At 43.8% G+C, this 288,358-nt stretch overlaps 3 protein-coding genes across 9 annotated transcripts in view; 2 read left to right on the forward strand and 1 right to left on the reverse strand.

Annotated features, from left to right (window-relative positions):
* The first annotated feature begins 30,455 nt into the window (after positions 1-30,455).
* Positions 30,456-210,432, forward strand: CACNA1G (calcium voltage-gated channel subunit alpha1 G). Of its 6 annotated transcripts, XM_066586612.1 has the most exons (38): positions 30,456-30,562; positions 34,542-34,675; positions 57,963-58,060; positions 61,647-61,806; positions 63,382-63,673; positions 72,149-72,241; positions 80,250-81,045; positions 85,349-85,698; positions 87,221-87,372; positions 94,937-95,122; positions 97,742-97,856; positions 97,941-98,096; positions 113,695-113,763; positions 114,441-114,516; positions 116,738-116,922; positions 117,016-117,201; positions 117,301-117,432; positions 120,857-120,957; positions 123,623-123,746; positions 125,695-125,763; positions 127,118-127,302; positions 129,493-129,619; positions 130,658-130,783; positions 133,636-133,725; positions 135,762-135,954; positions 151,501-151,554; positions 158,923-159,074; positions 160,994-161,103; positions 164,631-164,764; positions 166,508-166,578; positions 168,052-168,130; positions 168,212-168,333; positions 177,578-177,916; positions 179,423-179,563; positions 191,039-191,164; positions 204,506-204,680; positions 206,049-206,182; positions 208,664-210,432. In XM_066586612.1, exons 1-38 carry the CDS (start codon positions 30,470-30,472, stop codon positions 209,426-209,428), a joined length of 6,690 nt encoding a protein of 2,229 aa, XP_066442709.1. In that variant the 5' UTR covers positions 30,456-30,469; the 3' UTR covers positions 209,429-210,432. The 6 variants fall into 6 exon arrangements, with proteins under 6 accessions (XP_066442709.1, XP_066442704.1, XP_066442708.1 ...); XM_066586607.1 differs by having other exon boundaries at positions 117,016-117,432; XM_066586611.1 differs by having other exon boundaries at positions 116,804-116,922; positions 117,016-117,432.
* A 27,024-nt stretch (positions 210,433-237,456) lies between these two features.
* On the reverse strand, positions 237,457-278,213 carry ENGASE (endo-beta-N-acetylglucosaminidase). Its single transcript, XM_066587646.1, has 14 exons — positions 277,857-278,213; positions 269,803-269,870; positions 264,719-264,920; positions 264,445-264,593; positions 261,744-261,901; positions 261,477-261,625; positions 259,865-260,024; positions 258,986-259,089; positions 255,702-255,810; positions 253,272-253,459; positions 250,191-250,339; positions 248,361-248,460; positions 244,578-244,692; positions 237,457-242,171 (listed from the first exon to the last, which is right to left on the reverse strand). Exons 2-14 carry the CDS (start codon positions 269,849-269,851, stop codon positions 241,776-241,778), a joined length of 2,028 nt encoding a protein of 675 aa, XP_066443743.1. The 5' UTR covers positions 269,852-269,870; positions 277,857-278,213; the 3' UTR covers positions 237,457-241,775.
* Positions 278,214-287,898: 9,685 nt separating this feature from the next.
* CANT1 (calcium activated nucleotidase 1) overlaps positions 287,899-288,358 on the forward strand; it is a 68,982-nt gene continuing 68,522 nt past the window's right edge. For both annotated transcript variants that reach the window (XM_066587868.1, XM_066587867.1), the window contains exon 1: positions 287,899-287,981. The gene's annotated coding sequence lies outside the window, so the exon portion shown is untranslated. The remainder of the gene's footprint in view (positions 287,982-288,358) is intronic.

Genomic DNA, 288,358 nt, shown 5'->3' on the forward strand with positions numbered 1-288,358 from the left:
GGGTGGGTTCAGGGTGCAACTTGAACACCATCCTCGGGTTCTGAGATACTGAGTCCTGACTCTGTATGCCACTTTGTTAGGGGCCCAACGTGGAGGATTTCCCAGGGTAGAGTTGGGTCCCTCCAGAATAACAGGCAATAGGGGCCCAAGTGGGGTTTGATGTTGGAACCCCAAACGCTACTAGCTACATACTAGCAGCATTAGAGAAAGGCTTTTCTCTGTTCTAGCCATGGCTGACGTAACAAGGACTAGTTCATGCTGAACCAGGAGATGTTTTCTATCACAGCCCTGTAATATTAAGGAAAGCGGGAAGTGGCGGGAAATGAAGAGCCCAACCAACATAGTGGTTGCTGAAACAAATAACAGTGGTGTTTATTTACGCACCACACAAACTCGTTCGGAATCTGGAGGCTAAGAATCACTTGAACAGTTTTGAACTCTTCTGCTATGAAGTTACATGAAGACAAGGCTGAGAAATCCGTCTTTACCTAGTTGCATAACAGTAGAGGGCGCTCTATCCAGATGTGTCTGCATTGTTCTCTATAGAACTTCGGCAGACGCTATTGTTCTGTTCCCATACTGCAGTTAATTAATAAGTGTCTGTATTATATATCAAGTATTTTAATAGCCCTATGTCCCACCAACTCCATGTGTTTTTCTGTTCTCCCATCTCACTCATATGCTTCCCTCCCCAAGAGCTGTGAAGGAGAAGCCATTCTATTCTGCAGATGGTTTCTTCCCTTACAGTGCCCGCTCCCGGCTGGCCCCAATGTACTGAGCCCCTGACAGTGCAGCAGGGCGTGAGCGCTGTGAGAGGAGAAGCTGTCTGCAGAATAGTATAGCTTCTAGAGATGGTAGCATATGAGTGGGCTGAAGGATTGTAAAACACCAAGGGTGCTGTGCAGCTAGGTGAAGACTGATTTCTCAACCCTGTCTTCACCTAGCTGCACAGCAGAAGAAGGGTTTTGAAGGAAGAATGTACAGAAGAGACTAAAACCTGTTGCAAAATGCTTAGAATTGCCTATTCTGCGCATTATAAAAAGTGTAGGTACTCTTTATAATAACTCTTTATTCATGCTGCTAGATGAGTCATATAAATCAGCCATGCATGCACATAGATGACACAAGTGACTTTTAGTGCACTTCTCTAAGATACGGATATATCTGGAGTTGTAAGGAGAATACAAGTTCAGCAGAGAGGGCAAATAGAGTCTGTGTTTAAGATAAACTGTTCCCTAGATGGGTAGTACAACTTTAGATCACTAAGATAAGATTATTGTGCGCTGGCCAACATTAATATTATAGTCAATATTAAAGAATCTAGCAGATGCTGGGATCAGTAGTGGCCAAAATATAGACTTTTTTTGTTATTTTTCATGCACACATATACAATAGCAATGAATTCCTAGCCAGCCATAGTATCATATTTTCGTATGGAGGTATATGCAATTTTTTGTGCAGAATCTGAAGAGATGAGACAAGCTCTCTTGGCACCAAACACAGGGGTTCCAAAATAGGTCTCCTTCGATTCATGAAGTTCAGTATTGTACAATAGCTGTCAAGATGGCAGATGTTCAGCCAACATCTATCTGCTAAAGCTTACCTAGTTACATGCACATATGGCTCATGCACAAAAACAGTTGTACCATTTGTCTTTTATTGGGCACGTTGAGCAAACATCTACAGTACAGAGAGAAAAAGTAAGTGAAACTCTGTGTTAATCAGAGCTAATTGGCAAAAGGAGTTTAAATTAAGGGGATGGAGAGGCAAAAAACTGGTGGCTTGGTGCAGCACTCCAGAAGCAATCAACTAGAACAATTAGGTTCAACGTCTCCTTTGTTTGGTGATATAGACAACCAGCATTAAAATGTATGTTTCAGATCCTAATATATCAGTGCAGATCTCAAATCAGATTTCAGAATTCTTTGGTCTTAACTCTACCCAAGAAACGCAACCTCACTAGGTTTGGCTTTGTCATAAGGCCTTTATCCAGAGTCAGCGGATTCGTCTTGCTTCTGAGAAAAAAAACGAAGTCTCAAACGTTTTTGGCTCTTGAGAAAAGACTATTCTTAATTGAAACCTACAACCAGCGTCTTCCTTCAAGGGCCACGAGCAAAGAAATTAGAGATATTAAGATGCAGTTGAATGCCCTTCTATCTGAGAGGGCGGAGCGAGCACTCCAATGGACGGCCTATAGATATTCTAATAAACCTGATAGGTTACTAGCAGCGAAATTGCGAGAGAGGCAGAGGATGAACTCGATCTTTAAACTGTATACCCCTCACAACACTTCCACTACTAACCCAGACAAGATCTATAATGCATTTGCTAAATATTACACATGACTATATAAAGAGCATAAGGGGACTATAGAGAATTTGGGGCCTAGTTTCTTAGAAACCCTCCCACTACCCACTCTTTCCCAGGATCAATGAGAGTATCTGAATAGGGATGTTACTCGGAAGAAATAATTGAGGCCATAGATAACTTGAAGTTGGGGAAGGCTCTAGGCCCTTACGGTTTCATAGCCCTCTCCTATAGAAAATCTAAAGATATCCTGTCAGGGTTGTCACAGAATTTGTTCCACACTTTGATGATAGGAGACATCCTGCCCCAAGAATATATAAATTCCAATTTAACCATCATTCCTAAGGCTAATAAAGACCCCTTCTCTCTCAAGAGCTACAGGCCTATCTCATTGCTGAATATCGATTATAAAATCTTCACATCTATTCAAGCAGCCCGTCTCAATCAGTTCCTTCCGGGACTTATCCACAAGGATCAGGTGGAGTTCATTCCATCTAGACAGGCCCTAGATAATATAAGAAAGGTGTTGAATATTATTGATCACTCAGAAGATACTAATATCCCGGTAACGCTATTGGCTCTAGATATTGAAAAGAACTTTGACTCCGTGTCCTGGGAAAATTTATTCTATATTTTGCAGCGTTTGGGTTTTGACGGCGCCTTTCCACAAGCTATTTAAGCTCTTTATTCTACTCCTTCCATTCTATTAAAGTTACCAACGAACAAAGAAACTCCCATCTCAACTAGAAGAGGCACCCGGCAAGGTTGCCCTCTCTCACCAGCGTTATTCGCACTAGCGATCGGGCCCCTTGCAATAACTATCAGGCAAAATTCCAACATAAAGGGAGTTAAAATCAGGGGTGGGGGTGGGGTGGAATATAAACTGAGCTTATTCGCTGATGACTTGCTGCTTACATTAACCCAGCCGCTAATATCTTTACTTAACTTAATGAGGCTACTGGATAAGTGGGTGCAAATCACGGGGCTTAAAATAAACCCAGATAAATGTGATATTGCCTATTTAAATTCTCGGCCTCTCTGACAAAACTAATTGATTTAAACTTTGGTTTCCAACATCAACCTCAGTATATTCACTACCTAGAAATTAACCAGTCTACCTCTTTAGCCACTTTACATTAATGGAACTATCCCTCTCTGATACAAAAACTTCTGTCAGACGTGACTAAGTGGGATGATCCACTACTATCATGGGTGGGAAGGATTCACGCTGTAAAGATGGTGAACTTACTACCCCAAATATTGTATCTGTTTCGGACATTGCCTATTCCAGTCCTCCGTTCAGTTTTAGCAAATTTGCAGCGACGCATCTTTCAATTTATTTGGGCTTCTAAGCGCCCTAGAATTAAGAATACCCTAATGCAGGGTTCCCCAACTCCAGTCCTCAGGGACCGCCAACAGATCATGTTTTCAGGATTTCCTCAGTGTTGCACAGGTGATGTAATTATTGTCAGTGTCTCACGCATTGCCACAGGTGTTCTTACCATAGGATATCCTGAAAACATGACCTGTTGGTGGTCCCTGAGGACTGGAGTTGGGGACCCCTGCCCTAATGTACTATCATAAAAGAAAGGGAGGTCTCTCTGTCCCTAAGTTAATGAAATATTACATGGCGGCACAAACCGCCCAATGGATAACGACCTTGGGGAGCACCGAGGCCCCGTTATGGGTTGACATAGAGTCGTCCAGAATAACCCCTCATTTTTTTCCTAACTTGATATGGTCGGGTGGCCCTATGAGTCTGAGTCTATATGCTATGAGTTCGCTTAGTTATTATTCTTTGAGTATCTGGAGAAATGTATGGTTTAAATATAACCTATGTACAAGGCATTCTAAGATGCTTCCTATTATCCCGAATGTGAGATTCCCACCGAGCCAAGACCTGGTCCATTTTCAATGGTGGAAGATTAATGAACTGACTGACCTCTACCATTTTGTAATGGGATCCCATCTACTAACACTGGCCTAATTTCAGGTTAAATTTATTTCCCCTGAAGCTGAGATTTATTGAGTCAATCAAGTTTTCCATTTCTTACAGTCATTGAGCTTGCCACATGTAATTCCTGAGTTGACAATATTTGAAAGACTCTGTAGGCGTGATCCCCTGAGAAAAGACACCCTGTCCTTGCTATATAACATACTGAATAAGTCTAACATGGAGAGCAAACTCCCGATTATGCTAAAATGGGAATCAGATCTACAAAAGACTATGTCAGAAGAAAGATGGTACAACTATTGTGAAACTATCTCTAAAGGCAGTCACCAGCTCACCTTACTGAAGACATCTATAAAGATTCTACATTGCACCTACTTGATAACTGTTAGAATAAATAAGTTCTTCCCCTCCACTTCACCCTTCTGTTTCAGGGGATGTATGGAGATGGAATTCCAATTGCATATCTGGTGGACGTGTTCGGAGGTAGCTAGGCTCTGGTCACAGGTTCATAGTTTATTACATAGACTATTCATAGGCCTATTCCTAAAATCTTCAACGATGTTCTTACTAGGAGTTCGCCATCCTGGAATTAAACACCAACTTCATAAAGCGTATTCAAAATATATGTATGGCTACCAGGATGCATATAGCAGCTAGATGGATGCAGCCCACTCTGTCGTTTTGAGAAGTGCTGAATAGGATCTCTCAAAATCGCCTTCTATATGAGGCTACACACCATCTAATCTGACACCCTAGAGAAATACGGAGTGCTCTGGGGACCATGCCGTGAACTAGTAGATGTCCCAGGTTTAAGACACAACCTTCTTTCAACCTAAATCCATCCCGTTGACTAGATATTTGTGACTCTTTCCTGCTCAAGTTTATTGCGATTATAGGATAAATAAGAAACATGATGACCTGCATTAGGGCTTGTTTAGTTTTTGTAGTTCTGATTTTATTTTTTAGGATGATATTGAGACAATGTAAAGTTTTGGCATTGTACGAGAAAATCTCACAAAATTCTCAATACGTTAAAAAGTAGAATGTTATTCCTCTTGCTCAATTCTTCGCCCCCTGCGTGGGGAAAATTGAAAGCATGAATGACTTATGTATCAGATTTTGTACTTTAATAAAATCCTTTGAAACTAAAATACATGTTTCAGGGTGAGTCGCTTCATCAGTTCAGCTGGATTACATACTAAAAATAGACAATGAAAGCTGAAGAATAAGGATTGAGCAATAGAAAAAAAGGATTAGAAAAGGTAACAAAATATAAAACACATGTGTGAGGTGCCAAAACAGAAATTAAGGAGATGAGATTGGAAGTCTGCATTTCACAACTGCTTTGCCCATTAAATAAAGGCACACAAAGCCTGGTTACTGACAATTCTGTTCTTCTCAAGAAAGATTGGTTAACAATCACCAGTTACTTGCATCATTACTTAGTATACATTTTCACTATTTTTCTTAATCTCCATTGCCCCACTTCTGTGTGGTTAAAAGCCAATCAGTCCTCCAGTACCTTTGCAAATGATGACTTATCTTTAGTTCAGGCAAAGTGCTTGTTTGACCTTCACCACTGCATATTGTGTCCAAAAGGCTGTTCTAAGAATTGGGTAACATTTTCAACCATTAAATTGCATCCCCTTATTTCCCCTAGTGGTAGCTTAGAGGCCACCTTCTCTGCCTACCCCTTGTCGGAGCTCTTGCATATGTATACTCCCTATAACCAGATGCTGTGTAATGTATAGTATTATCAGATTTATATCGATGCTTATATTATGTACTTAAAGTTTGAAGTCCTTGATATCCTCAGTTCAGTGTTATATTCCCCTTGATGTTGTTTTTATTTGCATAGATATTGTATATGCTGTATATGTTTGAGACCATTCATGAGCCTTCCATACTGGTTATGTAAACTGATCATATATCTAGGTCAATGAATAATCTGCATTAAATGTAGCCAGTTGAATAGGACAATAGCTTTTTGAAGAGCACTATTATATGTTCTCTGAAATTAAATACCATACCTATTAGAGATGTTTCTTGATGTTCATGGATGCATGTGTTTAATTGCAATGTCAAAGTGGCTCAGAAATGCATTGGTCTGAAAAACAGAGGACGACTCCACAATAGAGATGAAACAACATATATGGCCTTTATGTATTATGTTTGATTTTATAGTTTATGTGTGAAACTGCTGAACATAATGGCTATAATGTATTTGTATACTCTATCATTTCACTGTCTGGGAGTACAGTATGTTAGTGGTGTAACATAATAGCATTATGTTCGGCTGAATAAAGACATATGTCCATCCAGTTCAGGTTATTACTCCCAATGTTGATCCGGTGGAAGGCAAAAAAAACGCCAATGAGGTAGAAGGCAATTCTCCCCATTTAAGGAGAAAAAAATCCTTCCTGACTCCAATCGAAATAATCCCCGGATCAACAACCCTTCTGAAGTTATTAATGATTATAACATACAATATTATATCGCTCAAGAAAAGCGCCCAGGCCCCTCTTGAACTCTTATCGAATTCGCCATCACCACATCCTCAGGCAGAGAGTTCCATAGTCTCACTTCTCTTACAGTAAAGAACCCCCTTCTATGTCGGTGTAGAAACCTTCTTTCCTCTAGACACAATGTAGCTAGGGAGAGGTGGGGCATGTGTCCTGGGTGTTGGGCACCAACGAGTGACTCTAACTTGCACTGTGTATTTAGATACAGGGCTACGGGCTTAGTCACATGGGCGCATCGGCACCCGTACACGGGCGCCGATGCACCCGTGTGACTGTGCTCTTACTGCAGGAAGAAGACGGCCGTACTTCAGGACAGACGACTCCCCGCAGCGCTGAAGAAAGAACACATGACCGGCAATGAAGCCGGTCACATGTTCTTTCCTCAGGTGCTGCAGAGAGATGTCCGTCCTGAAGTGCGGCCGTCTCCTTCCTGCAGTCACACGGGCGCCGATGCGCTGGTGTGACTAAGCCCTAAGACTGCAAACTGGATCGTTGCCCCGGAGGAAGCCTAGCTCTTGCCCCACTATATATATATAATAGTGTATTTGTTACAAAGGTATTGTATTTCAGAATTTCGAGCACAGCCACTTGCATCTATGTTAGTCTACTTAGTACTGGAGGGCTGTTCTTTTAGGGGTTAACTAACTATACGGTAGACTTTTTTACAAGTTCTTTTTTGCAGGAGTAGAGACAATTTGAGCTTTATGTTTTTTCCAGGGAGGACTTGACATAAAAGTCATATGTATGGTAGTTTTAGAATGCTGTCGTGCTGCCGTATATCATTTGTGGAGTTTATTACTGTAGAGTATAATGAACTTTTATTGTGTGGGAATGTTATGTGAGGCAGAATGATGTCACGTATGAAGAGATGCGCTGTCACAAATTGATACATGGCCTAGTTTATATTTAAAGTGGAAGTCCATCCAAAAGTGATGTAATGAAGAGACATATCAGAAGGTCAAATCGGAGTGCTTCTGAGAAGCTTTACAAGAAATCTCCCTAATATATTATTAGAAGCATGGCTTCTTACAGCAGCTGAAGATGTCTAAGAACTACCTGACAAATCTGCAAGTCATAAGTTGAAGTTTTTAAATTCCCCTTAAGCCCTTAACGGACGCTTCTTTGCCAGAAATGGGGACCCCCCCCCCCCCCCTTTGCTTGACACCAAAAGAGAATTAATAGTTAGACACTTCCATAATAAAGTCAAGGTTACTCCAAAGTAGCTTCCTTTTATGGTAATCTACAATCAGTTAGCAGTGAAATCCCTTTAATCCGGAATCAGTGGGACCTCATACGCACTGGATTCTCAAATATTTCGGGTTGTTTGATGGTATTACAATCGACCGATCCAATTTCATAATATATTAGACAGTTCCAAGGTGATGATTTGCTTAAAAGTAGTAAATGAGAGACTAATAAGGAAGATGCAGCAGTAATATCTACATATGTCTGCTATATGCATATTTTCTTGAACTTCTATTACACAGATAGAATATGCCTTAGGCGGGCTACACATGACCGGATTTGAATTACGGAATCTGCGATCATCATCCACGCTGTCAGAGCCAGATTCCACCGTGGACCCCTGCATGCAGAATCCGACTCATTCGTGTGCCTATGACTATGTCCACACCTTGCTAGAGCTATACGTCTGAGATATATGTCAGGGCAGAGGCGTAACTTGAAGTTCCCGGGCCCCGATGCAAAACCTGTAACAGGGCCCCCAACTATAATGCTTTACTCATAGTACTGGGCTCCCTATATGGAGAAGAGAGGCCTTATGGGCCCCTAAGGCTCCTGGGCCCGGGTGCAACCGCATCTCCTGCATCCTCTATAGTTACGCCCCTGTGTGAGGGGCATTTTGCAACACATACCTCCGATGTAAGACTGCAATATATGCCACGGTATATACACTGGATGCTGCCCTTGGCCACAGTGGTAAAAAAAACATATACAATAAGGCATGCTTTTTTATTTTGCAATAGCCCACTGTATAGGAAAGCATTGCCTGTTCTTTTCTATACAGTTAAAAAAAAGCCAGAGCCTAGCACCCTGACAGAGGGCAAATACACTTTTGGCCTCTGCCGGGTGAATAGTGGCCTATGACTATCTTCCACTTCTCCTGGTGTCACAGGTTTGGCCCTCTCCGCTCTTGGTGTGACCAGCCTTTTGGGTCCATATCCCTGCAGTCCCAAGAGCGATGTACTACCCAGCTTGACTAACAAAGGGGTTGACATGTATCTTCTGCTGGCTTCTGAGTAATTTAGTAAAATAGACTTCTATTTGGAGAGTGGCACCAAGATACCATTTTTTGTTTTCGCATATGGCTATGTTTGGGAAATGTTGATTGTGTTCATATAACTTGATCGGAAGATAGCCTAAAGCACCTAAAGCATCTTTTTTTCAGGGTAAATTATCCCAATTTTGTTAGCCTCTTTGGGTATTTCAGTCCTCTCATTACATGTATTAGTTTAGTTGCCCTTCTTTGAACCCCCTCAAGCACTGCAACCTCTTTCTTGAGCACCGGTGACCAGAACTGTACGCAGTATTCCATGTGGGGCCTAACAAGTGCCTTATATTTTGGATGCATTATTTTAGCAAAGCAGGGGATGTATGCTGGGAAGAGGTAGTATAACCATTGGTCTGTACATGTTCCTATTAGGGGATCCTAAATAGGTGTGAGTGCAGCATTCAGCTTGAATAGCACTTTACAACTGTGATGGTCTATTTTTGCACATTTAATGTCAGTTCTGAGGGGACACAAAGGGTTGCTATTTCGTACTATTTATACAGTTTGAACTATTTCAGCTTACTGTTATTCATTGGTAAGCACCCTGAAGTGTTCTGCACTGGCTTTTCTTGTAAAACATTTTAAATGTTTTTAAAAATTTTTGGAGCATACATGTTAATAAGGAATGTCATTTTTACTAATTCTGGTGAGTAGTGCACATCTTTGACTCTTTGGTTTTTGTGTTCGGTAATGTAAGTCTTTGACAGCTCTGTATCACACCAACAGTGTCGGGCAGAATGGAGGAGGTGAATAAGGAGGCAGACATATTGCTAATACTTGCATTCAGCTCAGCCTTTAGGGCTTAGTCAAACGGGCGTTTATTGCCGCGATTTGCGCATGCGCATGCGTCCGGCGACTTTTTAAAACCATTGCTTTGCAATGGTATCGGACACATGAGCGCTTTTTATGCGCTCGTCCGATAAATTAGAGAACAGAAATCGCAGATCGCACCTATCTGCGATCTGCGATTCCTGTTCTCTTCTCTATATGCGCTCAACGGGGCCGGCGGCAGCAGCGCCGACCCCATTGAGAACATACAGAAGACAAATCATTCTTCTCTGCCACAGCTGGAACAGCTGTGGCAGAGAAGAACAATGTTTGCCCATTAAATTCAATGGAGCGGCAATACAGCCGACTCCATTGAAAGCAATGGGCTGCCGGCGTGCGCGGGATGAATTGTCGGTAAGGGGTTACATATATAACCCCTTACCTGCAATGCATCCTTAAATGTGAAAAAATAAAAAAAAAGGATGTACTCACCAGCTCCCGGCAGCTGGAGATCCCGGCGGTCGGCCTGCAGTGGGTGTGAAGGAGGTGTGACTCAGGCTTGCCCCTGATTGGCTCAGCCTGAGCCAATCAGAGGCTGATCTCAGTCACACCCATTCATGAATTCATGAATGGGTGTGACTGAGACTTGCTTCTGATTGGCTCAGCGCTGAGCCAATCAGGGGCAAGCCTGAGTCACACCTCCTTCACACCCACTGCAGGCCGACCGCCGGGATCTCCAGCTGCCGGGAGCTGGTGAGTACATCCTTTTTTTTTATTTTTTCACATTTAAGGATGCATTGCAGGTAAGGGGTTATATATTTAACCCCTTACCGACAATTCATCCCACACTCGCCCGCAGCGCTTGCATTCAATGGAGCCGCTGTATTGCCGGCTCCATTGAATGCAATGCGCTGGACAGCTCCGGCCCGTTTCTAATGAAACGCGGCTAGGAGCAGATTTTCGGGCGATTTTTGGGCCGATTTTTCGGCGCCGGTCACGCGATTTGCGCATGCGCATCCGTCATGCGATGCGCAAATCGCGTGAAAAAACGCCCGTGTGACTAAGGCCTTAAGCTAAAGAAACAAGCTCATGCCCATATAGATAATGCTGCACATTGCAGTTTCTCTCAAACCAAGGAGTATCCCCCAGCTCCCCACAATGCAGCATAGCTACACAGACTCAAGGGAGCATCCCACCGCTCCCCACAATGCAGCATAGCTGCACAGACTCAGGGGAGCATCCCCAGCTCCCCACAATGCAGCATAGCTGCAAAGACTCAGGGGAGTATCCCCCAGCTCCCCACAATGCAGAATAGCTGCACGGACTCAGGGGAGCATCCCCCGGCTCCCCACAATGCAGCACAGCTGCAGAGACTCAAGGAAATTTCCCCCAGCTTCTCTCACTGCAGCATGGCTGCACAGACTATCTACTTTCTGTCTCTTCTTCCTGCTGGGAACTGCTCCTCTTTCCTTCAACTCTTTAAAGTCACAGTAGTTTACAAATCACTGACACATCAGTGCATCAAATGAACAATGAAACAGTCAGCAACAACTATACCCCCCTTACAGATGCCAGCCATGTTACTAGAAATATGCCATGTGATCTCTGTGATCACTAATTTGCACTGAAGCAGGCACCAGTAATATGAAACATTGCCCACTAAACAGAGACAAGAGACCCTGAGAGCTGCAGTGCTGAATAGCCAGGGCATAGATCAGGTAAGTACTGGTTCTTTTTTTGTTTAATCTCATTTGCAGCAATTTTTTTTTAAACCTGCACTGCTAACCCTTTCAACACCAAGTAGACCAACCAACAATGGCAGGTGTTCATATGGCGTTAAGAATTTTACGTGCAAACATAGAACAGATTTAGGGCTTGGTCAGATGAGCGTGTGTTTTGCGCGTGCATTATGCACACTTCTAAAAGAACCAATAGCAGCATCCGAGGAGCCGGCCACAGCCTAGGAGACAGCGGGGGTAGAGTAGTTCACTTGTCACGGTGGCTCTACCATCTCCCACCCGGAGGGTAACCAGGGACACGTCCAAGAAGTCAGGGCAGACTATTTTAAATAGGGAAACCCACTGGTGGATTACCTTAGTTCTTTTGTCACGGGTGATGACACCGTTCCTTCCTCCGCGGTGATCTCTGAGACAAACAAATAAGAGTACACACACACACGGGATAAAGTGTAAAGGACAAACCGGGAAAGGTCAGAGAAGTCGTTTACTGTAAATCAACTTGCAAAGTTCCAACAATTACAGTCCACTTTACAACCACTGGCAGTACAGTAGTGCAGAGGAACACGTGATGTGAGGAAAACACGGGAGAAGAGGGTGACTCACATAGACCTAGTTATCTGTGGTTCTCTGGTCCCAGACACGGTCTCTTGAACAACTCCACCAACACTCTACGGGTCCACTCTCATGGGATTTTGGAGAATTACACTTCACACTGCACGGCGGGAAACTCGCACTGATTGCGGCACTCCTCATATACTCCACACGGGGAAAGAAGAAGGGGTTCGTGGCATTAGCAGTCTATCCATTCAGCCTCTTCCATCTCTTCTAGTACTCAGACTGAAGGTGTCTAAGTACAGGCCCAGACTCTCTCTCTCTCCTTCTTGTCCAACCAAGACCAACTCCAACAGCAGCAGCTTAAAAAAACACTACTCATGCACCTTGCACCCACATATATATAACAAGGTCACATACCAAACCGATACATTTTCAGACATCTCCCAGACAGTAACCCATTCAGTGCTGCAAAGGTGCAATACACATCATATTCATACACAGAGAAGACAGTGGAAATACACATAAACACAAGACTACATAGATAATTCCGAAATTTCCAGAACGTATGTACATTCACTTCTGTACACTACGCAATGGGTTCCTACAGAAGCGTTCATATGCGCAGAATTTGAAACGCAAAACAGTACGCACCTAAAAAAGATAGGACATAGGTGCGCATTTTGCTGGAATTTCCATGGACTCCTATGGGAGTAGGAGTTAATGGAAACTCCTGCGCACTAAATAGCTTCCTTGCTGCTTACAGCAGGACATTTAAATGGTCTGGCCAAAAGCACCTTTTAAATGTCCCACTGTTAACCCCTTAGTCCCCACAGGTATAAGGGGACTCCCCGAGGGTTCCGTCAATCCCCACGGGGAATCCCCTCATCACTGAACAATGTGACAGCACTGTCACAGTGTTCAATGATGATAGGACTCCCTGCGGGGCTGAAAGAATCCCCTGCCACAGCTGTGGCAGAGGACTGCGATGCTATCCCATTGCTTTCAATGGGGCCAGTGCTGCTGCTGAAAGCAATGGGAAAGCCTTGTGGTCCTTTGCCACAGCTGTGACAGGGAATTCTTTCAACTCTGCGGGGAGTCACCTCATCACTGAACACTGTGACAGTGCCTTCACAGTGTTCAGTGATGAGGGGATCTTCAGGGAGCAGCTGCGCTTCTACAAGCACGGCTGCTCCAGTGAACTGTCAAAGTTTCCAGTGAACAGGCAAAGTTTCATGTGCTGCAGATATCAAACTTTGCCCGTTCACGTGGTTTCCGCTTATGCGAGAAGCGCATTTTTTTCGTGCACATAGGCGCGCAAAAAACACGCTCATCTGACCGCGGTCTTAGGGTGCTCTTACATGTGACAGGTAATTTCTTCACAGTAAAATCCACGCCACAAACCTCATGTCTTTGGCTTTAGCAAATTCGGAGGAAGTCTGCAGCAAATGTGCAGCAAAAATCTGCAATCAAGACATGCAGATCTTAGGGCAGATTTTGCAGTGGTAGAATTCCGCGCCACACTGGAAAGCACCCTTAGGGTCACCATAGCGTGACGTATATGTGCAATATAAGGCATATAATGGCGGGCTATTGTGCTCATATCAGCGCTTTTTTACTCTGCCATGATCGCTCACATTAGCACGGTCCCGGCAGTGCCATGTTTGAGTAGACTGGCGACCCGACTTAGTTGATGGGCCAGCCTGCTTAGTCCGAGGTGTTTTCAATTTTCCATGTCATTGTCAGTGCGCATTTTTGTGCAGATGGGGGCCTTTGGTGCGCAATTACGCACCAAAATAAAAAACGTCTCTTTTTTTTCAGCTCGCTCAAAACAAGCATGGAAAAAACACTATGTACAGGAACCCATTTAAATAAATGGGTTCTATTCACTACGTATTTTGCGAGCAGATTTTGTGGTGTAAGCACGCACGCAAATGCGCTCATGTGCGGGAACCCTTAGGCCTCATGTCCACGGGGGAAAATCAGGCCTGCTACGGATTCTCCATGGAGAAATTCGCAGCGGGTCCCTCCTGCCCCGCGGACATGATGCTAAAAAATAAGAATAAACTCACCTGCAGCGGTCCGTGCGTTTCTTCCTTCCGTCGGGGCCGGATCTTCTTTCTTCGGCCCGGCGGATGTGCTCGGCACGTCGGCTGCGTGCCGCGTGCATGCGCCGGGCACATCTGCCGGGCCGAAGAAAGAAGTTTCCGGCCACGAAGGAAGGAAGATCTGCATCGCCCAGAGTAGGTGAGTTTAATTCAGGCGCGGGTCTCCTGCGGATGCGGACGGCTTCCATAGGCTTCAATAGAAGCTCCTGAATGGAGCATGTCCGGATTTTTTTCTGCATGCGGGACCCGCGCCTGCAGGGAAAAATGACATCCGCAGGTATTTAACTACCTGCGGGTGTCTAATGCATCCCTATGGGGCGCGGATCCGCGTGCGGGAAAAACGCTGCGGATTTAAAATCCGAATTTGCCCATGGACATGAGGCCTTAGACTATATCCAGATCACATTATATGAAGATGTTCAGCGCATAACTTGGGAAGTTTAGCTACTTTTTGATGCTAATTTCCAAAGAACAACTACTAAATAACATGAACCCGTCACATGATGAATTGTGTCTTTTACTATCCGAAGGTGTCAATTAAAATTCTTTATCTTGGCACCTTTAATATCTTACAGTCTTGCATACCAGCTGATATCACATATCCATGGTCTATTATTGATCCATATTTCCCTGCCCTGGAGAGGGTTAAGTCGAATATACTGACCAATTAGATTTCTGTCCCTTGACCTTTGGACATACGTGTATAGCGCTACTTGCCACTTTAAAAAGATTAGCATGCTAGCTTTGCATTTCAGACATGAGCAATACAGCCTTGATCAAATCCTCACGAAATCTGAGCTCAAAGTCGGAGCCAAGTGCAAATTGTTTCCAAACCATGCACCTCCTCTATCCTTTGTCCTGTGAGGTTGGACTTGCATGACTAGCAGCCTGTTGCATAACCTCGAAGACAAATTTGTATGGCTAGAGAAGGTACCCTCCCTCCTCCATGTGTCTCTAGACCTATCCAGTCTGCATACAAAAGGGTCCTGTGGGGTTTAGTTTCCATATTTATTTTTCGTCTGCTTTATTCGTATTAAATACATCTGGGAAACCACTCAGTCCGTTTGCCAGAAAACAGTGTAGAAAAAAAAAATAAAAGAGAGTGAAAGTCTGGAAAAAAAACACATCAGATCCGGAGATAGTTAAGGTTTTCAGAGTCACTGGGTTGATAACGTAATTACTTTTAGGTTTTTGTAAATAGAAGTCGTTAGAGTATTTGGTATATTCGAAATCTCTCTTGCTAACGGGGAATAATCAGCTCTCCATGTAGGAAGTACCGTGATTAAATGTATTCACATGACATGTATACTATACTTTTAGTTTTTAGGTAGGTCTTTATGCAGCACTTCCCCTCATGCGATCCCTTGTGCATTGTATCATATTCTATTGTATCTCTAGGGTTACAGAAAAGGTTCAGTTGAAGCTGAAAACTATGCTGTATAACATCAAACATCTTTAAAATTAATTTATTTTATCTTCAAGTTGGTTTAAGATCCAACATTCTGTGTTCATTCATTGCGTAATATATTTTACAGTGGTTGGAGCGCCCTCCATAGGCATAAGGTTTAATTATAAACTTCTGCCACCCCTTGGGGGATTTTTTGGAATTTATTACATTGCAGTTTGATTGATTTAGATGTTTAGACAGTTGCTTCTAATTTCCTAATTGTGTCACTTAACCCCTAAAAGGGAACCTGTCACCTCTCATCAGCACCATAAACCAAGTTATGGTACTGTTAGGGAAGGTGAGGGGGAGCTGGGTGATGTACTTTTTATACTCACACCGCTCTCCTTATCCTGCTTTGTTACCCAGATTGCCATTTACACACTCTCCCATAGAAGTCTAGCTGTAGTCACTGCAGCTTTGTTCAATCAGCGACTTCAGTTCTGGCGCGTTATGGAACTGCGCTTCTCAAATACCGGCTGTGTTAGGGTGTGCTGCCGGGATCTGATGTTCTACATGGGTTTCCAGCAGAGCAGCCTCACAGGTGGGGGTTGATTGAGCTGGCTGGGTGTGGATTTCTCCAGCCAGCTAATCCCCCAGGTCTGCTGCTCATATATACCAGCTCCACTGCGATAGGCTGCTGAGCTTTCCCTTGTTGGTTCAGTGTGTTCAGTAGAACAGTGTCCTGTTCCTGCATGTCTGTTGCAGGGTGCCAAGTGTGTGGTGTGAACAGTCCTGCTCAGGGTGCATGGTGTTCTGTGTTCAATGTAAATCCCTGGCGTGTTGGTATGAGCTGCATTCAGCCCTGCTGTGTTTCGTTTGTCATCTAGGTCTAGGTAGGTCCCTAGATTCCAGTGTGGGGCCGTTCCTGTTGGGACAATCGCCCCGCATGCAGGCAGGTTTCATGTGGAAGTTGTCTCGTTAGAGTAGGGACCCATGAGACAATGAGGACCCATGAAGTGGGCTCGTGGGCTTAAGTATCTTGGCCAATATATGAACTAATACCTTGTACGTTCTATAGTTATTCCATCTGGCTATGTGTGCATGTATGTAGGTGAGAGTTTTGAGCGCTTGTTAGTAATAATTTATGTCTGTTTTTTGTGCACTGTTTCCGAGTTCTGCCAGAGTTTTGCTAGTTCATGAGAGTGAAAGACGTTACAGAATGTACACGTACACAGGTAGGAGAGACTAGAAATAACAGGCTGACTCCTTTCTGTTCTCACTGTCCCTCTATAACGCCCTACATGTCTCCCCAGGCCAATTCCTCACTCCTTCGGTATCTCTCTTTTCCGGCAATGCAGTCACTCTTAAGAAAAACCTAAACAATATCCAGCCATTAAATGGCCTTCTGATTCTATACAACCACCCTGATCCCTGTTGCTCTGATTCTGGAAGCTGTTGTAGCATCCACATGCCCTTCATCATTCACATAACTGCTGCTGCCAATCACTGACTTCAGCAGTCATGTGTGCATGGCGAGTGAGCAGCATGTGATTGCTGCAGGAGCAATGGAGAGTTTACGCTAGACCAAGGGGGCAGTTTCATGGGTGAACTCTGCTTAGTTATATATATATTTGAGCCCATATCCTGCCCTTAGATATAAAGTTAAAAGCCTTTTCTGGGAGTTTTCAAAAAGTAGGAGTTTTGGAGATCGTCAGCAGATAAAAAGAGCCACAACCACTCTAAGGGCTCGGTCAGACGAGCGGATATTCGCGTGTATTTCCGCGAGGAAAAAAAAACGCAATGCGTTCGCTGGAAAAATTTTGCACCTACAAAACAAAGAACATGTGGGTGGCAATGGACGTGGTCATGCGTTTTTTTTCCGTGTGGAAAAACGCGCGAATATCCACTCGTCTGACCGAGCCCTAAAGATATTTTATCCTATTAACTAGTACACCATGTTGGATGTATTTGTGAATTGCCCGCCTCGAGCGGAGAATCGCAATGATTTTCCGCTCGTGGACACGGGGCCGGCGCTTTCCATAGCAATGCCACCGCCGGCGAATATACTGCCATGAACAGGGGGACTTAAGGGGCTGAATAAAGTGGCATTAGGTGGTGAATTTGGAGAAACCCCTTGTTATATTAGTTGCGTTTAGCTATTTAAATTGTTCTTGTTTGATTAGTTTTTGCAAACAGCAGAAAGTTTGTACCTTCACACCCTATCTCAACGCTATGGGGCTCAAAGCTCAGGGAACGCGGAGTGTGGCGAGCCGTATGTCATACTCACCAGGTGCCCCGTTCCTGTGTTGCATCCATGTGAAGTTGGCACACGCACACAGCGGGACTCTTTTCAGCAGTTGGCTTCAAAAAGTTGAGTTGTGTGCGGGCTCTAACTTCGCAGGGACACAGTACAGGAATGGGGCACCTATGAAACACAACTCCCTGGACTCCCCGCTCCCTCACCTTTGAGCCCCATGGCATAGTTTATTGGGCTCTAAGGTGATGACAAGTTCCCTTTAAGGAGAACCAGCAAGACGTTAGAGTGGAGTCTTAAGAAAAGTACATATATAGCTTTATTCCTTCTGGATGAAAGCTATCTGTGTAGAACCAGCTCTGACCTGTAAATTAAAGTTTGATTCTAGGACGAACTGTAGCATATGATATGGGTATTAGTACAACAGAGGACACTTATGTTTCGGTCTGGTGAGCCTCATCAGCACAGAGTTCTTGTTAGCAGAGTTATTCCTCAAATTAATTCTGTTCCTCCTCAAGAGTAATCCATCCATAAATAACTAGAGAGGAGAATTATGGGCAGTATTGTAGAACTACTGTAGCAAATAGCTATGCAAATGGCATACGCAAAGTGCGGACAAGATAAGAGTGACACCAAACAATATACTAAGCTGTCTCCTTAGTATGAAATGGGTTATGGCTTTACCATGATCTACTGTATGTATTAAAAAGTATCTACAGAAGTAGCAAAGTTGAACTTGACTATTAACGCATTAGGATAACTCTCTGCACCACAGTTCAATTACTTTACAATGGTTTTTTTTAAGATAAGAGAGCAATAGCTTTTTAATGGCTTAGAGGAAATCTGTCGACTTGAGCAATCTGGGTGAACTGCAGGCATCATGTTATAGGAGGAGTGGAGCAGATTAATATATAGTTTTATTGTGTATCAATAGAAGCCGTCCAATCCGCGGCCCTTCCGCAATGACATTGCAGAAAGGTCGCGGATTCCACTTTATCGCTAGGCGATGATGCGGGAAAGGCAATGATTTAAGAAAAAAGACATGTTCTGCGCATGTGGACCATCCGCAGTACAGCAAAATGATTTCCGCGTGGATGCCGGGCGGGCACAGGGTCAGATTCTGCTGCGGGATTCCCCATGCGGAATTCGACTCGCCCGTGCGCAGGCGGCCTAACTTGTATTTTATTCATTTAGATCTCTGCACATTCTGAGCTAAACAGTCCAATGGGCGGTCCTATCAGTGATTGACAGCTATTGGTACATACAGAGGTGTACCTATCAATCACTGATAGGTGATTCATAAATGTTTAAATGAATAAAATACAAGTTATACTGAATCTTTTAATGACATTGGCTTTAAGTTTATTAAAGGAGTCATACCGGAATCCAATACTGATGACGTATCCTAAGCATAGGTCATCAATATCTGATCAGTTGGGGACCTGCTGTTTGAATAGTCTGGGGTGCTTAGGTGAGCCTTATTGCCTCTTCATTGCATACCAGGCAAAGCGCTGTACATTTCACTGTGGTGGTGCTTGGTATAGCAGCTCAATCCCATTCACTTGAATAGGACTAAACTGCTCTTAGGGCATATGAGCACTGAATATAATGTCACTGGCTTGAGATGAGGCTGCAGTACTCACAGCTCTGAACACCACTGGCGTAACTATAGGTGCAGCATCCCGTAGGGTGACCCCAGACACAAGGCACATGTTGAGGAGCTGGGAAGGTGTGGCTCGGCCAGAGCAGTGCTGGGCAAAGTTATCATGCGGACGGTCAGGGACCACGGGTGGCAGTGGCATGGTTCGCCGTGGCGTTCTGGGATGGTGTTGCGCCCCCACGTTTGGGTTGGCAAGCGGTGGTACCATGCTCCGGTGCGCGTGCGCCTACTATGAGAGGCGCGCGCTCTACCTCTGTGAGTTATAGTGGCTGGCTCCAGTCAGCCGGCTTGATTGCTCTCCGCCCAAGGGGCGGAGACTCCTGAATATAATCTGGCAGCTGCTGATAGCAGTTTCCAGTTATTGGTTCCGTTCCCTGTGTGTCTGTCTTCGGTCCTGCTCCAGTGAAAGTTACCTTGTCTCGATCCAGCTCTGCCTGTGTTCTGTGGTTTTCCTGTCGTGTTGGTTTATTCTATCGGTCTAGCCTGTCGGTGCTAGTAAGTTGTCATATGCATAGGTATGGAGGTTCCTTCCTGTCCTGCCACTAGACAGCGTAGAGTCAGTGTTGGCAGCCTGGACCTGTCCACCTTTGGGGCTACCTCCAGGAAGGGACATTAGCGTGGGTGAGGGTCAGGGAGTTCCACGCCGTCCGTACCTGTGCACACTACTAGTACTGTAACAGGCATCTTCCAGACACCCCTAGGATAGGGAATCCCAATAAACTGGAGGACAGAGATAGCAGATGTCACGGGTGATGCCACCATTCCATTACCCACCGGCATGACCCTCGGTGGTAAATAATGGAGCCGCGGACAAAAGGAATGTACCTCAGGTTCCTGAGAACGGTCAAGGCCTGGCAAAACTTTACTGAACACAAGTTCCAGATGATGGTACAATTTACACAAAATTGGCAGTGCAGGTAAGGAAGCAGACTTTAGAGTACCTGCACCCGGTGATCACAAACTTCAGGACGGCCAGATGTGAAAACAAATGGGTGTACCACTACACGGTGATCCCAGACTTCAGGACGGCTGCATAGGAAAAATAATCACAGAGTACATCTGCACTAGGCCTGGCTGTATGCACCTTCTTTTGCGCACGTTCTCTCTCTCAAGGGACTGTGCCATGGTTGCTGTCACACAGGTAGTCAGGAATCGCTCTTCCTCCTCCATTTTTCACCACATGGGAGTTGAAGGTACCTCCATGTGGCTGGCACTCTACCTCAGGAACCCAGAAGAACAAAAGACCATGATCGCTTCCCACTCTCACACACTCCTATTTATATTCTCACTCATACCACGTGACAAGATAAATTGATACATTGCAAGCATCTCCCAGCCTCATGCAAACACTTAACTCCTTATGTGCTGCACCTGTGCAATACACATAACAGAATGACACTTTTGCACAGTGCACCAACACAAGACATTACATGTATGACATTTATGGAGGGGACCAGGAATAGATGTACTGGGCCACTACATTAGGGATGCAGGGGATGCGGTTGCACCCGGCCCAGGAGCCTTAAGAGGCCCATAAGGCCTCTCTTCTCCATATTGGAAGCCTAGCACTATGAATAAAGGCATTATAGTTGGGGGCCCTGTTACAGGTTTTGCATTGGAGCCCAGGAGCTTCAAATTATGCCTCCGCGTTAAGGGGTTTAGAGAAATTGGGGGGCCCCAAGATAAACTTTTGCACCCAGGCCCATGAGCCTTTAGCTACACCCTTGCTGAACACCACTGATCAGATTATGATAACCTATCATGGAGCCCTGAAAAGAAAAACTTTAATTGATTTTCACTGCACTGCAATATATGCAACAAGGCTGAATTAAGTGTAACCTTCTTTCCCATGGCAGAAAAAGTTTCCAATATAGATGAGCGAGTATACTCGCTAAAGGCTATTGCTCGAGCGAGCATTGTCTTTAGCGAGTATCTCTCCCACTCGAGACTGCAGGTTCGGGTGCCGGCAGCGGGCACGGAGCTGCGGGGGAGAGCGGGGCGGAACGGAGGGGAGATCTCTCTCTCCCTGTCTCCCCCCCACTCCCTCCTGCTGACTGCCGCTACTCACTGCTCCCCCGCGCCGTCACCGGAACCTTCAGTCTGGAGCGGGGGAGATACTCGCTAAAGGCAATGCTCGCTTGAGCAATTGCCTTTAGCGAGTATACTCGCTCATCTCTAGTTTCCAACCTTCACCTGGATAGATCATAAAATCTGCAACGCTTATTACATCAGTTAAGAAACAAATGCAGAAAACCCACATCCTCAAGAAGGACACATACGTGTTTGAAATCATCACCCCCTGCTAGAATGTTTTCCTACAAAGAACTCTCAATTAAAACACCTGAGCTGCCAGTCACATGCAGATTGGAGTCCCAGGAGTTTAACCTTATATGAGGTTGAATTACATTAATATTAATTTCTCGGCATGAGAATTAGCACAAGATAACCTGTTTCTACGAAAAGCGTTATACTCATAGTTCTCATGATAAGAAATTAATATTCACTACACACCAGCAGATAGTGGATATTGTTAGACTGTTCACTTGGATTATATACAGATAAAACCAGGATGAAAACTTTGAGCCCAAGTTTCAATTTTGTAGCCCTTATGACAAGCAGTGTGGTTTCCCCTAGCAATTATCACTATGCAGAAACAAACATCTACTAGTACTTGGCTAGCAATAAAAGGCTGATAGAAATGTGGGAAGCCTAGATGTGGATTCTGCCCATCTGTTTGTAATACTAAACATTGACTTCAGTTCATTCTCAACAATATTACACAATCAGCTCTTTTCGTAATTGCAGTAAGACACATGTAGCGTATATTATACGCTGGGGCTACAATATAGGTTGTACCATCGGAACGCGGAGAAAACATATTAGTGAATATCTCTGTAACATTTAACAAAATGTATCATGATCTTCACAGCATTCCTTCCGTTGGCGATGGTCGCCAACTAATATGAATTAGAGAAGCTCTATAGGATTTGGAATGGGGTACAAGATCTTCTAAAGGGCTTAATTTGAAAACTGGTCTTACGTATACATATTGAGCATACGGTAGTAACATAGTATGGAAGGTCGAATGAAGACAATGTCCATCTAGTCCAGCTGTTATCCGCCTGTGTTGTTGATCCAGAGGAAGGCAAAAAACCCCAAGAAGCAGAAGCCAATTAGTCCATTTGGGGGGAAAATTCCTTCCCGACTCCCTAATGGCAATCAGACTAATCCCTGGATCAACCCCTAATAGTTCCTACCAGCCTGTAAACCCGGATTAACAATTAACCTAAGATTTATATCCTGTAATATCCTTCTTCTCCAGAAAGACATCTAGTCCCCTTTTAAACTCCTCTATGGATTTTGCCATCACCACGTCCTCAGGCAGAGAGTTCCACAGTCTCACTGCTCTTACAGTAAAGAACCCTTTTCTGTGTTGGTGATGAAACCTGCTTTCCTCTAAACGTAGCGGATGTCCTCTTGTTACCGTCGTGGTCCTGGGTGTAAACAGATCCTGGGAGAGAGCCTTGTATTGTCCCCTCATGTATTTATACAGAGTTATTTGATCACCCCTTAGCCGTCTTTTTTCTAGACTATGCCAGTTCTCTACATTGTGTTAGGGCTCATTCACATCAGCGTTGGAGGTTCCATTTGTATCTTCCATCACTGAATCCCATTAGAGAATAGGAAAAAATAGCACGGCATACTGCACTGTTTTGTCCTGTACATGAACAGAAAGCAAACTGACTTCATTATAGTCAATGGGGTGTCCTTGGAGCTTTAGGGGTCCGTCATATCACATTTGAGCGCTGGGTGTTGTTTTCCTGTTGCATAATAGGGGAAGAAAACAGAACCCAAAAGCACTGATGTGAACGAGCCCTAATTATTATTTGTTCTATATATTGTTCTTTTTGACAGTATATATGATATATGTGCTAGACAGTATGTAGGGTTAAACCCCTTGGACTTTCATCAATTGTGACTTTTCTACTTCGAAAAACTGGCTTACAGGACATAATACACACGCCCCATTTCCTTTTACCTATTAAGGACCAAGCGCCATAAATATACCGTCCTGGCCTTTAATCATAACCGATAGTAAATATACAGCACAGGATTAACCCTTTCCAATCCACTGATCTGACTTCTTCAGACATTCTGATTGAAGGCTGTACAACTCCGATTCCGGAAGACATCCGGCAGGGTATTCTTACTATACATTACTGGCCGCTCTGTTGTCGGGGGCCTCTCCAGCATGTCCCGTACTGCAGTTCTGGCTCTAGCCAGCAGATGGCGCCATTGTATAATGGCAGAAAGAGAAAAACCCCTAGGAAACTCTGAATCTAAAATTGGATTGCAAAGGGTTAAAGCTTCTGCAATCTACTTAAAGGAGACTCTATATGTTTCGAAGAAAATGCAGCAAAAATAATTTTGGCAGACCAGGAAAAAAAAAAAATAGGGCTATAAAACCACCACATGGGTAAAATTGCCAAGAAAAAGTGGCTGGTCCTTTAGGACTGAAGCACTCTGGTCTTTAAGGGGTTAATATCTGACACTCAACTAACATCTTCAGTTGGTCATCATTGGGTAAACGAGAAGGTAGTGGGCTAGTTTGCCTAGTGCAAAGTAAGAATGTATTGAAACCAATTTTCCAACCATAATGACTATGGAATGTCAATAGGGCAACAATAGCAAGTATGCGGCTACTTCTGCTTGTTTTGCCTCTGAATGCCTTTTGTTCGTGTCTCGTCACAAGGGCTGTGTTAAATAACTTCACGGGTTATGCACATGTTTTAAATGCCACCGCTGCCACTTAATCTTGTATTTTCAGGTTTTACATGTTCCATTGATTGCTTGCTCATTTGCATGTTAAAAAGTTTGATTTCGAAGCTTTCCTTGAGTACTTAACGCTGATGTAAGCATAAGTTTTGCAAAAACAACCTTTTCCAAACACTGTATTAAAATATGCTAATGAGAATACACTGTATTTCTGGGACTTTCAGGTATGAAAAGTTAGTGCTGGTGTAGGAGAGATATTCAATTTATGAATATGCCAAGGGGTTGAAAAGTTGTTAAATGCTTGCCTGTTCCTTTCTACAGTAAGTGGCTAGGAAAGCCTTAAGAGGAAGACAAGAAAGATGTCAGTGCCTCAATCATGGGAATGTATACTTAAGAACTTTAATCTCTGGCTATGTATTTTGGCTGATGGCTTTACTAAATATTTCTAGGACATGTTATAATTAGTTTTTTTTACAGATTTATCCGTCTTCATGTATCAACTTAAATTAGCATTAATATTAATATCTTCATTTAGAAGGAATTCTCAAGACACAAACTAATTGAGTTCTGGACAGACGAGAGTTCTAGTGATATGCACATATATTTGTTTGGTAGTCAGGCCTCTATATCTTGTTTCATTTCTTTTCCTTTAGTGTCTTTGACTGATATTTTTGGTAAAAATGTAAAATTGATAATGCTGAATTCATAAGCCAAGTCGTTACATCTTAGCACCCAGCAACGGTTTTAAGATCTTTTAAGAGAATGGTTACATAATCGAATTTGTATGAACCATCTGCCCACTTAAGCTTCAGCTGAGAGTAGCCAAAACCCATAATAATAAAGATTTACATACAATGAGCTCTACAAACATAAAATACTACATTTAAGCAGGCTGTATACATAACATGAAGGATGTGCTACCTTTTCTGGTCCAAGAGGTACATTGACATATCGAAGCACTCCCAAGGACACAAAACAACATAAAGGGGTATTATCATCTGAGATATTTATCACATATCAAGATATATGCGCTAAATGTCAAGATCCAGTTTTAGGAGTTCCACCTCTTGGGAGAATGGGGATCCCCTTCTTCCCCAACTAGCACTCCAAAGTGGAGGAGACCTTGCAAGGGGCTCTCTCCATTGAGGATGCTGTGGGTGATTGGGCTATTAAACTCCAAACACATATACTCCATTCTAGAGTGCCCGACATGGGTCAAGGCACCACATCATCCTGTTGTATGGTAGACAGAGAGACATCTACACAGTGCACCATTACCACTTGCCTGTCCTTGTAAAGAATTGCATATATGTGATTGCCAATGGTAGACTTATGTTTGCCAATATTGTTATCTGCCAGGTTCGAAAATTACATCCATGGGTGGTGGAAACTACATGTGTTTGGCATAGTTGGCCAAACGTGGCCTATCATTTGCACTTTCTTTTTCTTCTCTTTTTTCCTACTTTGGTTCTATGATCAGGAAGTTGGATTGTGTTTACTAAGGATCCTACAGATGATTGATTGGGTGCATTATGGCTGATGCTTATGGGTATGGAAGGATTTAGGTGCAGTAATGGGATTGTGTCATCAACTTTAAGCACCATAAACTAAGTTATGGTGCTTATAGTTTAGGTGAAGTGGAGTCCAGGGGATCTCTTTTCACTTCATACTCACCCAGACCCCATTGCTGCAGTGTCCCCTGGTGAAGTGTGACTCTTTTCAGAAGTAAGCACAATCGTATTCATCTCTATTTATCCCTATGAGAGTGCTTGCTGACTTCGTCGAGGGACACCACAGCAAAAGGGGACTAGATGAGTAGGGAAAAAAAGCTCCCTGGACTCCACATAACCTAAACTGTAAGCTCCCTAACATGTCTATAGTTGATGATAGGTTCCCTTTAAGAAAATAATCACGGCTTATATATGGTCTATGAAAGGTGTAGAGTATAGGCGGCAATCTGCTGGTGGTTCTTGACTATTCCAAATATACATCAAGTTTGTATTATTCCATCCCGTATGTAGTCATCATTTATTTGGGAAACCTTGAGATCTTGCCTGCTTTAACCCTTTAATGACCTATGACATATATAGGTCCCAAGGGGTTGTATGAGGCAGGCTCAGGAGTAGAACTTGCTTCATTCTTCATGACCATCAGCTGTTTCTGACAGTTGAAAGACACTGGCAACAGCAGCAGTCAGAGCTAGTTACGACCGCTTAACTGCTTCAATGCTGCAGTCAATGTAGACTGGGATATCTTAGCAACTTGTCGGAGGGGGGGGGGGGCTCTGACATCCTGTCGGCCCACCTAGAATGTGATTGCAGAATGCTAATGGGTTTGCATGATAGACCGGAGCCTTGTGAAGGCTCCTAGAACTGTCATGTATTTCACACTGTTAACCCTTTGGTATTAGCAATCAGACGATCACAAGTTCTAGTCCCTTTTGGTACTAAGAAAAAGTAAAAATAAGTTTAGTAGAAACATTTCAAAAATTGGAAATAATGAAACACGTTAAAAGCTCAGAAAAACATTTCCCTAGTTTTTGCGTAATTGTTTTGCATTTATTTTTTTAACATAATTTGTATTGCTGATGTAAAAAATTAGGACTCTAAAAAAAATTTACATAATCGGTATTGCCGTTTCCTTAAAAGTCCGAATAATCAAAATATAACTTCATTTATCTTGCACAGTAAGGGCTCAGTCACACGGGCGCATCGGCACCCGTACACCGGCGCCAATGCGCCCGTGTGACTGACAGTTAGAAGACGGGCGTACCTGAAGACGGATGTCTCTCTCCAGCACTGATGAAAGAGCACATGACCGGCAATGAAGCCGGCCACATGTTCTTCCTCCCGGCGCTGCAGAGAGACGTCCGTCTTCAGGTTCGGCCGTCTGCTACCTGCAGTAACACGGGCGCCGATGCACCCCTGTGTCTGAGCCCTAAGTGGGGAAAACACAGTGAAAGAATTGCAGCTTTTTCAACACCTTGTCACTAAAATATAAAATGCATGAATAAATGAATAAAATGTGATAAAAAAGTTATATGTACGCCATGTTGGTACCAATGAAACTAGATCGGTCCGCAAAAAACAAGTGCTAAGAGATTGCCATCAGTCAAAATTTTTAAAAGTTATGAGGTTAGAATGGGGGGACGAAAAGCACATTTTTTTAAGGTTTATATTTTTTAAAAGTAGTTAAAACATAACAAAAACAATAGAAGTGTGGTATCAGCGTAATCATACTGATCCGCAGGATCATTTTCACTGCATCATGAATGTCATAAAAGCAAGACCCCCAAAAACGGCCCAACTGTGTTTTTTTCTTTCCTATTGCTCCTCAGTTATAAGCTCTAAAAGGTTTTTTTCATATGTTATATGGTACAAATGATATATTAAGATATACAACTCCTTCAGCAAAAAACCATCCCTAATACACCTCCGTCACCGGAAAAATAAAACATTTATAGCTCTTGAAATGAAGGGATAAAAAACAAGCACAAAATTCGCAAAAATTGGCCGGTCTTAGGTAAAGTGACTTTACAGCTTCAAAAGGTTTTGTCCTTGTAGAAATTCATCCAATATATATTTTAAAAAAAGCACAGGGGCTTATTTGAATGAATTATAAATGTGGTGCATTTTAGGCCAAAAGCACATGGATGAAAATTCCGTGGTGAGATTCTGCGCATAATCTTCGCCGTTGCACTCTGCCATAGGATTGCATTAGTTCATGCAATCCTTTGCAGACAGCCGCGATTTTGATTGCAGAAAATTCGCGTATAACGAAATCGTAGCGTGTCCTATTTTCGTGCGAGCCTCACAAAGGCTCGCACTGCTGCATCATCGCTGATTCGCTGGCTCTGCGCTGCGCATGTACGGCTGTGCGCCAGCCAGCACATCCGCAGAGCAAAGACGCCAGACAGGTAAGCTGCGGGTCACTGCAGGGGCATTCTCGCAGTCGGAATCTGACCCGGCCTTCTGCATTCGGCCTTGGACTGTCTAGTCTAAGTTTGCACTGTCCCACTATTAGACAGTATTAGTAAATAAGCCCAATGGTACTCATTATGTAAAGATGTGATCTGGATTAGAAAGCCCATTTTCAAATAGTGACTTGAACAGCTCCATACTGTGATGAATGCTGGTGTGTTACATGGACAGACCATTTATTTCAATAGAGATCATGTAATGCTTTAACCCTTTGCAATCCAATTTTCGATTCAGGGTTTCCTAGGGGGCTTTCTTTTTCTGCAATTATACAATGGTGCCATCTGCTGGCTAGAGCCAATATTGCTGTATGGGAAATGCTGGAGAGGCCTCCGACAACAAAGCGGCCAGTAATATATAGTAAGAATACCCTAATGGACGTCTTCCGACATCGGAGCTGTACAGCCTTCAATCAGAATGTCTTCAGACGTCAGTGGATTGGAAAGGGTTAATTCAGTGTTTCTCAACTTCAGTCTTCAGGACCCCCCAACAGGTCATATGTTCGGGATATCCTATAGTAAGAACACCTGTGGTAATGTCTGAGGACTGATTATAATTACATCACCTGTGCAACACTGAGGAAATCCCAAAAACATGACCTGTTGGTGGTCCCTGAGGACTGGAGTTGGGGAACACTGCTTTAATTGAATGCTTGCTGTCAGGATTTCTCACAGTTTACTGCTGATCACAGGGGGGCAGGGGTCAATAGAGGGTGCATCTTACAAAATAAGTAAGTGGAGCACCTCTTTAAACTAATATAAGCTGCTGCAGAGGAAATGTAGCATTGCTGACCTTTCAAATTCATGGCTGACCATTTAATGCACTGGTGAGTTGGGTCAACCGGAGTGTAGCCCTCTAGCTTATAAAGGAGTTTCCTAAGCAGGGGATCTGCATCAATGATATATATATATATACCCTACATATGGGGAGAGGTTGTTGTGAGACAATTGTGTAGGCATACTTCTTTAAAACAGTTTACAAGTTTCTACATTTCCACCCTTTATGCCAATATCATAAACAGTAATAGAATCTGGACTTGCCATCCTATATATTAGTAATATTACATATAAGGCTTCTTTCACACAGGCATCGATAGCTGAAAATCGCCTGTTAACGCAATTTTTAGTGCAGTTTAGCCACAATTTTTTGGCTTGCGTGAAAACAACCCCGTGTGAAAAAGCCCTAAGGCTGTGTTCACACGCAGCAGATTTGGTCACATTTTCCTGCAGCAGAAAAAGGGGTGAAGGGGTTAAATCTGCTGTGGATCCGTGTCAAAATTGGATTTCGATGTTGAATTTCGTACAGATTTTGGTTCAGATTTTCCCACTGTTTCCCACACCAAATCCGCTACATGTGAGCGTACCCTGAAGGACAGTTTCCCACCCTCCTCAGTTTTTAACCCTTTCCAATCCACTGTCTTACGTCTAAAGACATTATGATTTAACGCTGTACAGCTCCGATGTCGGAAGACATCCGTCGGGGTTTTCTTACTGTATATTGGCAGCCTCTCTGCTGTCAGAGCCTATCCAACGTGTCACCTAATGCAGTACTGGCTTTATCCAGCAGATAGCGCCGTTGTGTAACGGCAGAAAAAGAGTAAGCCCCCTAGGAAAACCAGGATACAAATTGGATTGGAAAGGGTTAAGCTTCCAAAAGAAATGATGCACCACTATGGAAGATTAGTCTGCAGGAAGTTAGGCCGGTTTCACACCTGAACCTCCGGCTAGAGGTGCCGGCACAAATACGGCTGAAAATACCAGAAGATAAAGCCCTGCAAGATCCTTTTGTTCTGCCCAAAAGCCGTGCAGCTGGCCGGAAAGCGGATGGACCCCATTATAATCAATGGGGTCTGTCCAGCGCTGTTCAATTCTGCCCAGAGACGGACGTGTTCGGCTGCGGGGATTCACCTTTACTACTCCCCGAACAGAGCACTAAAGTGGAATCCCCAGTGCAGATGTGAACCCACCACTATTCCTGCTATTAGAACTTTGTTTGCCAGTTTTTTTGGTAGGACACATAAGGCAGAACCTCTTCAGTTTCTGTTCGGTCCCTTCTGGACAGCAGATTGTAAGATTATTATGCTCTCACAGCTATAAAGTAACTCAATCTCTTCCTTTGTTTTGCTGTAAGTTTTCCTTGACTTTTCTGTCCTCTACCTGGTTTGAACGCTTCAGTATGCTGGTCATCCTCCTGAACTGTGTCACCCTGGGAATGTTCCATCCATGTGAAGACGTTGCCTGCGATTCCCAGCGCTGCAAAATTCTGCAGGTAAGCACAATGTTGCTCAGGGATATTATGTACATTTTATTTTTTTATGTGACTAAGTTTGTGCTGGAGTGTTAATTTATTCATGGATCCAGTCTGTTTTTACCTCCAGAAATCTGTATGCATGTGTTTTTAATCATTTTTAGTTTCTCGAGTAAAATAAGCACAGATCAGAAAAGAAAAAAAGTACTGAAGTAAATAGGTTGAAGCTCGAAGAGGTTGACAGAGTAGGATGCATTGACCTTTAATGGTAGAGGGGGTGGACAGCAAGTTCTATGTGTATATCACCCCTCACTCTCCACCTCGCCTACTGTGCACATCTCCAGCCCCTTTACCTTCTGTATCACCCCATTACTTGTAGTTTGTAAGCTCGTTGGAGCAGGACCCTCACCCCTATTGTTTCCACCAACTGATTACTATGTAACCGTGGTTCTGTAATGTTTGTACTTTTGTCTTTCTGTATCCCCTGTCTATGTAAGCGCTGCGGAATATGTTGGCGCTATACAAATAAAGTTTATTATTATTAATATAATTTACTAACAGGTTGGGCATGGAAAACCCTACTAGAGTTATCATGAACGTTGTTATTAAGGGCACTATTATCACTATCATTGTATGATTGGCTTAGCCCATGTGTCTGCTACGGAGCCCATAGTGAGCATTTCACCAGCTTGGCTTGGCCTTGTCCCAATACTCACTAGGGAATGTCAAAATTTGCATAGATCACATCTTACACAATTACTGCCAATATAATCACACAAAGGATGGGTGAACTAGACTAAGGCCTCCCTCACACAGGGCGTTTGCAGAAACGCAGCGTTTTTCAATGCTGCGTTTATTGCAGATTCCGCCCCGTTTCAGCAGCGTTGGCATACTTTATGCCAGCGTTTTGGCTGCGTTTTCAGCTCGGCTGAAAATGCAGCCAAGGATGCTGAAAAGAAAAAAAAGCAATACTCACCTAGCCGCTGCGGTCCGGGTCGCGGCCGCTGGTCTCTGCCGCTGATCCGGGCTTCTTCTGCACTCCCAGCCTATTGCCGTAGGCCAGGTTTGAGAACCCCGCCTCCAGCAATAGAGTGCCGGCGCTGATTGGCTGAGACAGTCAATGAAGGGCTGTGATTGGGCATCGAGCGCGCCGACAACCAATCACAGCACTCTATTGCTGGAGGCGGGGTTCTCAAACCTGGCCTACGGCTATAGACTTGGGAGTGTTGGAGAAGCCCGGATGAGCGGCAGAGACCAGCGGCCCCGGATCGCAGCGGCTAGGTGAGTATTACTTTCTTTTTTTCCTCTAGCCTAGCTGGGACTGATTTTCAGGGGTAGGGCTTCTATTGCACACCCTCACCCCGAAAATCGGCGAGCGGTTAACGCTGCCAAAAACGCGGCACCAAGTGTTGCCGCATTTTTAGCAGTGCTGAAACCGCTGCCCATTCATTTTAATGGGCGACGCAGGGCTGAAAACGCCCCAAAATAGAACATGCATCGCTGTCAAAGTGCAGCGTTGGAAGGCGCTGTGTTTTCAGCCCTGTGTGAGCAGCCCCATTGAAATGAATGGGAGTGTTGTACAGCGTTTAGCGCTGGGCTGAAAAGGCAGCGCTAAATGCTGTACAAAACGCCCTGTGTGAGGGAGGCCTAAGGGTTATATCACCATCATAGGGGATGCGGTTGCACCCGGGGCGCAAGAGCCTTAGGGGGCCCATAAGGCCTCTCTTCTCCATATAGGGAGAAGCATTATAGATGGGGGCTCTGTTACAGGGTTTGGATTGGAGCCCAGGAGCTTAACATAAAAACATGATTCATGCTATAGCTCATTTTCCATTTAGATATCTGAATCTGACCAGAACAATTTATTTAAAAAAAAAAGAGAAAAATGGGTATATTTTTGAAATGTGATTTTTAATACAAAGAAAATCTTTAGAGAGAAAATCTGTATTAAGATACTGTCTTCACTTCTGTATCTTACTGTGAATCTAATAAATGGAGACACATAAAAGCACTATATTACATATAGCTTGACAACTAACATTTATACACAGTAGTTTAACTATACTAATATACAACAACGGTCCTGTCAGACATCCCTGAACCCCATCAATAAATGTTCGGAGTTGACAGCTATGAAGTACAGTGGAGAAGAACTGCATATAGTCTAAGAACAAAGCGTGATTTTGCCATTTCAGGACACTGAAGTAGGAGTAGAAGAGCACTGACTACAATTTCTAAAAATACCTAAATTCAAAACCTTGTAAAATGTCATAATTGGCAAAAGTAAAAGATGACTTGAATCGTCGATGCTTAGAATGAGAATCAATCGCAATATGTAATTCAATGATGAACATCAATGGTGGTGGCCAAAGAGTGGACTGCAGAGCGGGACCAGTAGATCAGAGTGTCTATTTCCCCAGTTGATATTGATGGATTTGTTCTTTTTTTAACCAAATTAGAAAGCCCTTTGGCTATGTAATATACATAGTGCTGCACAGCACATTTTATTGCAATGCACAACCTTGAGTAAAAATGGCCAAACACAAGGATCTGGGTGAGATTGACAAAGGCTAACTTGTGATGTCTAGACGACTGGGTCAGAACAGGTTTTGTGGGGTGTTCGTGTATGGATTTATTAGCACCTATCAAAGCGGTATAAAAAAGACAAACAGTGAAGTGGTGGCAGGCCCATGAGCACCCAAGGTTCACCGCCGGCCTGTCTGGTCCGATCTCACAGAAGAGCTATTGGAGCCCAAATTCCTAAAAAAGTTAAGGGTGTTGTGCCACCAAAACAACTTATCACCAATCTATAGGATAGGATTCTGCTGGGGGCCTGACTCCTGGGACCCACACTAATTATGAGAATGAGAAACCCGAATGTCCACATATGACTTGAACAACTGTTATGCATGCACACTACCACTCCATTCATCAATGCTATATGCTGTACAACAAAAATGGTTCAGAAATGGTATGAGCACCGGGGCCTAGGAGCCTTAGGGGGCCCATAAGGCCTCTCTTCTCCATATGGGGAGCTCAGTGCTATGAAGAAAGCATTACAGTTGGGGGCCCTGTTACAGGCTCTGCATTGAGGCCCAAAAGCTTCAAGTTACAACTCTGCATTAAGGGGTTAAGAGAAGTTGGGGGGCCCCAAGATAAACTTTTGCACCCGGGCCCATGAGCCTTTAGCTATGCCCCTGGGTGTGAGGAATATACTGTAACAGGCTTCAATGTGATGACTTGGCCTCCAGATTCCTCAAATCTCAATCAGATCAAACATCTGTGGGATGTGCTGGAAAAACAAGGCTGACCCATGTAGGTCGCACCTCACAACTTTCGAGACTTATAGTATCTGCTGCTACAGACTTGATGCCAGATACCACAGGACACCTTTGGATGTCTTGTGAAGTCCATGGCTCAATGGGTAAGAGCTGTTTTGGTGGCACAAAAGTACACAATAATGGGTAGGCAGTAGAGATGAGCGAGTATACTCGCTAAAGGCAATTACTCGAGCGAGCATTGCCTTTAGCGAGTATCTCCCCGCTCAAGATTAAAGGTTCGGGTGCCGGCGCAGGGGAGCGGTGAGTAGCGGCAGTCAGCAGAAGGGAGCGGGGGGGGGGAGAGGGAGAGAGAGATCTCCCCTCCGTTCCGCCCCGCTCTTCCCCGCAGATCCCTGCCCGCTGCCGGCACCCGAACCTTCCGTCTCGAGCGGGGGAGATACTCGCTAAAGGCAATGCTCGCTCGAGCAATTGCCTTTAGCGAGTATACTCGCTCATCTCTAGTAGGCAGTTCTAAGTGTATACCTGGGGAACTCAATGAAATCATCTATTGAGAATATTGGTGACTTCCGGTTGGCTACAGAAAAAGGTAAATTTTTTATATGTGCAAGTGATTGTTGTTTCTTTGTTTTAGGAAAATTGATCTGTATTATCGTTGGCTCCTATTAGCTATTATTGCATTTTTATGTTTTCTTCTAAATGATTTTCTACCTTTAATGCAGGGATTTGATGACTTCATTTTTGCCTTTTTTGCTGTGGAGATGATTATCAAAATGTTTGCTCTGGGAATATTTGGACAGAAATGCTATTTGGGAGACACCTGGAATCGTTTAGATTTTTTCATAGTTATCGCAGGGTAAGTGCCGTTATTGTGATTGCTATGTGTTGTATTACTCCAATAATGTTCCTTTCAAAATGGGATTTTGTCATAATGGTTTTCCGAATGAACACAACTGTAATGATGATCTATGGCATATAATTAGCTATTTAAAGATGGGCCATAAACAGTATAGTGATCCAAAAATGCCGTATTTAATAAAGCCAAATGTATCATTCAGACCAAAACAAAAGCTATCCAAATGCTCTAAAAAGTGTCAAAATAAATTTGAAGGGGTTTCCTGGAACTATAATATTGATGATCCATTCTCAGAATAGGTCATCAGTATCAGATTGGTGGGCGTCAGATGCCTGGCACCCCTGCCGATCAGCTGTTTGTTAGAAATAGCATATTGTGCGGTGACTCAGAATCATACTGCAAGCTCAGTCCCATTCAAGTGAATGGGAAAGAAATGAAGCATTACACATATTGAAATCAATATAATACACTAGATACAGTTGCCAATTCCCATTGCACATTAGATTTATTTGCCAAATTTACAAACTTTCAGCTATTTGCAAAAAAAAACCAATTTAAATAAATCAACTGAACTGATACAGCAAGTGGTTTCCCCAAATTCACCTTTTAATGGCTACAGCAATCTCAGAATTATTCAAACTCTTCATGACAAGATTCTTTAGTACTTAGTAGAGGGCATTTTGCTGTTATGACCTGCTGCAAAAATGATGAATAACTGCTGACGGTGTGTCAGGACTGGAACCCACGAGCTCCTGTAGTCCAGGCGGTGGCTGTACCTGATGAGCTATCCAGCCCTTTGGATAGCTCCCCTGCATGACCTTGTCCGTGTTTCCTGCTCCTGGTCCAGTTTCCTGTACTCCAGGATTGGATGTCCTATAAAATCCTGGTCCTTCCATTTTCTCATTGTGTGATTATTTGTGCTCCAAGCTTATAGTCAAGCTTCACCACCTGCCTGTTCCTCTGAGCTACAATTCATACTATCTGTGTACCAACCTCTGGCTTCCCCTGACTACGCTATCTACCTGCTCCTCTGTACTGCAACTGATACCATCAGTGTATCGATTTCTAGCTTCCCCTGACCATGCTTTGCCCGTATTGGATACAATACTAGGACTCCAAACCTGAACCGGACCGATACACAGTGTTTCTGAGGACTCCTAGCCCAATCCTCATGGGCAATGGCCTTCATACTGCCACTCCTGAATATTCCAGAACTTCTTTTGAAACCAAGCCTTGGTGGACTGGAGGTATGCTTGGGATCATTGTCCTGTTGGAAGGCACAATGGTGCCCAAGCTTCAGCTCCCTCACAGAAAGCACAACATTTTTTCCTAGAATTTCCTGATACATCATTGAATCTATCTTGCCCTCCACATGCTGGAGGTTTCCAGGAAGCAAAGCAGGCCCCTGATCATCACCAAGCCACCACCATGCATCACTTTAGGCAGAGTGTTGATCCACAGGCTCGAAAAGTTTCAGTTTTGTTGCATCACTCTACAGAACAGAATCCAAAAATTTCAAAAACTTTAGTGTCATAGTGAAACCAACTTTTCTTGCGCTTTTGGGTCAGTAGAGGTGTACATGCTAGAATTTGGGCTGAAAGACCTTCAGTGCTTAGTATGTGCCTAAAGCCGCATTCAGCGTACAGAAACATGTCAGTGTATTGTTACTGTTACTGTGGACGGGCCGCAAATCTGCGGGAAAATAGGAGATTTTTTTTTAAAAAAAGGCCGCTGCGCATGCGCCGGCCATGTCAGCATCCACCATGCTGAAGAAGATCCGGCCGCGAGGGAGGAGATCCGCGCTGGATCCACAAAGGTAAGAAAATGTCTTTTCCTCTTCATGTCCGCAGGCACACATGGATTTCACTGCGGGGTTCAGCAATGGAATCCATTGTGCAAGTGGACATTGGCCCTAAGAGGTTAGTTGCATCACATACCCCATACTTTGTCAAATTTGTCAAGGCAATGGTGACCTTTCTAAACAATGTGGTTTACGAGGACAACAACTCTGTTACCTTTTTATGTCCAAATATGGCATATTCTAAATTCCTATCTAAGGCAGGCAGCCCCTTCAAAGGGGGTTCTGTCATAAAAAAAAGTTCTATACTTACCTATTCCTCCTCAGGCAGACTCCTTACTGCATCTTCTCCTCCCTGATCTTCTCCAGTCCCCCGGATCACCTCACCTCCAGCCGGCCGATTCTTCCGCTTCTGGTGACGAAGCATCCATTCAGAGGCAGCCTTCTTCCTGACGGGCAATGTACGCAGTCTCGGCAATAGATAAGCACTCCCACAAGGCTATGAATGCTACGTCACTAATGACGTAGCGTACATTGCCCAGAAAGAAGAAGAATGCACGTACCATAACAGGAAAAAGAGGATTCGGCTGGCTGGAGGTGAGGTGACCCGAGGAACTGGAGAAGATCGAGGGGAAGAAGATGCGGTAAGGAGTCTACCTGCGGAGGAATACATAAGTATTGATTTTTTTTATGACGAAAACCCCTTTAAGCGTCAAGAATTATTTTCAGCATAACAGAAAAGCTAAAAGCATTTTCAAATAAGACCTATGGATAAAGAAGAATATTTGATATAAGTAGTAATTGTGTAGGGTGTGCTAGACAGGGTCTTTACATTTCTGTTTAAGGATAAAAAAATTTAATTAAAAGAGGTTTATAGTACCAAAAAAATGTTTTAACCCATTATCACAGTGTGCCATAGATTAATGACTAGAGATGAGCGAGCATACTCGCTGGGGCAAACTACTCGAGCTAGTAGTGCCTTATGCGAGTACCTGCCCGCTCGTCTCTAAAGATTCGGGTGTCGGTGGGGAGCAGCGGGGCAGAGCAGGGAGGAACGGGGGGGAGATCTCTCTCTCACTCTCTCCCACCCTGCTCACTCCCGCAACTCACCGCTCTCCCCCGCCGGCACCTGAATCTTTAGAGACCAGCGGGCAGGTACTTGCATAAGGCACTACTCGCTCGAGTAGTTTGCCTTAGCAAGTACTCTCGCTCATCTCTATTAATGACATAGGTACGTCTGGCACCGTAGTGTAAATGTATGGGATAGCGACAGCTCAGGAGCTGAGTCCAAAGTATCACCCGCTGGAGTCAGCTGGAAGTAACATCTGATATTCTAGTGTTACAGCTGGATCTTCAAGCCCCTCTGTTTACGTCCTCGGATGCTGTGGTGAAGTTAATATGGGTTAAAATAACCCCAAATTATGTACTTATCTTTCAAATCCCCTGTCACTCAACATGAGGGTTCTTGGTCCATTACTGATCGTTGTTTACAGTAGTGTAGCGATGTTGTATTATCTTGACGAGTGTGCATGGCAGCCTGTGCTATACTTACTGCCCGCCATGATGACATCTCATTATTTTATTGAAAAACTGTATTTTGTGATTTGATTCTTCATAATGTTTTTGCCATATATTACATTTTGTTTGAATATCTGAAACAATTAAGTGGAACAGATACAGTAGATAAAAACAGAAGAAACGAGGAGACAAATATGGAGGTGCTCATTTCTTGGCCTTATGCAATTCTTTTCTCTCCTAGACAATTAGACTTTATAATATGGTTGCCGTAACTTGCATATTCAACATGTGGCCTTACTAATGTTTTGGAAACTTTCATCTTTTCCTGAATATCTCATGAGTGCATTACTACTAAATAGATGTGTGTCCCCTGCAAATATAGAAACAGCATTGCTATTCCAATCTTCACAATAATTACAAGTCTCCGGAGATGGTTTTTAAGCCTTTGATCATTTACAAACAATATTTTCTAACCCAATAGAGCTAATTTCCGTAGAAGCAGCTGTGAGGGATATATATGCAGTAGAAAAGTAATTGGTCAGCTCACTTCAGTGATGTGTGCGAGTCTCCGAGCATGTCCTTGTACGATATCTCCGAACATGAAGTAAAGACCGGCACAATCCAAGATTACAATCATCTTCTCTCTATTGTAGCCCCCAATCTAAAGGAATACCCCCAGTAAAAATTGCAGAAAATGTATCTTGTGATATATTATACGTTGAATAGCTTCTTTATCAGATACACCCATCTAGTAGCACATTGGACCTCCTTCGGCCTTCAGAAGTACAGCAGTTTGTCGTGACATAGATTCCAAGGCGTTGGCAGGAAATATTGGCTCATGTGTACAGGTAGTATCTTGTAGTTGGTGCAGATTGGATGAAGGGTTCATCGATTCATACTGCTTGTGCCAAATTCTGACAACCTCTTCCCCATCACCATGGTGCAATAGTGATCTGGATTCATCTGGCCAGGTGATGTTTTTTTGTTTTTTTTTACTGCTTAGTGATATAATTATTGTTCTTTTTTGCCCACTGGTGTCTTGCCTTTCTGATTCTCTTTGCAATGGCACTAGAACTGGTTGTCTGCTGTTATAGCCCATCTGTGCTGAGGAACAACAAGTTGTACATTCACACACATTAAGGGTGACTACCCACTAGCGTTTTTTTTACTGCGAAATTCGCAGCGTTTTTTTTTTTCTGCAGGGGTCTTTGGGCTATGGGACTTGTAAAGCTAAAATCGCGATTTTGCACGATCGCGATTTTAACATTACAAGTCCCATAGACCCCCTGCAGAAAAAAAAACCTGCGAATTTCGCAGTGAAAAAAAAAACGCTAGTGGGTAGTCACCCTAAGGCCCATTTAGACCCAACGATTCTCACTAAAAATGCACTCAAAGCTGTCTTTTGAGCAAGAATTGTTGGGTCTAAATGCATGGACATTGTGCAGTTTTCGTGAACGAGTCATTCCTTGCTTAATTCTAGTTTTCTTGAATTGAGCAATAAACTTTTATCAGCGGTGCAGGCTATTATCACAGTCAGCAGCACTGAGAAAATTCTTACAGCCCATTTCCCGCTGGTAGTTCACAGTGGGACGTGAGCTGTAAGGGCGGAGAACAATACAGCTGTTTGCTTATGCAGAACAGCTGTATTGTTCACTGAGCGATAGCGGAGTTGTCACGCTCCACCTGCATAGCTCTTTAGTAGCTACTTAGTTACTATAGACTATGCAAATATGATCGCTCAAAACTGTCACTCAAGCTGTCATTTGAGCGACTTTTGAGCTATCATCTGTCAGTGTAAATGGGGTCATAGTTGGAGCACCAACATTGTATTTGGCTGCAATTTGCTAAACATCCTCCTCTCATCCCTTTTGTTGATGAGTTATATCCACAAAATCCCCTTTTGTTGGATGTATTTCCTCAATCACACCATTTTTGGTATACTCTCTACAACATTGCACCAGAAAAGCCCGCAAGCTTTGCAGTTTTTGAATTCCTGTCCCCAACCTGTCTGTCACCAATGACCATGCCCCATTCAAAGTCATTCAGATTGCTCAATTTTCCCATTTTTATGTGGATTCACACTGAAACCGATCCAACGAAAACTTGCTTACTCGATTTTAGGCTGCACTTCAGGGTAATTTATTCGCTTTCCATACAGGCAAGCTCCAGTTGTAAAAGGGAAGGTGTCTCTAATAAAGTGCCCATTCTTTGCTTTAAAGAGAATCACTGGTGGGTAAAGAATTTCAAACCAAAAGATGTCTTTATTCATAGTCTCATATTTCTAAACGTGCAGGACGGGCATTATATACCTTAGTAATTGGGCCCAGCTTCTGCATTAGTAGGGGGTGACAAAGTATTGCCTGTTACTTTACTAAGCTGACATATTAAATCTATTTTGAATAATGGCTGTAGATTTTCCAGCAGAAGACCACATACCTTATCTACTGTTTTTTCATCTAGTATGGTTATGAGTAATGTGCCATCTGCAACATAGTTGGTCCAATTACTTTTTTTCCCAAAAGGTAGCGATAGACAATGTCTATGTTGCAAAAATGCACATAAAGCTAAAAAAATTAGGCTACATTCACACTAGCATTTTTTCAACCGATCCAGTTTTATTAAAAACAGAAATCGGAAGTAAAATGGAAACATTCTGTAAGCTTTAAGAGAAGGTGGTGATGCCTCTTCAATGAATGTGGCTCAGTGGTTAGCACTGTTGCCTTTTAATGCTGGGATCCTAGGTTCAAATCTTATCAAGAGTAACATAGAAAAATTCCATACAGCCATCAACCTCGGTTAGGTTTGAGCCTACAACTGCAAGGCAGCAATGTTACCACACTTGTTCTTTCGTTTCCTGAGAAACTCAAAGAGAACATAAAAAGCCAAGATAGACTTTGACCTTGGTCAATTACAGCACTGCCAGGCCCCACACTTGTTCTTCTTTTTTCTTCTCTGGAGGAGGAAAACAAGAAACACAGAGAACATACAAAGTCCATGCAGATGTTGTCCCTGGGCAAAAATGAACCTAGGACAATAGTGATAATGACTAAGCCAACATGCTTTATCTTTCTCCTTCCTCCTCTTTCTTAGTTTTCCTCCTCCTCCAGGGGAGAAGGTGAAGACAAAATTAAAGGAGAAGGAGGTATGGGGTAAGGAGGAGAATAAGAAAAATATCTTCTCTTCCTCCAGAGGAGAAGGAAGAAGGAAGAAGCTTGATGGCTCAGTGGCTAGCACTCTTGACTTATAACACTGTGGTTCTAGGTGAATGTCTGACTATGGACAACATCTGCATGGAGGTTGTATGTTATCATTGTGTTTCTTCTTCTTCTTCTGAAGCATAGTAGCTCGGTCATTAGTACTGCTGCCTTGCAGTGCTGGAATTATAGGTTTAATCTGTCCAAGGGTGGTCTCTGTATTGGCTTTTTTGTGTTTATTCTTCTTGCTCTTCGATTTATCCGGCAATGAAAGAACAAGCGTGGTGGCTCAGCTGTTAGTGCTGGAGTAGTAGGTCCAAATCTGACTAAGAGCAACATCTGTTTTTCAAAGTCTTGATGGTATTTGAACCTAGGACCCCAGCATTGCAAGGCAACAGTGCTAACCACTGAGCCGCATTCATTGAAGAGGCCCCACCACCAAACAACAAAATGGAAATGAAAACACTGGTATGAAAAGGCCCTTCCTGACACAATTGAAAATATAAATGGCAACATTAAACAATTTATGAATTGCAATAGTAAATATATAATTTTATTGCAAGAAATGTAGTTTGCACAATTTGATACCCTTTTTCCCTCAAAATAAGACAGTGTCTTATATTAATTTTTGCTCCAATTGATTTAACTTTTTACGTGTATAGATGTCTGGGCACTATTTATATTGTCTTTTTTTATTAACTGTAACTAGGGCTCAATTTTGCAGTAGGGCTTATACTTCAAGCATCCTCAAAAATCCTGAAAAAGCTTTCTACATCCTCAAAAATCTTGAAAAATCATGCTAGGTCCTATTTTCTGGGTAGGTCTTATTTTCAAGAAAACAGGGTATTTGTAGGGTATACTGCACAAAATATGGAGGAATGTATACAAGGACACATTGGAGACTTCGTCAATTCAGAACTCAAAATATTCCTAATGTGTCCAAACAGTTTTTAGAACATTCTGGAGATCTATCCGTGTTTTTTCCTAATACAACTAGAGAGAATTAGTAGACCTCTTAGAGTTGGTGATTGGAAACAAGCATTTTAGCGCTTCGTGTAAATACATGATATTCATGTGAGATGCTTTATGAACCGAAGGGTTTAAATGATCAATCTGTTTTAATTTTACTCCTATAAGTGCGATTTCTGTGTCACTTTATTCATGTTTTTTGTAATTTTTTTTCACATAAAACACCAAAGCTGAGTAAAGATCATTTTTCTACCTGAAACGCGTCAGCCTACCACCGTTTCTCTTTTCCTTATGTAATATATAATAAGATGTCTTTTCTGCTGTTTTATTTGGACAATGATAGAGAGGAGACATTTTTAATCTTGGATTGCGTCGGTCTTCATTTCACGTTTGGAGAGCTGTGAGGGATAGTAGCGAGTCTACAGAAGCATTAGGTGTTCATTTGGTGCCATTTATTCTGATATCACAATACATTACTTGTTATTTTCCATAGAACCGCAAGAAAAATCTATGAAATGTTTTTTCTTTTTCAATATATAAATCTTAAATTCTACAACTTTCTAACATACTTTTTGTTTCAATTCCACACCATTTTCAATATACAGGGTGTCCCAAAAATGTATAGGCACTTTGAGGGATTATAAAGTCAGTGTTTATTAGTATATTCAATTCGTTGACTGTTGCAGTTTTTTTTTTCTATAAACTTTATCTTTTAAGTATCCCCATAAAAAAGTTTGGTGGTGTGACGTCTGGTGAACATGGGGGATATTCTACTGAACCTCTTAGTCCAATTGGTCTGTTTGGTGGATTATCATCAAGGTAGGCCCTTACATCATGATGCTATTCTAGGGGTGTTCCATCTTGTTAGAATTAAAACTCCTCATCCTCGAAGTTCTCTTGAATGCGTGGCATCGCAGATTGCTGCAGTAAGTTCAGGTAAATGGCAGCAGTCATGTTAGCATCAAAAAGAAGGGTCTATTTAATCCCTTTGTTGATAAACCACACCACACTGTAAAGGTCTATTTACCCGGAGCAATGATTAATCGAAGATCGCTCAAACGACAGTTTGAGTGACAGCTTTGAGCGATCATTTTGCATAAGCTATTAAGTAGCTACTCAGCTACTTAATATCTATTTAGTGTGCAAATGAAGCCTTCATAGAATGCAGTTAATAGCCAGAGGGCTCTTATCTGCTTTCAGTTCCTTTGTTCTCCGACAGGAAACAATGTTATCAGCACTACCCGTGGAGAACTCCTGATAAGACTGCATGACGATTTTTAGGTTGGCTGAATTTAACGATCAGCTAGCAGTGCACGAAAAGTGCATGATGGCCGCATGTTTAGACACAACGATGATCTCTCAAACGATCACTTTTTAAATGGGCCTTAACTCCTGGTAGGTTAACATGATGTTCCTCCATAACATGTGGATTCTCAGATCCCCAGTAGGTGCAATTGTGGTGGTTAATTGAGCCATTTAATTTAATCGTAGCCTCATCACTGCAGTCTTTCTTGGAAACTGTGCCTCCTCTGCGCATCTTACCAAGTACCACTCTCATATCTGCACTTTCCAGACTGGATCATCTTCATTGAAAGCATGAACTATTCTTGGATTGTAATTTTTCCAAAGACACTTGATTTAGAATTTCCTGTCTCACAACCCACTTGCCGCACAAATTTTCTTGGACTCTGGAGATACTTTTCCATCAACCTTTCTTGTTCTGTTGGACTCATCGATATTGATGGTCTTCCAGAACGTTTCTTGTGGATATTCCGAACAGCTCCATCTGCTTCAAGCTTATCTCTATTTCGAGTGATAGTAAGTCATGTAGATGGAATCGTTTAAATCTCTGTCCGAAACTGTCTTTGCCCTTCAACTGTATTTTCAAACTTCCAGTAGCACTTTAGGATAGATTTCCTTTGCTCAAAGCTTGGTCTGGCTTCACCCATTATTTCTTATCTGCTCAACCTGAAAAAAGTGAAAATTAAGTGGGCAAGATAACTCAAAACTGGTGCAAAGGAATACTGGCTTATTTGCCCATTGCCACCAATCAGGTCTCTGCTTTCATTTTCCAGAGGTGAAATCCGATTGGTTGCAATCGGCAGCTAAGCCAGTTTTCCTTTGACTCAGTTTTGATTTATCTACCTCAATAAGTTAGTGATTTATAAGATGTTACAGTGTGTATACATTTTTGGGACACCCTATATTTATTTGTTGTCAGTGAATGAGAGCACTCTTGTTTACAGGTCTGTTGCAACTGACTGTACATAGCTAGTAGATAGAGATGAGCGAGCATACTCACTAAGGGCAATTACTCGAGCGAGCATTGCCCTTAGCAAGTACCTGCCCGCTCGGAAGAAAAGATTTGGGTGTCGGCGGGGGGCGGGGAGCAGCAGGGGAGAGCGGGGGGGAATGGAGGGGAGATCTCTCTCTCCCTCTCCCCCCCACCCCGCTCCCTCCTGCTCACTCCCGCAACTCACCGCTCCCCCACGCCGGTAGCCGAATCTTTTCTTCCGAGCGGGCAGGTACTCGCTAAGGGCAATGCTCGATCATCTCTACTAGTAGATATAACACAAGTTTCTATTCTTGTCGATGCAATGTGAGCTAAATACATCAGCCGCAGCTGGACAAATCTCTTTGGTAATTTACTATAATGTATCATTCTGTAGTCTAGTCTGTTAAGCCCATGGAGTATTGCCTAGACTACACCTAAATCCTTAGGTCTCCATTCCTTCCTTAGAAGTCCCTTTCTTAAATTGATAAATACATGTGCTATACATATATTAACTATATTGCTCTGGAGAGTGTCTGTCTAGTACCTTCATGCATATTCGGACCAAACATATATTATTTCATGATTGGATGAACTTGAGACCCTAGAAGTTATGTCAGTAATTTACACTACAAACAGGTGATAACGATCATCATCTCCATATATAGGTTGAAATTGACCTTCCAAAAAGTTGGTAGGTACAAAGACCATAAACACAGAATAACAAAATTAAATGGAGGAACCATGTTAGTTGTTCTAATCCATAGGTTCTACAACACTTGTTTGAAGTCATTGGAAAGAAAAATATCACAGTCACATTTTCACAAGATTCATGAAAATATGGTGAAATAGAGGCTTCGTTGTGTTTTGTGAAGTCTCCGCAGATGGGATTGACATTAACATTATCTGCACATTGTCTCAATTAGCATATCTATTGTGTAAAGATCTGCTAAATTATTTTTGGTATAATTTATAGGATGTTTAAGCTAGGTCTTCCTCCGAGTTAACGCCGCACGGGCACAACATACAGAAATATAAGGCCATAGACGGACTGTCAGTGCAAGTCTGCAGTACAGACTCGTACTGCAATCCCTGTGTTGCCCATGACTGAACATCTCCATAAGGCCTCATCACACAATTGAATGCATAAAACGCTGTGTGTTGCCAGCTCTGCTGGCAGAGACCGCATATGTTAGGTGACCAGACAATCCCGCTTTGGGATCCTGTGTCCTGCTTTTCCCCGGGATCCCAGTGGGACAGCCATTTCTCCCGCTTTCGGGACATTTGATCACCATTAAAGTGATTATCAGCCAGGGTGCCACAGGTCCTTACCTAGTGATTACTCTGCGGCGCCGCTGCCGGATGCACACACTGATGACAGTGTGTGTATCTGGGATCATCCTCCCCTTCTTCCCCTGACCTCTTCTTCCTTCTTCAAGAGAAGAGGACAGGGGAGGAGGCACTGCTGCGGGCGCACGCACTTTTGCTGAGAAGAGGGCAGCTGCGCACTGAAGACCAGGAGGGTAAGTATATGAGGGTACTCTATTACTACTGGCGCTACTATGGGGGTCAATGCTACTGCTGGGGTTGATATTAGTAATAGTGTCCCTATATTAGCCCCAGTAGTAATAGTATTAGTAGTGACACCACTATGGGGGTCACTATTATAACTGAGGCCACTGTAGGGGACACTATTATGTTTTGATGTTAAAAACTTATGAAGAGCTTAAACTTCAGTTTACCATGGAAACATCTGATTAAACATCTAAAAACACAGAAACAGCAAATTTGTGAAAACCAAATTTTGCATCAGTCTCAAATCCTTTGGCCACAACTGTATACTTCATTGATGTCTATGAGCATAATAAATCTTCTGCATCTAGTAAACTATCCCCTTGGGTTGAGTTGTAAGGTGTGGAGGGATCCCCCCACAAATGTTAGGAGTCTTGGCTAATACTTGTTTACAATTATATATGCTACAGGACTGTGGCACAATGTGCCTTGTTCAAGTGTGAACTATATTATACATCAGTGTTTCCCAAACTCCAGTCTTCATGACCCCCAACAGGTCATGTTGTCCGGATTTCCTCAGTATTGCACAGGTGATGGAATAATGGGCAGTGCCTCAGACATTGATGGTCTTACTATAGGATATCCTGAAAACATGACCTGTGGGGGGGTCGGGAGGACTGGAGTTTGGGAAACACTTTTAGGCCTCGATCACACAGGCGATTTTTCACGTGATTTGCGCATGCGCATGCGATCTGCGATTTTATAGAACCATTGCTTTGCAATGGTATCGGACACATGGGGCGCTTTTTATGCGCTTGTCCGATAAATTATAGAACAGAAATCGCAGATCACAGCTGTGGCAGAGAAGAATGATGTTTGCCCATTGAATTCAATGGAGCCGGCAATACAGCCGGCTCCATTGAAAGCAATGGGCTGCCAGCGATCGCAGGATGAATTTTCGGGAAGGGCTTAAAAATATAAGCCCTTCCCTAAAAAACATCCAAAAATGTGTAAAAATAAAAAATATATATATACTCACCTTGTCCCTGCAGACGGAGTTCAGCCGCGGCCGGCCGGCAGTTCTCCTGAACTGCTGTGAGTAGTATTCAGCAGGTTGGGATTTTAAATCCCCACCTGCTGAATGGGCTGCCTCTGATTGGTCACAGCCCTCACCAATCAGAGGCAGCTCTCACTCACCCATTCATGAATTCATGAATGGGTGAGTGAGTGCTGCCTGTGATTGGCTCAGCGCAGGGACCAATCAGGGGCAGCTCTCAGCTGTCATGCAATGTCTTGCTCCAGTCATCATGATTGGAGGGGCTCTACACAGTGATTGGTCCACATCAGCACAAAAAAATGCTCTAAACTGACTGATGCATTTCCGGCAACATCCAGCTCCTTTAGTCGCGCGTTATGGTCATTTTTGACTTTTTTTAATGGACTTTTTCCTACACGACTTTTTTATTTTTTTTAGAAGCATGTCAAAGTAAACTTTAGTGTTTTTACAAATTGTTGCCGTTGGATGAGCTGGACGTCCTTTTTTCTTTTTTGCATTCTTGCTGTGCCTGGTCAAGCGTGTCCGTGCTTCTGTCCTCCGGGGAGCTTGGTTGGTGAGCTGGTGTTTTTTTTTTTCCTCGTTTGTATTGTTACATCCAGTCTCTGCCAAGATTAGATGGAAGCGGGAGTTGGTTGGTTCATGTCTCTGCTGCTTGCTGCTCAGCTAGCTAGGAGACATAACTGAAGTAGGCACTTTCAGGTGGTGCTAGAGAGCAGAGGAGCCTAGTTTCTAAGGGATAGCTGTTGAATGGAGCCTAAGCAGGGGGTAAAGAAGTAAGTGCTGGGGCTTGGGAGGTGGCTGCACTGTACAGTAGAGATTGCTTTCTGCTGAGTCCTGTGTAAAATTGAGGCAATGTGGTCAAGTCACTTTTTTTTTACCGCAACAACAGCAGAAATACAGCAGTCACGGTAAAAAATATGGCATTACCGCACTGTCCAAATATATGCTTTTGTTCCCTCTTTTTCTGTCTCTCTTTCGGTTTCTTTTTTTCTCTATTTTCTTTCTCTCTTTTTTCACTCTCTCTTTTTTCTTTGTCTTTTTCATCTTTTTTATTCTCTCTTGTTTGTTCTCTTTATCTCTCTCTCTCTCTTTCTCTGACTATAAAACGCCGACTGGATGCTGCATAGCTGAACTTGACTTCACCTTTACCAGCTGCCATTACTGTGTGCTAACTATTTTTCCCTGGGACTTACAGTAGAGACAAATAGTGTACAACCAGACATTGCAAGAAATATTGATATGAAGTACGTATCAATAGGGTAAAAACACTAATGAAACTGGGGGCTCATCATTATATGCTAGGGGTAGAGGGCAATGGTATCAGAAGATGAGGATGTTGAAGAAGAAACTTGTGGTGAAGACCGTAGCAAATTGTATGGCAGAACAAAAAGCAACCAAAAAATACTGTTGCGCTAGCTCTGCCTATGTTTTCCCCAAGTTTCTTTCTGACTCTGCCTCTCAACACCAGACACGACTGTCCCTAAGCAACCTACAGTTGTTGGTGTACCTGTCTAAAACACTATCCCTGAGTATAAAAACACACTGGGACCAAGTGAAGAAACTTAACAAGCTGTGCATAACTGAGTTATCCAACCTTTAAAAATTGATGGCCGATCCTCAGGATATAGCAAGGAAAAGAACAACACTCTAAGATCAGCAAAAAGCTGGATGTATACCTCCAGATGTGGCATTCCTCCTTCTCACGCAACTGAGCAGTAAAACAAAAAAAGAAGAGAAATCAATGCAATCCAATGCAGTTGCAACACACTAGACAGACTGCAGTGAGGGTTTTGTGTGATACTGCTGTCACAGTGGCTCTATCACGACCCTCCCTAATGGCAACTTTAGGGTATTAGTAGTTGTAAGTGATGTTCTAGTTTGGGTATTCTGAGTGTAAAGTTGGATAGAGTACGATGGTAAATTTGTCAAGTTTGTGATGCCAATCCGTAAACAGGCCAAGACCTGTATCGGAAAAAATAAGAAGAAGAATAGGAAAAATAAAAGGGATTTGTCTTTTCCCCTGGAATGTAGTATGGCACCTCAGTGCAGATGTTGCAGTGGTGAGAAGGGACTCCAAGAGGCAGGGTTTGAACTTTGAATCAGCGGAAAACAATTTATTTAATAAATAAATTTATAAACAATAAATTTATGTACTTTATACATTTAGCATTACTTTGTTGCTTGAGAGGAATACACACATCCATTTACATGCAGACATTAAATACAGGAACCTTGTCTGTACAGTTAGAGCACTATAAGAAGTGAGAAGCACGGGAATTCTTTCTTTCCACTATGCTTTGCCCTCCTGCTTTTCTCTCTTTCTGTCTTCTGGCTTTAAGTTACAAATCCTCCAATTACTATTACTTCAGCTGACCCTTTTTTCTTCTGTAGTTACTGGAACTGATTCTTCTCTACTTTAATCTTTCTTATAACCCTAAACTCTGTTTGTACTCACACTTTCCTCCTTCTCACCGCACTGTCTCCTTCTGGAGCTGGCTTCTACCACTCCATCTTGTCTTCTCCTAGAGTCTTTTGCTAGCTCTCTCTAAAACCACATCCCTCTCTCCTTTATCTCAACTACTCTCAGCCAATCTGTGAATGAAACGTATCCCCCAATCCCAGGACAGCTCTCTCCTAGCTATCTAAACCACCAATAGGGCCAGGATGGGATGTCTAGCACAAAATGAGTGACAAATAACCAAACTTTAACCTCTTAAAACTATACATACATTTATGGCAGTAACACACTGTTCTGTGCAGTACACTACACAGTGTCAATCCCAGTCTCTTTGATTACCTAAGTGCAAATGCAACATTTCAGCCAAACATAGCCTTTTTCAGGCATCCTTGGAAAAGGTTATGTTCAACCTAAACATTGCATTTTTACTAGAGATGAGCAAGCGTACTTGGTAAGGACAGATACTCGAGCGAGTATCGTCCTTACCGAGTACCTGCCTGCTCGCCACCAAAGATTCGGGTGCCGGCGTGGGTGAGTGCTATGTTGTGGGAGTGAGCAGGAGGCAGCGGGGGGGAGAGAGAGATCTACCTCCAGTTCCCCCCCCGCCGCTCCCCGCCCCCCGCCGGCACCCAAATCTTTGCGGGCAAGCAGGCAGGTACTCGATAAGGACGATACTCGCTCGAGTATCTGTCCTTACCGAGTATGCTCGATCATCTCTAATTTTTACTTATCCTAAGCATAAGCTATAAGCATCTGATCATTGGCGGTCTGTCACTGGGGATCCCTGCCAATCAGTTGATTGAAGGGTTTGCTGCCTTTTTGTGAGTGTCGCAGCCTTTTTAACGTTTACATCTGAACATGATCCTGTTCATGCTCAGAATGCTCACTATAAATAATACGGCACGGACAGGATCATGTTCAGATGTAAATATTGGAGAGGCTGCAGTGCTCACATGAGTATGCAGCCCCTTTAATCAGCTGATTGGCAGTAGCAGAGCCCCCCACTAATCAGATATTGATGGGCTATCCTGGGGATTGGCAATCAATTTTTAAAGGATGGTTAACTCCCTTAAATATAAACCAAGGCAGACAGAAACAAACAGAATTCTAAGACAAATCACAGACTAGGAAACACAAACTGAGCTAGAAGTAATGAAGGAATCAAGACATACTGACCGAACAAACGAGAATTGAACAAGGTACTTAGAAGTAGAAGGAGGAATAATGGATCAAACACATGCAGTTACTGCTAACAACTGCACAATATTGGTGAAGCCAGGGATACTTAAAGGGGTTGTCTCGCGGCAGCAAGTGGGGTTCAGCACTTCTGTATGGCCATATTAATGCACTTTGTAATGTACATCGTGCATTAAATATGAGCCATACAGAAGTTATTCACTTACCTGTTCCGTTGCTAGCGTCCCCGTCGCCATGGATCCATCTAATTCTGATGTCTTCTGGCGTTTTTAGATGCGCTTGCGCTGTGCGGTCTTCTGCCTGGTGAATGGGGCCGCTCGTGCCGGAGAGCTGGTCACCGCGTCGTCATCGTAGCTCCGCCCCATCACGTGTGCCAATTCCAGCCAATCAGGAGGCTGGAATCGGCAATGGAACGCACAGAGCCCATGGTGCACCATGGGAGAAGACCCGCGGTGCACCATGGGAGAAAACCGCAGTGCATCCCTGGGAAAGGACCGGCGGCCATCTTAGGGAGAAGATTTTTATAACTCCATATTTCGTCGGATCGGTGAGTAGCAAGCGGTTTAAAAACTGCTTTAAATTCCTATTTTATGCCAGGGGGGTGACAGGGGGAATGGGGTAATGTTAAATTTTGATGTTTGCCGCGAGACAACCCCTTTAAAGGAAGACCAGCCAATGATGAACTGCACCGTAACAAGATTTGGCTGAACAATGAGGTCAGCTATTCCCCTCCAATGGATCAGCTATGGATACAGTCGCATGGCAATCGACCCAACAACAGATTAGAAAGCTGCTTGTAACCATCTCTTTCTATCTCTGTTGTTCTATTTTACCCCGAACTCTCTTTTTCTTGTTCCCACTATTTCTTTCTCATTCCCTTTCTCTCTTTTTGATTCTCTATCTCTCTTTTTCGTTCTCTATCTCACTCTTTTTTGTTCTCTGTTTATCTTTCTCTCGTTCTCTTTCTCACTACTCCGGCTGTAGGTTCGCCACATGTAAGTCACATTCTTAAAGTCTACCCCCATTTTTGCCATGACTTGAGAATCAGCCTCCCAGGTTGACATCTCTAGTAGTGTATATCGCTGTGCCTGGTTTATGAATGGCCCACATTGCTGATCACTGTGGATCTTGGGGAGAGGCCACCACTAAAGATAAGACATCAATTGAAAACTTGAAACTTTTTTATTTTTCTATATAAGGACCAATTTGCATACTATTAAGTAGAATACAGCAAATCTTAAGAAATTCTCTCAAAGTAAGAAAGAATAGGGTTTTTTTTGTTTTAATAAACTTTTGATATGGCCTGTAGACATGTCTCTGCTGTGGTGGGGGTTTGTCAGTTAGTCTCCACCAACTTAAAGGGGTTTTCTAGTCTATTTTAACTGATGATAAATCATTAGTAGTTGAAGGACGGGGGTCCGCTGCTGAGGTCCCACGTCCATCAGCTGATCATCAACACGTCATTATCAATGGTCAGCGCAAGCAGAGGTAGCACTGGTTTCACTCCCATTAAAATGAATGGGAACGCCACATTGCTTCCTGCTCATCTCAAGGTCAGGACATCACGTCCTGTCCTGAGCAGGAAGCATAAGGGCAGTGCGGCACTCCCATTGATTTCAACGGGAGTGAAGCTGGCATTGTCCCTCCCTCCTTTGATCATTGATAATAGCATTCAGCACGCTGCACAGTGCAGCAGGCTGGACAATCAGCTGATGGACGGTCCAAGTGGCAGACTCTACTGATGACCTATCATGGGGATAGGTTATTAGTTAATATAGACGAGAATACCCCTTTAAATGTAGATCATGACCGCGCTCTATGCAGATGCTGAAAATATCATGACCAAGCTATCCATAGATCTTCACAGTGTGCGTCCCCATGTCAGTAAGAATTTGGAAGTGGGGAATTAACCACTGGGGAAAAACTAAAAATCCAGAGTCTCACTTCAAATAATTTGGAATGCTGAACTTCATGGAAACTAGTGTAAAACACTCAAAAACAAAATTCTTATGCTGATATGCAAACTCTTGAAATTAACAGTTTGTGCTCAGTCGCTGGAAGTGCTAACCACAAAGAAAAGTCTGGAATTTCACTGATTTGGCCCATGTAGAGAATATTCCTTTAACTGCGAGGTGTTACCCATTTCTGTAAGCAAATGTATTATTGTTTTCCTACTTCAGAAAAAAAAGAAAAGTGACATTTTTTCCTTTTCAGTTCTCTCGCTTCAAAACCAAAGCAGACACCTGGTTTAAATTAAAGTCTGTTTCAGCACACAAGAATCTCCTGGCTGTGGCAAAGAATCCACATAAAAATCTGCGCAGCATGGCCAAAAGTGTGGTGTTCCTGAGGCATCAGGCATTTCGGATCTCTTGTTTTACCGACTTCCATGAAGTACATGGGGAGCTGTCTCTAATGAACTGGAATTTCCTGGAAAGGCAACTCCATGCCTTTAAAGTTGTGGCCCACAGGATGTCTGGAGAGGGAGGGAGTTTATGAACTATGGATTAAATCAAAAAACGTCTTCCTAATAAAAGAAAAATAAGACATCTTAGCAATAACTGCTAATGGAGAAGTCATTTCAACATCATTTCATAATATTAGCCCTAATAACACTAGGAAGCGATTGTTAGGAAGCTGCTGGTTATTTTTAGCCTTATTGTAGGGATCAACAAAAAAATAATACCTGTATAGGCAAGAATTTAAGATGTTACAAAGTTTGTAAGTGAAATCTGAAGATGGGATTTGGTGTCAAAATGCACCAATTGTATAGTCCTGGAAGCACACTCCACCAGTAGAGCAATACTTGGTGCTCCACTGACAATGCACTATTACCTCTAAGGGCAAAACACATGGGGCATGCTCTAATATGCTCGCAGGTTCGAAGCGTATTAGCCAATGAACCAGGTCCTTTCTTTTTGACTATTTGAAGTTCACGCTATTGCGTGCAAGTTTGCTAAAAAAAAAAGCAGGAAGATTGGTCCTGCTCTATCGTTATCGGACATAGAAAAAATGCATGCAAGAAAGATAGGGCAAGTCCTATCTTTTCTCTCGCTCTTATATTAACCCAAGGAAGTCCCGACAGTGAAAGCGATTCATTGATTTTCCCGGGACTAAAACATGCCCATCTGAAGAAGCCCTAACTCTCTGCTTTATGCAAGACTTTACCCATTTCTAATGGACAATTATCTAAGGAGGCTTCATATCAACACGTAGCGAATATGTGATCTGAGGGCAGGTTTCACCTAGTTGATCTGCCGGTGCAAGCTCTCACATTCTTAACCTAGTTAACGTTGACATGTAGGCTCTTATATCAATGTCATTTAGTGATTGGGAGGCAGCTCCCCCTGTCCGTCATACAGTCTTTAAGGCCAGTTTCACACGGGCATATTACGGGCACATTTATGTGCCTGTAATACAGACAAATGTTCCGGCCCAACCGCGGGTCTACTGACCTAAACCCTGAGCATCATAGGACCCTATGAATTTAGTTTAGTAGACCCATGGTTGGGCCCGGACACTCATCCATAGGATGAGCCTATGAATGCATCCTTAATATGCTTGTGTGAACCTGGCATAGCGGAGGTTTCATATGCAGGGTTTTTTTTAATCATTTTTGTGGCAGTTTTTCATGCAGTTTTTTGAGCCAAAGCCTGAAGTAGATTCAAAAGATATAAGAGATACGAAGGCAGGAATTCTACTCCTCCTTCCTGCTGGATCCACTTCTGTCTTTGACTCTGAAAAACACATGAAAAACTGCCACAAAAAGCCTGTATGTGAAGCCACACTAAGAGACCTTTCACATGGGAAATAGGCCATGTATTCAGCGCATCCCGGCAGCTTTGTGCATCTAGACAGAAATGTATACCAGGTCGGACCTGACGTACATTTTTGGTAGAATTTACACCAGTTTTTGGCATACATTATTCATATTTCTGGCGGATCCGATGGCCACTCCCCTCCAAACATGCCCCGCCCACTTTAAAAAAAATTGGCAAGGTTAGCACAGAAAGGAGAAAAGTTGCATTCTAATTTTACTGCATTGGAAATTTTGGTGTTGACATTTTCTATGGCACCCAGAAAATATTTGTAATTGATGGATAAAAAGGAGCAATGCGCTGTGGGCAACTAATCTCCAAGGTGGTGAATTCCACTAACTGCAGCATATTCCTTAATTGGTGTTAGCCATCTTGGGGAACAGGGCACATGCTAAATAACTCTAATTATACTCCATTCAGTAGGACATCAGAATTAGGGCCCCTTCACGCCAAATTTGTGCATGCAATACGTAGAGACTAAAACACAGTGATTTCAATGGGTTCACTGTCATTCATGTTCCTTTTTGTGCACGCGGAAAAAAGCACAGCATATTCTATTTTTGTGAGCATTTGCGGCCCAGAAGTCCCGAAAGAATTGCATGGGAGGTGCTTAAATGTGCCCTCAATATGCACGCGAATGCATAATACGCTGCGCAATTCGGTAGGAGGAAGAACACATCTGAAACTTATTAGGCTACATAGCCTTTAAAATCACAATGGATGTATGTCCTGTGCCCACGTAAACTGGATCTGCGAGCGCAAAAGGTACAGTAATATGGGTCAAAAGTGCATTGTTCATGGTGCAAATGACTAATACATATAAAGCAAGTCATTATACATAATGTTCTACTCACATTTGTGTTGGAGTCTGCAGCGCAGATCTGGCACAAAATTCCAGATAAAATAGCACAGCATGATGGTCTATTTTGACCAGGAATATGCTGAGCAGTATGCCAGAAGCCCAATGGAGGCAATGGGGTCCATTAACCCTTTCCAATCCACTGTCTGACCTCTGAAGACATTATGATTTAAGTCTATATAGGTCCGATGTTGGAAGACGTCCGTCGGGGTTCTCTTACTGTATATTGCCAGCCTCTCTGCTGTCGGAGCCTATCTAACGTGTCACCTCCTGCAGTACTGGCTTTAGCCAGCAGATAGCGCCGTTGTATAACGGCAGAAAAAGAGTAAGCTCCCTAGAAAAACCAGGATACAAATTGGATTGGAAAGGCTTAAGGGACGTTGGTTTCCATCAAAGGATGGATCCATTCCTGAATGGCATTCAGTTTTCCTGTCTAGGACAGTTGAATGCCAAATGCATGTGTGAACCCAATCATGTAGAGCTAATGAAAGTTGTAAATCACTTTCTTTGTTGATGACAGGAGAAAATTTGAGGTCTTTTTAGACGAGTCAACTCTCGCTTGAACGGGCAAGTGACGTCACCACTAACTCTTTCGCATTCGAGCAGGCAAATGCATAGTTGGCTCGTTCAAATGAGAGTCATTCAGTCCCTGTATAGGCGGACTGAACGATCGCTGTTTAAACCGAACGACAAGCCAACGATGATTTTTACATTAAAAGGAACAACGAAGGAAAAGCCAACAATTCTTGTTGGTCATTCGGTCATTGGCTCACGTAGACCAAACAATTCTCACTCATTTGTTTTAACCACTTTTTGAACAATCATTTTTACGTCTTGAAGCACCCTTCCAATGGCTTAGGAAAGATCATTTCATTTAGCTAATATTGTAACCCGATGTCGTTGTATAAGGCACATAGGAAAGGAGGAAATAAGAAGCTTTGAGGGCAATGGAAAGTTATCATGGGGATAAAACTGTACATGTGTATTACACTCTGTGGGAAACTACAGTAGGAAAGTCACTGAAGGAGGAAGTAGTGGCGTACTTGTAGATGGTAGACTACATAACAACATATTATTATTCTTCAAGGGTCAGCAGGATACTTTCTTGTATTAAAAAGGCACATAGGCTCCTGAAGAATAATTATAATCTTGATGCCTTACAAAGCATTAATCAGGCTTCATTAATATTCTGTTCACTAGTTCACAAAAGTACAAACGAGTCCAAGGCACCGCCAATACGATCAATTACTGCCTGCTGAAACTTTGCTGTTTTGCTTACATGCTCCATAATAAAGTAGTAATTGATCATATTGGCTGTGCCTTGGACTTTTGCCCTCTTTATACCTTAAGTAGCTCAAGGTGGAACCTACTGCCAATATATCTTTGCCATCCTTGGACCTGCTGCACATCACCCACTTGGATACACAAGTTCAAAAATAGCATGGCATGGAGATGGTAAAAGTAACTTGCCGATTGGTAGGGGTTCAACAAAAGCATCCTCAGCCAATCACAAGAATGAGTGGACTGAGAGGACATTTTATGCACAGTTTCCATCCAGGTCCCAGGTTGCACAGAACTGCAACTTCATTCTCGCAGACAGTCCCAGCAGATTTGTTATCACTTGCTACTCTACAGCCATTTACTCCACTTGATGTAAATACAGGCTGTTCCCATAATTCAGAGCATAATCAAAAAGACTGACCCAGCACTATATCTCAATACCGGTTTAATGCACTAAACTAACAATAGTGTACTTGAGTAGGAAGGCATGGATGAGCTATATGATGGTATGGCACACGGACCCTTGGGGTCCTGGAACATGAAATTTAATTTTGTGTTGTGGTTCCTGTAGGAGATAAACCCAATTGCAAAGTTAAAGAGTAGCATGAGAGAAGCAAAAATCTGCTTACCGCATCTCTCTTAGCCCTGTGGGACTGAATTAAGGGAATGTAGGTTCTGGTAGTATGGAGTTTTCGAAAGCGGCCCAGCATGGATCAGTATGAATCTCTTGCAGATGACGATGGATTGCTTCCGGGATAATTCACTACTAACATAGCAGAAGGAGGCCATTTTAAGTATGCTTTCACATAGGCTCTACTACCACAACTTATGTTCCCTTACTTCAGTCATAGCAGCAGTGTCAATGGTCTCCTACGGCACTAAGAGGGATTCCTGCTTCTCACATGCTACTCTTCAACTTTGCAATTGGGTTTTACTTACAGGGGCCACAATACAAAATTGAAATCCATGTTCCGGGTACCTTGTTCTCCTTACCATCCGTGCCTTCCTATTCAAGTATGCTATTGCTATTTCAATATAGGACACCGGTACTGAGATATAGCGCTGGATCAGTATTTTTGACTATACCCTGTATAGAACCCAACTAAAAGTACTTGCAAGACCAAATTGTAATTATAGATGGACCTAGTATACTGGAATCGTTTCCTACTCCTATTTATACCTAGGGAAAATTGAGATCCTGTGTAGAAAGAAGTAGAGCTCAATCCATCTTCTTCACTTGTTTCGGTGCCAGTAGGTCATTTTAGTTTATTCTCTGTCTCATGTGAATTCTTAACCAACTAAGAGTAAAGAATAATAAGAAAATTATAACCTGCTTGATTTATGGTCTTCTCTTTAGGATGCTTGAGTATTCTTTGGATCTTCAGAATGTCAGCTTCTCAGCGGTGCGCACAGTCCGGGTTTTACGTCCACTGCGAGCCATTAACCGGGTGCCAAGTAAGTTCGCTTAAACGTAAATCAAGGAGTGGAAAAGAAACACATTTGCAGAAGCCGCGTTCCATTGTCTGATTGTATGACAGAGTATACTTTATTTCCCAATGTGTTATATGTTCCTCCAAGGCATTCAGAATTTATTCAATGTTGGTCTCACCGTGAGCTTATTCGTAACCATGTCCTAACCTGCAGTACAAGAGATTATAAATCACCGCATCGGAAAGTAATAGATTGCCTTAAAATGGCTGTGTATGTCTGAAAAAGCACGTCCTAGTTCCTACTGACACCTGTACTCCCCATACTCCATCTGGAACTTATCGGAAGTATCCAGCATGATGTATTGAGCAGCACCAAGGAATGGTCAAATTTGTATTAGTTTTAACATTTCACTCATCCGTTTATAAAATGTTATATTTCGTCAGGCTTTCAAGTTATATACAGGCCATGTGATACTATTCCAAGTATTCCAACCTTAGTAAGTCGGGCTTATTCCAACCAACCAACCACTCCAACCTTAGCAAGAAGTCCTAGCCTCCGATTGCAAAACTTGGAGACACGTTGCTTACCAAGTTGCCTTCTCTTTTTAAAGCACTTGCCGGGCTGCTCTCGAGGGCACAAGGAGACGGAGAAAGAACTCAGGCAACACTTTCCCCTGCAGTCTACATATCCCGAATTGAACTTGTCAGCCACCAGCGAGCCTGCAGTAGATGTAGACAATGCCCTACATAAATCTTCGTTCGTGAAGCCAAGCCATGAGAAGTGCCAATGGCTTAAATGTTCTTCGGGAAAGTCCAGTTTTCCTGGAATAGTAGCCAGATTGATCATGGCTGTCGCATTCAGCAACTGTCCTTTATAGTATTGTACGGTAGCTGGCATTAAGCCTTCCCTGGCAGCTGCAATACATACACATTATTCCTGAAATCAATGGCACAAGAATATATGTAAGAGATGAACCCAGAATACAGTACAAACAGGAATGCAAAAAAGTGGTCATTGTAAAGTGAAGGTCTGCTAGGATGGTAGTGAGTGAGAGTTAGTATTGGTGCACCATTGTGAATGAAGAAACCACTAACCGATGTTGCGAATAATGTTGGGTCTTTCCTGTTAATTGGAGTTGTGTTTTGGCTGAACACTAAATGGCTTATCTCACAGTATATATAATCTATACACAGAATACATAGGATAAGGGATAAATAAAATAAATCTTGTTATTTGTATAGCGCCCACATATTCCGCAGCACTTTCGAGTAATGTATTTATTATCCCCCACCAAGCTGGGTACTCATTTTACCGACCTCAGAAGGATGGAAGGCTGAGTCAACCCTCAACCTTCAGGTCGTGAGCGAGAGCTTAGGACTGCATTTCTGCTGCCTTAAAACTCTATGCCATACGAGGCTCTATAAATGTATGATTGCTGGGAAGTCGAACCATTGGGACCCCCCAATATCAAGAGAATCCTGTACCTGTATTCCCTACTGCTTCATTCACTTTTATAGAACCGATGGAGATAGCGGAGCACAGCGTTCAGCTATCTCCATGCACATTGAATAGTGGAATAATCATGCATGCACACTGCCGCTCCATTCACTAGGGGGACTTGAGGCGCTCCATTCTAGTGATCCCTGGGGTCCCAGCAGTCTGACTTGCAGTAGTCATACATTTATTCATCAGAATAGGTAATAAAAGTGTCTAGTTAGAAAACCCATTTTAGACTTTGTTCGCACGGAGCTGTTTTATTACACTTTTTGATTATTTTGTTTAATCAGAAACCCAACACTTCCATCCCTCTTTTTTAGATCTAATTTTGGTTTTGGCTAAATAGGCGCATTGAAAATTTCAGTGAATGAGAAGATATTAATATAAACGGGGAATGGAAATGTCAGGAAAAGATGGAAGCCGTCTAATATTACCGTATTACTGCTCTGTAGTTTATGAGGCCCCGGTGTGCTATCATATGTCTCCAGTTGCATTCGGAGGCATCTTTATAGCATGATCCATTGGATGCTGTATGAAGGAGATATTCTCCCCTAGAAGAACTGCCTCCATGGGAAACATATCTCTACAATATGGCAGCGTATGGAGGCCATAGTTCAAGGCTCCGTGAGAGTCTGTAGGGGCTCCATGCACATAGCTCTGCTACCTATATATTTCAAACTATTGGGATATTCGCTGCGCTCCCTTTTATTGACTTTTGATTATATAATCATATATACGGTGTCCCAAAAAATAAATACACACTTCAACATGAAAAATACAGCTTTATTAATTGATTAATATAGACTTAAAAGGATGTCTGGCATCTGTGGTACAACTACTGACATCTTTGGAGACAAGATAATACTACGTACTGCCACCATAATTCAAGTCAGATTTTGAAAAAGAGCATAGATAGCCTCTACTGAAGTGTGTGCATATTTTTGGGACACTCTGTATAATTCCAATCATCATTATAAGGGCGGCTGCAGGGATTCTTCACATGACCTGATGCCCAAATACGGTCGCCGCAGCATATTTGCGCATGAATGAGAGTTTGAAGAGGTACAGAATCTGTGTGTTCCACATGTCTGAACTTGGTACTGTACTTTTTGTGAATGGCTGAATTCAATGAATGGCTGAGGCTGCCTCTGATTGGCTGAGCTCAGGGACCAATCACAGGCAGCGCTCAGCCGGCTTTAAACGCCTGAGTGCTGCCTCTGATTGGTCACAGTACTCAGCCAATCAGAGACATCCCTATCAGCAGACGGGGATTTGAAATCCCCGCCTGCTGAAAGCACTTCAGAACAGTTCAGGAGAAAACGTGGCTGGATGCGCCTGAGCCCCGACAGCGGCGGAAAGGTGAGTATATATTTTTTTTATTTTTTACACATTATAGGGATGATTTTCAGGGAAGGGCTTATATCTAAAGCCCTTCCCCGAAAATCACTGCAGGGGCAGCCAGCATCTCACTGCTTTCAATGGAGCAGGCTGTAGTGTCAGCTCCATTGAATTCAATGGGATAGCATTGCGGTCCTCTGCCACAGCTGTGACATCTGTGGCAGAGGATTTCTTCATCTTGGCGGGGAGTCCCCTTGTCACTGGGCACATGCTGTCACAGTGTTCAGTGATGAGGGGACTCCCTGCGGAGATTAAGAAATCCTTGGCCACAGCTGTGACAGCTGTAGCAGAGGATCGCAATCTTCTCTGTAGGTCAATGGGGCCGCCACTGCTGCCACCGGCCCCGTTGACCACAAGGTGAAACCCCTGGATATAACAGCATCCAGGGGTTTCACATCCAAGGAATCCCCTGCTGCAGCTGTCACACCCAAGTGCATTTTTTTCAGCGTGAAACCCGCTTCGGTCACGTGAACTTTTGTGCGTTTGCCTTCTGCGCCAAAAAAATATGCAGCAAACAAACGCCCGTCTGACTGAGCACTAATATTGTAAAGCCCAGTAACGTGTGTACACGTATAGCACTATATTTTATTTGCATGTCATTGCGAACTCATCATCTGATTGGTGTTGCTCATACATATGACGATTTATAAGTAAGCGTTAAGCGCCACTTTGGTCCAGTTGGCACACGGTAATGCCATCTTCCTTCATTTTGCAGGTATGAGGATCCTTGTTACATTGCTGCTGGATACCCTTCCCATGTTAGGCAACGTCCTTCTGCTTTGTTTCTTTGTATTCTTCATTTTTGGCATTGTTGGAGTTCAGCTTTGGGCTGGTCTGCTTAGAAACCGCTGCTTCCTCCCCGAAAACTTCAGTCTGTAAGTTGGAAATGTGGTTATTATGAGAAGTCAAAGAAATGAATAAATATTATAGGAAAGCTTTTATTCTTACTTGGCTGAATAGCTAGCCTATTTAATATGCCTCCATTCTTCATTTTTCATAATTTTTCTTTCTGCGGGACGTTCTGTTCTTGAAACTCACTAGGAATGTCAGTATTACTATTATACCTGTCTGCTGCATGCAATCCCCCTTCTCCCCAGCAGTGATTAATATTAAAACAGCCCTTGCCGTCTGGAGTATGATCTAATATTGAGTTTCATCCCTATAATTTAGTTTGGCCTATTATTTTAAAGAGCATTATCTCATAACAAAACACTGAATTCACCAATAGCCATAAGCTAGAATTTTGCAGGGGATTCGGGGAAGGGTGTGTATGTGTCTGAGTTACAGCAAGCAGAGATCTTGATAACTATGAGAAATGGAGACAAAAATGAAATTAGAAAACCGTACCACTTTTCATCATGCAATGAATAACTTTTAATTACTGAGCATATATGGATTTGTATATTTAGCATTTATGGTGGTCATTGTTTTCACACAATGAAGCCAAATGGGAACCGAGGGAAGGAGAATAATCATCACCGCCATGGAAATAAGCTTCAGGAAACTTAATCTTGAACAGAGACCGTTAATGGCAACATGTTTCTGAGTTGCACCAACTCCTTCTTCAGGCTGGGCTAACTGACTTGAAGAAAGAGTCGGTGCAACTTGGAAACACGTTGCCATTGAACAGCTTTTCCAGGGAAATATTATTGATGACCTATCATCAGGATAGGTCATCAATAGTTAATCGGGTCCGTAGCTCGGGACCCTGACCGATCAGCTGAACGGGCGCATGCTGTCAGCGCCGCAAATACACAGAGGTTGGAGCGGAAGCAGCAGAAGTCTCTGCGCCGACCTCTGTTGAGCTGTGCCTGCAGTTACAAGGGCCGGATACTAAACGGAGGTCAGCACGGAGATTTCTGCTCCAAAATAAAAGAGCTTGAAGCGAAAGCCTCCGCAACGACCTTAGAGTGGCCGGTGCTTGTAACTGCCGGCATTGCCTCTATTGATTTCAATGAGAGCCGTGCCTGCAGTTACAAGCACCGGCCACTACACGGAGGTCGGCGCAGAGGCTGCCGCTCCGACTACTGTGTATTCGTGGCGATGACAGCATGCGCCCGCTCAGCTGATCAACTATTGATGACCTATCCTGATAATAGCTCATCAATAGTATTTCCCTGGAAACCCCCTTCAAAGGTCTCTGTTCAAGATCCAACTGCCCTAGGTTTATTTCCATGGCAGCACCGATTATTCTCCTTCCCACTACTATTTGGCTTTATTATATACAAGTCCCGTTGGCTGGAGAAAGCTGCAGCTGTGGATTTGAGCGCTATTGGTTGCGCAACATTACGACATGAGCACCGCCTGTATTAAGGCAACCCTGCTAATTGACAGTGGTTCTGCACATGGAAGCGCTGTTTATATGTATCCTTTTCTACGGGACACTTCTAGGAGATCACATGCATGCTCCATGCTTCTTCACCAACTTCTCTACTTTCTTTTTTTTATAGTCCTTGCTCCCTGGAGTTAGAACGGTACTATCAGACTGAGAATGAGGATGAGAATCCTTTTATCTGTTCCCAAGCCAAAGAGAATGGTATGCGGTACTGTCGCAGTGTCCCTACCCGTAGAGAAGAAGGACTGGAGTGTACACTGGACTATAACTTTTATAATAACACCAGCAATACTTCTTGTGTCAACTGGAATCAGTATTATACGAATTGTTCTGCTGGGGAACATAACCCTTTTAAAGGTGCTATCAATTTTGATAATATTGGTTATGCTTGGATAGCAATTTTTCAGGTATGTTTTTTACATTTATCTTTCTCCCTTTGATATTTTATGCGCATTTAAAAATGTTTTTCCAACATGAATTATTCACGTGGAAATCTCATCCTCTTCAAACAATGTAAACTCAACCTCTGAAGATCCACTAAAAACACAGGGGCGTATTTACTTAGACTGACATATCATGCCCTGGTCTACGTAAACCCTACTATGAGCAACAAATGTATTAAGAAGCACAAGCCTCTTAATGCATTTGACTCCGCTGGCGGTACCTCCATGCGCCAGATGAAAACCTACTTTAGCTACGAGCCGGAGTACGTTTTTGTTATAATTTATGCAAGTTTCTGATGTAGATTATAGTAAATGTGACAGGCGGTGGGTGGCTATGCCCCTAAAGCCAGGACCACCCACATTTTCAAAAAGTGGCGAGGTGTGGTGTAAATGTCCAAAAAGTCACAGTGATGGCATGTGTGACAAAATTTCAAATTTTTAACACAAGAATTCCGGCATCCGGGGCGCAGTAAATAGGCCCCATTGTCTATAAATATAGATTTCTATTCTAAAATAACAAATGACTGCCCTAAGCTGTTCATCACCTTCATTCACTTGCAGGCTGCACACTCCCTTCATTTACGCAAAGTAGGAGAGACTTGAATTACTTGAATTAAGTTTTCTCTTCTGAGAAAAATAGAGATATTTAAAATAGATTCCATATTTTACTCAAGCAGAGAATTAAAAGCTGTATGTGTTTGTATAGCCCTGTGATTACAGCAGCCTCTGCACTTATTCAAGCAGACAATCTCTGCTGCATGAAAGGAGTGTGACCACAGTGGATGGACTAGCAAGTGTAATGTGAGCTAAAAGGATTATAGAAAAATGACCTTGTGTGGGCTAAAACTCAACTGTACCCATAAAATGACAGACAGTGCTAACAGCTTTTTGTTAGGGAAAGAGAAAGAAAGACAAGTCTTCAGCAAATTCGCACTGTGACATTTTTATCTTTCACTGGAGACACATTTTAATCTGATTCTCCGCCTTAAACCTAAAGCCCCCTACTCACAGTCTCCTTTCCGCCGCCAGCCTTCCCTCTGCACTCCCGGCTGCCTCATTGCAGCCACGCCAGATCACAGCCACTGTGTCCTGGTCCCTCCCCTGCCCCTTACTGCTGTATCCTGTGAGCCAATGCAAAGCTTGGGCCGTGACAGGGGCGTTCAATCCTGGTGACAGCTGTCACACCCCTAGCTTCCGGTGGCATCAAGATACAATAGTACCAACAGCAAAACCACCATCAAACCCATAAAACGTATACTTTAGAAAGAAATTCTTAGAGGGGTATTCTAAAGCTGAACTTTTATTACCTATCCACAGGGAAGGTGACAAAACTCAGATTTGTGGGGGTCTCACCACTGAGAGTCTCACCAATCCTGAGAACGGGGACCTCCTGCTTTCCTTCTCCTCCTTACAAAAGCCCCTATGTTGAGGAAGAGCTTGAAAGGAGCAGCAGCCGAGCATGCATGCTGCCGTTCCATTCATTTCCGTTGAATTCCCGGAGATAGTCGACTACAAGAGACCCCTAGCGATTAGACTGTAGATAAGTGATAAAAATTGAATTTGGGTAACTCATTTAAAAGGTTCAAGCAAACTCATTTTGTTTTCATTTTTGTATTTTTGGCAATGAAGTGTAAATCTGTATTCCTAGATAAAAAGCATGTTTCCCATTTCTTTCTTGCCTATCATGTCTGCCTGCATTGTTAGAAGCTGTATAGACCTGTAAATCAGTCACGTGGTGAACATACTGTATAATTAACATCTACAACACTGATACTGAATGGACTAGTGCTACACCTGAGCCAAGTCTCTGATGCCATCTAGTGTCACATGTATCAATGTTTTACATTGTCACCATTTGTTTCAGTCAGTATCATACCTTTCAAGGATCATTTGCTGGTTTGCAAATCATGTCATATCATTTAATTCTGAACGCAGCCTTGTCACAAAAGTACAATAGGAGCCGAACTTAACAGTGGATCAAAAAAGGGAAAAACTTCAAATTTTTTAAATAAAATACATATATTGCGGTAGATTAAATATATCCTTTTATGAAATTCATTAGCCTACTTTTATTAATAAAATGGAATGGTTCCAAAGACAGGCTGCGTGCTATCAAAAAATAGCAGAAGGATATAAGCATAAAAGTTATCAGGAAATACTTAAAGGGGTTGTCCCGCGCCGAAACTGTTCTTTTTTTTTTTCAATAGCCCCCCCGTTCGGCGCGAGACAAACCCGATGCAGGGGTTAAGAAAGAAAACCGGATAGTGCTTACCTGAATCCACGCGCTCCGGTGACTTCTTACTTACCTTGTGAAGATGGCCGCCGGGACCTTCACCCTCGGTGGACCGCAGGTCTTCTGTGCGGTCCATTGCCGATTCCAGCCTCCTGATTGGCTGGAATCGGCACGTGACGGGGCGGAGCTACGAGGAGCCGCTCTCCAGCACGAGCGGCCCCATTCAGAAAAGAAGAAGACCGGACTGCGCAAGCGCGTCTAATCCGCCGATTAGACGCTGAAAATTAGACGGCACCATGGAGACGAGGACGCTAGCAACGGAACAGGTAAGTGAATAACTTCTGATAACTTCTGTATGGCTCATAATTAATGCACAATGTACATTACAAAGTGCATTAATATGGCCATACAGAAGTGTATACCCCCACTTTCTTTCGCGGGACAACCCCTTTAAAGAGTAACCACTAGAGATGAGCGAACCTACTCGTTTCGAGTAATTACTCGATCGAGCACCGCGATTTTCGAGTACTTCCGTACTCGGGTGAAAAGATTCGGGGGGGCGACAGAGGGGTGGGCGGAGGCGTGGCGGAGCGGGGGGTAGCAGCGGGGAACAGGGGGGAGCCCTCTCTCTCTCCCTCTCCCCCCCACTCCCCGCTGCAACCCCCCACTCACCCACGGCGCCCCCCGAATCTTTTCGCCCGAGTACGGAAGTACTCGAAAATCGCAGCGCTCGGGCGAAAAAGGGGCGTGGCCGAGTAGGTTCGCTCATCTCTAGTAACCACACTTTTTTAATGTACACAATAGGTGATTCTAAGCATTTTTGCAATAGATTTTATTAGCTTATCCTGTACATTTTTTGTATAAACCCCCTCTTGAGCTATGAAGCCAGGTGAGGACGGATTTCTCATCCCCGGCTTCACCTAGCTGCATAGTTGAAGAGGAGTTTTGTATGAAAACTGTACAGAGTAAGCTAATGCAATCTATTGCAAAAATGCTTAAAATCTCCTATTCTGTACATTTAAAAAAGTGTTGTTACTCTTTCAAGAACTGAATTTGTAGAGCCTGGAAGAAAGAAGGGAGAGGGGGACATGTCAAATAAAGTGGAGGAGTGACGTGTTTTAATAAAAAACGAAATGTTAGAATTAGGGGACACAATCTAAGATGAGTTGGGGGAACATCAGAAACCATGTCAGGAAATATTATCCTTCTAGCAGATGTGGTAGGAAAATCAACAATTAATTAATTCAAGCTGCCTGGGATAAGCGTAGATCTACAAAGCATTTGGAAAGTCTTCAGACCCTTTCACTTTTCTTACATTTTGTTATGTTGTGGCCTTGTGCAAATAAAAGAAAAATTCTAATTTTTCCCCGTTATTCTGCACTGAATACCCCATAATGACAAAGTGAAAACAGAATGTTAGAAATATTTGTACATTTAAAAAAAATGAAAGACTAACACTTTGCATTGACATAAGTTTTCAGACCCCTTGGTATTACACTTGAAGTTTAGCACTAGGTGCCTCCTATTTCTCTTGATCATCTTTGAGATGTGTCTACGCCTTGATTTAGGTCCACAGGGGGTAAATTAGTTCCCATTGGACATCATTTTAAAAGACAAACCACTGTCTATAAAAGGTCTCACAGCTCACAATGTATATCAGAGCCAAAACCAAGCCATTATAAGTAAATAACTGCCTGTAGAGCTCAGAGACAGGATGTGGAGAAGGCTACAAAATTGTTTTTGCTCCATTGAAAGTTCCCAAGAGCACAGTGGTCTCCATAATCCTTAGATAGAAGAAGTGTGGAACAACCAGGACTCTTCCTAGACCCACCAAACTAAGTAATTGGGGGACAAAAGCCTTGGCTAGAGAAGTGACCAAGAACCCAATGGTCACTCTAGCTGTGTTCCAAAGATCCTGTGTGCAGATGGGAGAAACTTGGAAAAGCTCAACTATCACAGCAGCTATCCATCAACCTGGACTTTATGGCAGAGTGAACAGAAAGAAGCCACTTCTCAGTAAAAGACACATAAAAGCCTGCATGGAGTTTTCCAAAAAGCACCTTAAGGTCTCTCAGACTGTGAGAAACAAGATTGTCTTGTCTGATAAAACCAAGATTTAACTATTTGGCCTCAATTCTAAGCGTTAGATCTGCAAGAAACCAGGCACTACTTATCACCTGCCCAATACCATCCCTACAGTGAAGCCTGGTGGTGGCAGCATCATGCTGTGGGGGTACTCTCAGCGGCTGGGACAGGGAGACCGGTCAGGGTTCATGGAAAGCTCAATGGAGCAAAGTACAGACATATTCTTAATCAAAACCTGATGCTGAGCACAAAGACCCTCAGACGGGCAGAAGGTTCACCTTCCAACAAGACAATGACCCTAAGCACACAGCCAAGACAAGACAGGAGGGGCTCAGGGACAACTTTGTGAATGTCTTTGAGTGGCCCAGCCAGAGCCATGACTTATACCCAATTAAACATCTCTGGAGAGACTTGAAAATAGTCGTCCACAGATGCCCCCATCCAACCTGGCAGAGCTCGAGAGGATCTGCAGAGACGAATGGTAGAAAATCCACAAATCCAGGTGGGCAAACCTTGCAGAATCATGCGGGAAAACTTGATGTTTTTTTTTTATTTACACCAGGCCACAGCATATCAAAATGTCAAAAAAGTGAAAGGGTCTGAAGACTTTCTGAATTCATTTTATCCTAAGAGAGAAATAAAAAGGAAGTAATAGAAGGGCAGACTAGATGGACCAGGGGGGCTTTTTCTGCTGTCATCTTTTATGTTTCTTTGCATTCTAATAGAGGAAAACTACTTTTTAGATGACAGTAGACCAGGTATCTACTAGGCAACTGCACGGACTGCGCATATGAGGTTTCTGCCCCCGCGTGCTGGGAAATGTACTGCAGTACTCTGGAAAAGTATCAGACATAATAGGTTTAGATTTACTGGCTTAACAACATGGTGTCCCTCAACTCTGATAACCAATCAACATCCATGGGTCAGATATAAAGTTCTCAAATAGATAACTACATGAAGCATCAATTACATGTGGTTTTAAAAGACTTATAAATAGCTTTGGCTGCCTTCACATGTGTGAAGGGGGATCTTTTTTCCTGTAGGAAAGGGGAACCCCCTGGCTGAACGACTCCATGTTATGACGGAACCAAAGAGCGCCGAATGGATCCCATTGACTATAATTGGGTCCATTCGGTTTCTGCTCAGTTGCCCGGCATTTTACCAGAAGACAAATCCCTACATGCAGCGCCATTTCTTGCAGTATTTTGTACCGCATCTGCCATGAAAACTCTGAACTGAGCTTCCAGTGTAGATGTGAATCCTGCGGCTTCACATGACCATATTTGCACATGTTTTCATGTGCATAAAATATATGCCCGCAAAACACAGAGAAGAGAGCCCATTGATTTCATTCTCACAAGCAAGTTTTGCGCATGGAAGCAAGTAGGACCTGCTCTATCTTTCTGCGTTTTGCGCAACAAAGGCCCCCGTAGATGTCACGTGCGAACTGGACCTGCATGCGCAAAAGTACAGTACTAGGAGCAGACACGTGCAAATGTACCTCATCCAACTTGTTCAAGCACAAAAATTTGATCGTGTGAAGCCACCCTTACTCCTACATTGTATAATCAGCCACAAAATATGCAAACCAATGCTGGCCAGACAGCGAGCAGCATGAAATACCAACAGGCTTTCATGTTGCAAAGAGCTGTTATACTCTGATACGCTGGTGTGCTTCAGAGAAAACATAACTTTAAAAAGAGCAGAACATGGGGAGAAGTGTCCACTGAGCATAGAATCAAGTTTGGAAGCAGGGTCGTAACTTGAAGCTTCTGGACCCCAATGCAAAACCTGTAACAGGGCCCCCAACTATAATGCTTTATTCATAGTACTGGGCTCCCTATATGGAGAAGAGAGGCCTTATGGGCCCCCTAAGGCTCCTGGGCCCAGGTGCAACCGTATCCCCTATAGTTACGCCAGTGCTTGGGAGGGCTCTCCAGGGTCATCGGGTCCAACCCCCTGCTCAAAGAAGGATCCCTAAATCATCGCAGGCTGATGTCTGTCCAGCCTGTGTTTGCAGTTCCTCTCCAGCTTCTACCCGCCTGGCCAGGCTTTACTGAAAAGACCTTAGTTGCAGATACAACTGCCTCTATAGGATGTTCAGAGGAGCATTTCAAACCAAACTGGCCCACTGCTGGACTCATAGGCCTGTTTTTTTACTTTGCCTTTTTTTACAGTTTTTGCAGACATTAGGTGCAGTTACAGTTCTTGCAATGACTAGGTTGAATGTGGGCCATGTTCTCTTGATCTACACTGCTAAGCTACATCATGAGACATGCTAGTCTATTATACGTGTCTCTTCATGAGCTGAATGTATATATTTTTGCTGATACGCTGATTTGGTTTGTCTTTTCTACAAATAATACATGGTTTGTTCCCTTGATTGATAAACTTTGGTTTGTAACTACTATGGAAAAACACATGGGAGGTTCGCTTAGGAGGTATTAATTGATTGTATGAACCTCGGTATTGCAATACAGAGCAGGGGTTGAATTGTTTGTAGTTGATATGGTTGATACGGATTATATTACATACTGCTGGATAGTTTCTATTGGCAGTTTTGTGCCATGCTACTCAAGTGTGGATACATAAAGGGACTGAATGATAGCAATGGCTTTCTTTATATATCTGTTGACCCATATCATTTAGATACCATTTTTTATTTATTGTGCTGTTTACATAGATGATTTGTAATCATTTGTGGGTCATATTTCAGGGATAGGCAATACAGCTTTCCAGCAGTTTTTGTATGCCAGTTGGTTGGCTGTGTCGTCTACATACATAGCCTTGTAAGCAATACCTTATTATCTACTGTAGATTATGCGAGTTATATGAGTTTTAGGATTTTTGGACAATATTTTTACACCCTGGTTCACCTTTTTAAACATCTCTATGTACTTTTTTGAAGTAGCGTGGCTGGTGTCATCTGTCTTATACCCTATTTTTATTTTTCCACCCCCCTCTTATCAAGGGTTTACCAGGGATTAGCTGACCAGGACCGACCCTAGTTTTGACACCCATCCTACCTATTAAACCCCATTAGCATGCAGCTATTGCTGTTTGAACGAGCAAATGACTTAACGACTTTTTTTGCTTTGAAAGGTTGAGCGTTTACACGTAAAGATAATCATTTGAAATGCTCACCATTTCTTTCACTAGCTAAAGTAAACACTGTATATGTTCTTTGCTTATGTGAGTGTTTATGCGAGGAATCTCTGGCCGGGAGGTTTTTAATTAGTGTGAAGAAAAGCCATTGTCTTCTGCTGCATGAGTCATTGTGTTTAGCCTCCCCTTAAGTCGTTTGAAGGACTGAATGACTTATTTAAATGTAACGACAAGCAAACAAACTGAAGACTATTTTTATGCAGGCTGAAACTCCGCAATATATGACAAGTGAACGAACAGCGACCGATGGCTTTGTGTTTACACGTAACGATTATTGCTCATTGAACAAATTTTGAGTGATAATCGTTGCGTGTAAATGGGCCTTTGGGCAGGGTTGATTATATAGTGTATGAATAGGGAGATTATAACATCCTCCTTTATCAATGACACTAATCACATATGATTTTTACGTTTCATATTCCTTTAGATATTTGTATGAGTTGCAGAGATGTTTTAGGCATATCTATTAAAAATAAAATTTAATTATAGTCAGTCGATAATTTCTAACTTCAAAAACTAACCATCTCTGTATCCTTTTTTCCGTATTCTAATTTGTTATAATAAAGATGAACCATTTAAGCCACTACTCGAGCGAGTAGTGCCTTATGTGAGTACCTGCCCGCTCATCTCAAAAGATTCGGGTGCCGGCGGGGGAGAGCAGGGAGGAACGGGGGGGGAATCTCTCTCTCACTCCCCCCCACACACACTCCCCCCTGCTCACTCCCGCAACTCACCACTCTCCCCCGCCGGCACCCGAATCTTTAGAGATGAACGGGCAGGTACTCACATAAGGCACTACTCGCTCGAGTAGTTTGCCTTAGTGAGTACGCGCGCTCATCTCTAGTGGGGAAATACCATGGATTATCTAATGCTTCCATCTTCTCACAAGGCAGCAGATATTCCACTATGATCAAATATATGTCATCCCTAATGAGTGTTTTCTCTCTTTATTTCAGGTGATTACTCTAGAAGGTTGGGTGGACATCATGTATTTTGTCATGGATGCTCACTCATTTTACAACTTTATCTACTTTATTCTTCTAATTATAGTAAGTTTATTTTTTATGAATTAATTGAAAGATTCTTCCATTAAATATGTGAAGTTCTGGAATGTTGAGGAATCTAAATCTGAGTGTTGAGTTAGTGTAGGCTTTAGTTTGTAAAGCCATTACATCTTTCCATAGCTTCATGCAGGTTGGTGTCCTTTGTACCGTGGTTTGCTCATTTTTGTTTTGGCAGTACACGCCTCTGTGGTACACATTCAACATACACACCAGGAAAAAAAATCCCCCAAATATACTGTATGTCAAATGAACAGCCCCCAAGTATGTAATTGCATGCCACACAGTTGAACATGTTGTCTATAGACACTCATTGTAAAAAATGTGGACAATGAGGATTGTTTGTTTGCTTTTTTTATCATATTTTCTTTAAAGCAGAGGTAGCCTGTGGGGGAGGTGGGGGGGGGGGGTTGTTAAGCCTTAAAAAACATATTAAACTTGAGATATCTCTGCTGTGCTGATTGGTCTGAATCATCTAGGTGAAACAGACAGGGTTACTATTGCCCACCCTCAGTTACTCCCTGTTTGCTCACTGAGTCTACCCCTGCTTTACAGTAATTAGGCAAAAATAATAGTACTTTACTGTCTATTTGTATTCTGTTTTTAAATATACTGACATGCCGAAAGTCATGAGACAGGAACTCATATCATGTAGGATCCCCTCTAATTCGGTGAAGTGCAGCAGCTCGGCGTGGCGTTGATTCCACAAGTGGACGAAAGGCATCTAAAGGGAGGTTGAGCCATACTGTCTGGATAGCCTACCACAGCTCTTTGGTAATTGTGGGTGGAAGATTTCAGATGTATATGGACCTCTCAACTACATTCTATAAATACTTAATTAGGCTCATGTCTCGTGAACATGCAGGTCACACCATTTGTAGGAACTCTCCAGAATGCTCCTTGAACTGATTCTGTAAAACATGAGCCTGATTGCACAATTCATTATTCTGCTGGAATGTCCCATCATTGTGGGTGTGCCTGCAGTTAATAAAGGGCTGCAAAGGGTCAATCAGTAGTAGAATATAGCAAACACTAGTCAATGACATGATTAGGCGGACCAGTGAACCCAACCTATGCCTTGAGAACACACCCTACACCAGTATGAAACCACCACCTGAATGTACAGTGCCTTATTGACAACTGGCATCCATGACTTCATGGGTCTGCACCACATACGAACCCTACCATGAGCCCGAAACAATTGGTACCATGACTCATCAAATCACGCCACATGTTGCCAGTCCTTTAGGGTCGAATTAGCACCTCATGAGCAGAGGTGGGGCGCTGTGTCCGATGTTGTGGTGTAATAGAGGTACTCTGATGGGTCTTTTGCTTCTATATCCCATGAAACTAATGAAAACTACAGTGATCTGCAGGATATCCACATATGATCTTTTTCCTTGAATATGGATGTGATTTTTGCCAGATTGTTCACACAGCTAATTCTAGTCACATCCCACTGATCATGATCTTTAAGCACTCTTGGGTGGTCACGGCGCTGTCTGCTGTGGTTGGTAATGCCTTCTATGATGTATTCCCAGTACACACGTGACACTGTAAATCAAGGAATGTTAAATGCTTGCACAACTTCAGAAATGGAATGTCCCATTCGGCTGACACCCACAACCATGTTTCCTTCCAACTCCAATAATTCACATGTCGCCTTGCCATGAGCATACTGGCCAGTGGTCAACCTCATTCACAAGATAACACCTCACAACTTATACAGGGGTGGGCGTTCCCAAGCATCACCTGAGGTAATGCCACTTCGAAAACAATTTACATACTGCTATCTCGTGACTTTTGGCATGTCAGTGTATTTAACAAGAAGTTGAATTCTAGAATCAATGAACAGATGCAAAGATAAGGTAAAGGAATTGACTGAATAAAATATGCTACCATATGTTGTTACAAAAAACATAAAAAAACTGACTAAACATAGGAATAAAGTGTTGCTTAAAAGTTTGTTCACCCTCTAAAATTTTCTGAATTTCTGCATAACTTTGACCTAAAATGTGGACACAATATAACAAAATATATACACAAACGTATATATTTTTTCATTCATATATTGATTAAACATTAACCCTTTCCAATCCACTGTCTGACGTCTGAAGACATTATGATTTAAGGCTGTACAGTTTCCAATGTCAGAAGACGTCCGTCGGGGTTCTCTTACTGTATATTGCCAGCCTCTCTGCTGTCGGAGCCTATCCAACGTATCACCTCATGCAGTACTGGCTTTAGCCAGCAGATAGCGCTATTGTATAACAGCAGAAAAAGTGTAAGCCCCCTAGGAAAAGCAGAATACAAATTGGATTGGAAAGGATTAAGCATCTTTGTTGGAAAATATATGTGAACCTCTGAGAATATCAGTTGAGTTACGAGGTCGATTAAAGTCATGTGTCAGTCATTAAGGTATGATGTTGAGTGGTTTTGCCCACTCAAAAGAGTCTGACAATGTATGGTCTTCACCACACAGGTTTGTGAATGCCAGCCAATGCTTAATCATAGAATATTTCTGTAACTGCTGCAAAGCCCATCAACATCCATGCGCATCTGGAGGCAAGAGTCAAGGCCAATGAGCAGACCATGACAAAGAACTGGTTGAAGTCATTGCTGCTCAGGGATGGAAGGGGGTTCACAGAAGTTACTGAAAGCATAGGTTGGCATAATTATTTTGATAAATGAAAGCTATGGCATATCCTTTCATACGTTGTTTGATTTTCTGGGTCTTTTTATCTGTTTTAAAAGTTCTAAAGATCTGGTCAAAGTTCAACCTTCTGCAGAAATTCAGAAAGTTCTCCAAAATCTTCTACCACCACCTTATAATGCAATCTCAGTTTTCCTTTTTCGAAAACGTGCATTTCTTTGACACCCATGTGCACTAGGCTTCAATCTACTTACTTAACGAATCACCCAAAAGCTTGTTTCTTTAACAACCATAGAATCAAATCAAAATATATGTTTTTAAATGTATGTAGGAATCTCTTACTACCATAATTATCTTATGGTCTTCCATTTCCATAAACCATAGAAATATGATGTGTAATTAGGAAGTAGCTAGACAGTTTAGATGTTGATTGTAGCTTAAAGCTGTGTAGTTCCGTGTAATTACGCTCCATTTGTATATAGTATCTATTCCAATTACTTCATGTTTACATATCAGTCATTCACTTTATAAATGCACATAGACACACGGGACATAAGTCACAGGGAATGAGTTGTTCCTGATTTAGGTTTAACAGACATGTTTGTGTCAGTAGTCACTGACTACATATTACAGACTCATTAGGATGATCTAAATAGCTCAGGCATTGGGCATATCTTGTTTATTGCCCTTAAGTCTTAACGTTATCTAATGCCAATGAAGGCCCTTGCCCTCATTTTAATCCTAATCAAAACTTCGTCCATACGTATGTCTTTAGCATGGACGGTCAGAAGACACAACCTATTTCCTTAGTGCGTTATAGGCTTCCTAGAGCAGATAAAACATTTCTTGATTTGTACCAATGAACTCATCAAATCATGGACTTCATCCAAGAATATTTTGCTACTACCGTGTTTCCCCGAAAATAAGACAGTGTCTTATATTAATTTTTGTTCAAAAAGGTTTAACTTTTTTACATGTATAGCTGCCTGGACACTTTTTTCAAATTGACTTTTTAAATTAACTGTTAGCAGGGCTTAATTTTGGAGTAGGGCTTATATTTCAAGCATCCTCAAAAAGCCTGAAAAATCATTTTGCATCCTCAAAAATTCTGGAAAATCATACTATGTCTTATTTTCAGGGAAACGGGGTATATAGTGCTCTTTACTAAACTGTAACCTAAATGTAACTATTTTCTTGGGAGTTGAATGCATCAGCAATGCTCATACAGTATAAGGCCTTAGTCACACGGGCGTTTTTTCACGCGATTTGCGCATCGCATGACAAATGCGCATGCGCAAATCGCGTGACCGGCGCCGAAAAATCGGCCCAAAAATCGCCCGAAAATCTGCTCCTAGCCGCGTTTCATTAGAAACGGGCCGGAGCTGTCCAGCGCATTGCATTCAATGGAGACGGCAATACAGCGGCTCCATTGAATGCAAGCGCTGCGGGCGAGTGTGGGATGAATTGTCGGGAAGGGGTTAAATATATAACCCCTTTCCTGCAATGCATCCTGAAAAGTGAAAAAATAAAAAAAATGTATGTACTTACCTGCTCCCGGCAGCTGGAGATCCCGGCGGCCGGCCTGCAGTGGGTGTGAAGGGGGTGTGACTCAGGCTTGCCCCTGATTGGCTCAGCGCTGAGCCAATCAGAAGCAAGTCTCAGTCACACCCATTCATGAATTCATGAATGGGTGTGACTGAGATCAGCCTCTGATTGGCTCAGGCTGAGCCAATCAGGGGCAAGCCTGAGTCACACCCCCTTCACACCCACTGCAGGACCGCTGCGGGGATCTCAGGCTGCCGGGAGCAGGTGAGTACATCCTTTTTTTTTATTTTTTCACTTTTCAGGATGCATTGCAGGAAAGGGGTTATATATTTAACCCCTTCCCGACAATTAACCCCGCGCACGCCGGCAGCCCATTGCTTTCAATGGAGCGGCTGTATTGCCGCTCCATTGAATTCAATGGGCAAACATCGTTCTTCTCTGCCACAGCTGTTCCAGCTGTGGCAGAGAAGAATGATTTATCTTCTATATGTTCTCATTGGGGTCGGCGCTGCTGCCGCCGGCCCCATTGAGCGCATATAGAGAAGAGAACAGGAATCGCAGATCGCAGATAGGTGCGATCTGCGATTTCTGTTCTCTAATTTATCGGACGAGCGCATAAAAAGCGCTCATGTGTCCGATACCATTGCAAAGCAATGGTTTTAAAAAATCGCCGGACGCATGCGCATGCGCAAATCGCGGCAATAAACGCCCGTGTGACTGAGCCCTAACTCGTGACAGACAGACAAGACTGTTATCTTGACTGCACCATACATTATATGGCATCTTCTACATTGCCATTCTTTTTCTTGTGTAAATGCACAAGGTAATAACATAAGATATACACTTCTCAACATTGAAACACCCAGAAGGAAAAGTCATGGAATTATTGAAATCACAGGATGGCTAGACATGTTAATGATAAGCGAGTGATAAAAAAATGGAAGCAAAATATTCAAAACATCTCAATTTATTCAGTATCGAGTATGAGCGCCACTCGCAGAAATACATGTAGTTATGTGCCATGGCATGCTATCAATAAGGTTATTAATGGTTGTCTGAGGAATGTTCTGCCATGCTGAATGCACTTGGGCACGCAAATCATCAAGATTGCACTGCTGGCAGCTCCATCTGCAAATGCCGACTAATGACGTTCCCGATGTGCTCAATGAGAGACAAGTTTGGAGATGCCACAAGCCATGGTAGCATGTGTAGGCCACACAGGCAGCCCACCGTGCAGCCTGGTGTTGTCATGTTGAAAAACACCTCCTGAGACACTTTAGAGAAAAGGTTGTACTACTGGTTACATGACCTAACCAAGATAACGCTCAAGTGTTGGCGTACCTGGAATGAGGAGTCCGGCTACCGGGCATTAAACCATTCCACACCATAATCCCGGGAGTAGAATCCGTGTGAAGTTCCATCATGAAAAACGCTTCATGGCATTGCCCACGTGGTCTCCAGACGAATCCTTGGCTAACATTGCATATGAGACAAAAGCGGGACTCATTGCTGAAGAGGATAGACCTCCATTGCCATCTTCCTCTGTACCATGATAGCTTTTGAGAGCAGTGGCATGATGTCAAAGGAATATCTGTCAATGGATGTCTGGCTCATAACCCAATGTCATGCAAGTGCCTTCCAATGGTTTATGTAGACACTGTTCAATGCCCTAGGCTTGGGAAGTGACGTCCAATTTTCCTTACAGTACAGGATGGATCACTATGCTCCATTCCTCTAACCTGATGATCTGTCCAAGCGAAGGTGTGCACCTATTATTGTCTTACAAGTTCAAAGTTGTTCTCCCAAACACTGGGACAAGCAACATTGAACAGTGCTGACATCTTGGCCTAGACGTGTACCAATCTGCAGGAGTGATAAACCAAAGTCACTCAGTTCAAGGATTCTTTCCCTCTCAGTTTGTAACAAGTGGCGATAACTGGCACGTTAACGAATAAGTGGCAATGCAAAAGCATACCACAAGCCCTAATCCGATTATTGAAGTGTCATGGGGCTAAAAAAATTTGCTCTTAAAGGGGTTGTCCCGCGGCAGCAAGTGGGTCTATACACTTCTGTATGGCCATATTAATGCACTTTGTAATGTACATTGTGCATTAATTATGAGCCATACAGAAGTTATAAAAAGTTTTTTACTTACCTGCTCCATTGCTAGCGTCCTCGTTCCCATGGAGCCGACTAATTTTCGCCCTCCGATGGCCAAATTAGCCGCGCTTGCGCAGTCCGGGTCTTCTGCTCTCTTCAATGGAGCCGCTCGTGCAGAATGCCGGCTCCGTGTAGCTCCGCCCCGTCACGTGCCGATTCCAGCCAATCAGGAGGCTGGAATCGGCAATGGACCGCACAGAAGAGCTGCGGTCCACGGAGGAAGAGGATCCCGGCGGCCATCTTCACCGGTAAGTATAGAAGTCACCGGAGCGCGGGGATTAAGGTAAGCGCTCCGGTAAGCTTTCTTTAGGTCCCTGCATCGGGGTTGTCTCGCGCCGAACGGGGGGGGGGGGGGGAGGGTTGAAAAAAAAAACCCCCGTTTTGGCGCGGGACAACCCCTTTAATTTGGTTTTTATAGCATTAAAGCCCCTCTTATGTGCCACAGAGTGGAAGTAGCCGATTGAAAATTTGAACATGTGTATATGTTAGCAATACCTTTTACTTCCTCGATGTGCATAACCTTATGGCTTGTCCTTCTTGGTGCTACAATTTCAATGTTGAGAAGCATTTCTGATCTAAAATTTAAAACCAAGATGTATTTTATCCGTTTGTAAATTTAAGCTCAGTTCACACCATGTTTAAGGTCAATGTTAAGAAGACACTCAAGACTTACCAAATGCATTCTATATGCTAGGAAATTCTTCCGACATGTTCATCTAACACCTCCACAGAATGTTAGTAGGCCGATGTATGCGAAAAGAGTGTCATTTTGGCATAAATCTGCCCAATATATCTTTACCTCCAGAAATCCATTCTTGAATGGGGGGTCAGTGTCAGACTTATGCACCTATACAGACATTCCCAAACATATTGTGAACCTAGCCCAGTTAATGTTGTCCAGTAGGTAGATGTCATTGAGACCAAAACCAATGGCCAACCAAGCATTGCATGACTTAAAATGCTTCTTGTAATACTATGATTATGATTCCCAGGATCGTGTAAGCCTATATCTCTACGTAGATATATTGTTGTAAATATGCAGCTTTTCACTGCCTGAAGGCTATATCTGATTGACAATTAAGCCAACATTTGCTAGATATGTTCTACAAAGAGATAATTATCTTCCGCCATATGCTTACCTCGGTATTAACCATTACTGAAGCTGAACTAGAGCGGGTTGTTCTTTACGTTAGACCATATGACTGGTAAATTAATAATTTATACAGTTAGCCCTATTTCATTCATCAGCTGTAACATCTTGAATATATTAAATACATGTAGTTTCTGCTCCCAAACATTCTCATCTCAATCGTTTCATGCTACGGGGCTCGGTACCAATAAGTGGCATCTAATAATGAGGACATAAGCCTGATTATATAAGGAAATGTAGTGAACAAAGACTCAGTCATGGTCAAAACATGAACCGAGGAAGACCTCCGAGATAGTCTGTTCTTCTAAGTCAAGTTTTGACAATAAACCAGGTATTAGAAAAACAGTATGGGGTAAAAAGTTCCAAAAAGAAACTGGATAGGACGGCATATTGTGAAATATTAAGCTTACATTGTAATTGTTGTGGATATAAAGTAGTTCTTCCTGGTTTTCTTTTACTAATCACAGAACTGCTTCAAATTTCTTTAGATTGGATCATTTTTCATGATCAACCTTTGTCTAGTGGTCATAGCTACTCAGTTTTCCGAAACTAAGCAGCGGGAGAGCCAACTTATGAAGGAACAGAGAGTCCGTTTTCTTTCCAATGCAAGCACATTAGCCAGCTTCTCTGAGCCTGGCAGTTGTTATGATGAGCTTCTCAAGTATTTGGTGTATGTGACTCGTAAGGCAAGTAAGCGGCTTGTCCAGCTCTACCGAGCAGCAGTCTTTAAACTTGGTTTCACGTCTAGTCCTGCAGTCAAGAGCAACAATGAAAAACCAGATCGCAAGCATAGGAGAAGAAGGTCTTCAGTGCACCATCTAATCCATCACCATCACCATCATCATCACCATTATCACCTGGGAAACGGTAGCCTGAGAGCGCCGCAGGCCAGCCCAGAGCTCAGCGAAGTGGAAACCAACTCTCCTCATAACGGAACTAGACTAATGCTATCGTTTTCTGGGGCTCAGACCTCCCCCATTGCTTCAGCCTCTAACACGCAATCCATTCACAGCATTTACCATGCCGATTGCCATCTTGAACCTGTGCATTGCGTGCCCGTCTTTGCCCAGCCCGGTACAGTTGTGGCAAATACAGAGGTTCTCCAAACAAGTATTGTAGGAAATAAAAACTACCCTACCGTACACGCAAGTGTGTCACCAGAAATACAGAAGAAAACAGAACAAGGGGAAGTTTCAGAAAGCCTTGTGATCTCAAGTGACCCCAGTATTTACGCAGGGCCAATATACAGTTCAATGAACAGGCTTCTAGAGACCCAGAGTACAGGTATGGTAAACCAAATTTACATTTTGGACAGTAGATAGCATCTGTTATTTTTCATGTATGGATTATGTATGTTTCAGATGTTTCTGTCATTACGAATTAATTACTTATTCTGTTTGTCTGAATGTGTGATTGGCGTCTGAGAATGCGCTATGTACAAATATTACATTGAACTGGTAACTGGTGGATGATACTGTGCCTCACCTTAAAGGTGATTGGGTGCTTCTCTTGTTTAATGCTTGCCAGGTTGCCAAGAGAGACCGTCATAATCTGTCTCAGCCGGAATTAGTTAAACTTCACAAGCATGTAAGCAGGCGAGTGATTATTATTACATATATAATTTTATTCCTAAAATTAGGCTAACTTTTAGACTTCTCTTGCACTTTTAAGCCAAGCAGCTTGCTGAAGACCCTCCACGGTGGTCCTGCGATAAGTGTATGGATGCATGCAGGCATGCATGCATGCTTTGCTTTGGCATATACTTGTAAATTTATCTTCTCACTAAATATGCAGTCACATGGGAATATTATATCTATGCATGCTATAACAGCATTACACCATTGAGTATACCAAAATCAATAATAAAAACTTTTCCATAGATCTAAATTGATCTCAGCTATAGTCACAGCAACTCTTGAAGGGGCTGTGATCACCCCTTTTTAGTTCTAAGCTAGCCTGGCGATTAGTTGTTCTCAATGTGACCACCTTCAGGCATCCTTTTTGATCATCTGTTATTGAGATGTGTCTGATCTTACATTATACCTGCAGTGGCCACTGCTGGGGAAATGTAGTATTGCATTCTGGTCACTCGAATGAACGGTTGACCATGTAGTACATGGACAGGTGGGTGCACAAGAGTAAGAGCGGCTCTTTGCTAGCAATTCTCTACTCTGGCTTTATATTGAAGGGTGCCAACAAAGTTAATTGTTTAAAATATTCAATAAAATCCATTTAATCCTAGAAGTTAATCATCTGCCAAAATAGTTTTATTTAAAAAGACTTTATTTCTATGAAAACCATTACATATTGACTTTTTCACCTAAAGAGGTTGTGCCAAGTTATAAAGTTATCCCTTGTCCTGTGGATAGAGAATAACAGCATGATTGGTGAGAGCCCAGCTGCTGCCCCCCCCCCCCCAATCCCAAGAAAGGAGTCCAGTCGATCCCCAAGTGAATGGAGTGAAGGTTGCACAGGCGTGCCATGGTTCCAGTCACTTCTATGACAGTACCACTTCAGCAATCTCCTGTCATCGAAGTCAATAGAACAGCAACATGCCTGCACAACCTCTGCTCCATTCACTTGGGGACCAACTGGACCACCCATTCTAGAGATTGGCAGGGGTCCCAGTAGTTGTACCCCCCCCCCCCCCCACCAATCAAAAAGTTATCCCCTATGCCGTGCATAGGGGATAACATAATAACTTGGCATAACCCCTTTAATACACCTTATATATATTTCATGTAGAAACTGCAATAAGAACACATTTTTTCAAAGTATTTCTACATATCTTAATGTAACAGAAATAGCCGAGAATGTCACATATAGTAATGTATATTACTAATATCTTAGAATATGTTCCCGTGTAATGCGCAACAAGAAGATCTTGCTGTACTCTTCACAAGTGTTCTTCCTAGCATTTTCAAAAAGGGAAAACCACTGGGAGATAAGTCTTAGTGCATAATTAGGTTTGTCAAGGCAAAGAATCTTCAACCAAACTCACATAGCATGTACTGAAGTCATTAAAGGGCCACTGCAGTGAAATGTTTTTTCATTCATTATGTAACTAATCCCCAGATATATATAAATTGGCTAGAATTACCTTGGTGAGTTATTCCTTTCTATCTGAAAATTCTAAGAATCCTTCTTTGTAAGTCTCTCATGTGCTCTTATTGTGACCGCCTGGGAGTTACTTGGCTTTGTGCTCTCTCAAGAAGTCACACTTTTAGGGCTTAGGGTGGCTTCACACGAGCGTGTGCTTGTGCGCACATATGTGCGCAGCCCTGTACGTGCAAAAACACGCGTGTATGCAGCTGCGCATTGCCTTCAATGGAGCCGCGGCCCTGCCAATGGCTCCATTGAAGGCAATGGTCTGCTGGCACCCCTGAAGTGATTTTCAGGGATGAGCTTTAAGTATAAGCTCTTCCCTGAAAAACATCCCTTTTAGTGTTAATAAATAAATATATATATATTCTGTCCGCCGCTGCCGTGTCCCCTGTGGGGAGGAAGAACACATTTGCTACATGCGGCAGATGTATTCTTCATCCCTGCGGGGGACCAAACATCCCATGGAGCAATGTATAAAAAAACTGTATACAGAGATTTTTTCCCCACACAAAATGATTGCAGCACACAACATATAATGGACTGGATTCCCCTCTAAAACTTCACTCCATCATACAACACCCCACACAATGTTATATGGGTCATCAATACGATTCATGGCCCCATATCGCGCTCGCCCATGTGAAGTTAGCCTGAATCTAGCACTGCAATGTGAGGCTCTGGCTCATAATGAGCTCTTGGCCATTTGCCGGTGTATGGTGAAGAATCACTATATAGGTAGAAGTTGGGTGTAAGGTTCACTTTTCTCTTACTCCTCTGATGGATGCATCATCTACCCTACCATAAAAAGCAGAGGCGTAACTTGAAGCTCCCGGGCCCCGATGCAAAACTTGTAACAGGGCCCCCAACTATAAAGCTTTATTTATAGTACTGGGTTCCCTATACGGAGAAGAGAGGCCTTATGGGCCCCCTAAGGCTCCTGGGCCCAGATGCAACCGCATCCCCTGCATCCTCTATAGTTAAGCCCCTGATAAAGAGTCTACTAAACCGAAAAGATAGCTTAGAAAAGTAATGCTTAAAAATAGAGCTTTGAAAACCATTCACAAATGTTTCTGGAGGCTTTCACTACTGGAGATATGTGAATACAATAAGACAAAACATAAGCGCTTGGACTCAATGATATCCTTGTTCAGTTTGCTATAAGTCCTAAGCTGGCCATGGACATTAGATATATAAAGGCCAAACCTGCCAATTTCTACGGGACCAGTTGACCATCTAATGTACACAAGGTGCATCCAATCACTCTTTCGACATCAGATGCCGGGGTGGATAAGGAACGGGAAGTTGGATTTCAACTTGACGATTCTTTTCTTCTTTGGAAGGTAATCCAGAGTTATCAGTGTCTTGCTCCCGGTCCCATTCAGAATGCAAGCATGCTCGCCCATGTGTATCTAGATGGAAGGGTAGGGTAAGTTAACTATCCTCCAGCTATCTAATGTGTATGGCCAGTCTTACACTATCCTTTGTGTCGACTACATCTGAAGCTTTTCACAGATGAAGCTGAACTGCGGTGTGGTTAAGACGTATGGTGAAATAACCAAGAACTTCATTGAATGCCAACGTCCAAGTGTTGCTGTTTTGAATATTTTGGTAATGGGTGGGAAATGACTCACTCGGATGGACTGTTGCATCTTTTAGTTATTAGACAGTTGGTGCTGCTTCCAACAAAATGTTTTTTTGACTACATGTTAGATAAGACAGTGATCTTTGAGGCAGACCTAGTTCTTGGCTTCCTTTAATTACAATATTACATTATAGTCAGCCCCTTCCCAGTTTAAAGTTGCAAGTAAGGGTGGTTTCACATCTGTGATAAAACCTATGGTCGGAGGTTCCGCTGCAGGTCCGGATCAAAATACTGGAAGATACAGAACTGATTATAGTCAATAGGGTCTGTTTGGCGCTATCCGGTTCCGTCCTGAGATGGAGCCATTCGGCCAAGGGGATTCCTCTTTCCTGCTCCTCGAATGGAGCAGGAAACCGGAACCCTCAACGCAGGTGTGATACCACCCTTAAGATACGACTTAGGTTCAAAATCTCTTGCAAATTATATTTTTTGTTAATGGGTAGTATATCCAGTTACTATGTTACTACTTTACCAGTAACAGAAAGTTAACACTAAAGCTAACAGTAAGAGGTATAGAGTTATGTATACAGTGTGTAAAACACTCTAATAGAGGAATCGGGGCCACTGTATGTTGTGATTTAGGTGCACTGTGTGTTCTAGTGTGTTCATGTACAATTAAGTATGAATAGCACTGCTTTAGTTGTGATATGGTGTTCGAGTCTTTATTTTGCTTTGCTGTGAATGTGAGGATTTTTTTTCTATATTTTTTTACATTTTTGCACTTCTTCACAATATTGCTGTATGTGTGCTGCATGAGTAGCAACTTGTCACTTGCTGCTCACTGAGATTTCTTGAGGAAACCTTTGTTGAGTTGTTTTCATCAGTTCCATATGGCCCTAGGTATCTGCAAAGGATCCTGTAAAATCTCTGTTCAAGCTCCAAGTTCTGAGATTGAATCCTTAGATCCAGAAATATGTTCTCACTGCAAAGAGCCGGAGATTCTTGACAATGAAGATATGGAGTCTGACAGTGATGGAGGTTACGAATTCACGCAAGATACTCAGTGTAATGAAAAAATTGAGCAAAAAAAGGGAAAGGCAATACCCAAAAGCCCCAGCAAGCTGCTGAAGGTGTGGAAAATGGTATGCGAGACGTTTAGAAAGATTGTAGACAGCAAGTACTTTGGCCGAGGTATAATGATTGCTATCCTAATAAATACTCTGAGCATGGGGATTGAATATCACGAACAGGTAAGGTATTACATGTACTTGTATTTGTCTTGTTTGTGTGTCACGTGTTACAGACAGATCCACACATTAATAAGGGCCTGATACAAATTGAAATGGATGAATGACTAGCTGGATCCTTCTGTGTAGCAGAGAGGACCAGGGAAATGGGAAGTCTGCTTCAGGGATGCTAGATCTTTGGTACAAGAAGAAGGAAGGAGAAAACGAGAACAATGCACTCCTACAGTAGTAAAATAAGTGATATGGACTTGCCCTAAGTGAGATACACTATCCTACCAAAAGTAATTGGACACCTGAGCGAATTTCAAAAGTTGTATTCATTGGCACATGTTAATACCTAATAGAGCCTCCTTTGGCCCTAATGACATAAGATACTTTCTGTGGCATATTTTCTACTAATGTCTGATATACTTCAGCTGGTATTTCCATCCATTCATCCTGCAAATGTCTGGCAAGTCCATTTCTAGATTATTGCCACTTTGTCAGCAGCACATTATTGTCTAGAATGTCAAGGTACACCTCCATGTCCATGATTCTTATCAATACAACTAATGGCCCCATACCATGCCACGTGAAACATCCTCAGACCATAATGGAATCTCCACCGTATGTAACTGTTGGCACAACACACTCAACAAAAGACGTTACCCTGGCATCCTCCACACTCAGATACATCCATCTGATCTGAAGATGGAGTAGTGTGATTCATCACTCCATAGAACATTCTTCTATTGCTCAACTGTCCAGTGACGACTCTTCTGGCCCCATTGCAGATGGACCAATGCATTTTCATTGAGAGAACTTGTTAGACATTTGCAGGATGAGTGGAGGGAAATACCAGCTGAAGTGAATCAGACATTAGTAGAAAGTATGCCATGAAGAGTATTTGATAACATTTGGTCCAAATGAGACCCCACTAAGTATTAACATATGTAAATAAATACTATATTTGATTCTTGCTTGGGTGTCCATTACTTGTGGCAGATAGTCTATTTTGCACTAGTAGCCGGCAGTAATGTAGTTATGAGCCTTACTACCAGCAGCAGTGCTGCCAGATAAGATTAAGGAGAAATTCAGAGAAGCTAGTGTGATATTGACCTGTTGTCAGCTGGGGCAACAGCAGATCAGTCATCAGCAGTTAACAGACCGCAGGCTACCATGAGCAGGATGTAGTCTACCAATTATACCGTAGCTATACCCTAATGGAGCAAAGCTTTAAAGTAACCAAATAGCTAAAACTGAAGAAATGAATAATGGATAAGCATCACCCATGGAGTATTGACTCAATATCTCTTTTTAGTCCCGAACTCAAAATCTCATTTAATATCACATAAAATTAGCCCATTCAGGTAGAAGTATGTTATAAAAAATATTAATTTCTCTCAGCTCCCATGTGTGAACAATTACTGTGTTGAGAACAACTATCAAAGCCATTACTATATGCTTCTATTTGCCTTGATAAAACCGTATGCATTTTTCTATAACTTTTACTTTATTTATCATTCCATTTATTGTTTTCCCACAGCCAGAAGAGTTGACTAATGCCCTGGAGATCAGTAATATCGTCTTTACAAGTTTATTTGCCCTGGAAATGGTTTTAAAGCTTTTGGTCTATGGTCCATTTGGATACATCAAGAACCCATATAACATATTTGATGGGATCATTGTTATAATCAGGTAATTGTACTGCCGTTGTAGCTACTAGATGAAATGATATAGATCTTCCTTATGATGTCATGGCTTGCCGGCCGTGAATGAAGATCAAGACCAGAGTGACGTCACAGCGTCAGTGACGGCTCACATGATTCTCACATTAGCGTATGCTCACTGGCTTTTCAGCGCTGGATGCCAATCAGGACACTTCTGTGTTGGTTTTAGACAAATTGGTTGGCTGAGAGATTGGCATCCCAGCCAGCCAATCAGCTCTTAGTTTGTGTATATTTATTCCGCCTCCTCCTCACAAAGGTTGCCGTTATGCTTTTTGTCAGAAGGTGTTTTTGGTCTTGTTGGCGGCTCCTGGTTCTGACATGCGTCTCAGTTAAAATAAGACTGCTGGTGATTTACTTATTTATCTCGTATGTTTGAACATCTTATTCACTGAGTGTCATCTAAACTTTGCCACTATTCCCTGTCATTATCTCGATAAAGTCAAGGTCATGCCACGTTCCTGGAGACACCCTCATAGAATCATAGAATGGTGGAGTTGGAAGGGACCTCCAGGGTCATCTGGTCCAACCCCCTGCTCAGTGCAGGATTCACAAAATCATCCCAGACAGATATTTGTCCAGCCTTTGTTTGAACACTTCCATTGAAGGAGAACTCACCACCTCCTGTGGTAACCTGTTCCACTCATTGATCACCCTCACGGTCAAAAAGTTTTTTCTAATATCTAATTTGTGTCTCCTCCCTTTCCGTTTCATCCCATTGCTTCTAGTCTTTCCTTGTACAGATGAGAATAGTGCTTAACCCTGCTGCAGTGTGACAGCCCTTCAGATATTTGTAGACAGCTATTAAGTCTCCTCTCAGCCTTATTATTTGCAAACTAAACATTCCCAGATCCTTTAACATAGGATCACAGGACATGATTTGCAGACCGCTCACCATCCTGGTAGCTCTTCTCTGAACTTGCTCCAGTTTATAGGGGGATAATGACCTCACGAGATCTAGACTCTAAGCTTCTCTTAATACATCCCAGAATTGTGTTTGTCTTTTTTGTTGCATCACATTGTTGACTCATGTTCAGTCTGTGATCTATTAGTATACTCAAGTCTTTTTCACATGTGCTGCTGCTTAGCCCGATTCCTCCCATTCTGTATGTGCTTTTTTCATTTTTCTTGCCCAGATGTAGGACTTTGCATTTCTCCTTGTTAAATACCATTCTGTTAGTCGCCACCCACTGTCCAAGCTTGTCTAGATCTTTTTCAATATTCTCTCTTTTCTCCTATCTTTGCAACGTCTGCAAATTTGATCAGTTTTTCTCCACTCAATTCCTTCCTCCATATCATTTATAAGAATGTTGAACAAATGGGCCTAGGACAGAGCCTTGTGGTACCCCACTTGCCACATTCTTCGAACTGGATGTGTAGCCATTTATGACTATTCTTTAAGTATGATCAATCAGCCATTTGTCAATCTATCTAACGGTTGCCTTGCTAATCCCATCGTTGGTCATTTTTTTCATTAGGGCGAGCGCTTAGCTTTTAAGTAGGGTATTATATCAGTGGGTTCAGGGTTACATTTTTCTTCTTCCCCATTTGGTGTTTCCAGATGTAACAAATGTCTGCTATTTAGGCTAAAATCACTAAACAACCAAAGTATGTTGACAACCCTTCTAATTCTTGGTTATCCTTGTGTGATTTCTTTATGCTATTCAAACAAAAAACTTTGTAAAATTTGCCCCAAGATTGAGATTATTCATCACATCAAGCACTAGTCTGTAGAGGTTTACAGAATCGGATTACTTGGCGCTGAAGGAACATCATTCTAGGTGCTTTTTTATTTTATCTTAGGCTTTCCATATTTCATGGCAGACTATGAAATGGGGGTCATCGGCAATTAAAACCATTTTTGATCACACCCTAACATTAGAAGACCATGTAGTGATACATATGTTCCAAGCTTCTGCTGTATTCTTTATACTGTATTAAACAGGAGTACCTTAATATCTATTGATACACAATAATAATGAAACACCAACGCCACACAATGGCGGGCTAGAAAAAGCTTGCCTTGTTAGAATAACCAGACAGCAAGAAGTGCCCTCCTGTGTTCTAAGTTCCAGTGTCAAAAAGTTCTCAATATTGTCTCAATATTAACACATTTTTACAGTATAATGCATCTATTATTAAAGCTGTACCCGGCTGTTTTGTTAAACCAATTATACATTTTGCTGTTTGGTGCGGCTAAATAAAAAATGCTCAAAAAATAAGACCCTGAGCCAAAATCTGCAGCAAAACTATATGTTTGTGCAAAGCTCATCCCCACTAATGTAATACCCGGTCAGTGCTTATTGCAGCTGCCAAAAAATATGGCCGAAAACCACCAGGTGTGAACTTGACCTGCGTGTTAATTGCATGCGCTTTACTCTGGGTAATAGTCACTTGGCACCGATGCCCAGTTTCTAGTCTGCTCCTGATAATAAGCACAATGTACGTTATATGTAAGTGAGCACCATGTCATTATTCAAGTCTTCATATAATCAGATTTGCCTTTCATTCCTGTATGAGCAACAGATGTTATGCCTGCAGCCTGTTTCTCACTCCAGTATATTGTGTGATGTACTGTTTACTGACCCCAACAGCTCCGATCTTGTTTATCCGCCTGCAGTGTTGACCTTGAGTCAGTCACACATCTATAATACGGTACTAGTTGTCCCTGTCCTTAAACGTGAATGCCAACTTTAAACTTGAGTAGCATGCACTGGCCCGACTCTGTATATAACCCTCCTAAGCTAGTCAATGATGTAAACATTTTACCAAAAACAATCAATGAGGCCATAGTGTATTTTCTTTTGGATCAACATGGGATTCTTTCAAAATAACTTATAGAGATAAGCGAGCATTGTCCTTAGCGAGTATCTCCCTGCTCGGAAGAAAAGGTTCGGGTGCCGGTGCGGGTGACAGGTGAGTTGTGGCCAAGAGCAGGGGGAGTGGGGGGGGGGAGGAAGAGAGAGATCTCCCCTCCGTTCCTCCCCGCTCTCCCCCGCAGCTCGCCGCCGGCAGCCGAATCTTTGCTCCCGAGCAGGCAGGTACTCGCTAAGGGCAATCCTCAATCGAGCAATTGCCCTTAGCGAGTATGCTCGCTCATCTTTAATAACTTAATGTAACCAAGAAAATGATGTTGTCGATACTTGATCACATGTTGACAATTCCCAAACTGTATGTCAAAGTAGATGCATTGATCTCATCACATTATCAAATGTATAATGTAAGGGATTTCAGTTGATCATGTCTGATCGCGATATATGATTATTATTACTTGGCTTCACAGTTTGGGCTCTTACACATGGTTGTATTATGGATCTGTGTTGTATACTGCTATAGGCCCATACTGTGCCACCAACATATAACCATGGTTGTATTATGTATCTGTAACATAGTAACACAGTAACATACTGGTAGTAGGTAAGGTTGAAAAAATACATATCTCTATCCAGTTTAACTTGTTTTTTGGCCATGTTGATCTGGAGGAAGGCAAAAAATCCCTATGAGGGCGCCCACCCACTGGCGTTTGCGATTTTCGTGCGTGAAAAACGCCGCGTTTTCGCGCCGTTTTTCCCGCGTTTTTCGCGCCGTTTTTTGCCGCGTTTTCACGGCTTTTCCATTAATTTCCATTGACTTTCATGGGTGCATTAGGAGAAAAATAAGGACACATATGCAACTGACAGTTCCTATGTTAAAAAACGCAACGCAACGCAAAACGCCAGTGGACAGGAGTACATTCAATTCTAATGGCTCTGCAGGAAAAACGCAAAGAAAAAAAAATCGCCAGTGGGTGGGCGCCCTGAGTTAGAAGTCCATTTTCCTCATTTTAAGGGGAAGAAATTTTTTCTGACTCCAAATCTGGCAATCAAATAATCCCAGGATGAACAACCCTGTCAAATTAGTAACTATAACATGTAATGCTCAAGAAAGGCGTCCAGGCCCTCTTGTACTCTTTTAGTGAGTTCACCACCACCACATTCTCAAACAGAGAATTTCATAGTCTCACTGCTCTTATAGGAAAGAACCCCTGTCTATGTTGGTGTAGAAACCTTCTTTCCTCTAGACATAGAGGGCGCCCCCTTGTTACAGGCACAGCCGTGGGTAAAAATAGACTACTAACCATTAGGAAATTATAGTACCAGTATTTCTGGTGGCATATCACACACAACAGCTTGATTAGCACACAAGACAAACATAGCTTGGCTTCTTCCACAGCAGTGACATCACCACAGGTCCTTCAGCCCATCGGATCTCTGTGGTGGTGGTAGGTCAGTGTGTTCTGTCAGGACTGCTGAGTTGTGTCTGACAAAATAGCGGTTGAGTTGTATTCTCATTTTGTTATTTTTGTCCTCCCCTTTTCAGGAGCCCTAACTGTGTTGTTCTTCTGTTGGTCAGACTCTGTGTTTTAAATATGTTGTAGGACCTTTAATGATGTCACCAGGGGATGGGGTGACGACGTTACCAGGGGTGGAGCATAAGAATCACACACACACACACATACGTACATACATACATACTCACAGACAAGTGGTTGTTAGTAGTTTGATGATGGGAGTTTGATGATGTAGTTATTTAGTTGCCCCTCATTTTCCTTTTCTAAACTAAATAACTGCGATTTTGATAACCTCTCTGGGTATTGTAGTCCACCAATTCCTTTAGTTAACTTAGTTGCCCACCTTTGAACCCTCCCAAGCTCCGATATGTTTATCTTGAGTACCAATGTCCAAAACTGTACACAATGTTCCATGTGTGGTCTAACCAGAAATTGTTGTGGTAGAGATCTATAATACAGTAGGCCCATATTATGCCTCCAGCATAATACAGAACTATACGAACTACAGGGCCATACAGACAGCTTTCTTGTTATATTGTAAAAAAAAACAGTGTAGTAGAGCCAAAATAGTGCAGTACTGTATTAGTCAGAAACATCTAGGATGTGTAATACTGTTGTATAAAAAGGACAAAACTTTTATAGAAGGGATACCTTTATTGGCCAACCAAAATGATATATGCAAGTTTTTGAGGCTACTAGGCTTCTTAATCAGGCGGCGTAGTAACATATATGTTGTTACACCAGCCTGACAAGGGTTCTAGCAGCCTCGAAAACTTGCATATATCATTTTTCTGTTTAACCAATAATGGTATCACTTCTTTAACCCCTTCCCGCTGCGGGGCGTAAATTTATGTCCTGGCAGCGGGGTACTTCCCGCAACAGGGTGTAAACTTACATCCTGGGGATAGAGCGAGATCACCTATAATCTCACGCTATCCCGCAGCGGGAGGCGGCTGTCAGTCATAGCCAGCCTCCCGCTGCAACATCGGGGGGTGCATCAGAGATGCGCGCCCTGCTGTTAACCCCTTCCCTGCCGCGATCTATGTAGATCGCGGCATGGGAGGGGTTCACAGAGGGAGCTCACTCTGTGAAGTTGCGGGGCTCTTGCGATATAATTGCAGAGAGCCCGGCCTGTTGCCATGTCAACAGGATGTCGGGCACTGGCGTCCTGTATTGCCATAGCCTGTGATCACTGTATAAGCGATCATCAATGTAGTGTTGTAAGTCCCCCAGGGGGACACAAATGGTGTAATAAAAAGATAATAAAAATGAATAAAAAAGAAAAATGTAAAAAAAAACCTTTTTTATGCTTTTTCTCATATTAGCATAAAAAAAGTAAAAAAATTAAAACCCCACATATTTGGTATTGTCGCATCTGTAGCAACACGTACAATAAGTTGCACATGCTTTTGACTGTGCATGGAAAAAAGCGTTTAAAAAAACACTAAAAAACTGAGGCAAAACGCTAATTTTTAGCATTTTGCCTCCCTAAAAACGCAATAAAAGTGATCAAAACAGCCGTATGTACCCCAAAATTGTACCAATAAAAACTACAGCTCGTCTCGCAAAAAATTAGCCCTCATAGAGCTTCGTACATAAAAAAATTAAAACGTTACAGGACTTTGAAAAGATTTCCAAAAAAAGCGTTTTTATTGCAGAAAAGTGGAAAAACCTGAAAAAAATTAAGAATTTTGGTATCGTTGTAATTGTACCGACCCGCAGAAAAAATGAATTGTGTCATTTATGCTGCATGATTAACGCTGTAAAAAAAAAAGTAAATTTATGGCAAAATTGATGCGTTTTCTCTCCCGCGATCATAAAAAATATAAAAGTTTTACAATATAGTCTATGTACCCAAAAGTGGCACCAATAGAAACTACAGTTCGCCACGCAAAAAACAAGCCCTTATACGGCCGCCTCGACGGAAAAATAAAAAAGTTATAGCTTTTGAAAATGCAGTAGAAAATCCGCCAAAAATCGTTGCGTCCTTAAAGGGGTTGTCCCGCGCCGAAACGGGGTTTTTTTTTTTTTTCAATAGCCCCCCCGTTCGGCGCGAGACAAACCCGATGCAGGGATAAAAAAAAAACCCAGATAGTACTTACCCGAATCCCCGCGGTCCGGCGTCTTCATACTTACCTTGTGAAGATGGCCGCTGGGATCTTCACCCTCGGTGGACCGCAGGGCTTCTGTGCGGTCTATTGCCGATTCCAGCCTCCTGATTGGCTGGAATCGGCACACGTGACGGGGCGGAGCTACAAGGAGCCGCTCTCCGGCACGAGCGGCCCCATTCAGCAAAGGAGAAGACCGGACTGCGCGAGCGCGTCTAATCGGGCGATTAGACGCTGAAGATTAGACGGCACCATGGAGACGAGGACGCTAGCAACGCAACAAGTAAGTGAATAACTTCTGTATGGCTCATAATTAATGCATGATGTATATTACAAAGTGCATTAATATGGCCATACAGAAGTGCTTACCCCCACTTTGTTTCGCGGGACAACCCCTTTAAGCCCAAAATAGGCCCTGTCCATAAGGGGTTAATACTTTTGCCTTTTTTATACAAGAGTATTTAACATCATAGAACATTGTAGTCAAATCTCTTTGTACATGATGCCTTCAATCGAAAGCTCTATAAAATGATATATTGTATTTCCTTTTTTGGCTCTAGTTACATTTCTTAGTGGCATTGTATCTAATAGATGTTACAGTAGCACCTCACATACTGTCATTTTTAGAATACACATCTATATTGGTGTTAATTTTTTTGATATTTGTCTTTAAATCCTGTTTGTTTTTTGTGTGGGAACTCTTAGTAGAAACACAACGCTATGTAAAGTACGAGCAAGGCTACAGTGTGATTCACATATTATGCCGGTGTCTTTCTACAAGTCCGGATAAATCCAGGATTGACCCTGTTTGGGCATTATTTAAATTGGTTCCTTTTTGGCTCACTAGACTCATTTGATTACAGTGGCTTGGTTTAGCTCATTGGAAACATGTGCTTCATTAGGCAAAAATAACTTCTAATGGTATACATTACAAAATGTACTGAAAACATAGATAATGCCTCGATGATGTGCTGAAAAATGAATTCCAAGAAATATGTTGCTTTATTTTTTTGCTGCACTTGCATTTTTATTACAAAATTCTTCATTTTTTTAAAAAAATGTTGGTTAACTAATTAGCTATTTTTTTTTTCCTGCAGTGTCTGGGAAATCATTGGACAGCAGGGTGGTGGTCTCTCTGTACTGAGAACTTTCCGTCTCATGAGAGTTCTCAAGTTAGTACGCTTCATGCCAGCACTGCAGCGCCAGCTTGTAGTATTAATGAAGACAATGGACAACGTAGCCACGTTCTGTATGCTGTTGATGCTTTTTATCTTCATATTTAGGTAGGCTTTATAAGGGTTTACAGAAAAAGAACTTGGAGATGGTTGTATAGAACATTATAAATAGGTTCAAACATTGAAGACCTATCCTTGAGATAAGCCATCAGTCTCAGATAGGTGGGGGACTGCTTCCTGGCACCCTCGTCAATCAGCTGTTTGAAGGGCCACAGCCTTGCAGTCTCTTCGTTGGATACCAGGCACAACGTCGTTCAATGGATATCAGCTGTGCTGGTATTGCAGCTCGGTCCTCTTCAATTGAATGGGATTGAGCTATAGAAAGGTCATGTGATCAACATATGTGGCATTGCAGACCAATGAAGAGGTCACAGTGCTCACCTGAGCTTCGTGGTCCCTTTAAACACCTGATTAGCAAGGCTGTCGGTAGTCAACACCACTCCGATATCCTAAGGATAGAGCATGAATTTCTGAATCCTGGAAAAGCCCTGTAAGTATGTATTAGTCATATACAGTACAATATATAGTGAGATAGTAGGATATTATCAGGACACGTTTTCATCTTGATGTAAATAAGAATGTTTTCATTCGCTGACCGCAAGAATCCAAGATCTAACACTCAATTACAATGTTTTCTTTCTTTTCCTTCTAATATTGACCAACAGCCGCTCCTTTAGTACTTACTTCGAGAGAACATGGCCTATTTATTAGGACCTGAACACCAGAATTCTGATGTCCAAAAGTCACAATATTGGCGCCTGCACCAAAACTGCGATTCTTGATTTTTACACGGTGTACCGCCACCTATTCAAAAAGGAAGCAGCCGTCACATTTACTCTAATCTATGCCAGAAGTTAGCGTAGATTATAGCACAAACCTACTCCAACTCCTTGCTTGTACTTCTTAATGTATTTGTCACTCATAGCCGGATGCTGAATTTATTCAGACCAGTATATAAAATACCAGTTTATGTATAAAGATGCGGCATATCTAACACAATGGAGGGGATTTAGAAGACTGGTGTATCATAAGATACAGTTTGTTGGAGTAAACTGTGCCAAATTTATTATTTCTTGACATCTTTGAAAATTATAGCACAAATATGGCATGCTACATGATTTACGACTTTTGTATGACATAAAACTCACGTGAATAGTCTGATAAATCATCACAGCCTCTAGTGGTCTGTGATACATTCCACCTCTAGGCTATATTCTCTAAGGACCAAAATAGGGGAGGAAGAAAATAAGATCTATTGCCTGCTGTCACCAATAGTGGTAAGAGTTGGTAGGTTATAGTTCTTGATGGTCCTTAGTGATGGAGAGCAGTAATTATCTCTGCAGTCTAATATGAGACATTTAGGGTGTAATCCCTGTTGTAGCAAGAAAGGTATGTAGGTTAGCTGATGTACAGTGAGAAGGGGTTAGGCAATGTTCCTTGGTTTCTGGTGGAGGTCGGTAGGTAGATAGGTAGGTTGGAGTTCATCATGGTTGCATTACATGATTGGGAAGAGGATGAGAGGTCATTTTGTTTATTTAAATTAATTAATTGATTAATTATTAATGATTGTTAATATTGACTGTTCAATACTTCACTTGTGTTCTACCAAGTACCATTCTGCATCATATTTCTTGACTGCTAGACTTTTAAGGGTGGTTTCACATCTGCATTGGAACCCCTGGTTGGACTGCACGAATGTATTTCGGACGCCGTATTCACGGCCGGCCCATATACGCTACCATCTGGGGTGTAAAAGCTCGTGAACGGGCGTACAAATCTAATGTTTGTGCGCCTGTTCAGATGGCATGGAGCCCAGCGCATATACGCCAAGGCCCCATGCCGTCGCCCCTTCCTCTTGGCTCCCCCTCATCGGCTCACCTCCTCTCTCCTCCCCACCGTCTGTTTGCAATGGGAGAGGGCGGGAGCTAAGTGCCACCCCCATCCCGCCTTCTCCCATTGCTGGTTGTATACAAAAGGTGGGGAGGGAAGGGAGCTTAGCTCCGCCCCTGCCCTGCCCCCCTCCATTGCAACTAGGCCAGAGGGGAGGACAGAAAAGGAACGGAGTTTAGCAGCCATGCTGCTAAACTCCCTCCCACCTCCCTTCTCTGGCAGCTGTCATTGGCTGCCATAGGAGCCCGTGCAACGGCTAACATAATCCGGCCCAAAAGATAGTAACAGGACTATCTTTTGGGCCCAACATAAAAATGCCCGGCGCTATATTGGCCGGGGGCTTTTATGTCACGGGAATACGGCCATGTGATCTGATGCATCGGAATCCAATGCATCAGATCACAACGTATATCACCCAGCTGTGAAATCGATAGGCCAATATACGCTCGTGGGAAAGAGGCCTAAAGGCCGGGCAGATGGATGGAAAGCAAACGGACCCCATTACAGTGAAAGGGATCCCCAAACAGAGCAGGAAACCGGTATCCCCGACACAGTTGTTAATCCACCCTAATTGCTAATAATTAGTCGGAGTAGATCAAAGCTATCTACTTCATCTATGTCCTCACCATCAACCATACCATTTTAACATTTGTAGTTATAATCTTTGTTAGATGTAATGTCTCAATTTTTACATGTAAGACTCTTAGTGCTTGGAAAAGCGCACATATTATGTATTATGGTATCCTAATAGTTTTGCTTTTTTTACATATTTGACAGCATTTTAGGAATGCATCTTTTTGGCTGCAAATTTGCATCAGAAAAGGATGGAGACACGCTTCCGGATAGGAAGAACTTTGACTCTCTGCTTTGGGCTACAGTAACTGTATTCCAGGTATTGTATGTTTTGCTTCTAAAAAGGTAAAACAATGCATCACTCTACTTGATAGGAACCTGATAATTTAATTGGTCAATTTAGATTTTAACACAGGAAGACTGGAACAAGGTTCTTTACAATGGAATGGCCTCAACGTCTTCATGGGCAGCACTGTACTTTATTGCACTGATGACTTTTGGAAACTACGTCCTGTTCAACCTGTTGGTGGCAATTCTTGTTGAAGGATTTCAAACTGAGGTAACACTTCATGTCATTTTGTCTTATATGTGGATTTTAAGCAAAAACAAAAGCAGAGATTCTTTATATAAGCCATCAATATCAGATCAGTTGGGGTCCAACTCTCACCAATGTGCTGTTTGAAGAAGTCGCGGCACTAGGGCGAGCACTATGGCCTCTTCATTATTTACATTGCTGCATATGCCTCTTGGCCATACATTCCGTAGGTCATCAATATTGTAATCCCAGAAAAACCCTTCAAAGACCATATATAAAGTTAAGATCCATTTTAACAGTAATGAAACCAACCACTCTGTATCAAGTCTCTTTTTCAAAGGGCTCCATTACTGATAGTCTATGGCAATCTACATGAACAATGTACAACTTACATAAGAGTGTGGTGCCGGACTGCTTTTCCATGGTTCACTCTGTGCCAAAAAAAGTGGTTCATTTAATGAATCTCAAATATAGAGTTTCCCTACAATACAATTAAAAGAAATACAATATTTACAAATAAAATGAATGAATAAATAGTGAAAACATGTAAAACATCCCAGCTTTGGATAATATGCTCTGTCTAGTTAGTCTGAAAAAAAAATACGACTGAACCACCTGATTTTTCTGGCAGAGGGATACATGCAAGTGACACGGCTTAGTTCTTTATCCTACACAGACTGTAATGTAGAATTGAGTCCTCTATGTAGTTTGGTAGCTTTATTCACTTGCAGTCTGAACACTCCATTCCTTTCGATGTAGGGCAGAGTAGAAGCAGACTTGAATCACTAAAATCTAAAAAGAAAGATAAAAAGGTCTATTTTAGCACTTTTTTTATAGAGTGATAGATTAGATAGATTAGATAGATAGATAGATAGATAGATAGATAGATAGATAGATAGATAGATAGATATGAGATAGATAGATATGAGATAGATATGAGATTGATATGAGATAGATAGATATGAGATAGATAGATAGCTAGATAGATAGATAGATAGATATGAGATAGATAGATAGGAGATGGATAGATAGATAGATAGATAGATAGATAGATAGATAGATATGAGATAGATAGATAGATATGAGATAGATAGATAGATATGAGATAGATAGATAGATAGATATGAGATAGATAGATAGATAGATAGATAGATAGATAGATAGATATGAGATAGATAGATAGGAGATGGATAGATAGATAGATAGATAGATAGATATGAGATAGATAGATAGATAGATAGATAGATAGATAGATAGATAGATAGATAGATATGAGATAGATATGAGAGAGAGAAAGATAGATGGACATTAGATAGATAGATAGATAGATAGATAGATAGATAGATAGATAGATAGATAGATATGAGATAGATATGAGATAGATATGAGATAGATATGAGATTGATATGAGATAGATAGATAGATAGATAGATATGAGATAGATAGATATGAGATAGATAGATAGATAGATAGATAGATAGATATGAGATTGATATGAGATAGATAGATAGATATGAGATAGATAGATAGATAGATATGAGATTGATATGAGATAGATAGATAGATATGAGATAGATAGATAGATAGATAGATATGAGATAGATATGAGATAGATAGGAGATGGATAGATAGATAGATAGATATGAGATAGATAGATAGATAGATAGATAGATATGAGATAGATATGAGATAGATAGATAGATATGAGATAGATATGAGAGAGAGAAAGATAGATGGACATTAGATAGATAGATAGATAGATAGATAGATAGATATGAGATAGATGTGAGATTGATATGAGATAGATAGATAGATATGAGATAGATAGATATGAGATAGATAGATAGATAGATATGAGATAGATATGAGATAAATAGATAGATAGATATGAGATAGATAGATATGAAATAGATAGATAGATAGATAGATAGATAGATAGATAGATAGATATGAGATAGATAGATGGATGGATAGATAGATAGATAGATGTGAGATAGATAGATAGATAGATCGATATGAAATATAGATAGATAGATAGATAGATAGATAGATAGGAGATAGATAGATAGATAGATAGATAGATAGAAGATAGATAGATAGATAGATAGATAGATAGATAGATAGATAGATAGATAGATAGGAGATAGATAGATAGGAGATAGATAGATGGGGAGATAGATAGATAGATAGATATGAGATAGATAGATAGATAGATAGATAGATAGATAGATAGATAGATAGCTATGAGATAGATAGATAGATAGATATGTGATAGATAGATAGATAGATAGATAGATAGATAGATAGATAGATAGATAGATATGAAACCTGTGTAGTTTTGCAATGGCTTAGTAGGTAAGAAAGCACATTGTCACCTTAAGAGAAACTTCTTACTGCCTATCAAATTGCACATAAAAGACTGAGCTAAATCATTTCTTAGGTCACTCTGCAGTCAGTTTGTGCCCGTGGGACTACAGCAATGTAATTACCGAGAGAGCGGAGTAGTACATGAGTAATGTGAGCTCGCAGGCATGTAGATACAGTGACTGTGACCAGGCTGCAGCTTCACTATCTGTAACAAGGTGGACAATGATAACACCTCCCTCTTAGTGAGGTAGAGTTCCTCCATATGAGCCTATGTGCCCTCACAAAATGTGCGTGCATAATACACCGAGGACAGAAGCCATTTATTTCAATGGGTTCATTTACATTCCTCGCGCGCAACAAAATAGGACCTGTTTTATTTTTGTGCGCACTTGCACACCAAAGGCCCCCATAAAAGTCTATGGGAGGTGCGCAATGCATGAAAAAAAGAACACATCTGGAACTCATTACGCTAAATAGCCATTTAAATCCAGGGGCGTGTTTGTCTGCTGTGCGCAAATGAACATGCCATGCATGCTCAAAAAGTACTGTAAAATGTGCCGATACATGCATCAAAAAGCCTCGTACATAGTGCAAATACGTTGTGCTGATTTGTATGCAATAATGCATATGCCCATCTGAAGCAACCCTTAAGAAGAGGTGAACTCTGAAGGGAGAGACTCTAGAAAGGTAACGCCCATGAGGATCTAAGAGCACTGTGACAAGTTACTTTTTTTTTTCAACAATAGTTTTTATTGGATTTTCAAATATGCATAAAAATATATAGCAATATACAACATTTCCAGACGTAACACAACGGTGTAACTACAAGCCTTATATCCTCCAGATAGATTATTTATAACACAATAGTGGCAATCAAATATTGTCGTATTTCTCATCTTTCATTGCTATTTTTGGAAAGAGCATCTTACAATAATGAACAATGGCCTGGCCAGGGCCAAATCACATATCAAGAAGGGAAGGGTGGGAACAGGAAAGAATCTAGGGGTTGGAGGTGGGGGGAGTTCTCTCACTCTCGGGGCTGCCACCCAGAGGGGCATAGGTGCTGCAAGGTTATAGTTATAACAATAAGTTTAGGTTAATAGGCTCATCCCTATGGCAGGAAGGGCGTAATTTATCCATGGTGTCCATATACTAAGAAATCTATGGTATTTGTCCTGTGTTATCGATGTTAATTTCTTGTTGATCAAATACCAGTTTATTCCACGATTAACCACTGCAAAGTCAAGAGAAGCTCCACACCAGGAATGATCAATAGTTTGTTTTGCGGCTAAAAAGAAGAAAGATATCAGTTTTCTGAAATTTGGGGATATATTTTTTATTTTTTTTTTCGTTCAACATGACCTCCGATGGATTTTTGGACAGGTTGTGGTATGTTACTGAGTAAATTAGGGAGTAAGTCCTAATTCAAAGTCTTTTGAATCTAAGGCAGGACCACCATATGTGGAGCATGTCTGCAGCAGAAGAACAGCCTTGGAAACATTCTTTAGGAAAGCCAGAGACCGCATGTGTGATTCTGGTGGGGACCAACGTAGAAAAATGTTATATGAAGTGTCCAACATTAATGAGTTATGAGCGCCACAATTAGTTGATCTCCCAATCTGGGTCCACTCTTCCTCATCTAGAACGCCACCCAAGTCCTGCTCCCATCTTGTTACATATGATAATTGTGTGCAGGGGCGTAACTATAGGGGATGCAGGGGATGCGGTTGCACCTGGGCCCAGGAGCCTTAGGGGTCCCATAAGGCCTCTCTTCTCCATATAGGGAGCCCAGTACTATGAATAAAGCATTATAGTTGGGGGCCCTGTTACAGGTTTTGCATTGGGGCCCGGGAGCTTCAAGTTACACCTCTGATTGTGTGGTATGGACAAGGTTCGAATAAATTTGAGAAATAAGACTTTTTACTTGTGGGTGTTTAAGGCAAAAGGATTCGAAGGGAGTAAGGATGTATGGGGGGTTTGTGTTTTTTAGCAGGGAGGACAACCAATTCTTTAACTCTAGGTAACGAAATATTTCCGAAGGTGGAAGGTCCTTATTTTTGTGAAGGACGGGAAACGTAATCACGCCTTCCCTGGAGAGTAAATGATATACTTTCGTAATCCCCTCTCCAGGTCCTTCTTTGAAAAGCTAAAGGGGATTCGTAGCCTGGCGGAAATAACGGGTTTGCGTAAGGTGACAAGTCTGTTTTACCGGCAGTAAGCTTTGTTAGTCTTTGAACAAAGACTCGGCACAAACCCGAAACCTGCTTTGATGTTTCTTCTATAAAAGATTACTTTCGTTATATAATGTGAACAAATATTCCAATAATTTCAGTAATTCTCATGTATATGCAGAGCCGGTTCTTTTTAACGTGCCCAATCTTGTAGCTCATTTCTAAACAGCACATCTCCTACCTTATTAACGAGGACCACACAAGATTCCCACCAACAGTTTTTCACTGTGTACTTTATGAAGGCACGCACTGGTTCTTCTGCTAATCTGCTTCATTTCACATTCACATCATTTAAATTCAGTTTCCAGCAAGTGGGAAATAATTTTGTGCTGAGTGTATGGAACCGTCCGCCGCGGCTTCCACAATACACAGTAACTGTTTATCATAACAACAAGAACTATTACTTACTCCATGCATCACTCCATTCCACCGGATCATTACTTATATCCCATGCTTTTATGTTTCACAAAGACTTCATGTTTTATAAATTAGCCCGAGTTTGGGGTATACTTTATTCCAATTGTTTACATTCACTGGGAGGTGCAGCCAATTATTTGGAGGAGCAATGGGAGAAACTCTAAACCCCATGCACATTATATTCGCAGACATTTATGACTGCGTACATTACGGAAACAATCATGTATTTTCTGTTCACGAAAATATTCATGTTAGCATTAACACCGTCCAAGCTACAAGCTAGTAAAACTGTACAGCCCTGTAGCGAGGCATCAAATAAGTAGTTTTACAGTCAAGTAAGTCATTTCCTAAGGCTGCCTGCACACGATCGTTCCGGATTCCGCTAGCGGATTTTCACGCGCGTATGGTACCTAAGGGCTCATGTCCACGGGGAAAATATGATTTAGGATCCGCAGCGGATTACCTGCACGCGGATCCGCACCCCATAGGGATGCATTGACCACCCGCGGGTACATAAATACCCGCGGATCGTCAATAAAAGTGATTTTTAAAAAAATGGAGCATGAAAAAATCTGGACCATGCTCCATTTTCATGCGGGTCTCCCGCGGGGACGGCTCCCGCGGGCTTCTATTGAAGCCTATGGAAGCCGTCCGGATCCGCGGGAGACCTAAAATAGGAATTTAAAGCATTTACTCACCCGCAGCGGGCCGGGAAGCTCTTCTCTTCCTCACGGCCGCATCTCCCTTGCTTCGGCTCGGCGGATGTGCCCGGCGCATGCGCGCGGCACGTCGACGACGTGCCGGCGACGTGCCGCCGGCGTCAGGAATTCATCCGCCGGCCGAAAAAGAAGATCCGGCCGTGAGGAAGAGCAGAGCGTCCCCGCCCGCTACAGATAGGTAAATGCTTTTAAATTGCTATTTTCGGCGCTCATGTCCGCGGGGCAGGAGGGACCCGCTGCAGATTCTCCATTGAGAATCTGCAGCGGATCTGATTTTCCCCGTGGACATGAGGCCTAAATGTGCTTGCGGATAGGTGCGGATGCATGAAAAATCACGCGCGGATATACGCGGATGTGTTGCGGAAAAAGACGCGCAGAAAAACCAGCAGACACCCCTTATTGTAAACCCAACCCCTAGAGAACTGCCCATTCCTTGGAAAACAGCTTATAAACCAACACCCAGACTCCGTTTTGTCCCTCTTGCTTGTGCGAGCATCGTTAAATTATTCTGGCAACATGCTTTCACCCGGTGAGCAGATGTCTTTGTGGGCATGGTTGATCCATGTAACTTTTTTCAGGCGCTTCTCCAGCGTGACTTTATTTCAGTCACTGCAAAAAAATTCACAAGAGGAAGGCCGCCTGCACACGGGCGGAAATCCCGCGGCGGTATTTCCCGCGGGATTTCCGCCGCTGAAAGTCTGCATAGGAGTGCATTACAATACGCACTCCTATGCAGACGGCCGCGGTTTGGCCGCGCGAAATCTCGTGCGGCAAACAAACCGCGGCATATCCTATTTTTCTGCGGGGCTCGCACTCACCCGGCCGCAGGCTACGGTCTGCGCATGTGCCGGCACATGAAAGAGCCGGGGTCGCCAGGCGCGGGTGAGTACGCGCTCGTCACTGCATGCTCTCGGGTCGGGTCCCGCGGCGAGAATTCTCGCCGCCGGATCCGACCCGCTCGTCTGCAGGCTGCCGAATTCATTACTACAGATTTTGCATTCTTAGATCCTGCTTTGGCAAGAAGTACTACCTATCTCCCTCTACAAATTTGCCTGTGAAGCTCTGTGCTGTGTGTTGGTAAGCCTCCTACCATGCCTACTTCCTGTAGTCATAGCAACCAGTGACTCCATCCGCAGCTGCACTGCGGATGTGCTGCGTGAAAAAACGCACCCATTCACTTGTATTGGAGGCTTCACGCGCAGAATCCGACCCAAATTAGAACAGGTCGCAGATTTTTTCACGCGCGTGAAAAAACGCGATACAAATCCGTCCGTCTGGGGACAACTGCGGATCCTCATAGGAGTATATTGGCTGCGGTCTGGGGCAGATAATGTGCCTAAAATAACGCGCTGGAAATTCCGTTCGTGTGCAGGCACCCTAAAGCTTACAATAAAAACTAGAATATTATAGAATACTGAGTGTGAACCACTATACTAACCTAGACCACCATGGACCATGAGTATCAATAGTAACTAGAGATGAGCGAACACCAAAATGTTCGGGTGTTCGTTATTCGGAACGAACTTCCCGCGATGCTCGAGGGTTCGTTTCGAACAACGAACCCCATTGAAGTCAATGGGCGACCAGAACATTTTTGTATTTCGCCGATGCTCGCTAAGGTTTTCATGTGTGAAAATCTGGGCAATTCAGGAAAGTGATGGGAATGACACAGTGACGGATAGGGCAGGCGAGGGGCTACGTGTTGGGCTGCATCTCAAGTTCACAGGTCCCACTATTAAGCCACAATACCGGCAAGAGTGGGCCCCCCCCCCTCCTAACAACTTTTACTTCTGAAAAGCCCTCATTAGCATGGCATACCTTTGCTAAGCACCACACTACCTCCAACAAAGCACAATCACTGCCTGCATGACACTCCACTGACACTTCTCCTAGGTTACATGCTGCCCAACCGCCCCCCCTCCCCCCCCACAGCGCACACCAAAGTGTCCCTGGGCAGCCTTCAGCTGCCCTCATGCCACACCACGCTCATGTCTATTTAGAATTGCGTCTGCCATGACGAGGGACCGCAGGCACACACTGCAGAGGTTGGCACGGCTAGGCAGCGACCCTCTTTAAAAGTGGCGGAGCGATAGCCCACAATGCTGTACAGAAGCAATGAGAAATAGAATCCTGTGCCACCGCCATCAGGAGCTGCACACGTGGGCATAGCAATGGGGAACCTATGTGCCACACACTATTCATTCTGTCAAGGTGTCTGCATGCCCCAGTCAGACCGGGCTTTTTAATTCATAGACACAGGCAGGTACAACTCCCTATTGTGAAGTCCCTGTCGACCCACAGCATGGGTGGCTCCCTGGAACCCACCGGCGGTACACAGAAATATCCCATTGCATTGCCCAACACAGCTGAGGTAGTAATGTCGTGCTTAATGCAGGTGGGCTTCGGCCCACACTGCATGCCCCAGTCTGACTGGGGTTCTTTATAAGTGTACAGATGTAGTAAAAACTCCGTGTGCACCTACAGCATGGGTGGGTGCCAGGAAGCCACCGGCGGTACATAGAAATATCCCATTGCATTGCCCAACATAGCTGAGGTAGTAATGTTGTGCTTAACCCTTTCCAATCCAATTTGTATATGGTTTTCCTAGGGGGCTTACTCTTTTTCTGCTGTTATACAACGGCGCTATATGCTGGCTAAAGCCAGTACTGCATGAGCTGACACGTAGGATAGGCTCCGACAGCAGAGAGGCTGGCAATATACAGTAAGAGAACCCCGACGGACGTCTACCAACAACGGAGCTGTACAGCCTTAAACCCTAATGTCTTCACAGGTCACACAGTGGACTGGAAAGGGTTAATGCAGGTGGGTTTCGGCCCACACTGCATGCCCCAGTCAGACTGGGGTTCTTTACAAGTGGACACATGTAGGTTAAACTCCCTGTGGACCCACTGCCTGGGTGGGTGCCAGGAAGCCACCGGCGGTACATAGAAATATCCCATTGCATTGCCCAACACAGCTGAGGTAGTAATGTCGTGCGTAATACAGGTGGGCTTCGGCCCACACTGCATGCCCCAGTCAGACGGGTTCTTTAGAAGTGTACAGATGTATTAAAAACTCAGTGTGCACCTACAGCATGGGTGGCTCCCTGGAACCCACCGGCGGTACACAAAAATATCCCATTGCATTGCCCAACACAGCTGAGGTAACGTCAGCTGTAATGCAGGTGGCCTAAAAATTAATTTGATTACACTGTAGGCGAGGGCCCACAAAAATTGCTGTATCAACAGTACTAATGTACATCCCAAAAATTGGCCATGGCCAACCAAGAGGGCAGGTGAAACCCATTAATCGCTTTGGTTAATGTGGCTTAAGTGGTAACTAGGCCTGGAGGCAGCCCAGTGTAACGAAAAATTGGTTCAAGTTAAAGTTCCAACGCTTTTAAGCGCATTGAAACTTATAAAAATTGTTCTGAAAAATTATTTGAGTGAGCCTTGTGGCCCTAAGAAAAATTGCCCGTTCAGCGTGATTACGTGAGGTTTCAGGAGGAGGAGCAGGAGGAGGAGGAGGAGGAATATTAGACACAGATTGATGAAGCAGAAATGTCCCCGTTTTGGATGGTGAGAGAGAACGTAGCTTCCATCCGCGGGTGCAGCCTACGTATTGCTTACGTATCGCTGCTGTCCGCTGGTGGAGAACAGAAGTCTGGGGAAATCCAGCCTTTGTTCATCTTGATGAGTGTTAGCCTGTCGGCACTGTCGGTTGACAAGCGGCTACGCTTATCTGTGATGATTCCCCCAGCCGCACTAAACACACTCTCCGACAACACGCTAGCCGCAGGACAAGCAAGCACCTCCAGGGCATACAGCGCTAGTTCAGGCCACATGTCCAGCTTCGACACCCAGTAGTTGTAGGGGGCAGAGGCGTCACCAAGGATGGTCGTGCGATCCGCTACGTACTCCCTCACCATCCTTTTACAGTGCTCCCGCCGACTCAGCCGTGACTGGGGAGCGGTGACACAGTCTTGGTGGGGAGCCATAAAGCTGGCCAGGCCCTTAAAGACTGTTGCACTGCCTGGGATGTACATGCTGCTCGATCTCCGCACCTCCCCTGCTACCTTGCCCTCGGTACTGCGCCTTCTGCCACTAGCGCTGTCGGCTGGGAATTTTACCATCAGCTTGTCCGCAAGGGTCCTGTGGTATAGCAACACTCTCGAACCCCTTTCCTCTTCGGGAATCAGAGTGGGCAGGTTCTCCTTATACCGTGGATCGAGCAGTGTGTACACCCAGTAATCCGTAGTGGCCAGAATGCGTGCAACGCGAGGGTCACGAGAAAGGCATCCTAACATGAAATCAGCCATGTGTGCCAGGGTACCTGTACGCAACACATGGCTGTCTTCACTAGGAAGATCACTTTCAGGATCCTCCTCCTCCTCCTCCTCCTCAGGCCATACACGCTGAAAGGATGACAGGCAATCAGCCGGTGTACCGTCAGCAGCGGCCCAAGCTGTCTCTTCCCCCTCCTCCTCATCCTCCTCATGCTCCTCCTCCTCCTCCTGTACGCGCTGAGAAATAGACAGGAGGGTGCCCTGACTATCCAGCGGCATACTGTCTTCCCCCGCCCCCGTTTCCGAGCGCAAAGCAGCTGCCTTTATGGTTTGCAGGGAATTTCTCAAGATGCATAGCAGAGGAATGGTGACGCTAATGATTGTAGCATCGCCGCTCACCACCTGGGTAGACTCCTCAAAATTACCAAGGACATGGCAGATGTCTGCCAACCAGGCCCACTCTTCTGAAAGGAATTGAGGAGGCTGACTCCCACTGCGCCGCCCATGTTGGAGTTGGTATTCGACTATAGCTCTACGTTGTTCATAGAGCCTGGCCAACATGTGGAGCGTAGAGTTCCACCGTGTGGGCACGTCGCACAGCAGTCGGTGCACTGGCAGCTTAAAGTGATGTTGCAGGGTGCGCAGGGTGGCAGCGTCCGTGTGGGACTTGCGGAAATCTGCGCAGAGCCGGCGCGCCTTTACGAGCAGGTCTGACAAGCGTGGGTAGCTTTTCAGAAAGCGCTGAACCACCAAATTAAAGACGTGGGCCAGGCATGGCACGTGCGTGAGGCTGCCAAGCTGCAGAGCCGCCACCAGGTTACGGCCGTTGTCACACACGACCATGCCCGGTTGGAGGCTCAGCGGCGCAAGCCAGCGGTCGGTCTGCTGTGTCAGACCCTGCAGCAGTTCGTGGGCCGTGTGCCTCTTATCGCCTAAGCTGAGTAGTTTCAGCACGGCCTGCTGACGCTTGCCCACCGCTGTGCTGCCACACCGCGCGACACCGACTGCTGGCGACATGCTGCTGCTAACACATCTTGATTGCGAGACAGAGGAGGAGGAGGAGGAGGAGGGTGCTTTAGTGGAGGAAGCATACACCTCCGCAGATACCACCACCGAGCTGGGGCCCGCAATTCTGGGGGTGGGTAGGACGTGAGCGGTCCCGGGCTCTGACTCTGTCCCAGCCTCCACTAAATTCACCCAATGTGCCGTCAGGGAGATGTAGTGGCCCTGCCCGTCTGTGCTTGTCCACGTGTCCGTAGTTAAGTGGACCGTGGCAGTAACCGCGTTGGTGAGGGCGCGCACAATGTTGCGGGAGACGTGGTCGTGCAGGGCTGGGACGGCACATCGGGAAAAGTAGTGGCGACTGGGAACTGAGTAGCGCGGGGCCGCCGCCTCCATGATACTTTTGAAGGACTCAGTTTCCACAACCCTATACGGCAGCATCTCAAGGCTGATGAATTTTGCTATGCGGACGGTTAACGTTTGAGCGTGCGGGTGCGTGGCGGCGTACTTGCGCTTGCGCTCGAACACTTGCGCAAGCGACGGCTGAACGGTGCGCTGAACTACACTGCTGGATGGGGCCGAGGACAGCGGAGATGAGGGTGTGGGTGCAGGCCATGAGGCGGTAGTGCCTGTGTCCTGAGAGGGGGGTTGCATCTCAGTGGCAGGTTGGGGCACAGGGGGAGAGGCAGGGGTGCAAACCGGAGGCGGTGAACGGCCTTCGTCCCACCTTGTGGGGTGCTTGGCCATCATATGTCTGCGCATGGTGGTGGTGGTGAGGCTGTTGGTGTTGGCTCCCCGGCTGAGCTTTGCGCAACAAAGGTTGCACACCACTGTTCGTCGGTCGTCAGGCGTCTCTGTGAAAAACTGCCAGACCTTAGAGCACCTCGGCCTCTGCAGGGTGGCATGGCGCGAGGGGGCGCTTTGGGAAACACTTGGTGGATTATTCGGTCTGGCCCTGCCTCTACCCCTGGCCCTGGCCACCGCACTGCCTCTTGCAACCTGCCCTGCTGATGCCCTTGACTCCCCCTCTGAAGACCTGTCCTCCTGAGTAAGCGTTGCACACCAGGTGGGGTCAGTCACCTCATCGTCCTGCTGCTCTTCCTCCGAATCCTCTGTGCGCTGCTCCCTTGGACTTACTGCCCTTACTACTACCTCACTGCAAGACAACTGTGTCTGATCGTCATCGTCCTCCTCACCCACAGAAAGTTCTTGAGACAGTTGGCGGAAGTCCCCAGCCTCTTCCCTCGGACCCCGGGAACTTTCGAATGGTTGGGCATCAGTGACGATAAACTCCTCTGGTGGGAGAGGAACCGCTGCTGCCCAATCTAAGCAGGGGCCCAAGAACAGTTCCTGGGAGTGTTCCCGCTCCTGAGCAGGTGTCATTGTAGTGGAGTGAGGAGGCTGGGAGGAAGGAGGAGCAGCAGACAGAGGATTCGGATTTGCAGCAGTGGACGGCGCAGAACTGCGTGTTGACGATAGGTTGCTCGAAGCACTTTCTGCCATCCAGGACAGGACCTGCTCACACTGCTCATTTTCTAATAACCGTCTCCCGCGTGGACCCATTAATTGGGCGATGAATGTGGGGACGCCAGAAACGTGCCTCTCTCCTAATCGCGCAGCAGTCGGCTGCGACACACCGGGATCAGGAGCTCGGCCTGTGCCCACACCCTGACTTGGCCCTCCGCGTCCTCGGCCGCGTCCACGTCCTCTAGGCCTACCCCTACCCCTCAGCATGCTGTATTACCAGTGATTTGATTTCACAGGCAGGAAATAAATTGGCGCAAGACTGCAGGCCAAATATAATTTTTTCCCTTTTTGGAAAACGAAAGGCCCCACTGCCTCTAGTGAATGAATAATCTAAGTTTAATAACTGTGCTGTGTCCCTGCTAATGTGTCACAGAACGTGAGGGTAGCAGAGTTATTATAACTCTGGCAGAGCAGGTTTTTTTTTTCCCAATTAAGGAAAGCAAATGGCGAAGCCAGCAGTAAAGCGTAGCTGGGTGCGTATGATTTAGCAATGTTTTTCACGCAGCTCACACGTGTCCACCGCCCGTAAGGACGGACAGAGGCTGGACAAATAGATTTGTTTCCACTTGTTTTTCCACCAAAAGGCAGCACTGCGTATATTCAATGAACATGAGAAGTTTAATAACTGTGCTGTGTCCCTGCTAATGTGTCACAGAACGTGAGGGTAGCAGAGTTATTATAACTCTGGCAGAGCAGGTATTTTTTTTCCCAATTAAGGAAAGCAAATGGCGAAGCCAGCAGTAAAGCGTAGCTGGGTGCGTATGATTTAGCAATGTTTTTCACGCAGCTCACACGTGTCCACCGCCCGTAAGGACGGACAGAGGCTGGACAAATAGATTTGTTTCCACTTGTTTTTCCACCAAAAGGCAGCACTGCGTATATTCAATGAACATGAGAAGTTTAATAACTGTGCTGTGTCCCTGCTAATGTGTCACAGAACGTGAGGGTAGCAGAGTTATTATAACTCTGGCAGAGCAGGTATTTTTTTTCCCAATTAAGGAAAGCAAATGGCGAAGCCAGCAGTAAAGCGTAGCTGGGTGCGTATGATTTAGCAATGTTTTTCACGCAGCTCACACGTGTCCACCGCCCGTAAGGACGGACAGAGGCTGGACAAATAGATTTGTTTCCACTTGTTTTTCCACCAAAAGGCAGCACTGCGTATATTCTATGAACATGAGAAGTTTAATAACTGTGCTGTGTCCCTGCTAATGTGTCACAGAACGTGAGGGTAGCAGAGTTATTATAACTCTGGCAGAGCAGGTATTTTTTTTCCCAATTAAGGAAAGCAAATGGCGAAGCCAGCAGTAAAGCGTAGCTGGGTGCGTATGATTTAGCAATGTTTTTCACGCAGCTCACACGTGTCCACAGCCCTTAGGACAGACAGAGGCTGGACAAATAGATTTGTTTCCACTTGTTTTTCCACCAAAAGGCAGCACTGCGTATATTCAATGAACATGAGAAGTTTAATAACTGTGCTGTGTCCCTGCTAATGTGTCACAGAACGTGAGGGTAGCAGAGTTATTATAACTCTGGCAGAGCAGGTATTTTTTTTCCCAATTAAGGAAAGCAAATGGCGAAGCCAGCAGTAAAGCGTAGCTGGGTGCGTATGATTTAGCAATGTTTTTCACGCAGCTCACACGTGTCCACCGCCCGTAAGGACGGACAGAGGCTGGACAAATAGATTTGTTTTCACTTGTTTTTCCACCAAAAGGCAGCACTGCGTATATTCTATGAATAATAACTGTGTTGTGGCCCTGCCTATACAATTCTTTCCCTGCAGTATCAATGGAGGGTGGAATGCTCTGCAGAGGCGATTTTGAGAAGCCCAAAAAAAATGCAGCACAGCTAACAGCAGCCTGGACAGTACTGCACACGGATAAATATGGCCCTAGAAAGGACCGTTGAGGTTCTTGAAGGCTACACTCACTCCTAACACTCTCCCTGCCTATGCAGCACTTCTGTCCCTAATGCCAGGTGCAACGCTCTGCAGAGCCGATTTTGAGGAAAAAAAAATGCCACTGCTAACAGCAGCCAACACACAGCTATCAGTGGCCCTAATAAGGACCTTTGGGGGGTCTTGAAGCCTACACTAACTACCAATTCTTTCCCTACAGCAGCTCCGGTATAAACAGCACTGTCCCTCATCTAACTCACCAGGCATCTGAGGCGAGCCGCGGGAGGGGCCGACTTTTATATTAGGCGAACACCTGATCTCGCCAGCCACTCACAGCAGGGGGGTGGTATAGGGCTTAAACGTTGCAGGGGGAAGTTGTAATGCCTTCCCTGTCTTTCAATTGGCCAGAAAAGCGCGCTAACGTCTCAGGGAAGGAAGTGAAAGTAACCAGAACACCGCATGGTGTTCGTTACGAATAACGAACATCCCGAACACCCTAATATTCGCACGAATATCAAGCTCGGACGAACGCGTTCGCTCATCTCTAATAGTAACCCTTTCATCATCCCAGGCCAAGAGACATAAAAATAGGACCACTTACGTCTACATTCTGCAGGTAAATAAGTCTCAGGGCTTATACACAGATACGCTCGCCTCAGCGTAATATATTTTTTTGACACACAGGACCTGTTTATATGCACGTGCCCCCCCTGCCCTGGTTTTCAATGAATTGCGCAGCATCTTGCACATTTGTACACACATTTGCACACCTCCTATCCGGAAAGTTGGTAAAGTTAGTATAATGGGGGAGTGTTGGGGTTTATTTTATCATAGCCGGCACCTGCCTTGTATGCAATGGGTTCAGCTCGCGATCTCGCTCCATATAAACCTAGCACACCCAGGATGTGACTCTGTACATCCTGTGTCATTAAGGGGGTAATGGAAATGTCTCTCTAATCCAGTGTTTCTCAACTCCTCTCACCCAGACCTCCCCCCCCAAAAGGTCATGTTTTCAGCATATCCTATAGAGAGATGACGTGTAGCAATGGCTGAGGGATTGATAATGATTACATCACCTGTACAATACTATGGAAATCCTGGAAACCTGGCCTAATACTTTGGACTGATAACAATTAGTTTTACTATACAAGTACTAGATTAATTCTAGGTTTTCTTACAGGAAGTATCCAAGAGAGAAGACATGAGTGCGCGCCTGAGCTGTATACACCTGCCTATTGAATCGCTTGTGGTGAGCAAATCCATGTTTTTAATAATTATATTTTTTTATTTCCATCATGAGCATTTACCTTAAAATGATACTTAAAGGGTAGATGGAAATTTGTGGTCTAAAGGGTACTAGGCAAATGTGTTGAATGTAGTAATCTCACGGTGAGCCTAAAACTTGTCCGCTAAAGTGCAGCATGTAACAAGGGGGCGCTCTCTATGTCTAGAGGAAAGAAGATTTCTGCACCGACATAGAAGGGGGTTCTCTACTGTAAGAGCAGTGGGACTGTGGAACTTTCTCCCTGAAGACGTGGTCATGCCAAATTTGATAATAGAGTATAAGAGGGGCCTGGACGGATTTCTTGAGCGTTACAATATTACATGTTATAGTCACTGATTACTTCAGAAGGACCGGTGATACGGGGATTATTCTGATTGCCAGATTGGAGTTGGGAAGGAATTTTTTTCCTTAAATGGGGAAAATTGGCTTCTACTTCAATGAGGTTTTTTGTTTACCTTCCTCTAGATCAACATTGGAGGGTAACAGGCTGAACTGGATGGACCTATGTATTTTTCCAGCCTTACATACTATGTTACTATGTAAGAGCAAAATGGGTCAAGTTAGAGGTTTAGGCCATAACCCAATAATTATTTAGCAAATATAGTAACGATATTTCAGTCTGATGTCCTGTTTAATTGCAGGGTGGCGGCTCCTTGTCTGGTTCTGACAGTGCTCCAGATGAATGCGCAATTCGTAAAAGCCTTTCCAATGTGTCCTGTGAGTAAGAATAATGGTTTGTACAGCTGTATGGGGGGCGCAAAAGAGGAGTGCATTTCGGAATACTCTATTGCTCCTCGACATCATTATACACATTGCATACCTGTAACGTAGTTCTCTTCTGTTCATCATAACCGCTTACAAAGCAAACTCATTTTCGCAAAACTAATTGTTTCGAAGCATTTTTAAACCCTCACTGACCCGTCCCTGTAAGACATGGATCTCCCAAGCCCATTATAGTGAGTTCCCATTTTAATAAAGTCCATATGTTATTGCAGGGCACGGATCTTAGTAGATTTCTATGTCCTTTAATATTAGATGGGTTCAGCTCACAGTACCCAAACTAATGTCCTCTTCTGACATGTTTTATTGACTCCCATTGACTTGCACAAATTCTGCACCAACTACCACAAATGTAACCACAGAAGTGAACAGTGAACTCAGACAAAGATTGTCTTTATTAACAAAGTTTCCAATCTACACAAAGACAGATAGAGAAGAGTTAACTATTTTTGTGATTCCAATTGTCAGATAAATAAATAGACAACTTTTTACAGATAGAATAGATATATAAGAAAATGAGGCACCAAATCAAAATCTATTCACTATTTTTCATCTAATCCTTTAAATTCAAATGGATCCTGAACTATACTTTAATACTTTTGTCCTATGTTGAAATAACAATAGCATACTTGAATAGGAAGACATGGACATGCTACACGATGGTATAGCGCACAGCCCCTGGGGCCCTGGAACATGGATTACAATTTTGTATTGTGGCTAGAGATGAACGAGCATCCTCGTTAAGGCGATTTACTCGAGAGAGAGCATCGCCTTTTTCGAGTACCTGCTGGCTCGTCCCTGAAGATTCGAGGGGGAGGGGGGGAGCAGGGGGTTGCGGAGGGGATCGGGAGGAAGAGAGAGAGAGATCTCTCTCACTCTCCACCCCGCCCCCCTCCGCCGCCCCCCGAATCTTCAGGGACGAGCCAGCAGGTACTCGAAAAAGGCGATGCTCTCTCCAGTAAATCGCTTTAACGAGTATGCTCGCTCATCTCTAATTGTGGCCCTGTAGGAGGAAGAGAGAAAAATCGAGTTGCAGAGTTGAAGGGTAGCAAGTCATAAGCAGAAATCCACTTTCCATGCCTCTCTAAGTCATGTGGGACCGCTGCTATGGCTGAAGTAAAGAAATTGTACTTGAAGTGGCCTTTTTCCTCTACAGTAGGTGCAGATCATCCAGAAAGTCATCCATTGTCATTTGCAGGAGATTCAGGTACCGATCTGTGTTAAGAGTTTCTGGAATGAACATAGGTCCAAGGAGGAGATCGCACCAAATTCGAACTCACACATTCACACCAAAATTTGCATTGTCTCCTGATTGGGTCATGCTCTTAATAATAATTTGAATTGCATCTGCACTAAATTGGTGCTCCGCTGTTCACTAACATGGTCCTTACTTCAGTCATAGCAGCGGTCCCAAGGACTTAGAGAGACGCGGAAAGCAAATTTCCGTTTAACACATGCTTCTCTTCAACTTTGCAATTGGGGTTTACTATCCATCTCGTACAAGGGCAACAACAAAAAATTAAAATCCATGTTCCAGGGTCACCAGGGGCTCATGTGCACCATACCCTCATGTAGCACATCCATGTCTTTCTATTCAGGTATGCTATTGCTATTTCAATATAGGAAACCAATATTGAGATATAGGCTGGATCTTTTGTTTTGACTACACCCTGCATATAGAAAGAATCCATAGTATCCATAGAGTCCTAGCTCTGTAGATAGAATCATAGAATGGTTGAGTTTGAAGGGACCTCCAGGGTCATCGGGTCCAACCCCCTGCTCAGTGCAGGATTCACCAAATCATCCCAGACAGATGTCTGTCCAGCCTTTGTTTGAAGACTTCCATTGAAGGACATGCTGGACGAGATTGCAAATTACAATTGCTAGGATTCCCTTCAAGGTCAAAGATAGCCTCGGAAATTGCATTATTATAAAAATTTACAGTTACAAGTTATACAAATTACATAATGTAGTATTATATTTATTTTCTCTTTTTTATATAAAGCCCATCATGCATCTTTCCCCTTTTTGCTTCTCACATACTTTAATTACTGAAACATAAAAGCCATAATTGCGTCATTAAAAAGTTCTCGCGTTAGAAGCCCTCTAGAATTGTTGTAGCTTATTCCGAGGCAATCACCGCTTAACTCTTTTTTAGTTACTCCATTACATGGATTACCGGAGATAAAGACCAATTTACAACCACCTCTCATCATTCATACAGCTGCCACCCCCATGCCTGTGCCAAAAAATTCTCTATTTGGAGAACTATCTCTGGGTTGTGAATCTAGGAGACAGAGCAGCGTTTCTGATGGTCCTCATGGCAGTGAGATCAAGTCCATGGTAAGTTTGGTATCATTGTTCATGTCAATTAAACAAATCCAACTTTGGGAAAAGGAAATCACAAAACTTTTCTTTGTACTTTTGTTCTTTCAGCCTAGTGCAAGGAATTCCACACATAGTTCCTGGGGCGCCGTGTGTAGTTGGAACAGCCGAAGGTCTAGTTGGAACAGCATTGGACGGGCCTCCAGCATTAAGCGTCAAGTACAGAGTGGTGAACATAAATCCTTGCTCTCTGCGGAAGGAAAGGAGAGTTCAGAAGGCGAGACATCTGATGAGGAGGTGTCCATTCATAAAGGCTCTTCTTGTAATGTAATGGAACTAGTGGGCAAAAGAGAGGCACTCGATACATTACACGTTCCTTACACTTATGCATTACAGAATAAACCCAGCCTTCCTGTAGATTATCAAGGCTGCAATGGGAAAACTGTACTGCCCCATGTGACCCCTCAGCCCCATCTTGAGGAGCCAAAACTTGATTACAGCAATAACATTGATGATGATCTGAACATGGTAAGCATCTGGATATTGAACGGGAACATTTATGTTGTTTAATCCTTTCCAATCCACTGTCTGACGTCTTCCTACATTCTGATTGAAGCTTGTACAGCTCCAATGTCAGAAGATGTCCGACAGGGTATTCTTACCATCTATTGCCAGCCACTCCGTTGTCAGAGCCTCTCTGGCGCACACACACTGGCTTTAGCCAGCAGATGGCACCGTTGTATAACAGCAAAAAGAGAAAGCCTTTTAGGAAACCCTGAATCCAAAATTTGATTGGAAAGGGTTAATTTATGTTGCAGTTATTCACAGCAAATTTCACCCCTTCACATGAGCCTATGCGCAAAAATGTTTGCCGCAGTGCAGCGTATTTGCGCATGAAGGGGTGCAAAATCTGTGTGTTGCCCGCATCTCTGCACATAGTACTGTACATTCTGTACATGTAAGGACAGCTCACACGCACACATGACACACGCTTTCTGTGGATTTCATGGCTATTTGAAGTCTAATGAGCTCCCGATGTGTTCTTTTCCTCGCGTTTAGCTTAGCGTCACGCCCTTCCTTTTGGATATTTTTGCACCTCCCATAGACTCCTACAGGACCTTTGCTGTCCAAAATGCAGAAAAATAGAGCAGATCCTCCTTTTCCCTGTGCGCACTCAGGGCTCAGTCCGATGCGCCCATGTTTCTGCAGGATAAGACCGCTGCACTGCCAGTGCAGACGACTCTCTGCACCAGCTGGCAGATAGAACACATGGCCGGCAATGGAGCTGGTCATGCAGAGAGATGTCCACACCCGGTGCGGCCGTCTTATCGTGCAGTAACACGGGCGCATCGGCGCCCATGTGACTGAGCCCTCAAAACGCACTTATGAGAACGAACCCATTGAAATCCAATGGGTTCTATTGTCCGTGTTTAGTGAGCGCAAACGTGGTCGTGTGCCTGTCTATAGGCACTAGAACCTGGTTCCATAGAGTGAGGCGTGGAGCTGGATCTCCATTAACATGGATGGAATGTAGAAATGGTCTGAGCATGGCTTTTGTTCTTGGTGTGAAGAATAATGTTTGAATTGACGCAATCAGAAATCTTGAAATTGACGAGGAATTAAAAGACGAAGCGTATCAAAAAGTTGTATAACTTTCCATAAAGCATTGACTCTAAGGGCTTGAACAGACAAATGATTTTACACACGTTTTTGCGCACAGGAAATTCCTGCCCACAAAACGTGACAAAGTGAACCCATTGATTTCAATGGGTTTGTTCCCATGAGCGCATTTCTCATGTGCAGTTCCTGCACTAGGGCGTGCACAAAAACACATACACCCATGTGAATCTATCTTATAAGTCAAGTCAGGGGTGTAAGGAGACACCTTGTACGTGTCACCCTGAACGTGGCTTCCTACCCTAATAGCACTAATCCTGACACACTAATGGAGAATAATGTGAAGTCAGTCAGAAAGCATAAAAATGGACCTGTAAATTGTAGGGCACACAATCGCCAACCGTGCCCTCATTCACTCATAGTAAACAAATGCCTTGAAAATGGTTATGGATTAAAAAGTTGCATAACTCTCTGTTTACCGTATATACCGTGTTTCTCAAAAAATCAGACCCTGTTTTATATTAATTTTTGCTCCCAGGAGGCACTGGGTCTTATTTTCAGGGGATGTCTTATTATACTTACCCAGCAGGTTCGGTCCAGGTCCTTCCCACTTTTCTCCGGAGCTCCAACATGCTTCTTGCAGTCCTCGGCCCCCCACAGAAGATCACTTCCTGGTTACAGGATTCATAAATCCCGCCTACAGGAAGCGATGGCTCTGATTGGTTCTCGAGCACTGCTCAATCAGTCAATGCAGCACTCGATGAATGCAATGGTTGGGATTGGTTCATCGAGTGCTGCATTGATTGGCTGAGCAGCAGTCGAAGAACCAATCACAGGCATCGCATTGTGGAGGCAGGATTTATGAATAGGCTGTACTGTGGCATTGACTGGCAAATTCATAAATCCCACCTCCACAATGAGATGGCTGTAAATGGTTCTTCAACCGCTGTTCAGCCGATCAATGCAGTGCTCGATGAACCAATCACAGACATTGCATTGGTTCATTGAGTGCTGCATCGCTTCCTGGAGGTGGGATTTATGAATCCCGTAAGCAGGAAAGTGATCTTCTGCGGGCAGCCGAGGTCTACAAGAAGCACGTTGGAGCAGTGGGAGGGACCTGAACCGAGCCTGCTGGGTAATGTATATATATTTTTTTTAATATAAGGCCTTAGTCAGACGGGCGTTTTTTTGCGCGATTTGTGCATGCACATGCGTCCGGCGATTTTTTAAAACCATTGCTTTGCAATGGTATCGGACACATGAGCGCTTTTTATGCGCTCGTCCGATAAATTATAGAACAGAAATCGCAGATCGCACCTATCTGCGATCTGCGATTCCTGTTCTCTTCTTTATATGCGCTCAATGGGGCCGGCGGCAGCAGCGCCGACCCCATTGAGAACATATAGAAGACAAATCATTCTTCTCTGCCACAGCTGTAACAGCTGTGGCAGAGAAGAACGATGTTTCCCATTGAATTCAATGGAGCCGGCAATACAGCCGACTCCATTGAAAGCAATGGGCTGCCGGCGTGCGCGGGATGAATTGTCGGGAAGGGCTTAAATATATAAGCCCTTCCCTGCAATTCATCCAGAATTGCTCAGCGCTGAGCCAATCAGGGGGCAGGTCTGACTCACACCCCCTTCACACCCACTGCAGGCCGGCTGCGCGGAACTCCGTCTGCCGGGAGCAGGTGAGTATGTATATATTTTTTATTTTAACACTTTTCTGGATGAATTGCACGGAAGGGCTTATATATTTAAGCCCTTCCCGACAATTCATCCCACACTCGCCCGCAGCGCATTGCTTTCAATGGAGTCGGCTGTATTGCCGGCTCCATTGAATGCAATGCGCTGGACAGCTCCAGCCTGTTTCTAATGGAACGCGGCTAGGAGCAGATTTTTGGGCGATTTTCGGGCACCGGTCACGCGATTTGCGGATGCGCATCCGTCATGCGATCCGCAAATCGCGCGAAAAAACGCCCGTCTGACTAAGGCCTAATGCAGCTAGATCTTGTTTTTGGGGTAGGGCTTGTATTTCAAGCCTTCCCAAAAATCCTGAAAAATGATTATTTTCAAGGTAGGTCTTATTTTCGAGGAAACTGGGTGGTAATTTAGCTCTATTAATCTAATACCAGAAAACCCCTTTATTAAACAATGGCTCAGAAGTTACTTAAAGTATGCTTTGTTTTACTTTTCCTGCTATTTTCTGGTAGCCCATGTCACCCCAGTGCTATGTTATACTGCACAGTACGGACCATATTGTGAACTTTTTGGTTTTCTAGAAATATTGTCAATGTAGTGTTACTAAAAATTACGATTTTATATTCTTTTCGCAGAGCAAAAGTGAAAGATTAAAAGCATGGATAACAGCTCATCTCCCAGCCTGGTGCCAGGAGAGAGAAACCTGGTCCCTTTACTTGTTCCCCCCTTATTCCAAGTATGTGTTGTTTATTATAAGTCTTGCTCTGTTCATTTTCCCAAAAGAATAGTGAATGGAAGACTTGTTTAGACTAGCAGAGAAATGTCTATAACAATCTGTATTTGCTTATAATGTTCCTGACAGAACACACTGTGATGGGGTATCGGGATTATTGAGGATCCACTAGTCAGAATTTGTAGTGCCAGCTTTGTATTAGCCCCTCATGTCATGTTCTGTTCACTATGTCAGTGTTAAGGTTTAAACACATGGGCGTGTCTTAGTCTCGTTATGTAACCGTGAAAATCACAACCGCATAATGGGACAAAAGGAAACCATTGTGTTGACTATCTGGACTTGCCCTATCTTTCTTGCACATAATTTTTCTCAGGAATCACCTATCTTTATGGGGTTTTTTTCTTTCAAACCTATGCGCAGTAGCCCAAACGCACAGTTCATGCACTTATACACTCTGTAGCATGCGCCCATCTGTTTTTGCCCTTATGGGCTAACATGGGTTTGCAACCCATTATTTATTTCAGACCGGTGGTCAGTGGTTTTGCTACCTGCCTACTATTAGTAAATGATGCTATACCATATAATGGTAAGTTACTTTATGGTAGGAACACAATGATCTCCAGTCTTTCCTTGTATTCATGTGAATAACTCATGAGATCCATTTATAGTAAAGCCACATCTTGCAGCTACTCTCAAGAACGTGTTACTTAATAGCATGAATAGTAATCCAATAACAGTGAGCAAGACTGCAGATAATATAAAGAATTTTTCAGACAAATCCTATTAATAATCTACCCTCATTAATAGTTTATCGCCAATAATTTGCCACTCAGGTGATCAGTTGATCGCCTGCTGTCAGAGCAGCTGGGCCAGACTTTGTCATCAGGGTCAAAGGTGAAGCATCATAGAGGGCTGCACTCCAACTGAATTAAATGGGGGGGGGGGGGAGCCACCTCTTATTACACTTTGGACCTTGGTGTTTAAGCCAGAAGTACCAGAAGTGTAATAGGAGCCTTTAGCTATCATTGATTTCAATGAGAGTGAAGCTCTCTAATTACACTTTTGCCTCCAATCCCAATTATGACATCTGGCCCCGTTGAACTGACAGTGGGCCAGGCGATTAACTGATCAGCTGGTATCCAAAACAGTGCAATCAACTATCGATGACCTATTATGAGGGTAGATCATTAATAGGATTTATCTGGAAAACCCTTTTCATAGGATCATTAAAGGTAAAAAATACACAAAAATGTAACAGAATTCTCCCTCCGCCCCCCCCCCCCCCTCAAATTAATAAGCCCTATTTTTTTCTTAAAAATAAAAAAATGACACTTTTTTTGCACAGAACAAACATGTGCCAAAATGTGAAACTTTTTTCCACCAGAAAACTCACGTAAAGCATCTATTAAATCTCCCCCCATGTGTGGGTATTTCTAGATTTACAGTTCCTTTCAACTGTCTGTATTCAAAATAACTTACAAAATTTACTGCACTTTTTAGGGCTTAGTCATACGGGTGCATCGGATACAACCGTGTTACCGCACTGAAAGATGGTCGCACTGCAGATGCCGACGAATCTCCGCACCGCCAGAAGAAAGAACATGTGACCAGCTCCATTGCTGGTCATGTGTTCTTTCTTCGGCGCTACGGGGAGTTATTTGTTCTGAAGTGCGGCCGTCTTCTTCGTGCAGTAAGGGCTCAGTCACATGGGCGCCAATGCACCCGTGTGACTAAGCCCTTATGTATTAGAATGTGAAGCAAGTCGAATAAAAACATTAAAAACTATTTACAGCCTATCCTACTATATGTACAATACTTCTGTTGTCATCCCAATGCATCTGAAATGATAAATGTTGCAAGCTTGAGATAGGTCTTTGGTTGAAAATTCCCAATTTCCAATTTTTTTTTCTTTTTGTCTACACCTGCTATGCAAACGTTTGTGTCACTATGGTAACAGTCAATAAACAAACTCTACTCGTGTGGTGCAGAGTGCTAAATAAGCTCTTGCTGACCACCTGAAGGTTGCGAGTTCAATCCCCACTTGGTACAGGTAGCCAGCTCAAGGTCAACTCAGCCTTCCATCCTTCCGAGGTCGGTAAAATGAGTACCCATCTTGTGGTGGTAAAAAAAACTTTTTTTAAATAAATTAATTTTTTTTTAAATTACCTGAAAGCACAGTTGGTGCTATATAAATAAGATTTTTTGGGGGATATTAACAAAAAGTAAGGCAGATATGGAAGGGATTATGGCTGGAGGATCAGTACAATAAATTTGTTTGTACAATGCTACCATACCAATTAATAGGACCGCATAGCAGCTTTAGAAGCAAAATAATAGGATATTTTCAGCAAAACCTATTTCAAAGTTAGAGGTACAGTAAAAAATGTTTTTGAAGTTGGACATATCCTTTTTATTAGGAAATTGTCCTTTTTGCAGTTAACTAATATGTTGTTGAAAGTAGCTAGTCCTATCCAAAGCTATGTTGCAAAGGAATACCATGATATGAACGTCTTGTGCCTTACGTTCTGCTAGTATTGTGTAAAAGACTAGGTAAGTCATGTGATGTTTTTTGCAACTACGTAGTAGAGACAGAAAACTAATTGCCCTTACCACAAAAGTACAGAAATAAAGGTCCATAAATCTTTTTTTTATTTGCTTTTTTTTGCAGATTCCGTTTAATGTGCAATAAAATCATCACCCATAGGATGTTTGATCATGTTGTTCTAGTGATTATATTTCTGAACTGCATTACCATTGCAATGGAAAGACCAAAAATAGAGCCTCATAGTGCTGTAAGTATATCTGAAAGCCAGTCGAAATGTTTATGTGGAAGATCAACAGCATATGTAAAATGAATTATATATTACATGGACACCAATACTATAAACTCATCTAGAAGGAAATGAAAATACATGGTGTATAAAACAGTTGTTTGATGTGGAGACAAAGCGCCCATGACATTCTACTGAAAATTATGGACAGTTGGAAGTTGCTTTCTCCTTTCAGCTGTGAGTGTAATAGCATACTCCATATTACAGGGATTGTCCAGCCTGCTTTTGTTCCAGTAGTAGGACTTGGTTGTCCATTGACTGGGTCTCTTATCTGGCATCTCAGCCCCAATTAAATGAAGACAACGAACCCCCTAGAAGGTGCTAATACCACCACTACACATCAAATTAGGCCTTATGAAACAACTAGCTTATATACCCCGGTATACATCTATCTATATGAAGATTTTCTACCAAACAGATAAGAAAGTAGGTCATCTAGTGGTAATTCTAGAGGTGGAAAATTACAGGCTTCACTCCTACAACACATTTAAGGAGGCCCTGTTTTAAATTTCTTGGCATGACAATAATTACATATTTGGTCCATTTGTCTAATGATAACATTAAGATGTTGATTGTAGGGTCCTATTGAAAACTCTTCAGCAACAAATTAGAATACCTTGCTGCCCTTGATGCACTGGCTCTGTCTTTCTCTTTTTGAATTCAGACCTGACGCTCCTTCAGCGTTTCTGCAGCCCTTGATGTCCTGGCTCTTTTCCTCTCTATTTGAATTGGTCTCATGTTTTCTTGGGATCTCTGTAGCCCTTGATGTAGTGGCTCTTTTGTGCAATACTCAAAGTCCAGCCTAACGCTGTTCCATGGTTTCTAACATCTGTGATGCAATGGCTCTTCTCTCTTTTTAAATTGGGACCTCATTCTGTTCCAGGGTCTCCGCAACCCTTAAGGTCCAGGCTCTTTCCCAATCATTCTTAAGTCATTGGTCACGTCATTCGCTGACCTCACTCATTCTCAGTAATTATACTTTGCTTTTGGCTAGACTTGTCCAGTGGATTTCAATTTTTTCAAAGCCATTCCAGACTCACCACACATCGAAATTATTCACCATGCTGAATCATAAAGCATCTTATTTTACCATAGGCCTCATTTATTGAAACTGTGTAAAAAAAACTAGTTGTTGCGTACAGCAATCAGCATTCCTTAGGCTGCTCCAGTAAAATGAAAGCTGTGCTGTGATTGAGATCAATCAAGGCATGTAGAAGCTTGTGAAGAACAAACAACACAAATATACAAATTTTCACTTTTATATACAGTGTATATAGATTTTTCACAGCCCTAGATAATGAGTCAGAAATGTTCAAGTGCCTTGAAGACTTTTTTCCTAATTTGTCTGAGGAAAAGGTCAAAGCAGAGGACTGATCAAACCACGGATAATCAAGATCTAAGAAACTTGTAAGTCAGGAGAAAGTGGGTTGAAACCGTTTTGCTGCAGTGATTTGAAGCTTTCTGAGCAATCACAAGGTGGAAAGCTATGTGGATCTGGTTGGGACTCTAGTGAAGAACTATGGTACAGTGGGTTGCAGAATATCTCTTAAGGTCCAAAACTTGATGCTTATTTTCGTAAATTCCAAGAAACAATGGCACATTCTTAAAGGACCAAGGCCAACACTTCTAAGAGAACACACGGGATTTTGAAGGACTGTATAATGAGAGAATGATGGGAGACTATGTTGACTTTTTCAGGTAAAATAGGTACATTACAAAATATTACTGTCCTTTTCTCAAAAGCAAAGTTTGTCTGAATTAAGGACAACTTTCTATACTAGCAATTAGGAAATACGAATTATTAGCCAGGAACAAATTTCTATTACAAAGTATTATATATTAATTACCTAAGGCCACCCTTATGGAGCCAAGAGGACATTAAATAATTGCCATTTTTGATATGTTTCAGGAAAGAATATTTCTGACGTTATCCAACTATATTTTTACGTTAATTTTTTTGGCGGAAATGACAGTAAAGGTAAGAAGATCCCAAAACTCCTATTGTATACTGTATTCTGATTTATCCATTGTTGTTTTCAGATATTGTTCACCATTAGAGATGAGCGAGCATACTCGTTAAGGCGATTTACTCGAGAGAGCATCGCTTTTTTCGAGTACCTGCTGGCTGAGGGTGAGCGGGGGGTTGCAGAGTGGATCGGGAGGGAGAGAGAGAGAGAGATCTCTCTCACTCTACACCCTGCTCCCCTCCGCCACCCCGCGCCGCCCTCCGCAGCCCCCCCGAATCTTTAGAGACGAGCCAGCAGGTACTCGAAAAAGGTGATGCTCTCTCGAGTAAATCGCCTTAACGAGTATGCTCGCTCATCTCTATTCACCATCCTTCTCCCTTTTTCTTCATTCTGTTAGCTCATGTGAAAGTTTCAGGTTAGAATTGTTGGCTTTAGGATTTTCATTCTTAATGATATTCATAAAATGATTACATTTGAATGCTCAAGTGCATTAAATTTTTTTGCAATTACATCTCAAATGTATTGTGGGTCTAGTGGGCAATGGTTAAAATCAAGCTTTTAATTCATTACTTTGGGGGGTTTCCTTGCTATTGACATGAATAATTTATCTTCTTACACATTCAATAAGCAATGAAATTCATCTTTAACCACTTTATGACCACATAATGTACATTACATCATGGGATCGTGAAGGGTGTATAAAGTGGGCTTGGGAGCCGAGTCCGCTCCATACCTGGCAGCTTCCATAGATGCTATCTAGCCCTATCCATGGCGGGGCTTCATAGGCAACGCTAAAAATCAGTATACACTGCAATACTAAAGTATTGCAGTATATAGTAAAAGCGATTAAATAATCGCAAAATCAAGTACTCTGTGGGGGCTAAATAAAAGTGTAAAAAACTTTCAGCAAAGTTTTTTTAAACAGTAAAAAAATAGAAAATATTGAAAATTAAGAAAAACACATTTTCAAATATTTATCATGCAAGGTGAAGGCTGCAAAAAAAAGGATGGAATGTCATAATTACAATTTTTGTTTTATTGCATCCTTGTTCTCAAAACATTTAAATAAAAAGTGATTTTAAAGGCATATGGTAGTAATAAAAACTATAGCTGAACCCACAAAAAACAAACCCTCACACGGCCTAATCAACAAAAAAATACAAAAAAAGTTACAGGTCTCAGATTATGGCGACAGAAAGTAATTTTAGTTTAAGAAAAAAATTCATTCACTTTTTAAAAATAGAAAAACATTAAAATCAATGTAAGATTGGTATCATTATAATTGTACCGGCCCATAGAACAAAGTTCATGCCATTTTTACTGCACTGTGAATGCTGTAAATACTATTTCTTTGCTTCCTTGCAGGTGGTGGCACTCAACTTGTGTTTTGGTACCAAAGCTTATCTGAGGAGTAGTTGGAATGTTCTAGATGGAATGCTTGTTCTAATTTCGGTAATTGACATTCTAGTATCAATGGTTTCTGATAGTGGCACAAAGATTTTGGGAATGTTACGAGTATTGAGACTTCTCCGGACTTTAAGACCTCTGCGGTAAGTAATACATATCATTTCATCAAAATCGTATGCAATCTACCTGGGACAGAATGTAGCCTGAAGAGTAAAGTTGGTCATACACAACAATATTTGTCCCAACCACAGAAGTGTTCCAATTTTTTTTACCCCTGGGATCCTTGTTGGTAAAGAGACATACATTCAAAAATCTTTAAAGCCATTAAAATGTTTAAAGGAGCACTAAAAACTCGCCTGCTCCAGTTACCAAACCTCGAACCAGGCCAGCTGTGTCCGTCTAGCACAGCTGTCCTCCCCAGACAGCCACTGGACCTCTGTGCAGCCTTTGTTACTGCCCAGACCCAAAATATCCTGAGGACTTATCTCACAGCTAGTGACCCCCTCACATGTGAATCTTCCCCACCCTTTTAAACAATTTTTTGTACTTTTACATCACTAATATACAATTGTCACCCAAAAAATGTTTTAGATGTAATGGAGGAGTTAACTCAATTAAAATAATACAAAATCATATGATACAACAACAAAAAGCAAAAATAAAAAAAGAGAAAAAAAGAAAAACACAACATATCCTCTTCTCTTTTCCCTATCCCCCTTCACAGCCTCATAAGCATCTCCAAATCTTCTTTCACCATTAATTTTTCAAAACAGGGCAAAATTCCGAATAAAAAAATGCAAGTTTATTTTTTAGTAGGGATGAGCGAGTATACTCGCTAAGGCACTACTCGCTCGAGTAATGTGCCTTAGCCGAGTATCTCCCCGCTCGTCCCTAAAGATTCGGGGGCCGCCGCAGCTGACAGGTGAGTTGCGGCGCGGAGCGGGGCAGAGCGGGCGGGAGAGAGGGAGAGAGAGATCTCCCCTCCGTTCCTCCCTGCTCTCCCCCGCAGCTCCCCGCCCCGCGGCACCCGAATCTTTCGGGACGAGCGGGGAGATACTCGGCTAAGGCACATTACTCGAGCGAGTAGTGCTTTAGCGAGTATACTCGCTCATCCCTATTTTTTAGAACTTTTATTAAGTTAACTAATCCACACCTTAAAAATATGCTTCCTCCCAAAAAAAAAAAAGCAATGTCGTTGCAGCCTTCTTTATCGTAGTAACCTTATTAATAGATGACAGTTCTCCCAAGACTAGTATTAAGCCGACCAAACTAGTATAACCCTGTTTTAGGTCAAACTTTGCTAAAAGTTCAGTTTAGCACAAACATGAATCAAGATTTTAGCAAAGTCCTACCCGAAACAGATTTGACTCGCTCAACTCTAGTCCTGAACACTGGTGTATAGCACTGTCTAAGAGCCCTAAAAGTCCTGTATAACATTCTCAGGGTATTATACAAGGGTGTTTGGGCTCTTACACAGTGTTACACACCAGCTTTAAGGGTGTAGGTGAACTTCTTGTTTAGTTTGCACTAATTCGGACTGAACCAAAATTTAAACAAAGTTTTCAAAAGTTCACTCATCACTACCCAAGCCACATAATCAAGGACTAAAGTAAAGATCAATTCCATATAATTTATTATCTTAATATTGGTCCAGATTTTATAACTCATTAATAGAGTAGAGATTTTATTCCTACCTTTCATAATAGCTAGTGGTTACTGATGAGCGAGTACACTCGCTAAAGGCAATTGCTCGAGCGAGCATTGCCTTTAGCGAGTATCTCCCCCGCTCAAGACAGAAGGTTCGGGTGCCGGCGCGGGGGAGCGGTGAGTAGTGGCTGTCAGCAGGAGGGAGTGGGGGGGAGAGAGGGAGAGAGAGATCTCCCCTCCGTTCCGCCCCGCTCTCCCCCGCAGCTCCGTGCCCGCTGTCGGCACCCGAACCTTCCGTCTCGAGCGGGGGAGATACTCGCTAAAGGCAATGCTCGCTCGAGCAATTGCCTTTAGCGAGTATACTCGCTCATCTATACTAGTGGTTAATTCGCTATAGTCTACCACCAAACTGCTCTTGGCAGGAGTGCAGGGTTGTGACCCGGCCTTAACGAACACAAAATGTTAAAATTAAAAGGCTGGGATAGGGTGAATCTTGGCTTTCTTTGTTCATGCCCTCGGAGGATTACTAGTATGAGTATTATTGTACTTTCTATTGTTATTTTAAAAGTTTTTATAAATTGTACCAAACCTGATAATATGGGCAGCTGTTGATTTGCATTTCTTTTCTGAACATCTCTATTCTGTAAATTTATATTTAGTATACTATTTGTTCTGTCTTAATATAGGGTTATAAGCCGTGCTCAAGGCCTTAAACTTGTGGTTGAAACTTTAATGTCATCCTTGAAGCCCATTGGAAACATTGTGGTAATCTGCTGTGCCTTTTTCATCATATTTGGCATCCTTGGTGTTCAGGTATGAAATATACAAGATTTTGGTAACTTTAATGTAATTAAAAAAGAAATAATAACCAATTTAAAGGGGTGTTCTGGCAAGAAACATCTGTCATCTATCCACTGTGATAACTGTTAGATTGTGGAGTATCGTTACTTGTTAGATTATAGACCATTCTGGAAAAGAATAGAGAATCTCCTATTTATTAACTTTTAATATAAAATAGGTATTAAAGGGGTATTCCGACAATTACATACAGTGGTGGCAGAGGGAGAACGAGGAAAAAATAAAATAACAACACTGATACTCACCTCCCTGCTGCTCTCCTGCCACCAGCTCTGGTCCTCAGGTCTATTTACAATGGCTGCAGTGTTGATGTGGGTTGTTTATCCATGTGACTACTGCAGCCAATAGAAGGCCAAACAGGGACGTCATCAGTGACTCTGTAAATCTGCCTGGGACTTCTAAATTAGAAGCCAACGTGACAGGTTTACGGGATGTAACTAGGCCTTCTGGCCGTGTAATATCGCCAATCAGATACCGTGGGGCCAGAGCACATGGGGGCTCAAAAATATATAAAAGAAATAACTCAGAAAACCCCTTTAAAGAGTTATGCCAGCCATTAACATTTTTCACCAAACCATGTAATAGGTAATAAATGTTAGATTGGTGGAGGCCTAACAACTAAGACTTCACCAATCATAAGAAAGGTGGACTGCAGTTCCCTGTTACTCCTCTGCAGCGCATTTTTGCTGAGGAAGAGTAGTATGGAGTGGCAGCCGAGCATGCACACTCTTGCTCCATGTACTATAGGCTATATGGAAAATAACTGATCCCTCTCACAGTCAATCACTAGATGTATTGGTGATAATAGATAGGGGAAGCAGTGTTTCCCCAGCAGTGGTTCTGGATAGGTGATAAATGTTATTGGCTGGAATATCTTATTAACATAAATTAATTAAGAACTGTTGTGATTGCGGGATCATTGTTGATCTATTGATCTAGCTTGTTCCAAATAGCGATTATAGTAATTCAGTAAATATATTTTGTTTATTTCAGCTGTTCAAAGGAAAATTCTTCTACTGCTTGGGAGAGGATACAAAAAATATCACAAATAAATCCGACTGTCTTGATTCTAGATACAAGTGGATCCGACACAAATACAATTTTGACAATCTTGGTCAGGTGAGTAGAGCAACATGTGATTTGAAATATGGATTTTGGGTAATGCTGAGAATCCAGCCAGGTCTTTTATTGAATTGTGGCTAATACTTTCGAGCATTCAAAAGCCAAATATTATGTTATAGAGGGTATAGGGTGTGTAGGTTTAAACAGTTTTTTGTTTTATTTTTAATATCCATTTAAAAAAATATCCATACCCATTCAATTACATATTTCACCAATTTAAAAAAGTTTGTTCATTCTAACACTTAACTATATTAGTGGTGTGTTCACAGGATAGCTGATCAGCATTGTTCTGCTGCCTGGGACCCCAGTCAATCATCTCTTTAATGATATAGGATTTAAGAAGCAGATAGCTTCTCACATTGTGCAATGGCCTAGTATGGTATTGCAGGCACAGCTGCCATTGAAGTGAATCAGAGCTGTGCCTGCAATACCACCCCACACCACATTATAATATATGGAGCTATCTGCTTCCTGCTTTGTATACATTGACAGTAGCCTGGTGAAAAGCTGATTATTTGGGGTCCTAGGTGGTAGACCTCCATCAATCAGCTGTTTTGTGTATAGGTCACGAATTTTTAAGAGCTGAAAACCCCTTTAATGGCTTACGGTGCACTTAGACACAAAGATCATTGCTCAAAAGATGGCTTTTGAGCAATCATTTTGCAAAAAACTACTACTTGGTACTAATGCCTATTAGTACCAATTAATAGCGTGTGAGCCACCGGAAGCTGCATTCAGGGAACAGACCACTCGCTTTTTGCTGAATATATTCCCTTTGTTCTGCAGGCGAGGCTGACAGCTGAGATATTGTAATCACCTGTAATCAGCGCTCCCCAGGCAGAACACAGCGTGCGGTCCTGCTTATCAGCTGTTCTGCTGAACAACGGCGGATTTCATGCTGAACTGAAATCCATTGTTCGGCAGAAAACTGAAAGATGGGCACATTTACACGCAACAATTATTGCTCTAAAGATGGCTTTTGAGCAATAATCATTGTGTTTAAATGGGCCTTTAGAGATTATCCAGATTGTCTAAGCTTTGATGTTACTTTTGGTTAGTGGAGGCTTTCCCCTTGCCACCTTTCCATGCAAATCATCTCTACATCTTTTGTGTTTGTGAATCATGAACACCATCCTTAGTTGGACTAGTGAGGTCTACATATATTTGGATGTTTTGTAACTTTGCATTTGTAGCTGCCTCTGTGATGTAATAGGGTTCCACAGCCTAGTATAGTGTTCCTGCTCAAACTTTATGGTCATTAATTTGCAGTAAAGTTCAATATATAGCAAAATATAGAATCAATAGAACTTGCAGCAATCAGAACTGTTTACCATAATTTACTAGTCACAGCATGACTATATTCACTTTCATTACCTGTGATGTAGCAGCATAGTGCGGACAAAGTTGCTGTTTAGTGCTAACCTTATACTTACAAAATCAAGTTGATTCGGGGGAAGACAACCCCACCACCACCACTCTTACCCTAGAATGGCATAAACCACTTTGCCATAGAGTGGAAAAAATTGGGTAGATCCCTGTATCTACATCCTTCATTAATACCACTAGTCTTGTGTATTGTGGTTTACGAATGCGATATCTAAACTTTTCTTAAATCTATCCATGCCCTCAACCATTAGCACATTATTAGAGATGAACGAGCACGCTCGGTAAGGCAGTTACTTGAGTAAGCCTTGCTCATCTCGAGTAACTGTCTTCTCCTCCGAGCGAGCTCTGGGGGGGCAGCGGGGAAGAGTGGAGGGGAGAGTGAGAGAGATCTCTCTCCCCCCTGCTACACCCCGCCGCCCACCGCTCACCCCCGCCGCCCCCCGAGCACGCTCGGAGGAGAAGGCAGTTACTCAAGATGAGCAAGGCTCGCTCGAGCAACTGCCCTTACTGAGTGTGCTTGCTCATCTCTACACATTATATGATAACAGGTTGCATAACTTTACTGTTCTGATAGTCAAGTTATGCTTCAAGCATAACCATAAGTCAGCTTATGGTTTTAATGTCTTTTTCTTAATAGTTGTGAAATAAATTATATTAACTGTAGAGCAAGAAGAGTAAATTATACCGGATTACTCCATGAATAGAGCCTAAACACTTCTGATTTTACTTCAAGGCCGGCACAAGTTTCTTATTTCCCAATTTAATTTTAATCTGTGAGAAAAAGGAATCATAGAGCGCCATATAAATGCCATGGGACAAATTATCCAGGCATGAATGCTGCTAAAGAGGGTAGTAGTTTGAAAAGTAGGTAACTTGAATATATGTGTGAAGCAGTTCCCTCCCATAGACATCACAGAGTATAATTACTGGCACCAAGTCTGGCAAAACTATGGTTAGAAAGAAATATATTGCCCAGTATCATATTTAGTAACTTCAACATGTACGCCTTATAACTAGAGATGAGCGAGTATACTCGCTAAGGCACATTACTCGAGCGAGTAGTGCCTTAGCCGAGTATCTCCCCGCTCATCTCTAAAGATTCGGCGGCCGGCGCGGGTGACAGGTGAGTTGTGGCAGGGAGCGGGGGGGAGAGAGGGAAAGAGAGATCTCCCCTCCGTTCCTCCCCGCTCTTTCCCGCCCCCGCCGGCCCCCGAATCTTTAGAGACGAGCGGGGAGATACTCGGATAAGGCACTACTCACTCGAGTAATGTGCCTTAGCGAGTATACTCGCTCATCTCTAGTTATAACTAAATACTTTTTTATCTATGTATATATTGGTATATATTGGTACATGTCAACGCAAACTCAATCTTGAAAGCATTAAGGACTGTACTTAAAAAAAAAAACTGTCAATAAATGATTGGTAAGAAAACGTATACCGTTTCTTATTTGTGTCTTACTAGGCATTAATGTCGTTGTTTGTCTTGGCATCCAAAGATGGATGGGTTGACATCATGTATGATGGATTGGATGCAGTTGGGGTGGACCAGCAGGTACTATATTACCATATACAAAGTGTCTGGTCTGTGTGCCATGTTGTTGCATTATTTTCTTGAATATAATTATCTAATTTTAATTTGACATCTGGCGAAAACGCATTTTGTAATCCATAAAATATCATTTCTACTTTTGATCTAGTTCCTCTAGTGACTACTAACCCAATATGTCAGACATATACATTTCTACACAACACAATACAATCAGCTGACCACAGGGTGTCCTTTCACAGGGTTCCCCATTGATTAGCTTTCATATGTGGGGGAACCCATCAGCAAGTGCTCAGTTTTCTTTCAGCACCACCACAGTCCTGGAGGAAAACTTCTAGAACACAACTATTTTCCTTCCGAGGTGTGAAAATATAATTGCAGAGTTTACGGTACACTCCATGATATCGTCAGTAACCACGACAATGTGTTTAATTATAGACATAAGTAAATCTTACTGCTATACATAGTTTTAACACAATGCTCCTGAGTGCAGATATTTCATCCCTCTAAAGATAATTTGCATGCATTTTAACAGAACTAATGAATATACATTAAAATTACATAAGAGTGTGCTCCAGGATCTAAATAGGATATGACAGGAGATGATATAAATTGTAATTGTTTAGTGATTTCTTAGCAATGTGGAGAATCCGAATATGCATGTATGTCTATAACTTATGTATATGGGTATTCAAGCATACAAACAGGCAAATAAAACATTGTGTTCTTGGGAAAAATCCTGAAAGGCATTGGTTTTCCTTGCAGAGATTCAGCTAGTGTAGAAAGTCTTACAGATACCGGTCCCTGGGGAAAAGTATAGAAATTAACTCTCTTCCAGAAGGAAGAAAACTGTCTCCCTAGCATCACTTATATGTAGCAACCATGTAACTCAATATGAAACTCTTTAAAGGGGTTTTGTCATTAAAAAAAAAATTCTATGCTTACCTATTCCTCCCCAGGCAGTCTACTTACCGCATCTTCCACTGACCAATCTTCTCCTGGCTCCTGCTGTCCCCCCGGGTCACCTCACCGGAAGCCGGACGGATCCTCTTCTTCCTGTTATGCTGTGGCTTTCTTCTTCCTGTAGGTCAGTGTAGGCTATGTCACTAGTGACGTAGAGTTTACTGCCTAGCAGGGAGTGCCGATTTCTATGCCGGGCTAATGCTGAGACTGCGCATGCGCGCTGTCTCGTGGCTTTAGTATAGAAACACTCATGGTAAGACAGTGCACATGTGCAGTCTCAGCATTAGCCCAGCATAGCATTCGGCGCTCCCTGCTAGGCAGTGAACACTACATCACTAGCGACATAGTGTACATTGCCCTGCAGGAAGGAGAATGCCGGCAATGTATGTGACGTCATCAGAAGAAGAAGAATCTAGCCGGCTGGAGGTGACATGAGCTGGGGACTGCAGGAGCAAGGAGAAGATCGGCGGGGAGGAGGTGCGGTAAGTAGACTGCCTGGGGAGGAATAGGTAAGTATTAATTGTTTATTTTTTTTAAGAGAAAACATTTTTAAAGATAACTAGGGATATCAGCTACGCCAGAGAAAATATCTGTATACAGCACTGCTTCAGAGTTTTTACATCTCAACAATACAAGGTAGAGTTCTGTTTGGCTGAATGGGATGCCTTTGAAGGAGATCTTGAGAGGTACTGGTTTCCTTGTGGAGATCCTGTTGGTGTAGTGAGTCTTACAGGCAATGCTCTCTGGGAACAAGTATGCAGATTAGCTCTCCGCCAGGAGGAGGAAAATTGTATCTCTAATGCCACCTATAGGTAGATACCATGTGAGTATATACACTATGGCACAAAGAGACAGTTTTCTTCCTTCTGGAGAAGAGTTAATTTGCATACTTCAGTCATGTTTCAATGCTCTGCAATGGGTCATATATGGACTTACAGAGTAGCTCTATAGGTGAGAGACAGTTTTCTTTCTTCTAGAGGGGAACTTATTTGTGTTCTGTTAAAATAACTAACCTGGGTCATCACAGTACCATCAAGTTACTTGACCTATTTAATATCAGTCATGTCTGTTCTTTTCAGCCAGTGATGAACTACAACCCCTGGATGCTCCTGTACTTCATATCCTTCCTGCTGATTGTTGCATTCTTTGTCCTGAATATGTTTGTGGGGGTGGTGGTGGAGAATTTTCACAAATGTCGACAGAACCAAGAGGAAGAAGAGGCCAAAAGAAGAGAAGAGAAAAGACTGCGCAGGATGGAGAAAAAGAGAAGGAGTAAGGAGAGAGAGCTGGCCGGTCGGTAGTCTTTGAAAAAATTTTTGAGTGCTGCTTGACTTTTGACAGGCGCTCACTCCCTTGCTGAGATGGCCGCTTATTAGAGGCATGGATACTGTAGACTCCTTGTGCATGGATAGGTAGTATAATAGTTGTCAGGGGAAAGATGGTGCAACAACTTATCAATACTGTTAGTTTCAACTGATAAATGGTTCTCCAGAAGTTAATTTTCTAAGGTATAACAGGTGCACATTGTAACCGGACAAGTTTAGGGACTAAATGTGGATATAAGTAATACAAAGTGTTAACTCACAGAATTAGAAGGTCTGTTGTGTTATTTTTACCACTCACACAATGGCACATCGGGTCTTACAAAAAGCCTCTTGACAGTCCTTGCTATATAAAGTTAAGCAGAAGGTATGGAGCTTTTATTACATTTTTATCATCTTTTTAATCTACATCTATGTAGGGGATTTGGTGCTCTAAAGATATATGAAGAACTTAATTTGCGCAGAATTTGGCACCTATGTAGATGAAACAAAAAAATTAATTTTGTGCAAATTCACTTTAAAATGAAGATCCATTCTACTAAGATTTTAGTTGTCAACTCTTGACAACTAGAGATGAGCGAGCATACTCGCTAAGGGCAATTACTCGATCGAGCATTGTCCTTAGCGAGTACCTGCCCGCTCGGAAGAAAAGGTTCGGATGCCGGTTGCGGGCGGGAAGCGGCAGGGGAGAGCCGGGAGGAACGATGGGGAGATCTCTCTCTCCCTCTCTCCCCCCGCTCCCACCTGCTCACTGCCGCAACTTACCGCTCACCCGCGCCAGCAGCTGAACCTTTTCTTCCAAGCGGGTAGGTACTCGCTAAAGACAATGCTCGATCGAGTAATTGTCCTTAACAAGTATGCTCGCTCATCTCTAATGACAACCTATAAAGAAGATGTGAAATTACTTCTGGCGAACCATTTATTCCAGTTCCGTGAATTAAAAGTATTAACGTTTAAGAGGATTGGCACTTTAACATAACGCCATTATTATTTTAGAGTCTTTCTCCTCGCATATTGTCTGATCCTACATGTGCTATTCTAGTATGCATCCCATAGTAAAACATGCTTTCCAGAACTTATGACATAGCCAGCGAATGGACGTGCAGATCAATTGTCAGAGCTACTATAAATTAAACAAGGCCTATTAATATTGCACTTCAAACATATTATACTATTGCGCATGGAAAAAGTCAGAAAGCATGGAGATACTTTGCAGTGATGCAATTTTGTCAGTAGCATTGATAGTAATTAAATGGGTTTTCCATTTAAAAATGGCCGCTCCTTATAAGGACAACCTATAGATGGGGAGATCTCTGTTCCTTTAGTATTTTCGATACTTCCCGTTGACTTGAAACCGAAGCCTCTGTAAATCATTTTCAGGCCTGATTGGGTCGCTATGCTGAAGATGACTGAAATGGGATGAAGCTACATCTCAGCTTGTATGCCCTACCAAACAATATGAATACTAGGGCTGAGGCCTATTATAGTAATCCCTGCTACTAATAATATCATTATGGAAATCGTTTTAAATGGAAAACCCTTTTAATGCATATTGATGGCAAGCATGTGTTTTAGAGGTGCTATAATACCGTTTAATGATTCTTTTTGTTAAGTGAATTTCTCATTTAAGAAAGAGTGTTAGCTGAAAAGTCAGAGGAAATCTATGCAAAAAACATGAACTTGCTCACTTTTAATCGCATTGTAAATTTGATTGCAGACTTAAGACATATCAGCAATATATTTGTCAATCAATCCATACATAATAGAGTAAGTGGCAAGTAACTGGCTCCAAAACCAACTCCAAATGGTGTTGCCTTTTGCTGGGTTCTACTAGTACTTTGGTTTACCAGTCCAGCCATGATTGCTGAGGCTCTGAAAATAATATACTTTGCTTTAACCCATTGCAATCCAATTTTGGATTCAGGGTTTCCTAAGCGGTTTTCTCTTTCTGTCATTATACAATAGCGGCATCTGCTGGCTAGAGCCAGTACTGTGGTATGTGACATGCTGGAGAGGCCCCCGACAACAGAGCAGCCAGTAATATACAGTAAGAATACACTGCCGGACATCTTCCGACATTGGGGCTGTACAGCCTTCAATCAGAATGTCTGAAGATGTCAGATAGTGGATTGGAAAGGGTTACTTGATAACAATATACATACTAATTGAAATTCACATTTGCGTTTTTGGCATCACATTTTTAGTAAATTGAATGGATTGGCAACCTGATGCAAATACATTGATCTTTCAAATTAGTTTTCTAATCCATTGTAAAATCAAGCGTGAAGCATTCTCCATCCATGTAACACGTTACATCATGTGTTACATGAGAAAGTAGGTTATTATTAGAGATGAGTGAGCATACTCGCTAAGGGCAATTACATGATCGAGCATTGCCCTTAGCGAGTACCTGCCCGCTCGGAAGAAAAAATTCGGCTGCCGGCGGCAAGCGGGGAGCAGTGGGGGAGAGCGGGGAGGAACGGAGGGGAGATCTCTCCCTCTCTCCCCCTCCCCCCTGCTCACAGCCGCAACTCACCTCTCACCCGCGCCGACAGCCGAACCTTTTCTTCCGAGCGGGCAGGTACTCGCTAAGGACAATGCTCAATCGAGTAATTGCCCTTAGTGAGTATGCTCGCTCATCTCTAGTTATTATTATTTATTTTAAAGTGCCATTAATGCCAGGGAATGTGGAAAAGGGTTTCATTATAAGGCATAAGAAAAAAGCAAGTGCAATAAACGCAACTACCTCAGTGACAGATTGGTACAGAGGGGCAGAGGACCCTGCCTGCAAGGGCTTAGAAGTTACAATGGAAGATGTAAGGAGACAGAAGGTTAGGGAGTCCAATAGAGCAAATGGAACTGATGATGAAATAAGCATCTTGCCATTAGTTAAGATTACTTTGAATAACTTTGAAAAGTATCTAACAACTAACAAATAAATCAATGAGCCTTTAGAGCTGCATTAATATCTACTTTTATTAACTGCTGGAATTAACCACTTAAAAAAATAATAAAAAACTAATTATTTGAGCTCGTAGGTTTTTGAATGCTATGGAAAGACATACCTTATATTCTCAACTTTTTGTGGGAATATAACCACAATGGCATTCTCTATACCAGTGGTTCCCAAACTTTTTTAGCCATGGAGCCATTTTTGAAGCAAAAGTTTCCCGTGGAGCCCCAAAGCGGGACAGAGGGTGTGGTCAAGGGAGGGGTTAGGGGCATGGCTAATCACTACATATAATTTTTACCTCCGTCCTTATAAAAAAGACAGGGCTGTTTAAAAAAAAACAAACAAAAAAACAGGGAGAAACGCTGGAGCACTGGATGGGCTATTGATATTTAGTATATTTAAAATTAACATGCTGCGGAATTACATACCACACCCCATGTCAATATACACACTGGTTTTGTGCAGATTCTTTCCGCAGCGTGTGGATGAGACTTTCAAAATCTCAACTACTTTGCTGCTAAAGCTACTGTAAATTCCACAGTAAATCCACCTGGTGTAGTAATAGTGACCCCCTATATTGGTGGCCCTAGTAGTAGTAGAATCCCCTATATTGGCCCCGTGTAGTAACAGCAACCCCTATTGTGGCCCCAGTAGTAATAGTGACCCCTTATGTGGCCCCAGTAGTAATAGCAACCCCTTATATTGGCCCCAGTAGTAATAGTGACCCCCACAGAGGTCTCAGTAATAATGGTGACACCAACAGTACCTCCAATAGTAGTAGTGTCCCTTATAGTGGCCCTAATAGTAATAGTGACCCCCACAGTGGCCTCAGTAGTAATGGTGAAACCAACAGTAGCTCCAGTAGTAAAAGTGTTCTGTATATTGGTCACAGTAGTAATTGCATCCCCGCAGTGGCCCCAGTAATAATAGTAACCCCATAGTAGCCCCAGTAGTATCCCCAGTAATAATATTAACCCCCTCAGTAATATTAACCCCACATTAGCTGCAGTAGTAATATTAACCCCACTGTGGCTCCAGTGATAATATTAACCCCACAATGGCCCCAGTAGTAATAATAACCCCATAGTAGCCCTGGTAATAATATTAACCCCCTCAGTAATATTAACACCACAGTGGGTAGCCCCAGTAATATTAACCCCACTGTAGTAGCCCCAGTAATACTAACTCTACAGTAGCCCCAGTAATAATAGCCCCCAACCCATATACTTAGCTCCTGAAAAACCCGGAAAATAGCCCCCCAACCCATATACTTAGCTCCTGAAAAACCCTGAAAAAGTCAATGAAAATAGATAGAAAAAATAATAGTCCAATGTGTCACGGAAAAAAAACACAGAAAAAATAATTTTGTTAGCTGAAAGAAAAAAATAGGGTAGTGAAACCACCACATGGGTAAAATCCCTAAAAAGTGTCTGCTCCCGTAGGACCAAAATACCCTAGCCCTTAATGGGTCAAACAGAACATTATTCATTATTCCCCCCGCCCACAGGACCTATTAATCCAACTGTGAGCAATCAATAAATTACGAGTTATACTAAATCTTTATCCCCACAAACTATATATCAAACAGCAAAGCTTCCCCTGGCCTATAGCGTGAGGCACTCTGACCGAAATGTGTATTCAATGTGAAAGATTCTGTTTAATGCTCCATAGGAAATTCAAAAAGCAGCGTCCACATAACAGCTCTTGGTAGTTATCACATTTTATTCCTCCTGGAAATTTACCCAGGTGACAAACTACAGCAAGTGTAAGATATGTACAGCGCATATTATTCATCATTCAATTTCATGCACTGAAATTGCAAACACAAACATAACCGAAATTTATAGCATACACTTGCGAATCCTGCCTTCTCCCATTACTTGTGTTCAGCTTACAGAAACACTCAAATTGCAAGTTATGACATAAAGAAGAAATATTAGACCTGTGTCCATCTGGTGTAGTGATTCAGTGGCTGCGGATATTAATTCCAAAATATAGATACTTAAAACTATAGGCAAAAGGAGGGGCAGCCCAAATCAGATCCCTGTTATTCAAATACACCTAACAGGCATATCATGCGATGATGCCATAAATGCTTAAGATGGGAATACCTCTACAATACTGTCGTTCTGCTACACTGTTATCATGTAACTTTCCCCAAAACCCCACACCAACCTCGCAAAAGTATGGGGAACAAGACGGAATATCAAAGATGTGAAAAATAGTATAGGAGACCCAGACCTCAGTTGTGTTCTCAAAGGGGTAAGAAGGTCAAAATGAACTGGATGTCAGAACTTAAGCCGAAGGACTAGAAGAAGAAGAAAAAGTGTGAGTTTGGGTTTGGATGCCATGAAAATCTTGATGATAAATTTTGACAGAATTATTGGCACACCATATTGCATTTAGACCGCATCCCTTAGGGTGGCTTCACACGATCATGTGCATACGTAGTTGCGTACATATGTGCACACCCCTGTATGCAGCTCCATTGAAGACAATGATCTGCCAGCATCCCGTAATTGTTTTTCAGGGAAGGGCTTTAAATATAAGCTCTTCCCTAAAAAACAACAATTTTAGTGTAAAAAAAATAAGTAAATAAAAATATACTTACCTGTCCGCCACTGCCGTGTCCCCCGAGAGGATGAAGGACACATCTGCCACATGCAGCAGATGTTTTCTTCATCCCCGCGGGGAAAAAGAATTCCCTGCTGCACCTGCCACATCTGTGACAGATGCAGCAAAGAAATTCTTCATCCCTGCGGAGAGTAAAGAATTCCCTACCGCAGCTGTCACAGATGACAGCTGCGGTAGGGGATCCAGCTGCTGGCATCCTGTAATTGTTTTTCAGGGAAGGGCTTTAAATATAAGCCGTTCCCTGAAAAACAAGCAAAGTAGTGTTAAAAATAAAAATACATACTCACCTTCCTTCAGCTGCCGGGGCTCAACCGCGTCCTCTCTGCGCTGTTCCTAGCTCTGAAATGCAGTTCATTGAGCAGGCAGGGATTTAAAAGTTTTTTGGGTTTTTTTTTACACTAAAATTGTTCTTTTTCAGGGAAGAGCTTATATTTAAAGCTCTTCCCTGAAAAGCAATTCAGGGGTGCCGTCAGACCATTGTCTTCAATGGAGCCGCCGACAGCAGCCGTGGCTCCATTGAAGACAATGCGTGCATTCCCTGAGGTGCACGCATGTCCTGACTTCACAGGCACGCACCTGTAAAACACGGACATGTGAACACACCATAGGGAATGCATTGGTTCTAATAGAGCCAATGCATGCACAAAAGCACGCTCGTGGGAAGCCACCCTTACTCTCAGATCTAAAAGATGTGTGGTCAGATTAAAATTTTTCTTCACCCCATGAAAGAGAGGTTGCTAGAGAATGTTTAAAAGAACGACTTCTGTTAATAATACCTTTACATGGGATGACTGTTGGGCGCATAAGCGCCCAACAGCCATTCAACAGACCACCACCCTACTATCACTCCTGTATTTTACACAGCAGTGATAGTCTTCAAGTGGATGGAGGCGGAGTAGTCGGGGATCGCTCTGGCCCACCGGCCTCCGTAGTAAATAGGAGTCTTTCTAAGATTGGGGGGCTCCTGTTTACACGGTCCAACAGTTGTTTGGTTTTTAGTGCTGCTGAAACCCAAGCGATTCAAAGAAGTGGACGATTTCTTGCTCAGTGCCCTGTCAGTGGTTGCGTCTACACGGGACGATTATCATCCAAATTCGCTGTTCCAGCAATAGTTTGGCCAATAATTGCCCCCTGTAAAGGTATTTTAGGGTATGCTCAGACTTTTTATGCTGCAGGTTTTGTCAGAAATTTGCTGCAAAAATCTGCATTTTATATGCTGATTTTGGTGCAGATTTCTTCTTTTGCATTGTCAAGATTTTAATTTTCTTATGTGTCTGAATGTGATTTTGTAAAACCCTATTCACTTACACAGTACAGTACTTTATTTTGGTGCTGTTTTTCAGTCCAGAATCTGCACTAGAAATTAACCAGAACTCCTCAGTGTCTGAACAGCATCTTCATACAGTGTCTCTTATAAATGATGAGATCACTAGAGATGATCAAACAGTTTTCATGCAAAATTGTTGTTATATCATGACTAGAGATGAGCGAGTGCACTCGTTAAAGACAGATACTCGAGCGAGTATCGTCCTTTTTTAAGTACCTGCCTGCTCGCCCGCAAAGATTCGGGTGCCGGCGGAGGTGAGCGCTGTGTTGTGGGAGCGAGCAGGGGGGAGAAAGAGATCTTCCCCCCGTTCCCTCCCCCACCGCCCCCCGCTGGCACCCGAATCTTTGCGGGCGAGCAGGCAGGTACTCGAAAAGGATGATACTCGCTCAAGTATCTGTCCTTAACGAGTGCCCTCGCTCATCTCTAATCATGACGTTTCTAATTTACCCATTTTTAAGATTGAATAATGAAAATAATTAGCAGTCCTTGGAATCCAAGGATGTAATAGGTTTTATTCTAGGTTTTGAGCTCTCTTTGCTTTAACCCTTTCCAATCTACTGTCTGGCCTGTAAAGACATTATGATTTAAGGCTATAGAGCTCCAATGTTGGAAGACATCCATCTGGGTTCTCTTACTGTATATTGCCAGCTTCTGCGCTGTCGGAGCCTATCCAGTGTGTCACCTCATGCAGTACTGGCTTTAGCCAGCATATAGCGCCGTTGTGTAACAGCAGGAAAAGAGTAAGCCCCCAAGGAAAACCAGAATACAAATTGGATTGGAAAGGGTTAACATTCCATACAACATCAGGACAATATTTTTGTGCTTTAAATCGTGTTTCAAAATGTGTGTTTTTTGTGCTTTTTCTACAAAATTTCTTAAAAAAGTATTAATATGATATATAACTGATTCACTGAAGCATTGCTTCCAATGTATAGGCAGATGCGTTCATAAGTTTGAAGCCTTCATTAGTTTGAAGCATGATTCAGTCAGAATTTTATTAAAGTAATTGTAAGGTTCAGGAAATTAATTCATTTTTTTATAATGTAAAATGAAGAACACAGAAAAACCTACTTTAGTAATCTATAAGATATTAGGAGAAAGGATTGCTGGTGAAGATATAAAATATCCTACTATAAAACCCTTGCAAACTGGGGCGAATTTTGGCCCCATCGCTGTTCCACAATTTTCTAAGCAAATATCAATTAATGAATGATCTTTAGTGGTAAAGCAAGCAATGCTTAGTTGATGAGGTGTATTGGTGTAAAGAGAGCTATCGTAAGTAATATACATAAAATAAATTTAGGAGAGCGCTCAAAGTGCGGATCATCCATCGTAAGACAGGCCCCGCCACACTGCAGGTCCTAGTTTGCCTTTAATGTTATGGCACTTTTCCATTCTGTCACCTAATCCCTGTGGAGGTCACAGGGCATGCCGGAACCTAGGTTGCAAGCACAGGAAGAAACAAATTACAGAAGAGTCCAGTACTTCGGGTGTATGAGTGAGAAGCTTATAGATGATACACTTACATCGATGATGAGTTCGCAGATACCAGCGAGCCTCTTCAGTTATCTATGGTTCGCTTATAACGTATAACACTTCATTCAGGTTTCCTGGAAGAGTAGGAACATCTCTGGGTTTTTGTTCCATGGATACAGGACAAAATAGTACTGAAATCACAGAGAAAAGCAATGCACTTCGATTGGCTTATAAACAGATTTGCTTCCTTTTCCAAGCATGGAGCATAGTGATATAGAAACATGTTACCAGTATGTAATGATACTTACAGCTGAACAACTGGAAGAGCTTTTATGAACTATGGGTCCAGTTATGTTGCTTATTTGCCCAAATGTCCATGTGGTTTGAAATGTGTTGGCTGTACGATAAATGCCCTGAAAGCAAACCTCACAAATAGCTTTTTTAAACCACAGCACCTCTCGACACTTTTTAAATCATCACAATAAGGACACCTCACTTCTGTGCTTAACCCCGCTGGAAAAGATCCCTTACTGAGAATTTACAAAGGTATGCACCAAGGAGATGTTTTGGATCCCAAGGGATTTAATGAAGCACTTGGGCGCGTATGAAGGATTTAAAAAAAAATTTAGCTTAAAATTCTACGGATTCTCCCCTATCACCCCCTCCCCCCATCCTTTTTTTATGGTCCAACGACTTTTAATACCCCACTGTTTTATCATGTTTTTCAACAAAACTTTTTAAATATTTATATTTATTAGTCCCTCCCATATTTTATGATCAAATTAAAATCATAGAATGGTAGAGTTGGAAGGGTCCTCCGGGGTCATCGTCTCCAACCTCCTACTCAATGCAGGATCACTAAATCATCCCAGACAAATGTGTGTCCAGCCTCTGTTTGAAGATTTCTATTGAAGGAGAGCTCACCGCCTCCCATGGCCACCTGTTCTACTCATTGATCACCCTCACTGTCAAAGAGTTTTTTCTAATATCTAATCTGTGTCTCCTCCCTTTCAGTTTCATCCCATTGCTTCTAGTCTTTCCTTGTGCAAATGAGAATAGGGCTGATCCCTCTGCACTGTGACAACCCTTCAAATATTTGTATATAGCTATTAAGTCTGCTATTTTGCAAGCTAAACATTCCTTTTGCTCAGATCCTTTAACCGTTTCTCATAGAACATGATTTGCAGACTGCTTACCATCCTGGTAGCCCTTCTCTGAACTTGTTCCAGTTTGTCTGTCTTGTTTAAATTGGGGTACCCAGAATTGGACCCAGTATATCAGATGAGGTCTGACTGTGGAAAAGTAGAGGGAGATAATTACCTCTGAACTCCATGCTTCTCTTAATACATCCCAGAATTGTGTTTGCCTTTTTTTTGCTGCTGCATCACACTGTTGACTCATGTTCAGTTTATTATCTATTAGTATACCCAAGTCTTTTTAACATGTGCTGCTTAGCCCAATTCTTCCCATTCTGTATGTGCTTTTTTCATTTTGCTTGCCAATATGTAGGACATTGCATTTCTTCTTGTTACATACCATTCTGTTAGTTGCCACCCACTGTTCAAGCTTTCCTAGATCTTTTTGAATCCTCTCTCTCTATTCTATAGTGTTAGCTATCCCTCCTAACTTTGTGTCATCTGCAAATTTAATCAGTTTTTCCTCAATTCCCTCCAACAGATCATTTACAAAAATGTTGAACAACACTGGGCCCAAGACAGTGCCTTGTGGTACCCCACTTGCCACTTGGATGTACAGCCATTTATGACCACTTTTTGAGTAGATCAGTCAGCCAGTTGTGAATCCATCTAACAGTTGCCTTGTCAATCTCATATTTGGTCATTTTGTTCAGTAAGGATGGTGTGAGCTACTTTGTCAAATGCTTTACTAAAGTCAAAATATACTATATCTACTGCATTTGCCTGATCAACCCTGTTAGTGATTCTGTCATAGAAGGAAATTAGATTACTCTGACATGACTTGTTTGTTACAAACCCATGATGGCTCTGGTTAAGTACTCCATTCTTTTCAAAGTACTTGCATACATGCTGTTTAATCATTTGTTCAAAGAGTTTCCCGGTATAAAAGTCAGGCTCACTGGCCTGTAGTTTCCTGAGTCCACCTTCTTCCCTTTTTTGAAGCCAGGGACAACATTTGCCCTTTTCCAAACTTCTGGGATTTCTCCTATTCTCCATGAATTTTCAAAGATTATGTCAAGTTATTCAGCAATTACCTCTGCTGCTTCCTTTAGTATCATAGTATGTAATCCGTCTAAACCTGGAGACTTGAATTCATTTAAGTTAACTAAGTGTTCATTCACCATATTTCCGCTTATAGATAGCCTGCATTCTTTTATTCCTTCAATAGCACAGGGTAGATCAGTTGATGTTACATCTGCTTCCTGAGAGAAAACAGATATAAAATAAGAAATTAAAAGTTCGGCCTTCTCAACATCATTCTTAACCAAGTCACTATTTTCAGCCTGTAAACATCCTATAGCATCTTTGACTATTCTTTTGCTTTTGACATATCCCCCCAATCCTTTTTTTATTTCTTTTGGCCTCTGTTGCAAGCCTCAATTCATTATTAGCTTTTCTGACACTCTACAGTTTCTGAAGACTGCATTATATTTTTCTTTAGCTATTCCACCCTCTTTTCATTTGATAAACATATTTTTTACCTTTTCAACATGTGTGTAAGTTCTGTGTTCATCCATTCTGGTCTCTTTAAATGCTTCCCATTCTTCCTTCTTTTAGGAATAGTTAACTATGGGCTTTGAAAATGTCAGTTCGCAATATTTCCCAACCTTCTTGGACATTTCTGGCCTTAACAACATCCAGCCATTGGATCCTTCCTACCCTCTTTCTTTCTGAGTCCATTAAACTCTGCTTTTCTGAAGTCCAACTGTGAGGTTTGAGTCTTCTTTAACAAGGTCCCCACTTGTTATCCAAAATTCAAGGATAACATGATCACTACCTCCTAAGGTCCCAGCCACCCTTACTTCCTCAACCATTTCCTCCCTGTTGTTAAGAATTAGGTCCAAGATAGCAGATCTCCCTGTTTTCTCTTCTACCTTTTGGAAGATAAAATTGTCAGCAAGAATGGATAAGAATTTGTTGGACTCAAAGAGATTCCTAATATGTGTCTGGATAGTTAAAATCTCGCATGATCACTATGTTGTTCTTTTTTGAAAACTTGGCCATCTGATGTAGAAAGAGTTCATCCATATCTTCTGCTTGCCCAGGTGGCCTATAGTAAATGCCTACAATGGTGTCCTTTCTGTTGTTCTCTCCTTGTATTTTTACCCTTACGAACTACCATGCTCTGAAGCTTGAATCTCTGTGCAGATGTATGCTTTTCTAAAATACAACACAACACCTCCTCTCTGATTAAGTCTGTTTCTTATTATTAAGTTGAATCCTTCAAGCCTTGTATTCCTATCATGTGTATCATTCCACCAAGTTTTTCTTATGCTTATGATATCATATTTCTCTTCCTGTGTTAGGAGCTCCAATTTTCCTTGTTTGTTTCCCATGCTTTGTGCATTTGTGTAAAAAATTTTAGTTTGTGATCGGTGTCTCTTGCTCCTCTACTTTCCTTAAGAATTTTTTATCTTTGTTCTTCCTTTCCACTTCTAATAGCTAGGTTCTCAAATGTATTAACTGTATATTTTTACTTGGCCTTTTACTTGCCTTCCCATATTGTTCAAGTTTAAAGCTCCCCTTTTATATAGGACCCTGATTTTAATACACTTGCACAACTACATATAATATAGTTCTCTTAATTTTCGCGATAATTTTTACTTTTATTTTTTGTTATTCCTTTTCAGTTTTACTAGTTTTATGTAAAAAAAATTCAAATATTTCTAATTAACATCTTCCGGCTTATATAAAGTATGATACTGCTTTTTATTATCGTGTTCTCTTCCCAATTTTGTCATCATTACTGCTAATGAAGATAACACTAACATCGTATTAGTATTTTCCCCCTTTCCTAATTTCTTCTATTTCTTCATATTTACTTTTATGAAGCAAAAGTTAATATAAGGCAAAGACAACAATGCTACTCTTATGAAATGCTGTGTTCTCTTTATACCAGATGTAATGGGGCTATCGAGGTGTTTTGGACAAATCTGAGATCCCCCTTTATATTCCTCTTGGTTATCGATGCATTTTAACAAGTCTGTTTTGCCCAGTCTCTTTGAAATGATGGAATTTAATCAAATAGTATTAAATTATTATCTGTGCTATTAAAATTGAAGACTTTACTTTAGAATAAGCCATGCATTTTAGATTAGTGGGGTTCAAGTCTGAGCACCCCCCCCCCCCCCCCCCCCAACGCTCCACAGATAGATCAACTGTTCAAGGGAATCAGGGTCCTCCAGCTATGGCTGTGTCCCCTTTGTTGTTTACGAGACACAACTTTGGTCTTTTAGCAGGTCTTTTAGAGTCACATTCACTTGAATGGGATAAAGCTATAAAGAACTGTAAGACCAAGCATTACCACTACTACAAGTACGGAGTTGTGCCTGGTTAATGATAAAAGGGGAAGCGGCACTCACCTGAGCATCACAGCATCTTTAAACAGCTGATCTATGGGGTATTAACAGTGAGACCCCTGCTGATATGGTATTGATTTTCTATCCTAGGTCAACAGTTTTAAAGTCCTAAACAAACTCTTAAATAAAATATTTCCTACAGAAATACTCAATTCCATCTGTCCCCTAATTCATACTAATTAAAATTTCATAGGCTAGCAAATAGAAGGGACATACGTATTTCAATATGTTTACAGGAACACACTATACAGGGTTTATTTGCAGTCTATTAGCTATAGTGTATAGGATAGGAGATGCTTTGGAACGATAAGAAAAATTATTTGCAAAGGAGGACAGTCCCTTTAAGAGTCCAATATATGTTATTATACAAGCCTTCGGGAACAGCAGTTGATCAAGTGACGTAAAAGGACATTTCATGTAGAATACAAAATTACAAAAACTAGACAGTCTTCTGGGATTATGATACATTGCTAACGGACCGTAATGAATATATGTGCTTCCTTTCTATTCTTGCTCTATAAAATAATGTACAGTAAACATATGACATGTCATTCTTATCTCTATGGTCTTGCAGGCTAGTAGGCAGACATCGTCTGAAGGTGGACAATCTCCTTAAATTCAGTTTCGGTTACTGTGCCAAACCTCTTGTGTCCTACATAAAAAATGTTTTTTGATTGAACCTGTCATTGAAGTTGTTTGTTACATGGAAAGAAACTTGACTTATTTACCTGCTTTGTCCTAGAATTATTAGATGCTGTTAAATAAGGTACTGTAATATCAGCTAACATTTTTCCTTGCGTTTGTGGCTAGCGTCATCCATCCAGCCACCGAGACTCTTTAGATGTCAAGCTATTAGATTATTCTTCTTTTATTCCCAAAAAAACCATAAAATTACCAACAGTAGGTACCATGTAACACCATGTCTACACTCAGACGCCTTCCAAAAGACACTTCTTTCTTGATCACAGCTAGTGATCAAGAAAGAAGTGTCTTTCGAAACTAGTCTGACATTGACAGGGTGTTACATGGTACCCACCATTTGTAATTTTATGGGGTTTTTGGAATAACAGAATTGTTTTAAGGAGCCGTTTTTTCTCCTTTGTTGCTATGTAAGCCGTTTGGCTCACGGTCAGCCTGAGCACCCGAAACCTTCAAGCTAAACCATTGTAAATAATATTCACTAACCAGATGAAGATAACATTGGGTTAAGTATTTTGGAATTTATAAGATTGTTTCCCCATTGTGACACAATGTAACATCTTGATAGGGTCATTATCAGCAAGGGGAAGGAGGGTTTGTAAGAACAGTCCTGTTTTTATGTGCAGTCGTGCAGTAGTTTTCCAAAATATCGACCGGCCATAAAGTAACCAGTAATTTGTGACTACTTTGAAAGTTGACCTGTTTCTGACTTTTGGGTAAAAGGGGTATTTCCCATCTCAGTCAAACATGGCTGAGATGGGAATACCAGTCTGTATGCTGCAGTCATCAGTGTCTGTAATTGCAGAAACTGGTTGTTTCTGTAATTCCCAATGAAGTGAATGGGAGTTACGTAAACAGTATAAAACAGTAAGCTACATTGCTTCCAGAAATTCTGAGATGCAGAAACACCATACAGTAGCTCAATGCGCTCATATAGCATAGAGCAGCCAGTTCGGCTCTTACTATAATCCTACCCGCTGGAGGCCACAGCATATGGGCTGGTATTACCATGTTCAGCTGGGATGGGAATATCCCTTCAATGGGAAGGCTTACCTTTGAAACTAGTATTTATTGTTTCGATGCATTTAAAATAAAAAAAATGAGGCAACTTTACGAAAAAGTTTTAAATTCTAAAAATCTACCATTTTTGTCTACAGCTCCTATGCAGATGTATGTGTTTCCATGGTTATAGGCAACAAACAAACTCTGTGTAGTTCGATCCTGCAGACATATTGCCATTCATCTGTCCTCTACTTCTTACTAACCCACCAAATGTATGTTAGTTAGAGTTAGTGGACAAAGTAGATGGAATGTAGGAAGGCAGGATCAGACACTGTACATAGTATTTTTTTAAAGTTTGTTACCATGGAGACACATGGATCTGCATAGGAGCTGTAGACACAAATGATAAAGATTTTTAGTAAAGAATATATGCAAACTGTGTTCATTTTTAATTTTAGAGCCATTGGAACAATAAGGGTATGTTCACATGTAGCGGATTTGGTGCAGATTTTCCACAATGGGAACATCCAAACCAAAATTTGCATGAAAAGCTGCATCATTTGGTGCATCTCTGTAGAAGATTGTATCCATTCAATTGAAGGTGTACACTAAACTGTGCAAATCTGCAACAAATCTGCCATATATAAAGATACCCAAAAAATAAAATTGGTTGCAAAGGTGCACTTTCCCTTTAAGCTATAGCCTCTTTGCCTTTTTGTCCATTATTCAGCTATTCATTGATGTTGAGCTTCCATAAAGATGAATACCTGGAATAATTCATTACAATAGGCGAAGATCAAAGATGATTTCACCATAGGGAAGACTAATTAATAGCATGTCATTCTTTTAGATCTAATGCTGGATGATGATACAATGTTGGAGCCGTCAGCCAGTGCATCACAAGGTACTGGCAGATCTGGTGTATTGTCCCAGCATAGTGACGTTGTTGTGTAACTAATTGCTGTCTGATGTCAGACGTCCACTAAGCTGTGTGTGAAGTCTTCTTTGTTACCTCATGGCTCACACATTTCATCATGGTGTTAAAATCCACAAGAATAAGTGTCACCGCACCAGAGACACAACATACTTATGTGTTCCACATGGAAATATCTGGAAAAAAGAAAGAAGAATCTAATAAACACATAGGGGGCATTGATTGCGGTTTGTTTTTTTTAAGGCACTCCTGCTGGAGGCCACCTTGCTGTTATTTGTGACAAATTTATCACATTATTGCATGCTGATGGTAAATCAGTCATATCTTCAGCTATGTCTAGAGATGCAGAGTCACTTTTTAGGCTACCTCTTTATTGGAGTGAGATTGCGACAAACTTTGCAACTTTTTCAAAAAGTTGCAACTTTTAAATCTCTAATAAACTTTGAAGAGTTGTGAGAAAAGTGTAAAACACTAAAAAGTTGCTTTTTTTTTTACTTGCATTCGTCAAGTGGGACTTTTTTGACACCAAAGTTCTGGACAAAATAGTTCTCCATTTCAACCCCCTCCCAGATTTTTATTCATTTTTCTATTCAAATACACCATTAATTTATAGAGCACTCACCTTAGTGTTGAAAGCTAGTGATTTGCCTTGTGGAGATCCACTTAGTAGGTAGTTTTTAAGGCAATGTTCCTTCAGAGAAAATGTATGTAAAATAGCTCTCCAAGGTTCGTTTCCTATAGAGCTATTTTCATGCTACATTGTTTGGTGCCATTGCTGTAGGATTGGTTGCTGTGGTTGGTACATAACATGTTTCTTTCACCTGTTTGGCCAACCGCACAATCAGAATATGCTAGCGACAAGTGCAAAAGGGAATGAATTGAGTTGCTAAGTCCAGTAAGGCAAGATGAGACATGAGTAAAAAAAGTGAAGCGTGGCAAATACATTTTATTTTAAAATGGCAATACGGTGCTGATAAATTGACCTTAATGTAACTGATTGGATTTTAGCTACCTATACATAAAGGCCTATTTCGACAAAACAATTATCGCTCAAAATTTGCTCAAAAGCCATCTTTTGAGCGATAATCGCTGCATCTAAACGCCTGCCCATCGTGCGCTTTTCGTGCTCTATTCGTTCATCTCTGACTTCAAGCCAGCTTAAAGTCAGTGATGAGCCTTATCAGCCCCAAGTTCTCAGTGGGATACTGCTGATAATATTCTTTAAGCTTGTATCCTGCGGAGTTCTCAGCAGGATATCGCTGACAGCGCCGAGAACAAAGCAGCTGTTTGTAGATAACAGTGCTCCTGCTGTCATCTGCATTCAGCAGGAACCTTCATTTACACGCTAATAAACTCTTAAGTAGCTAACTAGTTACTTAAGAGTTTATGCAAAGTGATCGCTCAAAACTGTCCAAAATTCTGAGTGATCATCTTTCAGTGTAAATGGGCCTTTACATAGCTGTCGGCCGAAGGTTTGTTCAGATGGCAGCTATCTCTCCTGTACCCTCGAGATATATGCATGCTTGGCTCAGATGAGCATGCATGTGTTTGGTGTGTAGAAAGGTGAGAAAGCCAAGCCAGACTCCTCTAGAAGCTACTCCTCTATGGAGAACAAAAGGATCAAGCAGTTGAAAGTCTGGAGAGTCAAGAGGCTGCCATACACATTAGATTATTGACCAGTTTAGAAGGTTTCTGACTGCAGGAACCCTAACTGATTATGAGAAGAGAGGTCCCTAAGATGTTCCGATGAATGGAGCAGAGGTCACATATGTACACCCACATAGCATTCATTGTAATGGGTGTGCCAGCTATCTTTGGCAGTCACATTGAATTTAATGGAGCGGAGATGCCTATGCATGACCACTGCTCCATTTATTTGTGGATCTTCAGGACTTGTGTTCTGGTGATCATAGTAACATAGTATGTAAAGCTGAAAAATGACATCTGTCCATTCAGTTCAGTCTATTACCCCCAATGTTGATCCAGAGGAAGGCAAAAAAAAACAATGAGGTAGAAGCCAAAGAGTCTGACCCCCACTGATCAGATAGTTATTCTCTGTCCTGAGAGGGGATATTTTGATTTCATAGGACAGCCCCTTTAAATTAGCTTTAGCCAAGTTGTTACTGGAAATATTATTTCCTTTCTGTATATTTTCATTTTAAAAAAATGCTAAATCGAATATGTCCATTCATACTTTTATTCAAAACGTGACTGCAATACAAAATAAATACAATTCCCATCGAATGCCTTGTGATTCCCATCAGCAAGCCTATAACTCAATGTTTATTGCAGTATACACTATAGACTGCTAATGGAAATCTGGTGCAGACTCTAGTAAAACTTCTGCTTGGCTCCACTATTTTATATTCCATTGAATTCCTATTATTACTATAAATTAACTAAAACTAACTACAAGTTGAATGAGTTTGTGAAAAATCAGATTTCACCCAAGCGCAAGCCTAGAACTTAAGATTTAATACAAGGCAAATAGTTTCATTACAACCGTATAATAACGCAGAGAAATGTGGTAAAACAATTGAGAGAAACAATCACTTTTTTTTTTATTTTGTATGCAGAATTTACTGGCGATACGTAATTTTATTGTGGGATTCCTATTCTTGGACCAAATGGACAACTATCAAATACCCAATGAAATCTACAAATTGGTCTGCTGGATATGGCCAGGGCACATAGTGAAGTATTATAAACGTGTTTCAATAGGTCAGTCCTATTACATAGGATTATTGAATCTTAGAGATATACCAATTGCATCAGAAGTCCATGGGTTCATAGTGACAGAATAACTGGAATCCCAGCAACTTCATTCTAAGCAGGGGCCTAACTATAGGGCATAACCCGGGCCAAGGAGCCTTAGGGGGCTCATCAGGCTCCTCTTCTCCATATTGGGAGCCCAGTACTATGAATAAAGCATTATACTTGGGGGGTTCAGTTTACAGGTCTTGTACCGGAGCCCAGAAGCTTTAAGTTCCGCTTCTGATTATAAGGGAAGCTTAGATACAGTAGTTCTATATAGATGTATTGGTATAGAAAATATATGGAATATGCCAGTGAATGTCTTGGAATCATTAATGAAGGTCAATTCAGAATTAAAAGGAGTTCATAATAGAAAGACAATTTTATTTTTCTATTTTCAATATGGATGTTCTTTTTTTGGCAAAAAAAAGTAATTGCATTTTTTGCCTTTTATGTAGCATTTACTGAACTCTTCATTTAGTAAGATGAAGGGAAGGACATCCAATGGGACTCATTCCTGGTATTTTTGCCATTTTCCTTTAACATATTCTTACTGATTGAATTGTTTAGCAGAATGTCATATGACTGTGGGAGGAAATATTTAACGGTAATAGGTTAGAATTCAGACTCATTAGCTAGAAGCAATTTCTTTAATACACCAAGGACATTTGGTCTGTCACTGAGTAATAAAATTACCGCCCCCCTATTTTCACATGATAACAACCCTCAATTATATTAGAACACTCGCATTACTTTGTGCCTATGAATTAAGAGCATTCGAAGGAAACATTTGAGCATCTTCTATACATGAGTGGATCAGACAACAGTTGATTGACTCGCTTCCGCAGCAGATTTTATATCTAATTGTTACTCTAAGTACTCACTTCCTTATAGTAAATCCAAACCGATTGTGAACTGTTACAAAAATAAGATTAACTAGATGTAAAATAAATGGGAAAAAGACCCTCAGACGGGTTTGTCTCCAGGAGGCCTCATGCATTTGAACATATTATGCATGTGGTATTGATTCCTAATGTGGCAGCCATAGAATTAGATAGGTCCATACTCTACTTCTATGTGCCTGCAGTTTTTTTTATACCAAGGCATGCAGAAGTGTTTTTCTTAATTAAATAGCAAATTATTGGAGGTCTTCTCCCTTAGAAGTATTGCTACTAGAGGGGAACACAGTATCTTACTGCAGCACCATATGGCAGCATGAAGTGTAGCCCTATGTGAGGTCAGACAAGAAGCTGTAAGGCCTCGTTCACACGAGCGACAAAGTCACGCGATTATCTGGCAGTGTGGCAATGCTACAATTTGCATGTATGTGAAGCCCATGCTTTCCTAAGGGTTCCTTCACATTTCCAATGATTTGTAGCATGCGACATTGCGAGTCAAATGCCTTGTGGGTTTCGTGATATGTCTGACTTGTAAGGTTTTGTAGCCCATGTTTCCTCTCTGTTGCATCTTTGACAGTAGGAAATCCTTCTGTCAAAGCCCTAAACTAAACCCTAGCTGCAGGGAAAAATAATAAAAAACACATACATCACCTAAGAAGCGCTATCCGACCCGTCTTCTCCCGATCCCTGGCAGTTGTCTTCAGCATCTGTTCTGGACAGGAATAAGAAAATCCTCACCTCTAGGAAGCAATGCCTCTGATTGGCTGAGGGCCGCAACTCTGCCAATCAGCCAGCACTTGATGAATCGCCAATAAATGCCTGTGATTGGCTCATCGAGTGCTGTCTCTGGTTGGCTGAGCATCACAGCGCTCAGCCAATCAGAGGCAGCGCTTCCTTAATTAAATAGCCAGAGAGATGCTGAAGACCAGTTCCGGGGACTGGAGAGAAGACAGGCTGAGGCCGGACAGCGCCGGAGAGGTGATGTATTTTTTTTTTGCAGCTAAGGCTTATTTTCGGGGTAGGGCTTATATTTCAAGCCCCCTCCCCACCCCCGAAAACCCTTGCAAGTAGTGCTACAAAGTCGCGCGAATTTGTAGCTCCACAAAATCACGCTATTGCCACGGGAAACTGCAGCGATATCGCATGGACCACCGATGTGATATTGCTGCCATTTTCTTGCATCCATATTGTGTCGCCCATGTGAAGGAGGCCTAAAGGACAATGGCATTTTCGTGAGCTCTTACAGATTACCACATTGGCTGTAAAAATGATGTAGTTTGCGAATTTTTTATTTGCTCCAATGAAACAGATGCAAAGTGCTCATTGGGCCATAATAAGCACTTTGTATCGATTTCAGTCCCGTAAACTCATTGGGACCGGTCTTTTCCTTTGTAGTTTTTTCTGCAAAGTACATTTCAAAGATCTGAAACAAACTGCTACTGAAGATCTTGCCTCAACTTGGTGTAGAGGTATCCAGAGATTAGCACCGACGTTACCATCAGAAGCCACATGCGGTTTTACAACGCAGTTCGTGACTGTAGGGCACACTACTGGGGCCATTCGGACCATGGGGCAACACCCTGAGATTTCCTGTTTACTTTATTGTTTCTATAGGAGGCTGAGATAGAATGTGGCAGCAAACTTTGATTTATGCTCACATATGCAGAATGATGTTCCCTGATTGCTGCACCCAGTCCAACATACGGGTGTATCATTTTTTTTCTAGTGAGGTCATCCCATAAGGGCTGATGCACATGTCTGCATGCATGTCACAAGACCCATACAAAAGCAAAGGCTCATACCGTACTTCCATGCAGCTAGATTTTCATTCATATGTTTTTTTGTATGTAGGGCATGTTCACATGGGCACAAAACACCGCCTGCCCTGTTATAAAGGCTATTTAGCCTAATAAGCTGCAAATGTCTTCTCTTCCCTGCAGTTCTGCGCTGTATTTCGCGCACACCGTTGCATATTGCGCACACACTTGCGTATCCCCATTAACATCTATGGGGCCCTTTCACAGTAAAATAGAGCATATTCTCGTGCCTGCATGTGAATGAGCCCATTGAAATGAATGGGTTCTATTCTCTGCAAATACGATCATGTGAGGGCGCCGTTAAAACCATTTTACAGAAGCGCGGGAAAAAAATTGTATGCGGTTCCAGTTACAGGACGCTATAAAGTGGATCAACCTCACATGCAACTAGCATGGAATGCGAATGCGATGTGTTTTTTCTTTCCCTCGCTACCATAGCAAATAATGGGCGATTCTTGAACAAGAATTGCCTAAAAATAAGACATGCGCTGATTTTTCTAACCCGGAGTTCTAGAAAAAAATAAAATAAAATCGATACTATAAATTAACCCCTTCAAATCCATTGGTTCTCTTCCCATTCAAGTTCTATCCATCTCGGAATCAGAGGGAACTCGCACGGAAAAATGATACATGTAATGCAGCCTTATGGATTCATAGTGGAGGTAATGCTTCTAAGGGAGAATACGGCGCCTTGTAGAGTTTTCATACTGGATGACATGGGGTGCCTACAGGTGCCTAGTGCACCCCATTCCCTGCCATATAGGACCATGCAAACATGACTGTGCGCAAGAGGCCTAACTATAAACTTTCTACAATCTATAGACATTTACAAAAAAAACCATGTCAAAGAATAATGGAATGAGACAAGCAAGCAGAAGTAATAAGAGTTGGCAGCAAGGATTACATAATGACTAGGAGGAATGATTACGGTACAGGACATGACTATTTCTTGGTGTGGAGCCCTCGCAGTGCTCTGTAAATAGGAGTTTTGTATTTTTCTTAGTCCAGCAGTGACGCGCAAGAAGAACAAATACTGTCAATCTGGGAATTCCTAGTGAGCTGCTAATGAACAAAATATAGCCTGGCTGCCAAATAGTCAGAATCCAATATGTATGCAAATGTCTTTTTTTTTCAGCGTTTTTCTGATAATTGTGTTTTAAATGAAACAGGAAAGTATAGGATCATGTAAAAGCAGATGTGGATGTAATATACAAGCATACAAGCATCGATCATTCACTCCACCTAGAATATCTAGGTGCTCTAATAATGATGGATAGAATTCCTTAACCCACACCACCCATTATGTGGTAAAGTCGTTCTCAGTTTCAGTATTTATGTTCCACTATGCACAATGTATTCTGTACTTTTCATTCTGTTCTCTGCATTTTCATCTCTTCTTCTACAAGTTCTTCCATAGGATGTTCGTAAGTTTTGTATTTGGGTCAAGTCCTTTTGTTGAAGTTTTATCTGTACCCATGTTTTGTCATCTGTAAAGTGGAATCGGAATATGTAATGTGAATTGAATATTTCTCGCAGTCGATGTTTCTATGTGCAAGTAGATGATGGCTACATTAGTTACCCGGGACCGATTTTTGGAAAATAGTATTAATCTTAAAAGTTGCTTTAATAAACAATGTGAAAAGTTTGTTACATTTGATTGTGTATGAAGTTTTTCGCATTTTTTTTCTATTCTGTTTCTGCATTAGTTATTTGATTTAGAGCATGGCAATTGCAAGTGCATGGGGTGCATGCATGACTGGGAGAAGGCTAATATGGCTAGGGGGTCGCAGAAATACCTTCTTTGTTAGAAATAACACATTGAATAGGAGTCCTAATTGAATGTAGTATTTATTTGCCTTTGTTTGTAGAAGCCCAGTGCAAGCCTTACTATTCAGAGTACTCCCATCCGCGGCTTTTCATACATCATATGTGCACAAGCCACTACCTGGATCTCTTCATTACCGGGGTTATTGGACTCAATGTTGTTACTATGGCCATGGAACACTACCAGCAGCCAAGGGTAAGACGCAAAACCTGAGCTCTTTTTTCACGAGTTAGCATATTATGACTGATGGCCTACCGGATTGGCCTCATATTAGCTTTGGTGATTTATGTAGAAAACTCTTTTAAAAAATTATTTAGGGGTCGTCTCTGATGGAAAACCCTTTTTTCTAAATTAAGTTGGCTGGACGATCAGCTGATCACTGGGCTGACTGCTTTTAGAAGTGGGGTTGACAATATGAGCCAAAGTAAAGAGCTGCTAACAAAGAGAGGCTCTCGTTTTGTAGGACACAGCCCTTCCATGTAAAAAATGTACTTGAATTGCCTCCATGTTATATTATATTTGTCTGGCTGACCAAAATTTCCCCTAATAACAGCTGATCATAAAGGTTTCCAAAGGCCTCATTCCAGACTCCTCCAAGAAAATCTCTCGTAGTGGTGGACCTGGTCTGTGCATGTATTATATGAACTGCCAGTTATCAGATAGGTCATCATGAAATATTATATTTGCTCAAAAGGGTAGCTGACCTGACCAAAGCTTCACCCGGGGATAATAGCTCTTTGTAGTGGGTTACTGAAGCTTAATTTGCAATGATCATGCAAACAAAAAGTTTTCTTCATAAGACAACCTCTTCTAGGTGGGTCTACATGCAGCCTTGTTATTGCACAGGAGCTCCAATTTCATTTCTCATAGCTGTGTTGCCCCGTGTCTTCCTCCATGGTAATTTGTCATGCAACAGTCACAAGAAAATTTCATAGAAATCGCAAATATTCCTGGACTGCAGCTACCTTGCTGCTCTCTCTCAGTTGTTGCATATGTGTGAAGATCCGGCCAAAATGTCATAACATATCACTATATAAAGGGCAACCTTATGGTTCCCAAGTGCATGGGGTCCACCTACACTGTTGCCCATTATCTCCCTATGCTACTATGCTTTTGCTGAACATCCACCCTTCTCAAAAAGATCACCAGAGGTGCAGTATTGGAATCTTTGTTGGAGATCTATAGAAAATAATTACTTCCATCATGTCAGCTGACTATGGAACAGGCTATCAACATTGTGACAGTTTTGAAGCATGCAAAACAAAGTAATTGTTGCAACAATGCTAATTGGCTTCATGTTCCAGTGACGGAAATGTAGAACACAGAGAAAAAAAGGTAGGGTGGGCAGAGCTTCTGTAACAGATGGTGCCGGAAGGATGGGAAAATATAATGAAGATGGGGGTTGCTGCCATCCTAGTTACACTACCAAAGCCAAACGACTATAACAGTATCAGAGCATAGAGTGACGATACAAAAACTAAGAACTAGGCGCAAACCTCAAGAAGAGAGGTCAACTTGGAAATGATGAATGGTATGAATGTAAGCGACACTCCAGGCCTGGAGAATCAAAGATGGTCAAACCACTTCTCTGACTATCTGATGTAGACTGTGCATAGTATGTATCGGTGGTCTAAGACACTACATGCTGATCTGGCTAGTCAGCACTGCTCACATGGACAGCACTGGTTAATTAAAGCAGCCTGTAGTATCTTAGACTCCTTAAGGCAAATTACTCGAGCGAGTATCGCCATTTTCGAGTACATGCCTGCTCGTCCGAAAAGATTCAGGGGCCGGCGGGGGTGACCTGTGAGTTGCGGGAGTGAGCAGGGAAGAGAGATCCCCCCCCCCCCGCTCTCCCCCACCGGCCCCCGAATCTTTTCGGGCAAGCAGGCATGTACTCGAAAATGGCGATACCCGCTCGAGTAATATGCCTTAGCGAGTACGCTCGCTCATCTCTATTGCCTACTAATGCACAGTATGCATCAGGTAGTTGGAGAGGTTGGTGGCCATCTTTGCTTCTCAATGCCCAGAGGGTCGATTTAAAAAAAAATGGTTGTAAAAATAATTGATGTAAAAGATTTAATGAGAAGCTAATGTTCCCTCATCTCTTCTAGGTCTTGGATGAAGCTCTGAAGATCTGTAACTACATTTTCACCTTAATTTTTGTACTAGAATCGGGGTGTAAAATGATTGCATTTGGATTCCGACGTTTTTTTAAAGACAGGTACAAAAATGTTATTTTAAAATAGCCATTTTTTCCACAGATTCGGGTGGGGCTGTTTTTCATGGTTTTATTGCTGTTGTTCAGTCACTGCTCAATTAGGACTAAGGAACAGAGAAATACTAATAGGTGTTAGTTTAAAGTGTAGTTGCCTCATTTGTACCGCAGTATTTAGGTCAGTATTTTGCATCAGGACTACTAAGCTAAAAGTTAAAGGCGTTGTAGCAAGATCATAACCAAGATAAGTTGCTGATCGGTGGTGGTCTCACCACTGAGACCCCCATTGATCTCGAGTGCAAGAGTCCCATGTCCTCACAGTAAGGAGGAGACTGAATAGGCCGCTGGTCGTTAAAACATTAAGCAAGCAGCAAGCTTAGATATTCCCGTCCGCCTCATTACAATGAATGGAGCGCCAACCGTGTATACTCTACTAGTGCTCCATTCTTTCTGACATCACTGTGGAGGGAGAAGTGACTCCCACAGTGACAGGTAATGTGGGTCACAGGACCCTGGTTCTTGAGATTAGTGAGGGTTTAAGGGGTGATGCCACCACTGATCAGCAAGTTATTCCCTATACAATCCCTTTAAAGGGAATGCATCCTCAGAAAATGACCTATTGTTTAAGCCACTAAGCCCAATAATAGCCTGATGCTTTCTGTTCTTCACACCAGCCTCAAGGACCATAGGCACAATGGGGCACATTAATTAGAGGTGTTATGTCAGAATTCTGGCATAAGTTGCACTTCTTTTTGCACAAATCTATTTAGACAGATGTTTAGCATAAAAACGTAATTTCGGCAATACCTCATTTTCTGATGACACAATTCTTGAAGGACAGAAAACCAACATAAAACGTTTTGCACCTCTTTTGTGTTTTGGAACCACTCCTGGTTATGATTTACAAATACTCATGCAAAATACTCATCGTGACATGCAGTTCAACCTCTTATATTTGCATATGTAATTTGAGGCAGAGGAAGGAAAAAGAGCTCTAAAATGGAATTTACCAATTTTCCTCAGAGTGGAGAAAATACCTTTCTATTTCAATGCTGGCAACATTCTACATTGCTAATACATGATCTGGTTTAGTATCTGCAGTAGATACAGAATACACCTAAGACAGATGTACATGTGTGCGTGACAAAAACAGCTTACAGATATATTTTTCATAGAAGTTATATTTTTAAATACAATTACCCCATAATTTCTACACATTTAAAATGTATAAGCATAATATGCATAGAACATAGCATTACCCCACCCAACCAATACAATTAATCCTATCTATAAACAAATCACAATCTCCCCGAACCCCTCTTCAAAAAAAAGTATTTAGAAACATTCAAAATGGAAAGCAAAATCACAAAAAAAACTAACTCTTCTCCACCTTTTCACCTGGTGGAGCGTGCAGATATATACCGGAACCTACTCATACGTTTTTATTGTGCAGATGTATGTCAAAGTGTGTCCTTTTAGCATAAATTTAGCTGATGACATCTGGATATCTTTTTTTTAAGGTACTGAATACTTTTCAGAACCACACAACTATAAAAAGCATTAAAGTATGTTTTTTGTCTTATGAAATAGACATATGAGATAGACAGATAGATAGATAGATAGATAGATAGATAGATAGATAGATAGATAGATAGATAGATAGATAGATAGATAGATAGATATGGGAGAGTTAGTGTAAAAGACATATAGATGTATACCCAAAATAACTAAAAGTGAATTACAATCTGTTTCTGAAGGGGGAACTTACTAGGTGATAAAGTCTGGTGATCTCAGCAGCATCTGCACCGTTTCAAGCAAGCAGTCTCAGGGGAGGGGGAAAAAGTGGCAACTGTAATGAGAGCTAGCAGGCTTATAGAGATAGGTGACAGTGCTACAACGCCACTGTATATGTAGGAGGGCAGACAATGACAAGGAGAGAAATCTACAGTACAAACAGCTCTACAAAGGAGAGCACAGGAGAGTCTATGAGCGCTGAGAAGTTTTTATTTTTCAATGGACCTACTCTTCATCTTATAAAGACATGGATATTTCAGTTGTGTTAGAAGCTAATTGTTAAGAGCATTTGCTATATTGTGAGTTTGAGTCTAAAGCGCTGCTGAGAAAACAAATACATAGAGTTGTGTTTCTGATTCCTTTCAAGCTTATGATCGGGTTTCAATCTATAATAAGCTAGGATGCAATTGTAAAAATGCAATGTGTTTTACTGTTCTTTAAACGGTGTCAAAAGAGGAGCTGAAAGCTTCCACCTCCACTAGGATAACGGAGAGCTGCCCCAGGGAGCAATGCAATCACAGCTAGTGATCAGTGTAATCGACAATAGTGCAATTCATTCTCTACTGACTGAGAGCTAATTTCCGTTTTTTTCCCATTGTGCAACATTAGAGCATATCTCTTGAGTGTAAAAATAAAAATGGACTCATTAAAGAAACATCAAAACCACAAAACAAGTCAGCGTATGCAAATCAGGTTCCATTGGCATTCACTGTGTATAAAAGTTTGAGATGCTTGTAAGAACTGAAAATTCGGGTAAACTTATAATTGTTTATGACAAATTTGGTGGAAAAGCTAACCACCTTCATCGCTTTATTGTAAACAATTCTAATATAATTTCCCAAATATTTCAAAATTTAACTAGTCATTTTTTAACATCGTCTCATGACTTATTATGACACACATCCTTTAATTGTGTTGGTGAGAATTGATAATTGCATCACAAACTATATACATTTTTCACTTCTTAAATGTTTGTCTGGTTTGTAGAATTAAAGGGGCTATCAGCATTAAAAAAAATATATAAAACCTCTGCAAATGGGATAAAACATGTAAGGAATCACTACTCATCTGTTCTCTGCCCTGGGGATCCAGTGCCATTGTGCTTGCAATTCCCTGATGGTCTCTGTTTACAAGTATAATATTCTGTATTGCTTGTGCCCATTGTAGCCAATCAGTTGTAGCATCAGTCACATGACATACTCTTGGCATCGTGGCTCATTGCCGAGCTTGGAAGCCAATAGTACATCACATGACTGTGTGGTCACTGATTGGCTGCAGTGGCCAAATGCTGTCTGCCTGAAATTAAAGACCAGGAGGACCATGGTAGAGCAAGTGCTGGATTGCTTGGACATAAAACAAGCAAGTAGTGTTTTTTGGAATGTTTTATTACATTTGAGGGTTTTTTAATTTGTTTTTTAAAGCTGGATAGCTCGTTAAATAGAGAGTAGCCTCATATTTACAGCCTCTGCTAATTAGTCAGGATACAGAGTTGTGAAGAGCATCTCTGACTTTAGAAAACCCAACATCTATAGGCGTTACACAGACAGTCCATTGATTTGAATGGGTCCCATATAATGCTTCCTTCCCCTGATGCAGTGCTGCACAGCAATTGAACATTTGCCACCAATTTCCTTACTGTTAACTGCAGATTATTGGGAATCCTGGCAGCCGTATAATATGTGACCCTTCATTTCGGAAGACTCTACCAATAACCTTTATTTCTAATGTCTGCATTATAGATGGAATCAACTGGATTTAGCAATTGTTCTTCTTTCAATTATGGGGATTACACTGGAAGAGATTGAAGTGAATGCATCACTGCCCATTAACCCGACAATTATTCGCATTATGAGAGTTCTGAGAATCGCGAGGGGTATGTAATCGGCTTGAGGTCACTGGGATATTGATATGTATTTGAGATATTGTATGTGGCAGAAAGATTGTGTATTTATGTCTTACTGTATATCTATCCTACCGGACTGAACAGGCATTAAGTACATTACTTGGGATATAATAGGCTCAGACAGCTACCAAATGACTTTCCATGGTCACTCCAAATAAATTATAATAAACAACATGCATCCCAAAATTAATTATAATACACACTGTGCCCCCGAAGTAATGACACACAATGGGATTTATCCCTATTGGACAGACTGTAAATCTCCATGAGGCCAATGGGCACTGAGATTCTACACTTGGTTGATCAATGCGGAGGGTGTAAAAGAGGGGCCTCCAGACTCCAACCTTAACAACATGGGCAATAGGCCTTTAAAGGGCCACTTCAGGGAATTTTTTGTTGATTCATTATGTAGCTATACCCCCGATATATATAAGTGGGCTAGTGTGACCGTTGTTAGTTGTTCCTTTCTATCTGAAACTCCTGGCCTCTTTCTCCTTAGGTGGCCATGTGATCTCAATTCTGGCCAGCTCAGGCCTGCTTTGGTTTTTGTGTTCAGTTTCCAGTCAATTCTTCAGTCTTGTGTTAAATTTATGGATTGTTAAGGATATGATGATACCAAATATGGTTTTTTTTTAAAGAAATTTTTTTTTTTATACAAACAGGAAAGTGCAGAAAGAAGTTTTTTTTATTTGCTTTACATTTTTTAAAACATTTTTTATGGCCCTGTAGAGAACTACAAAAGCTGTGATAGCTATGATAACTTGATAATGTACTGCAGTACTTCTGTACTGCAATACATTATCGCTCACAATAGCGATCATAGGCCATGGCAGGCAACTAGAGATGAGCGAGCGTACTTGCTAAGGCAAACTACTCGAGCGAGTAGTGCCTTATGCGGGTACCTGCCCGCTCGTCTCTAAAGATTTGGGTGCCGGCGGGGGAGAGCGGTGAGTTGAGGGAGTGAGCAGGGAGGAGCGGGGGGAGAGAGAGAGAAATCTTCCCCCTGTTCTTCCCCGCTCTTCCCCGCCGCTCCCCGCCAGCACCCGAATCTTTAATCTCGAGTAGTTTGCCTTAGCCAGTACGCTCGCTCATCTCTACAGGCAACGCATCCGGCCAATGACGTCACAGATGGAGCGCGCTTCCTCTGTGAGCCCTTTACATGCTGAGATGCACACTGATCACAGCCGGCTCCCTCTGCAGGATGGCACAGGAACAGAAGTGAGTCCACACCATCCACAGGACATAAGTTTACGTACTGTTATGTTAACTTTAAGGGGTTAACAACCAGTTTGTCAGAAACAGAGAGGGTCAGCCGGATCCCTTCGAGTTAAACCATTAACAGATCAACCATACATTATTTATAGTGAGTCATTTATAAGCCATATTAGTCATTCGATAAGCCTCGAGGCCTTATGAATCTCTTGTTGTGTTCGCCATTACAGTATACTATAAGGGTGAGTTCACACATTGCGGAATTGTTCTAGAATTTTGGCTGCAGATTTCACACCGAAATTCTACAGCACTGCGGGATTCATTCATTATAAAGCAGTGAGTCAATACTGCAATCAGAATTCACCGCAAAGTCCAGATATAGATTTTGGCGCAGATTTTTACGTGGATTTTGTTGCAGAGGTTCCCCAAGATGTTTGCACATACCTTACATTTGCTAGAGGTGTCTTGGCCCTATGTAATTATTTTGCTATTATTCTCCAGTGCTGAAGTTGTTGAAGATGGCTGTTGGGATGAGAGCTTTGCTGGATACGGTTCTACAAGCTCTTCCTCAGGTACAGAAAAACAAGGTCATAAACCATATTAAGACAGGGGCACATTTACTACTCATGTATACGTTGCATACAGGCTCCAGCTTGTATAGAGCCTTAGTACAGCACCTATAGAGGACATACTGTACTACAGACTCTTTAATTCAGTCAGGGTGCACAAACACACACTGACCGAAAAAAAAGAGTCACACTCATACCCTGAGCGCCGACTTCGATGCGTGAGAGTACGGAAATGGGAAGTTGCGTAAGTATAAGAAGTATACCCTTGGATCCTTCAATAAATTTTCTGTAAGCTCCATAACTTAGTAGGTGGGGACAGGTCCCCCCTAAATGTTTTATCAAAGAACATTACAAAATAAGACAACATTTACAAGAAGAAAACTATAATCATAGGAGCTCCGTGACCTGATCTCCAGCTGCTGCTGCCGCTCCCTCCAGCCTCCGCTGGCAGTGGTTGTGCTCATGCCACTGGCGCTCCATCTCCTGCTGCTGGCGCTGTTCCCTCCAGCGTCCCTGCTGCTGCCGCCGCCAGCACTCCGTGTCGTTGCTGCCGATCTCTCTGCTCTGTCTGCCGCCGCTGCCTGTCTTCCTGCCACTGCTCCCTCTGCTCCGTCCGCTGACGATGCCGGCGATTCCTCCGCCACCGACGCTTCCCCTCCTAAGGCCACACACGCCCCCAGCCTATCAGAAGCTGGGGGCGTTACAACATGTCAAACTCCTGTACTATGTCGCCACCCCTAACTTCCAGTGGTGACATAATACAAGACTACCCGGGAGCTGTGGCCCCTGCTGGTATTCACAAGTGGTGAGCGGCCAATGGCGGCGGGTGCCAGCAGGGAGGGCTCTGCGTGCCGCCTCTGGCACGCGTGCCATAGGTTCGCCACCACTGCTATAGAAGGTACTGCTGTTTTTTAGAGCTTTTATTGCCTTTAAATAATTTTGCTAGCAATAAATGTAAACGTTAAATGTATTGGATCGTACTGGCATGTGTTTCCATATGTTTTACAGTGACTATAATGTTAATAAAAAGTTTATGTTTCCCAATTATTTTTTTGTAGGGCAGAAAAGTGTGGTTCGCTACACTCTTCCATCCCGCAAAAAAAGAGTTCACAAATGCATTTGAGGTCAAATATAGTCAAAAGCATGCAATTTTAAACTGTGTTCGACCCATTCTAGCCAATGGGTACATGAAACTATAAGATTTTATACTTTTTTTAAAATATAAAAACGTATACGATTCACAGATGCCTAAATCCTAGTGTGAACATCCCCTTACCTCAGTCACTGCACTCATAAAAACATGTCTGCCACATACGATACATTTTAATAGTGCCACACAAACTAATTATTCCAACTACAAGTACATTACATGCCAAGAGTTGTAGTTCTGTAATAGCTGCAGACCCGCAGGTTGGAGACCATTGCTATAGGTGAATCCCAAACAGTAATAGCCATATGCCTTTCCCTTCCCTACAGGTGGGGAATCTAGGTCTTCTCTTTATGCTGCTATTCTTCATTTTTGCTGCCTTGGGAGTTGAACTGTTTGGTGACTTGGGTAAGTGTGCAGGAAAACGCTGAGCATATTAGAAATGTAGAATGGGCACAATTTTAATCTACTATTGGCATTTTTTCATAGAGTGCAATGATTCTCATCCATGTGAAGGTCTTGGAAGACATGCTACATTTAGGAACTTTGGAATGGCCTTTCTAACTCTCTTCCGTGTATCTACAGGCGATAACTGGAATGGGATTATGAAGGTAAAAAAGCATCTAAGTTATGTCAACATGTAAATAATTATAAAGGAAACCTGGATGGATATTGTCTCCCTTCAGCCTAACATACTACTGTGGCAAGCTGGGGTCTACTTGCCTGCGGATCGCCAACTTCCAGACTGGAATGGGCACCAGCCGTGTAGAAACACTCTGGAGATGTGGATTTTCTTTAAACCTGGCTCCTTCCAGTCTTTATTCACAGCACAAACAACGTAAACAGAGTCCATATAATGTACTTCAGTAAAACATAAAGTCCATATACACACCCCACCTGGGTGTTGAGGTTAGGGTGGTCAACCCTGTCAACCTCCTGCCTTCCTGGTCTGCACTAGACCCTGGGGCTAGCAGCCCTCCCAGCTCCACTGAGCCAACGTCTCCCTGGGTGTAGCAGGAATGTACTCTTATATCCAACTTCCTGACCACACATATGGGCATTTTTCCTTTTCTCAGGCACCAGAATGCCTGTCTGTTGCCCCCTACAGGCCGTTCTCTATAGTGCACCTCTACACTATGTTGCTATGATAACCACCTGAGTATTGTTTGACATGATTAATATTTCCATGAATATTCTACATTCTACCGTATATGCTGCATATTTCTGTTAATATTGTCCTCCATCCATAATGGTACTTTGCTTTGTAACATACGTAATAAAGAGCCTATGGCACACTGGCAAACTCCAGCGCCCCTTCGTTCTGGTCCTGGGGTGTGGATCCCCACCGGTCATATTTTAATATTTATTATGGAGCTTACTCAATCTGCTCAATAAAAGACATAAACGGCATAACTGTGGGGCAGACCCTTCCAGATGTGCAATCATTCAAACTATCTTGCGATCACGCGGACAAACTCGTGAATGCGTGAACAAACTCGCCGTCGCGCTGGTCAGCTTGAATTTCGTCGCGATTGCTTTATAAGACACACTGTCTTTTTCCCCTCACTTTGGGGAGAAGAAAAGTGCATCTTATAAAGTGAAAAATATGGTGTATATATAGGCATAAAAGATTACTGCATTAGGAACCCCTGCTCAATAACGGGTTGCTCCACCTTTGTGGGCAATCATGGAACAGATTCCACAAGATGACAAATATCCTCCATACTCAATTCAGCCCATGCCTGCTACAGCAGCTCCGTCAGTTGGAGCAATTTTATGGATAAGTGGGAGCAGATCTCACAGCCCTTTCCAGCATATGCCAAACATGTTCAATGAGGTTACAGTCTGGTAATTTTGGGGTCAAGGCAGTGTGAAGAATTCATTGTCATGTTCCTCTACCCATTGCCTAGTGCAGGGCTCCTCAACCACCGGTCCGCGGACCGGGCCGTTAGGTGTTTCCTGCTGGTCCACGGCACCGCCAGGAACACACATGTGTCAAACACAAGGCCCGCGGGCCGAATCCGGCCCGCTGCCTCGTGTAATGTGGCCCGCGGCGTACCGACGCCGCTCACCACTGAAGCGATTACCAGCTGGGGTGCCGCAGCTCCCCGCTGGTAATCGCGCTGTTGCCACTGATCCCGGCGCACACTGACAACAGTGTGCAGCCAGGATCCTCCTCCCCGAGTCCCCTGCTCATTAGTTCTGCAGGAGAGGACTCAGGGAGGAAGCGTGTCGGGCTACACACTGACATCAGTGTGACCCATGCTCAGCGCGAGCAGAGAGGGAGCAACGCTGACAGGAAGGAAGAGGTAAGTATATGGGTGGGGGGGGCTGCTTACTACTGGGGCGGTGGGGGGAGGATGCTTATTACTGAGGGGTGGGGGCTGCCTATTACTGGGGGGGCTGCCTATTACTGGGGGGGCTGCCTATTACTGGGGGGAGGCTGCCTATTACTGGGGGGGCTGCTTATTACTGGGGGGCTGCCTATTACTGAGGGGGGGCTGCCTATTACTGGGGGGGCTGCTTATTACTGAGGGGTGGGGGCTGCCTATTACTGGGGGGGCTACTTATTACTGGGGTGGGGGCTGCCTATTACTGGGGGGTGCTGCCTATTGCTGAGGGGGGCTGCCTATTACTGGGAGGGGGGCTGCTTATTACTGAGGGGTGGGGGCTGCCTATTACTGGGGGGGCTGCCTATTACTGGGGGGAACTGCCTATTACTGGGGGGTGCCTATTACTGGGGGGCTGCTTATTACTGGGGGGCTGCCTATTACTGGGGGGCTGCCTATTACTGGGGGGGGGCTGGTTATTACTGGGGAGGGGGCTGGTTATTACTGGGGGGAGGCTGCTTATTTCGGGGGGGCTGCTTATTACTGGGGGTGGGGGCTGCTTATTACTGAGGGGTGGGGGCTGCCTATTACTGGGGGATGGGGGAGGCTGCCTATTACTGGGGGGGAGGCTGCCTATTACTGGGGGGGGGAGCTGCTTATTACTGGGGGGGGAGGCTGCTTATTACTGGGGGGAAGGCTGCTTATTACTGGGGGGCTGCTTATTATTATTACTGAGGTGGGGGCTTATTGTTATTACTGAGTTGGGGGCTTATTATTATTACTGAGGTGGGGGGCTTGTTACTGAGGGGGCTTATTATTATTACTGAGGGGGGCTTATTACTGGGGGAGCTTATAATTATAACGTTGCTATGGGGGTTAATATTACTAATTGGGCCACTGTGGGGTCGTTATTTTTACTGGGGCCACTATTAGGGTCACTATTAGGGCTCGTTCACAAGGTGCCTTCTTGAAGCGCTGAGGACTGTGGCGCCAAACAACAGAGCGTCCCGCGAGTTGGAGGAAGAGCCGCCTCTGTGCAAGCAGCAGCAGCCGCCGCGCCTGTACACCTGTTGGGACCTAGGTCAGTTTTCAAGGTAATCCTGCCGGGGAGGAGGGGGGAGATAAATTATATGCTGCCCTATGTATGTGCTGGGGGGAGATAGATTATATGCTGCCCACTGCCCTATGTGTGTGCTGCCAGGCGGGGGGGGGGGGGGATATAATATACTGCCCTATGTGTGTACTGCGAGGACATTCTAAATTCATAATTAAATATGTATGCACTAAACTCCAACCCCCTTCATAACCCCGCCCCATATAACCAAAACCCCGCCCACATCCCGCGCCCACCCTGCTGGGCCTTGTAAAAATGGTCTTGCTTGAAGCCGGACCCTGGTGCCAAAAAGGTTGGGGACCACTGGCCTAGTGTACAACGTACAATGACATGGAGCGTTGTCCTGTTGAAAGATAGCACTGTGGTCTGGGAAGGTATGGGTGCAGATGGTCAGCTAACAAGTCCCTGCAGCATTCACCATTCAAGGATTGTAGTATCATGACCAATCGTCATAAGCCATGCTAGGAAAAAGGCTCCCCAGACCATGACACCACCACCATTGGCCTGTTAAACTTCAGCGGTGAACTCTTAGGACTTGAATTCATGCTGTTTACACCAGATGCAATCCAAGCCTTCCTTATGCTTCAGCAGGAAATGGAACTCATCACTCCAGACGACCTTCTGCCAAGATCTATTGACATCTGTCCTGGGCCTATATGATGCATTATTGGGGATGACGCTGGATCATCGGGGCACCATTGTCAGTATTTGGCTTTTGAGCCTCTGGCGACACAACGTACGCCACATGATGACTGTGGAAATGTATCCAGCTTCCCCACTGTTGTACTGCTAGATTCATTGGCCCATTGTGGCACGTCGTTGCTGAGATACTAGACATGCCACCTGATGCTTGACTTTAGGATCAACCACACATGGCCTGCCGCTGTGTGATCTTCTGTCGGATGACTATCCGTGGTTCAGCCAGTCCTGTACACTCTTTAAACCATGGTTCAAGAACAGACAACAAGTGTCACTATTTTGGAAATCCTGGCACTACACCTCTGGGCACCAACAATCTGCCAACGGTCAAAGTCACTCAAGTCACCACATTTACCCATGACTGCCTCACGTCATCTCTTGCTGCGCAGATTAGAGGTCATCACATTTTCTGAGAGCAGATTGTGACGCGGCCGCCACATGGTACTGTGTTACTGATCACAAGATGTCACTCGCCAGCTGTTCCTAAAGCAGCGATCTTTTCATGTGTATATTATATATGTATACTGTAAATATGAATGAAAACGTCTCCATACACGGGGTATAGTCTGCTACATGTTTCGGCACATCTTACCTATAGCCTCAACCACCTGCCTAGTTTTTTGTAGTTCTCCCTCATGCCATCAAAGCAGCTTTGACCTGTCAAAGCCCCTATAAGACCTCAGAAGGTGTCCTGTGGTATCTGGCACCAAGACATTAGCATTAGATTGTCTAAGTTGTGCGGTGCGGCCCCCAGGGATCGGACTTGTTTTTTCAGCACAACCCACAGAGAAGATTGAGATCTAGAGAATTAGAGACCAAATCAACAGCCTGAACTATTTCTTCCTGATCCGCAAATCATTCCTGAACAATCTTTTCAGTGTGGTGTCACGTTATCCTGCTGAAAAAGGTCCCAGCCATCAGGGGATAGAGCAGCCATAATGGGCAATTAGTATATAATATCCATATTATATTTCATAGAGAACACCTTGTAGGAGGTGACACTGATACAGTTGGTACCATGTTGTAAACTTCCAGTGATATCGTTCTAAGTGAGCCTGTGACACATTATTATTAATTAGTATGTATGTACCACCACCTAGCAGCTATTTATGACACCTGAACTAGTGCTTGAGGTATACTACCTTAAAGGCTCTTTCCCACGAGCGTAGGCATTTTTACGTGCGCCCATCAGCGCCATAAAAACCTGAAATCTAAAGTTTGTGCACCCGTTCAGACGGCACAGGCCAGGCGCATATATGCTGAGGCGGCAATGCCGTTGCCTACCCTCCCCCTCGCCGGCTCACCTCCTCTCTCCTTCCTTCTAGCTGTTTGCAATGGAAGTGGGTGGGGCAGAGTTAAGCACCCGCCCACCTCCCATTGTATGCAACCATCAATGGGAGGGGCGGAGCTTTGTTCCGCCCCCATCCCATTGCAAACAGCCGGAGAGGAAGAGAGAGGAGGAAAGAAGGGAGAGAGAGTTTAGCAGTCACGCTACTAAACTCCCTCTCACCTCCTTTCTCCGGCCGCTGTCATTGCAGTGCCGATGTGTTCCGGGCACAAAGATAGTTCCAGGACTATCTTTGCTGCTCGGCTTAAAAGCGCCCAGTGCTATATTTGCCAGTCGGGCGCTTTTACACTGCGGGAATACGCCTGTGTGATCTGATGCATTGGAATCCAATGCATATTGATAGCGTATAACGGCCGTCCGTGAAAACGGCGGCCAATATATGCTTGTGTGAATAAGCCCTTAGGGTGCACGGATCGGTGCTGCAGTACCTCATTGCTGTTATTTCTGATACTCTAATATTATACATCATTATAGAAGAAGGTGGCACTATGCAACTATATAATTGACCTATGTACTTGACATATATACTGTTGGTTCTTTATACCATGAAATTCCTTTCATCCTACAGCTAATCAGTGTAGTGTGATCATTTACAGCTTGTTTTTAGCAGAAAACTGCAATTTAATGTGGAATTTCAGGAGATCAAAAGCAGAAGATTTAGTTAAAATTGTAAATTAAGGGGCCACTCTGGTGATTTTTTTACTCACTCATTATGTAGCTATCCTCCCATTATATATGTCGGCCAGTGTTACCTTGGTTAGTTATTTCTTTCTGTCTGAAACTCCCAGTCTCTTTTTCCTCCGATGGTCATGTGATCTCAGTTCTGACCTGCTCAGATCTGCTTGGGGTTATGTAATCATTTTCTAGTCAAATTCTCAGTGTGTGTGATACTGTTACATGATCCCTACTACAGGAGCTACCTACAGGGAGATACAAAGACTCCTGTCACACTTACTGATGATTATCTTAGCTTCTGTCACACAGTCACAATAGAGGAGATCACAGCTCACCTTCCCGACTGTATACTTCTGGTCTGTAGCTTATTTAGGTCAACATAGAAGGTAATGATAATTAAACTGTCCCCCAGCACACAAAGGTTGTACAGCCTCGGCTAATACTGTGCTGTGCATTATGGCATAGATGTGAAACTGAAAGTAAAAAATCTCAGCCTCAAGATGGTGCATGATAAGCATCAGACAGGAGGCTGCACTGTAGGGATGTGGCTGCAATACACAAAAGAAACTTCCAGTGTGTGACAGGCAATCAGGTGAGGGGGTTAGCCACAGAAACATGTATTTTTAGTGTAGGGATCCTTTAAGAAATTCTTCTAATTAAAAAAATAAGTTTTATGTCAGAGTGCTTTTTGAAGGGTTTCAACTCTTAACTTTTTCCAGCACATTGTATTTATTTTTAATAAAAGTCTAATATTCCAGAATATACATTTATATATATGTAACCCAGCACCTATCAGTTCCCATTGATGTTGAGGAAAATTATTGTATAAGAGGGTAGGAAATATATAACCCCCAAGAACAGCAGTTTCCATATTAGTGCTTCTATTCTCTTCTGGTGATTCTCAGTGGAAATAAGTCCTATGGCACAGTGAAATCATTCTGCTCTTCTAATGAGTTTATCATGGATAGGACTCAATAGACTGCGCTGTTATGGCACTTAAATGATTCCGTGCAGCATATCCCTGAGGTCTGTAGTGCAATAACTGCATAGAGGAACATTCATTACCCACTGAACACCTCTCCTGATATTTTGCTTTCCTCATTACAGGTATTTTTATAGCAGTGAGGTCAATCCTGGGGGGACGAAATGGAAATTTTAAAAAGTCGTCACATACTTTGCTTATTTTTACGAATAATGATATTACATGGAGATGTAGCAATCATGAACATTACTAGAGCGTGGTGATAACAGCAATCTACTACCAGGCTGTAAATTCAGTTATAATAATGTGTGCAATGCCAAGTTAGGGCTCATTCACACTAGCGGTTTCCCTCTGGTCCGTTTTTGGAGCAGAGGGTCGGTCCCACGAGCATGTACGCTGTGACCTGATGCATTGGATTCCAATGCAGCAGATCACATGGTCGTATTCTTGAGACGTGAAAGCTCGCTCTTTGCAATGGGGGGGTGGGACAGGGCAGAGCTAAGTGCCAACCCATCCCTCCTCCCATTGCTGGCTGCGGACAAGGGCCGGGATGTGGGCGGAGCTAAGCTCCCACCCTCTCCCCGCCCCTTGTCCATAGCCATCAATGGGAGGAGGCGGGGTGGGCTGACGCTTAGCTCTGCCCGTCCCATTGCAAAGAACGAGCAGGGAGGAGAGCAGAGGTGAGCCTGCGATGGTAAGGGAGGGGAAAGGGGCGACGGCATGGTGAGCTCGGCGCATATGCGCTTGGGCCTATGCCGTGTGAATGGGCGCACAAAACTTAGATTTGTGTGCCTGTTCACGAGCTTCTACGCCCCAGATGATAGCATATATCGGCCAGCAGTGAATACGCCGGCCGATAGACGCTCGTGGGAAAGAGCCCATAGGGCTTCTTCACTTTACTGTATTTGTGTAGGTATTTGCGAACGCAAAATCTGTGCACTAAAGGCAGAGAATAGAATCCATTGATTTCAATGAGTTTGTTCTCATAAGCGAGTTTCTGTTCAATTTTCGTATTTTGGTCACACAATTACACAGTGTATTTACACAACCGAATTATTCATATTCCTTGCATATTGTGGTTTTTTTATGCGCATATTTGCAAAAAAAACCCTGCAAGAATCCCCATTGATTTTATGCGTAAAGGAAGCCTGATTATTACAGCAGCCAGTTTGGTCTTTACACTTTCTTTACTTACAGATATTTGCATTTTTCCTTTCAGCTGCAGCAATTTTCAGACAAGTGACAACGGGAAGTTGGACTCTCTTTGTCTTTGCTCAGAGCAGTGTACAGGCTCAATAGAAAGTCTATGAACACATCACTTACTGATCACAGCCATGAGAGCATAGCGCTCCATTGAGCTCTTCCGCCCTTTTGCTTTAGCAGTCAGTAGGGGGCTCAGCACCTGGATCCACATTGATCAAAACTTCTGAAATGTCACATTGTTTAGTCACCCTCCAATTATAATAACTATAGATATAATTTCTCATGCACTAGTAAATGAGCTTTATTTTAATAATAATAACCCTTTCCAATCTACTCTCTGATATCTAAAGACATTCTGATTGAAGGCTGTACAGCTTCCGATGTCGGAAGACGTCCGGCAGGGAATTCTTACTGTATATTACTGGCCGCTCTGTTGTCAGGGGCCTCTCCAGCATGTCTTATACCGCAGTACTGGCTCTAGCCAGCAGGTGGCGCCATTGTATAATGGCAGAAAGAGAAAGCCCCCTAGGAAAACCTGAATCAAAAATTGGATTGCAAAGGGTTAAAAAATAGCAGGGTCTTGTTCAGTTTTTTATTGTTCCTATGCTTAATAGCTTGTTAAAGAGTTACAGGCCTTGTTTGCTTTGGGCAATCACTTTTTGTAGGGTCCCTTGATTATAAGCAGATCAGTGGGTTTATCGCTGCTTGAGACCTCCAGCGATTAGCTGTAATCTGTGCAAAACTCTGGCAGTAAGTGTTCAATTTCCCGGCTGTCTGTCACCATCGGGGGAAAAAAATATATAATTCCCATTGAAATCAGTAAGTTTTCCATGTAAGGCATCTGTTGGCGTTAGGTACCAGTTTGAAAGCAAAAATTACCTGGATATGGCAGATGGGCCCACGTGTTTTGATCGAAATATGCACTAAGATCTTTGTATTTTTATGAGTGCCGAGACGTGCTTGTTACTATTTTTGTTTGCAGTTATTTGACTTTTATTGCAGTACATATATCTTTGCCAAATATCTAAGAGCAGGGGCGTAACTATAGAGGGTGCAGGGGATGCGGTTGCACCCGGGCCCAGGAGCCTTAGGGGGCCCATACGGCCTCTCTTCTCCATATAGGGAGCCCAGTACTATGAATAAAGCATTATAGTTGGGGACCCTGTTACAGGTTTTGCATTGGGGCCCAGAAGCTTCAGGTTATGCCTCTGTGCAGCATGGTTTAGGTATGGGTATGGGTACAGATACAATTAGAGGGGGGGGGCAGCTCACCTTTTGCATGAGGGCCCCTGAGCCTTTAGTTACGCCCCTGTCTAAGAGTACCTTGTATATATTTCTTGATGGCAAAATGATTGACTATACAACAATTTCTGACTAAACTTTGGACAAAATCTGGAAATTATTGGTGCATTGGTGAAATAATCCACAGTAATTTACAAAATAGGTGAACTGATGTACATGTCTGCTAATGGGGTATATCTAATAACATTATTTCTCACCTTAGGACACACTACGTGACTGCAACGAGGAGTCCACCTGCTACAACACAGTCATCTCTCCAATCTACTTCGTCTCCTTTGTGCTGACAGCGCAGTTTGTCTTAGTCAATGTGGTGATTGCAGTACTCATGAAACACCTAGAAGAAAGCAACAAAGAAGCCAAAGAGGAGGCTGAACTTGAGGCGGAAATGGAGTTAGAGTTTCAGATTCAGAACATTCAAAGTCCAGATAATGATAATTTCCTCTGGGCTGGAAGAGACCTCAGCTACACGCAGGACAGTCCTTATGGATATCTGAACTCTGTGAAGGATAAGGGTGATTCTCAGTCACTAGTCCATCCCATGGTAAGACTTCATCTTCATCTGATTTGCTGCAGGTCAATGCATTACATCTCCTTCTATTTCACCCTGGCAACAGCAAGGCACACGACTCTCATTACTATAAGCATCTTTGCAACTTGTCTTGTGAGCAGCATAACCACTACAAACATCATCCATGGCCAAAGGCTCCGTAGGAGCAGCGTCCTCTACGCAAAATGCTTAAAGAGGTTATCCCACAACAATTCGTATGCGGAATCTGCTTGCGGAAGACCGCAGCAGATCCCAGCAGTGAGCCAGCGCACACCCGTGTAATGTACCGCGCAGGACTGAGTACTCACCTAGGCAGTCATGCGCAGTACAGCCTGTTTGTATTTCCTGCTCCGTCGCTTACCAATGACCTGGATACCCACCACCCATACACATTGTAGTTGCATATGGGCTGCGGGTATATCCGTGACCATAAAGCGCCATAGGCTCTATGTCGTGGATTCCGTAGTAAAAGAGAACATGCTGCATTCTATTTTCCGGGAGTGGATTACGTAATACCAAAACGCTAATGTGCGTACAACTGCGTAATCCAATGCATTTGATTGATCCACGTATTACCGCGGATTAATCACTCGCGGAATCCGCAATTACTATCCACTTGTGCGAGACCGGCCTTATTCTTATTTTTAATATGTCAATAACAGACAGCTTGCTACTTATGACAAGCCTCTTATTTTTGTCAGCCTCTTCCCTTCCTCTTCACTGAGCAGTATGGAACATGGCACCGTGTGCAGCTTACATCTTCTTCCCCTCACCCCTTCTCTTCTCAGAGATATTCTAGTGAAACTAAAGAGCTGAGACATACTGTGTGAAGAGCTGGTGTGAAGATCTGAAGGTACCAGACAGGGTTAATTTGGCATGGGAGGCCTCTAGGCCCCCCAAGCTTAGGGACCTGGTCTCAATTGTGACCACTGCAACCCCTATAGCTATGCCACTGTCCATGATGCCTTACCCAGGTGTCACATAAGGAAGCATAACCAGAAAACATCTTTCAGACTCTACAGTTATACAGAGCATTCCAAAATGTAATTACGATGCTCAGCAGCCATAGAGGAAGACCGGAGAAGAGACTGTAGGCTCTGCAGTAGCATTTAAGTCACAGCTAGTGTGCAAATATGACATACGGATGAGAAGATTTGCAGTTGTGAAATGTATTTCTGGATTCCTGCTATTCAACAGCCCAGGCAAATTCAGCCTGATATTTTACTATTCATCATCCTACAGGAGACAGCAGTGGCATGATTATAGGCACAGACTTTGTTTTTCACTGGAGATTCCCTTTATGTTATGGAAATACATCAATCAGAGGCGAAATAATCTTAACCTATATCCAATATTTTAATGAATTCATGGTCCTCCCCAATGTAAATGTTCTTCACATGCTTTATTTTGGAATAAACGTGAAAGATAATGGTGGAATTACTACTTTGATACCTAAAAGTTGTGTTTACTATTACTAATAGGTTAACCTTTTTTTCACAGGAGAGACACATGTTTGATACTATATCATTACTAATCCAGGGATCTTTAGAGGGTGAGATGAAGCTTATGGACAATCTTTCTGGTTCTGTATGCCATCATTATGCTTTGCCTCCATATGACAAAGGCTCATCTGAAAAGCAGGTCAGTTCTAGCTATGAAAAGCTTTCGATCTGCAACAGATCATTGTATTATCACTTTCATAATGTCAGTCTTATGCATAGTAAGTACAGTCTGCTCTATTGCATCTCCCAGCATTTTCTACCATTAAACAGCTAAACGGCACATGCATCCAAATGAAACCTGTACTAGAAGAGAACAAGATCATTAGCATGTAGGCAAACATATAGAGAAATAAAACTAGTTTTTAGTATGCTATAGCAAAAACTGTTAAAAAAGCCATTCAGACTCTCTAAAAAATATTTTATTAGGTGTCTGAATATGTTTAACAACAAAGCTGGTGATAACAGGTGTCAACGCCCGATCTACAGGATCTTGTTGAGGTTCAACATTGTCCAGGACTGAAAAAACACAAAAGTCTTGTGTACTTATATGTATGATTTCAGGTACTACCAAATATAAGGGCAGTATGTTCTAGAATAGGGCATATAACACAGATGTGACGTTTTTGATAAAACAGGTTGATAGGGATAGAGAACATAGCTAGAGATGAGCGAGTATACTCGCTAAGGCACATTACTCGAGCGAGTAGTGCCTTAGCAGAGTATCTCCCCGCTCGTCTCTAAAGATTCGGGTGCCAGCGGAGGGGGAGAGCAGGGAGGAACGGAGGGGAGATCTCTATCCCCCTCTCTCCCCCCCGCTCCCCACGCAACTCACCTGTCACCCGCACCGGCCCCCGAATCTTTAGAGATGAGCGGGGAAATACTCGGCTAAGGCACTACTCGCTCGAGTAATGTGCCTTAGCGAGTATACTCGCTCATCTCTAAACATAGCATTTAATGGGTTGACGAAGTCTCGCCCTAAATAGGTCCTTAAATATGTTGATCACACTTTAAATCTCAAGTATGGATAGTATTTCTGGTGCAGAAATTATAGTGTCCACGCAGCTGTCCTATATAGTGGCTAAAAAGTAATAGCCTCTGATTAGCTTCTATGTGGAGTCACAATCTATAGTTTAAAAAACTCTGCAGTTTTCACACTGACCACTAAGGGTATGTTCCCACATTGCCCATCGCGGTTGTGATGCGACACTTGGTGCGCAATATCTGTTGCAGACATTCTGCAAAATTTTCCGCTACATGAGAATGTACCATAAACTTACTAACAGTCTGACCTGTCCTGTTCTGCAGAGATCATTTTATGCCCGGCAGCTGGAAAGACCCAATTATGGTCAATGGGGTCCTTTTGCGGCTGTTTGGTTCCATCATAAGACAGATTCATTCGTCCATTGGTGTCCTCTTTTCTGCGCCCCAAACGCAGCAGGAAAACAGATCCACCCGGCGCTGCAGATATAAAGGCAGCCTAAGAAGCTTATATACAGTAACTGGTAACTTTCTGTTGCACCACAGCTTTGGGCTTTATACTCCACATATTGAGAGTATGCACACCACATGGTGCCCAGTTCACCAACCAAAATCTAGTAACCACAAGTTGAGCACATTCTATCTTGTGTCAGTTATAGCAATCAATCCCTATTTCTTTTGTTCTTGACTTTATTTTTATGACTTTTTAACTGGTAGTTCCTAAACTTGTTGACCCTTCTCCTGCCTCATCTTTGTACAATTGAGTAATCCCTTCATTGAGTGTATCAGGGACAAAAGCTAGTATGACAACAGCATAGGACTGATTTTCCCTAGGGTGGCATAAACTTGCTGTCAAAGTCTGGCTTATGGTGTTGCATACTATGTTTTCTATCTTTTGGTTACATTTATTGCATAGTTACCAGTATGGCATGTACCAATTAAACAATAGAGTTCAAACTAAAGCATAACCAGTCAAAAATGAACGCTAAGGCCTTCCTCACACAGGCGTTTGCAGAAATGCAGCATTTTTCAACGCTGCATTTATTGCGGTTTCAGCAGCGGTCATGCTGAAAACGCAGCCAAGGATGCTGAAAAAAATAATTAATACTCCCCTAGCTGGCGCTGTCCAGATCCCTGCCGCTGCTCTCAGGAGCTCCCGTCATCGCCAACAGAGGATCTTTTGCTAGTTACAGTGTTTGAAGACTCTGCCTCTACCAAGAGGTTGCTCTGATTGGCTGAGCCCGCTGAGTGTCAGCAGGCTCAGCCAATCATGGCCAGTGCTGGATGCACCAATCACAGCCATTCATTAAATGTCTGCGATTGGTGCATCGAGCGTCGGCTCTCATTGGCGGAGACGGCGCTCCTGAACCAATCAGAGCAATCTCTCGCTGCGAGGTGGGGATTTGTCGGCTTGGCAAGTGCCCGGCAGCATGCCCAGAGCGACAGGGACCCCAACGGTGCCAGATAGGTGAGTATTCCTTTCTTTTTAGGTAGTGCAGCTAGCGCTTGCGTTTAGCGCTGCCAAAAACGTGATACCAAGCTGTGCCATGTTTTCAGCAGTGCTGAAATCGCTGCCCATTTATTTCAATGGGTGACGCAAGGCTGAAAGCGGTCAACGGTCACAGCCCCCTTAAAATGAATGGGAGAATTGTACAGTGATTAAGCACAGCACTGAAAAGGCAGCGCTAAACGCTGTACAAAAACATCTGTGTGAGGCAGGCCTAATACTACTAAAAGTAGTCTAAATGCAAGCATGTAGCTATTTATTCTAGTGGAACGTAAAATAAAACTTCACAGGCAACTGTTGATGATTTGTTTTCATTGATTAAGAAAAAATAAATAGGGGGAAATTTACTAAGCCTGGCATTTGTGACGCCAGACTTAGTCAGACTTTCCCCAGAGCACAGTTCAACGTCTAAGAAATGTACGCCGGGTCCGACATGGTAAAAATTTCTGCCATAATTTACACAAGTTTCTAGCGGAAATTGTACATAAGTCTGTAAGAGTTTGGTGGCCACGCCCCCTGCAAAAGCCCCGCCTAGTTTTTTGAAAAGTGGCGGGGTTGTAAAGGTAATAAATCACCAATTTTTGTGCAAATATGACTATGCACAAAAATTAGCAACTTTTTTACGTCAAAAAGTGGCATAAAAGACTTCAGAAATGTGCATAATAGTTTGGTAGCCAGTAGAGTGAAATGTTATCGCTCTCAGTAAAAGAAACAAAGTAATTTTGTAGATATGATATCTACTTATATATATATTTTGTAGATGGTTTTTGTATATACTATATATTTTGTAGATGGTTAACAAAAAGAAATGATATTACGGCAAGCTTTCAAATCTACTTAGGATTCTTCACCCAGCTTCTAACAAATTTGATTTGAAGAATCATATATATACTTGCACATAAAAGGACAGAGACATGGTGCGATTAATGTGCATTGAAAACAATAACAAGTGTGTGCAGCCACTACACAAAACTCCTGGGCCATGCAGGAGGAGAGAGACTCTAAAAACTAACCCTAAATCACACATGAAGCCAACAATGTTTGCTGTTCAGCTTACATTTGTTATAGAGGTCTAGTTACAAGACCTTGTACCTCCCTTTCTGACTCTTTGCCCTCTGGCCCTGGTGGGCTCATCAAGGCATCGGGTGGTGGGAGTTCATGGGGCTTTTCATATATGTTATGTTGAGGATATTCATTTTCTTGCCGCCTTTTAAATGCTTACCAGAGATCTTACAGATGACCACAATTCTGTCATCACCGGCTGTTTCAAAGAATGTCCAGGCTGCACAAGTCCCGTCAGCAGACCCAACTGTGGACCTGAGGTTGTTTCTGTTGCTGCGACTATCAGTGGCTCATTGTGGCAGTATGGCTCTTGTTTTTCTGCAACACCCTACTCCAGGATTTGCCAGTGTGCTGCCCTGTAATATCTGCCTCTTCCTTCTCCCCCTTTGAGCTGCTTATCCATGTTAGATGAAGAACTTCATGCTCTTACAACTCATTCTGCTTTTCATCCTCCTTCTTTTCCTAAGTGGACTCTATGTAACAGTGAGCACCGGGAGTTGGAACCTCTGTGTCCGCATTCCTGAGTACACATTGCTGACTGCGCTCATTGACCCATGCTCATCTTCCTCTTCGGAGGAAAAAAATGGTTGAGCATTAGCACATTCAATGTCTTTGTCTTCTCATGTGTTTGGACTGCCCCGTTGACATCCATGACATTGAAGGATCAAACAGCTCCTCAGATTGATCCATGTGGGCTGATTCAGAATGTGTGGGGGATTTGGCATGGGGTGACATAGACAGGTGATGCTCATAGCCGACTGGTGCAGACTGAGAGCTGTGTGCCTGCGACTGGGAGGAAGAGGAGGTGGTGGTAGCTGAGGCTTGCGGTGTCATCTACTCTATGACCTGTTCTGCGTGCTGCAGATGTAACACATGAGGAATGGCAGCAAGCTTGCCTTGCCTCCTGCAGAACACAGAGCTGTTGCTTCAGTGGGAGCACCTTGAAGTGTCAAATTAGCCCGTTCTCCTTATTATTGTATCTTGTCACCACCAGGAAGTAGGGGTGGAGACAAGATTGACAGGGCGGTGATGCTCCCTCTTCCTAATTGGCTGCCAGCTGCCTCCCCTTCCTCGGCTTCACAGGTCCCGCAAGTCACTGAGAATGTTGTCCGGGCGGCCGTGAAGGAAGATACTTTGGCAGGAAAGCTACTCAGCTCCCCATCTGCCTCTCGCCCCTGGGGCGACGGTGATTGGTGCTGAAGGTAGAGGAGGCAGGGGAGCAGTACCAGACACCGGCCTCCTATCTCCCCTTTACTGGCCCCGCTGTCACTCTCCCCGGCGGCTGTAGTCTCCTACCTCTGTTCCCCTTACCAGCCCCGCAGTTACTCTCCCCGGCGTGGATGGAGGTGATTGGCCACTGAGCTCCTGAAGCAGTGGGGCTACTGCCACTGGCATAAACAGGTGGGGGCTGAGGAGGGAGCGCGCAGGGAGGCTTCAGTGAAGGGGAGTAGCTGAGCTCTGCTGCATCAGCGCTCCCCTGTCACAGCAGTAACAGAGACACACAGAAGCCACAATACACAGCTGTGGGTGGCAGGAGATGAAAGGGGGATGCCTGCTCTGGGGACACTGATAACAGCAGTGTCTGTATGCATTTTTGCCTGCCCTGCAGGGTTAGGGTTAGTTTTCATGTTAGGCTTAGATTATTACCTCTAAAGGCTTCCATGTTACACCTGTAACATGAGAGCATTTACAGCAAATAATCTAAGCCTAACAGGAAAACTAACCCTAACCTTCCAGGGCAGGCAAAAATCCATACAGACTCTGTTAGGACCTTCACGATTTCAGCCAATCAGGAGCTAGGGACATGACAGGGGTGTTCCTCCATGCAAGCCCTGTCAAACCACTAGCTTCCGGTGGTGACAAGGTACAATAGTACCCCCGTTCTCTACCACCTCCACCACGTCCCCTACCCCTTGCTTTCATCAGGTTTCCTTTTCATTTTACCTTAAATTTAGGTTTTTGTTTATTTTTTAGTGCAGTTTTACGTAACTTTTCACCAAACTTGTAGTTTGCAGAAAACCGCAAAATAGTTGTTTGAGGCCTGCAAATAATTCGTAATGGCCAGATTTTTGACTTTGAACAATATCTGAGGCCTCTGACATACACTGTGTGTCTTTGCTGTTTCTGTTTGAGATTCTTTTTGCTTTTTATTCACCAAAAACCACAGACAATTAATTGGATCACAATCCCTAAGTGGCACATTATGTAAGAACAGAAAGCCGCAAAGCATAGTTTGTAACTTTGTGAACTGCCGCTGTTTTGTGCAGCATAATTTAATTAATCTCACCCAACTGTTAGCTGCAAATAATTTGTAGTGGTCAGACTAGTGCCTTTGAACAATGTTTGAGGCCACAGCGAGAGCACTGCAATATTTCCCAGGCCAAAGAATTATATGCTCTGCAAAATATCTCTCCCAATGTACAGACCATGTTTTATACAGGCACATAAATGTGGTGCAGCTTCCTTCTTTAGTCCCTCCTATACAACTCTGTTTACATTCTCTGCTAGTATGCAATCTTTCATACCAGTAGCAATATATCCCCTGCAGAATATCTCTCCCTAGAAACTAACCATGTTTTATATAAGCATATGAATGTGATGCAGGTTCTTTCTCTGGTTTCTCCAATACAACTCTGTTTAACTTCTCTGTTGATGTGCAACTTTTACACCAGCAGCAATATATCCTCTGCAGAGTATGTCCTCCAAAAAACAGATCACATTTTATATATGCATGTAAACATGATGCAGCTTCTCTGTCCTGTGCTCATCTGCAAAATGGGAACTGGTTACACTGTGCCTATGTTGTATATAGCTAGGTCATGTAATGCAGGCATGCATTCAAACCGCTGCCCAGGTAGGAAATTTCAAGCGTTGATCCAGGAATTATTCTGACTGCTATTATGCGATCAAGAGGGAATTTCCCTTCCCCCCCCCCTCCATGAATGGGCTAGGTTGGCTTCAGCTTCATTGTTTTCTCTTTGCCTTCCTCTGAATCATCGGTGGAGAGAGGGGGCAGGCTGAACTGGATGGACATTGTCTCCTTTCAACCTAGTATACTATGTTACATACGTAAGATGGAGGACACATTTGGTGACATCATCAAGTGCCCAGGTGGCTTATTGGCTGGACTCTGACCTCTGTAGCAGGTATTTTTCCCAATTTTCACCAAAAATTGATTCAGATATACCCAATCTTATTTTTGCAGAAACCGGTGTGATTTTTCCACCTGGCCAATGAAGATGAGCAACACTAGTTATAAATTTATATTTTCACACTCTTCTGTCTTTTTGGCATTTAAAGATGCCTTTTAATATAACAAGCCTCACATTCTATTCTGTGTCTTAGGCTTAAAAAAATGCTGGGCCACAGGTAGCTCGGTCGTTCTTTCTTTAATTGTGTGGTGATGAGATCTCGTCCTTGCTTTAAGTTTTCATCTTGTTTCTTTCGGACATTGAGTACACAGAATCAAGTATACAACGCTGGATGTAGAGCATGTGAATCTCCCAGGAATCTTGTAGTCCTGCTGTGTGTTTGGGATTTGTATCTTGTCTCTGGTCAGTATATGTGAGCAGCTTTTGGAGCCAAAAACCTGTTGACATATACTGACCATAGACAGTTTCGAAAGCTTGCTGTTGGTTGGCTTCTACATCTGCAGCCGGAGGTTCCATCACAAATCCGGCTCAAAATACCGGAAGAAAAAGCGCTGCACGCAACAATTTTTCTTCCAAAAGCCGGGTACCTGAACGGACCTCATTATAGTCAATGGGGCCTGTTCTGTTCCTTCCTGGGATGCAGTTATTTGACTGCAGGGATCCCCTTTTCCTGCCCCCCCCCAAACAGAGCAGGAAAGCGGAAACCCCAGCGCATGTGTAAAACTACCCTAACACCCTCTCTTTTTGTTAGCCATTCAAAGGTATCATATCTACAAGATTACTTTGTATCTCTTACTAAAAGCAATAATATTTTATGGGTTAAGAAAAAACATGGACCTCAAGGGTTGTTGGTCCGAGTAACAATGGGTGGTAGTATTGGCCTTTCTGGACTTCAGAGAGATAATGGAATGGTTTATATAATGGTCAGTCAGCACATTATCACAAAAAAATCTTCTCTCATAATTATTTATAGTCTTCGAATATAGACCTAAATACGGCATATAGAAGAGATCTGTTTATCCTTAAGTCGGACTGGTGAGGTCTCTGTAGGAAGAATGAGATAAATCCTAACAAAGACCATGTGCCTACAGAACAAATACACTGTAATTATTATAATTCTGAGATGAAGCTATGAACTTGTCATTAATGTATAGCTTGTAACTAGGGTGTGCCAACCGGAATTTTTCTTTTTGCTATACAACTTAACATAAAAAAAATCACGGACCACCAACTTTTTTATGGGCACATTGGAAAACTATAATGAAGGATATAAATTCATGTCTATACATGTCTATAGCTCAATATTCTAATAAGCTAGTGAAATGAAGATAACTGCAGTCACAACGACCTTGTCGCGTACCACCAGCCTCAAAAAAAAGCAAAAACAACTATTTTTTTTCATGTCACTGAAAAATAGTTTTCTACTATGGTCCCAAAAAGACGTTGGTCCATCCAACCTATTTTTCCGCAATGTTGATCAGAATCTATTTTAGACAAATGCCAACTGCCTAATTGTAGAGAAAGTCCTTCCCAAATGCAAATGTGGAAGACAGAATGAATCCCTCCATCAATGATCCAACTCAGTACCCATAACTTGGTGGATTATCTCTTTAAGATACCCTTCTTGAACTCTTTTAATTACTACTTCCAATGGCGGAGAGTTTCATTGCCTCACTGCTCATCTTTCCTCGAATTCTAGAGGACATCTTCTTATCATGGTTACCGGCCTAGGTATAAATACAATGGATCGTTAAAGACAGATTCCTTTTTTGCCCACTAATATTTTGTGTTTTTTGTACTTTCCCTCCAGACATGGATATTGATCCCTACTAGAGATGAGCGAACCTACTCGGCCACGCCCCTTTTTCGCCCGGGCGCCGCGATTTTCGAGTACTTCCGTACTCGGGCGAAAAGATTCGGGGGGCGCCGTGGGTGAGCGGAGGGTTGCAGCAGGAAGTGGAGGGGAGAGGGAGAGAGAGAGGGCTCCCCCCTGTTCCCCGCTGCTACCCCCGCTCCGCCACGCCTCCCCCCGCCCCCCGAATCTTTTCACCCATGTACGGAAGTACTCGAAAATCGCGGTGCTCGATCGAGTAATTACTGGAAACGAGTATATTCGCTCATCTCTAATCCCTACTATTTTTTCTCCCACAGTTCTTACAACAATCCTTTACTCTCTCTTTAGGTTGCACGAACTGAATCAGAGGGACATCTGAAAGTGAGATGATGCATCGTATGGGTTGACTTGTGTTTGTTTCTTGTCGTTCAGTGTATCTCAGTGAGAGTATCGCTGTTCAGACGTAGCTTCTGTCATTGTTTATCGCAGTAGAGGTTTTATTTTGGTGAATTGCTGCTATGCAATGGTTAAATTATCATGCAATTTATCCAGTCACCAGTGGGAAAGCTATTCAGGCCGCTTCATTAAATAAATGGACGCAGATGACCAGGGAGATTTCTGTGCCTTGTCTATATATATTAATATCGACATAAAGGGTAATCGCCTCTCAGCCTTATAAACTAAGTGACGGGGTTCAAAGGTGAGTAGTGTTTCGTACTCACAGATCCTCTATTCCAGACCTGTGTCTTCATGAATTTGGTGCACACAGAAAGTGACTCTTCTCCCATAGAGACGAATAATCACTTTTTGTGCACACCCCAACTTCACGGAGTGTCCAGTGAGCGCTTGAATGGGGTGTCCAATGAGCAAACACCACTCCCTGTTCTCTCAACTTTAAGCCCCATAACGTAGTTGATTCGGCTCAGAGGGGATGACAGGTTCCCTATAAGTTTGAGTTTCTTGTATAGTTGGGAAGCTACTAGCTACTGTATGTCTGCTTGCTCTTACTGTTTTATGTGACTGTGGTGGAATAGTTACGTGATGGGTAATACTTTTTTACAACCACTGCATTCCCTATGGTATGTTCACATGTCCGTGTTTTACAGGTGCATGCCTGCAAAGATAGGACATGCGTGCACCATAGGGAATGCACGCATTGTTTTCAATGGAGCCGCTGCTGCTGCCGGCGGCTCCATTGAAGGCAATGGTCTGCCGACACCACTGAAGTGATTTTCAGAGAAGAGCTTTAAATATAAGCTCTTCCCTGAAAAACAAGCCAAACTAGTGTGTCACAGATGTGACTGATCGCTTTCAGGCCACTGGCTGCTGCTGCAACCTATCAGCACTACAAGTTGACAAAGGGAGCTCCCTTTGTCAAACCACTTTGGTGCCATAGCTGTATTAACCATAATATTTCAGGGGATAAGCAGCCATGATCAGAGTTATTTCTGATCCTGGACACTACAGCAGCAAGTAACATTCAGCACCCACTATGATGGCATAGGGATAGCTTCTGTGGCAACAGCATCTCGGCAAGAAAATACTGGCAAGGTTCACAGGAATTACAAATTTACCGCAATGTACCATTACATTACAGGGTGGGAAGGAGTTTACCAAATATGATGTGAGAAGAGCTTAACTTCAAAGTGGAGCTTATTCTTTCATCATGTCAATAGGCCTCTCTTTAGCCAAGCCAGAAACCTGCTGCCCTCTGATGAGGGGCAAACACCCCAAAACAGCTGTCTGTGCATGGTTGTCTTCTCCTTCTGAAGAAGATTCGGCCTTTGGCTCACAATTCCCAGTCATTGTTACAAGGCTTGTTAAAAAGTCTGACATTGACTTGAAGGAATGCTGCCTTCCAATAGGTGGCGATTTAGAGGTATTGTTCCATTTGCATATTTCCTAGAGGAGCATGGGTGGACTTATAAGTCTCCTCGAAACTTCTAGGTGCTCTCCCTAAGTAGAAATGATACCCCTCCTGACCCATAGAAAAGACGACAATGGTAAAAATCACTGGTCTAAACTTGGACCCCGTAATTTGTAAAACAGAAGAGCACTCAAGGCATTGGTACTGCTAATAGGTTTTTGTTACCGTAACATAATGAAACGTTATATTCTGCAAACTGGTTATGCCAGAGCTCATGGACTCCACCAGTATGATTAAATCTGTGACATTTTGAAGCATCATTTTTGGATGGGTCTTCTCTTTTATTAACATTGCAGACACTTGACTGTTATCCTTGAAAATAGTCGCCCCCTCCACTGTCAGATAGATGACAGTCTGAACAAAGGATCTACCTGAAGAGATACAACATAACTGATCCTTTTTCCACCTGGTGACCGATTTGGCATTTGCTCATACAGATTAGATTGTTGGTGGGATCCACCATTAAATTAATCTGTATGGCCAACTTTAGAACTTTATACCCTAACTCATTATAATGCTGTTGCTGTTTAAGCAGTTTCCTAATAAGGAACCTCTAAAGATGTCAGTACTAGAGATGAGCGAGCATACTCGCTAAGGGCAATTGCTCGATCGAGCATTGCCCTTAGCGAGTACCTGCCCGCTCGGAAGAAAAGATTCGGCTGCCGGCGGCGGGGGAGAGCGGGGAGGAACGGAGGGGAAATCTCGCTCCCTCTCTCCCCCCGCTCCCCCCTGCTCATGGCCGCAACTCACCTGTCACACGTGCCGGCAGCCGAACCTTTTCTCCCGAGCGGGGAGATACTCGCTAAGGACAATGCTCGATCGAGCAATTGTCCTTAACGAGTATACTCGCTCATCTCTAGTCAGTACCATTCAATATAAAAGTGCACACACCTTATTATATTAGAGCTATACCACTTCCATCACTGCTTTTGCTTGTGATTTACATGCTATTGTGTTTTTGACCTGCACCAAAGTAGTCCTGGAGAATATCAGAAACTGTAGGTAGATCTGGATGAGTAAATATAAATGTGTTCATCTCATTCATTAGTAATCCATTATTTTGTATCATGGGATCAGATTTTGTATTCAGGAGACATTTAGGTAACATTTTATTTTTGTTCTTTTCTTATTCTTGGACATTTTCCCTCATTTAGATTCCTCTAGCGGAGATGGAAGGACTATCCATGACTTCAGATATTATGTCCGAAAAGTCCTGGTCCTTAGCCCTAACGGACGACTCACTGCCAGATGACATCGTGTTTAGCTTTCTCGAACCAAAAGTATCGATATTTATTTCTATCATTTTCAGACTTATGCTCAAAATAAATCACAGATTTCTAAAGATCTGCTTCACTTCATTTTGGACAAAAAAAATACATTTCACAGGGACCCCTGAGCTTAATTGCCCTACTGCAACTTGTCTTGAAGGCTATGAACACATTGGGGGGGGGCAGTTGTTTTTGCACCTAAATGCTTGTATTTGAGCTGCATTTTCGCAATAGGAGTTGATTAAAAATTAGAGATGAGCGAGCATACTCGCTAAGGGCAATTACTCGATCGAGCATTGCCCTTGGCGAGTACCTGCCCGCTCGGAAGAAAAGGTTCGGCTGCCGGAGGCGGGCGGGGAGCGGCGGGGGAGAGCAGGGAGGAACAGAGGGCAGATCTCTCTCTCCCCCCCCCCCCCGCTCCCCCCTGCTCACTGCCGCAACTCACCTCTCACCCGCGACGGCAGCCAAACCTTTTCTTCCAAGCGGGGAGGTACTCGCTAAGGACAATGCTCGATCGAGTAATTGTACTTAGCGAGTATGCTCGCTCATCTCTATAAAAATGTTGCACTATTTGTCTTCTGCAGCTTCTATATATCACTTTATGTAAAGACTGCAGTCTAACAGTGGCTTTGCACAGGACTGATTTTCAGGTGCTTCATCCCAAGGCTTATTGCTCCCGTGCTTTTACGCTGCAGCAATAGTGGTTCAGTGAGTGGAGGCAAAGCATGCCGGAGATCTCTTCCAGCCGGCCACCTCCATGCAAGATGAACAACAGTCTATTTACACCGAGGGAGAACTTGCTCACTTGTCAGTTTGTTTCACTGAGCTGAAACAAAGTGACTACTGAGTGATTTCTCGCTCAGCACCCTGTTAAATTTTGTGATTACACGGGACAGCTATCACTGAAAATTGCTCATTTGTGTGATTTTTCGGCTGATGGTTGTCCCGTGTAAAGCCACCATAAGTCTTAATAGGAGATCTCTTAGTGAGCTGGACTGACGGCTCGGTTTTCAGGCTTTATTGCTCCTCTTCTGCACTTTTTACTAGCTGATTTATGACCACAGCAAAGATATACTTTGTTGCGGTCATATATTAGCTGATATGAAAGTGCAGAAGAGGAGAGAACAGAGGGAAACCAAGTCTTCAGTCCAACTTCACTGACAGATCTCCTGAGACTTAGGCCGGCCGCACACGACTGGGTTGGATTCCGGATCCCTACACTGGAATCTGATCCTGTGCCCAGCGGGTGAACCCGCATAACTGCGTTCTTTTTCTATACTGCGTATGGTCAGGATGGCTCGCCGTCGGAACATGTGCAGTACAGATTTTCCCGCGCCATGACATGGAATCTGCGACCTTTATGCAATGTTAATTGCGGAGGGGCTGCGGGTCAGACAGCTTGCATTGACTTCACACACAAATAGAGCATGCAGCGATTTTTCCTCAATGCAGGAAAAAAGCGCTTTTCCATAGCTAGTACTGATGGTTTTTTCTGCAGAATCCGGGGGCGGATGCCCGCCCCGGAGTCTGCTATGCAAATATGCCGGCTTAGGCTGGCTTCACACGAACAAGATTCTCGCGCAAGATTTGTGCGTTGCGAGATGAGACATGCACATGAGCGTTTTTTTACCGCACCGCGATACGGACAAAAATCGGGGCATGCCCTATCTTTGGACATCCCCTCGTATTGCCCAATATTTTCAATGGGGCTGGCAGTAGCATAGCACCACGTGCTAGTCGCACGCAAGTGCGATGCTAAGCAAGCTCCTCCCTTTGAAAACAATTGGCGATGCTATGGCACGCCCAAAGATCGCTACTTCCCCAAAGTAATGCAAGGTGGTTTTGATAGAACACCTTGCATCTTCGAGGAAACCGCATGTGATTCAAAGCCTGATTTCGCACAAGACCGTGTGAAGCCAGCCTTAGGCTACATTCACCTGAGCGCAAATCTCGAGTGAGTTTTGTGTGTTGTGAGGTGCACAAAACTCACCCAAATATGAACTCCATTGAATGGAGTCATACACATGAGCGATGCTGCGAGGTAAAAAAAAAAAAAAAAACGCTGCATGTTCCATTTTTCGCATTCTGTCTGAACACAACGCCCATTGTTTTCAATGTGACAGTCATACACATTGTATGCTGTGCGATGTGCATGAGACTGCGATGTGATGCTTCCCATTGAAATCAATGGGGAAACACTTGCTGATCCTCCGATGCTCGTGAAACAAGCGCCGAAGGATCGCAATTTCGCAGTAGTGATGTGAGGTGCTTTTGCATAAAAAACGCCTCACTTCCGTGGGTAAAACTCACATTGACAAACGCGATATAGTGCTCGCCCGTGAGAATGTATCCTTAGGCTGCAGTGTCTATGTACAGTGATATGTAGAAGCTGCAGAAGAGAAACTGTGCACATTTTTTAATCAAACCCTATTGCAAAGCAGATTGACACCCTAAAATACATGCATTTAAGTGAAAAAAATTGCCTCCTTAAGGTGTTCATCGCTTTTAATGGTGTATTATACTTTTAGCACATAAAGGTTATTCATTATGTAATCAAGTTATACAATTTTCCTAAATATTTTCTCTTATCATCGTTTCCCAATTTTCAGATCTCTGCTTAGGGTCATTTAGTGGGACCCCTCATTGCTTTCTTTCATTGGATACAGTCTGTCCTGGCTAGGTAAACACAGGTACAAGGTTCCCTTTGAATGACAGAGAGCAGAGATCTTGAAAATCATGAGGAATGTATACAGAAAGTATATTGGGAGGTCGTATAACTGTACATACAATGAATAACCTTTATTTGCTGAAGCTGTAATACCTCTTCAAAGAGTAACCACCGTTTCAGAAAACTGATATGTCAGAAGTTTTGATTAGTAGGGATTAGAGATGAGCGAGCGTACTGGCTAAGGCAAACTACTCGAGCGAATAGTGCCTTATGCAAGTACCTGCCCGGTCGTCTCAAAAGATTCGGGTGCCAGCGGGGGGTGAGCGGTAAGTTGCGGGAGTGAGCAGGGAGGAGCGGGGGGGAGGGATCCCACCCCCCCCCCGTTCCTCCCTGCTCTCCCCCGCCGCTCCCCGCCCCCTGTCGGCACCCAAATCTTTTGAGACGAGCGGGCAGGTACTCGCATAAGGCACTACTCGCTGGAGTATTTGCCCTTAGCGAGTACGCTCGCTCATCTCTAGTAGGGATCCAAGACACTCACAAATCGCTTAAGCAAAGGAGCAGAAATACTCAGCTGAGCAATATACCCCTTCGGGTGTGTCAGCTGTACTCATAGAGGCAATGCTAACAGGGTGCGGACTTATACACTTTCTACAGATCCATACACCGCTGTGCTTGGCATGTCAGAAGTTTTCTAAAATGTTAATTACAGTTTAAACCATAAAAAAAATATTTTTCTGTGACCTAGAAGTTAGAGAACTATAGTAATATGTAAGTGTTGGAGGGGGTCTTCCAGGAAAATATAAGGTCTGTGGCCATAGTGGGATGATAAAAAGTTTTTAATATACTTAAGCCATATCTACATGGCAGATTTTGCCATGTATTTGATATGAATTCACATCGATTCCATGCTGACTCTGTGCAGGTTCAACATTAAAGAGGTTGTCCAATTGGAAACTATAGATGGCATGTGCTCAGGATAGGTCATCCATAGTAGATCGGCAGGGGTCCGTCACCAGGGATGCTGCCCAACAATTGTTCTCTGGGCCAGTGTACTGAACTGACTTCTGCAGGAATTTGCCTGCAATACCAAACCAGGCCACTGCAGTGCGAACGGAGCTGTCAGCCTTCTGCAGAAATCTTCAATGCACAAGCATACTGGCCTGGCAAACCGCTGATTGGCAGGGTTCCTAGGTGACAGACCACTGCTGATCTACTGTTTATGCCTATCCTGAGGATAGGCCATCATTAATTTACAACCCCTTTAAATCCACAGTGAAATTTGTATCCACAATGGCTATATTTTGAACAGAAAATACTTGACATCACTGTAAAGAACGAAGAAGTGACATGTCATTTCTTGATGTGGCTTCCACATCAGGAAATCCACCTGTGGATCCATATTAGGCCTCGTTCACACGGGAGATATCACATCACTGGTCCGTGCGATAGTGCTGCGGTTTCTCGCGGTGATATCGTGATTTGGTAGCGCTACAAAGTCTCATGTGGTGCTACAAAGATTTTCGGGGGGGATAAGCCCTAACCCGAAAATAAGCCCTAGTTGCGCCCGTCTGACAGCGTTTCTAAGGTGATATATACTTACTTTTTATTTTTTCTGCAGCTAGGGCTTAGGTTATGGCTTTGGCAGTTGGATTTCCTACTGTCAAAGTTGCATAGTACCGTACAAAAATCGTGTTTGCATGCGATGCACAGAGAGGAAGGCTCCATAGGGAAACATGGGCTACAAAACCTCACAAGTCTCGTGCATATCGCTGGACCCGCAAAATTTTCGTGTCGGGATGTCGCTTGCTACAAAACATCACAAATGTGAATTAACCCATAGGAAAGCACGGGCTGCACATACATGCGATTTGTAGCATTGTAGAAACGCAATTTTGTCGCCCGTGTAAAGCGGGCCTTAAGAACACGTGCAAATTTGCGGTTTTCTGTCCCGGATTAAGGAGGTGAATACACATAAGATTGTTCCAACGGGATTCCGCCGTCTGAACATAGCCTTACCCTCAGGTTCCTTTCATGCGGCAGTATTCTGGTCAGTGTTTTGCATCAGTATTAGTAAGGCAAAACCAAGTATGGAACCTACAGAGAAACAGCATCATGGAAAGATTAGCATCTCTCCTGTGCCTTGGATCCACTCCTGGTTATACCTAAGTAAGGCTGCTTTCACACCTACGTTGGGGCTCAATTCAGGATTTTTGTCTTACTGCTCCATTTTTAACCCTTTCCAATCCGCTATCTGACGTCTGAAGACATTATGATTTAAGGCTGTACAGCTTGGATATTGGAAGACATCCATCGGGGTTCTCTTACTGTATATTACCAACCTCTCTGCTGTCGGAGCCTATCCAATGTGTCACCTCATGCAGTACTGGCTTTAGCCTGCAGATAGCGGTGTTGTGTAACGGCAGAAAAAGAGTAAGCCCCCTAGGAAAATCAGGATACAAATTGGATTGGAAAGGGTTAAAGGAGAGATACTGAAATAAAACTACTGAAAAAATGGATCCACTTATATCCCCACTGATTTCAATGAGTTTTCAAAAAAATTGAAAGTAAACAGAAATGCTTTTATTTGCTTTTGCTGTGTTTTTAGACGGGAAAATAGCGTAGTCTGTGATATTTTTCTGTCAAAACAAAAAAAAAATGGAAAGACAGAATAGAAGCAAACTGAAGCCTTTCCGTTTGTTTTCCCTTTTTTGAAACCCCATTGAAATCATTGGATCCGTTTTTTTCACTTTTTCATCGTATTTCAGTTTCTCTCCTTCAAAAACAGAACAGAGAGATAAAAATCCTAAAGTGACCCTAATGGCTTATCCAGACGACCGTATATCGGCCGCATATTCACGCCCAGCCGATATACGGCGTCTCTCTCTGCAGGGGGAGCTAGCTGGAAGAGCCAGGAGCAGTGCGCTCAGCTCCCGCCCCCTCCCCACCCCCTCTCCGCCCCTCTGCACTATTTGCAATGAGGGGAGGTGGGACGGGGGCAGAGCTAATTCCCGAAACTTAGCGCCACCACTCCCCGCCCCCTCTCATTGCAAATAGTGCCGTGAGGCAGAGATGGGGTGGAGAGGAGGCGGGAGCTCAGTTCCTGCCCCTGGCTCTTCCAGCCGCCTCCCCCTGCAGAGAGAGACGCCGTATATCAGCCAGCCTGAATACCCGGCATATATACGGTTGTCTGAATAAGCCCTAAGACAGGTGTGAGAGGCTAAGGCTCCGACCCACTTGTGTTTTTTTAACACGAATGTCAACGAAACGTTCTAATGTTAAAAAAGCATCGCACAAAAATTGCAGAGCACAAACTCGTGATGCTCTTTTAACATTAGAAAGTCCCATTGACATTCGCGTTACAAAATAAAGCGTTAATGCAGCGTTAAAAAAAACACAAGTGGGTCGGAGCCCTAATACTGATGCAAAATATTGATCAACATACCACTGTGTGAAAGTGACCTTATTAGTCCCTCTGTGCTCCTGCGCCGCTGCCTGCTGACCCCTGCAGATTGACAGGCAGTGGTGATACTGAAATGATGAAGAATTTCTAAGTTACGTATATTGACAAGATTATTATTTATAATAGTGGCCATATAATAGTTTAGTGGCCATAAACCATCAAGGGTATATGTTAAGGCGTGGTGGAAAATGACAATAGCATAAACATTTTGCTGCATATTTGCTGTGGATTTCATCAATTGCATTACAGTGGATTCGGAAAAAAAAACAGATTTTGATTCCAGAAACAGCACCTCTCTTGTCCATGGACTGTGTCTGGTATTGCAGGTAAGTCCCATAGAAGTGGCCGTACCACACAAGCCCAAGGACAGGAGTGGTGCTGCTTCTTGCAATGAAAAAAATCTGACTTTTTCTCAACTTCTTTAAAGGGACACTGTCAGCTTCCAATAGCACTATGAACTAAGTGATCGGGGTCACCATTGGGTGAATATAAAAAATATACTCCTTGGCACCCAGTCACCTTACTAAAACAGCGCCATAACTTAGTTCATGATGCCATTGGGTCAGGGGTGTAACTAAAGGCTCAGCGGCCCTGATGCAAAAGGTATGCTGCCCCCCCCCCCCCTCTATCTGTATCTGTACCCATACCCATACCTAAACCATGCTGCACAGAGACATAACTTGAAGCTTCTGGGCCCCAATGCAAAACCTGTAACAAGGCCCCCAACTATAATGCTTTATTCATAGTACTGGGCTCCCTATATGGAGAAGAGAGGCCTTATGGGCCCCCTAAGGCTCCTGGGCCCGGGTGCAACCGCATCCCCTGCACCCTCTATAGTTACGCCCCTGTATTGGGTGCTGACAGCGTCCCTTTAACAGACACAAACAACCTCTTTACACGTACTTATTATCATTATAGTATAAAAAGATGTTTTTAAGGAAGACTACACCCATAAAATACCATCCGCTCTGAATGCTTCCATATGAAATTGAAGGCAAAAGGATATAGCGTAGGGCCCAATGTGTGGCATATGCTGTGATACGGCCGTTACCATCAAGCTCACATATATAGTTTGTCATTCTGAATGTTCATGGTATGTTTTTCTTTTACCCCGAATCATAGTTCTTCATTTTTATTTCATTCCCATTCATTAACGAACATAATTCTAAACACATTATAGTTATAGCTGATCTTTATATACACCCCAATGTCTTATTGTCATTTCTTGTGTTTCATCTCACAGTAGTAAAAATGTTTAAATGTCTCCATGTTGTTAATGTAAATCTTGGGACAGATTACAAGTTAAGCTGCTTTCATATCTGCGCCCAGGGTTCCGTTTTTCTTCCCCATTCGTAGAGCAGGAAAGGGGAATCCCCTGGCCGAATGGATCCGTCTTATAACAAAACCAAACAGCACAGAACGGATCCCATTACCCATACTGGGTTCCGTTGGGTTTCCACTCGGCAGCCCAGCATTTTTCCGGTATTTTGTGCCAGATCTGCAATGGAACCTTCACACTGAGGTTTCAGAGCAGATGCGCAGCCGGCCTTAATGTTCTATATGGCTGTAGTCTCCTAAATCACTAGCGAGGGGTGTTGTTAGAGTCTAATGCATCATGGAGGCAAGTACCGAGGCATACGCTTACCACCGAGACATCTCCTCCTCATTTTTTCGCAAACATCAGCACCTTCTGTAGCAGAAGTCTCCAACCTTTTGTACCTTGTGAGCCACATTGAACCTTGAGTGACGGTTGGGAGCCGCATTCAACTCAAAAATGTAGAAAAGACATTAAATATTTAAAAAATTACAATTTTGCAAACAATTGCTAATACATCTCTCATTGTAATGTACCATTCATATTGGCATTGTTCAATGGTTAGGAAATCATTGCAATAGCATCCGATGCCATAAAGCTTATGGCGAGCTACACAGCAAAGGGCTGCAAACCACATGTGGCTCCAGAGCCACTGGTCAGGGATCACTGTTTTTATCAATGCAAACTCACCATCCTGCTGCCCGTTTTAAGCACTGCTACTCTGATAATATTTCCAGTACTATGCCCGAAATAGTGTGCTTGCTGTTGCCACAGATACTACCATTACAGAGCTAATAGATAGCAATTATGGCAGTTGCCCAGACAAAGCAATTGTAGAGGGGTTGTGGGAGAAGAACACAGCTTGGATATCAATGTAGTGGTGTTGTCATACGGATGCAGGAGCTACACCGTCACCAGAGCCCTGGTGCCTGTTACGTACCTGAAGGGTGAAAATATGATGCCCTTCACAGACGTCACCAAAATAGTAGACCAAGTCGTCAGTAAGGTCCAGAATCGGCCAAGATAGACATATTATATCACCAAAATGCGAGGAACAGAAAATAGGGCAAATAACGGTAATAGAAATATGGGGATGGGAATGCTATCTCTAACCCACTTTGGTGTGCTGTGACTGGGACCACTATTCTGTATTCAGCATCAATTTGGAAAATGGCTGACTATAGTGGCTATGGGCAAGGGCATAACTAAAGGGGCCCCGATGCAAAACGTGAGCTGGGGCCCCCCTCTATCTGTATCTGTACCCGTACCCATACCTAAACCATGCTGCACAGAGGCATAACTTGAAGCTTCTGGGCCCCAATGCAAAACCTGTAACAGGGCCCCCAACTATAATGCTTTATTCATAGTACTGGGTTCCCCATATGGGGAAGAGAGGCCTTATGGGCCCCCTAAGGCTCCTGGGCCTGGGTGCAACTGCATCCCCTGCACCCTCTATAGTTATGCCCCTGGCTATGGGTCTTTAGTGTGAGTATGCTGCCATACTGACTGCCTGCACATCCATGAAGTGTTCAAATGGGGCAGTATCAAATATTATCACCAGAATGGGACTGAGCCCTCTAATATAGACCAGCTCCAATATCTTTTAATTATGTTATGATTAGATAAAGAAAGAAATGCAAAAAAGAATACAGTTTACCTTAAATTTTTCATGAATACGTTAATGTATGTAATCCATCGAAAGACAAGAAGTGAATGATTGTATGGGATTTGATGGAAATAAGCTAACGGCAAGAAATGCAATAACTAAAAAATATTCCCCTGATAAGTCACCTGACACTCCACTTGTCTCCAATGGACATAGTTTTTTTCCTTCCAGTGGTGATGTGCAGTGCATCGCTGTGATTGGGCAGCCAATGACCGACCTCAGCTGTGATGCCAGCATGTATGGCATCGGACCGCTGAGGTCACCAATTGACTGTAGTAGTCACATACAGTTGCAGTCAAAATCATTTCACCCCCATTACAAGTTAGGTTTAGTGGCCAAATTTACAAACACTCTACTGTTTGCAAAAAGAAACCCATCGAACAAGAACAATTCCAATAGCTCAACACAACTAATGTAACAAGTAGATTCTGTAGATTCAACACAAAATGCCACGTCTGCAGTCTTATTCAGTCCCCTGAAAATAATCTTTCGTAAGAGCACAGATTTGCAAATCAGGTCTTGTATCCAACACACCTGATGCAACTAATCAAAGGCTTCATTAGTTGCATCAAGTATAAAGTTTTTGCAACTTTATACATCAGATATGTATTGAACAATGTACAGTATTTCCTTTTTTACCTCCATTATCATACAAATTAATAAACCTTCTGGTCTCTGGAACATAAACTTCATTAGCTATAGACGGTGTTTTTGTTTCCTTTCATTTGTATCTTCCTTCCCATTTTTCATGATAATATAATCTTAACCATTTCCCAAGCTTCATCCATGCAAGGCTGTACGTAATCTAATGGAAGTGTGTCACACAGCCAAAAACTGCATGTGGCATACAATTTCACTAGAATGTGGACCTAAAATGAGGCAGTAATGATGTGTCAGAGAGCAGTACTAATACACCGCAGTAAATACAAGGAAATACCCGGCACCCTTTATAATGGATGACGTTTTAGGAATATTTTCCAGGACCCAAATCTGTAGAAAACTACACCACAGTAGCAGATTGAAAAATGCAGTTGCCTTCACAGTTTTCATAGCAGTTCAATGGTACAATTTACTTTAAAAGCACTACAAACATACCACAAATAGGTATAATGTAAATGATAAATTCAAAAGATAAAATCCTGTTGACTACACTTAATATATGACAGCTGCAAAAAGACAGCAGGACCCCCACAGACCAATGTACCCTAATAAAATGGGATGTCAAAACATTACTGAACATGCTTCAGGATACGTTCACGCATAGCGGATTGTCTGCAGCGGAATCCAAGTCAGAATCCTCACTAATAGTGCAGATTTTGCTCTATTTTTTGATGGGGAAATGCTGTGAATTTTGAAATGGATTTTCCATTGCGGAAAATTTATAGCATTTCCTTTAAATTTGAACATACCCTTAAAGTGACTCTTCAGCTTCTAACCCTTTCCAATCCAATTTCTATCCTGGTATTCCTAGGGGGCTTACTCTTTTTTCTGCCATTACACAACAGCGCTATATGCTGGCTAAAGCCAGTACTGCATGAGGTGACACATTGGATAGGCTTAGACCGCAGAGAGGCTGGCAATATACAGTAAGAGAACCCCGATGAACGTCTTTGAACATCGGAGCTGTACAGCCTTAAATCATAATGTCTTCAGAGGTCAGACAGTGGATTGGAAAGGGTTAAAAAGTCTTTTTAGGGTTAAGATTTTGTGCTGAAGAATTTGTTAGGATATGCTAATAGTGGTTAGATGTCATAGAGCTCCAAACCTCCTGCATAGACAGACAATGCATTCAGAAAGTCTTCAGACCCTTTTACTTATTTTACATTTTGTAAACTTTTTACGGCTTGTGCAAATTTTAAAACATTTCTCAAGTTTTCCCTCGTTATTCTGCACTTAAAACACCATAATGGCAAAGTAAAAACGGAATGTTAGAAGTCTTTATAATTTAAAAAAAAATGAAAAACTGCAAAATTGCATTGACATAAGTATTGACACCCTGTACTCAGTACTTAGTAGAAGCACCTCTGGCATTGAATATAGTCTCCAGTCTTCTTGGGTATGATGCTACAGGGTTTGCACACTTGGGGTTCGGGGGATTTTCTGGCATTCTTCTCTGCAGATCCTTTCGAGCTCTGTCAGGTGGGATGGCGCCGTTTGTGGACAGACATTTTCAGGTATCTCCAAAGATGTTCGATTGGCTTCAAGTCAGGGCCACTCAAGGACATTCATAGACTCCCGTGACTTCTTGTCTGTGTACTTAGAAGGTTCAACTTCCAACAAGACAATGACCTGAGTCTGAGGTCCCTTGCATTATTTATCAGGTTTTCACTAAGAATATCTCTATATTTTGCAACATTCAGCTTTCCATCAACTCTGACTAGTCTCCCTGTACCAGCCGCTGAAAAATACCCCTACAGCATGATGCTGCCACCACCAGGCTTCACTGTAGGGATGGTATTGGGCTGGTGATGAGTAGTGCCTGATTTTCTCCAGACATGGCGCTTAGAATTGAGGACAAATAATTCAAGCTTGGTTTCATTAGACCAGTCAGAGCCTTTAAGGTGCATTTTGGCAAACTCCAAGCTGGCTTCCATGTGTCTTCTTTTTGACCACTCTGCCATAAACCCCAGATTGGTAAAGTGCTGCAGTAATGGTTGACCTTCTGGAAGTTTTTCCTATCTGCACACAGGATCTTTGGAGCTCAGTCAGAGGGACCTTTGGGTTCTTGGTCGCCTCTCTATCTAAGGCTCTTGTCCCCCGATTACTTAGTTTGGTGGGTCAGCAGCTCTAGGAAGAGTCCTGGTTGTTCCAAACGTCTTCCATTTAAGAATTATGGAGGCCACTGTGATCTTGGGAATTTTCAGTGCAGAAAGTTTTTGTAGCCTTCTCCACATCTGTGCCTCAATGCAAACTTGTCTCTGAGCTCTACATATCTGAACCAAAACCAAGCCAGGAGGAGGAAATAACTGCCATAAATAAAATAAAAACCAAGCCAGCAGTTATTTCCTCCTCCCTGCTTGGTTTTGGTTCAGACATGTATGATGTGCCGTTAGGCCTCCCTCACACAGGCGTTTGGCAAAGCGCCACAAATTCAATCACATCACTTTACCTCGATTTTACTTTCATTTAAATCCGCAGCTCCATGCAGCCAACAGCGGAGTTTTGCATACCTCATCATGGATGAGGTACGCTAAGCATCAAAAATAGAACAGACTGGACTCAAAAATCGCCATGATCAATCGGCTGTCTGAGAGGCTCCATGTAAAACAATGGGAGCGTTAAACTGCAATTAGCGCCTCTGTGAAGGAGGCCTTCAACCTTACATAGAAAGGGGTATGTCTTTTAAAATTATGTCCAATCAACTGAATTTCCCACAGGTGACTCCAATCAAGGTGTAGAAACATCTCAAAGATGATCAAGAGAAATGCGAGGGCCCCAGAGATAAATTCCAAGTGTTATACCAAATAGTCTATATACTTATGTCACTGCAAAATGCTAGTTTTTCATTTTTAAACAATTACAAAGATTTCGAACATTCTGTTTTCACTTTGTCATTATGGGGTATTGAGTGCAGAATGATGGGGAAAATTTTAACTTTTTTTTTTTTGTACAAGGCTACAACAAAAAATAAAAAAGAGAGACTCTGAAGCCTTTCCAAATGCAGTGTATATTTCAAACATACCCTTATGGCTGGCTGCAGCCGTCCCTAGGATAAACGTACTGCATACTGTCTTGTTATTGGGGTCAATGTATATGTTTTGAATCTCTATCTTTGCAGGGGATCTGGAGCTCTGTATCAGAGGAATGGAGCTCTGACCACTGTAAAGATAGAGATTAGAGATGAGCGAGCGTACTCGCTAAGGCAAACTACTCGAGCGAGTAGTGCCTTATGTGACTACCTGCCCGCTAGTCTCTAAAGATTCGGCTGCCGGCGGGGGAGAGCAGTGAGTTGCGGGAGTGAGCAGGGAGGAGCAGGGCAGAGAGAGTGAGAGAGAGTTCTCCCCCCCGTTCCTCCCCGCTCTCCCCCGCCGCTGCCCGCCCCCCGTCTTTAGAGACGAGCGGGCAGGTACTCGCTCGAGTAGTTTGCCTTAGCGAGTACGCTCGCTCATCTCTAATAGAGATTATTAAGCACAGAATATTGAACCTAGTAAAAAGAATGGTAGTCAGTGGTGGACAGTCTACTGTAAGTTTCTGCTATTATTTCGAGATGCATTGACAAATCTTTTTTTCCCCCATCATTTCAGAGTGAATACTCCCCGGTACAGAAGTCATCAGCCACTAAAGAAAGCAATTTGTTAAGTGTCAAAAAGCCTCTGGTTTGCAGAACCCACTCACTGCCAAATGACAGCTACATGTTAAGGACAGAACACGTGTGTACAGAATGCCAAGCAAAAAGAAACCTCTCCTGCCAGAAATTAGGTACTATATAGGCGATGTACAATGTAATCTACATGTAACGAATCACAAGATCGAACAGCAGCTATATAGGGGGTGTAAAAGAAGTAACACCTTTGTACCAAGGATACCATAGTAGGGTGGTAAGGCTTAAAAGGCTATAGGGAATCCTCTTATGTGTGAGGTGGAGGACAGAAACAGCCGAGAGCATCTGCGTTATTATGTTTCCGTAACTCCTGTAGAAGTGAATGGGAATTACAGAAACAGCGCAGAGCAGTAAGATGCACTGTTTCCAGGAGTAAGGAACTGCAGAAAAAACATACCTTACTGTGTTACGCCATTTGTCTCTCATTTATTTCTATGGGAGTTATACAAATAGGGAACATGGAGCAATAGGTCTGCAGCGCCCCCTGTTGGATGGCAGCATTCCTTCAAATTAATGTCAGACCCTTTATACAGGTCTTTATAACAATGATTGGGAATAAGAGCTGTATAAAGGGTCTGACAGTGATTTGAAGGAATGCTGCCATCCAATAGGTGGAGTTCCATCTTCGAAATTTGCATAAATTACCCAGAGGAGCATGCGTGGCCGTATAAGTCTCCTCACTCACCTCCCAGGTGTCTTCTCTCTCACCTGGGTGATCTCTTTGGGGAGAGACGATGACATTCCCCAACTCGCTCACCCCCTAGGTGTGCCCACACTCTTTCTGGGTGCTCTCCTTAAGGAAAGACGACACCCCTCTTGACCTATGGGCAGCCTAAAACGGCCCACTTGGCTGTTCCATAATTCCTACCTATTGCATACAGCCGGGAGCCAGAACTAGAGAAAGCAGGGGGGGAACAGGGGGGAGCTCTCTCTCTCTCTCTCTCTTTTCCCCCCTCACTCCCCACCGCAACCCCCGGCGCCCCCTGAATCTTTTCGCCCGATTAGGCAGTTACTCGAAAAAAGCGATGCTCGATCGAGTAATTGCTCTAAACGAGCACGTTCGCTCATCTCTAATTGGGACTAAAAATGTTGCTTTATGCTTAGATGTTGGAGAAATATTTTACAAATGGTGTTTTGTGCTGCACAGGAGAGGGTAACGGTATATCCTGGTTTATGTGTCTTTAATGACGAATGTCAGACTTTATTCTAGCAGTATATTCTATTGGAGGCAGAGGTGCCCCGCATGCATGCCCTGAAAATCCACATTTTGTAACACTTTTGAAAGGGCTTTTTAATTGCTTGAAGCATAAAACTGTTCCCTACGGTTGTCAGAACATAAAAAAGAACAAAATTATATTCCCGATGCCTGGTAAATAATATGCTGAACCCACATAGTGTGGTTTGTCTAATATCCGGTTGGATAATGCAGTAATTTGAATTCTCCTCTTGCTTTGACATCTGCGCAGGTTCTAGCACTCATGTGGACAGCAGCTGCCTTCTAAAAGAAGCTGTGCTAAATGATGTCAAATCTGAACTGGTGATCCCAAAACTCACGGCTCCCCTGCGATCACCATCTACACATAGAATGCTGCAAAGACAAGTATGTATATATATATATATATATAGATGTCTGTGATATTAAGGTTATATACATTTTTTGTATAACTGCAGGAAAAAATAAAAGTTCAGTGCTGTTATGTTCTGGAGCTTCTTCTTTGAAATCTCCACCATGTGTGCTGCAGACCTTTCATCTCTCCTAAAGGGGGGTTATTAGTGTCTGTTATGGTACAGGATATAGTGAAGCTGCAGACTGGTCAAGGTTTACTAGACGGCTAGTTCAGAACATTTTCCTCCACACCTCCCTTTCTTAGTGCTGTGCTAAAGACAAATCAGTCCCACGCCCTGGAGAGAGCTGCCTATTTGAATTGTGCCCATGCTGCAGTAATCACAGGACCACTTCTAGAGCCAAGTTCACTCTACAAAGAAGTAAAGAACAATAGTAATTCATGTCTCCATCTACTCTGACATATATTGAAAAGGAATGGAATGCAGCCTGCGACTGAAAGAAGTTGGCAAACAATCCACTTTTAGTTCTAGCTTAGAAACCTGAATTTGTACAATTAGGTTGCTTTTCCTAAGAGGTTTTTAAATGGATCACTGCTTTCAAGAGGAATTAGAAAATTGCCTTTTTTAAACCAAAGTTAACTAAACCTGAAAAAAAAAACTTTTGACATTTTATTGTACCGAATCAGAAGTATTGATAGGTGAGGTCCAGGTGCTGAGACACCCACCAGTCAGAAGCACTCAGCTATATGGACCACATACACTGTTCTGAGCAGGTGCAGCCTTTCTTAAGGCCGACTCCACACAGGTGGATTTGCATTGCGGAATCCAGAGCGGGCGTCCGCCTCTGGATTCTGTAGCAAATGCTGCCCCTAACATGAAATGGAAAAGTGATTTTTCCTGCCAATGGGCAGAAATCAATAGTGATTTTACGCTCGCGGAGGAAAGATTGCAGCATGCTCTATCTCTAAGCGGAATACGTGCAGACGGCTTCCATTGAAGTCAATGGAAGCTGTCCAACCCCTCGGCCCTTCCGCAATCATCATTGTGGAAAAGTCATCACCTAGCAACGGCTTGGCATTAATTTGTACTGCGCATGTGCGGTGGCCCATCCATTAACAGCACAGATAGAGAAGACTCCGGACAGATACGCAAGGGTCACCGGCCGGGAACAGGGTCAGATTCTGCTGCAGGATCCCGCATGCAGAATCCGACCCATCTGTGTGCAGGCGACCTAAGTGTAACAATATTGCATGTTATAGTCATTGATTCTTCAGAGGGGTCGTTGATCCAGGGAGTTACTCTAATTGCCAGACTTGGAGTCAAAAAATATTTTTTTTCACCTAAAAGAAGGAAAATTGTCTTCTACATCATGGGTTTTTTTGCCTTCCTCTGGATCAAAAATTGGGGCGTAATAAGCTGAACTAGGTGGATATGTATCTTTTTTTCAGCCTCACACAGTATGTTATTATGTTAGAAACAGCCAATCAGGCACAGTGCTCAGTTGATCACTTCTGCCATTCGTTTTAGTGGTCTATGGAATCTCAGAACCCAGTTCCCCCAGCAGTCAATATTTCTGATATGTAACTATGACATATCAAAAGTTCTTTACAAAGTTTAGTTATCCTTTCAGTTTTTATGCTAAATATATTGTTTTACACTTTTTTTTTTTTTTTTTAAATCCTGCAGTTTTCAATCTGCCCACTAAGGGTATTTTTACGCAAACAAACGATTTTGACCGATAGTTGTGCCATGTAAATGGGGTACCCAATAGGGTTCTAAGCAAGAAATCCCTCATAGTCACTAGTCGCTTCATTTTAGCAAGCTGACATGAAGAGACCACTGAGTGAATTCTCACCTGGGCTAGATAGGCAATCATTCCTCTTTGAACAACTTTCCGTTCACAGTGCATGGAAGCAGTTGGCCGGAAGATTGAAAATACCTTTGTTGAAAACAAACTTCTGACCCTCATAACGTTTTTAACAGTTATAAATCTACAGGTTGCCACGGGAGGTGGTGAGTTCTCCTTCAATGGAAGTCTGCAAGCATAGGTAGGAAAGACATCTGTCTGGGATGATTTAGTGAATCCTGAGCAGGGGGTTGGACCCGATGACCCTGGAGGTCCCTTCCAACTCTACCATTCTGATTCTATGACATATACATACACTACAATTGCTATATAAGTGTTCTAGACAGCGCTTGTATAGTCAGAGCCATGAGATCTCGTGGCTCTACTAATCTGCTGTCAGGAAGGGAAATTATCTCCGATGAGCATTCGCATAATGTCCTTGTCATGTATAAATCTTTTTATTTTACTTTTTTTTAATTAGTTACATTTAGAGAGAATTGTTAATTTCTTGGTGTGGTTAATATTCTTCAAACAAAACATACAGCGTCATAGTGGTGATTTTTTTTTTCAAATTATCATTTTATTCTTCAATTTCTAAATTAATTTTACATTATTATTATTGTTGTCATTCAGTATATAGTTAATGTATTTATTTTTTTGATATTCCAGAAAGCGGTCCAAAATGATTCATTTGATATCTTCTTGGATAACAAGGAAAATGACCAAGGTGAAGCAGCAGAAAATGTTGTGACATTACCCGTTTGCCAACTGCCTACAAATGTGCCAACCGTTCTAAAGACAATGGAACCTGAAAGAACTTTGTCTGAAATGGAAAAACAAACTGTTTACACGCAGCATTGCCACGATACTGTTCACTGTCCAGGTGCTTCCCAGACGAGTAGATACACTTTCAAAGAATCGAACGGAGCTCAAGAAAGGACACATCTCTTAAATACATCTCAATGTAAAAAACATTTCAGCCTAAAAACATGTGAGACTCTAAGATTCTATTCGGCCGCCTATTCATTAAGCCAGAAAGTAAAACTGGAAAACAGTAATAATGTAGTCCTAAGAGATATGAAGAAGTTTTACAGTATGGATGCTCACGGTGCCCTTAAAAAAACAACTTCATGGCTTGAAGACGCCAGAAGACATTCTATCGAAATATGTTCAATGGAAAACACCTTGTCTCACTATCCAACTTCACGGTCTTGTGGCTTTATTAGCCATATACTCAACGAAAGAGAAGACTTCCAAACAGTACATAATACAAGCGGACATATCCCATATTGCCCGGAGTGTATGCCTTCTGGCGTGACTCGTGGACATCCATGCTTAGAGACAGAAGCTTTAAGAAGACAATCGTACTCATTAGATTCTAAGGACCTCCCTAAAATTGTTGACCCCTTAGTTCCAGAGATGTCAATATCCTAATTTCTATTGATAATTTTTTTTTTTTATCAGCTCGGTTGATAAGAAAAAAAAAATGCCTATTTTTGAATGAGTGTGAACATTTATTAAAAAATGATGAGCTGCTTCAGTGGGTAAAAACGGAAAAACTTGAAGGTTGGCAGCTCTGGGGAAATACTTGAACACCTGTTCTATTTGGACAAACAGCAATACAGTTTCAAAAAAGGATTTTCACATTTCTCTAGCTAGTAAACTCATGTTATTTTTATTAAATAAACTCTATAGAGTGTCGGCTATATTGAAAGTGTCATATGGTCTTTAAGTGGCTGGAACCGCAATCCAGTCTACTAGATCCAATGTGTCCAGTAGACGGCCAGTACGAGTAGGATAACCTCGACTGATTCTTTCATGGAGCATGGTTTTACTATGTATTCAAAGTCGGAAGAACAAGGAGAGAAATCTATACAGTAAAATCTAGGGGCAAAACATATTCACCCTGGTGAAAAGTGTTCTACATGAATACAAAAGTGCTTAAATGGTATAAGAAGCAACAGAAACAAAACTGTAAAAATATTCCGAAAAATATATTTTTCTCTTGCAAAGTCTACTATTGTTTGAAGGTTGTGAAAGGCATAAACGAAAAATTAGGCAAGCTTGCAAATAGTCTTTATTTAAAGTCTTCTAGCGTTGGGTGTCTACATGGCCTATGCACACCTATGTGTATCCATGGTAACAGACTAGAAGTAAAGCTAGCACAGTCTAATACTGCAGTTATACTTCCATGTGTTTCTTTCGACTTGTAAACTGTAGCCAAATATATGTAAGCATGAAGTAGGGGGATAGCTGTAAGGGGGTATTGCTGGATTAGGCTACATTAGGTTTGTTTATAGTCTGTTGTCGTGGAAACATGCAGGTCTGTATTGGAACAGCGTACGAAAAACGATGGTTTTTATCTAAAATCTATTTGTAAAATTGCCTAATTTTTCATTGTACGTGCGTTGGAGCAATAAAACTTGGTTGTAAAGGTGGATATTACTTTGAGCATTTTATTATGAAGTGTAACCTTATGTTGTGTTATAGCAATACGTTTTACTTGTAAGTGATAATAATCATCAGACTCACCCTGACCTGATCATTATATACCAAATACATCCATTCAGATGAATGCAATTGCAGCCATTAGAGATGAACGAGCATACTCGCTAAGGCAAACTACTTGAGCGAGTAGTGCCTTATGCAAGTACCTGCCCACTCGTCTCAAAAGATTTTGGGTGCCAGCGGGGGAGAGCGGTGAGTTGCGGGAGTGAGCAGGGAGGAGCGGGGGGGAGAGAGTGAGAGAGAGATCTCCTCCCCGTTCCTCCCTGCTCTCATCGCCGGCACCTGAATCTTTTGAAACGAGTGGCCAGGTACTCGCATAAGGCTCTACTCGCTCGAGTAGTTTGCTTTAGTGAGTACGCTCGCTCATCTCTAGCTGCCATCTTAGGCCTCATTCACATTACCATATTATGCATCCACTGACTGTTATGACCCTATTATGTACCTCCATGGGCATCCAATTTTATATAAAGGCACACTGATTTTTTTTTTAATATGTTTCCATATGAATCCTCAAGAAAATAAATTCTGGTATTCTCTACTGCACTATACTTCCCTAGAAGCAGGGACAGGCTGACCATTAAGGCATTAAAGCAGTGTGCCCAAAAGCCTGTAGCAACCAGGGGGTGTCCTGTAACCCCTTGGACATTTAAAGAACCTCCAAAATAGTCTTGTGTGTTCATTAGATGCATATTCTTAACACAAATAAAGTGTGCCAGGTCTATAATGCCCATTCACCGACTTCTAGCAGCACTTTTATGGGAGGATATGGTGCCCCATGGAGGTACCATATAACAGTGAGCATAATATGGTCTGGTAGGGATTCCATTTCCCACCATACAGGGGCATGAGCACCTAAGGCTGCATTTATACAAACACAGAGCCATGTATTTAGAGATACATTCGGAATTTGATCCCAGGAAAGGCTTGTATTCATAAATAATTTGGGGTGACAGGATCTGTATGAATTTTAGTCTACAACACAATATGCAATAAGAAACAAAGCTTTAAAGAGGTATTAAAACCAAACCCTGTTCTCCCACTAGGCTCAGCCTAAAATAACAAACGAGGGTATTCTCACCTCTCCTGCAGCCCTGCCATGAAGCCACTATCGGCGGTGACTTCTGGGTAGACAGGTTGGGCATAGGCATGCAACCACTGTGGCCAATCAGAGGCTGCAGCTTCACCGTCACTGCTTCTGGCAGCCGTGATACTAGGAGTTTGGGGATGTGATGCCGATTGGCCATAGCAGTCATGTTTTTGCCGGGCCTGTCTACCCAGAAGTCACCGCCTATGCCAGGGCCAGCTGTTAGATGCATCCTGGTGCCCCAGGAGAGGTGAGAATACTCTGATTTGTTATTTTAGGCAGACCCCAGCTAGGGGATGGGGCTTTGATTTAATGACAAAACCCCTTTATTAGGGACTATGCTGCATTCACAACACAAAAATGCAAGTGTGAGTACTACAGACTGGCTCTTTATTCCGTACCGACTCCACATAAACAGAATCCAGCGCCAGTCTACATAAATGTGAATAAGGCCTTTGAAACTAAGTGAAAACAACCTCTAACTTTTTGGAGAGTTGCAGGCCTTTTTTTTGCTAGCCTGGGAAACGAGTACTCCTGGTCCCACCCTTCAAAAAACCTGGCAGCAAGTGTTCAATTTCCCTGCAGCACCACTAGGGGGTAAGAAACATTACTCGGTTTCCACTGAAAACAATGTGATATTCAAAAAATGTCTGGTCTTCGTAGATCCTTCAAAGGAAGATATGATCATTTTAGAACCTCTCTGCTCTGTATGATGGATAACGGTCCTAAACATGAGACATCTTTCTATCAACTGAGGTTTCCCTGATAAGGTATTTAAAAATGTAGAGTTTACTTGCGCCATTTCTAGATACCTTGCTGCAGGAAGCAGACAGCTCCGTACATTACGCAGTGGCCTGGGTTGGCACTACAGGCTGAGTTTCACTTCAATAGCAGTCAGCCTGCAATACCAGCCCAGGCCACTGTAAGCTATGAAGCGGTCTACCTCTCTGCTCCCTGCAGAAAAACAGCTAGAAGTTGGACAACTCCTTTAAACAATTCCTCATTCTTATAGTCTAAACAGCAGTGCATACATAATGGAGTTTTATCCTCTACATTTATGCTTTGGACAGGTGACACAAAGAGTTAATTCAAAATAAAAAATCTTATTTAAAAAAGGGCCGACGCAGGATGGCCAAGAAAGTAGTTTTTCTCAACCATTTGTTTCACAATCACAGCATAAAAAACTTAAAAGGTGTTCTCCAGGCTATACGCTCTTTTTAGACCTTTTCGTCATTAAAAATAAGAGAACTTTTCATGTACTTTTTTTTTTTTAAAGCTAAACTTGCTCTTATAGCTCCCATTTACCATTGAATACCATGTGTGACATAGATGTAGCAGGAACACCCTCTCCGTGCAATGTAGGGGTGTACGAGTGTGAAAGGGGGAGCATGCAGCAACACTGAGCTCAACGGGTAGAGCAAGGGACCTACAGGGGAAGATAGAGGGTGGATGCAGTGCAGACATCATCAGCGTTGGTCCATCTGAGATAACAGGGGAAGTCTCAGACTACATTGCGTAGGGTAGACGGAGAATCTAATGACCATTTAACATGTATGAAGAGAGGACTGGGAAGACCCACGGCAGCAACACGGATAATGTGGGCACTATACATTCTGCATGCATTGTAAACTTTTACTGGGTCCCTTTATGTCTATGTAGGGAATTTGGAACTTTGTGCTATTAAGTATTTACCCTTTCCAATCCACTGTCTGACCTCTGAAGACATTATGATTTAGGGCTGTACAGCTCCGATGTTGGAAGACGTCCGTCGGGGTTCTCTTACTGTATATTGCCAGCCTCTCTGCTGTCGGAGCCTATCCAACATGTCACCTCATGCAGTACTGGCTTTAGCCAGCATATAGCGCCGTTGTATAACGGCAGAAAAAGAGTAAGCCCCCTAGGAAAACCAGGATACAAATTGGATTGGAAAGGGTTAAAACACAGCTGCGACCGCTATAAAAGACATATTAAGAGATTAATCTGCATAGGATTTTGGACGACATGATAATATAAGGTGCAGATTCACTTCAAAGTGAGTAATAAAAGGTTTAAGACAGCAACAAGAAGGATTTCCATTAAGACTTAAGACGGCATCATTTCTGGTGCTCTTGACATTGAAAAGCATTCATTTCATTCCTTAACAACTGGCATACAATTGCCCATGTTCTGTAGAAGATTTCATATCATCTTTCTCTCTGCTTGACATAACTTGCGAGCAATTTTGCCAAATGATAGCAATTCTTCACTCTCAATTCTTCAATCAAAGGTTTTTGATGTAAGGGTGCTGCCAAACCTGTATTTATGCCTAGACTGACACTTACCTGGCGGATAGACATTATTCACGCTGCATATATTTTTCGACTTGAAATTCCTGATATGAATAGGTGCGATGGTAACTTTACCAGGAGCTCACATTGCGAGACAGCAATTCTAGAGAAAAAAAACTTTCTTATAGAACTAATAACCCAAAGAAACTTCAGAATATTAGATCCATGATCTGCCTTAGGTCTCACCCATAATCTAAGTGGTACTGTGTATTTTTGTACTATAAGACACCCACAGGTTTAGACAACAGAAAACAGGAAAAAAATATTTCATACTAATTTAAATGTCTCTGGGGTCTAACAAAGTGGAAGGGCTAGTATCATTAACCTTGGTGTTCTAGTATAGAAAAAGGGGTGAACAGTCAGTTGCTATTAAATCTAGTGTCAGTTCACATTGCAAACATACACAGCACTGATGCTCGCACATTGCACAACACACACAGCTCTGCTACATGCACACATATAGTCTGCTGCACACACACATAGCTCTGCCATATACATACATGAAGCTCATACAGCCCTGCTGCATGCACACACAGCTCATACATCTCTGCTACATGTGCACACAGCGCTCATACATCTCTGCTACATGTGCACACAGCTCATACATCTCTGCTACATGTGCACACAGCTCATACATCTCTGCTACATATGCACACAAAGCTCATACATCTCTGCTACATATGCACACAAAGCTCATACATCTCTGCTACATATGCACACAAAGCTCATACATCTCTGCTACATATGCGCACACAACTCATACATCTCTGCTACATATGCGCACACAACTCATACATCTCTGCTACATGTGCATACAGCGCTCATACATCTCTGCTACATGTGCACACAGCGCTCATACATCTCTGCTACATGTGCACACAGCGCTCATACATCTCTGCTACATGTGCACACAGCTCATACATCTCTGCTACATATGCGCATACAACTCATACATCTCTGCTACATATGCACACACAACTCATACATCTCTGCCACATGCACACACAACTCATACATCTCTGCCACATGCACACATTACCTATCCAGATATAAACTAAGAAGCTGAAACCTGTGGATCTCATGAAGGTTACAACTTTCTGTCAATAACTAAAGATAATTACCTTACCAAATTTGTACAGGACCCAACTAGAGGGACTTAATATTAACCAACAGACCTGACAGAATATCAAGGGTGCAGGTTGGGGGGCACCTGGATAATATTGACCATAATACGAATAATACATTTTGTATAATAGACGTTTAACTTGTCTTTCAGGAGATTTTTTTTATAGAGGAGCTACAAAAATACTAAACTATAGGAAGGCAAAGTCTGATCAGCTCAGAAATGCCCTTAACTTTACTGACTTGGATAATGTCCTCAAAAATAAGAGTACGGACAATAAATGGGAAATATTTAAAAATATCCTAAATAATTACTGTGACAGGTTCATACCGTACATGGATAAAAGAGTTAGGAATAGGAGAAAACCAGTATAGCTCAATAAAGATGTAAAGGGGGCAATAAACAGCAATAAGAAAGTGTTTAAACTCCTAAAACAAGAAGGCAGTGAAGAAGTACTAAAAACCTATAAAAGGGAAAAAAAAAAAAATTATGTAAAAATCAGATAAAAGCAGCAAAGATGGCGACAGAGAGACTTATTGCCAAAGAGAGTAAAACTAACCCTGAACTGTTCTTTAATTATATAACGAGTAAAAACATTAATACTAAAAGTGTCAGCCCTTTAATAAATAATGTAGGGGGAAATAGTATAGCATGATGAGGAGAAAGCAAATCTATTAAATAACTTTATCTCCAGTGTATTGTGTATTCACAGAGCAAAATGAAATGTCAGATGAGATGCAGAGTAATAAAGTAAACTCTCCACTAAAGGTCACCAGCCTAACCCAAGAAAAAGCACAGAGCAGTCTTAAAAATATTAAAATAGACAAATCACTGGGTCCCAAAGGCATACACCGGGTTTTAAGGGAATTATGCAAGATGATAGACAGACTCTTGTTTTTTATATTTAAGGATACAATAGTGATGGGGTCTGTTCCACTGGCTTGGTGCATAGCCAATGTAGTGCCGAAATTAAAAAAAAGGGGTCAAAAAGTGAACCTGGAAACTACAGGCCGGTAAGTCTGACTTCTAATGTGGGTAAAATATTTGAAGGGTTTCTAAGAGATGTTATCCTGGAGTACTTCAAGGAAAATAGCTATATAACTCCGTATCAGCATGGGTTTATGAGAGATCGCTCCTGTCAAATCAATCTGATCGGCTTCTTTGAGGAGGTAAATCCTAGACTAGACCGAAGAAAGTTATTGGATCTTGTGTATCTGGACATTTCCAAAGCATTTGATACTGTGCTGCATAAAAGGTTGGTATATAAGGTGAGAATGCCTGGTCTGGGTGAGAATGTGTGTAAGTGGGTGAGTAACTGGTCAGTGATAGAAAGCAGAGGGGAGTTATAAATGGTACAAACTCTGATTGGGTCACAGTTACTAGGGGGGTAACCAGAGGGCGGTACTGGGCCCTATTCATTTTAATATATTAATGACCAGGTAGAAGTATTGCACAGTAAAATAGTAATATTTGCAGATGACACAAAACCATGTAAAGAAATTACTGCAAAATGAAGGAAAACTTCTTCAATGCTTATGAAATTCTGATACTACCTTCTGTAAGAAAGTTGGGTCAAGTCTTAAGATAATTTCTTCTTCCGGTATTTTCATACAATGTTCTCTAATTGATGGGGCCAGTATTCCACCTATGCGTCAAGCTGTGGTTATTGCAACTAGAAAAGTTGCCTTGCAGAATAAAAACTTTATTGTATCTTGAAAGGAGTAGAGGTAAGACCTAACAAGACTGTTCACATCCCACAGAGCCATATTGCTCATTTCCGGAGGTCTGAGCGTGATTACAGCCTTTAGAAAACTTTTGATTAAATTTTTCTTCTGCCAAAGACCTGTCAAGGACGCTGGAGAATGCTAAAATCTCTACCCAAGGCCTTTATCTAACCCTTGTTGCTAAAATTCCAGTATAGTTAGGATGTCTTGGTTTTTTTTTTTACTTAAAGGCTCTGAATTTGACCACAAACAGAAACCAAAGCCAAAATCTTTTAGACGTCTTAGACAAAACTTCCTTGCAACATTTTTGAATAGTAGAAATTACTCTTATCTGAAAGGCCTTTCCCCCTCAACATCTGCCTTTCAGGATGCAGGCAGAAAGTTGAAGTCTCTGTAACCCCAAAAACAGAAGAAGACCCTGAAGTCTTTCTCTGGAGGTAAAAGAGGAGGTTCCTCAGACAATCGGCTCAACACTGGCAACCAATTTCCTTTCTGTCAATATGGAGTGATCTGAATTATTGTACATGTGGCAAATGACAGATCTGACAAATTTTTCTCAGTACCTGAGAGATCATGGGAAATGGAGAAAAAATAAATAAAATGTACCCCAGATTCATATCCCACTTCTGTGAGATGACATCTATTCCTGAAGGCTGGACTGTTGGATTCAGTGAAAAGAATCAAGGCTTTTTTTATTTTTTTTTGCATTTTTCCAAGTGGGTAAGAAATCTGTAGTTGACTCCATTTGGAGAACACCATCTGAAAATATTTGGTCTCTAGTGACCATCCTCCTGGTTTCCCCAACTGCCGAACAAGAAAGTCATATTGTTTTCTCCTCTTAGGTGAACTGCTGCAATTCTCCTCTGCCCATTAGATTGGTTTTAATAAAATGTAGAGTAATAACTTTGTGACATAAAAAAGATACTACAGTCACAATGTTGGATAACATTTTTACATGATATTCTAGGAGACAGGTCAAACACAGGGCCCGCCCTTGAAATCCGGCCTCATTTTATGTGGCCCGCCCATCCACGTAATAAACCTTAACCGGGGGTTATCCAGGCAGCGCCAAGATACACTGGGGTTCGTTGCTGAAGCGCTGAAATCTCATTGATTTCACTGAGAGCTGCGTGTGCAATTACGATTGGCAGCCACCTTTTGGAGTAGCGCTTCCGCTCAGACTTCTGCATATCTCGGTGGGCGCTGCCCCCTTTAAAAGACTTACATAGTAACATAGTTCGTAAGGCCGAATGAAGACAATGTCCATCTAGTTCAGCCTGACTTCTACTCACCCTGCCTGCAGCTGTAATCCGGTGGCACAGGGCAAAGTCTGTGACCACTGCCGCCGCGGATGATGAGAGGAGCTGAGGGGGGTCAGTGTATAGTCTATAGGAATGTTGCCCGAACAGAGGCCAATAGGGTGGTTGCTATTGGTCTTTGGCCAGGCAGCATCCGTTTGACTACTATGAGGGCAACTATTACTACTGGGGCCACTGGTACTGGGGTCATTATGGGGGTCACTATTAGGGCTCATTCACATGAGCATTTTGGTCGTAAAAATACACTGTGTATTTGCGAAACATAAAAATAGCTTACGCCCCACAGTTTTGGGGCGATAGGGCATTTTTATAGGCACAAATACATTTCATTATTTGCGCAAGCAAAAAGAAAAGTAGACAGGCTTATTGAAATGGTGAGCTAATGCACCATGAATACGCAGGTATCCTGCATGTACACTGCGTATTTGCACCTGCCCATTCATTCAATGGCCTATCGCGGTTCATAATATGTACCAAAATAGTCATTTCCGTGTATTTTTTCACGTGATTTCACATCACATGAAAAAAATATGCTCATGTGAACGAGCCATTACTATACAAATACAATCAACTCTTTGAAGGCAACAATGAGGCCAATGTGGCCCTAGGTGAAAAGGAGTGTGACACCCCTGATCTTGGAGTTCCCCTTCTAATCTTCTTAGAGACTCTCCCACACTGCTCCGAGTTCTCGTTAGTTGGAAAATCCTCAGTCTCTAGAGACCATATGAAATATAATTTTTGACGAGCGTGGCCTAGGGCATGAGGAGATAGGCAGCACAGGCTGAAGGCTCCCGCTGAACCCCGGCTATCCAGCGCAATTACCGGCATCCACAGCGCTATAAAACCACCATGGGACGTCTAAAGAGGTCAGGAGACGGGGGGGGCACCACCGGGAGAAGAATCGGGGCCCCTGGACGCATACCTGGACCACATTCCGCGGCACCCGGCGGCACAGGAGGCATCCAAGATGGCGCCGCCGCTCCGAAAAGGGGGAGGAGCTACAGCCCCGCTCGGCGCCGGAGCTACAGAGGTGACTGCCCGGCATAATAGCTCGCCCCAGGCCACCCACAGCAGCACGGCAGACACCAGAGAACGGAGGTACACAGCCCCACAGCCACAAAGACAGCCTAAATCGGCAAGAAGCCTGCCGAGGCAGGCCCCGCCCACCGCCGCCGGCGCCATACCCAAAAATAAGCTCCTCTCTAGGAGCACAGAAGGTATCTCCCCTGACCCAATAGGGCAGAAGACGGCCCGCAGCACGGCTGATAAAGGGGCAGGAATGGCTACCAGGCTACAAGGGGCACTACAGCAACCAGCCAGCACAGACACAGAGAGGGAAGGCATATGCACGGTCTCAAAGAAGGGGGAGGGGAAAGAACATGCACCCCACGACACACAGGACCCAGCGGACGAGACTCACCCCCGATCCCCACCACAAGCGGGTTGCAGAGGGGAGCCCCCACATGAACCCCCACCCAGCGAGGGCCACAGAGCTACCCAGCACGGGAGCCCTAGAAACTCCATGAGCCACACTGTAACAAAACCGGCTAAGAGGCAAACTCCGCAAACGCATACAAGCCCCACCCCCTCCTCAGACACAGAAGAGGATGATGAGGAAGACAACGACCACTGGGATTGGAAACCCCACCTTAAAAGCATTCCTACTAGAAGTGAAATAGACGCCTTACTTACAAAAGCGACGAGTTCACAAATGCAAGCCATAGAAGCACTACAGACCGAAATAAAACATATCGGCCATAGAGTCGCTGACACAGAAGAAGCCCAGACTGAACTTCAGTCGCAGCTCTCCGAACATCATAACATCCTGCTAGACCACTCCTCGCAGATTGCCAACATACTTACGCATCTGGACGATATAGAAAATCGTAATAGAAGGAACAACATTCGCATTCGTAGCCTAAGCGAGGAAGTGGAACAGCGCCGCCTAGAGCAGTGGGCAATTAGAAGCTTCGGTGATAAACTTAACAGACAAGAAGACAATCCGATCGAGCTACACAGGATCCACAGAGCCCTAGGTCCCAAGAGTGCAGACCCGGCTAGACCTCGGGACGTCATTTGTAGGATCCATTTCTACAAAGAGAAGGAAGAACTACTACGGAAAATCAGAGAGACGGGCCCGATTACCTACAAAGACAGCCCTCTCCTGGTACTTCAGGACTTATCTAGAAGGACACTCCAACTAAGGAGAGCCCTTCGGCCAGTGTTGGTGGCCCTTATATTCAATAGGTTTTTATTTGGGCAGAGAGACAAATGGCAATAATCAAACAAATGGAGCATCACATGTGAAAGTACAATCAATATGTATACATACTTTATGGTGCGCCCATTTTCCCACTCCACTACCTCTCCTCCTTGGGATTCGTTGCTGGCCCGCCTCCGCCCAACTTTTTCTCTTATCCAACAGAAATTCTATCCCACCTCCAGGTAGGGGTCCCCGAGGTGGAATAGATAGAAATAAAAATAAAAACGTCAACAGAGTTAAACAAGGGGAGAGCTCCGAAGAGCTCCTAGGGAAGGTTAGAGAGGGGGGGGGGGGGGCGGGGGATCTGGGGAATAAGTTATGATTTCTTTTTTTTTTTTTTTTGGAGGCCAGCTTGCGCGAGCCTTGTGGTCTGGTCTGAGCTCTCCGTGGGTGGATGGGATCCAGTGATGAGAACCGTAATACCCATTTGTCTCGCAAAAAGCTATCATGATACTGTGTGCCTCCTGGAAATCCAGTCTCCCAGACTGGGTGACAGCCTGAAGTCTAGCCATGGCCTCCATGTTGCGTAGAACTTCTCCACCGTGGCGTCCTCCTCTGCCCTCATCTCCTCGAATCTGGCCAGTGTGTTCACTGCCTCTACCCAATGAGTCTTAGTGGGACCCGTGGTGACTCGCCAGAACCTCGGAATTATCTGCCTCACCGCCAGGACAAAGAATCTCAGCAGACCCTTTCTCACCTGGGCGACAGGCCCCTGGAACATGGACAGCAAGGCCAGCTCTGGCGAGAACACCACGCCTGCCCCCGACAGCTTGTTGTATAACTCCTCCACGTCCTTCCATAGTGCCGCCACCGGAGGGCATTCCCACCAGATGTGCACCATATTTCCCGTTCGCTCGAGCATCTCCAGCATTGGGGAGAGGATTGGGGGAGCATTTTGTGTAATCTGACTGGAGTAGTATACCATTGGGACAGGACCTTGTAATTTAACTCGTGCAACCTGGAATGGGTTGTGGCCTTGTGCGTTAGAATGAAGGACCTCTGCCATTGTTCTGCAGAGAAGCTCCTACCCAGCTCCCCCTACCATGATCCCGTAAACGTCGGGGGTTCGTCCCCCATCTCACGGTCCAGCATAAGCCTGTATAGTAGTGAGATAAGATGCCCGGCAGGACCTGGAGACATGCATAGCACTTCAAAGGGCATAAGATCTTTAACTAAATTCAAATTCAAACCGGGTGTCAGGGAGTCCAACGAGCCCCTCAGTTGTAGATAAACCATCCACGCTCCCTGTGGTGTCCGTGACTCCGTGAAGAACTCCGCCAGGGGTTTGATCCCCTTTTGGTTTGTCACGTCTCTCAGACGTGGAACCTGTATCGCTGGGGTTAGCAGAAAGGTTCTGTTCGTCTCGAAGGCCTTGAATTGGGGATTGGCCAAAATTGGGGTAAGGGGGCCTGGGATTGAGACCAACGCGTCTCTCCTAGCAAAGCCCGACCATGCCTCCCCCAGGAGCCCCAGTAGGGGGGACACTCTGGGGAAGTCTCTGGTCAGGCCCCCCAGAATCCAAAACATCCCCTGGGTCATGCCTGGGTCTGAGTCGAGCTCCAGCTCAACCCAAAGTTTGGACTCGCCATGTTTGAGGAGGTCGAGGACGCACTTCGCTATGTTGGCCTTGTAGTATAGGGTGAAGTCCGGTAGACCTAGGCCTCCCCTGTCCTTGGTCCTTACCAGCGTGTTCTGCTTTAATCGGGGCCTTCGCCCTCGCCAGACAAATTTGGTGATTAGAGATCGTATGTGTAGCAGATATTGTCTATGTAGTCGGATGGGAAGGGCCTGACATAAGTAAAGGAACCTTGGGAGCGACACCATCTTGACCGTATTAATTCTACCGCTCCACGACAGAAACAGGGGGTTCCAATTATGTAGGTCCTTTTCTAGGTTCTCTAGGAATGGTTTATAATTTAAGTTGAATGTATGTGATGGGTCGGCTGGGAGCTGGATGCCCAGGTATTTTATGGCTTTGCTTTGCCATTTGAATGGGAACTGCTTCTTCAGCCTGAGTTCCTCTGCTTGGGGAATAGAGACGTTCAGTATCTCTGTCTTCTGGAAATTAATTTTGAAATTACTTATATTGCTGAACCTGTCAAATTCCTTTAAGAGGACCGGGATACCCACGCTTGGGCAGGAAAGGTATATAAGGAGGTCATCGGCGAACAGGGACAACTTGTGCTCCGCGTGTCCAACCCTGACGCCCCTGATTGATTCGTTCCCTCTAATGGCGTTAGCCAGCGCCTCCATAGTTAAGATATAAAGTGATGGTGACAGCGGGCACCCCTGTCTGGTTCCGTTGTGAATGGGAAAGGAATCAGACAGCACCCCGTTAACCCTTACCCTGGCCGTAGGGTCCTTGTATAGGGCCATAATCCTCTCTCTCATTCGGGGTCCCAGGCCCATGTGTCCCAGGGTGGCCTCCAAGAAACTCCATCTTACTCTGTCGAAGGCCTTTTCGGCATCGACTGCCATAAGACAGAGCGGGGTCCCCGCCCCCCGGGCCCTGAACATTAGGGAAGTGGATTTGATTACGTTGTCCCGTCCCTCCCTTCCCGGAACAAACCCCACCTGGTCCCTATGAATTAACTTCGGGATAAAGGGTTGCAGCCGGGTCGCTATCATCTTGGCGAATACCTTGATATCAATATTGATGAGAGAGATGGGCCTATAATTACTGCAGACAGTCGAGTCTTTCCCCGGCTTGGGCAAGACCACTATGTGGGCCTGTAGGGCCTGGGCTGGGAATGCACACCCCCTGTTAACCGCATTGAAAGCCCCCAGCATCAGCGGGGAAATTTCTTCTTTGAAGATTTTATAGAATTTGGAAGTGAATCCGTCGGGGCCTGGACTCTTGCCTGATTTGAGTTCTTTAATTAGACCGGATAGTTCTGGAGGCGAGAAATCCTCCTCCAGATCATCAAACACGGCTGGGTCCGAGACCTTCGCTGCAAAGCTATTGAGGTAGTCCCGAGTGTCTTCCTCCCCTATATCATGTGCTATCTCGGTGCCCTGTTTCAGGTTATAGAGGAATACCTCCAGGATCTTGGAGGTAGCATGAACTACTCCTCCTGATGCCTGTATTTTGGGGATATGGGTCGTGGGGACTCTCGGGTGAAGCGTCCTTGAAAGCCACTTCCCGCATTTGTCACCGAATTCGAAGGCGCTTCTGCGCATTCTATCTCTAGCTCCTAGGGATCTTTGATCTAAAATTTGCAGGATTTGGTGCCGGATTACAGAAATTTCCGCTTTTGTTGCGTCCGAGGGGTGACCCTTGTTGAGGGCTTCCTTTGTGGCCAGGTCTCCCAACAGTTTCTGCATCTTAGCAGATCTGTCCTTCTTGAGTCTAGCTCCGTGGGAGATGAATACCCCCCTTAGGACGCACTTAAGGGCTTCCCACTTAACCGGGGGGCTTGTTGTGTTGTTTCTATGGATCGCCTCGTAGTCAGATATTGTTTTCTTGATTTCCTCGACACAAAGTGAGTCGTTAAGGAGATTCTCATTGAGTCTCCATTGGTTCGAGTATGGCCGCCTACCCATGCCTGTTAGTTCCCCGTATATTGGGGCGTGGTCTGACCAGAGGAATTGACCCATAGAGCACGCTGGTGAATGGTCTAAGAGACTATGTGAGATTAGAAAGTAATCAATGCGGCTGTAACTATTGTGGGCCGCTGAGTGGAAGCTGTAGTCCCTGACACCCGGGTGTAAAATCCTCCACAAATCTATCAGGTGCATCCTCTCCAGTTCCCGTTTTAGTGCCCTCCGTGCTGAGTGTGAGATGGGGGACTTACCCGCCGATGAGTCCGTCCCCGGGTCCATCACCAGATTGAGGTCTCCTCCTAAAATCACTCTGGAACCAGCGGCGAAGGCATCCAATTTTCTCAAGGTGGAGATCCCGTGCGAGACCTGACCCTGGTTGGGAAGATAAGCATTAGCAAAAGATATAGTAACACCCATGATTTCCAGTTTTACGAATACATAGCAGCCCATTGGGTCTGTCTCGTGCTCTAAGACCGTGTGTTGGAGTGATTTATGCAACGCTATTGAAACCCCACCTGCCTTCTTTGCGGGGTGGGGGCTATGGAACCATGTAGGGTAAAATCTAGAGGAGAGACGCGGGACGCCCTCCGCCTTAAAGGGAGTTTCCTGCAGCATTGCGACCATGATCTTCTTCTTGTGTAAATGATAGAGGATTTGGTTCCTCTTTTCTGGGGTATTAAACCCTTTTACATTATAGGTGCACATGGATATGTTAGCCATCTGTGTAGAGGAAGGACAAGTAGCTTTTGAATCCCGAGACCCACACCCCAGGGGGGTAGTGAAGGGCGGGGAGGGGGGGGGAAAGGGGGGGGGGGGGAGAACAACCATATCCTGAGACTTAATGCCTCTTAAACTAAACAAACATAGAATTTGAAATTGCATTTCAATATAGCACACAGGCTATAGCCCCTATGGGGGTGCGAGGAAACCAACAGTGAAGCTGCCCTCACTGGCGGCTCTGGCCAAATGACATTAATAGTTACATGAAATTTAGGCGTTACCGGCTTGGAACATGAGATCCTTGAGCAGGTGGATCTTGTAGAAGAAAAACCTACAACAAAGGGTAGACAAGAATTCTGGCAGACAGGAAAAAGAATAACAACAGATTAACGAAAAGCATTTGGAATCAGCGCTTGTTTTTGGGCCCGACTTTCTGCCAAGGCGAGCCTACTGCAGGGGCCAGCGCCCCTCCCTGGCGCGGCCAGTCTGGGAGAGCTATCATTGGGAGTCCGAGGGAGCCTAAGAATCCCGGCAGGTCCCCCAGGGACCTGAAGGAGACCCTTTTGTTTCCTTTCCGCGCCATCAGTTGAAAAGGGTACCCCCATTGGTATTGAATATCGCTCTCTCTCAAAGTTATCAGCAGCGGCTTCAGCGCTCTTCTGAGTTGCAGTGTCCTGCGTGATAGGTCCTGGAGAAGGAGGATGGGGGTGCCTTGAAAGGTCAGCTCCCCTGCCTCCCTGGCTTTGCGCGTGATCATTTCCTTTTCTTGTAAGAAGTGTATTCTACATAGAACGTCACGTGGTCTCGCGGGATCTGGGGACCTTGGACCCAGAGTGCGGTGGATTCTATCTATTTCAATGTACTTGTCAGCCGGCCTCTGCAAGATGTCATTAAAGAATTTCTGAGCCCACGTCTCCAGCTGTGCATTTTCCACCTTTTCGCTTAAGCCTCTAATGCGCACGTTGTTCCTCCTGTGTCTGTTCTCTAGATCGTCCATGTGCGCATATAGCTCCTCTATCTGTGCGGCCTGAGTCTGGATAACTTTTCTGTGGGACTCAGTGGTTTCTATTATTTTGTCTTGGAGGTCTTCTACCTCTGTCAGGCGCTGGCCCACATGCACTATGTCCTTCTGTAAAGCTGAAATGTCTCTCTTATGGGAGGCCTCCAACTTGAGTAAGGCTCCGTCCAGGTCCCCTTTAGTGGGGAGGGAACGCAAATGGGCTCTCCAGTCCCACTCTTCTCCTGCATCACTTAAATCTGCGGGGCTGCGCTGCAGGTTGCCTTTCTGATTTAGGGTATGTGAATGCCTTATCGGGGTGTCAGTGGGGCTGGGGGACACACTCCTAGCCCCTCTCTGGCTGCCTGGGCTGTTTGCTTGCTCAGTCTGGCTTGGGGCTGCTGTGTGAGGGGGAGAGGACTGACCTGCATACTGAGAGTCCTGGTGCCTGCTGCTGCTGCTGCTCTCTCCCCTCCGTTCTGTACAGGGTTCCAGCAGCGGTGAGTGCCGATCATTTTCTGCCCTCTCTTGCTCCTGGCCAGTGTTGTCCTCCACAGGGCTCCTCACAGAAGTCTCCCCCGCCGGACCTTTCCCTCCTGCAGCGCCGACGCTCTTCCCGCTCTCCCCCCCCCCCGCCGGCGCCATCTTTGATCCGGCACTGCGGTCGGGCTCCTCTCTCTGCGGCCGTAGATAGTGCTCCATGCCGCCTCTGTCGCGTCCCCTCTGGTGCCCTGTCATGCTCTGGGCTCTTCTGCGCCCCATTCAGCCTGTCTGCAGTTTTTTTTGTGCCGGTATGCCGTGGTATGTGGCCGTTGCCGTGGGAGCGCGCTTACAGTGCGACTTGCTCCACCATCGGCTAGCTCTGCCCCCCGTTGGTGGCCCTTAAAGAGAAAAATATCCCATACCGCTGGGGATATCCCTTCCAGCTGCAAGCAGGAAGAGATGGAAACACGACTATCTTCAGGGGCCTCGGGGACCTTCCGAGGTCCCTGGCCAAATTTGAACTACCTATGATCGCCCTGCCCGACTGGCCAAAAGTTGGAGCGTCGGACCCGTTGCCCCCAAAAGAGGCCTGGCACCTGGTCGGCCTCTCCGGGAAACACTGACTAGAAGAGGAGACGCCATTGTATTCTGAGGGCCCCTCCTCTTACACCACCTGCTCGACTGCTTTTGACGGAACTACCTCTGTCACTGTCCGTGGATGACTCACCGAAGCAAAACCCCAAGATGGGTTCTGATTTAAAAGTCGGGGTTCGGGGGGGCGCTGTAAGCCAGGTCTTGGTACAGGCTCCCCCAACCTAGGCCAGCAGCACAAGTTGCTGCACTAAAAATTTAGTTATATCCGTAGCCTTACTTGCTACATGAATTCACACAGGAGGTGGGGCCTTCTTGGCCTAAGACCTCGCCTCAACATGTTGCATTTACATCTGTTTTGCCTAACTATTTTTTTTCCCCTTCCCTCATGTCTCCCCTCCTCCCCTTCCTCTCTGCCCCCTACCCACCTATGGTCTTCCTCCACCAAACCCAGGGGTCTACGACCTGTGGGCCCTGGCGACGACCCCCCTGAGCCCGCAAGATGGCGTCTCTAACAGTAAGTTCCTATAATGCTAGAGGCCTAAACAGTCCAAACAAGAGGAACCAAATCCTATATAGCCTTCATAAGAAGAAAGTAATGATAATTTTATTTCAGGAAACCCACTTCACCACCGCAAATACCCCCAGCTGCCACAACCGTTACTACCCACACTGGTACCATGCCCCTCACCCAGACCGCAAAGTAGGGGGGGTCTCCATAGCATTCCATAGATCATTAAAACCCCAAACCCTAGAAATAGAAAAAAGACGAAGAAGGGAGATACATATTCCTGAAACTTAAACTACTAAAGGACTTGTACACTCTCGCTAACTTCTATTTCCCTAACCAGGGGCAGGTGTCCTTCGGCTCCAGAGCTCTTCGGAGACTGTCGGACTTCGCGGAGAATTCAATGATCATTGCCGGTGGTGACTTTAACGTACCCTTGGACCCACACCTGGATACCTCCTCAGGACGCTCCTCAGTCTCCCACTCCGCTATTCGCAGACTTAAGAAGATGTTGGTGAGTCTACACCTGGTCGACCTGCGGAGATCTCTCCATCCGGCCGACAGAGACTATAGCTGTCACTCGAGTGTACACAATACATACAGCAGAATTGATTACATCTTTGTATCGCATAGGCTTCTAGACGGGTTCCCTAAATGCTCCATAGGACATTTCATATGGTCAGATCATGCCCCAATACTAGGGGAACTCAAACCCACCAGACAAGACTATAGAGGTTTTAACTGGAAACTAAATGACAACCTCCTCAAGGATCCCACATGTCTGGCCGACATAAAAAAGACAATAGAGTTGTTTTTGGAGGCCCACGCAACCGACTCGACCCCGGCACCAATTAAGTGGGAGGCCCTGAAATGTACCCTGAGAGGGGTGTTCATGGCCCATGGAGCGAGGCTTAAAAAAGAAAGAGCTCACAAACTTAAGCAGCTATTCTTGGAACTAGAAAGCCGCGAGATGGCCAATAAAACTCAGAAGTCAGAGGTGCTGTTAGCAGAAATTATAGACATCAGACATAAAATCTTAGCTATACTAGACCAGAACACTCTTAACATCAGAGACAGATTCAGGGCGAACTGCTACGAATACGGTAACAAGTGTGGGAGGTGGCTCGCAAGGGCCCTACGCCCTCGAGTTCCTCAGACGAATGTCATGTCCATCTGGGACTCCTCCAGGAGCGAGGTCCACGCTCCGAGCGAGATATTAGAAGTCTTCAGGGCATATTACTCCGACCTCTATAATATCTCAGGATGGGAGGGAATGGAGGAGCCCACACACAGGGAACAAACAGCTCAATATCTATTACAAAACATACACAGAACTATCCCACTAACAGAGGCGGAATCGCTCGAGGCGGACCTCTCTACGGAGGAACTATCCCAGGTTATACGAGACCTGAAGCTAGGGAAGAGCCCCGGGCCCGACGGCTTCACGCCAAGATTTTATAAAACCTTTGGGGACCAGCTAGCAGAAAGTATGCTGGCCGCGTTTAAAGCGGTATCTCAGGGGGGCACATTCTCACCCCAGGCACTGCAGGCTAATATTGCGGTGATTTTGAAGCCGGGGGAAGGACCCTCGGTCATGCAAAAACTACAGACCCATCTCCCTCAAACAGCGATCTAAAAATATTCTCAAAAATTTTGGCAAATAGATTAAATCCCCTCATCCCGTCACTTATACATGTAGACCAAGTGGGGTTTGTCCCTGGCAGGGAAGCCAGTGATAATATCATCAAAACTATCTCCCTAATCAATAAAGCACGGAACTCAGAAACCCCAATGTGCCTTCTAGCGCTGGACGCGGAGAAGGCCTTTGATAGGGTGAAATGGACCTTCCTGGAGTCAGTACTGGAGAGGGTGGGTCTGGGCCCGAGGGCCCTCCGCTGGATAATGTCCCTCTACAGCACCCCCTCAGCGCGGATCAGGGTTAACGGTCTCTTGTCAGCACCCCTCGAGATACGGAACGGACTAGGCAGGAATGCCCCCTCTCCCCCCTCCTGTACATACTCGCGATGGAGCCTCTGGCCGAGGCCCTGAGGGGAAACCCAGATATCCGAGGAATAGCAGGGGGGGCAGAGAGCATAAGCTATCCATTTTTGCGGACGACTTATTATTGTACGTCTCGAGCCCTAGCACCTCGATTCCCGAGATCAAAAGGGAACTCATTAGATACGGGAACCTTTGTAATTTTAAAATCAATCCCCAAAAGTCAGAAATCCTAAACGTGTCATTGTCAACCTCAGAGGCCAACCAGTTGAGCGGATTCCTCCCATACACGTGGAGGAACGACGCAATAAAATACCTGGGCATATTAATTCCGGCTGACACACAAGAAATCTTTAACCTAAATTACAGACCGCTACTATCATTATTCGAGACGGATCTTGAATGTTGGTCTAAATTGTACTTATCGTGGTTCGGAAGGATTAGCTCCCTTAAAATGAACTTGCTGCCCAGAATCCTGTATGTCTTTCAAACCGCGCCATATGATATCCCTAGGAATTTTTTTAATACACTAAAAAAGGCGTTAGTAAAGTATATATGGAAGAACCTAAAACCCAGAATTAGCTATAAGACCCTAACCCGCTCAAGGTCATCCGGGGGGGCGGGCCTTCCGGACCTCGAATTATACCACAAGGCAGCGATAGGAAAATGCATAATAGACATATTCCACCATTCAGAAGAAAAAACATGGGTGACATTGGAAATAGAACAAAACAACATAAATTTGGGGGGTGCCTTCTGGATCCCAGGGAGGGTAGATTGGTGGGACCGGGGAGGGTCCCCCCAGGCGCTACATCTAATTGGAGCCTGGAGACGAGTCACCAGAAACAGTAAGATAGCGAACGTACCCGGTCCCCTGACACCCCTAACGGGGAATCCTCAACTCGTGGCCACTCAAACGGCAAAAACACTGTTCATCCTTCCGGACAATCCTAGGCCTCTTACTGGAGACGTATGGGAAGCGGGAGGCATGCGCCCACTGAATGACATAATAGGAAGTCATAGAGTTAAACCGGGAGCTTGGATGCAATACCTGCAGATCAGGAATTACCTGAGTTTACTTGGGGACCCCAGGCAGCTAAACTCTGACCAGACCCCGTTTGAGGAGATCTGTATGGCCCCTCTCCCCCCGACCCACACGATATCACTGCTGTATGGATTGTTGCTAGACGGTAGACAGAAGGAGATACGCCCGCAGTGGGAGACGAGATGGGAGGAGACAATCGGGAAGCAGTTCTCCGAGGAGCTCTGGAGCAAGGCATACAAGCTTTCTCACAAGATGTCCATATCATCCAAGGCCCAGGAACTTAGTTACAAGATCACCTCACAATGGTACAGGACTCCGGAGAGACTCCATAGAATCTTTCCTGACGTGCCAAAGGAATGCTGGAGATGCGGTCTGGAGGTGGGTTCCATGTTACACATCTGGTGGTCCTGTCCATTGATTGCCTCGCTCTGGGGGGACGTCGCCAGGTTGTACAATAAGATATGTAGGTCTAACCTTGTCTTGATTCCCGAAATAGCCCTCCTTTCCATGTTGCCAGGCACCATATCCAGAATCATAAAAGGTCTCCTAAGACATTTTATTATGGCTATGCGCCTCATTATCTCGCAACACTGGAGACTGAGGGGCGAGCTCCGTAGGTCGACTTGGATAGAGGCAATGGAACAAACTAAACACATGGAGGAAATCAGAAGCTCAGATTCCAAGCCCGGCGACACTCATGCGACTACAGGCGATGCATGGAGTGCCTGGATTGACTTTAAAGAATCCCCATCCTTCCGTGCATGGCTAATTAACGGCTCATCATAAACACTAACATGCTGGGGACCCGAGGTGGAAACGAGCCCCAAGCTCGGGAACTACCTGCCCGCGGGCCTGACCACCTGTCGCGCTTATATATGCAAAACGTTATAAAGAGATGAAAGAAGATCATACCCACTCTGTCCTCCCCCCTAGCATCCCTTCCTTCCTCTATTCTCCACCTCACCCCTATACTCCCTCCCTGCTCTTCCCTACACCACGTCCCTGTCTGTCTTTGTTCCCCCCGTTTCTCCTGGTACTTTCTCCAGGACTATAATTTTAGTATATATTTGCACTGGATAGGTTTACATAATATCTGCATTGCTACTTATTTTACAATTTGGAAATGTTTAAAAAGTTTCATCAGGGACGGCGGGAGTATGGGGGACACCGGGACTCCCAGACACAACCAACCGAATTACCAGAAAGGGGGTTTACCCTTTTGAGTACCGGGGGGCGGAGAACTAGGGCCGTGCAGATCACGCCCTGAGGCTCAAACTTCCCATAAGGACCACGAATGCCACCTCCCCGCATTAATATTTTTCATTGGGATTCTTCCGGTGACCCACAACGCATCCTGCTGTCACCACGTTGGTCAAAGTTCCAAACTGCCTTAGTTATATTCCACAATGCAAAACTGTCAAAGTATTTGATAATGAATAAACATATTTTGAAAGAAATATGATTTTTGAAGACTGCTACCCAGCCTCTGATGCAAGCATCAGTAGTTAAGTGCTGGGGTTCTTGAAACCACTCTATTCCCTTTGTGAGATTTGAAATCTTTCACCACTACAGTGAAGACTTTACCTCTGGGTTTACTAGTACCTTCTTGTCTAGGGATTTGTGTTTCTTGTCACATGATGACAGGACCAAGTTCTGTAACGCCCTGGAGTGAGCCTAAGCCCAAGCAACCGCCGGGATGCAAGAAGTCATTGTTCCTAGAACACTCATACATAACCTTATGGATGCGCTTTTCTTCTGTAATGCTGAAATTTTTTAACTTATTTTATCTTTTAATTAAGATCCTCGGAATTTTTTCCTTATTAAAAAGCAGGATGATCTGATTTTTTTTTTTTTTTTTTTTAGATTTTGCATCCAAACCAATTTCTGAAAAAGACTTTGTACTTTCCATAAATGTTTTTTCGGAATGCGATATGAATCTGCTGCCAGAAGAAAATTGTCTATATAGAAGAATATATTTATTCCCTGAGAAAAGCTACTATCGCGATTATGATTTTGGAAAAAAAACTGTTAAACTGACGAAATTCCAAATTGTAAGCACCTGAGCTGGTAGTGACAAATTTTCTCAGTTTTGATGACTGCTGAGAAACTTCTAGCATCATAGATGTATCGGCACGTGATGATATGCGTTTTCTAGATACATCGTACACATCACTGATCCCTGCGGAATTAGAGAGGCAATGGATTTTATGGATTCCATACAAACTTTTCTGTATACTATCCAGTGATTCAGGTTTTTTAGACTTCTAATTACTCTTCAACCTCTGCCTGGTTTCTTCAGTAGAACAAGTGTGGAGTAAAACACTCTTTGGTTCTTGTAATAGTACTGGAACAATTGCTCCTAAGGAAAGAGGATCTGAAACCCCTTTAAGAATTATTTTCTTTTGTACTTAGGTAATCAAAAATCTTGGGCGAAGAGAAGAAAACTATTCTGTAACCATTTTCTAAGATTTGCATTACCCACTGCTTTCTGGTGATCCCTTTCCGCTGATTGAAAAAAATACAGTAGTCTCCCCCCTCCACCCCCCCCCCCCCCCACTTGTATGGCATCATTGTGTAGAGGATGGTGGTCCTGAGTTTGAGTTAGGATGGAGAATAAACTTTTTTTTCCTCTTCTGGTTCCACCTTTTGGATAGCACCATCATCTTGTTTCACAATTTCATTCATGATTCCTAAAAGACGTAGGTCTTACAAAAAAGCTGTTTCCTGAAAGGTTTATCTTCAAGGAAACCGTTCTTCTTATAAGTATTTTGTCTAATTCAGGGCCAAAAACATATTTCCCTTGAAATTCAATAGAAAATATTTTTTTTTCCTTTTAAATAGTGTCACCTGACCAAAGTTTTAGCCATAATGCTCTATGTGTGGAGTTTGAAAGAGCTGCTGATTTTGCTTCAAATCTTACCGATTCACCAGAGGCATTTGCTTAGAAATAAAAAAAAAAAAAGCCGTGGCCATTTAAAAAAAAAAAAGACTCACATATCTGTTCTCTAGAGGTCTTGGATTGAAGAGGCTTTTCTAGCTGATTGATCCAAAGAATCATAGACCTACCCACTGAGGTTGCTGCACAATTTGTATGATTTGTATTTGCTGCAGCTTCCCATGCTTTTTTTTCAATAGATGGTCTGCTTTACAATCGGGTCCCTCAATTGTGTGGAATCCTCAAACAGCAAAGTGATTCTCCTTACTACCTTTGCCACCTGGTCGTCTGTCTTAGGAATTTCTTCCCAAAAAGGAAGAATCTTCCTTTTCAAAAAGAAGTCGATGTCTGAATTGTGTTGGGGCCATTCACCTTTTCTCAGTTTCTTTCATTTATCTAGAATACGCTCTTTTTTTAGAAGTTGCATTAACTGGAAATACATGTGTTTTTTTTGTGTCCCCAAAGATCCCCAAATATAACTTTCCATTCAGAACAAGCTCTTATTCTTCAATATTCATCATACTATGAACTACTCTTACTAGGCCATCAGTATCCTCAGAGTCAAAATACTATTTTCTATCCTCTTGCTGAGAATCAGAAAAAAAAAAAACCTCTTTCTTCAATCTCGTTTTCAAATTCTAACACGTCCTGACCAGAAGATCTAGGACGTTTCCTCTTGGGTTTAGCCGACAGCTGTGTCTGCGCATTACATATTTCACCCAGGGATGACTGAATTTCTTCCATTACTACGGATCTAATGTCTTCTGAGCGAAGCCTTCTCCCCTTTCAGAATTTGATCTATACATGCAGAGCACAGAAAAATCTTATAAAAAGAGGTTAAGTGAATATTACAGATGTTGCATCTTAATGGGTTTTTTGGTGTCACTACTTTTTTTATAGCGATCTATAGACAGAGAGCACCCCTAGCATTGTTATGTTTGAAGGAGAGTGTATAGGTTTTTCATGACACAGATGGCATCAACTTCTTGGTTGCTCTGTGGTCGCATGTGCACTGCCTGGTAGGAACTCAAATTTCCTATCAAGTGAAGGGAGAAAAGACTTGGCAGGAGATACCTGCCCAGAAGGGTGCTGACTTTGATGCTTCCAAGGTAAGGAGAAGGACCAAGAAAACCCCAACAGATCGATCCAGCTGGAAAGTAAGTGGACCTCTCTTCTTCTATCTTCTGCAGAGACAGGAAAACACTGAGTATAATAGTAGGGAGGGGATTTTTAATCTCTCAGCATTTCCTGTCGCTACAGATGGTGGGAAGTATCAGGTGCTACCACGAATGCGGCATAGCGGAAAAAACTATTGAAAAGTGCATGATACATATGATTAACGGCTGCATGTGATGGATGCCATCCAGTGGTATTATTGTATCTTGACGCCACTGGAAGTACTGGCGGAGCCAAGATTCAGGCAGTTTGACAGATGGTTGCTACCCCCTGTTGCTCATTGGCTGCCTCCGTCTGCCCATGCACGGCCCCACAGGTCCTGTAGGCAGCGGCGGCCTCCCTGCAGCGTTAAACCTCATGCCCTCCGCTCCCTTGCAGCAGTGCCTGTCCCTGGCAGTGGCGTGTAGGGTCCTCCGTTCCCAGGACCTGGTAAGCGCTGGAGGAAGGAGACAGGCGGAGTTCGTCATTTCTGAGCATTGCCCTTGCAGGAAGGGCAGAGGCTCCGGTCGTCACTGGTGAGCGGCGTTCTGCAATGGTGGCAGGGAAGAGGGGGTGGGGGAGCTGTGTACTGAGCGGGAAGTGCAGTGTCATGAGCAGTGGGGGTGGAACAAGGAAGCACAGTGTAATGTGTAATGAGCGGTAAGCGTGTTTAATGAATGGGGGAGGTGAGGGGCTGTGTAATGTGTTATAAGCAGGAATCTCTGAGGTAACGCTGCTGCTAGGACCTTCTTCATTGTAGCCAATCTGAAGCTATGGGTGTGATAGGGGCATTCCTGCTTCAATGCCCTGTCAAACCCCTAGCTACCGGTGGCGTCAAGATACAATAGCCCATACAGTGGCATCCTTCATCTATAGGCTTCCATGTTAATAAAAATGTATATATTTTAAGCATGTGTTTCTTTACTGGGCTCCATGGGATTGAACAGTTAGGGTACGATAAAATTTCATATTTTTAATTTGATACAAAACCTTCTACTGAAAGATGGGGGTGACCAAAAGGAGTCCAAAAGGTCACCCCCATCTTTCAGTAGAAGGTTTTGGACACTTCGCATTTTTGCCATTTAGTATATATGTTGGAAAAGCTCCTGATCTAAATGCTATGTTAAACCAGCATAAGGCTGTATATGCAGTCAGCCAGCTTCCTTTTACAAAGGGATTATTTTGGAGTTAAAACCCATTTAGTAATTGACTATTATGCCATATTGTATGGTCATGTGATTAAAGGAGTTGGTCAGTGTGTAGGGGAGGGTTGAGGTGGGAACAATCCTTAGAAAGGAGGGCTATGTTAAACAAATAGATTTCTACTCTCCGTAGGGTCATACTGGATGCTCTAGTCTTTGTCGCTGCAGTCCCATCTAACCTCCATCTGCTTCTAAGTAGTGCAGTGACATGCCATCTAGGCACGATTGTTGTGGCCAATTACTGGCTTCAGTGTTTTGTTTTAAGCCAATTGCATATTATATAATTGATAGTTAATAATATGCTCATGCATGCCCTCATCCTCTGCCTAGACTACTGGAACATATTTCTTTGTGACCTCCCATTCAACACTCCTGCTCCCCTCTAATCCATCCTCAACTGTGCTGCCCAGCCGATTCACTTCTTACTTTGTTACTCCTCTGCCAATACTTTCAAAGGCTCCTCGTTGTCCAGGGAATTCTGTGAGTTTTCAGGTTGCTTTTGAAGGTTTCGAAGGTGTGCAGTTTGATCATTTGGGATAGCGAGTTCCAGAGTATGGCCCCTCATAGGAGAAACCTTGCAGATGGTTGTGCAAGAAACATGCAAGAGGAAAGCTAAGAAGGAGAAGTTGTGAGGACTAGAGATCTTGTGTGGGGAGGTATTGGGAGATTAGGTCAAAGATGTATGGAGGGGCAAGTTTTGAATAGCCTTGTATGTAATGGTTAAGATTTCAAAACTGAATTTGCTGGACAATGGGTAGCAGGTGAGGAGTTTGGGAGAGGGGAGTGGCAGAGGAGTACCTGGGAGAGGGGGATTAGCCAGAAACGGCAGAGTTAAGGGTGGACTGGATGGACGGCCACAGGGGAGGATGTTGTAGTCTAGTCTAGACAGGAAATATTGAGGGTAGGGACTGGCATTTTTGTTAACTCGAAGTTCAGGAATGAGCTGATTCGGGAGATGTTTTTGACTTGGAGGGGGTGGTAAATGCTTTGAGGTTTGGTTTGTATGACAAGGTGGAATAAAAGGTTAAAGGGGTTGTATAACTTTTGATTTTCTTTAAAACTACTGAGATTCCCTACCCCAAAAGTACATTTTAGTCACGGTATGCGACCTTGTTCTTTTAGGCCGGTGATTTTCTGTACACATAACACGCGGGCTTCAATTTTTTAGGATGTCACTGATGACATCCCATTGCATGGCTGCTACTGGCTGCAGCGGTCATATGGGTAAACAACCACGTGATTGCTGCGGGCAAGATGAAGTAATCAAAGTACAGGAGTAGCTACTAGAGATGAGCGAGTATACTCGCTAAGGCACATTACTCGAGCGAGTAGTGCCTTAGCCGAGTATCTCCCAGCTCGTCTCTAAAGATTCAGGGGCCGGCATGGGTGACAGGTGAGTTGCAGTCGGGAGCGGGGGGGAGAGAGGGAGAGAGAGATCTCCCCTCCGTTCCTCCCCGCTCTCCCCCGCCGGCACCCGAATCTTTAGAGACGAGCGGGGAGATACTCGGCTAAGGCACTACTCGCTCGAGTAATGTGCCTTAGCGAGTATACTCGCTCATCTCTAGTAGCTACCACAAATTAGTTTTTAGATTGGAAAACTCGTTTAGTCGAAGGCAGCGGACTTGCGCCTCTTATTACATTTGGTGCATCTTACTCCAGCAGCACTTATTTAAGACCGTCGTGAAAAACACCGTTGTGCTTGACTCAAATATAGATTAAGTAACCATTTTACCTACTTGGTTTTCACACTTTGATGTCAGATGCATGTCCATCACCAGAGGCACTATATAAAAAGGCAATAAAGAGCAATTTGTAGGTTTTGCTAGACTATGGGTTTGTTTCCTAATAAGAAACCCAAGAGACATAGTCTGTGTTAATCTGAGCGTTAAAGCACTTCTGGAGCCAGACTAGAAATGTACGACATCAACTGACAACAGTTTCATTGTAAAATATTTATTATAGTTGGTTACATCAGAAATAGCACTTTGCACAATTCCATATAAAACTGTAGTATTTCAGCGGTAGTTTATCACTAAACTTGATGTGCACACTATACAAATGAACCTGTCACTTGTACAAAACAACAAAAGGAACAAAAAGGTTTTTCAAAAACATTGTAACATGTCTTGCAGGAAAAAATCTCCTTTTACATTGTGAATAAACTAGTATAAAAAACGGTAGATTACCTTTTAGAAATCCTGAAAGTGTAAATAAGGTTATAAGTTCAGTTCAAAGTCTATGAGGGAAAAAAAAGGTGGGAAGAACAAGGAGACTCAAAATCATCATGTAAACAAATAAAAGCCAAAAAGGACACCAATTACTTCATTATCCATATATAGCATAGAAAAAAACATCACACATTACGAGATAAACACATTCGAGCACATGTACAGAAAGGGGCGCTGCAGTTTTGTTTTCATTTAAAAAACGGCACAAAATGTACCAAATGTGTTATAATTCTGCATTTACACCAAAATAAAGTTTGCAATATTTTTTTTAACTTAGGTCCAGATTAAAATGGTGTTCCCAACTAAGTGAATCACAGCTAAGATGGGAATACCCATTTCTATGCCACAGTAAGAGGTGGACATAACTCTCAATCACCTCTGTAGGAGTTATGGGCACAGCATATAATAGCCAGCTCAGCTGTTTCCGTAATCCCAGCCATTGATGCCCACAGCATACACACGGGTATTCTTAACTCGTCCATAATTAACTGAGATAGGAACACCCTTTACTATTGGATGTGGTTCCCTATCCAACGGCTATTACAACCACATCTAAGAGGTGGCTTCACATGGACATGACTATCTCAACTAAACCATGGAAGTTATGGACACAGAAGCCAGCAACTCCCTTATATTTCAAGTAACCACCCACCTGCATGCCACCTCTTCTGGGCTGGATAGGATCACTGGATGGCTATCATGTGAGGTGGTTGGTGGAGGCCGGGAATGAGTTTACATTTAGATACAAATAAAATAAATTGAGTAATATTTTTATCTACCTTGAAACAATCGTTAGTGACAGTTTTTGGTTTTATCGCATCCACAACTCTAGAGGTTTCTGATTGCCCATTAACTTGCTCAGTGATTTGAATACATAGGCCAGTAAACTAATCTTATGCAGACATCAGAAAGAATGGCATTACAGAAGTTTAGCTACATTATTGGGTGATGTTCTGTAGACATTGGCCAACAATTATTAATGCTGTTGTTTAGGCCGGTCTACGGTAAAGGAGGTAGTTGGAGCGAATTGCTGCACATACTTTAAAAGGCACATGCCTCCTAATGGTAAATCTATAATGTTTGCTCTAGTTAATAAATCTAACCATGTTCACTTATCAAGAAAAAATATATAAATTTAAAAAAGGAGTGGATTAAAAACCTCAATTTTTTTCCCCCAAAATTCCATTAATGTCAATAAAATCTTATGGATGCGGCTCATTTGAGATTCCAACGTGTTTCAAATATACTTAAGCGTCCTTACTCATGGCCACGAGTAAGGACACTTAAGTATCATGGCCATGAGTAAGAACGCTTAACGGTGTTTGAAACACGTGCAGACCAAATGAGCATCAGATCACATGATCGTATTCCTGCGGCGTAAAAGCGACCAGTCGGGGAAATATAGCTTTCATGCCGGGTTGAAAAGATAGTCCTGGAACTATCCTTCCGGCAGGGGAGAAAAGAGGCAAGCGAGGGGGCGGGAAGGCTCAACGGTATGGCACCTTTAGCGTATATACACACCGAGGGCCCATGCTGCATGAATGGGCGCACAAACGTAAGATTTGTGCGCCCGTTCACGAGCTTTTACGCCCCAGATGATAGCGTATATCAGCTGGCCGTGAGAACAGCGGCAGATATACGCTCGTGGGAATGAAGCCTGGAACTGTACCCATGAGATTTTATTGCCATTAACGGAATTTTGAAAATTAAGAGTTTACTATTTTGAATCCACTCCTGTGAGCTGGAAATCCTTTGCTTTTTCATGCTGGAGGTCTAGCCAGGGACTATTTTTGTGCTCCTGTGTTGGAAGTATATAGGTAGAGATATATAGGTGAGCTGGCTTCTTTTTCTCTATTCTTTAATTTTCTTATCATTTTGTAAATCTGGCAAGTGAAAAGCCTGAATTTTATGTCTTAAAATGTTGCATGTCATCACTTGTGTCATTATAGCTATGCAATTTACAGGGCTCTTTTACATGGAGCAATTATCGTTCAGATTCTCGCTGGATCGGAGGAGTCTGAACAATAATCGTTGAATGCTGCCAGCGACTGATGAACGATAATTCATTCGCCAATCATTCGTCGTTCAGTTTCAGCAGACATAAAAATCAAACAATGATCATCCCGTGTAAACAGGCAGTCATTCATCTATGAACTCCCCGTTTACTGTGAACGGAGACAGGTAACCGCAGCGAACCCCGACCCACTCCACCTGCATTCACCAAGTGATCCTTGTCCCTGTGTGGAAGTGCCCAACAGTTGGCCTGGACCTTAACGGGTATAAACTACCTAATAAATGTGGGGCATGGTTTTCTGTCCCAGTAACAACCTGCAGAATTGTGACTGCAGCTCTGGGCTATAGTATAAAATGAAACTTAGAACCAGCAGAAGATACAAATAGTTAAAACATTGTGTAAATCCATACATATATTTAATGCACATCCAAAAGGTAAACCTACAATAAAATAGATTTTCATCCACATGAAATGACTGACCAAATACTGGTTTTTTTCCCCTTTTAATCATCTCTCAGGAAACTAGTTAGTGTATTAAATATTAAAAAAAAGCAGCGGTTCATAGCCAGTCGGCAAACCAATACTAAAAACCCAGCTTTGGCTGGAGGATGGACCATGCCACCACCAAGCCCAGCTACAGATACCCTCTTGCAAATTTACAGTCCGTGTGCAAAAAAGGTCTCTATCCTGATCGGACATAGCAGAACTGAGCGGACCTTCTCGACTGGAGCTCTATACCTGATAAATACTCTGCTGCCAACCGAGGGAGCATTTGTACCAAGTAAGGAATGATAGAGGCGATACTAATTTTAATGTTCTCTACATTCCCATATTTACTATCCTCTTTCTTTAGGATAACGTGTGCTTTAAAAGAAGCCTTATTAAGGCAACAAGGAGAAGAATATGGCAAATGAAGTTCAATGTTGAAATCTGTGCAGTAATGCATCAAAGCTAAAGTAATAGTATTATAATTGATATGAAATAAAACTTGGGATAAAAGGAAAAAGGACTTACTGGTTACAAGCAAGCTAGACACTAGTATTCAACGGTAAGCAGCTACGCCAAAAAGTATATCTATAACATCTTAGAATAGAACATAAAAACCTGTGATCCAACTAGAAATCCCTCATAAGATCACATTATAGAAAATCGTATTGAAATTGGGGCTTTACTTTGTAAGAGGGATATAGAATAGCAGGAGAGGGTTCAAGGGTGGAGAACTAGACTAATAAATGGGATAAGAGGAAAATAAAAGGTGTTCGCTTAATAAAAAGATCGAGCATTCATTCTAAGATATGTACAAAGGACTAGGGGACACTGCTTATGTGCGGAGGGCCTAACGAGTGTTTGTTCCCGGTCATCATCCCATGTAAACATGTCCGGTCAGTCAACAAAAGAAGCAAAAAACGCTCGTTTGTCAGCAGACTGCATCTTTTTTTTTCCATTTTGCAGGAGAAAATGCTTGCCCGTTGGCAGCACACCTCCGTGTGTAAAAAATGAATGTGCTGCCAACAAACTCAATCGGTATGGGACGGATGGCTGTACTACCGATCATTCGCTCGCATACTAGTGATAATGATCTGCTGCTTCTATATGCCAGTAAAAAAGCACCGATCAACATACTATAATCGTCGATCAGCACTTAAACAGAAAATATATCTATAAAAATAGTCTTCACGCAATCAAGAAAAGGTTTGTTTACAGTCACATCATGCCCCCACGAAAAGTAATAGTAGATACAATGACAGCATTCATAAAAAGGGGCTAGAATTGTATCTAATAACTCGTATCAAGAGAGTTAGAATTTAATTAGCAATAAATGATATACAAAAAAGGTTAAACATGACGGCACGTGCCTTTTTAACCTAATTACCGTAGCCTAGAATAATAGATATTTGTAGTATATAGCTGAAAACTATTCATTTTCTAGTATGGCTAAAAGTACCAGTATGGTATTCTGAAAAGAAGTCATCCTGGTAGGTTTGTTCCTGTCCTCCAAAACCTACAAGACTTGTTACACCTCTGTGTGCGTCTGCTCCACAAACTCCAAGACCAGATTCCCCCATGTAGGAGGTAAGATTTCAACAGTATCCTTATTAACAGGCTGAACTGAGAACTCAAGCCTACCAGGAGCGGGTGGACATGGATTTGGTACAGCTAGATCAACCACACGGTAAACGCAAGCATGTGCCAACCCGAGAAGATGAGGCTGCGACTCTGGAGCTCGATGACAAGTAACACCGCGGCAGTATATGCGAAAGTGCCGGACGTTGTCCATAGCATGGCTCCAGTGAAGGGTCAAGCTGACAAACAACTGATTGCTGTCCTGGTCTCTTCGCCAATGTACGTGAGACAAAGTGAGGTCAGAAGGCTGAACGGGAGGCTGTAGAGGTAGAGAAGCATCTAGAATCTACAACAAAAGGCAAGGATTACAGTCTTACAGGACATAACTAGTAATATACAACTGCACGATTAGCTTTACTAGACTGGCTCTTGCATGCACATAACACAGGGGGGGGTGGACAAAAATATGGAAACTCCTGACCAATGGAACCTTGTTGTTCACTTCTGCCTGGCAGCATCTGTGACATATTACCTCCATGTGTCTTATTGATGTAGTTAAAATTTACTGGTAGTATTATGATTTATATGATTATTTATAATGCCAAGGCATGCAATTTGAACGGCATTTCCATATTTTTGCCCACTCCCTATATAAGGGTGAATGCACATAAAGGGATGCCATAGTGCATATTATTATAATGAATAGTAAGTCTACTCTTTGGCATGGCATTGACTGTAAACATCAGAGGAAGGAACTGCTTGTATATAATCCCTAGACATCTCTTTACAGTGAAAGAAGCCTATGATCAATAGAAGACACATGGAAGACCACCTGGGAGTTTCCAAAAAGCACCTATAGGACACTCAGACTGTGAGAAATAAGCTATTCTGGTCTGATGTAAAACAAGGTTGAACTTTTTGGATGGAATTCTAAGTGTTATGTCTGAAGGAAACCAGGCGCCACCCACCACCTGCCCAATACCATCCCTACAGTGAAGCCTGGTGGTGGCAGCATCATGCCCTGGGGGTACTTTCAGCAGTTCGGACAGGGAGACCAGTCAGGGTTGATGGAAAGTTGAATGTAGTAAAGTACAAAGATGTTCTTAATGATAACCTGATGCTGAGCACAAGGGCCCTCAAACGGGCAGAAGGTTCACCTTCCAACAAGACAATGACCCTAAGCACACAGCCAAGACAAGACAGGAGGGGCTCAGGGACAACTCTGAATGTCCCTGAGTGGCCAAGCCAGAGCCCTGACCTGAAACCAATCTAACATCTTTGGAGAGACTTGAAAATGGTTGTCCACAGACGGCCCCCACCCAACCTGACAGAGCTTGAGGGATCTGCGAAGAAGAATGGTAGAAAATGCCCAAATCCAGATATGTAAACCTTGTGGCGTCATAACCAAGAAGACCATGGACTATAATCACTGCCAACGATGCTTCTAAGTACTGAGTGCAGGGTGTGAATACTGATGGCAGGGCAGAATATTAGAAATTGTACATTTTTAAAAAAAATGCAAAAAACTAACATTCTGTTTTCACTTTATGAACCAGTCTCACTATGGGATTCTGTAGCAGCCGAATATTTTGAGATTCTGCTAGTCAACACTGAAGAATATTTTGGATGGGCAGCAGTAAGCTTAAATTGCTGCTAATTAGGAGGAGATGGTAGAACATGTAATTCAACAATGCAGAAGGCAGAAGACCTTTTGGTTACATTCACACTGTATTTGCCCTGTGCGTTTGGTGAATGAGGCTAGAAAAGTCTCTACCTATACATCAAGCATCTCTACAAACCTCCATTGGCCAATGTCAGGCCAGTTTAAGTGGGGACTTTTTTGTTCACCCTGTTAGCCGAAATCCGTAGAAAGTGTGCTGACACCGAACATCATCCTTTTTTTTCCCCCCCATTAACTAGCAGGCCAGGGGTGTAGCTAAAGGCTGATGGGCCCGGGTGCAAAAGTTTATCTTACGGCCCCCCAACTTCTCTTAACCCCTTAACGCAAAGGCGTAACTTGAAGCTCTTGGGCCCCCAATGCAAAACCTGTAACAGGGCCCCCAACTATAATGCTTTATTCATAGCACTGGGCCCCCTATATGGAGAAGAGAGGCCTTATCGGCCCCTAAGGATCCTGGGCCAGGGTGCAACTGCATCCCCTATAGTTACACCAGTGTAGCAGGCTGTTTGTTAGGACAGAGACAAGATGCGTTACATGTTCAGTTTTCAAATCGCCAACTTTTAATAAAACATTGCCCACCTACCTGACCGTTCCGCAGTGCCCACGGTCCAGAGGGAACATTGGTTTCATGATATGTATTGTTTATCAGAAAAATATCAAAAACTGCTCATTAAGGCATGCTCCTAGAGTCTGCTGGATTTTGAAAAACCTCTTTAAATCTGCTGGATGTAGAGAAATAAGGAGTTTTTTAAATTGTAGTGTATGCAGATCGTTGCATCGTATTGGCAATCATAGTCCTGTCACATGATGATGTAGTAACCAGGACGACTGGCGGGGGAAGCAGTAGATTGTGGTGCGCTAAACAGTATTTCTCAAGATTTTCAAGAATAGTAACATTTTAAGGGTTTTTTTTTTGTTTAACCTCTCAACATCCAGGTCATAAGAAAAATTTTCCAAAATCCATCTGGATCGCAAAAAAAAAAACAAAAAAAAACATTTAAACATAAAAGGGCAAATAAACAAAAACATAGTGGCTTGAGAAAAAGGTTTTCAATATAAAACACTAGATACCCTTATTTCTCCAATGCGGCACACAAAGCTCTCGCTTTCGCCGTTGCTCTTTGTTCTTGAAAAGCGTACGGATGAACTGGTCAGCAAACATCCACTAAGCTGCACCTCATAAAACCTAAAATGAAATGGTTTACGTCACTGAACAAGTCATCTAATAACAGAGACAACCAAGGCAATGAAGTAGTCCTGTCACTTTCTGCCCCCGTGTTATTGGTAGAGGTAAGCAATATATTTCAAATGTACTTCCATGGCACCAGACCAGTTACAAAATTAGCTCAAGTGTTTCCTTTTTATTTCCCAGTTGCTGAAAGGATTCTGTAGTCATCCTTGGTTGGTCGCATGGAAAAAAGACTTGCGTATTGCTGCTAAGTAAGTTTTAAAAATATAAGGAATGCAAGAAGTTCAGTAATGGAAGGAGAACATCGTGTACAGCAACATTTATTCTAGTTTAACCCCTTCTTCCTCTGTGACATACGTGGACATCACAAAAGGTGCGGTGTGGGTATGAAGTGCGTTTGGGAGTTCAGCCCACTGCATACCTGGATGTGAGCAACCAAAATATTTGTCAAAGGGCCACTCAGGCAAAAACACATTTTTGCATCCTGCGCCTCTCACCTGATAGTCTAACACCCTGGAGGTCTCCTATGCATATGGTACCCTGTTTCCCTGAAAATAAGACATAGCATGATTTTCCAAAATTTTTGAGGATGCAAAATGATTTTTCAGGCTTTTTGAGGATGCTCGAAATATAAGCCCTACTCCAAAATTAAGCCCTGCTAACAGTTAATTAAAAAATGCAATCAGAATAAAGAAAAAAAAAACACACTTTAGCGCTCCGTTGAACTGTGTCAATACATGTAAAAGGTCTTACTTGTTAGGGGGTGCCTGGACTCCTGGCACCCCTCACATCCAGAAAAGCAGAAAATCCAATAGAGAAAGGCGTATTCCTGTAGATCAATTTATTGTATAAAACAAATTTGTGGCGTTGCGACGCGTTTCGGCTTATACCAAGCCTTTTTCAAGCATCATGCTTGGTATAAGCCGAAACGCGTCGCAACACCACAAATTTGTTTTATACAATAAATTGATCTACAGGAATACGCCTTTCTCTATTGGATTTTCTGCTTTTCTGGATGTGAGGGGGTGCCAGGAGTCCAGGCACCCCCTAACAAGTAAGACCTTTACATGTATTGACACAGTTCAACGGAGCGCTAAAGTGTGTGTTTTTTTTTCTTTATTCTGATTGCATATTCTTTCTTCCTCAAACGCATTGTTTGGAGTCGCCTTCTAGCTGCTCTCCCTCCGGGATGTCCTAGGACCGTTGATTCTGATTTTACCACACTTTGGTACAAGAGGCTCACGTGGACCAACAAACTGACCGGTTCCTAGTCCATAAGACCAGTTCAGTTGCGGTGAGTCCCCCCCCTATACCAGTCCTTTCTTTACTATTTTTCATACACCATTGGAGCGCAGCTTCTGACTTATATTGTTTTAGTTAATTAAAAAAGGTAATTTAAATAGTGTCCAGGCAGCTATACATGTAAAAAAGTTATATTAATTTTTGTTCAAAAAGGTTTAAGACACTGTCTTATTTTCAGGGAACCACGGTAGTCATTTCCAATCTAGTGGAGCATCCTGTCTGATTCTCATCAGGTACCATCTTGATGCTGAGATTTCTGCTTTCACTTTCACTATTCTGAACTATCAATCCCATGATGCATCAGCGCATCACATGTGACAGCCTGCACCATTCCTGCTGCAGGGAACCCAATGCCATTACATTCTGTGTTCACCTAAAGAAGCTAAAGACCATAAGTATACAGTCAGGAGGATGAGCTGTAATCTCCCCCATTATAACTGTGTGACTATAATCAGTAACTGTGATAGGAGTGCGTATTTCCCTCTGAAGAGCATGGTAGGTACACTTCATGTAATAAGATCACACGCCGAATGAAAAACTGACTAGTTTAAGAATACATAAACCCAAGTAAATAAGAGCTAGTCATTATTTTGTTGGCCGCCGTTGCTAGCGGGGTGCCACAGGGTTCAGTACTAGGCCCCATTCTGTTCAATATATTTATCAACGACCTGATAGAGGGGCTGCACAGTAAACTATCAATATTTGCAGATGATGCAAAATTATACAAGATAATTAATACAAAGGAGAACAAGGTACGGCTACAAACTGACCTGGATAAGCTGGGGGCTTGGGCAGAAAAATGGCAAATGAAGTTCAATATTGATAAATGTAAGGTTCTGCACATGGGCAGGAGAAACGGAGGTCAGCAATATACACTAAATGGGGTACTGCTAGGGAAAAGTGAGATGGAAAAAGACCTGAGGGTACTAGGGGATTGTAGACTAAACTGGAATAACCAATGCCAGTCAGCTGCTGCAAAGGCTAATAAAGTCTTAGGGTGCACTAAAAGAGGTATAGGGGCGAGGGACGAGAACATTATCCTCCCACTATATAAGGCACTTGTCAGGCCTCACATGGAATACTGTGTACAGTTCTGGTCACCGGGGCTCAGGAAAGATGTTACAGTGCTTGAGGGGGTCCAAAGAAGGGCAACTAAATTAATAAATGGAATGGGAGGACTGGAATACCCAGAGAGGCATCAAAATTGGGATTATTTACCCTGAAAAAAAAATTGGTTGCAGAGCGACCAAATAACTATATATAAACATATTAGGGGACGATACAAGGATCTCTCCCAGGATCTGTTTATACCCGGGACTGCGACAGTAACAAGAGGGCATCCGCTACGTCTAGAAGAAACCAGGTTTCATCACCAACATAGAAGTGGGTTCTTTAATGAAAGAGCAGCGAGACTGTGGAACTCTCTGCCTGAGGACGTGGTGATGGCAAAATCCATAGAGGAGTTTAAAGGGGTTGTCCCGCGCCGAAACGGGTTTTTTTTTTTTTCAATAGCCCCCCCGTTCGGCGCGAGACAAACCCGATGCAGGGGTTAAAAAAAGAAAACGGGATAGTGCTTACCTGAATCCCCGCGCTCCGGTGACTTCTTACTTACCTAGTGAAGATGGCCGCCGGGATCTTCTCCCTCGGTGGACCGCAGGTCTTCTGTGCGGTCCATTGCCGATTCCAGCCTCCTGATTGGCTGGAATCGGCACGTGACGGGGCGGAGCTACAAGGAGCCGCTCTCCGGCACGAGCGGCCCCATTCAGAAAAGAAGACAGGACTGCGCAAGCGTGTCTAATCCGGCGATTAGACGCTGAAAATTAGACGGCACCATGGAGACGAGGACGCTAGCAACGGAGCAGGTAAGTGAATAACTTCTGATAACTTCTGTATGGCTCATAATTAATGCACAATGTACATTACAAAGTGCATTAATATGGCCATACAGAAGTGTATAACCCCACTTGCTTTCGCGGGACAACCCCTTTAAGAGGGGCCTAGACGTCTTTTTAGAGCGCTATGATATTACAGGATATAGACACTAAATAACCATCAGAGTTGTTGATCCGTGTCTTGGAGTCTGGTAGGAACTTGCAAAGGTTGATCCAGGGATTATTCTGACTTTCATTTTGGAGTCGGGAAGGAATTTCTTTCTCCTAAATGGAGTAAATTGGAATAAAATCCAATAGATGGCGCTGCAGAGGTATTGTTCTATTTTCTCTATTTGTATATTTTCCAGAGGAGCATGCATGGCCTTATACGTCTCCTCACTCACCTTCTAGGTGATCTCCTTAAGGAGAAACGATACCCTTCCCAGCCCATTGCTATTCGCAGGTCACATACCACATTTTCAGTACACTTACTTTTTTATCCATCCAGATGTTTTGTCCTGTTCAGGAGTCATAAGAAACAGGGGAGGTTCTGAAAGGGGTTCCAGAGTACGCGTCTGACTTGGTGCACTCGCTAGATAGGGAGGAAAATAGTAAAACCAAAATTATATGTTATCATACTGGATTAGATCATGCAACAGAAATAAAGTAAAACGAAATAAAAGTGTATATATCTCTTGAATACATTTGAGAACCACATATGACATTTAGTGCCTCATGTACCACATCTAAAGCACACGGGTGGCCGCCCTAAGCAGTAACTCCCCATCATACTCTATGAAAGATACAGAAACAGCACTCTGCTCCATGCCTGACCTAAATACAGTGCACATGTGACATAAAGCAGTGTCTGACTGTGCAAACAGGACTTGTGTATACAGTACTGTGCTGTACAGATAGTTCGTATCTAGCGAAATTCGTAAGTCGAATGTTCGCAAGTCGGGGACTATCTGTATACAGTAAGCACCCTCAGAGTACAGTATGTGCTCTACATAGATATGGGGAGCGCCTGCCAGCTATTAATCTAAAGTCAGCCGTATCTGGTACTGCATATCTAGATGGTGCTTTTAAAGGTAGCCGGGGGAAGAACTAATAGAAAAACATGTTTTTGTTCCCAATCTTACTCTTCCATCCTAAGAAATGTAATGTGTCTAGAGCAAAAGACTGGTAAAGTAAGTCCTAGGAGTTGGCTCTAAGGGACCCAATGACTAGCCCAGTCCACCAGCATGCAGGCCAACTAGTTTAAGATGGGTGTATTCAGAGCAGGCAGATCCCAGCCCAAGGTGAGGGGTTGTGATAAAGTGGGCTCCTCCGTATGTACAGCGTTTACATTTAACAGCAGTTGCAGGTTTTCAACAAATCAGTTTTTGTTACAAACGATACTCCAATAATAAGCAGATTAGATGTAATCTGTAAGGAAAACCGGCCGCAAGGGTTTCATATCCTTGCAGGGCCGCCACATCGGGAATGAAGCATTATACAGTTCTCTATTAAATGAATGTGGTGTCCGTTTTATGCACGGATGTCCTCAAGAGCAAGAGATGCTCTTCGTAGTCACCCATCACTTAGAGCGGTTGTCATACTTCTAGCTGTTGATAGCCAATCCTAAGGATCGGTCATCTACACCAGATCAGTGGCGGGGGTCTGCCGCTCGAGATTCTAGCGATCAGCTGTTTTTCCCGGCCAGTGACTGTGTGTAGAGAGAGCAGTCTTCCTACCACTACCAGAGAGCTCTGTATATTGTACAGTGGCCACAGTTGGTAATGCATGCCGAATTCCATTGAAGTAGCAAGCAATATCAGCCGGACCACTGTGCAGCATACAGATCTGTCTGCCTCAACGGAAAGACTGCTCTGTGCACACAATCACCGGTCTGGGGGAAGCCAACTGCCGGGTGTCCTGAGCATCAGACACCTCACTGATCTTCCATTGATGACCTATCCTGTGGATAGGTCATCAATAGCTAGAAATGGGAGAGTCCCTTTAAAAGGGACAACCATCCACAACCATCTGACCTGAGGAGAAAGTCCAATTTACCCCGAAATGTGTAGTCAAATGCAAATTTGCTAACAGACCTATGAAACAGTTTTTTTGGTTTGCGAACAATTAGTCAGTGCTCGAATGTCAGACTGTACAACTTTCTTAGATTGGATTTGACATAAATAATAATCTATGGTGTATTATTGCACAGTACTAAACTTAGCAAATACACACCATTAGTCATATTGCTCTGAAAATATTTTGCAAAGTGGTACAAGTGCAAGTCCATGTGCATTCAGGTTTCATATAATGCAAATCTCTTACCAGTTATTGCAGTGACACTCTCCACGTCGCAATAAGGAGCATCTTGTGTGGAGAGCTCCAGTGACGCTGAAACATTGGGAACACCCTCAAACTTGTACACAATAGATAGCATGAGCTTTTCCGGAGCTGGAACATGTAGAGAGAATAGCCTAGCCAACACAACCCGCCCCCAAAACATTCAAAGTGTTAGAATAGATTAGTAAGAATTACATTTAACAAGTGATATCAGGAACTGTTGCAGACAGAAAAGTTTTAAAATACTCACTGAACACTGGAATATCATTAATTTCATGTAACTTTAAGCACAATGTTAATTAAAGGGGTTGTCCGAGCTGCAAGAACTCTGGACAACCACTCCTCATGCATTAAAATAAGAAATGGCGATAAACTCACTTCTTCCCGCTGTGCCTGGCGACGATGCTCAGTCCTCTGCTTCAGTCTCTGTTGACAGCTGCAGTCCCGCCCAGTTTATGGGACTTCACAGGGGCTGAACCAGTAACAGAGATGAGCGATCATTGGGCTCCATCAATGGCTGCAGCCCCTGTTACATTCCATAAATGAGGCAAAACTGCAGCTGGTAACAGAGACCATAGCGGAGGACCGCATGCCGTAGCAGGACACAACAGGAGTGGGGAGAGGGGAGTATATAAGGATTTGTGATTTTAATGCATTCGGAAATAGTTGTCCAGAGTTCTTACAACTCAGACACCCCCTTTAAGTAATACATGCTGTATCATCAATAAATTAAAAACCATTCCCTATTAACCCCTTCCCGCTGCGGGGCGTAAGTTTACGTCCTGGCAGCCTGGTACTTCCCGCAACAGGACGTAAACTTACGTCCTGGACATAGCACGGGATCACATATGATCCCACGCTATCCCGCAGCGGGAGCCGGCTGGCAGTAGATCGCGGCAGGGAAAGAGCTCACAGAGGGAGCAGACTCCCTCTGTGTCTCCGGCCAGAACTTGCGATGTCATCGCGAGAGCCCGGCCTGTCACCATGGCAACAGGACGCCAGACACTGGCGTCCTGTATTGCCTATGCCTATGATCGCTGTATAAGCAATATGACAGCGATCATCAGGGCAGTGGTTAAAGTCCCTCAGAGGGACACAAACAGTGTAAAAACAACAAAGATTAAAAAATGAATTTAAAAAAATGGAAAAAGAGTAAAAAAAACATTTTTTTATGCTTTTTCTCAGATTAGCATAAAAAAAAAAAGGTAAAAAAAAAAAAATAAAACCCCACATATTTGGTATTGTCGCATCCATAACGACGCGTACAATAAGTTGCGCATGCTTTTGACTGTGCACAGAAAAAAAACACTAAAAAACTGAGGCAAAATGCTAATTTTTAGCATTTTGCCTCACTAAAAATGCGATAAAAGTGATCAAAAAAGCCGTATGTACCCCAAAATGGTACCAGTAAAAACTACAGCTCATCTCGCAAAAAATAAGCCCTCATAGAGCTCCATCCATGGAAAAATAAAAAGGTTACAGGACTTTGAATGCAGCGATTTAGAATAGAAAAAAGATTTCCAAAAAAAGGGTTTTTATTGCAGAAAAGTGGGAAAACCTAAAAAAAATGTAAGAATTTTGGTATCGTTGTAACCGTACCGGTCCGCAGAAAAAATGGAATGTCTCATTTATGCTGCATGAGTACCGCTGTAAAAAAAAAAAAAAAATCTATGGCAGAATTGATGCGTTTTCTCTCCCTGCTATCATAAAAAAAAAAAAAAAAAAGTTTTACAATATAGTCTATGTACCCAAAAGTGGCACCGATAAAAACTACAGTTCGCCACGCAAAAAACAAGCCCTTATACGATTGTGTCGACCGAAAGATAAAAAAGTTATGACTTTTGATAAACGGAGAAGAAAATCCGCCAAAAATTGTTGCGTCCTTAAGCCCAAAATAGGCCATGTCATGAAGGGGTTAAACATGTAGGTGGTTCTGAATCTAGAAAATATAGATGGTTTGTGAAGGCAATGCTGTATATATGCACAGCATTAAGGCCTCCTGTCCACGGGCGATTTTTCACTGCATTTCCCGAGGCGATAATCCGGCCGTGGGAAACGCAGTCAACGCTGTCCAGGAGTTTCTGGTTTGTTCTGATTCTCCGCTTGCGGGATTTAAATCGTGCTGCAATTTGCCACGATTCTCTGCGGAGAGCCTATCTGTCAGATAGGCTCAGCGCAGAAAGCGGTCAGCTCTCCCCTGAGGCGGCTCCTGTGGTGGAGATCTGCCGCCGGATATCACTACCCCCGTGGACAGGGGGCTTAAAAGTCAATATTTCTCATATGAGTAAGCTATTTTGAATGAAATCATTCATTACAAAATAGCTATAAAATTATTGTCCAAGTATAATATTTAAAGGGATCCTGTCATCACTTTGGCATTCAAAAGACATCCTATATTGGTAAAACAATGAAGTAATATACTTTCCAAAACATATTTTGCTAAACTTTTTGACCGGTTCAACCCTTCAAAAAAAAAAAGAAGATATCATGTTTTCCAGTGCCGCATGGTAATTCTCAATAAGTGGTCTGGTGGGTGGGCCAGTCTACGTCATCTAATGCGACCCCTTTCTGGTAACGTGCTGTGGATGACGTAAAAGACTGCAAATGCACCGGGAGATCCCAGAGCATTGCATACATAGTTCATCTGGTCCTTTTGAGGACCATTTTGCTAGACTGAACTGTGCAGGTGCCACGAATCCTAAAACTTCCAGATCTAGGATTAGCGGTGCCGATTTTGAGGAGACATCATCCACACACTACTATGTCAGATGTCACAGTACCAAAAGAGGTTGACATCAAGGGACATAATCTGGCCTGGAGAGATAGTCCGGACAGTCCACTAGAGAAAGTCTGGCCCGCCTTCTTTAAAAATAAAAAAAAAAAGGTATGAACTGATCAAAAATAAGTTTTGAAGAGTACATTACTTCATCGTTTTATTGGTGTAGGCGGTTTTATGAATGCAAAAGCGATGACAGGTTCCCTTTAAAATCATCAGAATCCTATAGGATTACTTTACCTGATTATTATATAGTGCTATTCTTATGAAACCTATCTAGAGATACTCACCTCAGAGAAACCCCCTTAGTTTCTGTTGACAACATTCCTTCAATGAGGAGGGAGTTGCCCCCATGCCAGGCATCTTGTGGGCAGATTCGAGACTTGACATAACTGGCCCCTTCGTCAATAGTCACTTCAGTGAAGAAGGGCTGTAACTCCTGAGCACTCAGGTTAAACCAAGGACCGATATCTTCTGCCTAAATAGGATTAGAATTTAATTAAAAACATTTAAAAAGTCTAGGACTACACACGACTGGCTGCAACATGTCACACGGCCAAGGATTGCAGCACCGCCCTCGCAAACTACAGTAAGTAAATGCGGTCACATTGTGACTTGCGAGTTACCTTGACCACATTGACTTACACTGTCTTGCGATGATACAGGGCTATATATTGCGATCTTTGGCCACATGAGGTGTGTTGTGACCAAGGTCTTCACGAATGTTTTTGTTGTTTTTTTTTCTTTTTTTTTTAAATAGGATTGTGGTGTTCCTATTGTTGGGGGGGGGGGGAGGGAGGTAAAGAAAATCACAAATCACTTTTTAGAAAGCTGTAGATGTACAAGTGCAGTTGGTATTTTCTCATTGTCTAATCATTGTTGGGTCCTATTGCGTCCCTTTCCTATCCAGCCTCATAAAAAAAAACAAAAAAAAAAAAACTACTTGCGTGATCTGCGTGGACGGGCACGTCTTCCTGGTATAAGGTTTGGCCTTATTTTCGGGTTATTTCATGTTGGCTGCCCAGCATTCTGAACATCTCAGATATTCTCTCCTTTTGCTCCCTCTCAACTCATAGCATGCAGGTTCGCAGAGAAACAGAAAAAAGCTGCAGCTGAAACCCCTCATCTACCCTCCATCTAGTGTATCAGGGCTGACAAATATTATTGGCCACTGAGGGATTTCATTAACATTTAGAACCACAGTTAAAATGAGAGAACCTCTTGTACAATATATGTCAAAGCTTAAACCACTGCGGAATTGAAAAATTCTTCAAATATCTTGTTTCAATTCCTCATCATTTTCAAGGTACCGTATGTTTGAGGTCAGTAAATAACAGTCTTAAGGGCCATTTACATAAGACCATTATCACTCAAAATTCATTCAAATGTATGAAATTGAGCGAGAATCGTCCGGTGTAAATGCAAAAAGATAGTTTACCATTCGTTTACTTCTGATTATCGCTGACTTTCAGTCAGCATAAAAAAAAAAAGCAAAAAACAAAAGACACATCGCTGAATCGCGGGTTTCTTGCCAAGTATAAACGCTTCCCGCTCAGCACTCTACATAGAAGGTGAAGTGCTGAGCGAGAAGCCTGCGATCCAGCGGTGTTCTTTGCCTGTCTAAATGCTCTGCACGAGCGCCAACAACCTTAGCCGTGACGTCAGCGCTCATGCGGTCGACTGGACGACTCTCATCCCGTCTATAAATGGGACATTACAAACCTGAACTTACCCAGTCCCGCTCTCACCTGAGAATTGGATATATATCTAATCTAAGCAATGCTTAAGTGGGTAGAACAGTCTTCGTTCACAGAGCGTTGCCCAGGCAGGATAGATTTGTATTCTTTACTTAGCTGAAAACACGACTACCCCGTTTCCCTAAAAATAAGCCTTCCCTGATTTTTCGGGGAGGCATGAAATAGAAGTCCTACCCCGAAAATAAGCAATAGCAACACTACATTTAAAAAAAAACAAAAAAAAAACACACACAATACATTACCTAGCAGGGTCAGTCCACATGCAGTTCTCGGCCGCCCACAGAAGATCGCTTCCTGGTTAGGGAATGCATAAATCCTGCCTCCAGGAAGCAATGGTTCTGATTGGCTGAGCCAATCAATGCAGCGCTCGATGAACCAATACAATGGCTGTGATTGGTTCTCAAGCGCTACTCAGCCAGTGACCGCTATCGTGTTGCGAAGGCGGGATTTATGAATTGGCCAATCAATGCCGCTGCTCAGCCAATTCATGAATTTCGCCTCCACAACGTGATGGCTGTGATTGGCTGAGCAGCACTCGAGAACCAATCAATCCAGCGCTGGATGAACCTATCACAGCTATTGCATTGGTTCATCGAGCGCTGCATTGATTTGGCTGAGCAGCGCTCGAGAACCCATCAATGCAGCGCTGGATGAACCAATGCGAACCAGTGCCAATCAGAGCCATCGCTTCCTGGAGGCAGGATTTAGGAATCCTGTAACCAGGTAGCTCCTCTTTTGAGGCAAAAATTAATATAAGACAGTGTCTTATTTTCGGGAAAACATTGTTAAGCCGTACAGGATTTGCAACCTGTGCATGTAAAGATGAGTGTTTTCATTCGCTGACAGCAAATATATTGAAAATGTGAAACAATATATTTGTACAAGTTCTGCAACTTTAAATAGGTGCTCATTGCATATATAGTGGAATGTACACAAAATTTAATGATAGAACAAGAATCTCACCTGTCCATAGGAAAATCTCTTTTTCCCACGCCCAAGGCAGAAAGAGGAGCATATAGGGAGGGTGCTGAGACTGTGACTGTAGAGTTGCTTCTCCAAGAGAGACCAAAACCTGCATCAAAAAGGGACACATATTTGAAAGACCATTGAAACAAAGCTCAATAAAAAAATGCATATATCTCATGTTTCTGTTCTGTTTTCTGGTAGTTTTTCAACCAGGCTATAATAATAAAGCCTGGTTGAAAAACTACCACAAATCTTTTATATCTAATTCAACCTATTACCCAGCAATGATGATCCAGAGAAAGGCAAAACATACACTTCTATTTAGAAACTATATAAATTTTGAAGCACTAATAAAAAAAATTTAAAAATAGAAAACAATACAACAACCTGAAAATAAATGTTCAATGACACATGCCTTTGATTCCAGAGGGTCTGTCCCCACAATCAACGGAATAAAGGACTCACAGCTTCAGGGCTCAGTCACACGGGCGTTTGTATGCCCGTATGACAGTTGCATTTGTGATCCACATCTATATAGACCCAATGCTTTGCAATGGAAGCAGACACATGTGCGAATTTTACATGCGCAGAAACGCATGCAGCGAAAATTATACGACACAACGATTCGCAGAACGCATGTAACAGCGTTCTGCGACAAATCGGTGTTCTGTGCATGTGGAACCCCTGGATGCGACAGCAGTGCCGACCCCATTGAGAACATGTAGTAAAGATCGCGATCCTCTGCCACAGCTGTGGCAGAGGAGAATGAGGTTCTCTTATTGAATTCAGTGGAGCAGGCAATACAGCCGGCTCCATTGAAAGCAATGGGCTGCCAACCAGCGCTGTGGTAATTTTCAGGGAAGGGCTTAAAATATAAGCTCTTCCCTGAAAACCATCCTAAAAATGTGTAAAAATAAAAAAATAAAAATGTATACTCCCCTCTCTGCAGCTGCCGGGGCTCAGCCGCGTCCAGCCGGCTCTTCTCCCTGCACTGCTCTCAGTAGTATTCAGCAGGCGGGGATTTAAAATCCCCACCTGTTGAATGGGCTGCCTCTGATTGGCTGAGCACTGTGACCAATCAGAAGCAGCTCTTACTTATTGAATGACAGCTGCCTCTGATTGGCTGAGCACTGACCAGAGGCAGCCCATTCAGCAGGCGGGGATTTTAAATCCCCGCCTGCTGAATACTACTAAGAGCAGTGCAAGGAGAAGAGCCGCCTGGACGTGGCTGAGCCCCGGCAGCTGCAGAGAGGGGAGTATACATTTTTTTAAAATTATTTTGACACATTTTTAGGATGGTTTTCAGGGAAGGGCTTATATTTTAAGCCCTTTCCTGAAAACTACTACAGCGCTGGCCGGCATCCCATTGCTTTCAATGGAGCCAGCTGTATTACCGGCTCCATTGAATTTAATGGGAGAACATTGCACTCCTCTGTGACAGCTATGGCAGAGAATAGCGGTCAGCGCTCTTTTTGAGCATCAAAACGCCCGTGTGACTGAGCCCTTTTGTGCGGATAAACACTGCTAGCAGCGTTTTTTCCGCTGTGACACCAGTTTCGGTTAAGCGATTTTTTTTAACACATCAGTTATGCGCAAAAAAAAAATCATGCGACAAAACGCCCGTGTGACCGAGCCCTCAGTGAGAACTGCATCCCCTTCAGCATGCACTGAGTAAAAGCATTTCATCCATGTTGGCAGCTGTACTGATCTGTGGGGGTCTGGATTGTAACTGCACCCCCAATTGCTGAATGATTTCTTATATGGTATTGTATAGATGTATATTCACATATTGTGGTTTGCTCAGGCAATTCCTTTGCAACATTTGAGCACTTCCCTGAAATCCGGATTCACTTAGGAAGGACTTTAAGAGTATGTTCACACAGAGGAATCTGCTGCAGATCTTCCTATGTCGACCCTGCCTCTAAACCACAGCAGAAATCTGTGATTAAGTTGCATATTTCTGCCACAGATTCACACATGGATTTAGCCTTGGGAATCTGCAAAATCTGTGCACGGAATATATGATGTGATTCTGCGCAGATCCACATTAAGATGAGAAGTGTCAATTCTTAACGCGGATCTGTGTTGGAAGTTCCTATATGGATTTTGCTCATTTCATAGGGTTAAATCCACAGCAAAATACCTGGCAGAAATACACAGCTTAGCTATGAGTTTATGCAGCGGTTTTTAGAGGCTGAAAAATCTGCATTAGATTCCTATCATGGGAACCTAACCTTTCATACCCAGAACATGCTGAAATTAGCAAACACACCAAGGACCCAAGAAACACTGCAAAGTGGAAAAAAGAAGTCGAAAAAAATGCTACTACAGCAAAACCTAAAAGAGAAGAGCAGAGACTCACACAGATGTGCTAGAACTAATGGCGATTTGTTGACTGTTAATTCACATCTCCACTGCTCAGCACGTCTCTATTGCCCTCTATAAGGATATTCCTCTCTGTTACAGTTAGTGAGCAGAATCTGCAGTCTTCTCTATGCACAATATATAGAACACAGCATAGTAGGAGGCTTGTCCCATCAGTTCAGAGAAGAAAAAAAAACTAAAAAATTACAGACACACGCTGCAATGGTAAAAAAAATGGTAATGACTGCAGGATACAAGTCATGTAATGTTTTTCATGTACACACACAGCAGTCTATTCTGAAAGATTACAGGGTAAGTACACTTTAGGTGGGCAACACACTTCAAATTAGGAATGACCACAATGTAAACAATCAACATGCCACACTGAACTGGCAGATCAGAAGCACAGCAATAAATTGTTTTGTGTGAATGTGGGGGGAAAAAAAACAAAGAAACAACACTCACTTATCGTTCGCGGTTGTTTAAGCTGACTTTTCAGTCAGCTTAAAAAACCTTGTTAGCTCGCTGGCTTCCCGCTCAGTGCTTCTCTTAGGAGGTGAAGCACTGAGCGAGAAACCGACGAGAAGCAAGCCTGCAGCAAGTCTTTCAGTTTAAATGCTCTGCACGAGCGCCGATGACCTTAGCGGTGACATCAGTGCTCGCGAAAACACTTAAACTGAAAGAGTTACCGCCTGTTTGCAGGCTTCTTATCCGCTTCTCACTCAGTGCTTCACCTTCTACGCTCGTGCCGTCATTTAAAAGACTGCTGGCCCGTGTAAAAGGGCCTTTAGGTGAATGGACAGCTGTTGATTAGTTTATTATTCTTGTACTAAATAAGATATATATGTGTGTGTGTATATATATTTATTTAACACACACACACACACACACACACACACACACTCCTATGATTGTACCTGTGTTGGTTCTCAAGAAATTGCTCCCTGTTGAAGCACTCGAACACCCATCCTGGAGCAAACAGTGCAGCAGAGAAGCCATACTGACGGATCATCTCCAATGACTGAAACAAAATGCAGTACAGGTTATGTGAGCTAAATTCAACAGACATCAAAGTAAACAGATGTGACATGCTATTATAGGAGTTGTATAAGTTACATAGGTAGTAACCAGTCAGCTGTGGCCAAATACAGCAAACGTTTGTAATGTACTTTCCTTAGTAATCTTGGGAACTACTGCTGTATGTTTGAAGTAATGTCTATAACCTATACAGCTGGTTAATACCCAAACATATAGTCGAACCGATATAGGAACATAACCTCGGTTGCCAAGATCTCAGCCTGGGAACCCAATTTATAAACTCTGCAAGAGTAACCGCCTTCCCACTTTTCATTAGGTGTATTTCTTTCATCACCATCTTCAAAGAGCCATAACTTTATTTTTCCATCAAAATAGAAGTATGAGGATTTGTTTTTTCCAATTGTGCTCTACTTGTGCAGAACCCAATTAGCAACATGTCACAGAAATCAAGAAAAAAAAATATGTTGCAAGCATATGGCCAGGCAATAATAACCATTAGAACGCTAATTTGCCCGATCAGGCCGTGTAAAACTGTATGTAAGAGATGAAAGGGAAAACACTGGTTCGTTGGCTAATTGCATCTCTTGTGCAGCCGAAAAAACTATTGTTCTCAGCAGCATATCACCCTGGGTGAATGAGTGGGGGCAAAATGTGCTGCCGACAATGGCGATTCTCTACAGGGAACGAAAGATCGCATGAACGTTCCTCTCGTACAGTCTGTATACAGTAGAAGCCTTTAGAGCAAAATCTCCAATTACCTTGAAAGTTTCAAACTTTCCTCCTATAACGTCTCCCCTAGCAAAGATATCCACTCCAACATAGATCTCGGTCTTGCGCGGCTCCGCTGTCATGCGCTGGAGCTGCTCTTCCTTCCAGTTGTAGTTTGTGAAAATTCCATCACATACATTGAAAAACTGTCTGTGGCGACAGAAAAGAGATAACAATTGTATCGATGTAGATTCAAATACACATGTTTACAAGCAAAATATAAGTATTCCTTTGAGCAGTAGATTTGTCAGCTGCCCCCCCCCCCCTTTTTTTTTTTTTTTTTTTTAAGGAAAATATCATCTTTTTGTCACATCATTCATAGTCTTGGGCTCCAAATGTCTATTTCCTGAAGTCATTACTAGTGATATATGCATAAGTGTATGAACATGGACGACAACATCAAGTGATTAAATTAAGTAAATATCAATGAATCTCATTTACTCCCTGCATTTTTCTCCATCTGTATTGTGTATATGGCATATGCATTTTGCTTGAATGAGGTCAAATTTAACCCCTTAATATCGCAGGTATTTTAAACCTTTATGACCAGAGCAATTTTCACAGTTCTGCCATACGCTAATGCAATATAGCTTTGTAAGCGTTTTTTGTATTCATATGAGTTTCACAGTTTTTTCCAGTACAGATAGGGCTTTCTTTCTGTAATATATACTTATAGGTAAGTTTTTATATAGTCATGGAAAGATGAAAAAGTTGGGGAAAAAAGTGACTTTCATAATGTAATGTGTAATAGTTTTAAAGTAAGGTATTCCCATCTCAGCCAAGTAAGTCTTAGATGGAAATATTCCTTTATGTCATAGAAAGAAAACCAGGGCTGCCCAGTGCCCATTCTGTACAGTCAGCAAGTTTAGTCCTGGAAAACCCCTTAAACTTCTAAGTTACTTAGCCCTTAGCTTAAAGGGGTATTCTGTGACTTTGCTAACTTTCACTATTGATGACTGACAGGTCATCAATAGAGGATTGGAATGGACTAGCCGCTTGGATTCACACGACCAGCTTATTTTCGGTGCTGCTGTCACTATGGTCAGGAAGCAGAAAGCGACGACCATAGTGTAGCAGCCAGGGTTGATCCTGCAGGCGCAGCTGCCGTTGAATTCAATGGGAGCTATGCTGACCTCTCAGTCATCAATAGAGAAAGTTAGCCAAGTCACAGAATACCCCTTTAACTGTAGAATATATTTAGGCTTATGTATATAAAGGCACTGATGAGTATGGGGTGCCATGGGCCCATCTGCCACATAAGAGACCAGTCCTATTGAGGTTTAGGATATGTTCATGTGTTCAGTCATATTCTCTTCCTGTTCTGACACAGGAACAGAAAAACAACCAGGAATGGATCTATTACGTGATGAAAATGAACAGTATCAGGCTAGAATGGCATTATGAGCTAGAGGCTTGGAACATTGCCTCCTGTGCAGACATGAAACATAACCTAAGGGTTTTTTCTTCACAGACCGATTCAACGGTTAAGGAAAATGAAATTTTTAGTTAAAAATGTAGTCTTCTACAATGTATAGATGCCGAGCCCCCTTCACTGTAGTTCTATAACACAGTGAAGACTGAAATATAAGATTGAAGATTTACCTATTTTCATCATTAAGTTCATTCTGCCACTTCAGCTCCCCGCTGTGGATCACACTGTCATACCAGAGAACCAGACCTCCGGGCACTTGTGAGTGCAGCTTCTCTGTTAAATAGGAGAGGAACAAAGGAATCCGAGACACTGCAACTGGCTAGATGTTAAAAAGGGAAAAAAAAAATAATAATCAAGATAACACTTTAGGACCACGTAATATTCTGTCTCGTTATATGAGAAAATAATTATAGTCAAAAGGAACATTTACTACTTACACTAAGTGCATTCTCAATGTTAATCAACCATCCATCAAACCTGTAGAAATGTGCAAGTGAAACCATCTGATCTGCAACTGCTTTATACGCAGACTCGTCGCCGGCCAGAAAGGATTCACAGGACTTGTCACCATCTTCCCATTCTGTGATAAACGTACCTGAGAGAAGAGGAAACGTTAAGGCCCGATGTCCACCTGCGGCTTTGATTTGCAGAACCCATGCGAAAGATCCACAAATCAAAGACACCTATAGGGATGCATTAGCATCAGCAAACGATTTAAAAGCATGCAAATGCCATTTTCTCCTGTCGTGCAGATCGCACGCTGCAGAAGAAAATTCGCAGCATGCTCCATTTTGGCGACGGAAATCAATGGAAGCCATCACATCTGCGGCACAGTCACAGCTGTCAGTTTGGCTGTGCTGCGGATCCCCGGGAAAGCAGGACGTTCAGAAAAAAAAAAAAATTTAAAAATGCACTTCGCATGCGTTCGGCACATCCGAACGCATCTGCCGTGCCGAAGAAAGAAGATCCAACCGGCGCAGAGAAGATCTGCGCGGGAGCCGAAGAGGTAAGAACACCTTTTTTTCTCCCAACATCCGCGGGCACACCTGGATTCCGCTGAAGGATTTAGCAGTGGAATCCGTGTGTGCAAGTGGACATTGGGTCCAAGTCAGCAAAAGTTCATTTTAGTTATGAAAGGTCTTCAAAGACTCAGGGTAACACTGTAAAAAGGGAACCTGTCAATGCCTATGAGCACCATAAACTAAGATATGGTGTTCAAAGGGCAGGTTTTTTTATATATACTTACCCGCCTCGCAGTGCCCAAACCATCAGCCCCAAGTCATCAGACTTCAAGCTGCAGGCTGTTTGTGCAGCTTTGAGTCCGATAGCAAGACTCGCACGCCGACTTTCGGGGCTGACAGTGTGGCCACAAGGAGGGCAGGTAGGTATATTAAAAAATACTACTACTACTACTACTACTTCTCTGGACTCCTCTTAAACTTAGTTTATGGTGCTTATTAGAGATGAGCGAGCGTACTCGGTTCGGGTGTTTTTGCACTCGAGCACCGCTTTTTCCGAGTAACTGACTACTCGGACGAAAAGATTCGGGGGGCGGCGTGGTGGAGCGGTGGGGAAGAGGGGGGAGCTCGCTCACCCCCGGCGCCCCCCGAATCTTTTCGTCCGAGTAGTCAGTTACTCGGAAAAAGCGGTGCTCGAGTGCAAAAACACCCGAACCGAGTACGCTCGCTCATCTCCAGTGCTTATAGTAGGTAAGAGGTTTCCTTTAATGCAAAATAATGGGATAAAAATGCAAGAAAAACACTCAACAATATAAGGCTTATTTTTTTGTAATAAATACTTCTCCTTTACTTTCTTACTAGACAAACGCACTTCATATATACTAGGTGTGATTAACTACTATTCTTGGAAAGCGGTACGTTCATTGGGGTATTAATTCAGGATGGGATGTAGGTTCATCTTAAGTAGTAAATCCTATAATTCCCAGTGATGCCGATTGGTTGAAAGCCATGGACTGACAAGTTTATCCTTATCACAATGGAGCTATAAAGCTATGGCTCAGGAATAGATGATCTACATGATAATCTACAACCTAGCAATTGAATTCTCCTCTCTATTCCCACAGGGCCCCGTACACCACGCCTTTCTATTCAAGTACGCTATTGTGAGTTCAATATTTGACACTAGTATTAAGATATAGTGCTGGATCCATCTGTTTGACTGCTCCCTGTATAACTTGTTGCTCAGTCATTATTCTTTGGTGAGTTTTCATACTTGGCCCAATACTGCAGCAGCTTTTCTGGCATTTATGCCACGTGCTAACACTTTCCATGTTCTAAAGCACTTTGGGGCCTGTGCACCGTACCATTATGTCTTCCTATTCAAGAATGCTATTGTTCTAATATAGGTCACTAGTATTGAGATATAGCATTTCATTAGGCTTTTTGACTTTGCTTGTATATGTGTGCTATTTGTCTCAGTAGCCCATAAGACCTGAACTTTTAGGGTGCCACCCATCCCATGCTTGACAAAGATCACAGCGGATGATCGAAACGTTGCGGTTCTACATGTGGATTATGAATAAAAGCCTTATTATGAACATTTTCTGGTAAGAAGATCTATTCCAGTGTGCTGCCTCTCCTACACCAGTTGAACCCATCCCAAGGGAAGCATATTACAGTGACAGATCCACTTTAAGTGGAAGAGCTTGTTTTCCTCTGCATATTCAGACCTTAGGCCATTTTCACACAGCTGAGAAAAAAAAAAAAAAAAAAAAAAAAAAAAAAAAAAAAAAAAAAAAAAAAAAAAAAAAAAAAAAAAAAAAAAATCGCACAAGATTTGTGCGTTCGAGACGCACAAATCTTGAACAAACATACAGGAGCGATTTTTCCCCCCACATCGCGATGCGGGAAACAGAGCACAGCAGTCCTATCTTTGGCCACTGTTTCCAATGGGGCCAGCGGCAGCATCGCGAATTTCCCCCCTATTGATAGCTGTGGTGGCGGATCGCTACTCCCCCGAAGTGATGTGAAGCGGTTTTGAGATCAAAACACCTCGCATCCATAAGTGGGAGGGGTGGGGGGATAATCACATGTTGGCGAGCACGATTCATGGCCCGATATCGCACTCACCCGGGTGAAGTTAGCCTCATAGTGATACAAACGATCCTGCAAGCCTTACCCAAGACAGAAACCCCATGCTTGTGAGCAGCATTCGTCCAACACACAGGTGGAAGAGTAAACATCCGATGACTGAAGTAGACAAAAATATCAATGTACTGCCAGTGGTAGAAGACATACACGTCCTTCGAGTCAGCGCCCTGGATGAACCTACAGAACAAAAATGAAATCTGATTATATATCCTTAATTTTCTAATGAACTTTTGCTTGCTGCGGTATCTGAAGTTACATATGAGAGATTCAAATGAAACATGAAAAAGACAATTGTGCCCTACCTGTCTTCAAGATACCCTCCCATCATGTCATGGCAGACTAGAGTCTTCGGTCTATGGCTATCAATGGGTGGATATCGTTTTGCAAGAGGTGTCACAGCGATATTAAACATGTCTTGATTGGTTGGTTTCCATGAAAGCAGCTCCTCCATATTTGAAAAGAAAAAGCTGATGGGCTCCGTTGTCCCTCGGTCATGATGTCTAGCTAAATGTGAAAGAGAAATAGTCATGAGCCAAGTCAGATGGTACATGAATTAGTATTTGTGCACACTACATTCAAGCTTTCCATTAGAGGTACAGACAGATTTCCTGGCACTTACCACCAAAGCATGCCAAGGTATTGCCATACAGTAATATGTGTCCTACACCGGCCACAATGATTAAGAGAAAAAACAAAGTATACTGTGTGGTATATATTTTTTGCAGTGGCCCATATATAGGAGAGTGTGCGCTCTGCAGGATTTTCTTATACAGTGGGGAAAAAAATAAAAAGACGACATACAAAGGCTATCAGGAGTAGATGTGTGGACAATGCCGTCCAGTGTGCATCTTGAACAGCCGTTGGAGGATGGATACTGCTGTACGAGATGTAAGCGTGTTGCACTTTGGAAGCCCAGATCCTGGATCTAAAGGAGCAGCTAGCAGCACTGAGATTCATTGGCACCATGGAAAGAAGTTTGCTGCTCACTGAGCAGATGTTCCCTGGGGTAGATGTGGGGGGTGGACGGTAGTTCGGGAGAACAGGAGGAACAGGCAGCTAGCTAGGAGACAGTTAGAAGGGGTACTGCAAAGAGAACCAGTGAAGCTAGACCTGAACTGGCACATCCTAACAAGCTTGCAAAGTTGGCAGATGAGGGGGATGCCATTACAGGGTTAGCACCGCTGCAGCACGACACGCCCTCTGACCAGCAGGGGGATGTCTGCTCCAGTAAGAAGGGAAATAGGAGCGTAGGGCAGGCTAGACAGGTCCTGGTAGTGGGAGACTCAATTATTAGGGGGACAGACAGAACAATCTGCCACAAAGACCGGGATCATTGAACGGTGCGTTGTCTTCCTGGCGCTCGAGTTCGACACATCGCGGATCGGATTGACAGATTACTGGGAGGGGCTGGAGAGGATCCAGCAGCCATGGTACACATGGGCACCAATGACAAAGTTAGAGGTTGGGAGAAGGTCCTTAAAAACAATTTCAGGGAACTATAAAATTCTAGCTTAGGGGAAAGATCTCCAAAGCAGTATTTTCTGAAATACTACATGCACCATGAGCCACACCAGAAAGGCTAAGGGAGATTAAGGAGGTAGGCAAGTGCCTCAAGAGTTGGTGTAGGAAGGAGGGGGTTTGAGTTCTCGGATAAATGGGCTGAGTTTGCTGTTGGCTACACGTTCTACCCTAAGGATGAGCTGCATCTCAATGGGGAGGGTGCAGCTGTGCTGGGGAGAAGATGGCTAGAAGGTTGGAGGAGTGTTTAAACTAGGGACTGGGTGGTGGTTGGGGGGCTGGGAAGGGCAAGTAGAGAGATAGAGGAGAAGACAGTGTAGACAGTGACCTGGGACTTAATAATGGAAGTAGGGGTGGAAAGGTGGGAAGGGTTAGTAGGAACACACATAATATTAAAAATAACCACCCAAACCTAAACTGTATGGTGACTAATGCTAGAAGTCTGAGCAATAAAATAGACAAACTGGAAGTAATAATGTCTGAGGAAAACTACGACATAGTGGGAACAGAGACCTACCGTATATTCCAGCGTATAAGACAACCTTTTAACCCCGAAAAATCTGCTCTGCAGTCGGGGGTCGTCTTATATGCCGGTAACACAAAAAAAAAAAAAAAAGAAAAATAGTACTCACCTCCCCCGGCGTTCTGCGGCGCTGGTGCAGGCTGTCGCTCCCTCCTCGTCCCCGACAGAGCATTGCTTTCTGGATGCGGGGCTTGAAATCCCAGCCTCCAGAAACCTAATGCAGTGATTGGCTCACTCACGCAGTATCAGCCAATCACAGCCATTCAGTGACGTCATTGAATGGCCTGCATGAGTTAGCACTTTTTATGCTTAGTGTCGCCTCCTATTGGCAGGAGCAATACCCAAGGTCTTGCTGTGTCTCCCAATGATTTTATATATATATCATTGGGATATATAGTCCCTCACTGACTGACTCGCAACTAATTCTCTAACTCCCCAGTGTCGTGCAAACATAAAATTTGGCACGACCATTCTTTAGGTCCTAAATGGGGAAAGTAAAGAGGTCACAGCTTGATTATTCAATGCTAAGTGCAAAAGTATTGGCACCCCTATGTAGTGTAACTTCCTGGTATCCTACAAACATAAAATTTGGCAGGAGCATTCTTTAGGTCCTAAATAGGAAAAGAAAAAGCAGTCACAACTCAATTATTCAATGCTAATTGCAAAATTAAGTACAGCCATATGTAATGTAGCTTCCCAGTGTCGTACAAGCATGAAATTTGGCACGAGATTAGGGCATCATTAGAGGGCATCTGGGAAATAGTGACCATAATATAATGTATTTCAACTTGTCCTTCCAGAGAGTTTTATAGGGGAGCTACGAAAATACTAAAAACTTTAAAAAGGCCAAGTTTGATCAGCCTAGTGATGCTCTTAACCTTATTGACTGGGATAAAGTCTTCAAAAATAAGAATACAGACAATAAATGGGAAAGGTTTAAATACATCCTAATTAATTACTGTGAGCGGTCATACCTTAGGGTTCCCACACACTTGCGGTTTTTTTAACGCTGCGCTTTTTTTTTTAATGTGAACGTCAATGGGACTTTCTAATGTTAAAAACGCATCGCACAAAAATTGAAAAAGCACAAACTTGTGATGCGTTTTTAACATTAGAAAGTCCCATTGACATTTGTGATAAAAAAAAAAAAAAAAAAAACGCAAGTGTGTGGGAGCCCTAGCAGGAATAAAAGACTTAGGCCTCATGTCCACGGGGAAAAGAACAATTAAAATCCACAGCAGATCACCCGCATGCAGCTCCGCACCCCATAGGGAGGCATTGACCACCCGCGGGTAGATAAATACCTGCAGATGGTCAATAAAAGTGAATTTAAAAATTTCTGGAGCATGAAAAAAAAAAATGGACATGCTCCATTTAGGCGTGGGTCTCCCGCGGGGACGGCTCCCGCAGGCTTCTATTGAAGCCTATGGAAGCCGTCCGGATCCATGGGAGACCCGCGCCTGAATTAAACTCACCTGCTCTGGCCGATGCAGATCTTCCTTCCTTCGCGGCAGGATCTTCTTTCTTCGGCCCGGCGGATGTGCTCGGCGCATGCGCGCGGCACGCAGCCGGCGTGCCGAACACATCTGCCGGGCCGAAGAAAGAACAACTGCAGTACAGAAAAAGAAAGAAGACAAATCAGGGCGGGATTCCACTATTAGAATCCGGACCTGCCGTGTACATACGGCCTAACTGGAGCAACTAGTGTCAAGCAGCTGCAGCCAAGGCAAATAGGACCATGGAGTCTAGATGCACATGATGAGAACATTGTTCTTCCTCTTTAAAAAAAAAAAAAAATCACTGGTCAGACCACACATGGAATACTGTGGGCAATTTTGGGCACCGGTACATAACAAAAAAAATATAAGATTGGCCGGGTACAAAGACTGGCAACTAATGCTGCCTTTAGACGCTACGTTTATTGTTCAAAAAATTGTTATAAGCAAAAGTGAAGATAATCGTTCAGTTTAAACGCAAGGCAAATACTAGACAAACAAAAATTGTGCGCTTTTCATTCTACGTCTAGAGGAAAGAAGATTTCCACACTAACATAAAAGAGGATTCTTTACTGTAAGAGCAGTGAGACTATGGAACTCTCTGCCTGAGGATGTGGTGATGGCAAACTCTATATGTCTTTCTTGAGTGATACAATATTTTATGTTATGGTCACTAATTACTTCAGAGGGTTGTTGATCCACAGATTATACCGATTGCCTCACTTGGGTTCAGGAAGAATTCTTTACCCTTAAAATTAGAAAAATTGGCTTCTACCTCATTGGGGTTTTTTGCCTTGCTCAGCTTCAACAGTGTAGAGGTAATAGGCTGAAGTAAATGGACATGTGTCTTTTTTCAGCCTAGCATACTATGTTACATATACCAGCCTAATGGAGGTAAAAAGGACACTCTGGTGAATGAAGCCCAAGGCCACTCTCAAGCAGGTGGGTTTTTTTCTGTTTTCAACGCAGCACTAAACGCTGTCATTCACTACCATTGATTTCAATGGGGCCTCTCAGAGAAGTGTTAAAAAGCTGCATTTTCAAGCGCCGTCTGCTCTATTTTCATGCGTTTCTGCGTTTTAAAATGCGATGCTTTACCCACTGAAACGAAAGGGGTGCGTTTTCAGTGCTGCTGAAAGCACCTTAGAGTGTGGTTACAGCATTTTTTTTAATGTGTTTTTTCAGTTCTGGTATTATCAGCTTGCTTGGCTGCATTTATAACTGTGCTGAAAACGCAGTAAAACGCTGCATTAAAAAACACAGCATTTTTTTCAAGCACCTGTGTGAGAGTGGCCTAATATATATGTTTAAGGCCGGCTGCACATGGGCATATTTGCATTGCGGAATCTGCAGCGGGCATACCCCCCCCCCCCTGGATTCCGCAGCAAATACCTTTGATAGCATGTTATGGAAAAGCGCTTTTTCCTGCACACGAGTGGGAAGCAATTGCGATTTTCCACTCGTGGAGAAAAAAAAAAAAAAAAAAAAATCACAGCATGCTCTATTTTAGTGCGGTGTCCGCAGGAATGCCTCCCATTGAAGTCAAAGTCCAGGTTGCAGATTCCGCGTCATCGCCTAACAATGGTGTCCAGACCTTATGCAGCACAAATAAGAAGTCAGGTACGCAGGGTCACCGGCCAGGCACAGCGTCAGATTCCTCTGCGGGATCCTGCATCGAGAATCCGACTCGGTTGTGTGCAACCGGCCTAAATATATCCTGAGAGCTCCCGGTGTAAGATACAGACAGTGTGCAAAGAGCCTAAAGAGTAAAGCATGTAATGCATCGGCCGCAGTGTGAGTCATTGCAGCTATTACAGGTGTAATATACTGCAGTAAGGCTTCTTCTTACCAGACAATGGAGCAGATTCATATCTAATGACTTCTTTATAAACTTTCATGGTTGAAGAAAGATGTTATCTAAGAGAAAACATAAAAGACAATCAAGCCCATGCGCATGATACAAACATTTAGCAGACAATGCCCTTGTACACAAAGCTTTGACCTTAGACAAACAACTAATCAGTCTTTTAAAAGGCTCTCTGGAATTGCCAAATAGGGTCTTTTTTTGTCCAGAAACCATGCTAATTTTAATGCCAATTCAGGCCAATGGTCGGTCATTCCCTAGTGTTGCCCCCTGCAATATGATGTTTAAATCACTGGGGCACAACTGGCAGGACTGCTCTGACGTGTGCGTTCTGTCTATTGAGCTTCTCCATAGCTGGTTGATGTCTGCAGCATCCAACCAGGTGGCAGAATTGTGTTGAAGGACCTCCTGGCCTCTTTCTCCCAAGATGGTCATGTGATCTCAGGTCTGACCAGCTCAGATCTACTTGGGGTTATGCCGTCTGAAACTAATCAGTTTCTCAGACTGCGTGATGCTGTTGCATGAATCCTACCACATAAACTGCCTAGAGGGGTAAACGGACGCTCCTATCACAGTTACTGATGATGATCACAGTTATAATAGAGGAGATCACAGCTCATCCTCCTGACTGTATACTTCTGGTCTGTAGCTTATTTAGGTCAATATAGAAGGTAATGACAAATTAAACTTTTCCTCCAGCAGACAGAAATGGTACAGTCTTTAGCTAAAGCAAGGAGAAAAGTTACAAATTTGTGCGACTTTTTCTTTTATGCAAACGTGTAATTAATAAATGTGCCCCGAGGCGTTAAAGAAGACCGGGCAGCTCCAATAGTATTCACTAACACAGACCTATCCATCTCCATAAAATAACTGTAAGCGTTAACTTGGATCTCAGCGCTGTTCATCTGTTATTCCTCCTGGAAATATATAATGTATAATAAATGGACTGCTGGGTGTTACCATTTCCTTTCTCAGTGGGGTTTGTCCCAATGCACTGAGGCTGTCCAATCAATGCTAACAATGTCTGAAGGAGTAGGAAAATACCCTACTGCCATGGCGAATAGTAACGCCCTGGTGCCAATTTGTACAAACATTTCCAAGAGGGATTACAGAGGAACTGTACAATGCAGAGCTCTATAAAAAAAAAAAAAAAAAAGCTCATTGTCATTTTTTGTTTTCTCATAAACTAGCATTGAAAAAAAAAAAAAAGTTGATCAAAATGACCCACATTTAACAAGCCCGTCACCAATTTTAACCCTTTGCAATTCAATTTTGGATTCAGGGTTTCCTAGGGGGGGGGGGGGGCTTTCTCTTTCTGCCATTATACAATGGCGCCATCTGCTGGCTAGAGCCAGTATCGTGGTATTGGACATGCTGGAGAGGCCCCCCAAGAACAGAGCGGCCATTAATATACAATAAGAATACCCTGCTGGACGTCTTCCGACATCAGAGCTGTACAGCCTTCAATCAGAATGTCTTTAGACGTCAGACAGTGGATTGGAAAGGGTTAACAGATGTGCTAGAGCGTTATGCCATTTTTCTAACATGGAAAAAAGCTGCAATTTTTTACGCCAAGTGTGAACCCACCCTTAGGGCTCATTTATATGACACAGTGTTTTCCGGTCTGTGTAAGTCGGTGGAGAGCCGGCTATCGCTGCGTACGGCGATGTATCTCACGCACGTGGCCAGGCGCCGTGTGACATTTTTCTTTTTCGATTTCCTGCTCTGTCTCATAATGGCGTTCCGTACGCATCGTCTCTCACATGTAATGTACTGCGTACGGACAGGGTTACATATACTACCCATAGAAAAGTATAGGGCTCGCGCAGCATGGTACGCGGAGGAACAGGGCACGCCGCCATCGTTTTCTCATGCGTAGCTACGAGCTAATGTGAATGGATTATTGGAGGTCCATGTACTTTCCCTGACTCCATTGATCGCTTCCTGAAATCCCGGTGGTATGAGCGACCCCTACAGGTAAACACACACAAATGAGCATCAAATGCAGAGACTGGACATCTGTGGTCAAAAAGGTGGAATGTTAATGTCTTGGGGGTCAAACACGCGGAGGCCAGACTGCTATATGGGGGGGCCAAAGACAGACACGTGAGGATACTGATGAGACAACCACTCACGGCCCTCTTTATACTGAGGGGGCGGTGGGACGTCTCTAGAGGACACTACCCGGGCGACTGGGGGACGACTCTAGAGGACACTACCCGGGCGACTGGGGAGGGGGGGGTCTGTAGGGGATACTACCTCTGTGATGGGGGGGGGGGGGGGGAGGGTCTGTAGGGGATACTACCTGCGTGACTGGGGGGGGGGGGGGGTCTGTAAAGGATACTACCTGCGTGACTGGGGGGGGGGTCTGTAGAGGATACTTTCTGTGTGACTGGGGGGGGGGGGGGTGTCTGTTGGGGATACTACCTGTGTGACTGGGGGATCTGTGGGGATTCTACCTGCATGACTGGGGGGGGGGGGTCTGTAGAGGATACTACCTGCGTGACTGGGGTGGGGGGGTCTGTAGAGGATACTACCTGCGTGACTGGGGGGGGGGGGGTCTGTAGAGGATACTACCTGCGTGACTGGGGGGAAGGGGGGGTCTGTAGAGGATACTACCTGCGTGACTGGGGGGAAGGGGGGGTCTGTAGAGGATACTACCTGCGTGACTGGGGGGAAGGGGGGGGTCTGTAGAGGATACTACCTGCGTGACTGGGGGGAAGGGGGGGGTCTGTAGAGGATACTACCTGCGTGACTGGGGGGAAGGGGGGGGTCTGTAGAGGATACTACCTGCGTGACTGGGGGGAAGGGGGGGTCTGTAGAGGATACTACCTGCGTGACTGGGGGGAAGGGGGGGTCTGTAGAGGATACTACCTGCGTGACTGGGGGGGGGGGGTGTCTGTAGAGGATACTACCTGCGTGACTGGGGGGGGGGTGTCTGTAAAGGATACTACCTGCGTGACTGGGGGGGGGGGGGGGGGTCTGTAAAGGATACTACCTGCGTGACGCCTGTAGAGGATAGTACCTGTGTGACTGGGGGGCGGTAGAGGATGCTACCTGGGTGACTGGGGGGGGGGGGCTGTAGAGGATGCTACCTGGGTGACTGGGGGGGGGGGGGGGCTGAAGAGGATGCTACCTGGGTGACTGGGGGGGGGGGGCCGTAGAGGATGCTACCTGGGTGACTGGGGGGGGGGGGGCTGTAGAGGATGCTACCTGGGTAAATTGGGGGGGGGGCTGTAGAGGATACTACCTGGGTGACTGGGGGGGGGGGCTGTAGAGGATACTACCTGGGTGACTGGGGGGGGGGGGGCTGTAGAGGATACTACCTGGGTGACTGGGGGGGGGGGGGCTGTAGAGGATACTACCTGGGTGACTGGGGGGGGGGGCTGTAGAGGATACTACCTGGGTGACTGGGGGGGGGGCTGTAGAGGATACTACCTGGGTGACTGGGGGGGGGGCTGTAGAGGATACTACCTGGGTGACTGGGGGGGGGGGGGCTGTAGAGGATACTACCTGGGTGACTGGGGGGGGGGGGCTGTAGAGGATACTACCTGGGTGACTGGGGGGGGGGGGCTGTAGAGGATACTACCTGGGTGACTGGAGGGGGGGGCTGTAGAGGATACTACCTGGGTGACTGGGGGAGGGGGGGGCTGTAGAGGATACTACCTGGGTGACTGGGGGGGGGGGGCTGTAGAGGATACTACCTGGGTGACTGGGGGGGGGGGGGGCGGTGGAGGATACTACCTGGGTGACTGGGGGGGGGGGGGGCGGTAGAGGATACTACCTGGGTGACTGGGGGGGGGGGCTGTAGAGGATACTACCTGGGTGACTGGGGGGGGGGCTGTAGAGGATACTACCTGGGTGACTGGGGGGGGGGCTGTAGAGGATACTACCTGGGTGACTGGGGGGGGGGGCTGTAGAGGATACTACCTGGGTGACGGGGGGGGCTGTAGAGGATACTACCTGGGTGACGGGGGGGGGCTGTAGAGGATACTACCTGGGTGACTGGGGGGGGGCTGTAGAGGATACTACCTGGGTGACTGGGGGGGGGGCTGTAGAGGATGCTACCTGGGTGACTGGGGGGGGGGGCTGTAGAGGATGCTACCTGGGTGACTGGGGGGGGCTGTAGAGGATGCTACCTGGGTGACTGGGGGGGGCTGTAGAGGATGCTACCTGGGTGACTGGGGGGGGCTGTAGAGGATGCTACCTGGGTGACTGGGGGGGCTGTAGAGGATACTACCTGCGTGACTGGGGGGAAGGGGGGGTCTGTAGAGGATACTACCTGGGTGACTGGGGGGGCTGTAGAGGATACTACCTGGGTGACTGGGGGGGCTGTAGAGGATACTACCTGGGTGACTGGGGGGGCTGTAGAGGATACCACCTGGGTGACTGGGGGGGCTGCAGAGGATACCACCTGGGTGACTGGGGGGGCTGCAGAGGATACCACCTGGGTGACTGGGGGGGCTGCAGAGGATACCACCTGGGTGACTGGGGGGGGGGGCGTAGAGGATACTACCTGGGTGACTGGGGGGGGGGGCTGTAGAGGATACTACCTGGGTGACTGGGGGGGGGGGGGGGAGCTGTAGAGGATACTACCTGGGTGACTGGGGGGGGGGCTGTAGAGGATGCTACCTGGGTGACTGGGGGGGGGGCTGTAGAGGATGCTACCTGGGTGACTGGGGGGGGGGGCGGTAGAGGATACTACCTGGGTGACTGGGGGGGGGGCTGTAGAGGATACTACCTGGGTGACTGGGGGGGGGGGGCTGTAGAGGATACTACCTGGGTGACTGGGGTATCCGCTGTAGAGGATACTACCTGGGTGACTGGGGTATCCGCTGTAGAGGATACTACCTGGGTGACTGGGGGGCTCCGCTGTAGAGGATACTACCTGTGGGGGGGGGGGGGGGTCTGGTACTACCTGGGTGACTGGGGGGGGTCTGGTACCACCTGGGTGACTGGGGGGGGTCTGGTACCACCTGGGTGACTGGGGAGCTCCGCTGTAGAGGATACTACCTGGGTGACTGGGGGGGTCTGTAGATGATGCTACCTGTAACCTGGGTGACTGGGGGGTCTGTAGATGATGCTACCTGTAACCTGGGTGACTGGGGGGTCTGTAGAGGATGCTACCTGTAACCTGGGTGACTGGGGGGGGGGGGCTGTAGAGGATGCTACCTGGGTGACTTGGGGGGGGGGGGTCTGTAGAGGATACTACCTGGGTGACTGGGGGGGGGGGGTCTGTAGAGGATACTACCTGGGTGACTGGAGGGGGTCTGTAGAGGATACTACCTGGGTGACTGGAGGGGGTCTGTAGAGGATACTACCTGGGTGACTGGGGGGGGGGTCTGTAGAGGATACTACCTGGGTGACTGGGGGGGGGTCTGTAGAGGATACTACCTGGGTGACTGGGGGGGGGTCTGTAGAGGATACTACCTGGGTGACTGGGGGGGGGTCTGTAGAGGATACTACCTGGGTGACTGGGGGGTCTGTAGAGGATACTACCTGGGTGACTGGGGGGTCTGTAGAGGATACTAACTGGGTGACTGGGGGGTCTGTAGAGGATACTACCAGTAACCTGGGTGACTGGGGGGGGGGGTTTTGTAGAGGATACTACCTGGGTGACTGGGGGGGGGGGTTCTGTAGAGGATACTACCTGGGTGACTGGGGGGGGGGGTCTGTAGAGGATACTACCTGGGTGACTGGGGGGGGGGGTCTGTAGAGGATACTACCTGGGTGACTGGGGGGGGGGGGGGTCTGTAGAGGATACTACCTGGGTGACTGGGGGGGGGGGGTCTGTAGAGGATACTACCTGGGTGACTGGGGGGGGTCTGTAGAGGATACTACCTGGGTGACTGGGGGGGGGGTCTGTAGAGGATACTACCTGGGTGACTGGAGGGGGTCTGTAGAGGATACTACCTGGGTGACTGGAGGGGGTCTGTAGAGGATACTACCTGGGTGACTGGGGGGGGTCTGTAGAGGATACTACCTGGGTGACTGGGGGGGGGGGTCTGTAAAGGATACTACCTGGGTGACTGGGGGGTCTGTAGAGGATACTACCTGGGTGACTGGGGGGTCTGTAGAGGATACTACCTGGGTGACTGGGGGGTCTGTAGAGGATACTAACTGGGTGACTGGGGGGTCTGTAGAGGATACTAACTGGGTGACTGGGGGGTCTGTAGAGGATACTAACTGGGTGACTGGGGGGTCTGTAGAGGATACTAACTGGGTGACTGGGGGGTCTGTAGAGGATACTACCTGTAACCTAGGTGACTGGGGGGTCTGTAGATGATGCTACCTGTAACCTAGGTGACTTGGGGGTCTGTAGATGATACTACCTGTAACCTGGGTGACTGGGGGGCTGTAGAGGATACTACCTGGGTGACTGGGGGGGGGGGGGGGCTGTAGAGGATGCTACCTGCGTGACTGGGGGGGTCTGTAGATGATGCTACCTGTAACCTGGGTGACTGGGGGGTCTGTAGATGATGCTACCTGTAACCTAGGTGACTTGGGGGTCTGTAGATGATACTACCTGTAACCTGGGTGACTGGGGGGCTGTAGAGGATACTACCTGGGTGACTGGGGGGGGGGGCTGTAGAGGATGCTACCTGCGTGACTGGGGGGTCTGTAGATGATGCTACCTGTAACCTGGGTGACTGGGGGGTCTGTAGATGATGCTACCTGTAACCTAGGTGACTTGGGGGTCTGTAGATGATGCTACCTGTAACCTGGGTGACTGGGGGGCTGTAGAGGATACTACCTGGGTGACTGGGGGGGGCTGTAGAGGATGCTACCTGCGTGACTGGGGGGTCTGTGGATGATGCTACCTGTAACCTGGGTGACTGGGGGGTCTGTAGAGGATACTACCTGGGTGACTGGGGGGGTCTGTAGAGGATACTACCTGGGTGACTGGGGGGGTCTGTAGATGATGTTACCTGGGTGACTGGGGGGGTCTGTAGATGATGCTACCTGTAACCTGGGTGACTGGGGGGTCTGTAGAGGATGCTACCTGGGTGACTGGGGGGTCTGTAGAGGATACTACCTGGGTGACTGGGGGGTCTGTAGAGGATACTACCTGGGTGACTGGGGGGTCTGTAGAGGATACTACCTGGGTGACTGGGGGGTCTGTAGAGGATACTACCTGGGTGACTGGGGGGTCTGTAGAGGATACTACCTGGGTGACTGGGGGGTCTGTAGAGGATACTACCTGGGTGACTGGGGGGTCTGTAGAGGATACTACCTGGGTGACTGGGGGGTCTGTAGAGGATGCTACCTGGGTGACTGGGGGGTCTGTAGAGGATGCTACCTGGGTGACTGGGGGGTCTGTAGAGGATGCTACCTGTAACCTGGGTGACTGGGGGGTCTGTAGATGATGCTACCTGTAACCTGGGTGACTGGGGGGTCTGTGGATGATGCTACCTGTAACCTGGGTGACTGGGGGGGTCAGTAGATGATGCTACCTGTAACCTGGGTGACTGGGGGGTCTGTAGATGATGCTACCTGTAACCTGGGTGACTGGGGGGTCTGTAGATGATGCTACCTGTAACCTGGGTGACTGGGGGGTCTGTAGATGATGCTACCTGTAACCTGGGTGACTGGGGGGTCTGTAGAGGATGCTACCTGGGTGACTGGGGGGTTTGTAGAGGATGCTATCTGTAACCTGGGTGACTGGGGGGCTGTAGAGGATGCTACCTGTAACCTGGGTGACTGGGGGGCTGTAGAGGATGCTACCTGTAACCTGGGTGACTGGGGGGTCTGTAGAGGATGCTACCTGGGTGACTGGGGGGTTTGTAGAGTATGCTACCTGGGTGACTGGGGGGTCTGTAGAGGATGCCACCTGGGTGACTGGGGGGGGTCTGTAGAGGATGCTACCTGTAACCTGGGTGACTGGGGGGTCTGTAGATGATGCTACCTGTAACCTGGGTGACTGGGGTATCCGCTGCAGCTCCCACGGCCGTCCGTCTGCTGAGGCGTCAGCGCAGTACAGCGTGGGAGTAGAGGAGGGACCTGCGGGGAGACCGGGGATAGAAGGGATGCATACCCACCATATATATATACACGGGTCACCGCTCCTACACCCGGTAGTAGCTCGGGGTCACCGGCCGCAGCACAGCCCTGCACTCGGCTGCTCCCGTCCGCCGCTCCCGGTACTCCCGTCCGTCATTCACCTCGCTGGTTTCCCTTCACACTTCTACATTTTGCACTTCCGCCTCCTCATTTTCCTGTCACCGAGCCGTCAGGGGCGTCCGGCTGTCACACGCAGCGTCCCGCCTCTTAAAGCGGACCGTCAGTGGGACCTGCCGGCCTATGTAACGACGGGGGATACGGCTACAGGTCCGACTGTATACACCCGGCGCAGAGGGCAGAGTATACCGGCCAGCGGCACCCTCACACCGGGGACAGAAGCGCCAGCTGCAGACAGTGTGTAGTACCCGTGATGAGTCTCTAGGGGGAGACATAGGAGCCCTGTATGTGTAGCAGGCCTTCCACGAGTCAGTGCTTCATTGCTTAGCGTCACTGCTCTTTTTTAATGCATTTTTATTAATTATTTCCTTTTTCTTTCTTTACTTTTCTTTTAATTCCTTTGCTCTTTTTTCCCTTCCTTTCCTTCCTTCCTAACTACATTTTCCTTCTTTTCCTTTCCTTCCTTTTCTTTTTTTCCTTCCTTTCTTTCCTTTCCTTCTTTCCATTCTTTTTCCCCTTCTCTTCTTATCTTTTCTTTCCTTTCTTATATTTTTCCTGCATTTCCTTCCTTGGTTTCCTTTTCTTTCTTTCTTTCTTTCTTTCTTTCTTTCTTTCTTTCTTTTGTTCTTTTTTTCTTTTGTTCTTTTGTTCTTTTTTTCTTTCTTTTTTTCTTTCCTTCTTTTTTTCCTTCCTACTTTTTTTCCTTCTTTCTTTCTTTCTTTCTTTCTTTCTTTTTTTCCTTCTTTCTTTCTTTCTTTCTTTCCTTCTTTCTTTCGTCACAGGGGACGGAAATCTCGCGGAATGACTGCATGGAAATACCACAAGCTTTCCGCGGGAGAAATGCAGCTTCCAAACCTGCGGCCTTTCGCCGTGGATTTTGAAGCGGCTTCACCGCCTGCATTCCGTTGCAGCCATTTCTCCCTATAGAGAGGAGAGCAGCCGCCGCGGAAACTGGGAAAGCATTGACATACCGCGTCTTTGTATTCCGCGCAGCATGTCAATTTCAGCGTGGCTTGGTCGCAATGGATCGGCCGCAGCATGTGGATTAGATGTTTGCAAATATCGTCTACTTTGCTGCTTTATCCCGGGATAAGAAGCCATTTCTGAATTTACAGGCATAACTTTCACTATCATTTATGGCAGCCCTGTCGCTTTTTGCTAAGTCACGTCCACTTTTAAAAAGATGGCAAGTGTGGCGTAAAGTAGTCCTAGTCGTACTTCTTTGAGCATGCACAACACAGCCGTGTCGGACGGCACAGGGACCTATTCTAGCCAGTTAGGCTGTACACATGGATGGTTTAGTAAATAAGATTCCACTTTTCTTTTTGACTCTCCTTATACTTTTTTTTTCAAAAACTGCACAGAAACGACACCTATGAAATCCCCCAGCGGGACTGCAGTGTATTATACGATGTCATTACAGGCCAGCAGTTTCCGAACCCATGAAGGGCGTAGACGGTATGGCAGTGCGAGGAGCGGTGAGGTCACTGTTATTACTCACATGCTGCACTTTACTGCGACAGCCAAATCTGACGCCGTACTCCATGGAGTTGGCAGAAGCTCCTCCGACAAGTCTGCAGTTTGTTCTACTTACCAACTTCTGAAAAGGGACTTCAGTGAGACTGCAGAACCGTGTGTCTGATTCAGACGGCCATGTGCGCAACTGTGCTCGCCGGTAGGGAGCGTAGCTGCACCTGAACAAGGTTTTTTTCTTAACCTTGATGACCGTTTAAACTTGGCGCCATAGTGCCGGCGTTTGAAAAAAAGTGCGGGAAGATAGGACCTGCCCTTACACGTTTGAAAAACGTGACGAAACGGAACCATTGGCAGCTTAAAAAAAGGGAGGACCGGGAGTTACCCTGCGTACAACGGAGGGAAAAGAAGACAGCCGTCCCTAATTTGGCATTTAATTGCCATTCTATTCCACGGGGAGTGTGTAACGTGCCAGCTTGTGAACTGGTATTTCGATGGGACAAAAAATGATCTATCTGCTGGCGCGGACGTATCAGCCTGCTTCTTGCCATCTGCCAACCTGATTTATACCAAAATACGTTCCGTAGAAGCGAATGTATTTGCTCTCGTTTGAAACTGCCCTAAGACTATACAACCATTCAGTCCAGAGGTGTTTGAAGCCGGTCAGAATTCATCAGTGTAAAATGTGGAACTCGTGACGTCATTGTGTCTCCTTAACACTCTGGGCTAAACGGATAAACTGCCTAGTGCCTAGCCCAGGACCTGAGGGGGACGGGGGCTGCACATCAGAGGGATTGAACCCTTTCCAATCCACTGTCTGACGTCTTCCTACATTCTGATTGAAGCTTGTACGGCTCCAATGTCAGAAGACATCCAACAGGGTATTCTTACCGTCTATTGTCAGCTACTCCGCTGTCGGAGCCTCTCTGGCGCACACACACTGGCTTTAGCCAGCAGATGGCAGCGTTGTATAACAGCAAAAAGAGAAAGCTATTTAGGAAATTCTGAATCCAAAATTGGATTGGAAAGGGTTTAAAGTAATGTGTAATTAGGGCATGATCAATTGTAAAAATCAGGTTTTAGGCCTCCTTCACACGGGCGACAAAGTCACACGGTTTTGTAGCATTGCTACAATGCTACAAATCGCATGTATGTGAAGCCCATGCTTTCCTATGGGTTCTTTCACACATGAAATGTTTTGTAGCATGCTACAAAACGACACACAAACCTTGCAGGTCCGGCGATATGCCTGCGATACGCAAGGTTTTGTAGCCCATGTTTCCCTATGGAGCCTTCCTCTCTGCTGCATCGCATGAAAACGCGGTTTGCATGCGATGCAACTTTGACAGCAGCAAACGCTACTGTCAAAGCTATAATCTAAGTCCTAACTGCAGGGGGGGAAAAAAACACACATACATCACCTTAGACAAGCTGTCAGCCCGTCCGCAGCTTCTCCCCGGGTCCCGGCACTGATCTTCTTCTTCTCCTTTGGCCGGGGATTCAAAAATCCCTGCTTCCTGGAAGCACTGGCTGTGATTGGCTGACACTTAGCCAATCACAGCAAGTGCTCGTTGAATGGCAGTGATTGAACTAATCGCAGCCAGCGCTTCCAGCAGCCGGGGATTTTTCAATCCCCGGCCAGAAGATGAGGAAGAAGATCAGTGCCGGGACCTGGGGAGAAGCTGCGGCGGCGCCCCGGACAGCGCGGAAGGGGTGATGTATCCTTTTTTATTTTTTCTCCTTTAGTTACAGCTTATTTTCGGGGTAGAGCTTATATTTCAAGCCCCCCCGAAAATCCTCGCACGTGATGCTACAAAGTCGCGTGATTTTGTAGTGTCACATGCGACTTTGCAGCGCTACAAAATCGCGGTATTGCTGCGAGGAAATCGCAGCGATATAGCACGGTGCAGCGATGCGACATCGCTGTGATTTTCTCGCAGCAATGCGGTGTCGCCCATGTGAAGGAGGCCTTGATGTTAAATATATTTCTTTAAAAAGTCCTAAATTCCCTCACTTCCCACGTAGAAGTATCATAGAGGCCCTTCTACACGCAACGATAACCCCTTAGCGACCAAGTCTGTTTGCGCTTTTATAATCCCCTATATTGGCCTGAGTAGTAATAGTGATCACCATAGTACTCCCATTGATGCTGCCCAGTCAAAGGCCAATAGCAACCCTCCCATTGGATCAGGAAGAGGTAATCTGGCGTAATGAGGTGCAGGTCTTATTGTAGAAGGTATATCTGGATACAGAATGTTATCTTTCTGTTTATTGGTGAAACCTTTGGTATTTGTCATGCAGAAGTAACAGTCAGTATGGGGGTCTCTTTGTTGTCGCGGTACCATCGGAATGGCGAATGGCGTTCTCTTGCCTCTCAGCCCCTGTGTGAGGTGAGTGTTACATGACACACGATGATGATGGTGCCACTTCTTATCTTGGTCACCAAGCTTTATTCTAAGATACTTGTGATCGGCCCACTTTACCAAGGATGTTACTTTCCTCCACTGTGTCTTTGTTGTGAACTGTCCGCAGACATAGCAGAAATTGTCTGGGTGGTTCAGACATCCGCGCCGCCATATTGGTAAATTATGAAAAATAGTCCCAGTCTAACCAATAACCTGTAAGAACACAGTTCATTAATTACAACTTACTGGAAACATACCCTATATGTTACATAAACCTACCCTTATAGTGTTCAGTCAGCACGCAGTGGGAAACAGTGATTGCCAAATAGTTGCGCAATCACTTATGTTATTCTTTTTATTAAGCACGGTTAATGGCGAGCCGACTGGATTAATTGTATAGGCAGATTTCCAAATAATGCAATACAACGGCAATTGGATTACACTTAGCCCCATAACTGGAAAACCTTACGTGGCAGAAAAAAACCGATATCATATTAGAATTCAGCGCACTAAAGTAACTATGAGCCGCCTATCTGCTTATCGGTTGCAAACATTGTGCTGCACAGTGTAATGGCTACCTTTTTATTCATGTATCCACATATTTCCCCCATAGTGTGGTTTGCTCATTCTCCTGTCTCCATAGCAGTGTGTGAGGAGGAACTGTTCTGTGCTGCATACGAGTATGTCCTGTTGGGACCAGATGCGCCGCGTCCAATGGCTCAGATGGTCACGTATATTGGTCGACCGTAAAAACGGCGGTCGATATACGCTCATGGGAAAGAGGCCTTAAAGTCATTTTATAAGGGCAGATTTCTTGCCTAAATGAGCGCCGATTACCGATAAATTGTAATGTGTCGATTGGCGCATGTTTCAAGGGTCCTTTACATGCACAGATGCAAACTGCACAGGGAAAAAACATCCTTAGTATGTGCGCTTGTATGAGGGCTGATGACGATGTGCGTGTGTATGAGGGCTGATGACGATGTGCGTGTGTATGAGGGCTGATGACGATGTGCGCATGTATGAGGGCTGATGACGATGTGCGCATGTATGAGGGCTGATGGCGATGTGCGCATGTATGAGGGCTGATGGCGATGTGCGCGTGTATGAGGGCTGATGACGATGTGCGCGTGTATGAGGGCCGATGATGATGTGGGCGTGTATGAGGGCCGATGACGATGCTATGCACGTGTATGAAGGCCGATAATGATGTGCGTGTGTATGAGGGCCGATGACAATGTGCATGTGTATGAAGGCTGATGACGATGTTCGCGTGTATGAGGGCTGATGACGATGTGTGTGTGTATGAGGGCTGATGACGATGTGCGTGTGTATGAAGGCTGATGACGATGTGCGTGTGTATGAGGGACGATGACGATGTGTGTGTGTATGAGGGCTGATGACGATGTGCGTGTGTATGAGGGCTGATGACGATGTGCGTGTGTATATGGCCCGATGACGATGTGCATGTGTACGAGGGCTGATGACGATGTGCGTGTGTATGAGAGCCAATGACGATGTGCGTGTGTACGAGGGCTGATGACGATGTGCTTGTGTATGAAGGCTGATGACGATGAGCTTGTGTATTAGGGCTGATGACGATGTGTGTGTGTATGAAGGCTGATGACGATGTGCTTGTGTATGAGGACTGATGACGATGTGCGCGTGTATGAGGGCTGATGACGATGTGCGCGTGTAAGAGGGCCAATGACGATGTGCGTGTGTATGAGGGCTGATGACGATCTGCGTGTGTATGAGGGCTGATGACGATGTGTGTGTGTATGAGGGCCGATGATGATGTGCGTGTGTATGAGGGCCGATGATGATGTGCGCGTGTATGAGGGCTGATGACGATGTGCGTGTATGAGGGCTGATGACGATGTGCGTGTGTATGAGGACTGATGACGATGTGCGTGTGTACGAGGGCCGATGACGATGTGCGTGTGTATGAGGGCCGATGACGATGTTATGCCCGTGTATGAGGGCCGATGACGATGTGCGTGTGTATGAGGGCCGATGACGATGTGCGTGTGTATGAGGGCCGATGACGATGTTATGCGCGTGTATGAGGGCCAATGACGATGTGCGTGTGTATGAGGGCCGATGACGATGTGCGTGTGTATGAGGGCCGATGAAGATGTGCGTGTGTATATGGCCCGATGACGATGTGCGTGTGTACGAGGGCTGATGACGATGTGCGTGTGTATGAGAGCCAATGACGATGTGCGTGTGTACGAGGGCTGATGACGATGTGCTTGTGTATGAAGGCTGATGACGATGTGCTTGTGTATTAGGGCTGATGACGATGTGTGTGTGTATGAAGGCTTATGACGATGTGCACGTGTCTGAGGGCCGATGACGATGTGCGTGTGTATGAGGGCTGATGACGATGTGCGTGTGTATGAGGACTGATGACGATGTGCGCGTGTATGAGGGCTGATGACGATGTGCGTGTGTATGAGGGCTGATGACGATGTGCGGGTGAATGAGGGCCGATGATGATGTGCGCGTGTATGAGGGCTGATGACGATGTGCGTGTATGAGGGCTGATGACGATGTGCGTGTGTATGAGGGCTGATGACGATGTGCGTGTGTATATGGCCCGATGACGATGTGCGTGTGTACGAGGGCTGATGACGATGTGCGTGTGTATGAGAGCCAATGACGATGTGCGTGTGTACGAGGGCTGATGACGATGTGCTTGTGTATGAAGGCTGATGACGATGTGCTTGTGTATTAGGGCTGATGACGATGTGTGTGTGTATGAAGGCTGATGACGATGTGCTTGTGTATGAGGACTGATGATGATGTGCGCGTGTATGAGGGCTGATGACGATGTGCGCGTGTAAGAGGGCCAATGACGATGTGCGCGTGTATGAGGGCTGATGACGATGTGCGTGTGTATGAGGGCTGATGACGATGTGCGTGTGTATGAGGGCTGATGACGATGTGCGGGTGTATGAGGGCCGATGATGATGTGCGCGTGTATGAGGGCTGATGACGATGTGCGTGTATGAGGGGTGATGACGATGTGCGTGTGTACGAGGGCCGATGACGATGTGCGTGTGTATGAGGGCCGATGACGATGTTATGCACGTGTATGAGGGCCGATGACGATGTGCGTGTGTATAAGGGCCGATGACGATGTGCGTGTGTATGAGGGCCGATGACGATGTACATGTGTATGAGGGCCGATGACGATGTGCGTGTGTATGAGGGCCGATGACGATGTTATGCACGTGTATGAGGGCCAATGACGATGTGCGTGTGTATGAGGGCCGATGACGATGTGCGTGTGTATAAGGGCCGATGACGATGTGCGTGTGTATATGGCCCGATGACGATGTGCGTGTGTACGAGGGCTGATCACGATGTGCGTGTGTATGAGAGCCAATGACGATGTGCGTGTGTACGAGGGCTGATGACGATGTGCTTCTGTATGAAGGCTGATGACGATCTGCTTGTGTATCAGGGCTGATGACGATGTGCGTGTGTATGAAGGCTTATGACGATGTGCGTGTGTCTGAGGGCTGATGACGATGTGCGCGTGTATGAGGGCTGATGACGATGTGCGTGTGTATGAGGGCTGATGACGATGTGCGTGTGTATGAGGGCTGATGACGATGTGCGGGTGTATGAGGGCCGATGACGATGTGCGCGTGTATGAGGGCTGATGACGATGTGTGTGTATGAGGGCTGATGACGATGTGCGTGTGTATGAGGGCTGAGAACGATGTGCGTGTGTACGAGGGCCGATGACGATGTGCGTGTGTATGAGGGCCGATGACGATGTGCGTGTGTATGAGGGCCGATGACGATGTGCGTGTGTATAAGGGCCGATGACGATGTGCGTGTGTATGAGGGCCGATGACGATGTGCGTGTGTATGAGGGCCGATGACGATGTACGTGTGTATGAGGGCTGATGATGATGTGCGTGTGTATGAGGGCCGAAGACGATGTGCGTGTGTATAAGAGCCGATGACTATGTGCGTGTGTATGAGGGCCGATGACGATGTGCGTGTGTATGAGGGCTGATGACGATGTGCGTGTGTATGAGGGCTGATGACGATGTGCGTGTGTATGAGGGCTGATGACGATGTGCGTGTGTATGAGGGCTGATGACGATGTGCGTGTGTATGAGAGCCGATGACGATGTGCGTGTGTATGAGGGCTGATGATGATGTGCGTGTGTATGAGGGCTGATGACGATGTGCGCGTGTAAGAGGGCTGATGACGATGTGCGTGTGTACGAGGGCTGATGACGATGTGCGTGTGTATGAGGGCTGATGACGATGTGCTTGTGTACGAGGGCTGATGACGATGTGCGTGTGTACGAGGGCTGATGACGATGTGCGTGTGTATAAGGGCCGATGACTATGTGCGTGTGTATGAGGGCCGATGACGATGTGCGTGTGTATGAGGGCTGATGACGATGTGCGTGTGTAGGAGGGCTGATGACGATGTGCGTGTGTATAAGGGCCGATGACGATGTGCGTGTGTATGAGGGCCGATGACGATGTGCGTGTGTATGAGGGCCGATGACGATGTACGTGTGTATGAGGGCTGATGATGATGTGCGTGTGTATGAGGGCCGAAGACGATGTGCGTGTGTATGAGGGCCGATGACTATGTGCGTGTGTATGAGGGCCGATGACGATGTGCGTGTGTATGAGGGCTGATGACGATGTGCGTGTGTATGAGGGCTGATGACGATGTGCGTGTGTATGAGGGCTGATGACGATGTGCGTGTGTATGAGGGCTGATGACGATGTGCGTGTGTATGAGAGCCGATGACGATGTGCGTGTGTATGAGGGCTGATGATGATGTGCGCGTGTATGAGGGCTGATGACGATGTGCGTGTGTATGAGGGCTGATGACGATGTGCGTGTGTACGAGGGCTGATGACGATGTGCGTGTGTATAAGGGCCGATGACTATGTGCGTGTGTATGAGGGCCGATGACGATGTGCGTGTGTATGAGGGCTGATGACGATGTGCGTGTGTATGAGGGCTGATGACGATGTGCGTGTGTATAAGGGCCGATGACGATGTGCGTGTGTATGAGGGCCGATGACGATGTGCGTGTGTATGAGGGCCGATGACGATGTACGTGTGTATGAGGGCTGATGATGATGTGCGTGTGTATGAGGGCCGAAGACGATGTGCGTGTGTATGAGGGCCGATGACTATGTGCGTGTGTATGAGGGCCGATGACGATGTGCGTGTGTATGAGGGCTGATGACGATGTGCGTGTGTATGAGGGCTGATGACGATGTGCGTGTGTATGAGGGCTGATGACGATGTGCGTGTGTATGAGGGCTGATGACGATGTGCGTGTGTATGAGAGCCGATGACGATGTGCGTGTGTATGAGGGCTGATGATGATGTGCGCGTGTATGAGGGCTGATGACGATGTGCGTGTGTATGAGGGCTGATGACGATGTGCGTGTGTATGAGGGCTGATGACGATGTGCTTGTGTACGAGGGCTGATGACGATGTGCGTGTGTACGAGGGCCGATGACGATGTGCGCGTGTATGAGGGCTGATGACGATGTGCGCGTGTATGAGGGCTGATGACGATGTGCTTGTGTATGCGGGCTGATGACGATGTGCGTGTGTATGAGGGCTGATGACGATGTGCGTGTGTATGAGGGCTGATGACGATGTGCTTGTGTATGCGGGCTGATGACAATGTGTGTATGCGGGCTGATGACGATGTGCTTGTGTATGAGGGCGACATTGTCACGGTGGGAAATGACTTTGCAAATAAATCCGTCTGAACAAGCCTGTCTGTATTATAAAAACATGTTTGTACCATGGAGCCCGTGTGAATGGGTGCTTATCAACAGCCCATTCAGCGCAGCCATCATGCTCATGTGGCCCTCAGTGACATGACTTTCAGCACAGAAAGCAGCTGCCTGACACTAGCAACAGCAGCGCGTCTCACAGGAGCCCGTGGCATGCCGGGTATTTGGTGGGCAGGCTGCATGGCATGCCGGGTATTGTAGTTTACTACAAGAAGGCGGAAGTGCGGTCCTTCTCCTGTATTGTGAGTATGGAGCAGTGAGCAGCGGACGTTTGGTTCCTCCGGCAGCTCAGGACAGCGGTGAGTAGTCCGTGCTCACAGCCGGCCGGATCCTCACTGTACTGCGGCGGGCTGGTGGTCGGCTGCGGACGTGTCTGCTGGGTTTCCCCGGCGGGGGGTTATTGGGTGCTGGGTTATTTCCCATCCCCAGAGCTGGCGTCTGTGGAGGATTGGAGTAGTAGTCCATAGTGGCCAGCCTAGGTGCTGCCTGCAGGGAGGGCGATTGGAAACCTGCGCTGTACGAGTCGCAGTCTTGGGGTGCGTTCACACGGGCGATCTCCGCATGTCTCACCATACGAAGAATAGGGAATAGAGTGCGTTATTTGCAGCGGGTCTATTTTCTCTCCCTGAACAATAGCAGCATTTTTTGCGCTTCTGCACAGGCGCGGGCTGATGCT

The sequence above is a fragment of the Eleutherodactylus coqui genome, chromosome 13 (assembly GCF_035609145.1).
Source record: "Eleutherodactylus coqui strain aEleCoq1 chromosome 13, aEleCoq1.hap1, whole genome shotgun sequence".
Taxonomy (NCBI): domain Eukaryota; kingdom Metazoa; phylum Chordata; class Amphibia; order Anura; family Eleutherodactylidae; genus Eleutherodactylus; species Eleutherodactylus coqui.

Bases quoted from the DNA above. Each gene is read 5' to 3' on its own strand.
- ENGASE (XM_066587646.1), bottom strand. From the start codon at position 269,851: ATGAAAGTTTATAAAGAAGTCATTAGATATGAATCTGCTCCATTGTCT. The intron at 264,594-264,718 runs GTAGGGCACAAT...TTTGTTCTGTAG, and splicing joins GGAGGGTATCTTGAAGACAG to GTTCATCCAGGGCGCTGACT. The intron at 244,693-248,360 runs GTAAGTGTACTG...ATTTCATTTTAG, and splicing joins ACATCTGGATGGATAAAAAA to GTTTTATGAGGTGCAGCTTA.
- CACNA1G (XM_066586607.1), top strand. From the start codon at position 30,470: ATGCTGGTCATCCTCCTGAACTGTGTCACCCTGGGAATGTTCCATCCA. The intron at 81,046-85,348 runs GTATGGTAAACC...ATATGGCCCTAG, and splicing joins TCTAGAGACCCAGAGTACAG to GTATCTGCAAAGGATCCTGT. The intron at 151,555-158,922 runs GTACTGGCAGAT...CTTTGTTTGTAG, and splicing joins GTCAGCCAGTGCATCACAAG to AAGCCCAGTGCAAGCCTTAC.